Source organism: Balaenoptera physalus (genome assembly GCF_965194825.1).
Source record: "Balaenoptera physalus genome assembly, chromosome: 6".
Classification (NCBI taxonomy): Eukaryota; Metazoa; Chordata; class Mammalia; order Artiodactyla; family Balaenopteridae; genus Balaenoptera; species Balaenoptera physalus.
In genome coordinates this window covers 135667849-135956206 of record NC_138885.1, presented here as the reverse complement: position 1 = coordinate 135956206, position 288358 = coordinate 135667849, and the positions used below count along the sequence as shown (strand labels likewise).

Genomic DNA, 288358 nt, shown 5'->3' with positions numbered 1-288358 from the left:
CCATTTATGTCTGGCTTCTTTCACTTGGTATGTTTTCAAGATTCAGCTGTGTTGTAGCATGTGTCAATTCTTCATTCCTTTTATGGACGAATATATTCCATTGTATGGATAGACCACATTTGTTTATCCATTTATACTTGATGAACATTTGTGTTGTTTTCACTTTTTGCCTGTTACAAATAATGCTGCTATGAACATTCACATACAAGTTTTTTTTTTCAATTATTGAATCTTTTTTTAACGAAGTATAGTTGATTTACATCATGTTAATTTCAGGTGTACAGCACAGTGATTCAGATATATATATGTGTATACTCAATATTTTGTAATATAGCTTATTACAAAATATTGAGTATAGTTCCTTGTGCTATACAGTAGGTCCTTGTTGTTTATCTATTTTATATATAGTAGTGTGTATATATTCATTACAAACTCCTAATTTATCCCTCCCCGCCTTCCCCTTTGGTAACCATAAGTTTGTTTTCTATGTTTGTGGGTCTATTTCTGCTTTGTTAATAAGTTCATTTGTAGCTTTTCTTTTCAGTTCCACATATAAGCAATATCATATGATATTTGTCTTTCTCTTTCTGACTTACTTCACTTAGTATGACAATCTCTAGGTCCATCCATGTTGCTGCAAATGGCATTACTTCATTCTTCTTTATGGCTGAGTAATATTCCATTGTATATAGGATATATGTTTTCAATTATCTTAAATAGATACCTCAAAGTGGAATTGCTGAATTAAATGGTGAACTGTCATATTGGATATTAGGACACTTAAAAGTTTGCCAACATGATGTACAAAAACTAGTATCATTATTGTTTGAATAATGCATTCCCTGATCCCCTTGAGGAATTATTGTTTGAATTTGCATTTCCCTGATCCCCTTGAGGAAGGGCATCTTTTCATATACTCATCATACATTTGTCACATACCTTTTCATACATTTACTCATATATTTCCACTTTCTTTCTCTGCTTTCCTCATGCTCTGTAAACCATTCCAGGGCACGGAATAACATGGTAACACAAATCTGATCACAAAACACAAAATCATGACAAAAGGATTCCCCAGAGAAAAACTACAGACCCACTTATGAATATATATGCAAGAACGCTAAAGAAAACAGAGGCATTTTGTGCATTAAATATGTTCCTGAAAATGTGTATATAGTCAAATTGTGCAAGCAGAGTGCTATTGTGGAGTGAAATCATCTGGAAATGGGTAAAGGACCTAGGAGGTAATTTGCTCCAGAAGACTCCCGTGGGCAGTATCCAAGAAGAGGCTTGCCTCGAGGTAACCAGATACGCACAACACAAAAAGCAGTATATGTGAGTAGAGACTCAGGTACTGGTGAGTGGGTGATGCAAACGTTCAAAATGGATCTAGCAATATTCACAGAAAGCTTGAATCCCCTTGCTTCCCAAATTCTATTTCTAAACACTTGTTTTAAGGAATAGAATAAGGACATGCACATCAGAGTATATTTTTACACAGCAATAAGCAAAACAGACAAAACCCCACCTTTAGAAATTTATAAAGACTGTGTAGTCATTTTGTTAAACGACATTTTAAAAATTGAAAACGTCATTTACAAAACTGTATGGGCCCATTTTTTTTCTTTTGGTTTATCTATCATCCATGTACTACCTAAGTACAAATTAAAGTTTGGAAGACCGTATGCCAAAACGTATGTTAGAATTACCTGAATGCTAAGAATGAAGGCTTTTTATTTGCTTATTTTATTTTGTTTCTACAATGTACAGGTTACTTCTATTGATATAATAAAAGTTAATTATTATTGGCAAGACAATAAGAAATAGAGGGAAACTGCTAATACGTTAAACGCCTGACACTACAGGATTGGCTCACGAGGTTGCAATTCACTGTTATTACCGATAATTACAGTGAGTTAATTCAATAAGCACTTTTTGAGTGCCAACCGTGTGCGGGGCACTGGGAAGTTCTTTAGCTGTTCCGCGCTGTACATGTGACAGCCCTTAGTGAAAAAGATAAGGGACTGGAGTAAGAGAGAGAAGTAAAGACGGGTCTTGGGCTGGGCAGGTGGCAGGCGCTGCTGCTCAGCTGACAGGTCGCCTCCTGCCTTGGGTCGCCCCCGCCCCGCCGCACCCCGCCCCGCCCCGCCCCGCCCCACTCCAGCCGCGGCCTCCGACTCGCGAGCGCCCCTAGCGGAGGGCCGAACACCTGGTGCAGGGTTTCTTACCTTGTCCGCTAAGCCAGGCAATGCCAGACAGGCACTGTCTCAACTGCACCCCAGTTTTCTTCCCAGAGTCCCCCGCCCTCCACGGAGCCAAGTCAGGACCCAGCCAGTGGCAGCCAGGTGTCCCCCAGGCCGATAAACGGGCAGAAAAGGCACCCGGGCACAGGCCGCAGCTGAGTGGGTGCCCGTCCAGCCTGTTTCCTGATCCGTAAAATCATTTCCAGCTGTGCATGACCTTCTACAGGGCCAGGACTTGAAAACTAGAAAGCAGTTATCTTTCTAAAATCACAAGGAAGGAAACTATGAACTAAGAAAGTTCCTCATCCAAACCCATCAACAGAAAATCACTGTTCTATTGGTACCAGTTTTGGAAAAAAAATTTTTTTTAATTGAAAATGGGGGATTGAGAAGAAAGAACGGTGATGGAAAGGAATGTTCCCATTGGCAACCTTGGGTTTGGGTTGGGGGCCTATTAGGATGTGGAGGCTGAGCAAGGCAGCAGGGGGCCCAGGGGGGTGTCTGTGGTGCTCTGCTTGGCCCCTTACTCCTGGGACAGGGGACTGAGCCCTACTCCTGGGCTACACAAACATTCCTCCCTCAGACACGCCACCTTATGTCCCCAAAGTTTAAGCACAGCTTGATCTGATTGGGGGTCAAGCTGTCACCGTTCCTGGGGGCACAGGAGGCTGAGAGGCGGGAAGACTTACTAACACCACTCTCCTTTCCATAAGCTCTGGGGAGAGGTGGGGTGGAAGGACCAAGAGGCCTCCCAGTTCTTCTCCCAGGCAAGACGTAGAGCCTTCCTCCAACCTGACTGGCCGTGGAGAACCAGAGCACCTTGTGGGGCTGCAGGGGGTGGATGGGGGCTCCCCAAGTTGGTCTCCATCCCACGGTTTCCCAAAGGATCAGTCGTGAGGCTGCTGTGTGGGGACAGAGGAGGGCCAGGAGGGCTTGGGGAGGAAGGAGCATGAGTCCTGCAGAGGGGGGCCCACTTGTACTCGCGCCACCTGGAGTTGCAAACACCCAGTTGTGACCCACCTCTCCCTGTCGCCCTCTTGGAGCCCTCAGTTCCTGACTGTTCTCCACTCTCCTGAACCAAGGGAGTTGGCACAGGTGAGAGAACCGGGGGTCTGGGGGCCAGAGGGCTCCGGCTTCAAACCTTGTCTCCAGCACCCACGGTCAGGGACAGCTGGGCATGTGTTGTCGCCTCTCTGTGCCTCAGTTTCCTTATCTGCAAAATGGGCCTAACTTCCCAGTCTGATGAAGGCTGGGAGAGCAGAGGTAAGTCAAGAGCATCCTTCACCGCAGTGGTTCTCCCCGGCCTGGCCTGCTGTAGGTGGCTGGCTGGCATCTCTCACCCTCACCCTCGGGAAGCAGGCTCAGGCTGCCCTCGCCCGCCCTCCTTCCCCGCAGCTCACAGCAGGCTGATTCTGCAGGCATCTCTTTAACATTCTCTAACAGTCTTCCTCTTTTCCCTGCTCTCCTGATTGTTGACCTGGTTAACTCAAGAAAAATCATCTGTACTTTTTCTTCCTCTCTCCTTAGCCCTTCATTTCTTTGTTCCATTTCTGGGCCCAAAAAAGAAAAAAAAAAAAAGAAGAAAAATTATTGTGCAGGAACACCAGCATCAGGCAAGAGAAGAACTGTCCATTTTTCAAAAACTGAGACAAGATGAAAAGTCTATGTTGCCAAACTGCCAATGCCCTTGAATGCACTAGCTCTGGGAACCTCTTAGGAATCACCACCGAGATCTTCCCCTGCCCCTGCAGCCTTGCTCTCTCCCAGCAAGAATGTGTAATGCATCTTAAAGCAGGTTTTTTATTTGATCTTGTGAGATTTCTATAGCAATCACCTTGCTACAATGCTGTTTTCTACTAATTTTCATGGTGAATTACAGCCCTTTAGTTCTGTTGCAGCTTAAATTGGCTGCTGCAGGCCAAATGGAAAAGCTGACCGCCACCTGAGTGGCAGTTCCATGGCTGGGGAAGGTGGGCCCTTGTTAGGGCTGAGTTGTGTCCCCCTCACCCCCAGTTCATGTGTTGAAGTCCTAACTCCCAGTTTTTCAGAATGTGACTATATTTGGAGATAGGGTCTTTATTTATTTATTTATTATTTATTTGTTTGGTTGTGCCGGGTCTTAGTTGCAGCAGGCGGGCTCCTTAGTTGTGGCATGTGAACTCTTAGTTGTGGCATGTGGGATCTAGTTCCCTGACCAGGGATCAAACCCGGGCCCCCTGCATTGGGAGCACAGAGTCTTAACTACTGCGCCACCAGGGAAGTCCCGGAGATAGGATCTTTTTTTTTTTTTTTAATAAATTTATTTATTTTATTTATTTATTTTTGGCTGCATTGGGTCTTCGTTGCTGCATGCGGGCTTTCTCTAGTTGCGGCGAGCGGGGGCTACTCTTCACTGCGGTGCGTGGGCTTCTCATTGCGGTGGCTTCTCTTGTTGCGGAGCACCGGCTCTAGGTGCGTGGGCTTCAGTAGTTGCGGCACACGGTCTCAGTAGTTGTGGCTCGTGGGCTCTAGAGAGCAGGCTCAGTAGTTGTGGCGCACAGGCTTAGTTTCTCCGCGGCATGTGGGATCTCCCCAGACCAGGGCTCGAACCTGTGACCCCTGCATTGGCAGGCGGATTCTTAACCACTGCGCCACCAGGGAAGTCCCTGGAGATGGGGTCTTTACAGAGGTAATAAGGTGAAAAGAGGTCACTGGGGTAGGCCCTAATCCCATATCCCATATGACTGGTGTCCTCATAAGAAGAGGAGATTAGGACACAGACACGCACAGAGGGATGACCATGTGAAGATACAGGGACAAGATGGCCGTCTACAAGCCAAGGAGGGAGGCCTCACAAGAAACCAACCCCGATGACACCTTGATCTTGGATTTGCAGGCTCCAGAACTGTGAGAAAATAAATTTCTGTTGTTTAAGCGGCCCCATCTGTGGTACTTTGCTACAGCAGCCCAAGCTGACTAACACAGCTCTGCCTGCACCGAATGGGATGGACCCCAGGAGTGGGAGAGATGTGAGAGAAATGTCGCCACTTGAATTATCATGATTCTTGTCCCTTTACACACCTCCCGCCCTCTGTGCAGTGGGGCTGGGACCACACTGAGAGACAGAAATGGATACCCAGGCACGTGCATTCACGCACACCCGCAGCCATCAGGCTCCAGATCCTTCGTGAAAATGCACCACCACGGCCAAGTTAAAGAGGGTTTATGCTGTGCTGGGCACAGTGCCAAGGGCTTTCTACAGCGACTCCCTGAAGTACCCATGGTCATCCCTTTACAGGTGAGGAAACTGAGGCCCGTTTTTACTGTGCAGAGCTGGGATTCAATTCGATCGCAGGCAGTTTGGTGCCGTCGCCTCTATGCTACCAGTTTTTTCTTTCTTAATGTGGACAGTTTCTCGTAAGGAGAAGGTGCTAGGGTGAGAGGCTGAGTAGCCTCCTGGTGTGACCTTGGGCAGCCTGGGCAGGCGCTGGGATGTAGGTGCCATCATGATGATGGGTTGGCACTGACCTGCAGGCACCCCTGCCTGTCTCCGCCCCCACTCAGGAAACAGTCAGGGAGCGATCTGCCCGGCCTCCTGTGAGCGTGTCTGTTGGGAAGACGGCCCATTTGAGGGAAGGAGCACCTCGGTAGCCATCCACAGCCCAGGGATTGTGGCTGGGGGGCGTTAGCCAGGAGGGGTGCTTTCGAGGGCCATACACAAACTATTCTTCAAGCTGCCATCAGTCTGGTGTCCTCTCTCCCTGTAGCACATTTATGAAACCGAGTAAAGATGGGCAACCTCACGGCCCACCTCAGCATGTTCCCATGGAGAAGAAACCAAAGTCAGATCCATGTTCGACTCCAAAAATAGCCTTGAGAAATACTGCAGATCCTTCCTAAATTTGTCTCACAAGGAACCAAAGGGCAGTCACGCTCATAGAAGAGAGAAAAGCGTCTGAAAACCGCTTTCCTCGCACTCTCCCAAAGCCCCCAGCCTCCTGCTTGCTCTCCACGCCCCACCTCCACCCCTGCCCCCCAAACATGCGGATCCTCTGGCCAGCAGCATGCTCCTTGGTGCTTAAACGCCGTCCTTGGGATGGGGCTGATGACGGAGGACGGGTCATCTCTTCCAAGCACATAAACTCATCAGAGGGATGAAGGAGCTGCTCAAAGCCACACAGGTGGACAGGGGTCCAGCCAGATCCCAGCGAGCCTGAGTCTAGCCCTGGGACCCCTGACCACGGCTCGAAATGGCCTTCCATCCCAGCAACTACAACACGGCAGCTTGATCCAAACTGTAGTGTGTCGTTACCATTTCTGTGAGTCATATTATACCGTCTTTTCCTGGTTAGATATGGCCTGGGGACACACACTCTCTCACACACACACACAATCATACACGTACCCCAAATTGAGATCATCTCGTTTCCTTGTTTTGTAATCTGCCCTTTCCAATTAACTCTATACTGTGAGAAAAATTTCCCATGTACTTAATTTTTAAAGTTTTTCACCATCATCTGGATTTCATCTACTTGAACAGCCATCTAGTGCGGGCACTCAGGACGTTTCCACTCACTCTCATATAAATAACCCTGGGGGCAGGTCATTCCACACAAGTCCTTTAGCACATCTCTAATTATGACCTTGGAATACATTCCTAGGAAGGAAATTACTGGGAACAAACATTTCAAGACTTTTGGTACATGTATCTAATTTGTCCTCCACGAAGACTGTACTGATTTTCATATTTGATGCACAAGAGGGAATTTCATCTCCAGGAGACTCAGGGTTTTTCTCCGGAGGGAACGCCACGTGTCCAGCCTGAGGCTCAGTCCACATTCTGCTGGCTTTTAGTTCTCTTGGCTCCAGGCTGTTGCACCCTCCCGAGCTGCCATCTCCACCAGGGATGCCCTTTCTGTGAAGATGATCTCAGTTCAGAGCTGCTTCTTGGCTTGCAGGAAGCCCTGTCTCCAGAGCAACTGTATCCCAGGGAGCTCATTAATGTGAGCAATTTGGGAACAATACATACCTGGCCAAGTCCACTTCCCAAATCCTTTCCCTTTGTTTTTTTGGGTTCTTTGACTTCCAACCAATTATTTTCTGGGGATTTCCATTACAAAGCTCTGGAGAAGGGGCCATTTACCTAGCTTGGGACACAAATAAAGCTAGTTCATCTTTTTCTTCAAATTAAAACTGTCCTCAGCTTCCCTGACCAGCTTAGCGGAAATCCCTGTTGGCCTGTCAGGGAAGCCAAAGAAGGTTAGCTGCTTCCATGCAGCCCTCCAGGGGCCCACCTGCTCGGCTGGGCGCTCCTGGTGGGAAAACAGGAGCGTGATCGTTTGTGATGGTGTGTAATACACCACTGTCCCTCTTTGACTTTCCAGGCAGCCCCAGGGAAAGACTCATGAGAAGAGTGCAGAACACAGGTGGGCAGAGGGAGAGCGGTGCCCGGCGTGGTGATGTCACGTGTGCACGTCACCCCTTGCCTCCCCGGCTCACCCTGGGCCTGAGCAGTGCCCCTCGGTGGGGAGGGCCCACAGCTCCCACTTTCTTCCCCAACCCCACCCCACGGCGGACCCCTGAGCAGGGGGGCCCTGAGGAGCTCCACAGCTCCTGCCTGCGGTGGCCCTGGGGAGTCTGGCATCATCCCATGTGACCCTGGCAGGTGCTCGTTCTGCAACAGTGGCCGCCAAGGTCAGACGCCTCGCGCAGCGGCTCCTGCTCCCTGCCCGCACCTCTTCAGGCATGGGCGACTCAGAATAGCGATTCCAGGAACACTTCTCAAGGTGTCTTAGAAACTCGTTTCCTGGAAAAGTCAACCATCTACTCAGTGACCCTCCAGGAGATAACATAGGAGGGGCCCTCCCAGCCCGGGGTGTGGGCCTGAAGTGGTTGAGAGCAGCTTCTGCCCCGAGGACTAGGGCTGGGGGCCAGGACAGAGCTGCCAGAGGCCTCTGCTTACCACACCCATGTGTGCACACACCCAGACATACGCACTGCACGGACACACACACACACGCAAAGACACCCAGACATACGTACATGCACGGACACACGTGCAAAGACACACACCAGACATATGCACTGCACGGACACACACACACATGCAAAGACACACACCCAGACATACGCACATGCACACACACACACATGCAAAGACACACACCCAGACATACGCACATGCATGGACACACACACACATGCAAAGACACACACCCAGACATACGCACATGCACGGACACACATGCAAACACACCAGACATATGCACTGCACGGACACACACACACACACATGCAAACACACCCAGACATATGCACATGCACACACACACACATGCAAAGACACACACCCAGACATATGCACATGCACGGACACACACACACATGCAAAGACACACATCTAGACATACACACATGCACACACACATGCACACACACATGCATGCACACACATACGTGCATGCGCAGACACACACACACACATGCAAAGACACACACCCAGACATACACACATGCACAGACACACGCATGCACGTGCACACAAACACACACACACGCAGAGTGGTCCCTGGCTCTCAAAGGCAAACCTGAAGCAGCTGTTAGAGTGGTCTGTCTGTGGGAACAACGGCCTGCACCCTAGCCTTGGGGACAAGGCATTTTTCTCAGGAGTTCCTGGGACACCTGGTCTCGTTCTATCACCTGATTGGCTGGGCTTTGGAAACAGCCTCTGCAGCAGGTTATTAGATGTTGTCCCCTCTCATGGCCCGGACAAAGGGGAGGACCGAGGTGGCACCAGCTCTTGAGTGTGGTGGACTGAACAGTGCCCCCCCCCAAATTCATGCTCACGTGGAACCTCAGCATGTGACCTTCCTTGGAAATAGGGTCTCTGCAGATGTAATTAGTTAAGTTAAAATGAGGTCATGCTGGATTAGGGTGGGCCCAACCCAATGTGACTGGTGACTTTATAAGAAGAGAAGACACAAAGACACACAGACAGAAGGTGGCAAGACTTGTGGGACGCAGCTCGGAGACAGGGAACACCGAGGAATGCCGACATGAGCAGAGGCTGGAAGAGGCGGGAAGGACCCTCCCTTGGAGCCCGCAGAGAGAGCGTGGCCCTGACAGGACCTCGACCTCGGGACGTCTAGCCTCCAGAAAACTGTGAGGGAAAACGCATTCTGTCGTTTTTTAATTAATTAATTTATTTATGGCTGTGTTGGGTCTTCGTTTCTGTGCGAGGGCTTTCTCCAGTTGCGGCAAGCGGGGGCCACTCTTCATCGCGGTGCGCGGGCCTCTCACTATCGCGGCCTCTCTTGTTGCGGAGCACAGGCTCCAGACGCGCAGGCTCAGTAGTTGTGGCTCACGGGCCCAGTTGCTCCGTGGCATGTGGGATCTTCCCGGTCCGGGGCATGAACCCGTGTCGCCTGCATTGGCAGGCGGATTCCTAACCACTGCGCCACCAGGGAAGCCCCATTCTGACGTTTTTAAGCCACCTGGCTTGCGATAATTTGTTAAAGGCAGGCCTAGGAAACTACAACTGTTCCTTGGTATCCTCAGGGGATGGGGTCCAGAACCCCCATACATACCAAAATCTGCAGAGGCTCAAGTCCCTTGCAACTGGCCCTCTATCTGAGGATGCAGAAGGGCTGAGTGTAATAAGAAAGTCATTTGTGTTTGTTTATATGTTTATTTATAATAAAATCTCAAACAAACTAATAATACAAAAATTCTGCTTTGGTTTATGAATTCTCATTAAGCACCTTATTCACTGGTGTTGGGTTCTTTGCCCTCAGCCCTGTGATGTGCAGACACTTGACCGCAAACCCGGACTGAACGGAAAGCCCCCGGCGAGCAGAACCTGGCCTCCATGCCAGCCAAGACTGGTGACCTGACGAGGAAGAGGGAAACCTGAATGCTCCCTGGGTCCTCCTAAACCTTTACAGCAGAACTATTTCACTTGAAGGAAAGTTCCAGATCAGGTGCACATATACTCAAATGTACTTACAAACACACATTCCAAAGTCCAACCTAAACGTTTAAAAATTATCCACAATAGCCAAGCTGTGCAAACAACCTGTATGTCCATTGAGAGATGAAGGGATAAACAAAGTGTGGTCTATCCATACAGCGGAATATTACTCGGCCTTAAAAAGGAGGGAAATCTTGTCATATGTGACAACATGGATGAAACTTGAAGACATTATGCTAAATGAGCCAGTCACAGAAAGACAAATACTGCAGAATTCTATTTACAAGAGGTAACTAAAATAGTCAAATTATAGAATCAAAGAGTGGAATGGTGGTTGCCAAGGGCTGGGGGGAGGTGGAAATGGGGAGCTGCTAATCAAGGGGCACAGAATTTCAGCAAAGCAACATGAATCAGTTCTGGAGACCTGGTGCACGGCATCGTGCTGACAGTGAACAAGACGCCACTGAACGCCTGAAACCGTGCTGAGAGGGTAGAGACCGCACGCCATGTGTGCATACAACGCAAGATCTAGCAAAACTCTATCTAGCAAAAAAGATTCTGTCTCACACAGGTGGCCAACGGGCACATGAAAAGAAGCTCAACGTCGCTAATCATTAGAGAAATGCAAATCAAAACTACCTTGAGGTATCACCTCACACCTGTCAGAATGGCCATCATCAAAAAATCTACAGACAACAAATGCTGAAGAGGGTGTGGAGAAAAGGGAACCCTCCTGCACTGTTGGTGGGAATGTAAATTGATACAGCCACTATGGAGAACAGTATGGAGGTTCCTTAAAAAACTAAAAATAGAGTTTCCGTATGATCCAGCAGTCCCACTCCTGGGCATATATCCGTAGAAAACGATAATTCGAAAAGATACGTGCACCCCAATGTTCACAGCAGCACTATTTACAATAGCCAGGACATGGAAGCAGCCTCAATGTCCACTGACAGATGAATGGATAAAAAAGATGTGGTACATGTATACAATGGAATATTACTCAGCCACAAGAAAGAATGAAATAATGCCATTTGCAGCAACAGGGAGGGACCTAGATATTAGCATACTAATAAGTCATATAGACAAAGACAAATATCATATGATAGCACTTATATGTGGAATCTAAAAAAAATGATACAAATGAACTTATTTGCAAGACGGAAACAGACTCACAGACATGGAAAACAAACTTATGGTTACCAAAGGGGAAGGGGGGGTATAAATTAAAATTCTGGGATTAGCAGATACAAACTACTATGTATAAAATAGGTAAACAACAAGGTCCTACCGTATAGCACCGAGAACTGTATTCAGTATCTTGTAATAACCTATAATGGAAAACAATGTGAAAAAGAATATATATACATATTTATAACTGAATCACTTTGCTGTACACCAGAAACACAACACTGTAAATCAACTACACTTCAATTTAAAAAAAAAATTTGTCTCTAAAGACAAGACCCAATTTTTGTGTACTTTAAAACATATTTAATAAACCTGAAAAATACTTTTAAATGATCAATCACTGTTCTCTTCCGTTAGCTTGGATAATTTTAAAATAATGATATTGTTTAGCGTTAGTGACACTGGCTGTAAAACGTTTTAATACTAACAGCTACCATTGAGTGCGCAGCGTGTGCCTGCGCTCTGCGCTTGCGGCGGTGGTTCCTGAAGACGAGCCCGGCAGGCCCTCCATCACCGGGAGTGGGGCTGCCCCACGGCCCCCTGCCAGCCCTGCCACCCAGCGGGCCTTTATCTACAGCCCACACTCCGCGGGGCCCTTCGCCAGTGCGCGGGGCGGGCGGGTCAAGGCAGGCCTGCTCGCCGGAGCTCCGGGCCGCGGGCTTTGGCGCAGGGACCCCCATGGCTTCGCCGACCCTCCTGAGATCACATGGCATCTAGAACCTTCCCCGGCTCATAGGTGCGGTGCCAACAACAGCCTCACCAGAATCCCATGCGGGCGGAAACCTGGGGCTAAGACATTTTACTTAATTAATGCATCCCCCTTCGAGGGAGGCCCCATTACCCTCCCCACTTTATGGACGAGGAGGTGCGGGCACAGAGCCCTGGGGGGGGGACAGTAGGAAGGCTGTCGCGTGGCTGAGCTTGGCCTTTTCTGTCGGGTTTAACACGATTAGTCTTCATAGGCTATGATGGCAGGAAATACACTTCCAAAGGTTTAAAAACAGGTACCCAATCGTTTTTCCGGAACACGCGACATTCTGACTTCATGAAATTAGGTGACAGCTTTCAGAGCAGACCTTTCAGACGAGCGCGCTCGGAAAACACATTCTTCCGATAAAACCGTCCTCTACCTCGTAGGCACCAGTTCCCCTCAGTCCGTTGTCTTTTAAGTGAAAACGGTCATACGGGGCTACATATTGAAATGTGAGGAACAAGTGGCCTGCTGTCCCACAGGAAGTTACTTTCCTTGGTGAAAACTGGAAAATCTCATTAAGCTGCCGTCAGTGGTGCAGAAGTGAGCGGCCACTTAGGAAGACCTGAGGCAGGAGATGCCTTTCCACCAAGGGCGACCCCCGTCCCCACACCACGCACCTCCGGCCGGCAAAGCACGTGGGGAGGGACGGCCCGGTCCCTGAAGACGCCACAGTTGGAAAACTGACTCTGGAAGGACCCCTTGCTCAGCGCTGGGCCTTGTGCCGTGCGGCCTGGGGGCGAGGGCCTGCGGGGGTCAGGGCTCGGGGGTCAGGGGTCGGGCGCGCCCTGCGGCGCGGAAGGGGAGGAGTTCCCGCGAATCACCGCGAGCGGCCGGACCGGCAGGAGGGGAGCAGGGGCCGCGGTTCCGAAGCGCCGCCTCCGGCAAACGCACGTGTCACAAGTAACGGGGTGATTCCGCCGAGGCCGGTGGGGCTGTCCTTCCGCGTGCGCGCCGCCGCCCTGCTCTCCCGGGACGAGGCTCGTCGGGACCCGGCCCCGCCCCGACCGCGGCGCCTGCTCCCGGCCCCGCCTGCTCCCGGCCCCGCCTGCTCCCGGCCGCACCTCTGCCGGCCCCTTTCCGGGAGGAGGATGTACGCCCTCTGAGGCGTCCGCGTCCTCGGGGGCAGCTGTTCTGGCGCCGAGTCGGCGCCGTGGGGAGGCCGAGGAGCCGGGCCAGCCAGCCCCGGGGTCCGGAGTATGGACGCGGGACGCCCCGAGGGATGGCCCGTCGTCCCCGCACGGGGCTGTCCAGGGGGACAGTCGGGGCTCTCGGGCCGGCAAGGCCCAGCTCCGGGCCTGTCGCCACTGGGACGCCCTTGCGGGGGTCCGGCCCGTTCAGCCCCAGCGCGGGTTCAGCTAATGTTGAAGAGCTCGGGGGCCGTGGCCTTCGCCCCGTGTCTGGGTGGCTGTCCAGCTGGGAGGAGGGGAGGCCGACGCAGGGCAGTGGGCCTGAGAAGGGGCAGGTCGTGGGCCGGAGGCGCTGCAGCCGGCTGGGGGATGTAGGGACCTCAGAGGAGGGGTCTGAGCTCAGGAGCCATCTGGGAGGGACAGTGCAGGGAGCTCCCTTTGGAGATCCAGAACCTTCTGGAAGCTGGAGCTTGGGAAGCAGGGGGAATGGGGCGCAGCAGCAGCCTGGATGGGTGCAGAGGAAATAGCTGCTCAAACCCTGGGGGACAGAATGGAGGTGGGTGCCTGGACGGGGGGCTGGCGAGGCATCTTTGGGGAGGGGCCTCAGTAAAAACTGAGCAGACCTGGCCTCCTCCTGTCTGCCAGTCGCAGCCCATTGAGCCAGTGGTTCTAGACAGAGTGGCGGGGATGCGGCGGGGGCCTCAGGATCCCGGGGAGCAGCTTCAGCACATGCACAGCGGTCAGCCCCCATGGGGCCTCAACCATCATCGTCCCCCGTAAAGGTACCTGCGAGGGCGCCTCCTGTCAGAGAAAGACAAAATCCAAAGGGGCTAGAGTTTCTCCCATCCTTCTACTCCCTAGGGTCCACATCCAGAAAGAATGACGCTTCCCAAATTCAAGGACATCCTTTAATCACAAACTACTTATCCATAATCGAGCCAGGGGGTGGTTCATAAACACCTTGGGAGACAGCTCAGAACCCTCCCCAGAAACGCTGACAGCTACGCCCTGCTCCCTCCCAGCACCTGGGCTGCCCTTCCTAGGGTGGCTTCTAGGTCAATGCCTGTGCCGTGACCACTCCAAAATCCTGCTGTGAGCTCTTCTTGGGTAGAAGAAGAGGGGACCGGCGGTCTGCTCTGCCACTGGAGTACCAGAAGCCTTGGCCGGGCTCGGCCCCCGCGCCCACCCTCTGGCCTGCCCGGCAGCCTCTGTGATCGGGCAGCCCTCCCCGCTCCCAGCCTACATGATGCCCTCCGGGCACCTGCTCCTCCAGACCACCAGTGCCGTCACGAGCAGGGTCACCAGGATGGGCACCACGATGAAGGGGCAGAGGACACTGCTGGGCGGGTCCTGCAAGGCCCTGCCTGAGACGGGGCAGCTTCTGAAGTAGTGCCGGTGGACGGAGAGGAAGAACGTGTCCACCGCTGCGTTAGGCCAGAAGCAGTCCAGCTTTTGTGCCACATGCCTGGTGCAGTCCGAGAGCTCTTCGTAGCTCCTGCAGATGGAGAAGCAGGTCGTCAGTCCCTGGTGGGCAGGGGATCAAGGTGGGACTCCAGCCAGGGGCTCCCCACCCCACTCCCCACTGGGGCGAACTCCCCCAAAGTCCAGGCCCTGAGGCGGTGGCCCTGGCTTTAGAGACACAGGTCCTGGACGGGTCCTCTGCGGGCTCCCTAGATGTCCTGCACATGCTCAAACCCCAGAAGGCAAGCTGGGGCTAAGGTATTCCGGGAGCTGGGATGCCACACCAAGGGCAAAGGGGAAGGTGGACCAGCCAGGCGTTTTCAGAAGGCAGCCTGGGACATCGAGCCCTCAGGAGTGGGCAGATCTGCAGCCTCTTGAGCCCCTTGCTGTCTGCATCACCCCGAGCAGAGCCCCCCCCAGCCTGAAAGCCCCCCAGGTGTTCACAGGACTCACTGTGAGGCCTCCCATGCCTAACTTGACCTCCCACCCCTCATCTTCCCACGCTTGCTGAGGAGTTTCCCACAGACAGCGCTGTCACCCTTCACTGTAGCGGGTTACAGATTTATTTTGCTTATTGAGTGTAAACACCATGAGGTCAGGGATTTTGTCTATTTTGTTCACCTCTGTAATCCCAGTACCTAGAAGAGTACCTGGCACATGGCAAGAACCAGTAAATTTTTTATTAAAAAATTGTGGTAAAATATAAAGAACATAAAATTTACCATTTCAATCATTTTTACCTGTACAGTCCAGTGGCATTAAGTACATTTCCGTTGTCGTGCAACCATCACCACCATCCATCTCCAGAACTATTTCATTCCCAAACAGAAACTCTGTCCCCCTTAAACACTCACCCACATTTCTCCCTCCAGCCCCTGGCAACTCCCATCTGCCTTTTGTCTCTGTGAAATCTGACTACTCCAGGCACCTCATATAAGTTGGCTCTACAATATTTGTCCTTTTGTGATTGGCTTATTTCACTGAGCATAATGTCCTCCAGGTTCATCCATGTTGTAGCCTGGGTCAGAATTTCCTTCCTTTTTAAGGCTGAATAATATTCCGTTGCTCGTACATACTTCATTTTGTTTATCCATTCATTGACGGACATTCAGGTTGCTTCCATGTTTTAGCTATTGTGACAAATGCTGCTGCTATGAACATGGGTGTGCAATTATCTACTCGAGTCTCGGCTTTCAATTCTTTTGGCTGTATATCCAGAAGTGGAATTGCTGGATCATATCATACGTCTTTGTTTAATTTTTTGAGTAAATTGTTTTTTAATTTAATTTAATTTATTTATTTTTTAAAAACTATTTATTTTTGGCTGCATTGGGTCTTCATTGCTGCATGCGGGCTTTCTCTAGTTGCGGCGAGCAGGGGCTACTCTTTGTTGCGGTGCGTGGGCATCTCATTGTGGTGGCTTCTCTTGTTGCAGAGCATGGGCTCTAGGCGCACGGGCTTCAGTAGTTGTGGCATGTGGGCTCAGTAGTTGTGGCTTGCGGGCTCTAGGTGCGCAGGCTCAGTAGTTGTGGCGCACGGGCTTAGTAGTTGTGGCACGTGGGCTCAGTAGTTGTGGCGCACGGGCTTAGTGCTCCACGGCCATGTGGGATCTTCCCGGACCAGGGCTCGAACCCGTGTCCCCGGCATTGACAGGCGGATTCTTAACCACTGCGCCACCAAGGAAGCCCCTGTTTTTTAAGAATTGAAGATTCAGTGTTGGGGGAAATTAAAATGTATTCAGTAGTTTCCAGAAAGTGTCACTTCTGCTTAGGATGGAGAAAGCAACACAGAGTGTTGATCCCATATGAACAGCAAAAAAAAGCTGAAGAAACTACAAAATCATACATTTTCTTGAGTCCATCAGAGAGCTGAGACTGCAAGGCAGCAAAGTAACCTGAGTTTCAAGGAGGAGAAAGATGCAGCTGCTGTACCAGCTACATAATAGCTGAACTGCCCAGGGTTTAGTGTGGGCTGGAGAGTCATTCTGGAATTTCTGGGGCCCCAGATGCGGTGAGCGGGGTTCCATGACTCTCTGCTCTTTCCCATGAGGCTCCAGGGGGTGCTCGTGAGAAAGGTTAGGGGCAGGCAGGGGATCGGCTGCTGTTCGGGGCCATGCACAAACACCACACGTTTCCCAAACCCTTCTCACAGAAGCAGCAACAGGCTTGGGCCCCTGGAGGATGAGCAGGTGATCTCGATGATCAGTGGCTTCAGCTGAACAGGCCTGAAGCGCTTCCAGACCCTTCTGTCCAGGAAGCAAAGCCTTGAGTTGAGGGAGGGACGGCACAGCCTGTTAGCTCCAGGGCACAAGAAGGCACACTGTGCCTGGGAGAAGGATGGGTAAAAGACTCTTTTCCCTTGGGAGAGCAGCAGGAAACCATCCTGGACCTAGGAGCCTGCAAGATACCAAAGTGAGGTCTCCTACCACTGGGGGAGTGGCAGGACTCTCCCACCAAGACCCCACCGATACAGGGCAGAGTCTGGCTGCCACAGGGAGGAGGAATCCTGAGGTTGAGGGCACGGTGGCTTTCTAAGCTGAAGCTGGACCAGGAGAGAGGGAACCCCTCCCTCTCTCCCAGTACAAACCCGGTATAGACAAGCAACAGCAATCTGCCACGGGGAGGTGGAGAGAGACCCACTCTGTGGCACGGGCATGCAGGGTGGGACGCACCACATGAAGGAAAATTCTCTAGCCCCACCCTGAGCACAAGGCAGTGGTAACCCACTGCCAGAGGTATCTGAGGCCTGTGGTGCTCTGAAGGAAACCACAGCAACAACAAATCCCAAACCCAGCTCAACTCCTCCCAAGATTGACTTAGATCCCACACTAACAGCCTGACACGAGAGGCTTACTCATTTCCAGATGTAAATACTATTTATCTCAATCTCTTCTGTTCTACACATGCAAGTTCAACATTCAATAAAACATTAGGGGCTTCCCTGGTGGCGCAGTTTTTAAGAATCCGCCTGCCGGTGCAGGGGACACGGGTTCGAGCCCTAGTCCGGGAAGATCCCACATGCCATGGAGCAACTGGGCCCATGTACTACAGCTACTGAGCCTGCACTCTGGAGCCTGCAAACCACAACTACTGAGCCCGTGTGCCACAACTACTGAAGCCTGCACGCCTAGAGCCCGTGCTCCACAACAAGAGAAGTCATCGCAGTGAGAAGCCTGCGCACCGCAACGAGGAGTAGCCCCCGCTCACCGCAACTAGAGCAGCAACGAAGACCCAGCGCAGCCAAAAATAAATAAATTAAATAAATAAAAAAATAAAACATTGGGACCCATTGTCAAAAGATAAAGTAATCAACAGAAGCAGACTCAGAGATGACCCAGATATGGTAACTATCGTACAGGGACCTAAAAAATATTAATATGATAAAGGGACTAGTTGAGAAGGTAGAAAATATGCATGAACAGATAGAGAATTTCAGCAGAGAGATGGAAACTGTAAGAAAGTCAAAGAGAAATGCTGGAGGGGCAGGGGGAACCCCACAGTATCAGAGAGTCCATCTTTGATGAGCTCGTCATCAGACTTGACATCTGAGGAAAGAATTAGCGAACGTGAAGGTGGTCAGCAGAATTACCCAAACTGAAACAAAAAGAAAAACATAGAGCATCCAAGAGCTGTGGTAAATTAACAGCACTGTCAATGATGTCAACTCCAGCTTGTAATTTGAGTTCCAAAAGGAGAAGGAATTGGGCAGAAGAAATATTTAAGAGATAATAGCTGAGAATTTTCCAAAAATAATGAGATGAAAAATCACAAATCCAAGAAGGCCAGAGAACCCCCCCTGCAAAAAAAAAAAAAAGGATAAAAAAACAAAGCAACAGCAACAACAAACAAACAGCCACCTAGACATTAAAGTCAAACTGCTGAAAAACGAAGATGATGAAAAAAATCCAAGAAAAAAAGTCTTGGAGTCATTCAAGAAGAAAGACACCTACAGAGGAATGGGTGATGTGAACTACAGCAGACTTCTTACTGAGACTATGCAAGCTGGAAGACAACGTGTGGCATTTTTCAAGTACTAGGGGGTGGGGCCCCAAACCCCTGTCTGCCCAGAATCCTCTACTCAGCAAAGACATCTTTCAAATATGAGCTTGCAATAAAGACCTTTCCAGAAAAAATGCTTATAGAATTCATTGCCACCAGACCTGTGCTTCATGAAATGTTAAAGTTCTTCAGTCAAAGGAATATAACAGAAGGAATTTTGGACCCATACAAAGAAATGAAGAGCTCCCTAAACAGTAAAAATGAAGATATATAAAATATACTTTTCCATATTTTATCCAGGAAGTTAACATTGAAGAGATGCTCAGAGAGGTATTGAAAGGCTGTTGAATGGAAGAGCTTGGGGCCTCTCCAGCACCCAAGCACCCCTCTACTCCAGCACCTATCATACGGTCTCTCAATCGCTAGGTCACTGTTTTTTCTGCCCTGGCTGCCCTCTGGGTCATGACCCCAAGTGCACAGGGCACACAGGGCCTCCCTCAGTCCACGTGAGCAGCTAAGTGGATGGGGCACAAGGGGGGAGAGAGTGGGCAGAGGCAGTGGAGGGTGTGCAGGACCCGTGCCCACAGGGGTGCATGGTTTTTCTAAGTGAACGAGGACTCACGTTCCAAGTAGAAAACGGAAGTGGAAAAAGCCACAGGAAGTCAGGACAGACTGGGTCCCATTGTGAAAAAGATGAATTAGCACACGTCAAGGGCCTGGCACAAGGTAAGTGCAAGTGTGTCAAGTATTATTAAAAACCAAAGTCCAGACTTTTGAGCTGGTCATCCATCAACCACAGGGCTGCACGTTACAAACACTAGCTTGAATGGTCGTCTTTTTCCCCACCTCAGACCCACTGAATCAACGTGTAGTTTTAGGTGTTCTGCAGACGCAGTGACACACAGTCAGTCCTAAATGTTGTTCCCTACGCTCTGCCTGAGGAGTGAAGCTGGGATGTCCCTAGAAGGAGGTGTTGCCACCTCTGGGCTGGCCAGCCAGGATGGGAAGGACCCCTGACCCAGGGACCTGTGACAGAAGGGACCCCACGCTGAGGCCACGCTGAGGCTGAGCTGGTGGTGGGCTATTCTGGGACGAGGCACTCTCTCCTTCAAATATCCTTCCAGTCTGCAAAGCCATCCCCGTCTAAAAATATCCCTAATGTGCAGTCGGCTGCCCACTTCATCCTGTTTATTTATACTGAAGTAACAGCTGAAACTTTCAATAAATATTGTGAGCCCTGTCAGCAAGGACGTGATAAAAGAATTTCTTCCAGAGTACAGACATTCTTCTGTTCAAAAGAACATTGTACTGACTGAAGGGGCCAAAATAATCATGAAAAAGTATGCTTGCTTTCACCCTCTATTTTCAGTTCTCATGTAATGGAATGATTATCCTTTTTTTTGGCCAGGATTTTCTATTCTGGGCCCCTAAGTGAACTTTGCTTGGAATGTTCCTGAACACTGTGGTGGAAGTAGTTTCCAATATATCTGGGTCCCAAGTCAAGGCTTCTGGTACCACGCTTCATGGTTGTTTTACTTGTTTGACAAGAAGGTGCCCACTGATGCCCACAGGGGAGTCGTCTGCTCTGGGGACACCAACTAGCCCTGTCTGGCCCTGACGTGGAGTGTGTGTGAGTCTGGGCCCTGGTGCCCCCCAGAACTGGGTTCAAATCCAGCTCCACATCTTATGCTGAGGGATCCCAAGAGCCGCATCTCACCCATCCAAACCTTGGTCTCTTTATATTCAATGAAGAGACAGGTACCCCACCTGACAGGGTTACTGGGCAGATCAAGTTAAACAAGGTCAAGGGCCTGATGTATAACAGGTGCCCAGTAAGTGGACAGCTTCCTGACAACTGGTGTGTGGCCCCTTAAGGGTCCATTTCTTATTCCATAAACCCGAGTAAACGTTGACCAGGCAATGTGTGTCTAAGCCCTCAGAATATCTGAGGAGGAACCACTATTTTGGTTCACTTTCTCTGGACCAGTATTTGCTTCCATCAACCCAGGAAAATTCACAACCTGGTGGCTTCAAGCAGCTTTAAATACCCGCTGGGAGGAGGGGAGGTGGCAGCCCCGGCACCCTGGCAGCCGGGGCAGGTGAAGGTGAACAGGGCCCATTTGAAGCCGGCCTGGGGAGCCTGAATAATAAGCAGCTGACAAAAATGTCGAACCTCACTTTTAAGGAAAAAAGAAGCAAACATCCAAATAGAATCCATTTTCAAATGGAGAATACTCAGGACTTCCCTGGTGGTCCATTGGGTGAGACCCTGCACTCCCAATGCAGGGGGCCCAGGTTCCATCCCTGGTCTGGGAAATAGATGCTGCATGCATGCCACAACTAAGAGTGCGCATGTCACAACTAAGACCTGGCATAGCCAAAATAAATAAATAAATATTAAAATAATAATAATAATAAAAGAACAAGGTAATTTTAAAAATGAGAATACTCAGTGCTGGTGAAGGTATAGTGAAATGAGGCAGGTGCTTGCATCATTGCTAATAGAAGATAAACTGGTAAAATTTTTCCGAAAAGCAGTTTGGCAATTATGTATCGAACTTCAAAATCACGGACAGCCTTTGAGCCAGTAATTCTATTTCTGGGAATTATCCTAAGTTAATAACATGAAATGTAGTCAAAAATAATGTAAGAAAATGAACATTACAGATTTATAATTATGAAAATGAGCAAAACAATAGGACAGTGATGAAAAAAGTTGCTTATAAGAGCCTCGGCTATGTAGCTATTAAAATGATATTTAGGAGGAAAATACTTACGTTACAACGTTGAACAAAAGAAAAAGCAGTTGAGACCAAATTATACAAACAATGTGGTTTCAGCATAAAATGGTCCAGGTAGGAGGGGAAGACCTCAGAATGTTAGGAGGACTTGTCACCACTAGAGGGTAGTGAGATGAAGGGCTTTTATTCTCCTATCTCCGCTTTGGGGGCATTTTCCAAGTTTTCCGCAGTGAGCATACATTATTTTTATATTTTTAAACAGCTCACTGAGGAAAAGGCCTGCAGAAAACTGGACACTGAGGTCCCTGAGTCTGCAGCCGTGGGGCGCACATGTCCTCATTTCTGGGGCAGCGGGGGTCTTCGGCGCAGGGGACTCGTGTGCTGCTCGAACTCCCCAGCAGCTGGGAGGACCGGGTGGGAGGCGGGCCGAGACGGGCTTGCTGGGGGCCCGCAGCCCCGGCTGCCTGGGGGGTTGCACCTCGCTGGAGGCGCGGCTCCTCCACGTCTGGCGCCGCCCAGGGCTCAGAGGGCTGCGGTGGCCCCTGCCCGCCTGCCCGGCCTGGGCTCCAGTCCTGCAGACCCCGGCCCTGCGGAGCCGGCAGCCAGCGCGCGGCCTTTCTTCCCTCCGCCCACCTACCTCTGCTCGAGCTGCGTGGGGTAAACCCCGTCCCGGGCAGGGCAGCGTCCCCACCACGGCGACACCCTCTCTCCCAGCCTCTGCTTCCAGCACGAGGGGTTCTCCCCCGGCCACTCCAGTGGAAGGAGCTCTGGGACCCCCCTCCTAGGGGGCACCTCCTAGGGGGCAGCGGGCTGGCAGCCCTGCTCCAGGCGGCAGTGCTGGGGGCTGGGCCCCTCCAAGCGACATAATGCGGCAGTTCGGTGGCTCACCCGCCAGCGGGCCCTCGCACACCTTCAAGGCGGCAGAACTCCGGATGTCCGCTCACTCCCCGAATGTCCCCAGGGCCTGGGCGGGCCGGCGGCTTCCCTCCATCGCTCGCCTCCTCCCGGGTCTGGGTGGCCTCCGGGGCGGAACGGACCTCCCTGCCGTCCCCGCACGGATGCTGCGGGGATTAGACGCCCGGTCCCGAGGGGCGTCCGGACCTGGGGGCAGGGAGGGCCCTGAGGGTAGGTGGGGGGCTCCGAGGGCAGGACCCCCTTTCGCACCCATCCCCGCCGGCTCCCCGCGCCAGGCGCCCAAGGACACTCGGCTTCCAGGAGCGGCCCCCGGCCTCCTTGCAGGAAGGGCGAGGCTACCAGATGACGCCCCCTTCCCGGGGACCTCCGCTCCTTGGTTCCTCGTCTCCTGATCCCTTTCCTAGGGACCCTCCCTCCGCCGCCTCACCTCGCCCCTCGCAGTCAGCACCCCGCTCCCTCCCTCCCCCCGGGCTCTCGAGCCTTCTCCCTCTTCAGCAGCCCGGCGCATCTGCCCCCCGCCCTTCCAGCCAGGTGAGGGGCATTGGCGCTCTGCAGCCCTCGCTCCTTCCCTCCTCCGCCGGCGCCCAAAGACTGTGCAACGTCCGACACTCCCCGAGACATCCCCACCCCCATCTGAAGCCTTGGTCCTGTGCACAACGGGCGTCCACACCTGACTCTCGGGATGCCCCCACCCCAGCCCCATCTCTCATGCCTGGGAAGCCTTGCCCCCTCTGAGTTGCCACAGATTTCCCCCCATTTCCGGGGGCCCCCTCCCCTCCTCCAGCCCAGTCACTGTGACCAGGAGTAGGCAGAGTGACTAGCCTTGGTGGGTTATTACAACCACATTTCTAATACCAGCTTCCACTTCTCTGCACTGAGCATGGGCCGGGGCCTGGGCATCTCTGCACCCCTTCTCCTCCCCCAATCCAGCTTAGTCAGGGCAGCCATCAACCCCCTCCCCTGCTTTCCTCTTCTCTGAAGCCCTGGGCTCTATCCACCATTGGCTCTTGGGGCCACAGCCCTGGCCTCTGCCTTCCGCCTCCCCAAGCCCACTGTCCACACAGACTCACTCTTGCTTCAGGCCTTCAATGCTCCCTGCTGCACCTGTGCTGGATTCAAAAGCCCTCATGTGGCCCCCACCTCTCCACTCTCAACTGTACCCCCTCCCTCTCACTGGCCACCCTGGCTGATACTTCTGCCTCAGGACCTTTGCACAAGCTGCACTTTCTACTTGTAAGGCTCTTAACCCCATTTTTACAAGGCCGACATCTGTGTATCCCTCAAATGTCACCTCCTCAAACAGGTGTTTTTTTATGCTTCAACCTCATTTGGATCCCCCGGCAAAGTGCGGTTTTCCATCATAGTTGTGTCTTACTTTGTACCTGTACTTTAACTCTTGATTATTCACTCACTGTTGGTCTCAACAACTTGACCGCAAACACCATGAGGGCAGGGAGAGTGTAAGAAAAAAAGCCCCACTCATCCTGTTCACAGCAATCATCTCAAAGGCAGGAGAAACAAAGGCAGAAGGGACAGAATGAGACAGATCTGCCTGGAGATGTGAGTAGGACAGCAGGAGTGGTGGTCTTAGCAAACACAGCACATTCCAGCGCAAAAGACAGTAAACGGGAAGAGGGGGCGTTTCACACTGGGAAGAGTGTTATCGTAGCTTCATAGGACGCAGACAGCCTACCGCTGTGAGTAATCGCGACGGACTCAACAAAATCTTCAGGTTAGGTGAATAGAAACTAGTATAAAAATGAAAAATAAAGTTAATAAGACTGACTCAGTGACTATATGATGAAGTTTCTATCCTACAGAGAATCAACAATCTTTTCAAAAGTCCCTGGATCCTATTTAGGTTCAAAGAAAAACTTGACAAATTCTCAAAGTGGAGATTTTAAGTCAGTATTCTTTGCCATAATATTAGAAACTAGAAATTAGTGAGAAAAGGATAAATTTAAAAAAAGATGGGATCCCTAGAAATGGAAGATCACTCATATAATTTTAGGGTCAAACAAAGATTTAAAAATTCAACGATAGGCTGTTAAGAAAACATAATGGCGATACTGAACGTGAAAATCAGTGAAATATAGGCAAAACTGAATTCTGAGAAAAATCTGCAGCTGTAAATTATCTTATTACTAACCAAAAATAAATGAAAATAAATGAAGTAAGAATCCAAATCAAGACACTTAAAAAAAGAACCACAAAATAAATCTCTCCAAAGGGCAAATAATTTAAATGCATTAATAATTATTTAAAAATAATATTTATTGATATTTTAAAAAACATAAAAATGAAAAAGTAAATTCAACAGTTGATTCTTTAGAAAAATAGCTACAATGAAATAGTCACATCTCTGGATAGTCTAAGCCAGAAAAAAAGCAGAGAAAACACCACCGCACAAAACCTCAGATAAAAGATTAGAAAAAGTATGAGATTAACATGCAAAACATGTATGTTAAAAATTGGAAAATCCTTGATGAATTGGGATGCTTTTTGGGGAAACAATAGATTATCAAATCTTGATTTAAAAAGTAGAAAATCTGAGAAGAAAAAACAGAAAAAGTTGTTAAAGAATTACTTTCACAAGAGGTGCTAGGCCCAGGTAGTTCTTTCAAATTCTTCAGATCACACCTAGGGGCAGGACAGGAATAAAGACCCAGATGTAGAGAATGGACTTGAGGACACAGGGAGGGGGAAGGGTAAGCTGGGACGAAGTGAGAGTGGCAAGGACGTATACACACTACCAAATGTTAAATAGCTAGCTAGTGGGAAGCAGCCGCATAGCACAGGGAGATCAGCTCGGTGCTTTGTGACCACCTAGAGGGGTGGGATAGGGAGGATGGGAGGGAGATGCAAGAGGGAGGAGATATGGGGACATATGTATATGTATAGCTGATTCACTTTGTTATAAAGCAGAAACTAACACACCATTGTAAAGCAATTATACTCCAATGAAGATGTTAAAAAAAAAATTCTTAAGATCACAGAAAAAGATGTCAAGCTTCCCAGTTCTTTGAAAAAGTTAACAAAACCCTGATCCCAAACCTCTTAAGATGGCCTGCCCATGTGCCTCAGAACACTCAGGAACAAGCAACAGATGTTCACTTTCACTTATAAATAGACATAGAAGTCCTATTTAAACTGCTAGCAATTTTAAGCTTGCCATATACAATAGAATAAAGTAGGTTTATTTCAGGAATGCTTTAATGCTATTACAATAAAATCACACTTTAACTTGTCAAAGGAAAATAACATATAATCATTTCAATACATGTTGAGAAGGCATTTGATAAAACTGAACATTCGTTTCTGATTTTAAAAAACCCCAACGTTGTAAAGCACAAAGAAGTTCTTCTTAATGTGATTAAAAAAAATCTCTCTCAAGCCAATAGCAAACACCACATTTGCTACTGAGGCATTTTCATCACAGTCAGGAATCCATTTATTTAATTTTTAGGTGGCCAGGTCTGTCTTCTCCCTTGTGGTTTCCACCTTTGGTATCAGGGCTCCCACCCAAGGCTTCATAAATAGTCACCGCAGAGGCCTTCCAAAGCGGGGAGGGGCTGCCCGCGCATCGGGCTACTTCCTCTGGGGACAGAAAGCCACAGAGTGGCCTGGCCTATGTCAGGCTCGGAGCGAGCCTGCCCCGCCAGCTCATCTCTGCAAAGGGCCTCTGACCACAGACAGGAGGGCCGAGTGGCCTTCAGGGTGGGTAACCAAGCCCACGTGGGGTACTTTTCCCACAACCCACGGTGGGCACACGGGAGCTGCCCGGAGGCAGTGCAGGACAGGGCACTTTTTGTTTTTCTTGACGCTGCGGGGAGCATATAAGGAAGTCCTGTTAATGGTTTGATTCAAAACATTTCACTTCCAACCCCGGTGTCGTCTGGGAACGCGTGCTGGGCCGGCAGGACCCAAGCCAGCGGTGCACCTGGAGCTCACCCGCACCTCTGGGACTTGCGGTGGGGGTCTGTACAATGAAGCCCTTCCTAAACCAGGCAGATCAGAGAGGTCCCATCAAGCTGGGAGGACCAACGAGACCAAGTGACAGGAGTCGTCATGCATTTCTGCCGGCCCAGGGCTGACCTACAGGACACCTCGCCAGGAACGTTTTGATATCAGTGTGACCACAGCGTGCAAACTCACACTTGCAGAGGAATGTTTCCAAGGTTCTGACTATGTTGTAGAACAGGGACTCCTGGCATCTGGGCCACCCCGTTTTCCCTGGGAGAACTGGGAAATGCCAGCGCCACCCCTGTCCAGGAATGACAGCATTGGTGACCCCACGCCAGGAGGTGTCCACTAAGACTCTCGGATCAGTAAATAAACAAAACAACACTACAGGCTTCATACAAAGCCTGCTGAATGGCGGAGGTAAATCCCATCTCCCATCTTCGTGACCAGCTCCCTGGCTAAACTGTACCACCCCGACTGCGGGCACTTGCTGAGCGAGGTGGACGGACGCCATCCTCTCGGAAAACGAATGATACGAATAAAGCGGAGAAAAGAGAACCTTGGAGGGGGATTTCCAAGGCTCTTAAGAAGAGGAAGACAAATGGAAATGGGCTGGTTTTTTCTCCGCCGGGTAGGAGACAACAATCCCTCCGGAAACACTCCCAGCCCATCTGGAGGTACCATCAGCTGAACAATGGTGGAAGCAAGGTGGTCGGGGAGGACGGTGGGACCCCACCGTTGGACAAGCTCTCTTTGGCCCCATCCTCGCCATGTCCCCTCCCACGCCGGGCCTTTGGCTTCACCCCTTCTCTCTTTCGCTCTTTCAGTCTCTCTTCTCCTGGCCTGGAGCCAGCCTGGCTGGCCCACCCCTGAGACGTTCCACCAAGGAAAATGCGTCAGTGGAGTTCGGGACATGCTGCACAGAGGGGGTTCCCCCTCACACAGTACAGACAGGCCCCGAGGGGCTTCGGGAACCCAGGGCTCCCAAAGGCACTTCACCCCAGTCCTCGTTTCCCTTAGAACCGATTCCTTCTCCACCTGCCCCCCCAGGACCCCCCCACCCTGCAGACACAGAGGAGTCCGAGCCTGTCTCCTCTCACAGGATCCTGTTTCCGGCTGCTTCTCAGGGCCCGCGTAGGAATGACCTGCTCCCTGACCCTCAGGCCGAACGGATTTCACACTTTCACACGCCTCCTCTTCCGGAGGGGTGTGGTTCTCCCAGCCCTGCTTCTACAGCGGGGAGGCGGGAGAGTCCTCTCGGCCGGCTGCCCCCAGTCCTCCCACCCCCCGCCTGCGGACATCCCCTTTCTCCAACCTCCAACCCAGTACTCTCGGGATACGCCTCCTGAATGCCACCTCTGCGCCCCGCGGCTCCCCCACCCCGTATCTCGCCCATCCCTCTGCACGTGCTGCAGCTGCCCATTTGCTGCCCGTCCTCCCCGGACTGTGACCTCAGGGAGGGCAGAGCTCAGTTCCCTGCTGTACTCCGGGCCCCGGGACAGGCGCACTGTAAGGCACAGTGCACGATGGTCAACGGATGCTGTGTCTGCAGCTCCAGGAGCCGCTCGGAGCCCTTGCTCCCCGAGACTGGGCTGGGAGGGAGGGGGTGTTGGGGGTCACCGTCCCTTCCAGCCTGGGCTGTCCTGGGGCCCCAATGTGGCAGAGGAGCCCTGGGGGCATCTGGGGTTCCTGCCTGGATAGGGGGTCTGCCGTGGGGAGTCCAAGGCCCCCAGAACACACATCTCTCAGAAGCACAGGCTGCAGCCCCTACGTTCAGAGCTGTCAGTGTTCCCACGGCAGCCACACAACCCGCCCTCGGACGCCGCCCGTAAGCTGGAGGCGCATTTTGGGGAAGCAGCGGGGGAATGCCCTGAGTAGATTCTTCAGCTGGGCATCCAGACCGGTAGGTCGGGGCCACCTGGAAGCAGTGAGGGCAGTCACATGGGGCTGGGCTGTGGGAGGGGCCATGTGGGGCCCCGTGGGGAGTGGGAAGGGTGCCCCCTCCTCCAGGCAGGGCTTGTGGCTTGGGCAGAGGAGCACAAGCTGGATTTCAGCTTCTACCTTGGCTCGCTGCCCTGTGAAGCTGCTGTGTGTCCTTGGGCAAGAGACTCAGGGTCTCTGAGCTGTGGTATCTCCATCTGGGCAGACAGCCCAGGGCTGAGATGGAGGCCAGGGAACCCATGCATGTGGGAGTGGTCCCTGCTCCCCGACCCCCGTAGGGAGAATCGCCCAACCAAGGCAACTGCTATCAACTGAGGACGCCAGTGTTTTCCTATGTTTCTGGAAGATTTCAGCAGAGTTTGGTGGATAACCCAGAGCTTTGCCACCACACGGGGCAGCTCGTGACCCAGCCCTGGTGTCCTGAGCTTGGCCCTGGTCAGGCCACGGCACCTGCTCCCTCTCCAGGGTCTTCAGACAGAGCACCAGCTCCTTGCTGGCCCCCAGGCTTCCTCAGCCGGGCCCAGCCTGCGAGACGCACCCACGGGGGAGGAGCAGGAAGGCCTAGAGGGCGCGAAGGGGCTGCCGGGCACCGGGCTGGGAGATCGGGTTTTAGGGACCCAAGGCTGCAGACACCAAGCGAGGCAGGTATCCGGACGGGGCGGGTGGAGCTCACCCTTCTGCGTCTCCAGACACCCTACTGCAGTTGTGGGGCTGGTCGGACATACACAAGGAGTTCTGGGCTCCTGCTGGGAGCACGTGCACGCTGGGCCCTGGGACAGGCCAGGCCCAGTTCTCACCCCCTTGGGCGATGGACACCCCGTAAATAAGAAGGAGCTGTGGGCATGCAGAACAGGGACCCGCTCAGGCTGGGGTACGCAGGCCACATACCCCCCGCAGCCGGCTGTGACCCCTGATGGCAACACGCCGCACCCCCGTGACAGTGAAAGGCCTGGCCCTCTGCTGTCCAGAGGACAGGACACACTACAGCTCTTTACGTGGCGACTCCTCACAACCGCTCCCCTCCTGACAGACCAGGGAGCTGGGGAGGTGACCGACTGACTGGCCCCAGGTGGCAGCGAGGTGGTGGCCCAGGGGTCTGACTCGGCTCTGCTTGGCTCCTCCACGCAGGCCGCTGTCCCCTGCTCCCCACTGAAGCCCTCTTGAGGAGGGGGCGTCCTGGCCGCCCCACCCCCTCCCGAGGCCTGGCCTCCTTGGCCTCCTCCACTGCGCCTGTTCTGTGGGCCCCGCTCCGGGCAGGAAGGAATCTGGGCGCCTCTGCTCAGGCTGGCAGGAAGCGAGAGGTTTCTAAATCCATCCCTGGCTTCGCATGCAGCTCGCTCTGGCACCAGGCACGGCCTGGGAGCTGCCAAGCCAGGCTCTCCACCGGCGGCGGGGCACAATGCCTCCTCGGAGAACAGGCCGCCGCAGGAACCAGGCTCCAGGCTCATGGAGACGAAGCCGCAGTTTTGAAATTCAGTGGGTGTCTTCCGAGGCCTGGCAGGTGGGGCGAGACTGAGCCCGCAGTGATCCTGCCCTGGGCTCTGAGTGATCCTGCCTGGGCTCTGCATAGCCTGGGGGCTATGCCCACTGTGGGCCCGGCCACACGTGACCCCCTCTGACCCGCTGCAACCCTGGGATCTCCTGAGACCCCTGGGCAGACACCCGGGTCTAGCAAGGTGAAGTCACCGGCCGGCCGCACCCGGGCCTGCCAGGGCCTCAGGGCTCCCGCCCTCACCAGGACAGGGGTGAACACACGTGTCCGGGTGCCATCATTAGGCAGGACAGCCGGGCGCTATATTTGGATACTAACCCCCGGGGACATTATCCTTGTGAAGCAACGCTGGCGGCTGGAGGGTAGGGCTTTTTCCTCCATCCCCCCTCGGCCCTGCCACCAGGGCTGTGCGGAGAAGCGCTCTCTGCCCGCCCTGCCCAAGAGGCCCTTTGTCTCCCTGAGGCACTGGATTCTCCTGGGACCCCCGAGAGCTTCCCAAAGCCTTGAAGGACCCACCCACATATCCCACTAGCTTGCTGCCTCTGTCCAGGTGGCCCCCTTCCCTCTGTGCCCCTCCTGCCGCAACCCCTTGTTCGGAGCTCAGGGCAACACTGAGTGTCGGGGAAGGGCCGTGGAACATTCTACACCACGGAACATCGACCAGTGGTGGACTTTGAGTACTGAGCCTCGGTGCTTCCACCTTTAAAACGGATACAGTGGTCCCGGGCTCACAGCAAGGGGAGTGAGTCCCCCCTCCCCCGCCCAGTAGGAGGCAGTCATGAGGCCAAGAAGCCCCCACTGAGGTGCACACCACGCCCCGCACACGGGTAGCTGGCCATCCCTGACCCACGGCTGTGGAGGAGCCTCTGCCTCTGAAGGAAAGCCCCCCGAGGGCCAGCACCATTTGTCTCCCGGCCCCGAGTGGGCACGGAGGAGGGAAGGAAGGGAGCGTGGTCTCTCCTAACTCGATGCAGCCACTGAGACCTGCCAGCAGGTGGGACATTCACGTGGAACTCCGCATGGGCCTGGCATGGGACACGCTGTCAGGAAACGTGAAACGGCCCGCCTGTCTGGTCAGGTGTGCAGACGCCAGGCTGGCGGGAGGGGAACACAAAGAAATGCCCTACCCTGGGCTGCTTCCAGGAAAGCACGGAAGCATCAGTGGTCACGCTGGCACGGCACGACAGCCTGAATCCCCCAGGGTCCCATGAAGATGACCTCCGGGCAGGGTGGCACTATCCCAGGCCAGGTCACTGTGCCACCAGGACAGGGGACAGTGGCTGTGGCTTCTCTGTACCCTGACAGCTTCTTGTCCTATCCTCGCCCTGGGCAGAAGGCCACGCCGGCTGGCAGGGTGACCTCTCACCAGGTCCCTGCAGGGCGGCCTTGACACCCAGTGGGGGGTTGGAGCTGGGGGCCATCCCTTCCTACTGCTGGGGTTCACCCCGAGGGAGCGTGAGGGGCTCCCCAGCAGCCAGGGGGCTGGGAGGAGGTGTGTCCAGGTCCCGAAGCCTAAACCCACAGGGCTGTGGCTCCAGGAAAGGGAGCCTGACCCCCGAGTCCCCAGCCCCTGCTCAGTCCTCAGCCAACAGCTGCAGAGCCGAATTAAATATCTGGTTCTGAACCCCTTCACGGCACCAAGGTGCTCTCACCTGACTTTTTAAAGGAGAAGAACCATAACCAAGTAGGGTAGGAGCAGGCCACCCCTGGCCCCCTGGCCTGGCGACCCTCTGTCCCACCTCCCCGGGAACACATGCCCGTGCAGAAGGGCAAGCCACTGTCACCCCCAGCAAGGGCAAAGCTCCCAGTCGTCCTCAGGGGCTTCTTCGTGACCCCAGATCGCCCTGGGACACAAGCTTGGACCACGAGCAGCCCCAGAGCACCAGGAGGGTGAAGACACATGGAAATAAGCATCACAGGGACCCTGCAGACCCCGCTGGCTTCTGGGAGGAGGTCTCAAAACTCCCCCACCTGCTCTGGGACCAACTGGAGAGGGGGTGTCAGGCACTGGTGCTGCCCATCGACTCACGGCCCCAGTGGTCCTGGCTGCCAGGGTATGAGGACATGTGTCTTGAGAGCTGCCCCCAGGCAGCCCTGACACAGTCACGGGGGCTCCAGGCACACGTCCTGCATGCCTGCCCTATGCCTCTGCCATCTCTTCCTGGTCCCATAGTTCTAGCAACCCATGAGCAACCACACCCGAAAAAAGGAGTTCATATTTAAAAGACAAACCAAAATCTCTTCTGCCTTCTCTGATAACATAATGAAAACCCAGAGACAATGGGACAACAGCTACGTGAACTTCAGAAAACAAGGCTGTTCATCGTAGGTTTATTATCCTGTCAAGCTGTCACTCGAGTACAAAGCCAGCGAAAAGCTCCTTGGAAATTTCTGAGGTCTGAGAATGTACTAATTACATGGCTTATTTCTAGGATCTACTTCAAATAGTTGCCAGAATTGAAAAGAGGCATATGAAAGGGAATGATGATGTTAAAATAATAAGCCATGTTTGAGTTAACAGTCTATTTGCACAGATAAGGAACCAAGAGCCCTGCCAGATCAACAGTTATTGCTGATAAAAGTCAGAACAACAAAGAGTACAAAAAAAACTGAAATAGAGGGCAGAGAGAAAGAAGTAGGTTTTAGAACATTAGCTGAAATCAATGAGGAGAGGCAGAGAGGAAGAGATAGGTAGATAGACAGATAGATGGACTGAAGGATGGATAGATAGACAGGTAGGTAGGTAGACAGAGGTAGATAGATAGGATAGATAGGTAAATGGATACAGATAAGTAGATAGAGGGATAGATGGATAGAGTGATAGATGGATAGAGGGGTAGATAGATAAGTAGATAGGTGGATAGATAGGTAGATAGATAGGTAGATAGATAGATAGATAGATAGATAGATAGATAGATAGATAGATAGACAGACAGACAGAATAGGTAGGTAGGTAGGTAGATGGATACAGATAAGTAGATAGAAGGATAGATGGATACATGGATAGAGGGATAGATGGATAGAGGGGTAGATAGATAAGTAGATAGAGGGATAGATAGGTAGATAGGTAGATAGATAGATAGACAGATAGATAGACAGAATAGGTAGGTACGTAGGTAGATGGATACAGCTAAGTAGATAGAGGGATAGATGGATAGAGGGGTAGATAGATAAGTAGATAGATGGATAGATAGACAGACAGATATGGAGGAAGCCAAAACCCCAGAGACTCCTGCTCTTTCATCAAGTAGAAGCCAAAGTATGTTGTTTGATAATGTAAGAAAATCAATACAGGAATAAGAACATCTGTGTTTCACATTTCATGGCTGGTTGAGTGAAAAATAGCTTGCCAATATTTCCACCTCATTTAAAAGGTAAAAGAAAATACATCATGTTTCAACAATAGGGAGAAGAGGAAAGAAATCAGCAACAAAAAATGGAGTGCCTGAAAATAGAACAAAAAGGACAAATATGTAATTTTCTTTGCTTCAAGCCTTGTCGCTCTCCAGATGGAAAAAATAAAAGCCAGCAATAAGCTGTCTGCAAGCGAGATAATAAAAACAGAATTAGACTGGAAGCCTGAGAAGAGCTACTGGTAAACTTCAAGCAGTTGGAATACTAGGGTTTTGATGTTAATATGAAGCCAAAGATCATTAAAGCAAAAACTATTAAGTATGATGAGGAGACAGATAATGATATTTCATGGTTGATAACGGGCGCATAATAACATGGAATCTCAATGTTATAAAAACACAGTGAAATATAGACATAAGACCTGCTAGAAAAAGAAAATAGAAACAATAACAATATGATTAGAATGGAAGAATCGAATACTCCATCATCAAGCACATAAAAAATTCAGAAACACACAAAGGGCTGGATAACACAGCGACACAGAATTAATGATTGTTTTGGTGGGAATTAAACAGAATGAACAGAACATGCTTCATTTTTGAGTATTCATGGTATGTTCACAGAAGGTCATCATATACCAGATCTCAAAGAAAATCTCAATAAAAATACAAGAGCAGAAATGATTTGAGCTATGTTCTCTCACAACATCAAGAAGAGATTAAGAACCAAATAGAAATAAAACATGAGAATTAAAATACACTTGCCTAGAAATAGAGACACAGATGCAGAGAACAAACGTATGGACACCAAGGGGGGAAAGTGGTGGTGGGGTGGTGGTGGGATGAATTGGGAGATTGGGGTTGACATGTATACACTAATATGTATAAAATAGATGACTAATAAGAACCTGCTGTATAAAAAATAAATAAAATAAAATTCAAAAAAAAAAAGAAAGAAAATACACTTGCCTAAAGAAAAAGCTGTAAACAAAACAAAAAGACAACCCTCACAATGGGAGAAAATATTTCCAAACGAAGGGACCAACAAAGGTTTAATCTCCAAAGTATACAAACAGCTCATTAAGCTCAATATCAAAAAAAAACCAAACAACCCAATCAAAAAATGGGCAGAAGATCTAAACAGACATTTCTCCAAAGAAGACACACAGATGGCCAAAAAAGCACATGAAAAGATGCTCAACATCACTAATTATTAGAGAAATGCAAATCAAAACTGCAATGAGGTATCACATCACACAGGTCAGAATGGCCATCATCAAAAAATCTACAAACAATAAATGCTGGAGAGGGTGTGGAGAAAAGGGAATCCTCCTACACTGTTGGCAGGAATGTAAATTGATACAACCATTATGAAGAACAGTATGGAGGTTCCTTAAAAAACTAAATATAGAATTACCATGCAATCCAGTAATCCCACTCCTGGGCTTATATCTGGAAAAACTATAATTCGAAAAGATACATGCACCCCAGTGTTCATTGCAGCACTTTATACAATAGCCAAGACATGGAAGCAACCTAAATGTCCATTGACAGAAGAGTGGATAAAGAAGATGTGGTATATATATGCAATGCAACATTACTCAGCCATAAAAAAGAATGAAATGATGCCATTTGCAGCAACATGGATGGACATAGAGATTGTCACACTGAGTGAAGTAAGTCAGACAGACAAATATCATATGCTATTGCTTATATGTGGAATCTAAAAAAATGACACAAATGAACTTATTTACAAAACAGAAATACAGTCACAGATGTAGAAAACAAACTTATGGTTACCAGGAGGGAAAGAGGGGGGAGGGATAAATTGGGAGATTGGGATTGACACTTACATACTACTATATATAAAATGGATAATTAATAAGGACCTACTGTACAGCACAGGGAACTCTACTCAGTACTCTGTAATGACCTATATGGGAAAAGAATCTAAAAAGGAGTGGATATATGTATATGTATAACTGATTCACTTTGCTGTACACCTGAAACTAACACAACATTGTAAATCAGCTATAATCCAATAAAAATTTTTTATAAAAAGAAAAAAAAAGGAAAAAGCTGTCTGAAGAAGAATGTTAAGAAGATAATGCCTGTCTATTAAGAAAAAAGGATGGAAAAACGGACATATCAAAATCTACAGAAAGTGATGAAGGAGGTCCTTAGGAAGAAACATCACAGGTTTAAATGCTCTTATTATGTTAAAAAAAGTGAGAAAAAATGATGAACTAAGCATCTAAATGATATCTTAAGAAAGAAGTATATATTTTTTAAAAGAGGCGAGAATGAATGCTGAGTTAATGCCAAAAATTTAAAAAAGACATTGTTACGTAAAACCTAGCCTATTCTCTAAAGACTATAAAAATGGGCACAATTAATGAGAAAGTGGGTCTCCTGATTTCCCTTTGATGAGTGAGGTGGCATCTATCCAAAGGAAAAACGGGGGAGAGAAACATGAAGATAAAACAAAACTTGGATATAGAGGATAGTAAACATTTAAGGGGATACTACACATCATTGTGTTTTAGTGAGAAATCTGGAGGATATGGCCCAAATAAATATAGCTGAAATACAAAGAGGAAATAAGAAACAGCCAAAATTAATCCATAGTGGAGGAAGAAACTGGAGAAAGGAACTCGCCAAACCACCCAGAGCTGATGGCTTCGATGATGAATTCATTCAACCTTCCGAGGAACAAATAGTTCTCGGGGCACATCAATTATTTCCTACCCTTGACCCCAATCGTCAGCTAAACACATATATTCCATTAGGCAAATAGGAGTCTAATCCTAAAACCCGATTAAGGAAACTCGAACAGAGGGAAATCAGGAACTGTCAATCAAGAAAATGCCATTATGGGACTTCCCCGGAGGTCCAGTGGTTAGGACTCCACGCTTCCATTGCAGGGGGCGCCGGTTCCATCCCTGGTAGGGGAACTGAGATCCCGCGTGCCGCGCGGCGCAGCCAAAAAAATAAAGAAAAAGAAAATGCTATTATACTATTTTCACTGGGGAGAAAACAGAGGCCCACAGAGAGTTTAAGCAGTGACAGAATCAGCAGGATTCATGCCCAAGTGGGTCCTATCGGAGCTCCACACTTTTTTTCCCCCACGCTTGCTTTTTGTACTAATTGCTAAAAGACAGCACCCAAAGGTAACAAGTGGTCAATCCAACTAGGCCAGCTGCCAATCCTCAGGACGTTTGGGGGCCTGCGGGGCTCCCCATGGGAAGGACTCTTGCAAACAGGTGATGCTTCCTGAGTTGACTGATTGATACTGGCTGTCTCAATTAGGATCTCAATAGGACTTTTTATGGAATTTGGCAAAATGGTTCTCCAGTTCTTTCAGAAAAAGAGGTGGAAAATACATCAAAGAGAGCACAACACAATGTGAAATATAACAAAAATGAACACACTAGTTTCGGAGGAGCTCTTCTAAATTGTAGAAAATATCATAAAGCCATGATAATTTAAGTGGTGGAATATGGCCCCAAAACATAGGTAAAAATTAACTGAAATAGACTCTAATGTGTACAATAAGGTATTAAATGTGTTAAACTAAGAAGAACCGAACAAGTGAGGTAGGAAAAACTATTTAACAAATTATGTTAGGATAATCGAGATAGGAAGGATATAAATTTTAATTCATGCCTTAATGTAACTGTGTTAAGAAGATAAACATTATTTCAAAATACAGAACAACTAAATAGAAACAGAACATAATGTTGTGGCCACGTGACTCAACTGAATTTGTGGAACAGATAGGACCCCGCCAAAATCACAGAGCTCTGAGGAGAGAGTAGGGGCACACATGTTAACCGAATAACTAACTAAAACATAGAAAATAAACATCACCAGGATAAACACAAATGAAACATGAAGAGAAGATATTTAGAACAAAATGACAGAGAGCTAATCTCTACCATAGTCAAGAGTTTGTAAAAGCAAATTAAAAATACCCCCAATGAATCAAGTATAAATAGCAAAGGTTAAGGTCAGATAATCTGCGTTTGAGAAAAAGCAAATTGCAAACAACTGAGGGAGAATAGCTCAATCCTCCTAAGAGCCAAAGATGGGCAAATTGAAACCAAAAAGGAAATCTCATTTAAACCTGCAAAGATAGTCTCTACAAACTCAATACTCAGGAACCTATGAGGAAATACATATTTTCCCATACGTTGCTGGTAATGTAAATTAGTGAAATTCTTTAAAAGGGCAACCGGGCCAAACCTATCAAGAACCACAGAATGTTCATGTCATGTGTTGTAGCAAGCCCACGTGCAAGAATTCTTGAAGAAATTAGTCAAAAAAGAAGTAAGGCTCCGCGTACAAAAGTTCTTATAGCAGCATCATTTATAAAATCAAAACCCTGGAAATGGCTCAACACAAGTAGGATTGGAAATATCAGGACATGTTAATTTGGCCTTCCTGCCATTGACCTAGGCTGCCTCCCCTGCCCTGGCAGTGAGGGTCAACTCACCTTCTCTGCTACCCCAAAGGAGCGTGTTTTTAACAAAGTGGGGTCTCCATTTCTAAGCCAAGGAGCTGCAGAAGAGGGCTCTCAGACCTAAGGCCTGTCCCGAGCGTGTCCTGCAGGGCACCCTGCGCGTACGTGTCCAGGGCTTAAGTCCTGTACGACGCCTGGGGAGAAAGGTGACCTCCAAAGATGCCTGGGGTGTGGGCTGCTGTGCTGTGCCTCGGCTCCTGGACCCCTCGCACAGAGGACGCGGAGCGTGCTTGGGAGAGGACCACCACCTGGGTGACTGATGAGTTGATGGGTCCTGGAGGCCCTGTCACCGGGCTTGGGGTGGGGGCTCTGGTGCGCAGGGTGAGCGCTGGGGTAAAGACAGCATTACGAAGGGACATCTGCTAGGATCCCCCCGCCCAGCCTCCCCTGCCCACCAGCGCACACCCCGGCCTCATCTCCCATCACGAGCCCGCCCTGCCCCCTTCCGCGTGTGCGCAGCTCCCCGGACAGAGAAGTCCCATCTGCCTGGACGGTTCTGGGTTTCCCAGGCTGTGGGGAAGGGCGTGCAGCAGTGTATCCTGTGGGAGGCGGGGATGAAGGTGCAGAGCAGGGAGGCCCCGTCACCGGATGAGTTCCGTCTGCCTGTCCTTCCGCTCAGGCCGGGATCTGCTGAGTGTCATCTGCTTCTGACCTTACATGTTCTGACACTGGCCTGATTTGATACCCCAGCTGTGGAGATTGTGAAACAGGGCGGTTAATGGTTTGATGGAAAAAGACATCATGGCAGGCCGGGTGCCAGGGCCCAGCAGTCGGTTAGCCCTGCACCTGGGGACGTGCGTTCGTCCTCTCTCAGGGGAGCAGTGGAGAGGAAGGGAAGCTGAGGTCGACGCGGCGGCCCCGGGCGGGGACGGGGAGGGCCAGGGCCCTCCTCCCCAGCTTCGGGCTCCTCGGCTGTGGGCCTGCAGGCGCACCGTCTGGGAGCTTTCTGAGACCCTCCCGCCCCTCACCCTCACCTCCAGGAGCCCAGCTCGGGTGCACGAAGCCCCAGACGGCGCCTGCTTGCCTTCTCCAGCATGCCTCGCCCCCGACATCGGTCCCGTCGCCCCAGCCCTGGATCTGTCCCCCAGGCCAGCTGCGGCTGAGCTCCCCGGCCCGGGCGGAGGGGCCTGGCAGGCCTCCTGAGAGCCCCCGGCCCGCCAGCAACAGGCCCGTGCTGGCGCTGCAGGGTCTCAGGGCGCACGGCGCGCTCCTCCCCCGTGAGCTGGCATTCCCGAAGGCTCTGTCGTGATGCCATCTGGGTGCGGGCTTCAGGAAGCCGCCTTGGAGAGCGTGGGGCAAAGGGCGCCCCTTTCTTCTGCCCGCCCAGCAACCCTGAGCACGTGCTGCCTCCTTGTCACAGCTGGGGCCTGACGCACGCGGGGTGGCTGCGGGGAGCCCGGGGTCTCCTGCCCCACGGCCCGCAGGCAGCAGCAAGTAGCGGCATCGCCCGCCCACTTCCACGCACCCGAAGAGCCAGCGGGAGGTGAAATGAAGAAGCAAAGAGTCCGGGAAGGGCCGGGGAGGCCCGCGGCCCCGTCCTCGGCCCGCCTTCTGGAAAGCCGCGCCTCCGCCTCTTCCCCGAGGGCAGAAGCCCCAGCTGAGGCCGGGCCAGGGGACGGACGGAGGCCTGAGCAGAGCTGGCTTGGCTTCCCAGGGCGATTTGGGAGGTGCTCCTGGCACGGGCCCTCCCCAAAGGCCCCCAGAGGTCCAAGATCGGCCGCCAGCTGTCCGCACTCCTGGGCTTGAGGGGGCGGCTGTGCTGTGGGGCACCTGGAGGGTCCCCCGCATGCAGGTGGGTAGAGGGTGTGGGAGGGGCGTCTGTGCCAGGTCGTCCCGACGAGCATGTGGCCCGAGCACGGGCGAGTATCAGGGCAGATCCTTGACAGACAACCCACGAGGGCCCCGGGCCCAGCTCCGAAAGCTCCCCGGCTGTGAGGGGGCGCGCAGGTGGGCCGGCCTCCAGGCCAGGCGTCCTGCAGGGCTCCGGTGAGAGGCTTGCCCAGCACCCTGGGCGTGGGCCCCCCTGAGCCCCGGGCGGGATGGGCCAAGCACAGCAGGAACCCCAGGAGGGTGACGGCCGCTGCCCCAGAGAGACGTCCGTGGTTAAGGAAGATGCCTGCTCTCAGTTCCCGTTGGGATCAAAACCAAAGCAGCTGTTCCAATGCTGCTGCTGAGCTGGGAAGAATTTCCTGACTTGACTCTTTTCACGGGACACACAAAGAAGGTCCTTTGTTCCAACAGCAGGCCGGGATCACGGCAGGCCCAGGAAAGACCCTGCGGTGGGTCAGCGCACCAGGCCTAAACCAACAGGCACCTGGAACCGGAGGGCTAGGCTTGGAGCCCACGGCTGCAGGAGCAGCTCCGCAAGCCCTCTGCACCCTGCTTCTGGGTCCTTCACTTAACTCACTGGGCAGCTCCTCCGCTCGCAGGCCAGAGACCCAGCCTCATAGCTGGGCCGCGGCTCAGGCCAGGCTGGAGGGCTCTCACGGCCCAGCACGGGGCCAGCGTGGCAGGGAGGGGTTCCCGGGAGCAGGCCACGGGGACCCGGGTCCCTTGGACCCCGAAGCCGCCGTGCGCCGAGGCGGACACGGTCAGGGTTTACAAACCTGGAGGCTTTGGGGCAGAGAGACTGGGATGAAGGTGAAGTTGGGTTCTCTGATGACCAGCTCGGAAGGCGGTGCCCCGTGCCCCTGGGCCACCTCTGACCACCTTTGATACCTTCCCCGGCCCAGGTGACACCTTAGAGCCTGAAGCTGTGCTGGAAGTGGGGGAGCAGGGCTGCCCCCTGGTCTCCTAAATCCACCCGGCATTTCTTGTCTGGGGGAGAAAATCGATATGCAGTCACTTTAAAACCAGCCCTTTTCTGGTTGAGTTCTGCACGTTCCAGATTCCTCTCCCTCCCCAAACAACACCAACAGGAAGGTCTCTGGGAATGAGAGTTTCTGATGACACATTTCCCCACATCCTCTATAGCTTCCCCAATTAGATTACGTTCCCAGTTAATATGTTAAATCATGTTAAATTTCCATTAGTGAACCAGGGCTGCACTTTAACGAGCTGACCTCTGGGACACGGTGGACTTGGTCTGGCGCACAGGGGGAGCCTGCCCTGCTGGGCTCACTGGCCCTGCGGGGACCCAGAGCGGGGATGGCTCAGACACCTGCGGAATCTGAGGCCCCCCAAAGCATCCTCAAACACGGGAGGACTCAGGAGTAACCCCCGGGCCATTCTCACGACGGAGGAGGCAGGGGTCCCGGTCCAGGGCTGCTGGAGAGAGATGCCTGCATTGTCTCAAACACAGAATCTCGCTGCGTAGCTATGGTCCCAGGGTGAGCTCTAACTGTTACAAACCTTGAAATGCAAAAACGGAACAGGCCCACATGCCAGGGCAGGTCACTCAAGAATGTCCACTGTCCTCCTGTTAGAACAAGTCATCAGCCCTTTGCTTTCCCTCGAGAAATTCCTATCCGTGAGCAGCGGTGCACAGCGCTGCTGAGAGCCGGCCAGCAGGGGCAGGCCCCGACGTACCCATGGTGGACTTTATCCCCAAGTGTCCTGGGGTGTGCGTCCTATGGAAGACTGTCTGGCTCGCGTGTGTCTGTGTCACTTAGTGCGAAGGTGGTCTCCTCTGACTTGCAGCTGTTTTGAACTGGAGTCTCTTCTGATTTCGGGAGAGCCCAGAAGGTTCCCTCTGCCAGATCAGAGCCGCCCTGACCTCAGGCGGCAGGCACCAGGCGGCTCTGGCCCTAGGTGCGCCTGCTTTAGGGGCTTCCCACCCTCAGCTGCAGCCTGGCCCTGAACCCCAGACCCCAACAACTGCCCGGTGCTGCTTGCGGGGCTGTGGCCTTTGCCTCACCCACAGGCCTTACCTGCACTTGGCTTGGACAGGGGTCCTTCCCAACACGCGTGCCCTTTGCCAGGCACCCACCTGGCTTGTAGTCCTCCAGCTCCAGGAGGACTCCCTGAGCCAGCCCGCTGTCCGGCTCTCGGCCTGCTGGTCCCCCACCTTGGGTCCCTGCCCTCCCGCTGGACGCTGTGCTCTGGTCATGGTGATGGCCCTCCTGCTTACACCCTCACTATGCCTAGCCTTCTCTCTGGGTCCCTCTTCTTTTCTCCTTCCACCCAATCCTTTGGACAAGTTTGTCCACCCCCAAGACCCCCCAGACCTCCACTGTTCCAGGAGACCCTGGAAAGTCTGCCCTTGGCTCGAGCACCGGGCTTGGTATTGAAACTGAGCAGGACCCTGTGGGGCTCCTGGGCACGGAAGCCTTTCTGTGTCCCCTGTTTCTTGTTTGTAGGGAATAGACTCCAGCCCCCATGACCTTCCCTGAGTTCCAGAGGGCAGATTCGAACAGTTGCTAATCAGGGAAGGGAGGGGACGCAGAGACAAGGCAGGAGCGGCCAGGAAACAATAGTGCAGCCTCGGGGCAGGGGCCTGGTTCCTCCTCAAGCGATACACATAACAATATCTTTGAGCTCTTCCACAGAACTAAAACCCAACAAATGGAAGATGTTGGCATTCTTCATTCCAGAGAAGACCAACTGAGGCCAGATTAAAGGAACCAGAGAAGCTCATCAAGAGATTACCATGAGACCAGAATAAAGGCACGCAGGCCCTGTGCACACCCTAATCTTACCAGCAACCCCACCCTTGAACTATTGCTATAAAACTCCTCACCAAATCCTCCCGGGTTGGGACACACAGTGTTTGAGGGCAGGAGCCTGCTGTGTCCCCCTCTGCCTGGCAAAGCAATAAAGCTATTCTCTTCTACTTCACCCAAAACTCTTGTCTCCGAGATTCTATTTGGCACCTGTGCACAGAGGCCAAGCTTTCGGCATCATTATCCAATGCAAGGGAACTTCACCAGGCCCACTGGATGTTGGCGGGCGCAGAGGTGGCCACCGAAGGCCAGCGTCCACCTCCTGGGAGCCACACTGACACAAAGAGCATCCCCACACTGCCCCTGAGATTCAGGAAGCGGCCACCTCGTGCCCTTGGGGAGTGTCAAGAGCTGGGACTTTGACTCAAAGAGACCTTCCTTACTAGCTGTGACCCCGGGCAGCTACAGTGGGAATTACAACAGTTCTGCCTCTTCCTGAGTCGCTGCCTACTTAAATGAGATAGTGAACGTTCAGGGCTCAGCACGATGCCCGGCTCATAGTAAGTGCTCAGTAAATGTGAGCTATCATAATAAACTCTTTTCTTGGACTGAGGGAAGTGACAACTAAGTAAGCATTCAGTAGGCAGTGAGTGAATTGATGGTTCTGGAGGAGAAATTAATGTTGTAGATGCAATATTAATGAAATTAATGTTGTAGATGTAATATGGGGAAGGCTTGAAAAGGGACCATTTATAAAAGTATGAGCAAAATGCACAGGGAAACTTAGTAAAGGACAAAGTGGCATCTCAGATCACTGGGGGCAAAGATGGGTTCATTAATAAACAGGACAACTGGGCAGCTCATCTGGAAGAAGACAAAATTTGCTTCATAATTCACACCACAAACCACAATTAACTCCAGGTAGACCAGGGGTTTAGACGTTGCCACTGAAACCATATATGAGCTCGAGAAGAAAACATGGGTGGATTCCTCTTGAATCTTGGTATAGGGAAAGGCTTTCCAACTATGACTCAGATCCAGAGGTGATAAAAGATCAACTCTCATGTGACTACTTTAAAAAAATATTACACGGCACCAAAAATGCTGAAAACAAGTCAAAAGACAACTAACAAACTAGGAGAAAATATCTAACATGTATCACACACAAAGGGCTACTCTCTGTTCTGACTTATAAAGAACTCTTTAAAAGGACCAGAAATGGTCTTGATAGAAGATGGGAAAAGACATGAACAAACAACTCACAAAAAAGATTTGAGGATGGCCCTTAAACGTAGGAAAGATGTTCAGATTCACTTGTAACTGGACACTGCAAATTAACACTCCACTGAGACACCAGTTCTCGTTCATCCAACGGGGAACATTCAACATCTGATGACAGTCTGCTGGCGAGGCTTGGGGAAATGGGCCCTCCACTGCTGGCGGGGTGCAAACTGGTGCACCCTCAGGAGAGCAATGGGCAGTACTTAATAAAACCACGTGTGCTCTTACCATTGACTCTGAAGATACAGCTCCAACAATATGAAAATGCATCTGCACAAGGTCATTCACTTCAACACTATCTGAAATTGGAAACTACCAGGAAAACCTAAATGCCTCTTCATAGGAAAGCGAAGGAAACACTATGCATGGTGGAGTATTATCCAGCTGTAAAAATGAATGGGAACATTCTCTGTGCACTGATAAGGACTGATTTCCAGGATATACTGCTCAGTGAAAAAAGAAAACCCCAAGTGCAAAAAGAATATCTATAGTGTAGTATAAGAATATCTATAGTATAGTATGAGTATCTATAGTATAGTATACTATATTTATAGTATAGTATGAGAATATCTATAGTATATTATCGTACAGTATGGTATAAAGATATCTATAGTATAGTATAAGAATATCTATATTATGGTATAGTACAGCATAAGAGTATTGATAGCATAGTGTAGTATAAGAATATCTATAGTAAAAGACTATCTATAGTATGGTACAGTACAGTATAGTATAAGACAATCTATGGGATAGTATAGTATAGGAATATCTGTAGTACTGTATAGTATATTAGGTTGGCCAAAAGGTTCTTTCGGTTTTTTTCTGTAAGATGGCTCTAGTAGCACTTAGTTGTCTTTAACGTCATTGGAAACAATTTTGTTAGATTGTATGTGACAGCTGTCATATCAGAGTGCATTTAAAAAAAGACGTCAAAATTGGTGAATTTTTGTGTAGCCATTTTAATATTGAAGATGGAAGAAAAAAGAAACATTTTCGGTATATTATGCTTTATTATTTCAAGAAAGGTAAAAATGCAACTGAAACGCACAAAAAGATTTGTGCAGTTTATGGAGAAGGTGCTGTGACTGATCAAACGTGCCAAAAGTGGTTTGCGAAGTTTCACGCTGGAGATTTCTCGCCGGTCGATGCTTCACGGTCGGGTAGACCAACTGAAGTTGATAGCGATCAAATTGAAACATTAATTGAGAACAATCAACGTTATACCACGCAGGAGATAGCCAACATACTCAAAATATCCAAATCAAGCGTTGAAAATCATTTGCACCAGCTTGGTTATGTTCATCGCTTTGATGTTTGGGTTCCACATAAGTTAAGCGAAAAAAACCTTCTTGACCATATTTCTGCATGCGATTCTCTGCTTAAATGTAACGAAAACGTTGTTTTTAAAACAAATTGTGACGGGCAATGAAAAGTGGATACTGTACAATAATGTGGAATGGAAGAGATCGTGGGGTAAGCAAAATGAACCACCACCAACCACACCAAAGGCCGGTGTTCATCCAAAGAAGGTGATGTTGTGTATATGGTGGGATTGGAAGGGAGTCCGCTATTATGAGCTCCTTCCAGAAATCCAGGCGATTAATTCCAACAAGTACTGCTCCCAGTTAGACCAACTGAAAGCAGCTCTCGACGAAAAGCATCCAGAATTAGTCAACAGAAAATACATAATCTTCCATCAGGATAAGGCAAGATCTCATGTTTCTTTGATGACCAGGCAAAAACTATTACAGCTTGGCTGGGAAGTTCTAATTCATCTGGCATATTCACCAGACATTGCACCTTCGGATTTCCATTTATTTAGGTCTTTACAAAATTCTCTTAATGGAAAAAATGTCAATTCCCTGGAAGACTGTAAAAGGCCCCTGGAACAGTTCTTTGCTCAAAAAGATAAAAAGTTTTGGGAAGACAGAATTATGAAGTTGCCTGAAAAATGGCAGAAGGTAGTGGAACAAAAGGGTGAATACGTTGTTCAATAAAGTTCTTGGTGAAAATGAAAAATGTGTCTTTTATTTTTACTTAAAAACCGAAGGCACTTTTTGGCCAAACCAATACTTCATGTAAGAAAGAAGAGGATATGGGCTTCCCTGGTGGCGCAGTGGTTGAGAGTCTGCCTGCCGGTGCAGGGAACACGGGTTCAAGCCCTGGTCTGGGAAGATCCCACATGCCGTGGAGCAACTGGGCCCATGAGCCACAATTACTGAGCCTGCGCGTCTGGAGCCTGTGCTCCACAACGGGAGAGGCCGCGATAGTGAGGGGCCCGCGCACTGCGATGAAGAGTGGCCCCCGCTTGCCACAACTGGAGAGAGCCCTCGCACAGAAGCGAAGACCCAACACAGCCATAAATAAATAAAAATTAAAAAAATAAAATAAATTTTAAAAAAAAGAAAGAAGAGGATATAAGAAAAAAAATACATCCACCTGCCCATTTGTACAAAGGAATACAAGAAGGAAAAACCGGAAGCTAATGAGACTGGTACCCACAGGGAGTGGGTGGGAATGGGGTGAAAAGGATGGAGAAATGCAGTGGGGGGAAATGACACTTCTCGGAAGCTACCTTTGAGGACAGCTCTGACTCAGAGCCCCAGCGTGATGGGCAGCTCTCTGCATCAACCTGCCCAGGCTTTAGTTCCCGGTTACTCAACCAAACACCAACCTAGGTGTTGCTGGGGCAGTTCTGAGATGTGGTTCACCTCTACAACTAGTTGGCTTTAAGTAGAGAGATCCTCCCTGATCATGTGGGTGGGCTTCAGCCTCCAGCTGAAAGGCCTTAAGAGCAAGTTAAGAAATTCTGCCTCAAGGCTGCAGCCTTGGCTCCGCCCAAGAGTCTCCAGCCTCGGCCTGCTCTACAGATTTGAATTTGTCACACGCATGATTGCAAGCCAGTTCCTTGAAATAAATATCGTTATATATAGCCTTTCCCTACACCAAGGTTAAAGGGGGGTTCTCCCGTGTTATTTTTCTTCTTGCGCTTGGGTGGTCTCATTGGTCACATCTAAATCCCTGGTAGGAATACATGTGTATGTTTATCTTGGTTTCTGAGCATCATTCTTTAATCAAAGGAACCGGAGCTCCTTGGAAAAATGGCTGATTCCAGGGCTGGGGCAGAAAATGCACAAAATAAGCTTGGAGAATCTCATGGTGCCAGAAAGTAAGGAACTGCCCCCAAAAGGATGCGGGGTGAGGGGGGGGATGTCAAAAGAACACAAAAGCCAATTTGAAGGTGCTGTAACTGCCAAAGCTGGGACAATTTAAGGACCCTTGTGATGGTGTTGGACCCACCCAGATTATCCATATAATCCCCCCATCTCAGGGTCACCTGGTCAGCAACCTCAGTTCCATGTGCAATTTACCTCCCCTTCACCATGTACTGTAACATATTCCCAGGTTCCAGGATTAGGATTAGGTTCCCAGGATGAGGATGTGGTCATCTCCAGGGGCTGTTATTCTGCTGACCACAGACCCCGGGGCTGGCTGGCCCCAGCTGATTTGCTGAGGTGCTCTTATGATGAGGACTTCTGCTTCTTCCTCCCACAATTATCTTGATTTTCTTTTTAAATAAAGAAATTTCCTAGCAACCTCACCTCCACCCCCGGCTTCTATTTTCAGCTGTATCACCACACTTGGCTCAGCTCCGATGATGGCAAACTCTGGGGCCCGGGTGATAATTACTCCTGTTTGCACTCTAAGCAGAGTTGGAAACCGTCTGCGGTGGCTTCGTTTCTAGCAACATGTCACCACTGCTTCGTTCAGAACGTCACTTGCCAATTGCGTTACCTCTTCTGTGAGGCCACCTGTTTGGAATCTGTCTACACAAATCACTTGCACAGAACTGGGGTCGGGGTCGGGGGGCGGGGGAGCGGAGTGTTGTTCCCCAGGGACCCTCGTGTGTCTTCTCTGCATCATAATAATGTGCACTCTTTAATTTAAACACAAATCACTCAGCAGAGGCAGAAAGCCAATTAGCCTAAAGAACAGGCTCTGCTAATTTTTAACATCCTGCCCCCCCCCCCCGCCCCCCTTTGATTTCTAACTCATGATTGATTTCTCAGCTCAGAAAAGGAGACCCTGAAGTCTGGGAAGAGGCAGCGGAGAAGGAGGAGGGTGAGGAGACCCCACCTGGCCCAGCTCCCACTCAGCCTCTGCTCAGACCCTGGAGGGCCGCGCCGGCTCCATGTTAATTGCAGGGGCAGGAAGCAAGCATCTCTGCGCCCAGCTCCTGTGTGTCCTGCGCTGTGCTGTAAACCGAGGTGCAGGTCTTTGTACGGAGGACATCGGAGCCCAGGCTGGAAACCCGCAGACACGCTGCGGACCCTGCTTGCCTGGCAGGGTCGGCCGCCCACCTGTGATCTCGGCATCTGGCGGGTATTTCTCTTTGCCTTTACTCGCCCACTGGAGCCCTCAGATGCCCCCGGGCCCTGAACGCTGAAGCAGAAACACAACCTGGGATAGCGACTGCAGACATGCCAAGTTCTGATCTTTGCTCCATTAGACGGAAGGGACCGGGCCTGGGCGGGGAGAGACGCCGACCCCGCTGAGGGGCCGAGAGGCCAGGGATGAGCCCTGTGGGGCAGGAAGAAAGACGTCTTGGCAGAAGGACTGAGTCAGGAAGGCGAAGGGGCTCAGCTCGAGCTGGGCCGCCCACGGTTCCAGGAAGCGCCGAGCCCCGAGCAGGCAGGAAGGACAGCCCTGGCCAGACCATGGGGATGGAGGGAAGCTGCGGGTACAGCCCTGCCCTCGGGGGCTCCTGTCACAGGGACTCGGTCCGGCCGCTCGACCTTACTCCCGGCTACCGGCCTCTCAGACCGGACAAGGTCCAAAGGGAACCCCCCGCCGCCTGCCACGCTGGCGCCCGCCACCCACCGTGACGCCAGGTCGCCGCGCTCAGGCCTCCTCCACCCCGCCGTCCACGCTCACGTGGCAGGGGCGCCCTTCTTCGCCCTCACCCTGGTCCTGGCCCGTGGCGCATCCACACCCTGGACTTCGGTGAAGCACCGCAACCGTGGCCTTGAGGGAAACCCTCTCACGGGGCCCGCGGCCCCGCCCCCCGACACGCCCCACACGCCGGAGACGCGGACTCACCCGATGGTCTTGCCCCAGTCGCACCACAGCGGCCTCCCGACGGCCTCCATGTCCACCTGGAACTGGGCGAGGCAGAGCTCGTGGAGGAGGGTGCTGAAGGTGGCGTCCTGGCAGGCGGTGGCCATGAAGAGGTGGCTCGCTGCAACGACAGCCCCCAGACGACGGTCACCCTCCGGCCTCGCCGGGCCCGCCTGCCCCCGCTGCGGGTCAGGGACTCTTCTGTCCACAGCCCACATCCCTCGGGGCTCCCAGCCCAGGGCCCGCCAGGGAGCCCCGTCTGACTCTGAGGCCACCAGGATGCCCTGGGGTCCCCGTGATCCCCGGAGGGGGCGTCTAGGCTCCAACTGGATCATTTCTTCATCAGTTGTTTCGGGGCCCAGCAAAGGCCCTGCCTGCTAATAGCGGGTCTGATGACGATGTCTCCCTGGGTGACAGAGACAGAATGGGGACCGCACTTCCTCTTGTCCGGGGCACAGGGTCTGACTCTCACACCACTCCCGACATGGTTCCCAAGGCCTGCACTTCACAGACATGGAAACTGCGGCCGCGAGAACAGCTTGCTGGGACCGGACCCTGGTTCATCACCCGCGAGGCCACGAGGCCTCTGCCCGGGAGTGAGGAGGAGGAATTCGCCCGCCCCAGGGAGGGCCAGCGGCACAGGGTCCTGGAGACCGCCGCCCGCCCCTCTTCCTCCGGCTCGTGTGGGCTGGGCCGCAGCACCCAGCACCCAGCTCACATCCTCTGTGTGTGGATGTTCAGCAGTTAGAAACCACCAGCAGACAAACTGTCACGTGAAATGTTTCTACCCTCCCGCCTTGATGAAGGTACAGTTAGAAATTACAAATGGTCGAGCAGTGCCCTGCACAAAGCAAAATTCACTCATTTCCCCCAAGCCCAAGACTGGCTCCCGTGGATGCCAGGCAGGTGAGGAAGCTTCTCCCCTGGGTCCTCCCCCCGCCAGGCCTCCTCCCCCTCCCGTTCTTCAGGCTGAACGTCCACTGTCCACCTTCTTGCCCCTCTTAGGGGTGGGGTCGGGCTCCTTGCATTCCCTGCTTGGGCTCTGCCTGCAGGGCACCCACCCGCCCCGCCCCACCCCACCGGCAGGCCCTTCCAATCCCTGGGAGGAAGGGCTGCGCTGGGAATTCTTGGACTCGGGGACATGGGTGGACGACAAGCTGCCACTTGAGGCGCTCAGGCCTGGTAGGGGTGTGCGCTCAGGTGGGAGCCCCTGGCCCCTCGGACTCCTCCCCCTCTGCCTCTGTCTTCCCAGAGTAAAATGCAGAGGAGCTGGTACTCCAGTCCCTAGAATATTTTGGCGCTGCTCAAAGCTCTTTACGACTACCCTGGGGTGGGGTCCTATGGTGATCATCGACTTACAGATGGGAACTGGGGATTCGGGGTTCAGAAACAGGCCCAAGGTCCGAGCACTGGAAGCGGTGTAGACTAGACTGAACTAACCTTGCCTCCTTCGGGGCCTGCACCCAGCCAACTCCCAGGCCGCGAGGCTCGGGACCAGGCCGGAAGCAGGAAGCAGGAAGTGGGGCAGAAGGCCTGACCTGTCCTCTGCTGCAGATCTCGGGGAGGGGGTAGGTGAGGAAGGTGGGGGGTGGTCAGAGAGGTGGTGACGGCAGGGGTGGGAAGAGCCATTCTAGTGTGTGACTCTGGGGGCTCAAGAGTTAGTGCATGGGGGGACGAGGTGGGGGGATGGGTAGGTAGGTGGATGGATGGATGGGTAAATGGGTGGGTGGGTGGATGGCTGAGTGGCTGGGCAGGTGGACACTAGGGTAGATGAAGGAGTTCACACACCACAGACGGGGCTCTGACTGGCCCACGGTGGGCAGAACGGAGAGCCGAACGGGAAGCTGAAGGCCCAGCCGGGGCGGAGGGGCGGACGGGCTCTCAGAGGAAGCCTGTGGACTTGGGGAGGAGCAGGTGGACACTGGTGCTGGTGACAGGTAACAGAGCCGACGGGCTGCCTTAATCAGAAGCGAAGGGCAGGCTGCCCCTGGGGGCCGGGAGGGCAGGCCGGGCACAGGAGCCCCTCGAAGGCAGGAGGACAGTGCTCTGTCCCCGCCCCGCCAAGAGCCTGAGGCGAGGCGGCTGGCGGGGGGGCCCCGGGGCCTCTGCAGGGCACTCACCTCCTGCCAGAGCCTGTGCCCCTGGACGCCGGGCCAAAGTGCGCAAGAGCCGTCCCCTCCCAGCACCGCTGGTTCTCAGCACGGCGGGGACTGGTGGCCAGTGACAAGCACACCGGGTCCGGGCAGGGTCGGAGGCTTGGGGTCGGGGAGGGCTGCGGTCGGAGGGAGCCACGACGAGGCCTCTCTGGTGTCCCGGGGGACGCGATGGCGGGGGCTCCACGCGCCTCTCCAGGATCCCCGTGACGGCCCCGCGCCCCTGGATTCCACGTCCGTCCCCTGACACGTGACGGGGTGGGAGGCTAACGAGCCCATTTACCTAATTTCAGTGACAGACTGCAGGCTGGACACATCTCGGCAGGGGGGCCAAGCTAACCAAGTGACATTTCATAGCAGTAAAAGTACAACTCTGTGATTAGTTACAAATAAAACCCCGAACGCAGGGAACCCACGGCACACGGAAGTGGAGGTGAGGCCAGCGGCCCAAGCTGGAAGCAGCCTCGGGCTGCACCTGCCTGCGCGCTGAGGTGCCTCCTCCCGCACCCGCCGCCTGGAGGGTCCCACCGTCCCCCAGGCCTGGACAGGCAGGCTGGGTGCCTGGAAGCCGGTCAGATGGGGAGGACCCCCGGGGTTTGTAGCTCGAGAAGCCGGGAGTAACGGGAGCGGGGGGAACGGGGAAGATGAAAGGCTGGCAAGAGGGAAAGCCCTTCGGAGGAGCCCCCAGGAGAGGACCCGCCCTCGACACCCTGGGAAGGGGCGCCCGGCTGGGGGTGAAGGAGTGAGGCTCCCGGGGCGCTCAGGGGGCCGGGGAGGGAGACGCGGGAGCCTCTGAAAGCCCCTGAGTTCACGCCGCTTCCCAGCAGCCCGGGTGTGGCCCCCTCAGGGTCCACAGGGCACGGCACGTGCACCCGAGGGCCAGCCGCGGGGAAGGGGCTGCTCCCCACCCCTGCCCTCTCAGGACACCCCGAGGAAGCCCACCTGCGGGGAGAGGAAGCGCCAGGGGCCGCAGGTAGCTCGGGGAGGCTTAGACACAGACGCACGGGGGAGCTGCAGCCTCACTCTGAAGGCCGGTCGCCCCTCCGTGTCCCACCCCCCGCCCCTCACTGCTCCTGGCATCCGCTCTGCGCTCCCCACCTGGACCGCCCTTCCTGGCAAAGCTCAGGCTCAAATGTCGCCCGTCCTCCTCCCTAAGGTCCCAGCACCACCCCCCCACCTCCGCATCTAGTGCCTTGTTTAGGGCTGGCGGAACCACTTTGCTGTCCTCTCCTCGCCCACTCTTTCTGACTCACGCGGATGTCCTCCCTGGTACCCAGCGGCTCTGCATGTTAATATTTGTCAGGTGAACCAGATGGTGGCGCCCAGTGTACCAGTGGATATTCTGCGTGGGAGTGAAGCATGGTGCCTCGGACCGTCCCAGGGAGGGTCAGGAAGCGCGGCGGGCTCCCCTCCTGCTCTGGAAGGGCTGGTTTACAGCGAACGAAGATGAACGCGCATCTCAGGGCGCTGGGTGCTCGTGACAGAAAGCAATGGGCTGACGTGGGCACTGGAGAGATCTGATCTAAGGGAGCTGGGTGGCTCCCGAGTCCCTGGAAGGTCAGGGAAGCAGGGGCCCACCAGCCCCAGAGTTAGTGCGCCGGGTGGGTGGAGGGCCAGAGGCCGAGGGCCTGGTTGGAATGGGCTCCGAGGGACGTGTCCTCAGGCCACAGTCCCCCCGTGAGGGGGTCCCTCCCTGACGCTCGGGTCGGCCTCCTGCTGCTGCCCCCTCCTCTGGGCCGCACACATCCGGCAGCCACGTGCCCCCGCCCGGCCGGCTCAGGCCCTGAGCGGCCACCCTGCCCTTCGGCCTCAGGGGTCACACTCTAGCCCGCACGGTCTGTGCGCTGCCCTGCCCTGGGCTGGCTGCAGGGCCTGCCCTGTGGCCTTGACCCGGCCTGGCTCTGGGCTGGTCCCTGGGCGGCAGCTCCCACCTCTCTGTGAGCCACTGTCTGCCTCCCAGGGCGGGACCTCTGCTCCTGGGAAACAGACACCCACACCCCGCTGCCCCTGCTCTCCTGCACCCACACCCCGCTGCCCCTGCTCTCCTGCACCCACACCCCGCTGCCCCTGCTCTCCTGCACCCACACCCCGCTGCCCCTGCTCTCCTGCACCCACACCCCGCTGCCCCTGCTCTCCTGCACCCACACCCCGCTGCCCCTGCTCTCCTGCACCCACACCCCGCTGCCCCTGCTCTCCTGCACCCACACCCCGCTGCCCCTGCTCTCCTGCACCCACACCCCGCTGCCCCTGCTCTCCTGCCCTGGGGGAGCCCAGAGCCTGGCTGCTCTCTTTGCGGTCGTTCCTGCAACTGGGACGAGGCTGGGCAAGCTGTCTGAGTGAATCTGGAACCCAGTTTCATTTCTAAGTAGAGGAGAATGACACTTAGATTTTTTTTTTTAAAAAAGAGCCTGATGTGGTTTCTTTCATTGGAAAGAGAGGAAACGTTATGGTTTTAACACTGAATAAAATTGCCCAAAGTTTTAAAACCAGCTGTTTGGGGCCAGATGGGTTCCAATCCTGTGTGACTGCAAATTTAATCATTCATAACTCATGTCTTTAAAAGGCCGAGTGCAAGGCTGCCAGGCAGACAGCAGCGAGTCGAGGCAGGACTTTCCCTGGCGTCGGCATCGTTCAGTTCAGTGAGCCTGGGGGCGCCTAGAGAAACAGCTGGAAAATGTCCCTGACGGGAGGAGAAATGGCAGTGAGATCCCTACGGCCATGTGCCCGGGGCCAGAAAGATGGGGCGGCAGGCTCCCCACGGGGGACCTCGGGGCTCTGGGGCATTTGGGTTTTCTAACGAGAGATGAGGGCCGAGAAGTGAGGACCTGATAGGTCTCATTTCATGCCTGTGCCCTTGGCCTGTGGCTGCACGTCTGCGGGACGGGCCCATCCTGCTGCCACTCATCCCACCCCACGTTTGCAGAGATGGAGCCGCAGACTCACACGGTCCTCCCAGAGCTGGGGTGACCGGTGGGAGGTGAGCCAAGGGAAGGGCACCTGCTGGGGGGCCTGCTTGTCAGAGTGACCGGCTGGGGGCTGAATTCAGAGCCCGTGAGCCTCCAGGGCCCCCAGCACACTGCCCACCCCCACCCCCAGGCCAGGCCCAGAGGAGGCCTCGCCACCTCTCGGCCACAGTTTCTTTCTCTGTGAAATGGGAACATCCCACACCAGGTGGGCAAACAGGGCTGGCTTCCAGAAGACGTGTTCACAGAATCAACCCCACCTCAAGACGAGTGGCCCTCCCTGTGGATTTGCAAACTGAGGGGCCCTTAGCGACTCACAGGAAGTGCCAGCCTGACCCCAGGGCCCAGCAGGGGTGATGGGAGGGGGCAGGAGGGGGAGGGGACAAAGGCATGGGACACTTCTGGAGGTGACGGATATACATGCTCACGGTCTTGAGTCCACGGGGGTGTATACCTATGCCAGAACCTTCCAAATGATACACTTTAAACATATTCAGTTTATTCTATGTCAATTAGACCTCAGTAAAAACAATAAATCTGAAGGGAATGTCAACAGTGGGTTATCTCTGAGTGGTGTAATTACAGATGATCTTTATTTTCTGCTTTATGCTTTTCTACATTTTCCACAGGTTAAAAGTATAATTTCTAAAATATTCTCTCTGTATTCTGTCCAGACCTTTTCCTAATAGCTATCGGAAAAATCCTTGCTCGTCATGTTCTTGCTGAGTCACTTTTTGCTCACCCAGCTAGGGCCAGCAGGGTGAAAACCACCCACTTCCAGGACTCTCCTGGGTACAGCCACTTGGGAGCCAAATGCCCAGGCAGCTACATGCCTGGCCTGTCAGTGAATGCCCCAGAGGATGATGTAAACAGAACTTGGTTTGAACATGTTACCTTCAGCCTTTCTCAGTCTACTCTGGAAAAAGAAAACAAAAACCCAAACGACAAAATGAAAAAACAAGAACTCTGTGTGTCCAGTAAAATCTCCTACTCAACCCTCAAGGCCCAGCGAACCATCACCTCCTCTGCCCTGCTCAGCGCAGAGCCGTCTCTGACCGTGCATCGCGCCGTCTCCTAACCCTTGGTTAGCCACCGCGGCGCCTTGGAGACTGCGTCTCCTGCACACCCAGCGCGGGCCCTCAGCAGGCTTCTGGCTGACGGCACACTCACTGAAGGAGCAGATGTGCTGCGGCACACCGCACTCCTGGCCAGGGACAGCTCTCTTAACTTTCCAGGTCTGTTCTAGCTTCTAGAAAGCTCAGAGTGGTTTGGGCCTCAACCTGTCCTCAGCCAGCATCTTGTGAGATGCTTCTCTCTCCTCCCTGCTTAAATACTCTGTTGATTTTATCCCCTTCTGGAGGGTTTTGGGGACTGCGTAATGTGATACCAGGTCATATTTTGGTGCCTTAAGGTACCTGTGTGTCTATCAAGAGCCACTGTCTGTATTCTTTTTGGAAGCAAGTTGGTATAAATGGATAGAATGCAGATCAGGCTCTAGATCGGTTACACATCAATTGCAAAAGGCCTGCTACTTCCCCTCCCACTGTCACATGCTGGGAAAGCCCCATCGAGGGTGGTGACAACTGCAGCTCACGTGGCCAGCTCCTGTCCTAAGCCCTCTACGGGCATTAGCTTATTTAATCCTTGCAAGTAATCAACAGGGCAGGTATTATTCTCCCATTTTACACATGGGGACAGAGGGGCCCTGAGAGGTTAGGTAACCTGCTCAGAGTCACACAGCCCAGGAGTGGTGGAGCTGGGGTGCAACCCCTGGCATGCTCATCTCAGACCACGTGGGAGAGATGGTGAGGGTGGCCACCTCAGTGCCAGAGACCCTGAAAGCAGCCCCAAAGGTTATAGATAATCGATGTCCGCTGAGGCTTTGAGAGCCTCGAACCAAGTCACCTCTGCAGTCTGGCTTCCCCAGGGCCACCTCCCCATGAGCGGCCTGGAGGGGTCTCACTGGAGAGGTGGGAGTCCCATGAGATGGATGCCTGGCCGTGTGTAGGTGCCCCGAAGAACACGAGGTCAAGCCAAGAGCCAACGGCCGAGCTGCCTCTCCTCCCGGCACCGGGGCCTCCTAGTCCCAGGGGACCAGCACTCTCTATCTGAGCAGGTACAGCCGACTCAAGCCCATTGCTCCCACTAAAATCACTGGTGTCCTTAAGGAACACGTGGTGCCGTCAGAGGAAAGCAAAAGGATTTTCATGATTTTAGAAACTAACTTCAACATCTCACTTGTTAAGGGAGTCTACCTTTGCGTGATTTTCTGACACGCAGATGAATCGCCGCACAGCGACTGGAGAAGCACGTCCCAGCGACCTTACTGACAGGGGCTGGGCCACGAGAGCCTGGAGACGACCTCTCTAGAGGATGGAGAACCTGGGGCCCAAGCGAGGAGCTCCCCAGCCCATCCGAGTGCCCATTCCTGCCGCCCGCGAGTCGGGTTCTCCTGAACCGGCTCCATCGGTCACCACGCTCCATCGGTGGTGGGCCGGAGGGCCCCTGTGCCAGCCCCTGAGTGGGTGCCGTGGTCCCTCCAGCATTCCCCACGTGGCCCCTGGGCGTCTCCCCACTGCCAGGCTCCGTCACACTGAACTTCCTCTAGAGCGAAAGCCCCTCGGCTTCCCCTGAGCTCTTCCTCTCCCGTCTCTGTTCCACCTAACGCCCTCTCTCTGCAGGAGGTCAGCTGGTCCAGCTCGCCCCCTGTCCCAGGATGCTCTCCATGCCTGGCAAGGGTAATTCCCGCCCTTGCCACCCTCTGAGCAGCCAGTCAAGGGCTGAGAGAGAGGAGGGCCAGGGGCCCTTCCATTTCCCCCTCAAGCAGCAACTTGCTCCAACGAAGCCCTCACCTAGAAGGTTCTCCTGACTGTCACCTGATTTTGATCCTTGTGGTCAGCCTGCAGACCCACCGGCCCCTTGCTCTGGCCCAGGGATGCTGCTTCTCCTCCCTCCCCTCCTTGAAGTGCCTGCTCTGTGCTGGATGTGGGAGGACCTGTCAATGTGTCCCCTGAATCCATGAGAAAATAGCATGCTAAATCAGATCAAACACCTAAGCGATGCAGAATAACATCCAAAAGGTGGGCAGTGGAGTCACACAAATGTAAGACCAAAAAATAAGAAAGCACAGTATCATCCCTGACAAAGTTGAATTCCACCTGGAAAGAAATAAAGGGCATCCCACACCCATCAGGACAGCTACCATCAAAAAACCAGGAAAGAACAAGTGCTGGTTAGGATGTGGAGAAGTCAGAACCCTTGTGCACCGTTGGTGGGACTGTAAAATGGTGCAGTTACTGTGGAAAACAGTATAGCAGTTCCTCAAAATAGTAAACATAGAACTACCATATGATCCAGCAATTCCACTTCTGGGTATTTACTCAAGAAAATTGAAAACAGGGTCTCTAAGAGATACTTGCACACCTGTGTTCATAGCAGCGTTATTCACAATAGCCAGAAGGTGGACGCAATCCAGGTGTCATCGATAGATGAATGGATAAACAAAATGTGGTATATACACAGGAGGGAACATTATTCAGCCTTAAAAAGGAAGGAAATTGTGACACATGCCATAGCATGAATGAACCTTGAAGACACTATGCTAAGTGAAAGAAGCCAGTCACAAAAAGACAAACACTATATGATTCCAATTCACGTGAGGTACTTACAGGAGTCAGAATCAGAGAGACAGAAAGTAGAAAGGTGGTTGCCAGGGGCTGGGGGAAGGGGATGGGGCGTTAGTGCTTCATGGGCAGAGTAACGTTTTGGGACGATGTAAAAGTTCTGGAGGTGGATGGTGCCAATGACTGCAGGACAATGTGAATAGCCTCAATGCCACAGAACTGTAACTTAAAATGGTTAAGATGGTCAATTTTATATGTATTCTACCACAATTAAAAGTAAAAAAATAAAATTAAAAAAACAATAAAGAGGACACAGAAGGTTATGCTATAAGAACCCCTCACGTGGACGTGCCTGGCAGGGATTAGGTGTGTGAATTCCGCACTGTCCCAGTGGCACAGAGCGTGCGGGAACTCAGCGGCAGAAAACTGAGTCAGAGAAGCAGCGTGGGGCTGAAGCACAGCGCTCACAGCCCTGACACAGCTGGGGGGCTACGATGAGGAAGGATACGTACGTAACATAGTTTAAGATGATAGCTAGACTCAACACATAAAAACTCCACACTCGGGAGTTCCCTGGCGGTCCAGGGGTTAGGACTCGGTGCTTGCGCTGCTGAGGGCCCGGGGTTTGATCCCTGGTTGGGGAACTAGGATCCTGCAAGCTGCTCAGCACGGCCAAAAGACAAACAAACAAACAAAACTCCACACTCTTCTTGTGGGTTTAGGGGCCTTTTACAAAAGGGAAATTCTGCGAGGCCCAGAAGGAGGCCTTCACGCACGCTAAGCCGTGGTGGTGGTGGTCTACGACTCCTCCCCGACCACAGTGTCGGGGGAGAAACCAAAAGGCTGAGTCACTGGGGTTGTTAAAAACTTGCTTCCAAATAAGTCATATTTTAAGAGGATATAAAACCCACAAAGACAGAAAATCAAGAAAATATTAACAACGGGCACAAGACAGAAAGAAACTCAGGGGATGCAGCCATGATGCCCAAGAACAAGCTTCATTCCTGAAAAAGGGAGAACAAAAACAAGTGGATTTGGCATTCAAGGGAAACGAACTGCTTCTTCTGGGGGGAGGGGGAGGGGTCTAATAACAGAGATAAATCACTGTCTCTTCTGATCGAGAGATGACAGGAAAATGCCAATTCACAACACTGGACCAGAAATGGCAAACATATGTCCACAGATACAGTGGGAAATAGAAGAATAAGATACGTACCTATATTAATGATATATTGGATAAAACGGACACGTTCACAGGAAAATGTGAAACATTATCACCATAAGAGACAGGAAACCCAAGAGGACCAAGACTCACGGAAGACACTGAAAACGTCCTCAGTCACCTTCCCTGCCAGACAGGGCCCCACTCGATGGTTCTGCAAGTGAAAATGAAGATCCTTCAGGTCCTGGAGGACCTCTTTTGGGAAGAAACCCCAGTGCTGTTAATAAAACCCACCAAAGAAAGTGCAGAGCAATCTCACTTAGGAATAGCAAAGCATAACTCAGAATAAGCAGTGGGCAACAGACTCCCAAGTCTGCTGAAAGGCAGCACAGGGACCCAAGGAACACTCCATTCATCCCAGAAATGCAGGAAGATTCACACTGGCGAACCCCCTCTCCACCTGGGGCCCCATTTCCCCAGTGCCAGCAGCCCGCCCCTCAAGGAGGGAATTCAGAGCTCTGCATGCTGCCAAGGACGAAATGATTCTTCCTTAACATCATAAAAGAGTATTTCACACATGGAAAGAAGACTCATTCTCTATCCCTTCCCCTCCCCATCCCTAGCAAAGATAAAATAAAATTAAAAAAGCATCTTGCCCAAAGGAGAAAGACTGAAGGTTTGAGGCCCTGTTGCCCTCAGCCAGGAATGAAGGGAGGCAGCTGCGGCCACACCCCCTACTCAGCAGAGAGTCACCCTCCAACCCAGCTGGAGCAGGGAACCAAGAGGGTCAACATGGGGAGGAGGTGATCACCCGCCCTTACAGATGATCTAATGATCTATCTGAAAAAGCCAAGGGGGAGAAGGCCGAAAACAAAACAAGAAGCTGGCACTGTTAGAAACCACCACGCGCACCAAGACGGCCAAGCGTAAAACAAATGCACAAAACAGGAGCTTATGTTCCAGCAACGACCAGATAGAAGATAAATTGGGGGAGATATCCCAGTCATAGTAGCAGCCAAAAAACACAAGATTTCTAGAAATTGAACAAGTAATCTGCAGGAGAAAAGGAATCCTGTGGGTGGGGTGGAGGACAGACTGCTGTTTCCTGAACAGGTGGTCTTGTTAAAATCCTCCCAGATCAATCAACAAATCAGGGCAATCACCATTTAAATCCCAACAGCCATTTAGCTAGAAAATCAGCAGACATTCCAGATGAATCAAAGATCTGCATGTCTAAAACCCTGGCACGCCGGAGGAGACCCTCAGTAGGCACGCGCTCTGGTTGAGCCCTCTCTGCATCTTCTCAGAGGACCTGACCTTCTCCAGGTTGCACTAGCTGTCACCTCTTCCACACTCGCCCCCGCCAACTGCCCTCCCCAGTCTCTGTCTCAGCCTCTCCTCGGCCTCGGCCTCCCCTCCCCGGCCTCCCTCGGGAGCCTGTTCCCCTCCTGCATCCACACCCCCGGGGCCATCCCTTCTATCCGAGGCTCTCACACCATCTTGACACGGATGCCGCCCCAGACGTCTCTCCCAGCCACACTTCTTCTGTGCCCTGCAGACACCTGCCTACTTGCCACCATCCCTGAGTGTCCAAGGGGACGTGTCACCCAACGTGGCTGCTGTGGATAGGGCCGCCAGCTTTAGCAAATAAAACTACAGGACGCCCAGTTAAACTTGAATGGCAGGTAAACGAGTTCTTTTTAGTATAAGTATGTCCCAAATATTGCTTGAGACACTCTTATACTAAAACGCTTTGTCGCTTCACTGACACGGAATTTAACCGGGGGCCCTGTGACTTCCTGGAGGCCTCGGCCGTGATACTCCAGCTGTCCGGCCTCTGCCCGCTAGGTGCCCAGCTGTTCTGCATTCCTCGCTGCTGCCTCCCTTCCCACGCCCGAGCCCTCTGTCCACCTGTGGAACCCTCTGGAGCCTCTCCACTCCTTCCAGCTCAGCCCCACCTTCCCTCGCCCTGTCTCCCACGCCCAGCCCCCGCCCAGCCCCCGCTGAGCTCCAGCACAGCAGCCCAGGGCTCTTTAAACCATGTGTTCCATCTCGTCACCGCGTTTAATATCCTCCAGGTCTGCCCGTTGCCCTTGCAATGAAATGTGAACTGCTCCCCTTGGCCCAGAGGATCGGGTCCTCCTGTAGCTTGGCTCAAAGCCCTCTTCCCCTCATGCGTCCATCACAAAGGCTTCTGGAAAGTTCCAAGAACCAAGGCCTTTGCATAACTGTCCTTGTGCTCTGGAGCGCTCTTCCCGACTCCCTGGGGCTTGAGATCAGGGGCCCCGCCGCCCGCGGCTTACTTCTTTCTGCATAGATGGCACCCTTCGCGTACGTGGCTCAACGGGAGCACGGCTTCTCAGCCTTGGCACCATGGGCGTTTTGTGCTGGACCCTTCTTCGTGTGGGGCTGCAGCGGGCAGCCCCCAGCACTAGGCTGTGTAGCGGCACCCCTGGCTTCTACCTACTAGAAGCCCCTTCCAGGCCTAACACTCTGGGGCCCACTTGTGTCCTGCACCAGGTAGAAGTTACCAGGAGAAATCAGTGCCTCCCCGGTGCTCCCTTATCTGCTCCTCCGCCCAGCCCGCAGCCATCCTTCCTCTCGCAAATGGACCCTGGAATCTTCTGGAGGCAATAAAGGCACATGCGGAGAGGACCAACCTGGGGTGTCAGTGTCACCAAGCTTCTGTTACCTGACTACGCCTTTCAGGCCTCTTCCCCCGGAACACGGGTTTGCTATGTGATACGTGAACTGCTTTCATTCCAGCCGACAATTGGCCTGAGTCTGTGACAGTAAGGCAGGCGTTATCATTCAGTCATTTGCTGGGTAAATTGATGCCTTTGGGCCTCCCAGGTGAGGTCTGGCTCAGGAGAACCCTTCCTGGTGAGCCTGTCGGGTGTCGGGGTGCAGAGCCCCGGGGAGCAGGGTGGGCGCCGCCCGGCTTGGCCGCGGAGGGCAGAGGGATGCGGGCCAGGTCTCTGGTCCCACAGAATCGACCGTGGGAACTGCACCCGGGAGGGAGGGCGCAATCGTGGAGGGAAATAAAGGAGACACTGTGAGGCCTAATGAGGAATAAATAAGAACGGCCTGGCTGTGATGCGACGCTCGGGCCCGCGGGGTCCCCTGCTCCCCGGCCGAGACCTGGCAGTGGGTCCTGCTCCAGTGAAGCTGCTTAGAGTCTGTGTTTTGAATGATGACTGAAGTGATGTCTTTCGATGTCAAAGAAAATACTAAAATAAAACAATCTTAGGGGAAAAACTTTTTTCTCCACCGACAACAATACCGTCATTATGTTACAAAGAATAAGTTCTTGTTTAGGTTGGGAGCCTCCTCTTGCCGCTGTGTTGACATAACCCTCCTCACTAAGAACAAACACATTCTCTAGAAATGTTACCCAGACCCAAGGTCATCCATCCTGGAGCAGGGAGGGCTGGTGCCAAGGACATCCCTGTAGGGGCTCCGTGTGTGTTGTGTGTGTGTGTGTGTGTGTGTGTGTGTGGAGGGCTGGTGGCTGGGGCCTGGGGACAGGACCGAGCCCCATCAGCATCGTGTTTTTCTCCATTTGCCAGGAAGAAAGTGCAGAGCAGGGGCGGGTGGGCACAGGGCCAGGGTAGGTGCTAAGGCCACAGCAGCCGCCCCATCTCCCCTTCACCCCTCCTAAGGCTGCAGCGTCTCCTCCTCGGGTCTTCCCGGAGTCCCCAGCAGAGCAAGAGGCTCTTGGGCAGGGATCCCACAGCCCTCAGGCGTGTGCCCTTCTCAGAGCCCCGTGAGCCTCTGCCACATATCAGGCACTGTTCTGCAAGGGACACGCCTGGCTCAGATGTGATGGGGTTACAGGATTGAGAAGTTCACCTCTCGGGGCTCAATCTAGGCTCAGTCAGGCTCAATCAGGAGAGGTCTTGTCTGCCTCTGTCGGCTTGGACAGGTGCGCCACTCCCAGTCCCCCGAGGTTCCTGGGATGGGATCTGGCACCCGGCACTCACATCCAGCCGAGAGGAGAGAGTCAGGAGGCTCCAGGAGAAGACCGATTGTTCAGCCTGGGTCCCGTGCTCCTCCCTGAGATGATCCTGGGGGGCGGGCTGGGGCCAGGGCCCACTGAGTGGGGAGCCCTCCGTGCCAGGTGGACCTCGGGAGAGACGGGCTCTGTGCCCGAAGGAGTGGGATGCTGGTGGCCAAACCCGCGGGGCTGCAGGGTCGGCAGCTCAGCATCTTCACTGGAATTCACACCACATGGGGCGCCCACATCGCACACTCTGCCAGACAGCACTTCTGAGTAGAAGCTGTGAAACTGCTTCATTCTGGGAGAAAAAAATCAGGAGGAACAGACTTTCCGAACTAGCTATTTGCCTTAAGTAAGGATTCCACCTACAACATTTCCTTGACGTGTTGCTCCCGCCACTTCCAATGAGGGCACAAACATCTCTCAACAGCCCTGGCCCGGGACTGATACTACGCACGCCGACTGGCACGCGCCTGTGGAAGGAAGACAAAACCCAGAAACTTCTCCCTGCACCTGAACAGAACAGAGAGGGTAAGAAACAAACACACCAGGTCGATTAGCAAAAAGAATCCTTCCGACTTGGACTCCAGGATTAGAACCGCCTCCAGACGTAAAACAGCACGGTAATCTGCAGTAGTCACGTCGACTGCATTTCCTGTGATGCCCCGGTCGGTTCCAAACAGTTATACTTCCATTTATACAGACTCACATATTTCACTAAATATAGCAGCCTTGCAAGAAAACCCCCAACCGCCCCCAGCATGCCAGGGAAGGTGCGTGTTTCCCAGGACAGATGACAGATGAGCTCGTAGAGGACAGTGTCAGCCGGCCCTCCTGAGTAAAGGCGGACTCATAAAAACAGGAGCTTACAATGAAGTCATCATAGACTAACTCTGCGCCCCCTGGAAAAGCCCTTCTTTTCTGATTGATGAAAAATAAGAAATGCCACCTTGTTTTTCTGGGTAGCAAAATCTTCATCACCAAGGAGATCTAGCTCACGTCACCACTTGGGAAGAAAACTGTGTGCTCCTGTAATTCTTCTAATTACCGCTGGGCTCCAATGACACTAATTAACGGATAACCTCATAAAGTTGTGTTTCTTTTTCCAAGATATAACATTAGCCAGACCTTTCAGAATAATGTTAAGATTCTAGGATTTTGAACTTCCACCAGAACATGTATTATTTTCTTGGTAAACAAGGAAGGTCTTTATATGTGACCGTGAAATAGTGTTTTATTTATACAAGCTTTAGAGGGTGCAGTTTCTGGACAGCAGTAAAGAACATTTATTTGTTTATTTACGTTTAAGAAATGAGCCAACCTGGCTCTCTAACTTGCTAAAACAGAAATGTTCATTTCTTAGGAAACTAAAACAGTAAGTTCCACGTCAAGCCCATAGATCCTAATGCAAAAGAAGAGAATAATAATATTATTAGACTGGGCTGGGCTTCCCTGGTGGCACAGTGGTTGAGAATACGCCTGCCAATGCAGGGGACACGGGTTCGAGCCCTGGTCCGGGAAGATCCCACATGCCGCGGAGCAACCAAGCCTGTGCACCACAACTACTGAGCCTGAGCTCTAGAGCCCGTGAGCCACAACTACTGAGGCTGCGTGCTGCAACTACTGAAGCCCGCGCGCCTAGATCCTGTGCTCCGCAACAAAAAGCCACAGCAATGAGAAGCCCGCGCACCGCAACGAAGAGTAGCCCCCGCTCGCCACAACTAGAGAAAGACTGTGCGCAGCAACAAAGACCCAACACGGCCAAAAATAAATAAAATAAATAAATTTATTAAAAAAAAAAAAAAAAAGACTGGGCTTTTCACATAGCTTCAGCCAAAACACTTATGTGGCAAGATCAGCTTTCAGATTACACTCTACTGAAGCAGATACTGAGGGTTTTAGGCAGATCCGACACTCCTTGGCGAATAGGGAGATTGGAATTGCAGCCCCTCTCGTCCCAGACAAGCCCCACGGCCCCAAGCTGCTTCTCCAGCAGCTACAAAGCAGTGTGGTGTCACCCCTTCACGGAGGGGCACCTCGCGGCAGGTGCTTCAGACCGGCATCATCTGTTAGGCAGCCAGGACTCAGGTTTCCCAGGGCTACTGGATTCTTTCACTCTAAAAGACCTATTTAGTTTTTATTAAAAGGTAACTAACTAAATACACGAAATGAGTCCAGCAGTTAAAGCAGTTTAGGAAGGTTGCTTAGCATTTTGTGAAAACATTGTGGACAGGGAAGTGAAGATGACAATTTCTCGTGAAATTTTGCTAAGGCTGGTGCAGGTTCCTGTCACCACGGGGTTTCCATCTACAGTCTCTCAAAACAGAAAGCCGAGCGTGTCCCGCCACCTCACCAAGGGTCCCTCTTTGAACTTCTATTAGCCAGAAGTGACAAGTCAACAACAAACAACAACAAGCTGTGGAGATGTCCCCGAAGAGGACAAAGAACATCTGCAAAGGAGGCTTATTGGCACATCAGCAACTGCTGGCCGTGAGAGAGTCAGATTTTCAGTTTTAACTAATTTTCTAGGTAAACGGCCCGTGTTCTGATTCCGAAACCCTGAAACGGCCGCACCCGCAGCGCAGAGCCGGGAGCAGAGGTGCGGGAAGGGGGCCGCGCGGCCGCCGTTTCCTCCTGAGCCGAGCGCTCCCGTGGGGCCGGGGTGGGGGGAAGCGTCCGACGCTCCAGAGCCCGCGACGCCTCCGAAGCCGCCCGTTCCCCCGAGGGAGGCGCCGCCCGCGGCCCCGTCCCGAGCCGGAGCCGGGGTGGCCGGGACGCCCGCCCTACTCACCCAGGAGCAGCCAGAGGCCGCGCCGCGGGAGGCCGCGCAGGCCCCGGGCCATGTTCGCAGCCGAGTCCTCCCGCCGCGCGCCCCGCCGAGGACTGAGCCCGCCGGTCGGCGCGCCGGGGGCGGGGGCGGGAGCGGAGCGGAGCGGGCGGGGGCGGCGGCAGTGCGGCCCGCCGGGGATGGGGGGCGCCGGGACCCAAAGGGACGGCCGACAGCGGGGGAGCCGGGCTCGCCAGCACCTGCCGGCCGGGGCGCCGGGGCCGAGGCTGAACCTGCGAGGCGACCCGGCCCTCGGCGAGTAGCCCTGAGAGCGCGGAGCGAGCGCGGGGCGGGACCCTTCCCGGGCGAGCGCACACCCGGGCTCCGGGGGACGCTCCTGAAGTGTTTGACAAACAAGACACTTGATTAACTAGGGCGGCTCTTCTAGACAGGGCATCTCCATGTCAACCCGGGCACCATCCCTCCTCCTCTCCCTGGGTTACAACCGCCCACTCCTACCTCGGGGGTCTGCTTTGCAAAAGGCCAAGGCCACCCTTGCTCATCCACCTCTCCCAAGGTGCAGGCACTGGGGATCCTGAGAGGACAAAACCAGTCCCGGGGCCTGGGGAGACTCAGAGTAACCAAAAAAGGACCCACAGGTCCAATGAGGAACTGGAAAGACAAGATGAGGAAGAGGGTGCGGGCGCAGGGGAGGCGGTGCACGGAGGCCCTGAGGCTGGAGGGAAGAGGGCTCTTGGGGGGACAGAAAGGTGGCCCTGGTGGACTTGCTGCCTAGAATGGGTGGTGAGAGGCAGAGGAGGCTGGGAAGCCCTCGTTCTGACTCTGAACTTGTGTAAAAAGAGAAGGGCTCCCTACGGTGACACATGAGAGCCCCGGGAAGCCTGAGGAAGCACAGATTTCCCCAGCTTGCTTGCTCAGACCTGACCTGGGAGGCATCAGCCCAGCATAGCTGAGCTGACCTGGGCTCTCCAAGCTCTTCTGGTGGCTGGATTCACCTTGCAGTGGTTGCTTCTTGTGACAAACTATTCCAAGAACTCTGAGCAATTGAGTAAACTTATGCTCATGCTAAGGAATCATCCACTGCCCTAGGGAGGAGGAAGAATCACTACCCCGAGAGCAACTCACATCTTTGCGGCTGAAGCTTCATACACGTAGCAGAGTGCCTAGTGCAGGACTCTGTGGTCAGCCCATGTGGGCGGACTCAGCACTTCCCTCTGCTGAGTGAAAGGCAACAGGGCCACCTGCTGTCAGCTCAGAGAACAGGCGGCAGCGGACAGCCAGGTGGTTGGGAGGGCACTCAGGGCCAGCATGCCTACAACCTGGGGGGTCCCAAGTGTCCTGATAGGGGTCTGTGTCAGATGGTGGCGGAGGCCACATGCGCTCTTGACTTGAGTAGCCCCTCTTCCCAGACCTTAGGAGGATACACCCCAGTGGGTGGCCTGGCCTCTCTCACTTTATTCATTTAAGAAACATCTGAGTCCCAACTGTGTGCAAGACTGTGCTGCGTAAACAAGGCAGGTCCTGCGCTTCAGTTGGTGGATCTAGTGAGGAACATCCAGAAAATCTAAGTAACGTGAATGCTGTGATACAGGAACCACACGTATGGGGCCTGGTGCGCCTGGCTCAGCTGCAGTGTTAAGAAGCCTTGAGGGCTGGGTGGAGGAGTGTGTAAGGGGCTGCAGGCCAGAGTAAAGAGCCAGTGACCGGGGACCAGGCCAGGTGGGAAAGGCGTGGTTACGGGACATGAGTGGGGCCCAGCCCAACCCTGTGAACCCTATACTGGGGACAGCCAGTCACTGGTTAGGGAGAAGAGCGGGCATCTCTGCTGCTCTCAGACTCGCCCTCCACTCACCCTTTTGAGTCACCCTTTCCACCCTTGGTCTGTGGGCCTCTCTGCATCTTCTTATGGTCAGCTCCTTCTTCATTACCCCAGGCACCTTCATTAACCTAGGACCCCATTGGGGTCAGCAGGAGCCATTCTTTGCAACATGTTCTTTGACACTCAACTGCAACAGGAGGCATGGTCTGAGCAGGGGAAGCCCTCTGCCATTTCTCCTCCATTTTCTCACACTCAACACCCTAACAGACACATGTACCTAGCAAGACGAAGTGTATTTCTCAAGTTCATGTACTTAGGAAGTTCACAGTTCTCTTGGGAATGCCAAAGTCAAGAGGTATACACACCATGGCACTTTCTCCCCTAATGGTTTTCTTTTCTGCACCTTGGGTCTGGGTAAGAGATGCCCCAGTAATTATGATGGGTTTTCCCTTCTGCAGAGGTAGGAAAGTGGGACAAACTCTTTAACACCTGTTCTTATAGCTGTGACACATATCTAAGAGTTGACAATTTTGCCCCGGCTAGATTTTGTCCGATGTATCTGTATTTCTAGCTGGTAGCATGGAAAATCATTCCTCTCCCTGGGCACCTCCATCTACATGGATGGTTAAACAACGGAAGAGTTGAGAAAATGGCCAAGTGCTTTACTGTATGCACAGTAGGGTTAAAGACACAATCTAGAGAGTTCAACAAGACCTGGTCAACTTTACTAAAAATTCAAAATTAAAAGAAGACTTCTGTTTCCAGCCATGATGAAATAAGAGGGACTGGATTTACCCTCCCCACTTCAACAAAAAAACTGGACAAAACAGATCAACAACACTTGTCACACTGGACCCCAGGAGAAGGATCCCTAAGAGATGGGAAACAGCTCTATTACAAATACATAACACAACCACACTGAAGGCGATCAGGAATAAAAGACAGAACCTAAGTAACTTTAGAGAATGATATTCTGACTGCACACTGTAAGGATAAAGACAAAAAGAACTTTACACAAATGCTGTACTCCAGGTAGTAAATGTTTCTCCCAGGGGTCTGATTTAGCAATGCTGTCATGACTTGATGTGTATGCTAGGTCTGAATAAACAACTACAGGTGTGTCTGGGTGCACAGATTGACAGAAATGCATACATTTCCTAGTTCTCTCTGCTGAGAGGGCCTACGACCAACTCCAACAGCAGTGAGCACATCTACTGACCAGATCTTGGTTTCTAAACATCATTCTCAAAGAAAAGGAAACACAGCTTGTTGGAGAAGTGGCTGATTCCAGGGCTGGTGCAGGGAACATATAAGATGAGCCTAAAATATTCTGTGGTGCCAGAAAATAAGCAAGTACTTGAAAAAGGATGGTGATTTTCAAAGACAAAGAACCCAACCCAAAGAAGCTCCTAATCCCTACAGCTGGAATAATCTGAGCGACAAAATAAGCAATGATAGTGTTATAACTCACAGAACAGAATGAACATCACTGAGTCCATACTGAAATAAATAATTGAATAAATACATGGGGGAGAAAGGACAGCTTTTCCTTATGGGACAATTCTAAGTAATAAATGTAGAAGGAAAGACAGACATACAAAATCATCATTAGACAAACACCACAAGAATAACTGTTTCAGGCAAGATTTGCTGATGGATGCTAAACCAGTGAGCACCAGTTTTAGGAGAAACAGGTATTTACAGACCATCAAAGACCTCCCTCAGTTACGAAGGAAAAATAGTAATACCATTAAAATACAGTGGAGGAACCCAACAGAGGCCGCCATAACCAAGTGATGAAGGATAATATCACCTGTAGGAGACGGCTCATGTACCCCAGATATGAAGTACTGAAGACCTCTTCTGTGGTATTCTTTATCACAAAATGCATAACCTCAATCTCATCAGGAGAAAACAGCTGATAAATCAAAATTGAGAGGCATTTTAGAAAAACAGCTAATCAAATACTCATCAGAAGTGTCAAGGTCATGGAAGACAGGAAAATAACTTAGGAACTGTCCCAGACTGGAGGGGATGGAGAAAACACAGTAATTAAATACAATGCAGGACACTGGAGTGGGCCCTGAAGCAGAAAAAGAACATTAGGGGTTAAAATTGGTGAAATCTTAATAAGATCTGTGGTCAGTAGTACTGCACCAATGTTAATTTCCCAGTTTTGATAATTTTACTGTGGTTATGTAAACTGTTAACATTACAGGAAGCCCAACCAAGGGCATACATGAACTCTCTGTACTATTTTTGCAACTTTTCTGTATTGGCTCTCAGCTTCCTCGCAGGAAAACCGAAGTTGTTTATAACAATGTCGATAATATACATAATAATGACATTCTCTGATGTGTCAGGGGACTATCACTATCAACCCTAAGTATCATGATGTTATTAAGATAAAAGTTCTATATAAATACTAAGAGGTGGCGGTTCATTTAATACTCATAGCTCACACCTACTTTATCCCCAAGAATCAAAATTCAGGCAAAGATACACAGAACCTATAAGCAATCTTATATTGTTCCTAGCAGTTCTCTAGAGGTAACACTTATAGCTGTATTAGTTTTCTACTGCTGATGTAACACATCACCACAAGCTTGGTGGCTTGAACAACACAGATTTATTATCTCATACTTCCGTTAAGTCACAAGTCGGAGACAGGTTTCACCAGGCTAAAATCAAGATGTCGGCAGGGCTGCATTGCTGCTGGTAGCTCTAGGGGACAATGTTTCCTTGCCTTTTGCAGCTTCTAAAGTGCACTTGCAATCCTTGGCTCCTAGCCACCTTCCTCCATCTTCAAAGCCAGTAACAGTGGGTGAAGCCCTTCTCGAAATGCCATTCTCTGGTTCTCTCTTCTGCCCACCCAGATAATCCAGGATCATCTTTCCATCTCAAGGTCAGCTGATTAGCAACCTTACTTGCTTCTGTACCCTTAACTCCCTTTTGCCATGTGACGCATTCACAGGTTTGGGCATGAAGACTGGTCAGCTTGGAGGGCCATTGCTTCGCTGACCACAGGAGCTAACACTTACTAAACATTTTACTATATGCCAGATAGATACTTTGCAATAAGTAACAATGATCAATAATGAAAAAAAGTTAAGTCAATATATGCAGAACTCTGGCTGAAAAACTATTTTTTAAAAAAGAAACTACCTGTAATATTGAGCTTCTCAGTTATACATATTATCTCCTTGGACTAGAATTAACATTGGCATTAGGCAGAGCCAACTGGGAATTTTTAGTTCCACTTTTTTGGTGATAGTCTCAGGGTATTTTACAACATCCCAGGCCTCTGGTGATCTCCAAACATAACTACCTGTATATTCTATGTGGTACAGCTAAAGTGCTCTTTGGTGTCCCAGTAATACAGTATGAAAGAAAAATGCTTCTGAGCAATAATTAAGTCTGCTAAAATTATCTGCAACTTTGCTGGCTGAAGATATTTGGAAACCTGGATAATCTGACCAGTCTTTTAAATTCTATAACAATTTAATTAACCAATGTCAAATTAGAGATCTTAGAGAATAAGATAAATACTGCTTTTTCACTTGCAGTTCCAAAGATTCATGAATTTCTCCAGTTTCTACACTTTACTTGGGAAGCTTAATAACAGTGTTCAATTTACATGGTCATGGCTAAAAGCCTTTTGATCTAAAAGTTGCCTGATCTTTATACCTTTAGGTTTTGAAGAGGACATCTTTATTTCAAAAAACCTCAAAGTTATAATTTCAAATGATCCTTTCTATATTTTCGATTACTAAATTGAATTCAGTAATTTGGTCTCTATGTATTCTAAAAGAGAATTCCACTGAATTAAATCCTTCTAGAAACAAACGACTAGAGGTATACTTCTCATGGCTGCTAGTATGTTAAAAATAATGTCTAATCCATGTTTCAACTTTATTAAAAAAGGTTACTCTGAATGTAGCCTTTTAATATAAATAACCATATGATTTAACAGATAGGAAGGAATCTCCATAATTCTAGGATTCTAATAACTTAATGTATGGCCAAAACTAGAGAATCATCTACTAATTTGATGATTCTCAAGTTTCATTTAATCGAGTCCTTTAAAAAATTTTTTTAAAAAATTAATTTATTTATTTTTGGCTGCGCTGGGTCTTCGTTGTTGCACACAGGCTTTCCCTAGTTGTGGTGAGTGGGGGCTACTCGTCGTTGTGGTGCGCGGGCTTCTCATTGCGGTGGCTTCTCTTGTTGCGGAGCACAGGCTCTAGGCACACGTGCTCAGTAGTTGTGGCACACAGGCTTAGTTGCTCCGCGGCATGTGGGATCTTTCCGGACCAGGGCTCAAACCCATGTTCCCTGCATTGGCAGGCGGATTCTTAACCACTGCGCCACCAGGGAAGTCCCCCCCAATTTTTTTTTTAACATCCTGGAACCCAATTTCTGGTAGACGTTTGGACTGGGTCTGGTAATAACCGGAGACAAATTAATATACGAAATAAGCCCAAAAAGTCCATGAAAGAGGAAAAATTTGAAATCCAATAGTTTGATCTATAGCCTTACTGTCCATTTGTATTCCATATAAACACTGGTAGGTAATTTACACTTGGAAAATGCCACCAAACCTGCAGAAAGTATTAAATTTTACTATAGATTCTACCTTTATTAAATATAAGTACACCAAATATAAATGTTAAATGGGTAACTTTTAATCAAGCAATACCAACTAAATATTGAATGCTCTAAACATTGTAAACTGAAGAAGAAAATGCATATTTGTTCATCTTACTACTAGTAAAACTCCAACTTTAAACAGTATGTTACTTTTAAAAGTAAGCAATTAAAGAAATTTATGTTATCAGATAAAGCATAAAATTAGGTCTTGAAAAGTGTTCCAATTTACACTCTAACCTAATAGAACTTATTACAAAATGAACATAATATGGTGACCATTTAAATTTAAGTACTTTACCAAAGTTCACTCTTCCTAGTGAAAGCAGGGAAAATACATCTAAATGTTTAATACTAAAGTCATAAAAATGCATTAAATGTATACAACAGTAATTTAACTATCTTGGAAACTTAAAAATATACATATTCCAAAATGTGTATCTATAGACTCAGTTTATTTGCTATCCTATGGTTCAATATAAGAGTCTTAAAGACAACTGAAAAGTAGAACTAAGGACTTCAGGTAAATTATATTTTTCATATATGAAATAATAATAAACCTTTTCTTGGTTAACATTTAAAAAACTGATTTAACACAGAGTTTTAAAAATGACACCATTTCTGTTTCTGATCCAAAACATACAGCTTCAAGTCTCTAAGTAACAAGTTTGAAATATAAAGTTTATAAACATTAAAAATTATCTTTTAATTTTATATAGAGAGATCTTTATATTGTAGAAACAACAGTTGCTAGAGTTTAAGAGAGGGCTATATAAAGTAGAATATTATAAACAGCTAAACCCATTTACCAAGCCTATTTAATTGCATCATTTTGCTGTTACCGCAATTTTTTCCTAAGTGCTGTAGAATATTCTCTTGCAGGAGGGAGCTCATGCTTTCCAAAGAAATTCTATAGGTCAAGAAAAGAAGGAAGAAATAAACAATAAAATGTGCTATGCTAAATCTAAATTCCAGAAAAGTATATAGTTATCAGTACACTCTACTAAACCAATCATTGTAATTAAACTGATTTATCATATAAATGAATATCATATATACCTATTTACCATTAAGTTCTACCCCTTGACTAAGCATATCACTAAACTCAGTAAATACTCAGAAGTGGAACTGTTGGATCATGTGATAATTGTAGTTTAATATTTTGAGGAAGTGTCATACCATTTTCCACAGTGGCTGCACTATTTTACATTCCCATCAGCAATGCACAAAGTTTCCAATTTCTCCACATCCTCACCAACATTTGTTATTTTCTGGTTTTTTGGGGGGATACCAGCCATTCTAATGGCTATGAAGTGGGTATCCCATTGTGGGTTTTTTGGTTTTTTTTAATAAATTTATTTTTGGCTGTGTTGGGTCTTTGTTGTTGCACGCGGGCTTTCTCTAGTTGTGGCGAGCAGGGGCTACTCTTCATTGCGGTGCGTGGGCTTCTCGTTGCGGTGGATTCTCTTGTTGCAGAGCACGGGCTCTAGGCACACAGGCTTCAGTAGTTGTGGCACGTGGGCTCAGTAGTTGTGGCTTGCAGGCTCTAGAGTGCAGGCTCAGTAGTTGTGGCACACAGGCTTAGTTGCTCCGCGGCACGTGGGATCTTCCCGGACCTGGGCTTGAACCCGTGTCCCCTGCCTTTGCAGGTGGATTCTCAACCACTGCGCCACCAGGGAAGTCCCCCCCTCCACCCCCTGCCCACCATTGTGATTTTGATTGCATTTCCTTAGTGACTAGTGATAATGAGCCTACTTTCATGTGCTTATTGGCCATTTGCATATCTTCTTTGGAGAAATGTCTATTCAAATCCTTTGTCCATTTTTAAATTGGGTTTTTGTTTTTGTTGTTGAGTTGTAAGTATTCTTTATATATCTATATAGATTATATAGATAGGTAGATATAGATAAATATATGATAGATACAGATATAGCTATATTCTTTATATCCTTATCAGATAATATGGTTTACAAATATTTCCTCTTATTCTGTGGGTTGCCTTTTCACTGCTGATAATGTCCTTTAATGCACAAAAGTTTTAAATTTTGATGAAGTTTAATTTATCTATCTTTTCTTTTGTTGTCTGTTATTGGTGTCATACCCAAGAAATCAATGCCGTGAAGCTTTTCCTCTGTGTTTTCTTCTAAGGGTTTTATAGTTTTAGGTCTTACGTTTAGGTATTTGATCCATTTTGAGTTAGTTTTTGTATACAGTGTAAGGCAGGAGTCCCCAACCTTTCTGGCACCAGGGATTGGTTTCATGGAAGACAATTTTTCCACGGGGGTGGGGTGGGGGAGGGAGTGGGATGGTTTAGGCGGTAATGCGAGTGATGGTTTAGGAAGTAATGCAAGCGATGTGGAGCAGCAGATGAAGCTTTGCTAAGCTAGCCCGAGGCTCACCTCCTGCTGTGCGGCCTGGCTCCTAACAGGCCATGGACCGATACTGGTCCCCGGGGGTTGGGAACCCTGGTGTAAGATAAGGGTCCAACTCTACCCCAGAGATTACAACTATACTCTACTTATCGAAGTCTGATATCAACTGGTACATGTGTAGAAAAGAATTAACACAGCAGGCCTGCGATGACAGTCATCTGTAGAAAGACCTGCTTGCAAGACACCTCCCTGGTGTCTAGGAACTTAGATTTCAGGACGGTTCTCACCAATCCTAGTAGTGATAAGGGTGGCTCACTGTGCCAAAACTGTATAAACAATGTAGTTTGTGCTGAACAGCTGCTTTCCTTCTGAGAGTCTGGAACTTTTGGTACATGCTAGACGGTGGGTACCTATGTGTCCAGCCTCCAACAAAAATATTAGGCACTGAATCTCTAATGAGGGTAGACAGCATTTCATATGAGTTGTCATAACTCATTACTACTTGAGGAAACAAGCATGTCGTATGTGACTCTACTCGGGGGAGGACTCTTTGAAGCTTGTGCCTGATTTCCTCCAGACGTCACCCTATGTGCCTCTTCCCTTTGCTGGTTTTGCTCTGTACCCTTTCATTGCCGTAAGTCACAGCCATGAGTACAACTACATACTGAGTCATGTGAGTTCTCCTAATGTTTCACTAAGCCTTGGGGGTGGTACTGGGGACCCCCGACACAGGACATTTTACCTTCTTCCCAAGCTACAAGGTGCTCAGAATAGTTGCAGTACTTAATCCTCTCTCAACTTATATGCTACTATTGTCATACATGTTAATTATATTAGACCCTATAAAATACCATTATTGTTTTATACAGTATTAGTTGATATAAACATTTTGATCTTCAGTACATCTGCATCTCTGACCTTTCATCTAAAATCACTGTCCTTCTTCCTAGAAAACACTCTTTAGTATTTTAATACAATGGGTCTTCTAAGTAACAAATTATCTTAGTTTTTAATTGGGTAAAAATATATTTATTTCATTTATTCTTGAAGGCTCTTTTCCTGAGTATAGAATCCTAGTTGGTAGAATTATTTGGTGGCTTCTGTTGAGAAGCAGATGTCAGTTTAATTGTTGCACTCTTAAGGTAAATTTTTTTCCCTCTAGCTGCTTTATAGATTTTTTTTGCTTTGAGTTTTCAAGAAGTTTTTCTGTGTGTGTGTGTGTGCATGTACTACCTTTTATTTCTCTTGTGTATCCCTTATTCATAAAGCTTTGGGGCTCAATACATGGTTTTGATTGACTTTCAGCAGCTTTGCATGGTGGTCACAAGGACCATATTCAGGCAGTTTTTCTGATGCACTGAAGCCTTACTTTTCCTGCTTGGGATTTGAAAGGGCTTTACTACATTTCTGGCTTAATTTTTTTCATCATTTAAAAATTTTTTTCAAATATTGTATCTCCCCAATTTTCTCCCTCTTCTTTTTTGGTTAAAACTCCAGTTGCACAAAAGGCTTTCTCGGTACGTCTTTATGTTTCTTACCTTCTCTTTTGTGTTTTCCATCCTTTTACCTGTGTGTATCATTCCATAATTTTTCTGACCTTTCTAATTCTCTAATTTGTCTAATATGCTGTAGAACCTATTAACTGAGTTATTCATTTAAGTAATTCTATTTTTTATTAATGGAATTTCCATTTTAAAAATATTTCCAGTTTTATACTAGAATTCTCAATGTCTTTTGTCTCCTTGAACATAATACATCTGAATTAATTAGCTTTTGCTGTGTAACATCACCTTCAAAACTTAGTAGCTTGAAACAATGACCACCTATTTAGCCTCTAATTCTGCCAGTTAGCAATGGGCTGGACTCATTTTGGTGATTTGTCTTATCTTGGTTGGGCTCACTCATGCATCTTTGGACAGCTGCCAGGTTGGGTAGGTTATCTGCTGATCTATGCTGGATTCTGTCACATGTTTAAGGGCAGCTGGCTGTAGGCTGGAATGTCTTAGCTATCCTCCATGTACAGTTGGTCCTCCACATCTGTGAGTTCTGCATCTGCAGATTCAACCAACCTTGGATTGAAAATATTTGAAAAAAAAAATTCCAAAAAGCAAAACTTGAATTTGCTGTGTTCTGGCAACTGTTTACAGCATTTATATTGTATTTACAACTATTCACATAGTATTTACAATTGTATTAGGTATTACAAATAACCTAGAGATGATCTAAAGTATACGGGAGGATGTGTGTAGGTTATATGCAAATATTACGCCATACTACGTAAGATATTTGGGCAACCTCAAATTTTGGTATCCGTGGTGGGTGGGTGTGGGGGGAGGTCCTGGAACTAATCCCCCATGGATGCTGAGGGGTGGCTGTAGCCTCTTGTCCTCTAGCAGGCGCCCTGGGTGTCTCTATGTGGCTGCAGCAAATTTCCGAGAGAGCAGAATGATCAAGGGCTCTTGAGGACCAGGCTTGGGAATGGCATAACTTGTCAAAGCAAGTGAAAAGGTCAGCCCAGATTCAGGGGGTGGGAAAACAGACTCCACTTCCTGATCAGAGGAGCTTCCAAGTCACACTGCAAAGGGGCCTGGTTTATAGGGAAAGGAGTAATTGTGGCTGTTTTTGCAAACAATCTATCACATACAAGTATGGTTTTTAAAAGTGTGTCTGGGGGCTTCCCTGGTGGCACAGTGGTTAAGAATCCGCCTGCCAATGCAGGGGACACGGGTTCGAGCCCTGGTCCGGGAAGATCCCACATGCTATGGAGCACCTAAGCCCGTGCGCCACAACTACTGAAGCCCGTGTGCCTAGAGCCCGTGCGCCACAACAAGAGAAGCCACCGCAATGAGAAGCCCGCGCACCACAACAAAAGAAAGCCCACGCGCAGCAACGAAGACCCAACATGGCCAAAACTAACTAAATAAAATAAATAAATTTATTAAAAATAAAAAAGTTTGTCTGATAACTCAATTAGCTGGAGTCCCTGTGGGTAATTCCTATTACCTGGTGTTCATGCTAGTTTTCATTCATGTGGTCTTATTCCATTTATGATTAGTTATTTTTGATTGTGTACTCTTATTTACAAAATTATTAGTATGTGCAACAATTCTGGTAGAAACAATTTGAGGCCTAAAATGATACTACCTTGCTCCAGAGCAGTCCTACCTTCATTCCTTCTAGGCACATCTGGCAGAACTGGTAACCCCAGATCATCTCAGTCTAACTTAGGTTCTGGAGCTGAGTTACAGTTCCTCAGAGGAACGACCTACTTCTGGTTCAATCACTCCTGGAGGAGAGTAACCCACCGGTGTCCCAGCTCTACTGCTGAGGCCCCAGCCCCCTGGCTTCAGTGTTATCAGAAGGGTCCCTTAAACTCCTAGCTGTCCCACCTGCAAACAGTACTGGGGGAAAGTGGTCCCAAACAATGGGCATATTTCCCTGAGACTAATCTTCTCTTACACTGGCCAAATAATTTATAGTATCTTGACAGTTCTCCAGTGCCTTCAAGCAGATGTCTTTATAGTTATTCAGCTTTTCTAACTGTTCTCCATGGAAAGTTGGCTTTACTCACCTGGACAACTATAACTGGAAACAAATCCCCAACCATTATTTTATAAACAGGGATTCTATGTTTGTGTGTGGTAATTTAAAAATACATACACAAATTCTTTGATACACCTTTCTTCAAAAGCATGGACTGCACGTAGTGACGTGCATCTGATGGAATGTGGCAGAAACGACAGAGTGTGACGCCTGAAGTTAGGTCACAGAAGATACTGCAGCTTCCATCTTGCTCTCTCTCTCTCTGATGGCTCTTGCTCTGAAGAAGCCAGGTGTCATGTTGTAAAGACACCCAAGCAGCCCTATGGCAAGGCCCCTGTGGTGAGAGACAGAGGCCTCCTGCCAACAGCCATGGGAATGAGCCATCTTACAAACAGGTCTTCCAGTCCCAATCAAGCCTCCTGACGACCACAGCCCAGGCCAACATCTTGACTGCAACAGCATGAGAATCGCTAAGCTAAAACCACCCAGCTACGCCATTCCTGAAGCCTGACCTGCGAACTCTGAGATGATAAATGTTGTGTAAGCCAAATAATTTTGGGGTCATTTAACATTACCCCAAATAGTTTTGCATTAATAGTTTACAAATACAGTATGCTTGTTTTTAGCTTTTATGTTATTTTATTATTTTCAATATAATATTATTTTTATTTGAAAAGAAAATGGAATCCATAGCTTAAAATGTTTACTATTTAAATATGAAAGGTATGACTGACTTACCTCTTATTGCTTCTTTTATACCTAACCGGAAGCAGAGTTTTCCAAAACAGAGGAAGTCATCCTCACAATAGCATTAACAGACAGGCCACTGAGAGAGCCTTTATGACGCATTCTAACCTCCTGAAGAGCGTCTATGATGTGATCTCTGTGCCAAAGGAAGACACGCATGAGCATCTGCCCTTTCCAAAGCAGCACATTCTAGATACGGCTAAGGTACTGAAAGGAACGGTAGTTTACATACAACTTATAAAACCACTTAAAATGTAATTGTAGTCACTACCTGCCAGCTTTCGGATGTAGTTCAGCCAGTCTCTTCATGATCTTGGTAAAGCTACCCAGGTTCAATGTACTTGGAGGTACAAATTGAATAGGTGCATCAGGTAGTAATGTAGTGGATTCAATCTGTCTACAATTCTTCTTGATATCCTAAATAAACATTTTTAAAGTTTTATTTAAGTCAGTAATGATTACATAGAGATAATCCAGCTTATTCTAAATTTAAAAATTACAAATAGTAAAATCAAAATTCCTAAGATATTTACTTTGATTTGGGATTATTTTTTCTACCAAGTAAATTTACTTGAGATGTATTCAGGGCTATTTATTTAAAAAATGCCAAATACATGATGAAGTATAATACACGGGCTATGTCGAAATCAGCTTTTCTCAAACAGGATTCTCATCTGATCCACGGAACACAAAAAATGATGTTAACTATTTTCTCAATTTTCCCTAAGATAGGACATAACTATTCCATTCTAGATGCATAGGAGAGAGAGTCATTTGCTATATACAACGGATATCTTAGGCTTAGGGCATGAAGGCTGAATTCTCTTACCCAACCTGACAGAGAAAGGCTGGCCTACAAGGTAATTATATGTACATATTTATATCGTATATTCTATATCTTATTTACTAAATGTTTAATGTACACAAACTATATGCCCAGAACATGCTGGAGTCGGGGTGGGGAAACTAGTGCTATAAAAAAGAACCTCCATCACTTATGTATCTTATAATTCAACTGAAGAGACAAAATTAAAATGATCAATTAATTACTATTAACCATGAAAGTAGGATATAAATTATATGAAACCACTGTACATTCCATAAAAGTTCAACAAAGGAGGAGCTGCTACTTGCAAACCTAGATGAAAAGTCAGGGTAAGATATACAAAATATTACATCTGTCACATCAGAATATTACATATTTTACTTATTTGCTTATTGCCTTATCTCCTTCATTAGATTTAAGCTCTGTAACAGCACAGATTTTTGTCTGTTTTGTTCATTGCTACTTTCCCAGTGCCTACAATAGTGTACACAGTTGGTGTACTGTTTACTGAATAAATAAATTTTGGGATACAATAGTTTAAATAGTAGTTGAAACCACAGAGAGGATGGGTTTCCCAAGAAAGAGCCAAACTGCTAGTAAATAACAGTAGCTACTATTTACGGAGTACATTCTCCATGACAGGCACTGTTCTAAAGAATTTTCTGAATTAAACTCATTTAAAGCTCACAACATTTGTGAGGCAGGAACACTTATCCCCATTTTATTTTTTATTCTTTTAAAATAAATTTATTTATTTATTTATTTTATTTATTTATGGCTGCATTGGGTCTTCGTTGCTGCATGTGGGCTTTCTCTAGTTGTGGCGAGCGGGGGCTACTCTTCATTGCGGAGCATGGGCTTCTCATTGTGGTGGCTTCTCTTGTTGCAGAGCACGGGCTCTAGGAGCGCGGGCTTCAGTAGTTGTGGCACTCGGGCTCAGTAGTTGTGGCTCGCGGGCTCTAGAGTGCAGGCTCAGTAGTTGTGGCTCGCGGGCTCTAGAGTGCAGGCTCAGTAGTTGTGGCGCACGGGCTTAGTTGCTCCGTGGCATGTGGGATCCTCCTGGATCAAGGCTCGAACCCGTGTCCCCTGCATTGGCAGTCAGGTTCTTAACCACTGCGCCACCAGGGAAGTGCCTATCCCCATTTTAAAATAAGGAAGCTCAGACACAGAGGGCAGTAACTCGCCCAGCCCATGAGTAGGTATCAAAGCCAAGTTATGAATCTGTTGTTCTTAATCATCACTACCTCTTATTATAGACAATAAATATTTTCTAAATGAATGAATATAATGAAAAAATGTTGAGAATCTGAGAAGAAAGGTGACAAGAAACTGCTAGAAAAGTAAGAGTATAGTTTAACAAAGACAGCAGTAAGAGCTGCCCTGTCCACACACTCTAAGACAACATACTCCTACCCTAGCCCACGGTGCCCTATTTATTTATGACACATAACCTTCCCTCTACCAACTCCATGACCTGCTTCCTCAGCTAACAAGACCAAGAGTGGTGTTACCTGAACTCATGAACACCAAAATCATGGGTTGGATCAGATTCCCTGTCTAAAGAATGTGGAATTGGAACACAGAGCAAATGAGTTAGTCAAATGATTAACAGGAGCTTGAACTGAAAAGTACTGTAGAGTTAGAATTAAGCAAAATAAAGCCTAATGGAGGAAGAGAGAAGTCATGAGCAGACAGAGAAAGCCAGCGTGCAGAGAGAAACAGGAGGATGGAGCTTACAGGGATGCAGAGGCAAGAAACCAGGGGCACTACCTGAGGGAGGCAGGGAGGAGTCCCAAATCTCCAGCTCAAGCACCCTTGTAGCCTGACTGCAGTTTGTTTCCTTCCTTCCTATTGTGGATTGAGGTTATGCACCAAAAAACCCATCCTAAACACAAAGTGTCACTGAGACGAAAGGAAAAGAGTTGAAAGAAAGGAATGACCGGCACCAAATAGACTAAGTGGTCAAAAAGAAGGCAGATAGGGAGAAAGACCAATAAAAACATCACTAGTGACTATAGAAAGAGCACTGTAAATAAAATTTTAGAGACTGGTGTCAGATTATTAGGATGAAGAAACAATCAAAGAAACCCAGACATTGGGTATAAACTACTTGTTTGGCAGGAAAAACACAGAACAAATAAGGATGGTAACTTCAAAAGAATGAAGTCAAGTGAAAATGTTGTTCGGATTAAGAAGAGTTGTGCATAACTGTGAGTGGAGAAAGGTCTGTGAGTAAAGAAATGGCACTAATGGTACAGAAAAATAATGGGATAACTCCAGGAATTAGGAAAGGACGGGGTAAAGGACATAGGGAAAAGAGATCCCTTTATCTTATTCTTAAGGAAAAAACCAAAATTCATTTATTCAACAAATATTTATTCTTTCATCCATTTATTAAAAAGGAATTTTCTCTGATCTGTAGAGTCAAACTAATTCCAGTAAAAATCCAAGGACTTTTTTAATAGATAGTGACAAGAAGAATTATGAAATTTATACAGAAAGGCAAAGAGACTAGAAAAGCCAAAATAAATTTTGAAAAAGAATGAAGTTGGACTTACTATTTCAAGACTTACTATACAGCTATTATGATCAAGACAGTGTAGTACTGGTGGAAAGTTTAAGAGCTAGAAGAGAACAGAGAGTCTAGAAATAGATCCACACAAATATGGTCAACTGATTTTTGACAGAGGCACAAAGATAATTCAGTGGAGACAGGATAGGCTTTTCAACAATGATGCTGGAACAATTCCATACACAAAACAAAAACACAACCAAAAAACCAAAACCACCTCAATTCATATCCCTCACATTATAAAATTGACTCAAAATCTTTGTGACAATGGGTTTTGCAAAGATTTCTTAGACACAACATTAAAAACACAAGTTAAGGGACTTCCCTGGTGGTGTGGTGGTTAAGAATCCGTCTGCCAATGCAGGAGACATGGGTTCGATCCCTGGTCCAGGAAGATCCCACATGCTGCAGAGCAACTAAGCCCGTGTGCCACAACTACTGAACGTGTGCTCTAGAGCCGGCGAGCCACGACTACTGAAGCCTGTGCACTGCAATGACCAAGCCCATGCGCTGCAGCTACTGAAGCCCACGCGCTCTAGGGTCCTCATGCCGCCAACTACTGAGCCGGCATGCTGCAACTACTGAAGCCCGCACGCCTAGAGCCCGTGCTCCACAACGAGAAGCCACCGCAACGGGAAGCCCACGCACTGCAACAAAGAGTAGCCCCCACTCGCCACAACTAGAGAAAGCCCGTGCGCAGCAACGAAGACCCAACACAGCCAAAAAAACCACAACAAACAAACAAAAAAACCCCCACAAGTTAAAAAACAAAAAACCAACAAATTGCAATTGGTTAAAAATTAAAACTCCTGCTCTGAGAATGACACTATTAAAAGAATGAAAAGACAAAGTACAGGCTGGGAAAACGTATTTGCAAATTACATACCTATCTGATAAATGATTTATATTCAGAATATAAAAAACTCTCAAGAACTCAGTAAGAAAATGCATAAAGCTAAGTGAAAGAAGCCAGACTAATAAGGCTATATAATATTCGACTCACAGGAGATTCTGGAAAAGGTAAAATTATAAGAACAGAGCACAAGAGAACGTTGTGGAAAGATGGAACTGTTCTATACCTTGATTGTGATGGTGGTTATACATGCCTGTGGCATATGTCTAAACTCACAGACAGCAAAAAGGGTGAATTTTACTATATGTAAACTTAAAAAAATCTATGGAATGCCTATAGGATGCCAGGCATTTTGCTGAGCAGTGGAGAGACAAGAGTGAATAAGTCAACCTTATCACCTTCCATGTGGCGTTTAAAACCTCAATGTGGTAAAGATGAGAGCATGCATAATAAAATGACTATATTTTATGGTTTAAATAATTATGAGATGAGGTTAGCTGTGAAAAAAAGAATGATGAAAGTGTTAAGTAGCTACTTATAGAGTAACACTATCCAAGAATAAAGAGATACAAAGACTGAAAAGCATTGGCAGAGAGCCTAGTTACAGAGAAACGTTGTCTCTCTGCGGCTACGCCTGTAAAGATCTGTGCTTCCTCCAGGGACGACTGGGGTTGTACAAGAGCAGGTTAGGGCGCATCCACTGTTAGAAACAATTCAGACTAATGTCCTTATTCCCACTTCAAGACTGCTGTCCTAGAGTTATTTGTCCGAAAAAGCTACTTATCGCAGTATAGTGTATATATGAAGACCATTTAAGGGCTTGATCAAGAAAACTAACCTTTTGGTCAAAAGGGAAAAACTCACTGTCTTGCTCAGATCCCAGCTGCTGCCTCGGCCTAGTTCTAGGCAATCTAGAAATAGAGGAGGCTGAATTGATTTCTTTGCTGATGTTTTTCTCCAAATTATTAAAACTAACTTTATTTCCATTTTTGGACGGAAGTGGTGATGTATATTCTCCAGGAGTTTTGACAAGCCGCACATTTACTGATTTCCCATTTATTTCTATACCATTCATTTCTTTCACAGCCAGCTTTGCATCACTGTTTTTTTTTAAAGCAAGAGATGCATATCTAAAATATAAAAGCAGAAAACCAAAAGGTTCTTTGTTAATGACTTTAAATGGCCTCAACTTCATTGTGTAACTACTGGCTAGCATATATCTTTTATAAGAATAACTGCTCTTAAAAATAAAAGTTACTATACTTACCTTGGGATCAGGAAGAATATTAAGATAACTAAATACAAAAAATTAAAGATGGGACATAAAAGGTAGTTAGTATTTCTTCTGAATTATCACCTGTTAATTTTATATTAAAATGTAATGTAACATTTGCAAAGCTGATATATGACACAGTTGCACAGATTAGTGTTCTTGGGACAACTGGTTATCCATACCAAAAAATTAAAATTAATCCCTATACACAAACATAACCTCCAGATACAGCGAAGGCGTAAAGGTGAAAGGCAAAATTTAAAAACATTTAGCAGAACACAGAAGAGAATGTCCTTATGGCCTTGTAGTGAAAAAATATGCAGTCCAAACAGAGTTGGAAAATCTAACCAGAATTTTGGCCATAAAATTGAGAAAGCTGGGCAAGAGCCATCCTTCTGAAAGTGCCAGCTCCAGATGGTGTCAATGGAAGGATATATACCAAATCTGAAGAGCAGTTGCCTTCAAAAGATGGGACTATGGATAAATTTTTATAACCTCCTTACACTTTTGTATTTAACTGTACGTCCTAAATTTCCACACAGAATGTATAATATTTCAAAGTAATAAAAAACCATAAAGTTTCCTTTTTTCCAAAGGATTCAACAAGACACTAAAAGAATCTTTCACATCAAGTAATACTCCTAGGAGTACAACACTACTTTAATATAATGAAATATATTAACAATATATTAATTAATAGGTCCAAGAAAAGCATATGGTCTTAAGTGAATCCATTTAAGACAAAATTAAACACTTATTTTTAATAAATTTCAACCCAACTACAAATAGGATCCTTTTTTAATTTATAAAAATTTTCATATCTGAAATAAAGAGCTATCATTTTTTGTGATAACATAGTAAAGGCATTTCCATTAAGCTATCACCATTCTTATTTGATACTTTTGAATGTTCTGATAATGTCACAAAACAGGAAGTAACAACACACATACTGGAAATGACTATATGTAGATGATATAGCCATCTACCTAAAAAATAAAAAAGCATCAACTAAAAAGTAATTAAAATAAAAAAATAATAAAATTAAATATAATTTTCTGAGTACCTACTATATGCCAGCCTTTATTTCTACTGGTTTACTTATTTATCTCATGATAGTTCCACAGTAATGCTATGTAGGTACTATTATTATCCTCACTTTATAGAGCCTCAGATACAGAAAGGTTAAGTAACTTGCCCAAACGTATTCATGTTACTGACGAAGCTGAGACGTGAACCCAAGCCATCTGCTGTAGAGCCCGTTCTCTTAACTAATGCACTCGACTGCCCCCATGAAATGGTATGAAACAAGATAACTGCAGAAAAATCAATAATTCTCCTATATCTCATTAGTAACAAGTTAAAAAGTACGATGAAAGAAAGATTTGATTAAGAACAGCAACAATTAATGACTGTAGCTATTTGTCAATGTGTATCCCTCTACTAGGCTGGGAAACGCCTGCGGGAATGGCGCCTGGCTTAATCACCACTGTGGTTCACGTTCAGTACAGAACAGACCTCTGTTAGAACCTAGGGCATACCCAGTAAATGTACATTCATTGAATCTGGGAAACATACCTGTAATTAGGAGAAGAATCATAAATTGAAATGTCAGAAATTTCGTATTTCTGGAAATGAGACCTTAAATCAGCCTAAAAGAAGATAAATAAAAGTTTGTGAAAGGTAGAAAAACAATCAAAATATGAACAATTAATAGATTTGAAAGTGAAGCTCAAAAAATAAATCCTGGCATACCTCAGACACTGAAGGGCAGAGACCACCAACATGTATCAAGTAACCTTTATCTCTTCGTAAGGGTTCAACATTCTTCATTTCTGCTTGAAGATAAACATACAACAGAAGATAATCATTATTTTATCAATATTTTTAAGAGAAAATGTGAAAATTGTTAAGTATTTTATTTTTTATTATCAAAGAGATTATTATAAAGTTATTAGCAAATATCAGCACTAGGCTGAAGATTAAGAGCTTGGAGTATAGTTTCAAGATTTCTGGGCTTTAATCATATGTTAAAAACAAAGAGGTTGGACTGATTGATATTTAGTCTCTTGTGGCTCAAAAATGGATCAATAAATAGTTAGCCCTGGCTGCCTGATGGAAACTGAGAAGCTTTTTCTGTTCACTATGTACCCCACACCTGCAAAGTGCCTGATGAGGGTTTAGAGGAAAAGAACACCTGAAGGAATACTGATGTTGGACTAGAGTATGGAGAGAGAATGGTGGGCCTCTATCTACTAACTAAATCTTGGATTTAAGCTTTTAGCAGACAGTTTTCTGAAAGAGAAATGAACATTTTAAACTGATTTACTCTTTAAAAAAATGACATCCAAATGGCCAATTTTCTCATTTTTCATATGTATAAAGAAATACAAACAGGAATAAAATATTAAAACAGTGCAATCCTCCAAAATAATACAGAAGAAGACAAGCACTATTTTATAAATGAGCTAGGTTAGGATTTCTTGGTAAATTGTTAAGAACCAACCTAGTGTAAACTTCGGATCCCCTTTGTCTTGTACTATTTGATTTTCTTGTATTCCTGAGAAGTCAGCTCCTGTCAGGTTCTCTTTAGCATCAAACCAGTCTTCACTCACTTCTCGGTGATTTTTGGAGTCTGAGAAATTGGACACACTTAGCAAGGAACTATGTACAATGTTTAACCGTGAGAAATTATCTGAGTGATCTGCTTCCCAGTTTTACTTTAATTAACACTGATTCCTAGCTTATTAAAAGCCTTACTTTTCTGATTTTTAATTATCCTTTATTGAAGAAGAGATTTATCTTTATAGACAGAATAACAGTGAACATCTTTAAAAACGGGTTAAGCCGTGCTTCAAGTCTTTATTTCACTAAAAAAGCTTTCTCTTCTCATTGAGGACAAAACTAAAGAAAAAACCAAAAACCCATACAATTTACAGAGATACAAATTGGAAAGAAAAAAGAATTTTCAAAATGGAAAACATGAACCAGAAGAACAAAAGTCTGTATTATTATTTGGCATTATCAGATATATTAAGTAACCTTAAAGATATCAAGTAGATGTAATAAGAACATACTTCACATTCATAATCTGAATGATGCCATTCAATTAAAAATATTTAACAGATGGGCACGAGGGATATTTTAAATCTTATTATCTGCTTTCTGGCAATGACACAAGACAAACATTTTTATACTGACCTTTATCATTAAGTTTTAGTTGACTAAAGTCTATATCTACGTCACCATTTTTTAAACCATCCTCCTTGGGTGATGTATCTTGTTTAGGATGACTATTGTCAGGTAATAGAGACATCTGAGGATTAAAATAATAAAAACAACAATAATAAATAAGGAGTAACAGTTATTGCACTCTATGTGACAAGCATGCTTCACTGGCATTATTTACCCTCACAACAACAAAGGCTATGAGACAAAATCATTATTGACCCAGTTTATGGGTGAGCAAACTGAATCTAAGTAACCTGTTGCTTTATGTCTGTCACACAATGAGAATTATGATTTGAAACTAGTCTATGTATAGTGACTGTATGCTAACACCACCATTATTTAGCAAAGTGTGGCATCCACACACTAGCAGTACCTGAGATGATTTTTGGAGCTGCACATGTAAGTATTTTTCACATTAACATCAACAGTTATATATTTAATGTGTGGTTATAGGTACCTTTCATTTATGGGGAGTGATATTTCTTTCTCATACATAATAATAAGTTACTCTTCACAGATTAATTTTTTAAAAGAGGAGAATCATTTAAAAAATACAAAGCAAATAACATTATAGGTAATACCTGGCTATGAAAAATTGTGAAGGTGGTACATAAATAGCTGAAATTTAGAAACACTGCACTATACGATGCTGGCTTTCATGCATAACTTAATTTAGTAGGGTGGGTATTAAAATGTAATCCTAACAAAGTAGATATTGTTTTAGAGCCAAAATTAAGATTATAAAAATGTTATATCTGCATCTTGTACTTTTAAAAAGATTTATTGTTCTCCCCAAATAAGCAGGTTACACCATTGCTACCTTTACAATGATGAAAAAAATAAAAAAGTAAAAAACAAAACCCCTCCAGAACATTATATATCATTAAATGGACAAGCTGTTTAAGCAAACTATGTAAGAAATTTGAAGATATAAAAATCTGGTTTTAGACCTGTTAATTCTTTGTGGATAACTGAGATTTTCTTTTCTTAAAGATTAGAACAATGGAATAAATGATTTGCTAAAGTAATTTACTTTTAATCATTTATCTTAATAGAAAGGAATATAAATCAATCAAATATTTATTTCACTTTTGGCTTTGGGATGCATCTTATTGTTTAAGACTACCCAAATAATAATATAACCTCAGGGTTAAGACTAAAGTCAGAAAGCAGAAACAAACTTCAGGGGACTTCCCTGGTGGTGGCGCAGTGGTTAAGAATCCGCCTACCAATGCAGGGGACATGGGTTCGAGCCCTGGTCTGGGAAGATCCCACATGCCGCGGAGCAACTAAGCCTGTGAGCCACAACTACTGAGCCTGTGCTCTAGAGCCCGTGAGCCACAACTACTGAAGCCCATGTGCCTAGAGCCCGTGCTCCGCAACGAGAAGCCACCGCAACGAGAAGCCCGCACACTGCAATGAAGAGTAGCCCCCGCTTGCCACACACAACTAGAGAAAGCCCGCACACAGCAATAAGACCCAACGCAGCCATAAATAAAAATTAAAAAAAAAAAAGAAACGACCTTCAGTTTTCCTACTCCATTGACAATGGAATGTAACTCATGTTTCTCTATCACTTCACAGCTTGCAGAGCGCTCTTACACAGACTGTCGTCTGACAAACATCTCCTTGGGGGAACAAGAGAGATTAAGAAAACCTATGAAAGGCACTTAAAAATTATTTTCATCATTTCAGCAAAGGAGGAGTGAAAACTTTGCCCTGTCTAAAATAAATGGGGAAAAAAAAAAAAGGGATATTATTATTTTAACTAATTAATTAATTATTTTTGGCTGCGTTGGGTCTTCGTTGCTGTGCGCAGGCTTTCTTACCCAACATATACTACTGACATCCATTTGATCAGGACATTATGCTCCTTCTAATCAGTTATATCCCTCAAATGGTAGTACACAAAATAAGCCAGCTGAGTGAAAAGAAGGATGTGAGAGCTTCTAAAAATTATAGTTTACTTTGTGCAAGCCATAAGATTAAAGATTTACACTTGTTGAACTACTCTAAAAAAATCTCACTTGAGAGAGTGTCTTTTTCAGGCTCGAAGAACCATCAACATCACGGGTACTTTGATTATCTAGTTCAGAATCTGCTCCTGAAAAGCTAAACAGATAAACATTTCATTAAAGCATTTATCAATGTTCTGAATAAGGACCAAAACACAAAACAAAGTTAGCTGAATTAGCAATGTTTAAGATCTAATGAATTCTAAATTAGATAAAAACATAACTTACGTATGTGATTCTTCTTTCATTAGCTGGAAAGAAAGAGAAGGGAAGAAAAAGCTTTTAGCTTAAAATGTTTTCTGTCTAAATGAAGTAAAAATTTTATTCCTAAAACATAAATACATACCCTGGAAGCAAAAGCAGAGAAGGTAGATAATAATTTTGATTCTACCGACAGTGGAGGCAGCTCTTCCAGTGGTATACCCTTGTTTATCTTTTCTTTCAAATTCACATATCTAACTTTCAAGTCTTCTAAAACTGACAGTAGAGCTGATCCTAATTCCTTCTTAGTAGAACTACTTGATAAATTCCTGTTCAAAAGTTAAGTTCACAAAACTAAATTATTTAGGCCCAAGCCACCCATTTAAAACTAATGTCAAATTATACACTTAATTCTAACTCTACTAGATCCCTGAAATTTTTTCTTTTAAATGTTTAGTAAAAGAAAATGAATCACAGAAGATGTGTTTTTCCAGGGGCAAGATAAGCAATCCTCAGTATACATACAAGCCAGACAGAATGTGGTCGAATGTCACAAAAAACCCTCCAACTGACTTCATCCAAACTTGGACTTTATAAAGAAACCCTGAATCTGTCTTTTTACTGGATTCATCATGCCAACATGCACTGTTGCCTCTCCATGAAATTAAAATGTACTACTTTTTAAAGTCTGTTACCCCTAGGCCAGTTAACAAACCCAGTTATAATCCACCCCCTTCTGCCCTTTAAAAATGAAAACTAAAGAAATTTTCTAGAATAAACTTAAAGTTAGTGATAAATTTCTAGGAAGATACAGATTTAAAATTAACAATCACCTATAACTATAAATAGAGAATAACCTTTAAAAATTGTGAATCACTATGATGTACACCTGAAACATATAACACTGTAAATCAACTGTACCTCAATAAAAAAGCAGATAATAAACAAACAAACCCTAACAATCACCTATTTAATCCTTCTCTATTTTCCATTACAAGTTTGTAAATATCACTGCAATGGTGATGACACATTTGATAGTGAACATTTAAAAGGTGCAACTCTGCTTTGATGGCTCTCTGAATTATTTGCTGACAGCACTTTGATGGCAAATTCTTCTCCATCTCTTTAGAAAGTTGAGGTTCCCTTTGAAATAAAAAAATTGGATTAGGTAAGATTCCAAACATTTTTCTGTGTTAATGACATACCTCCAGAAACAGATTTAAAATTTCTTACATTTCTCTGTCAAGTTTAAATCAATTTCTACTAAAGATGGAAAGGCTGCAGAAAACAAGGATGTCAAGAGTCAATGCTAAATATATTCTTTGTAGGAGTTCCCTGGTGGAACAGTGGTTAAGAATCCGCCTGCCAATGCAGGGGACACGGGTTCGAGCCCTGGTCCGGGAAGATCCCGCACGCCACGGAGCAACTAAGCCTGTGCGCCACAACTACTGAGCCTGCGTTCTAGAGCCCACGAACCACAACTACTGAGCCCGCGTGCTGCAACTACTGAAGCCCGCGTGCCTAGAACCCGTGTTCTGCAACGAGAAGCCACCACAATGAGAAGCCCGCGCACCACAACGAAGAGTAGCCCCCGCTCGCTGCAACTAGAGAAAGCCCATGTGCAGCAACGAAGACCCAACGCAGCCAAAAATAAATAAATAAATAAATAAATTTATAAAAAAAAATACTCTTTTTAGAATTCAAGAGAGTAAATAAGTCTGAAATTCATACTTTATTTTACCAAGAAAAGAATTCTAAAGTAAAGTACTAATTTATCCAGAATCAACAGATTTTTCAACCCAAATCAAGCACTGGCCAGCATTTTTAAAAGTTATAAACATTCTGGAGGAAAACTGTTTTAAAATGTTATCTTTTAAACAGAAAATATAATTTACATTTTTCTTAATAATAATAATAATGCTTATGTTATTATAAGCAAATATTTTGCTGTTATAACAAAAAGCTCCAAAATCACTACTTCTTTGAATGTTAATAGTTCTTCCCTTGCTAATACCTGCCACTTCTAACTATTCTCGATACATCTGCCTCTGGAAACCAACTCTTCTATTTAATTTTATAGGACTGGATACCAGATCAAACTCATTAGAAGAATAAAGGATGAATGAAGGAAAAAGCAAATGATCTCAGAGCATGAAAACCAATTTGACTTCTCGGAGACTTCTCCCTTTCCTCTCCCCCACCACCTGGTTCTCCATGGATGCAAAGTAAATTATACAACGAATTAAAATCAAGATTAAAATATCCCAGTAAAAGTATTTACTTCTTCAAACATATGATGTTTTCCAAGTGTGCTATTTTGTTTTGGACTACAGGGGATCAAATGAAAAAAAACGAAAGTAATTAAATCACAGTGTGGGTTTGGGTTGGATAAATAAAGATAAGATGCCATGAGTTTTTCTGAAGGAATTATTCAGACTGAAATCTCAGTAAGTGGAAAGCTTTAACATTCTACATTGTTCTAATATTGATTTCTTTCAAGGCAAATGGCTGAAGCAGACGATCTCTTTAGGTCCCTCCTGGCTATTATTCAATACGGTTTACGTACCCTACACAAATGGCTGAAGCAGACGATCTCTTCAAGTCACTCCTGGCTATTATTCTATATGGTTAAGTACCTACACGAAAAGCAAATTACTATTTTGATTATTTCCTCATACGTATCTGCAAGCTTGTATGTCTGACTTACCTTTCAGAATGTTTCTTTAAGTCTGTGAAATCAAATGTTTTCCTTAATTCCAGGGAATCCTGAAAACAAGATTTAAAATCAAATTAGACATATATGACAAAACAATAATACATGTTGTATCTGGTAAGATGTAAAATCCAACTTCTAACTGACTTTGTGGCAATAGCTGCCAACAGAGAAGAACAGAGTTGGTAGCAATCTATTCACCTTTTTCCTTCATCCAGCATTTTCTCGCAAAAGCCTCAGAAACCCCTGATATAATTCAATGAACCAAAACATTTACATTAGCCTACAGTGCCTCTTTATAAAGTCAAATAAATTTTTATTATTAATCACATTGGTTTTACCTTATTCAGGAAATTTCCCTTAGGTTTTAAACTGTCAACGGAGAGAGATTTCCCCAAAGATCCTTTTGTCACAGCCATCTGTGGATCTTCATTATCTTGACTGTATGCCCAATCTGTGTTACATGCCACACTTCGTTTCTCACTTTGCCACTCACCAGGCCATTTTTTATTCATCATTGTTATCTCAGTGTTGCTTGATGTAGATACTACAGAAGATCTTGCACTCGTCGCCCTGCTTGTTGTGAAACAAGCCCTAAAATCAGTGCTAACATCCACTGTTTGATGAATTGTGACTGTACAACTTGGTACATCCGTCACTGATTTGGGACATGGTCCTTCCATATGGTGAAAGCATGCTTTATTTGTGGTATTGCCATTAGCAGCTTTTAGGGAGCTACCTTCTTCTATTGCCTGGTTATCTCTGATTGCAGACCTTGGTAGAGTAACAGAAAAATCTAAGGCTGGGTTAGGGGTGTTTTGTAGGCTTTTATAACGTGAATACCCACAGGCAGAAATTACTGAATCATCAAAAACAGAGGTCCAGGAAGTTTGACAATCTTTACAGGGCTGGAGTAATGTCTCTGAATCTTTGTCTTGTGGTAATGTGCTTGGATTTTCAAGGTGCTGTAACATTTTTTTCTCAACAACTGAATTTCCACAAAAATCTTTACTTTTAGTTATTTGAGACTTCACTTTGCCAGTACAAATTTTAGTTTTTAATGCTTTTTGAGGGTTCAAGAAACCACTCTTAGATTGAGATTCCTGGTGTTCAAGAGGACTACTCTTTAGTACAATTTCATCAAATACTGTGTGGTACATTAAACTAGTGTCTTGTTCCATACACTTTCCATGTTTTGGTTCATGATATTCTCTTAACATAACAGAATTCTGAAATTTGGAGACATGAGGTGAACCTTCTTGTCCATAAACATCAGCTGAATCTAAAGAGGTGCTAGAATTACTTTTTAATTTAACATGATTATCTTCTAGATTGCTAGCACAATTAACTCCATAACCTGAACTTCTCAGTCCCAAAACTTCCAGATTAGATATGTTTAATGTCTTCGTTTGGTCAAAAGGTAAATGGTTATTTATATATTCTCGTTCTTCCGCACTGTGATATTCTGGCTGTGAGTCATCATCTAGATCACGCTTTTGCACATCTTCAGGAGTTTCTTTATAATCGTCATCTGAAATCTTGTAGATTCTTTCCGAGCCAACAGTCTTATTACCTCGATGATTCAAAATACCAAAAAACACCTCCTTTCTTTTCTGCATTTCATAATCTAATTCTGAATTTAAATGAATAAGACTTTCATTCTTCAGTTTTGACTCTGAATGATGTATACAGTAGGTTTCATTCAGGAAAGCGTTGTCAATACTACCTTCAAACTCACTTGACTGAGAGTGAGTACTCTCTATCTTAGTATCTGGACTCACAGTAAAAGATGGCTCCGATAACTCTATTTTGTCAATACTGCTGATTTCTTTGTCATTAGCTCTTTTTTCTAATGCCAAGGAATCCCAGTCATGATCAAGAAAAGTCAATTTGGCTTCTTTACAACCATTAGGAGATAACAAATCTTCTTTCTTACGATTAGAAGGCTCATCTGATTTAAAAAAAAAAAGGATAAAATGTTAGCAGAAACATTACAGAATTTAAACCCAAGACCTTAGATGTAATCTGGCCTAAGCTCTTCCCAATGTAGGAATATACTTTTTACATTATCCATAACAAATATCCCTAAATAGTTGCTGCTATGGACTGAACTGTGCCCCCCTCAAAATTCATATGTGTTGAAACCCTAACTCCCCATGTGGAGACGGGGCCTCTGGGAGGTAATTAAGGCTAGACGAGGTCATGAGGGTGGCACCCTCAAAATGGGATCAGTGCACTTATGAGAGAAGAGACACCAGAGAGCTTGCTCTCTGTTTCTCTCCACCACGTGAGGACACTGCAAGCAGGCGGCCATCTACAAGCCAGGAAGAGAGCCCTTACAAGACCTGACCATGCTGGCACCCCCATTTGGACTTGCAGCTTCCAGAACTGTGGAAAAAACAAATATCTGTTCTTTAAGCCACCTCCATGGTATTGTGCTATAGTAGCCCCAGCTGACTAAGAGAGAAGCTAAGATTCTTCTTGAACTCTTTCAGTGGCAAAGCGTTTACTATTTAGAAGGCAGTCACTCCCTCTGTCATCTGTGGGTGCCTCCCAGTGTCCTAATATCAACCTTAGGCACTGCAGAAACAAAACGAAGAAGACATAGGTGCTCTACCATGCTGCTCATTAGCAGGTAAATGCTTAAGAAAGGAGAAGCAGACGTCAGAGAAAACTGTACATTTAAAAAGTGTTTTGAAACAAAATAGTTATTTTAGGCAAATTAAACAGCACTACAAAATTAGCTGGGTGAAAAAACATGGCATTTTCAAGAAATTATAAGCCAGCTTGTCTCGAGTGAAATAGCTCTAAGGGAGTGAAAGGAGCTGTGAACAGAAAGAGGCCTTTTATGATGTGTTAAGGAGTCTGGTTCTTATCCTAAGGCGGAGGACCACTGAAAGCTTCTTAAAAGGGTAGTCATGTGAATGCAACTGAGTTTAGACACCTCTAGCAACAGTAAGAATGAAGGCTTGAAGGGGGAGAATGAAGGGAGACAGACCAAGAGTACAGAAATGGGACTGGAAAAGAAGAGACTGGTAAAAAAGTTCCACAACTGACAAGACTTGGTGGTCAATTAGAAATGGTAGATAAGGGAGAGAGAGATTAGTGGCTTTCAAGTACATATTTTTTTTCCTTAAGAACACAATCAGAAACACGTTTTATATCAAGATCTAGCATATATGTGCCTGTATAAGTGAAACAAAAATTTTACAAAACAGTAATTACTCCAATTATGTCCAAAGTATTCTGCTATTTTCTAGTCTATTTCATTTTATTAAAAAAAAAAGCTGATTACAATCAGCTAAGCTGATTTCATGATTCATCAATTAGCTACCACCTGCTTAAATATCTTTCTAGGATAATGCTAAGGGTTACAGCTTGGTATTACAGATGAATGGGAATATCTGGTGCTAAAGAGATAGGGACTTCATGAAGAGGAGATTTAGAAGATGAAGAGGTAAAGCAAGGGGCTGGGGAGGGAGGTGGAGGGAGAAGATAATGAATTCAGTTCCAGGCAAGTGGAGTTTAAGGTTAGAGATAAAACACCCAGATGTGAATGTCTAATAAGCTGTTATAAATATGGGGTTGGAGCTAAGGAGAGTAGGGTCAGATACAATTATAAACTCATGTGCTGACTGTGTTTTTCTTAGAGATTTGTAGAGGAGTTCATGATATATTCTGGATACTAGGTGTTTGTTTTTCACATTTATAATATAAGTGACTTTCCCCCAGTTTATTGGCTATCTTTTAACTTTTAAAAATATTTTGTCATGCCATGGGCTTTAAGATTATGTAGTTAAATGAATCAGTCTTTTCTTCTCTGACTTCTGGGTTTGTCTCTCTGGCCTTCCCTACCACATGATTATAAAAGTATTCTTCTATAATTTTCCAATTCTTTGTGTGGGTGTATGTGTGTAACACTTAGCCCTTTCACACTATGTAGAATTAATGCTTCTCTCTAGCATGAGGTAGGAATCTAACTTAATTTTTTTCCAAAAAGGATGGTCAGTTGTCCTAATACCATTTGCTGAAAAATCCACTGTTTCCCGTCTGACTTGAAATAGCATTTTTATCACATTCTAAAGTCCTCTTAATAGTTACAACTACATGTATTCATAAGCATATAAAGGTTAGTCAGCTTGCTTTTTATGCCCTTGTTGATTATTCTCTCTTCTACCATTATGACAGAAAGAGAAATTTTAGATCCATGTGAAGAAAAAACATACACAACTTCGGTAGCAGAGGTCAACCTGCCCACTTTCTACTTATTACCCTGAAGGCAACTGTACCTGTCAGTAGTTCCTGAAAGCCTGCCTGGACAAAAACCCTCTCTTCTGGCTCACTTTCTCTCTCCTAAATCTTCCATTTACCTGAGAGATCCTATGTAGGCTGCCCATATTTACCAAAAATCACCTGAGTCATCTGTCAAGATAAAAACATGCTGAATCTTACCTTACTGGTAGGAAGGCTTAAGATGTAGCAACAGTGGAGAGGGAACTATCAAGTCTAATTACATTTAATACCACCTTCCACCCAGAATAAAGCCAACTGGACTAGCTTCTCACCTTTCTGGATGTTCCCATTACTGTGGTAGCCTTTACCAGAAGCTGTCTCAACCACTGCAGTGGCCTGCATCACTCAAGGACGTATATCCTAGAAGTATAAATATTGAACTGTTATTATACTCAGCATTATATTTTAAAAACTATTAGAAAAACAAGAATCTGACAAAGTAGTAATTATAGTCAAAGATTCTAATATCAAAAGCCTAATAAACAAAACATGTAAGACACTTGAATAACTTTTTTTTTTTTTTAATTTATTTTATTTATTTATCTTTGGCTGTGTTGGGTTTTCGTTGCAGCGCGCGGGCTTTCTCTAGCTGCGGCAAGCGGGGGCTACTCTTTGTTGCAGTGCGGGGGCTTCTCATTGCGGTGGCTTCTCTTGTTGCGGAGCATAGGCTCCAGGAGCACGGACTTCAGTAGTTGTGGCGCACGTGCTCAGTAGTTGTGGCGCACGGGCTTAGTTGCTCCGCGGCATGTGGGATCTTCCCGGACCAGGGCTCAAACCCGTGTCCCCTGCAGTGGCAGGCAGATTCTTAACCACTGCGCCACCAGGGAAGCCCTGAGTAACTTTTTTAAAGGCATGAACAGACAGCTACATAAAAGACTGTATTATTTAAACAGACAAGACATATTCTTCTAAAATTTCCAAGGAACATTTAAAAACCGTGTTACGGGGCTTCCCTGGTGGCTCAGTGGTTGAGAATCTGCCTGCCAATGCAGGGGACACGGGTTCGAGCCCTGGTCTGGGAAGATCCCACATGCCACAGAGCAACTAGGCCCGTGAGCCACAACTACTGAGCCTGCACGTCTGGAGCCTGTGCCCCGCAACAAGAGAGGTGGCGACAGTGAAAGGCCCGCGCACCGCGATGAAGAGTGGCCCCCACTTGCCATAACTAGAGAAAGCCCTCGCATAGAAACAAAGACCCAACACAGAAAAAAAAGAAAGAAGTCAGGAGCTCTTTAAAAAAAACAAACAAAAAAAACCAAAAAAAACAAACAAAAACCGTGTTAGGCTACCCAAAAAGTCTTAATCCAAAAAACAGAGTATTAAAGGCTACAATGTGACCCTATTTATGTCAAACCCAAAACAAAAATGTTTCCAAAACAAATTGTAGGCTTACTAAAAACCAATGACATGATAAGTCCCTACAATGAAATCTTTCAGCAACAAAAAGGAACAAACTACTGATATATGTAAACTGATGGATTAATCTCAAAAACATTATGCTGAATGAAAGAAGGCTGACAAGAGATCACATATTGTATGATTCCATTTAAATGAAATGTACAGAAAAAACAAATTTATAGAGACAGAAAGTAGATTAGTGGCTTTGTGGGACAGGGGATGGGAAGAGGGGTTAATGGTATCATTTCAATTTTAACACATGTGCCGCTGAAGCGAGCACAGGAAGGGTTATTAACTGCAAATGGGCATAAGGGATTTTATCAGAGGAATTAAAACGTTCTGAAACTGACTTATGGTGTGACAGTTGCACCACTTGATAAAGTGACTAAAATCACTGACTTGTACGTTTGAAACGAGTGAGATATATTTCAATATATCTGTTTTTAAAAAGTTAATGACAATGGTTCTTTGAACCCAGCTGCTACATGAGGAAGCCCAAGCTGGTCACCTGTCAGAAAACCAAGGCACCCTAATGGACACATGAGTGACCCCAGAGAAGACCAGCAGAAGAAATGTCCAGCCAACCCACAAAATCATTTTGAGCCTTCTGGCCTCTAGTTATCATCACTGTCTACACGCCTAAAAAGCTGAAGTACTTGTCTCAAGGGATTCTGGTGACCAGGATTACAAAGGTTCCTGATGAGTTTGGAAAAAAAAAAAAAAGAACTGATTTTGTTCTAATTCTCAATGAACTATTTCAATCGATGATCCTGAACAAATCCCCAAGTTTACTCTCCCTGTTCTACAATGAGAAGACATTACAAAGCAGAAGAACTCACTCCTTGGAGACAGTATGTCTAGCTTTGAAACCTGATTTAGACACTTAATATTAACAGTGTGAAAAAAATTAATGACAATGAGAACACGGGACTTCCAAAATACATGGGACCAGCCCAAAGTTATAGCCAAAAGAAGTCACAGCTTTAGATTCTTATTATTCAATAAAACTAAAATAAATGATTTAATAAGCAGTCAAGAATCTAGAAAAGAACTAAAGTCTTTATTTCAAAAAGTTGAGGATAGAATTAGTTAAGACAAAAGAAAAAGTGACCAATTTAAAAACAGTAAAAATGATAACTAATACCAAGAGCTATTCTTTGAAAAAATGAATTAAAGTAGATAATATCAGACAAATCTCACTGACAGTACTGAAACAAAAGCCAGCAATGAGAAAAGAAGCATTTTAACAAAACATAAAAATGTACTTTTAAAAATTGAAATTGCTATATACACCTTTGATGGATAATTTGTAAATTTAACCAAAATAGCCAATTTTCTAAGAAAATAGTTTAAAAAAAAAACTTACAGAGTGCTTCCCTGGTGGTGCAGTGGTTAAGAACCCGCCTGCCAATGCAGGGGATACGGGTTTGAGCCCTGGTCCGGGAAGATCCCACATGCCACAGAACGACTAATCCCATGCGCCACAACTACCGAGACTGTGCTCTAGAGCCCGTGAGACACAACTACTGAGCCCGTGCGCCTACAGCCTGTGCTCTGCAACAAGAGAAGCCACCGCAATGAGAAGCCAGCGCACCGCAATGAAAGAGTAGCCCCCGCTCGCCACAGCTAGAGAAAGCCCGCACACAGCAACAAACACCCAACGCAGCCAAAAATAAATAAATAAATAAATTTATTAAAAAAAAAAAAAAAACTTACAGAAAAAGCTAAACAGAATCAACAATAGAAAAAATTGAAAAGGCCATCAAAGTTTTATCCTATAACAATTCCTATCAAGCCTACTAAATTCTTAATTCATCTGTATAAACAAAAAAGTTCTAGGTCAAGTGAACAAAACTCTAACCTGGTCATAAAAACAGAGTGACGATCCCTCAATCAATTCCCAGACTTGTGTCAGTTACAGACCTAGAAGCCCTTGAATGAAGGGGAGGCTGGGTCTTCTTCAGGAAGAACCCCAAATACACTACTAAAAATACTCTTCCCTAAATGGTCCCTAAAGCCTTTTACCGCAGTAATTGTACATTGGGGAAAAGAAAATAATCAGGGGACTCCGGGAGGGCTCACGCCAGAGAGTGCTTCCCACAGCTTCTGCTGCCGGTGTCCTTGTCCCCATGGTGAGCCACAACCACCCTCCACGTCTGCGGGAGACCCTCCAACACTAGTAGCTTAACATTTTAGGCAGAAGAGAGATGTGAAAATGCCTCAAGATAGATAAAGTCTTGGCCTGCTGGAGAAATTCAAGAGTACTGTGTGATGGAAAATGAATATGGACATGATGGCTGGACCTGGAGCAGCTATCTTGAGCCAGCAGGTAACCTTGGTAACGGAGCTACATATGAATGAGCAATCACACAGAAAGTGCTGGATCTCTAAGGAATTTGTGGAACAGACTTACCATATCAGCATTAAACTACTTATCTCTAAAACCTTTCCCTATCCAAGAAATAAATTTTTGTTTTACTTAAAAAAAAAAAAAAAAGAAAATAACCACACCTTTCAGGAACACTGGCTCTGAACTGACACTGATTTTAGGAGACTCAAAACATCACTGTGGCCTTCCAGTCAGAGCAGGGGCTTATGGAGGTCAGGTGATCAAAGGAATTTTAGCTCAGGTTCATCTCACAGTGCGTCCAGTGGGTCCCTTAACCCATATTATGGCTATTTTCCCAGTTCCAGAACGCATAATTGGGAAAGACATACTGAGCAGCTGGCAGAATCCCTGCAGTGGTTTTCTGACCTGTTGAGTGAGGGCTATTATGGTGGGAAAGGGCAAGTGGAACCATTAGAATTGCCTGTACCTAGGAAAATAGTAAATTAAAAGCAATGCCACATCCCTGGAGGGACTGCAAAGATTATCCAAAGATAACTCCTCTCCTTTAGAGAAACAGCTCTTGGCCTGCTACTGGGCCTTGGTGGAGACTGAACACATGACCCAGGGCCACTGAGTTATCATGCAACCTGAGCTGCCTGTTATGAACTGTGTGTTATCTGACTCACCCAGTGGGCACAGCAACTTTCTATCATCAAGTGGATCTGGTACGTATACATATGTGATCAGGCCCTAGAAGCCCTAAAGGCACAAATAAGTTACATGAAGAAGTGACCCAAATGCCCATGGCCCCCACTCCTGCTACACTGCCTTATCTCTCCCAGGCTGCACCTATGGACTCACGGGGAGTTCCCTATGATCAGCTGACAGAGGAGACGACTTGGGCTTGGTTTACAGATGGTTCTGTGTGATATGCAGGCATTACCTAAAAGTGAGCAGTTGCAGCATTACCAGCCCCCACCCCTCAAGGACATCCCTGAAGGACACCGGTGAAGAGAAATTCTCCAGTGGGCAGAACTTTGGGCAGTGCACCTGATTGTTCACTTTGCTTGGAAGAAGAAATGGCCAGACATGAAATGATATACCAATTCATGGGCCGTGGCCAGTGGTTTGGCTGGATGGTCGGGAACCTGGAAAGAACATAACTGGAAAACTGGTGACAAAGAAATTTGGGTATGTAGCTAGACCTCTCTGAATGGGCAAAAGACGTGAAAATATTTGTGTACCATGTGAATGTTCACCAGAGAGTGTCCTCAACAGAGGAGGATTTTAATAATCAAATGGATAGGATGATCGAGTTTGTCGATGCCAGTCCGTCTCTTTCCCCAGCTACCATGTCAACACCCAGTGGGCTCATGAGCAGCAGCACCGTGGTGGCCCGGACGGGGATTCTGCATGCACTCTGCAGCAGGGACTTCCACTCGCTGAGGCCAGTCTGGCAAACTGCCAGCAGCAGAGACCAGTACTGAGTCCCCAGTACGGCACCGTTCCCCAGGGTCATCAGCCAGCTACCTGCTGGCAGGTTAATTACACTGGACTATTTTCACCATGGAAGAGAACAGTGTTTTGTCCTTACTGGAATCGATGCTTACTCTGGATACAGATGTGCCTTCCCTGCATACAATGCTTCTGCCAAAACCACTATCCATCGACTTTGAGAATGCTTTATCCACTGCCATGGTATTCCACACGGTAACGCTTCTGACGAAGGAACTCACTTCACAGCAAAAAGAAGTGGGGCAGTGAGCCCGTGCTCAAGGAATTCATTGGTCTTACCATGTCCCCCACTATCCTGAAGCAACTGGCTTGACAGCAGAGTGGATGGCCCTTTGAAGGCTCAGTTTCAGTGCCAGCTAGGTGACAATACCTTGTAGGCTGGGGCAAGGTTCTCGAGAAGACAGCATATACTCTACTAAATCAGCATCCAATATACGGTGCTGTTCCTCTGATAGCCCCAGGATTCATAGATCCAGGAATAAAGGGGCTGGAAATGGGAGTGGCACCATTCAATATTACCCCCAGTAATCTACTAGCAAAATTTCTGTCTCCTGTTTCCACAACATTATGCTCTGCTGGCCTCAAGAGGAATGCTTCCACCAGGAGACACGACTCCACTGAATTAGAAGTTCAGACTGCTACCTGGACACTTTGGGCTCCTCACGCCTCTGAATCAACAGGCAAAGAAGGGAGTAACAGTGTTGGCCAGGGTGACTAATCCTGACTACCAAGGGGAAACCGGATGACTACTTCACAATGGAGATAAGGAAGAATATCTGTGGAATACAGGAGATTCCTTAGGGAGTCTCTTAGTATTACCATGCCTTGTGATTATGGTCAATGGAAAACTAAAACAACCCAATCTAGTCAGAACCACTAAGGCCCGGACCCTTCAGGAATGAAGGTTTGGGTCATCCCCCAGGTAAAAAGAATACAAAACAGGTAGTAGAAGAACGCAGTTATAAATACCTGATACAACTACGTGACCGGCTGCAGAAATGAGGACTGTAATTGTAATGAGTATCTCCTCCTTATTCTGTTATGAATATATATATGTATATATACATCTATTAAGCAAATACCTTTGTTTCCTTTCCTCTCTTATTCCCTTATTATGTAACATAAAATGTATTGACCTTATCAGTATTTAAGCATTGTCAACTTTACATAACAGCATTTACGGAGAAGAGTAAAATCACTCAAAATTTTACCTCCTCTTCTGGGGCCAAGGGATTAGCACATTTTCAGTTGTATGCATGATAGCTGTATCATATTAGGTGAAATTATGATCTTGTAATTGTCTTTATTTGGAGATTAAGCATGGTTTAAGGAGATGCGTATAGGTGCCAAGTTGACAAGGGGTGAACTTGTGATTGTTAATTTAATGTGTCAACTTGAATGGGCTAAGGGATGCCCAGATAGCTGGTAAAAAATTATTTCTGGGTATGCCTGTGAGAGTGTAACTGGAAGAGATTAGCATTTGAATTGGTAAACTGAGTAGAGAAGATCACCCTCACCAATGCAAGCGGGCATCACCCAATAGGTTGAGGGCCTGAATGGAGCAAAGAGGTGGAGTAAAGGTGAATTTGCTTGAAATGGGACATCCACCTTCTCCGGCCCTTGGAAAGGTGACCACTGCTTTGCTTGGAATCTCAAGCTCTTTGTTCCATGGTCTGCAATGTTCTTCTGGGCAGGAAGTCAGGCTACACCAGGGCTCATGTTGCAGGTTTCCTTTCTTTCAGAAATCACAGTCCTGTACTGTCCATTATCCATCTGAAAACAGTTGTTTCACACACGTGGCCTAGTTTTCAAGTTGTTTTATGGCAACATGGTAAAACCAGTCTATTACTTCATCATGGCCATGAGCCTCATTATGCTTGAGAGTATGTTTTCTGACTACAGTACAATTAAGAATAACAAAAAAGACAATAACTTCCCAAATATTTGGAAATTAAACAACACACTTGTAAATAATTCATTGAGAAATGAATATATCAACAATGGAAGTCAGAAAATAATTTGAACTAAATGATTATGAAAATACAATACATCAAAATTTCTGAGATGCAGCTAAAGTAGTGCTTACAGAGTAATGTACAGCGTTAAGTGCTTATATTAGAAAAAAAGGTTTAAAATTAATGATCTACCTTAAGAAACTAGAAAAATTAGACGAAATTAAACCCTAAGAAAGTAGGATGGAAATAATAAAGAAAAGAGAGGTAAATAAAACAAAAATAGATTATAAAAAACACATCCAAAGTTTTTTAAAGAAATTAATAAAATTTATAAACCCTTCACAAAACTTATCTAAGAAAATGAGAAAACACAAACTACCAATATCATGCATGATAAAGAAAGGGGACATCACTACAGAATCTACAAATTTTAAAATGATAATAGGGTATATAATGAACAACGTGATCTGATAAACTCTACAACCTGAACATACTTCCATGAAAATACAACCTGGATGCAAGAAGAAATAAACAATCTGAAGAGTCCCATATCTCTTAAGAAATTAAAACTGTAATTAAAATCTTTTCCTCACAGAAAACTCCAGATGTAGATGGTTTCACTGATGAAGTCTACCAATCAAGTGAGGCAGAAATAGAGTCAGAATTCAATCCTAACCAAAGTCCATTAGAGAAATATGGATGAGGGGCAACTTCCCCATGTTTTATAGGTCCAGTAATATCTTGATACCAAAATCTGAGGACACTGCAAGTAAAAAATAAAGAGACCAATACTTCTCATGTACAAAGACTCAGACATCCTAAAGCAATTTTTTGCAAAGCAAATCCAGCAACACATAAAAAGAATAATGCATTCTAATCAAATGAAGTTTACCCCAGGAATACAAGGTTGGTTTAACATTTGAAAATCAACTGATGTTATTCACCACAGTAAGAGAACAAAAGAGAAAAATCACATGATTATCTCAACAGATGCAGAAAAAGAACTTGATAACATTTATTAAAACTTAGAACCAGGGATTTCCCTGGTGGTCCAGTGGTAAAGAATCTGCCTTCCAAAGCAGGGGACACGGGTTTGATCCCTGGTCGGGGAACTAAGAGCCCACATGCTGCAGGGCAAGTAAGTCCGCACGCCACAACTACTGAGCCCGCAGGTTTCAACTAGAGAGCCTGCGTGCCGCAAACTACCGAACCCACACGCTCTGGAGCCCACGTGCCACAACTAGAGAGAAGCCCGCACACCACAACGAAGAGCACGCATACTGTAATGAAAGATCCCGCATGGCACAACAAAGATCCCGCAACTAAGACCCAACACAGGCAAAACAAACTAACTAAATAACTAAATAAATATTAAAAAAAATTAAAAACCAAAAAACCAAAATCCTTAGAACCAATTCATGGTAAAAAGCCTCAGCAAACCAGAAACAGTAAAGATCTTTCTCAATCTAATAACAGGTATCTACATACAAAAAAGCCCCAATTAACCCTAAAGCTAAGATCATGCCTGATGGTGAAAAATTCAATAACTTCTGTCAAAAACAATACAGTTATTCTCTCACCACTTATATTTGATGTACTAGAGGTCCTAGCCAGTGCAATAAAGAAATAAGAAGCATACATATTGGAAAAAAAGAGGTAAAACTGTCTTTATTCAGACCATATGATAACATACAGGGAAAAACCAAAGGGATACTCAAAGAAACTACTAGAACTAATAGGTAAATTTAGAAAGATTGAAGAATACAAAGTCAATATACAAAACACAAGTGCACTTCTATATTCCAGCAAGAAACAATTGGAAAATGAAAACTCAAAAACAGTACCACTTACAAAAGCGCAAAAAAACATGAAACAGTTGGTGGTTAAATGTAATGAAAGATATACAAGACTTTTATATTGAAAACTACAAAACAATAATGAGAGAAATTAAGGAGGAACTAAATAAATGGAGAGATATACCATATTGTCGGATCGAGACTCAGTATTGTTAAGATCTGTTCTCTACAAATTGAACTATAGATTCAACACAATTTCACTCAAAATCGTAAGATTTTTGGTAGCAGTTGACAAGTTGATTGCAAACTTACATGGAAATGCAATGAACCTAGAATAGCCAAAACAATTCAGAAGAAGCAATTTGGATGACACCTATTTCAAGATTTACAAAGCTACAGTACTGGCAGTGTAGTATGTTAAACTAATAGATTAAAGAACATATTATGAGAGGCAAGAAAGAGAGCCACTTGACTTTTAAGAAAGGCATTAATTCAATTCAATGTGGAAAGGAAGTTCTAAGGCATATCCTATAAATGGTACTGGCACAATTAGATTTCTGCAAGGGGAAAAAAATACTGGGATCCCTACCTCACATTATACCCAATAACAAAAGTGAGATGGCTCATATTTCTGAAGGTGAAAACCAAACCTATAAAGTTTGTCAAAGAAAACATAAGAGAACATATTCATGACGTTAGGGTAGGCAAAGATTTCTTAGAACACAAAAGGTGTTAATAAAAAAGTTGTTAATTTGAACTTCAGCAAAAAAATTTTTTTTGAATTTTTGAATTTTGTTTTATTTATATTTTTATACAGCAGGTTCTTATTAGTTATCTATTTTATATTCATGTATATATGTCAATCCCAATCTCTCAATTCATCCCACCACCACCACCCGCGCCCCCCCACCTTCCCCCCTTGGTGTCCATATGCTTGTTCTCTACATCTGTGTCTCTATTTCTGCAAGGCAAACCGGTTCATCTGTACCATTTTTCTAGGTTCCACATATATGCGTTAATATACGATACTTGTTTTTCTCTTTCTGACATACTTCACTCTGTCTGACAGTCTCTAGATCCAGCCACGTCTCTACAAATGACCCAATTTCGTTCCTTTTTATGGCTGGAACTTCAGCAAAATTTAAAAACTGCTCACTACTGAAAAGTGAAAAGACAAGCCAAAGACTGGAAGAAACTATTCACAATTTATATATCCAACAGAGGACTCTTGGATAGATTATGTAAAGAACTTGCATAAATAGAACCTTTTAAAAAAAGACAATCTAATAAAAAAAAGGACAAAGTAGTTGGACACTTACTTCACATGTGCATAACACAAAGCATATGAATTGCTCTTAAGTGTATAAGCAACTGCTCAACATCATTAATCATCAGAGAAATGCAAATTCAAACCACCAAGATACCACTTCACACTCACTAGAATGGAAAAAACAAAACAAAACCTGGTAACACCTAATATTGTGAGGATGTGAACAAACTGAAACTCATACATTGCTAAAGTGAATACAAATTGTTAAGACCACGTATCTTGGAAAACTGGCAGTTTCTAATGATGTTAACCACATAACTACCCTATTACCAAGAAATTACATTCTAGTTTCAGCAATAAATACGCTTCTCTAGAGAATCATTCTTTAATACACTATTCAATAATGACTGAACCCTTATTTGTTAAGTCATATGCTAAGTGTTGAAGACATAAGTTCTTGCCCTAACAGTTAATGATAAGCACACAATAAATAAGCAATTCCCAAAAGTCACGTGGGAGGATGGGAATGGAGCACATTTTATTACAGAGCACCTTTTCTCAAACTTGCCTGACACATGAATCACTTGGAGCACTCTTTAAAAATACAGATTCCACAGCCTAATTTGGAGGCCAGAAATAATAGGAAATTTCTATAACCTGAAGATTTAGGGAAACATAAAAAGACCTCACCTAATCTAAGGCCTTCATGAGAAAGTGTCCTTTAACCTTTAACCTGAGATCGGAAAGAAGAGCAAGGAGGTGTAAGCTGTAATACTGATTATCGTATCAATTTAGTATTAGATTTTTATATAAAGGATATAGTGTCACACACAAAATGCATTTGGAGTTTTTAAAACTGAGAGTTGTATTTAAAAAGCAATTAAAAACTAAAATTTTGGATTTCACAGATAATTAAGTAGGAAATAATACAGCATGCTTGCATTGAAAAAGGTAAGGGAAAATCTATAAAGAAAGTGACACCTATCTAAGCTAAATCATGAAGATCACGTAGCGGCTGGCTAGACTAAGGAGCAGGGAAGTGAACAGAGCACCTCAACCTAAGGGGACAAATATGGGATGGCCCCAAGGTAAGAGAAGGGTAAGAAGAAGGGACAAGATAACTAGACTTATGTATAAAAGTGAACTCATTATTGTTGATGGTACACTCACTGAGCTAGGAAACTAGGAGGAAGAATACTTTTCTGTTCTTTATATTATTTTGATTTTGGGTAGGGAGCAGTGGTGATGATGAGTTCATTTTTATACATAGTCAGTTCAAGGGCCTATAATAATTTGAAATAGATATACAGATGTGAAGCTTAGGAATTATCTGGACTACAAATATTCAACTTTCAACTAATGTTTCAGAAATTCTTTTTAGCTGGTAGCTGAAAAGATGTGGCCCAATATCAAGAGCTTAATAGCCTTTTATTTATTTTTTTACTGCGATAAAACTGGCTAGCAGCTGTTAACCTTTGGGGTTATGGACTTTCTGAAGATTTGATAAAAGTCTGAGAAAATGCACATACATACACATATAATTTAAAAGATTTATAGACTTCTATACTACATTTAAAAACTGCAAGTTTGGACTTCCCTGATGGCGCAGTGGTTAAGAATCCGCCTGCCAATGCAGGGGACACAGGTTCGATCCCTGGTCCGGGAAGATCCCAAATGCCGTGGAGCAACTAAGCCCGTGTGCTACAACTACTGAGCCTACGCTCTAGAGCCCGCGAGCCACAGCTACTGAACCCGCATGCTGCAACTACTGAAGCCCACGCACCTAGAGCTCGTGCTCTGCAACGAGAGGCCACCGCAATGAGAAGCCGGCGTACCGCAAAGAAGAGTAGCCCCCACTTGCTGCAACTAGAGAAAGCCCGTGCACAGCAACGAAGACTCAAAAATAAAATTAAATAAATAAATTAATTAAATAAATAAAAATAAATTTAAAAAAAACCCTGCAAGTTTGTAACTCCTGGCTTAAGAGATTTTACTTAAGTCAGTAAAGATCCTACTCTAGGAATGCCAGGTAAATGTTTAAAATAAAGACTGGGTATAAAGAAAGCTAGTTTATCAAAATAATTAACATTAGGGCTCCCCTGGTGGTGCAGTGGTTGAGAGTCTGCCTGCCAATGCAGGGGACACGGGTTCGAGCCCTGGTCTGGGAGGATCCCACATGCCGCGGAGCAACTGGGCCCGTGAGCCACAACTACTGAGCCTGCGCGTCTGGAGCCTGTGCTCCGCAACAAGAGAGGCCGCGATAGTGAGAGGCCCACGCACCGCGATGAAGAGTGGCCCCCACCTGCCGCAACTGGAGAAAGCCCTCGCACAGAAACGAAGACCCAACACAGCCATAAATAAATAAATAAATTTATTTTAAAAAATAATAATAATTAACATTAAAATAGATAAGTGGTTTTCTTACTTTTTGGACTCAGGTACTCTTCACATTCTTAAAAAGTACTGAAAACCCCAAGGAGTATTTGTTTACGTGAGTAATATCTATTAATACTTATATTAGAAAGTCAAACAACAATTTTAAATATTTTGAATTTATTCATAAACCCATTACTTAACGTAAGTAACACTTTCAATTTAAAAACCGTGCATTTTCCAAAAAATTAGCGAGAAGAACATATATATTTTGCAAATCTCTTTACTATATGCCTTTACAAGCTGGAGCCTCATTCACATATGATTCTGCATTCAAATCTACCTTCAATGTTTTGCAAGCTTCATTCTTAAATATGAAGACACCCAAGTTCAAGAACTTTGACAAGAGGAAAAATTTTAGTATAACAAAAATACTTGCAAATCATATATCTGATAAGGGTCTATCATCCAGCATATCCAAAGAAGTCTTACAAGTCCAACAAAAAGACAAACAATGCAATATTTTAAATGATCAAAGGATCTGAATAAACACTTCTCCAAAGAGAATATACAAATGGCCAATAAACACATGAAAAGATGCTCAACGTATTAGGTAAATGCAAATCAAAACCACAGTGAGATACCACTTTACACCCACTAGGATGACTATTAAAATAGAGAGTAAGTACTGTCAAGGAAATAGAGAAATTGGAACCCTCTTACAGTGCTGGTGGGAATGTAAAACGGCACAGCCATTCTGGAAAACAATCTGGCAGTTCCTCAAAAAAAAAAAAAAAACAGAATGACCATGTGATCCAGCAATTCCGCTCCCAGGCATATACCCCTTTTTATGCTGCTCTGCCAGGTCTCACTCGTCAAACTATTCTCTCCCGTGTTTTCAATCCCGGAACCAAACCAGAAGCTGCTCTCCTCCCTCTGACACCTCCCTCATCCCTACCGGGTCTTGTCAGTTTTAACCCCTGACGCATCTTGGTCAAGAGACCACTGACTGTTAACATGGATCCGGGCAATAACCTCCCACCCAGCCAGAATAATCTTTCCAAAATGCAGATCTGGTCAGTTCACCCCACTGCTTAAAACTAAGCAACAGACTGTCACTGTTCTTTGGATAATGATTAAAGCTTTAGTACCGTCTACAAGACCGCCCCCCCCCAAGGGCCTGGGCTCTGCAGGAACCTTAGCACTTCGTGGGTTCCAGATGCACCGGCCACCGCGCTTCCTCACACAGGTTGGGCCACGTGCATCCTCCGCCTGCCACACCCCGGCCCCCCAACCACCTACAATTCCTGCTCAACCTTCAGTCCTCACCCCCAATATCCGTTTCTTAGGGAAACCATCCTGGTCCTCCACACAACATCAGGAACGTCCGGCAGTTTGGAAAACATCCCACCCTTCTGCCGTCCGTCCCACGTAGCAGGCTAATTAACTAATGTCCAGCGTCCGTTTCTCGCTCTGGACCGTGGCTGGTTGCTGCCGTACCCCGCGCCCGCTGCACAGGCCCCATTCGTATTTGTCGCAACAATACACGCGTGAGTGAATTCCCACCTTTCCCCGGAGAAATAAACGTCAGGTCCCGCAACGCAGCTCGAAAAGAACTTGAGGCGCGCAAGTCCGCCTTGGCGCCCGCGAAGCGAGGCTGGGGGACCCGCCTGGAACCGAATGCAAAGGTACCACATTGGGGGATTCTGGAACTCCAAGGCCCCCCAACGAACGCGCAAACCCTGCGGACCACGGCGGCGCCCCCGGACCCTGCCCGCTTCCCCTTCCAGGACCCGCTGGAGGAGGCGTCGTTGGCCTCCTTCACGCCGCGCGGCCCTCGGCGGGCGCCGACGGCCCCTTGGCGGGGACTCGCCGCCCCTGGGCTTCGCTGCCCGTTCCCCACACTCCCGGCCTCCGCCCTAGCCTGCCCGCAGCCGCCCGCCCCGCCAGCCCGACTCCCCGCTCCTCACACCTCGCAAGCGCGCTGTCGCCGTCGCCGCCGCCGTGCGTGAGACACCCCTTCTCGGCCGCCGCCTCAGAGAGAGTGCCGCTCCTCGTGCAGCCGCGGGTCCCGCCGGGTAACGGCCGTCCGCGGCCCGCCCACTGCCTGGCGGGGCGCTCCCATTGGCCGGTGCGCACAGGGGCGGCTCTGTGATTGGCCCGGCGCGCGGGCGCGAAGGCGGGAACGGAGTCGCCCGCTGGGATTTTGCACTTCCCGTGGGGGGGTGGGGGGAGAGGTTTGGCCCGCGGGCTCAGCTCGAAGCGACGCCCAGAGAGGCCTTAACTGCTCTGCAGCCCGCGACCCGTGACCTTCGGCTCTCGTCTGGACGGCGCGGCTGTGCAAAGCCACTGGAGGAAAAAAGCTGGGCGGCGCTCCCCGCCACCGCCGTCAGGGGCCCAACTGGCCCCTGGTTCGGGCCCGGCGCCCGCCAGGTCCCGCGCCCACAGTGTCCGGACAGCCGGTCCTGGCTGCCCTCCTTGGACAGCTGTCCCCACCGACACGTGTCCCTTCTTCGTGTCTAACACAGCGTGTCCTCCCTCGGGCGGTCTTTTACAATATCATTAGCAGGGACGGGGCTAGGGTGAGAGAATGAGTCATTTACTTGCCTTGGGCGCAGAATTTAAGGGGGCGTCAAAAATCTCGATAATCAAGATAAGTGATATTTTAATGCAGTCGTTGAAGGCAATCAAAAATAATGAAAATTCCAAGATGGACAAAATAGCCCCATCAGCACTCCTATTTTTCCTTCTGCCTCAGGCTCTAATATGGCTCCTCAAGGAACTGTTATCCTGTCTTTAAAAATGTTCATTCTTTTCATCAGGAATTTTTTGCATGGATTTTGACTTTTGCTTAAATCATGTTGTTTAAAATCGTCTCAGGTTGCATTAAAATCTTAGTTTTTTGATGCCATCTCCAGATACTCCCCACTAGCCCTGTGGCAGTGGGGTCCTTGCTTCTGGTAGTTTCTGGTGTCTGTGTGTAGCCTGAAGCACTGCGTTTGCTGCCAGGCAGCTCTTACATAATTGATTTGGGGCTTACATAGTTTGGATGTGAAGTGTGACGTTTTTATGAAATCTGTCAATCTCTTTGTGATTTAATGCAGTGATTTTAACCCCATTTCAGGTTCAGAATAATGGTATTTACACAGTAGTTTTTACTTGTTTGTTTTTGTTTTTGTTTTTTTAAAGTCAGGACAGTGGTTACTTTTATTATTTTTTTGAAGTAGAGTTGATTTACAATGTTGTGTTAATTTCTGCTGTACAGCAAAGTGACTCAATTATACATATAATATTCTTTTCTTATGGTTTATCATAGGATATTGAATATAGTTCTCTGTGCGATACAGTAGGACCTTGTTGTTTATCCATTGTATATACAATAGCTTACATCTGCTAACCCCTTTATGTACCTTTTATGATTTGATTATTTTAACATTTCCTTTTTTATATCTTTTAAATATTTTAACATTATTTCAGTCACATGTATTTAATGTAGAAAATTCAGGAAAATGTAAAGAAGAAAATAGAAATTCCCTATAACCCTACTTCTCACAGAACCTCACTTTGGAGGCTACAAACTTGACATTATTGTGCTGAATTAGTCTTTTACTGTGTTGTAGAATCTGACTTTTAAATTTTATTTATCATTTTCCATCTATGTTAAGTAAGATTGAGCTGTAGCAGGTAGTAGACCATGAAAACTGTCTGTATTCTCTGTTCTGCCCCCGTTCTCATAAACACTGTAATGAGTTTGGTCAAAAACATTATGAAGGCTGTGATCAAAGTTAGTAACATAACAAGAAACATATTTTCATTTATGAGAGGTTTAGAATCAGTCTTGTTAGTTCCCCAACCAGTGATTTAACCCAGGCCCCCTGCAGTGGAAGTGTGTAGTCTTAACCACTGGACCGCCAGGCAATTCCCAACGTTACTCTCCTTTTGAAAGTTGGGAAAATCATCTGTTTTCATAAATTTGGATAACTGGCCTTGAGGGCTCTGAAAGAAACAGGAATGGTGGAACAAGGAAATTTTGATGAAGAAAAAAGTGAGTAGTGAGTGGTTCAGTGAATTAAGCTATGGTTTTGCTGATGGGCTTGTAACGTGGTGAACACGTTACACCTGAAGAACACATGAAGACCCTCGAGGTTGGTCCTCTCAAGCAGAGATGAGGCTTAAACACCCAAATTTGCAACTTCCAGGGCCTTCTGTGGTAGGGGAAGAACGGAATCTTTCTCTCTGGACTGAGAAGTGTCAAGATATTGAAGAGCCTCATGGAAAGGGATGCTGGGCTGCATCTGGAGGCCGACTTGGGAGCAGGGGACTCGGGCTAGGAACCCACACACTTGTGCCTGACCCCGTGGCTACAGCAGTGATTCCTAAATTGTGCTCTGCAGAGTCCTGGTCCCAGAAGGCTCTGAAAAAAAAAAAAACAGGTTCCATGATCCAACAGTTTGGGAAATTGTACCTAGTCCATTTCCCTCTTAAGGAATCCCAGTGGCATTCACAAGTAAATACTCCTCAGCAAGCAAACCCATTGAATGTTATAACTGAGTGTTACCGAAGAATATTTATTTATAGAATTCTCTATACTAACATTCCTAGGAATCAGTGGTTATAGTTGGGAAACACTGGACTTACAGTAATAGTAGTAGTCAGAATAATGAAGAAGCAACATGTGCTACCATTTCTTGAGTGCTGTGCAGCAGACACTGTTCTAAGCATTGAACCTCTGGTGCTGAACAAGACCTTGACCTCCCAGCAGAGCAGAATGGTTACAGGGGTGGGCTGGAATCCTATTGCTCGTTCTAATCTAGGGCCCTCCATTTCATAGTTGTGTCCCTTTAAGCAAGTTGCCTGATTTTTCTGTGCCTCAGTTACCTTACTTATAAAATGGAGGCAGTAAGAGTGCCCACCTCAATGGATTATTGCAAAGATTAAATATGATTATAGATGTAGGGGAGGTAGTGACATAATCAGATTTTTAAAAATTTTACTCTAATAGATTGGAGGTGTGAAGAACACTGGAACAGAGAAGACCAGGCAAGGGTAGTTTGCCAATGACAATGGCCTGGTCCAGAGGAATAGTTATGGTGATGGGAAAAAGGATGGATTTGTGAGGTCTTTTGTAAGTAGAATTGATAGAGCTGTGTCCTTGAGATCAGAGTGGAGGTGGGTGAGGGAGGGGGACAGGGAATTCAGTCTACATCAGAAGACTTGGCTTTGTAAGCTGAACTGGATTTTGTATTTCTATACTCTGCTTATTGTCTTTTGTAATCTCTTTTTTATTTTTAATAAATTTTATTTATTTATTTATTATTATTATTATTAATTTTTGGCTGTGTTGGGTCTTTGTTTCTGTGCGAGGGCTTCCTCTAGTTGCGGCGAGCGGGGGCCACTCTTCATCGCGGTGCGCGGGCCTCTCACCGTCGCGGCCTCTCCTGTTGCGGAGCACAGGCTCCAGATGCGCAGGCTCAGTAGTTGTGGCTCACGGGCCTAGTTGCTCCACGGCATGTGGGATCTTCCCAGACCAGGGCTCGAACCCGTGTCCCCTGCATTGGCAGGCAGATTCTCAACCACTACACCACCAGGGAAGCCCTGTAATCTTCATAAGTAACCCTTTGCTGATCCTCCTCAATGCCCTTTGCTGGCCCCTCCTCCTTCACCCAACCCCTGTCAGGTTGTTCTTGGCTCTTCCTGTGCCCTCTAATTATTTACACTTTCTCCCTAGGCAAGTCTAGTCCCAAGACTAGAGAATCCCCTCTTTGCTGATGACTCCTAAATCTACATCTCCAGCCTGGGTCTCTTCCGCGAGTTCCACACTCGGTTCTCTGCCATCCTGGAGGGATGCAGGATGCCTTCCAGTGGAGGATGAGAGATGGTAGATAAAACAAAATCTCTTGTATGATAGACAGTGATAATTTGAGAAAAATGAATCAGAAAAGGGAACGGGAATTGTTGAGGGCTGGCAATTTCAAATAGGGTGGTCGGGGAAGCACTCACTACTCCATGCTGTTTTTATGTTTCATTAGCTTCTCGAACTTGATGTGGCCTAAATGGAACTCCTAAGCCCTCCTCTTTGACTTACTGTTTCGGTAGGACTACAGTTCACTTTCACTGTTGCATCAGGTAAGATCTTACTGTTACGTTGTAGTGTGCATCTCAGGCATGGGGGTCGTTTCTATTATTACACATGAACCCATCTGCTTGGTGTCAAGAGATTGATTCTGCGCGAATGATTTTTTTCTAGGTACTCCTATAATATTTCAATGTGTTTATTTGACTATTTCATGCAGATAGCATAAGTTACATTCATACATATTAAATCATATTTGGTAAGTAAATTGAAACGCTTAGGTTTTTTAAATCATTTTTTTATTGTTTGGCCATACCATGTGGCATGTGGGATCTTAGTTCCTTGAAGAGGGATCGAACCCGCGTGCCCTGCAGTGGAAGGGCAGAGTCTTAACCACTGGACCACCAGGGAAGTCCCGGTTTGTTTCAATTATACTTAAATTATTTTTCTAATTCTAAGATAAGTATGGTCAAACTTAGATTTAAAACAAAGACATGCTACTGATGCAGAATCGAGTGGACATGTAGAAGCTAGTACTATGACTGAAGAAGTAAAGAGAAAAAGGGACTGGGAGGAGGTGTGGTGTGAATTTCATGATGAATATTGATTTCAGTTTTCTGGGAAGAGCAAATGAAAGCGTGCTTTGTTACATAAAAACTGTTTAAAGATAAAGCTGACAATATTAAGAGAAATCTTCAGCAAATACATAGTATGATGGTTTAAAAAATATGTCCACAAATTCTTTGATACTCTTTCCTTTAATATCTAGGGTTGCTGTTCTACATCCTACGATGCTCAGGACAGACACCCAGCACCCAGGAGTGATCTGGCCCGGGACGTCAGTGGTGTGAGGCTGAGAAACGCTGGGTTACAGGGATGAAAAAAGCCAGCAACAAATTCCCAATAGCCACAGGAAAAGTTTTATTCTATGAAATAAATTTAAAAATTGTGTTCTCGCTTCCTCTGGATGAGGAAGTGTGTGCAACATGGATTTGCTGTGTCTGTAAGGATTGGCGCAAGAGGTACCAAACTAAAGGTTTGACTTCCTTCAGAGCCACTGATTTGAGAAACACCATCTTCCCAGGGCTGGTGAGACAAGCAAGAGTCGCTTCTTCACCAACTGTGAGACTTCCCTAGGCTCTGGTTTCCTCATCGGTGATATGGATTTAATAACAGCATCTACCTCTTTAGGGTTTCCATGAAAATCAAATGAGTGAAAATATGTAAAAGCATCTAACTAACTGCCAGGCATGTCTAAATGATATATAAGTGTTTGCTGTCATTAGTGTTATTTGTGAGCCAGATGGATATTTTACTGGTTAAACATGTTTGTATTAAGATGTTGTGGAAGGAACATTAAAGATAAGACAATGAAGTAAACATTTCTCTTTTGCTGGCTGCAAGGACACTGCAGGAAGCAGGAGCTCCTCTTTCTGGTTCCTTCTGCTGTGCTTTCTTCCTCCTTGTTCACGGGGCACCTGTGGTGAGCAGTTCGGGTCACCCGGTGGTGCTACCCTCGACCAAAATTTCTCCCAGTCTCCCAGTCTCGGCCCAAGTTTTCCTGTCTCCTGATGTCAGCCCTCTGTCACCCTGTAACTTGTCTGCCCCTAGTGGGTAGTGGCCCCAACCCCTCCAATGAGGTCTCAGTCCCAGTTTGTCGCATTCTCGGGTTCTTTAGATCCTCTTTCATCCGTAGTAGTTAATCCCCTATTATGAGTTAATCATTCTTTATATTACACTCTCCCTGTTCAAATTACTGGGTGGTTTCTGTTTTTGGAGCGGACTGATACACTGCATTCTTGAAACAACTTGGAACATTTAATGCTCATTAAGTAGACTTTCAAACTAAGTCTTTTGAAGCCGATCATCCTAAGATTTGTTCTAACAAATCTTAGGTAAATATAGAAACCTGTGGGGGAGTTGGAGCTGTCCTGGGATTAATGCAGAGTAGCTTTCCACATAAAAACATTGTTTTTTGAATATGCAGCAGCTATAGCAGGTCTGTGGCACTGACGTGTGGATTAGTGATTGGATAGTTTTATCTATGGAACGCTCAAGAAGAAGATCTGAATATCCTCGGCACAAGGAGGCCGAATTTCTCTTACCCGGTGAAATGTAGCTTTGCCTATCCCACATCCAGCCAGTGCTGGGGGACGGAACTTCGTGACCTCTAGCACTCTGCTGGGAATGTTTTCTTAATTATATATAATCAAGAAAAATGGAATGATTATATATTCCAATTCATGTCTAGCAGTCCACCATGGATATAGTTATGGATGACGTTATCTTGGTTTGCACTTGCTAATATCCTGAAAAGCTGGCCTGCTGAACCAGCCTTATGTGAAACCCAACGTATACGAAAGAGTAACTGAAAATCAGCAAGTAGCCCAACGCCGTTTACTTTTGTCCTTGGAGTTACTGTCTCTACTCTGGTCTGTAATTTCTTCAGTTTACTTTTTAGTCTAAGAGTGCTGATTCTTATAAGTGTTCTATTCTTATTCACTGTGAATACACCTTCTTTTTTAAATAGAGAAAGAAAAGTGCATTGATTTGATATGCTAAAAAAATAAAAAGATGATCCAAAATATACAGAACCATTATTATGGAATAAAGATCTTCTTTCTCAGTGGGAAAAAATAAAAACCATATTGCTGAAGTCTTTCAACATTTCATTTTTTAATTTTTCCAATAGTACACTCTTTAAAAGAAGTTAACAACTTCAATTCCAAATATAAGGATTCAATAATGCGAATGAAAAGCTGTCATTTTCAGTGAAGCTGTTGCCTAATTACCCTGGAAAAAAGTATTCTTTTGATTGAACTGATGCAAAAATCCCTTAGAAAAGCTTCATTGTTGCCTGTAAAGAGTCTTCTTAAGGTCACTTTTACTTCTAGACCATCCCCTTGTTTCTAGTGATAGAGTTTTGCTTGGTAATGGCTTGTGGTTCCACAGTGTTTTGTGTATGAAAAGCGTAGACTAAGAGATACTACTGAAGTCGCTCAAATTGTAGATTCTGCCACAAAAGGAAGTCCCAACACTGAAACATTTCCCCTTAATGTTCAGCAAGACACATGAAAAGAAAACTCAAGTCCCACGTTCATCTTTACTTTGATCACCGTTTTAAATGGCATGAAGAGGCTGCTGCGCCGTCGGAAACAGAGCTCCACGGCCCAGTGTGCTTATTAAATGGCCTGCAGGTTCGGAGCGGCCGCCCCAGCCCGGGTTGCGGTCTGCAGACGGAGGCATCTGGTTGCTGCCGGGGGTCCCGGGGCTGCGCCGGGTGCTTCCCGGGGGTGTTCTCTCAGAAGCAGGGGAAGAAGCAGTGCTCCCAGACAGCAACAGAACAGCGTACGAAACAGTGCTCTCCGTCCACCCGATCGTTTCCTGTTCAGAACTGGCCTTTACTGCTGGGACAAGAGGACACTCCTGTTGGCTTTCATTTTTTCCAGACGCTTCACTAAGTGGCCGTTGCTCACCTCGAGCTCTTCTGTTTTGTCCAATGCCGAGCGAAGCTGGAAATAAAGGCAAAAAGGCAGTGAGCTTGGATTCCAAGCCTACTGAAAAATAAATTATGACCCAGACCCACCGAGATTCTAAAAATACACATATACCTACACGTGTGTATACGTATATTTCTTAATTTAAAAAGGAACACAAGGCACAAGATTCTGGCCTCATGAGTAACTAGGGAACCTTCCTCTTCTGAAATAGCTAGACCCCAGACATGGCGCAGTCCTGGGGATCCTGATGGTCTCAGAGAAGGTGAGGCAAACAAACAAACAAGAGCTGAGCCAGACCAGCTGGAGGAGGTGATCCCCACAGCCCTGGGCAGCTGGGTGCTAGGGCTCTGCAGCCAGAAACCAAAGTGGGAATGCCTGAGGCCAGGGTGATCATCCCCGGGAGCCAGGGCCACAGAGCCTGGGGGTCACAGCAGGAGCCACATCAGCAGGGAGCCGCCTGGACCAGCAGGCAGTGAGGCAGAGTGGAGGTGCCCTAAGGCGGGGGGGTTCACAGCCCTGTGATTGTGGAGACGTGCATCATTAGGACAGAGTCTGCAGTTCTGCTTCCGATCCAAAACCCTCCAGGAGGGTGGGTGGGGTCCTGAGACAGGTTAAACGCCCCTGCCCTGCCTTTCACCAGCAGAGGCAGAAGCAGAAGCAGAAGCAGAAGCCCCCTTTGTAGAAATTTCCCCAAGTCAGGCCTGGGGTATAAATTCAAGTATATAAATTCAAATCAAGCATAATCTCATCAAACACCAAACACACGATGGGACAAACCATTTGAGTCAACGGAAGCAATAAACAACAGAAACAGACCCCCAAGACTGAACGTGTTTCAGTCGTCAGTGTGGAAAACAGAACAGCTGTGTATGAAATCTTTAAAGAAATAAGGATGCAATCAACAAAGGAAACATAAACAAGAAACAATCAGGAATGAGAATACGAAACAAAAGGAGGTGAAATGGAAGATCTACAAAAACTGTACATTATGCAGCACTGGGAGGTAAGGAGATGGGAAATGGAAAAGACAGATGGTAGAGAAATGCAGAGGGTCCATGAGAAGATCTGGCATCCTCTGATCAAAGTCCCGGGGGAAGGTGGAGTCTAGGGAAGAGGAGTTACTGAAGGAGATCGTGGTTGAAAATTTTCCAAAATTTATTTAGAAAAAAGACCTCACAGATCAAAGAAACACAACACATCCCAAGCAGAACAAATGGCAGTAAACCCACATGTTAACACATTAGAGTGAAATGTAGAAAATCAAAGGCAAAGAGAATGGAAGGGCAGCTAGAGAGGGGGAAAAAAAAAGATCACCTAAAAAGAGTTAGAATGACAGATCTCTTAGCAGAAGCCAGAAGATGGTGGCATGATAGTTGCAATCACCATAGAGAGAAAAACCACTGACAGGTGATTCTGGCCCTAAGCTCCTAATTGGCTGAACTACAATTTCCTTTATGGTGTGAGCACAGCCCTTCAGAGTGGTTTGGGCAGATATGACAATGAATGATTTGGCCGCGGGTTTCCCGGCGGTAAATCCTCCCTTCGCTCTCCCAGCTAGAATATCATTACCCATTCTTTTCCTAGAAATAGCCTAGAAAATTTACCTCTCTTTGAAGTTTCCGTTTTTCAGCCTTAAGTTCATCTTCTATCTTTTCAGCATTTTCAGCAGCCAATTTATAACGTGATACTTGGCTTTCTAACCTTATGACCTGAAAGGAAAGGAAAAATCATGTGTATAAATTGATAGGCCTGTTTTCTTTCCCCGATTGCTTTACTATATTTGAGATCAAAAGGTATAATTTAATAAAATGAGAGAAAACACCATGACAATAGTTATGATCTAGCACTTGGGACTATTACATAGGTTCTAGCCACGCAAGCTATTTGTTCATATTTATGAGCAAGCCAGTACTGACACCTATGAGGGACTCATTTCCTCCCTGACCCTTGTCCCAAGTGTGGTTCCCGCCGTGCAGACCCCATGACACCATCTCTCCCTGATATGGGTCGATCCTGCAGAACCAGGCTGGTGAGGCAACAGCTCCACCAGGACCTCAGCTCCAGTCTAATCTCTCCCAGGGTTGGGGGTGTGGGGAAGCAGGAAAGGGAGGAGAGAGGCAAGGGACTCAGAGAGCGGGGTGACGGAAGGCGGCTTTGGGGTGGCATCTGCGGCCAGAGACTCAGCCTGCCCTCAAAGGCATGCTTCCGAACACGCATCGCTTTCTAGGTGCGCTTCTCATTTTCGTCTCTACAAAAATTCCAAAAAGTTCCAGCCACATATACCCACAGTGGAGGGGGCAAGAGTACCTGCTTTTATCTCTCCCTTCGGTTAGGACACAGTCTGTCCCAGGGCCCAGCACGCTGGAGGCATGAGCGCCCCAAATCTAGGGACCAGAGCGAGCCGCTGGGCTGGGAGGGAAAGAGGGAAAATCCAGGCAAAAGGGACATCCCTGCATGAAGCGTTTTGTAATTAACCGATTTTTTTTTTTTTTAAAGAACAAACTGTCAAAAAAACCCCTAACCACATTAGGTACTTTCTGCAACTAACTTTGTTTATAAAGGATTAGTATCGATTGTTAACAGCCCAGATCCTAGTTATGACCTCTCCCTCCCCACATCCTCTCCTTGTAGGAAATACAGGGAGAGACTTGCTGCCTTGTTTATCCCCCTTAGGACCTTTTTTGGTTCTAAAATTCTCTGCTTCTTTTTGTCCTCAGCCTTCAAGCCTTTCTAGCAAATAAAACTTGAGTTAATCCTCAGTTGGGCGGCCAGTGATTGCTTTCAAGTTGTGCACGTACATTTTGTTCTAATGCAGTTATCTCTTGCTCAGATTTTGCAAGTTTAAATTTGAGGTCGCTGATCTGTCTGTTGGCATCCCCTAAAGGTTGAAAGAGAAGGAAAATCTGTTAAGCTCTTGGGCTTTTAAAATGTTAAAACAAGAGTTACCGGGAACCAAGCCCTTACTTTATAATCGTCTTGCCAATCTGTAATTCCCGACCTGTGGCCTCACAACTCAGGAGGCGCTCTTTCTCCGCAGCAGGGAGAGCGCCCTTGAGCAAAGAAGGCAAAGAAATGGTAGGGGGAAGGGGGAAGGGGAGAGAGGCTGGGCCTGCTTTTGTCCCCGTAAGCCTCTTTCTAGTTGACTGGCACAGAAAAATACCTTCCGATTTCCCCATACAATCAGCAGATCCAAAGACTGTATTCAGCGTAGTAAACGTGGTTTCTAGCAGCACGTCAGCTGGTGGTACCTTGGTGCACGTTTTGGGGCACCTGTTCTGTTTCTTAGGCTCAGATAGAAACATCCTTGCTCTGCCCACCTGCCCATTCTTGCTCTAGCCCACAAGGAAACATCTTTGTGCTTCTGTACTCAGGGCTTTTGGGGGGATGTTGGGAACACCGGCCGTTCCTTGCCACGATAGTTTTTCTCCTCCCGCATTAGTACAATAAAAATCGCGAATGGCAAAGGGATTTCTTCTACACGAGGATTGACATTTACTTTGTAGATCCATCACATGCACGTCCGTCCCGTTTTGTAAGACCCCATCTTCCGGGTGCAGACTGTCTAATCTGATATTCCTCTGTCTCTCTTCCAGCTGCCCTTTGAGTTTCTTAATCTGAAAACATCCACCAATAAAGCACGTTAATTTCTCTATTCTAAATGAGACGAGAGCCTATCAGAAAGGAAGCTGCATGTAACGTAAAAGCCCACACCCCCTAAGTACAATCCGATGTTGCCTTGCAGTTATTTCGTGTGTCTCGAAGGGGCCAGAGAGACAAGGGTTCCATAATGAAGCAGGAGAGAAATGTAGTAAGACATTACAATCCACCAGGAAGATGGGGGAGTCTCTCCCGTTTCATAAAGGAACAAAACCCAAATAAATAAATGAAAAACCTTGTGCCAGTTAGTACTCTTCTCAGAAAGTAATAGTAGTATACAGGATGAAAATGGAATTATATTTACTGTAACAGGCATGCATTATTTTGTAACTCTGGGTGAGAAGTTATTTCTAAGGTTGAAGTTCCTCTCGAATTCAGGAGGAGATTTTCCATAAAACAGTTTTGAGTGTTTATCTATGAGTTCATAAATCAGTACACGATTCACCTTTGCTTTATTCACTAAAAAGCCAGGAAGGGCCACCTGAAGCCTTCCAGGCACAGCAGCGCTGTCCCCGACAGAACCCAAACAGGTTGTAGGTTTGCCACCTGCAGAGAGCTGGCCTCTACATAGCTTTCTTCCCTCTGAGAGAGACACACGCACATAGAGTAGCTGGAATTGCAGTTAACAGCCGTGACTGTAGAATCTTCTGCTATGTAATGGGGTGTCTCCCAGCCCTTGTTCTGTTAACCTCTAATCTCTGCGGACTTGTTGGAAGTCCCCCCACACACCGACAGGAGCAGAGCAGACCCCCAGTGACATACAAACCATCGGTGCATGCTGCTTTAAGAAAACAAGTACAGAATTACCATGGACACATGTTTTTAAAAGATCACAGGCACTTCATGAGAATCCTCCCAGCACATTTAGTGCCTTACCCAATTTTGAGAGAAATCTTCAGATCTTGTAAAAAGCGAGGCAAATACCTTTGATTAGGCTTACGCGGGAAAATGAGAGAAATCGAGCTTCCTTAGGAAGTGATTGTGGAATAATTTAATACTACCCTGCATATGAAAAAGACCAAATAGGACAACTGTGTAGTATTTCTTGAGGTAGAAGAGATCAAGGAAGGTAAACTATAGTTAAAACAACTTGGATCAGCTGTAACAAAGAAATACCTGCTGGACAGGGGTGCTGATCACTGAGAGATTTACAAAACTGACTTTTACGGGCCAGTGGAAGAGGAAGGGTGTCGGAATGTCTGGGGAACACCCTTGCCTCTCAAGGCTTAATCGAGGCCTTCTACATAAATCTTTATTTTAAGCAGCAATTCATGTAGCATGTACCAACTTCAGACCATGGCCTTGAATCTTTGGGACATCCTCTCTAAATCTGATATGATTTCTGATCTTTTACTTGGATAAGAACATTAAGAACACTGGTTGGCTTGCTAATTATTTTCAGCCACGATGCATCAGGGGTTTCCTGATGAAGCAAGAAGCTAGAATGGGAAGGTTCCCGGTTTCAGGTGCCCCATTCCAGAACCCGTAAAGTAATAAAAAGATCGTTACCTGTTCCAATAAGCATTCTCGTTCATCAACAAGCTTTTTCAACCTAATATCTAAAGAAATCAGAAAGATACAGGTTTAGGTGACTCCATGGACTGCCCCTTTCAGCAGGTTGCTAAACTGAAGAAGGAGCATTGGGGTTAGTGAAACTGATGATGAAGGTATTATACACGTACCACAGCGAATGAGGCCACAGACAGGATGGGGGAGGAATTCAGCCAAGGGGGGTGAACTGCGTCAACCTCCCGCACATGCTTGTCTCGTCAGGGCAGCATCCGGCTGCATGCAAACAGGCTAATCTTCTACTCTGGGTTAGCATGCAAGAGCTCTAGGGCCAAACCACACTGCAACACAAGATCTCACAAGGCTTCACGGTTTAACATCATTAGCAAGGTACAAACACACTGAGAATCGGGATCAAATATCACCAGCATTTTCGTTAGCCTTGACTTTCCATGTTTCCATCCCCCAAGGGTCGATCTTCCTCATTTCTCTCAAAGACTCACCAATGTCAGAGTTCTGACTCTGCTTATGAACCCTAAGTGTGCCGACAACACATCCCGTAACCCACTTGTTGCTATTCTTTTGAGGATATTCTTTTGAGGATAATTAGCAGTAATAACTTAGGTTTCTGTCATTCTTCCCACCCCAGATATAGAAGTCTGCATATATGTAAGCACCTAGAAATCCCCCAAACATCTCTCTGAAGGGGCATTCAGTAAAACATTCTCCAGACTACAGAGAGGAAACCAAGACCCAGGGAGGATTTTAGGGGCAAAATCCTACACCAGTTTCAAGGCAAAATCAGGACGACGTGACGGTGGTGGGCGCTCAAGTGTGCTGTGCCCTCACTGTGCGCCAGGCACTGTCCGAGCCACTCACACCGCCTCCCGCGAAGCCCTCCAGGTGGGCACTGCTGCCACATCCCTCTTCTACAGATGAGGACCCAGGCCCAGCAGCTTTCCTAAGGCCCCAGGGCTGCACCCCTAACCCCTGCACCCACTGTTTTCCTAAACACAGCCCTCTGAGTCAGACCGGACTCCTGGCCTGAGGCTCTTCTTCCCAGGTTTTGATTAGCTGTGTGAAATGGAAATAATTCACACAAAACGCACCTTTGTTTTCATTACAAAAATCATCTATCCACATTCTAATCCAAGTTACGTGTTTTCGCTAATTGTTTTTCCAAACATCCTAAATTGCTATTTTGAAAGGCACAATAACAAAATAAATGAAAACAGAAAATGTTATGTATAAGATACATTTATAATCCTTTTGAGTTCCATTTTAATTTACATACAAACTGCTTCTGACAGATGTTTTACTCTGTCCCTTCCATAAATGCACCCAACACTGAAACAAAAATCAAAAATAAATTAAAAACCTGGCTCTCTTATTCAATATCACTTTTCATTTTATCTTGTATATTTTATATTCCTATATACAAAAACCACAGGCATCATAAGAAACACTGAATATATCAGAAGGTGATTTGAGGCTCACATATCTATTTACAATTTTATTATTATTTTTTCTATTAGAAGACTTCAAATATCTTAGACAGAAAGTAAAAAAAATGTTAAAATGTAATAATAGTGCTAACAATAAAAAACAAGAACAATCTGACCTTTAGTCTTATAGTGAAAATATGAAAAATGGAGAGAGACAAATGGAAGTTTTAAGGAAGAGAAATTTTAAAGCAGAAGTGGAGAAGATTAAAACTAAATAGTTTCAGGAAACTGGAAAAAAGAAAGAAGCAAAATTGTTTGATATAAAGAAAATAAGCACTGAAATAAGTCAGGGAAAGACAGACAGTATATGTTATCACTTACATGTAGAATTTGAAAAATAAAACAAACGAATGAATATAACAAAATAGAAACAGACTCACAGATGGTAACTAGTGGTTACCACCGGGGAGAGGGAAGGAGGGAGGGGCAAGATGGAGTAGAGCATTAAGAGGTACAAACTACTATGTATAAAATAAATAAGCTACAAGGGTATATTGTACAGCACAGGAAATATAGTCACTATATTATAATAACTTTAAATAGAGTGTAATCTATAAAAATATTGAAACACTATGTTATACACCTGAAATGAACATAATATTGTAAACCAACGATACTTCAATAAAAAAAAATTAAAAAAAGAAATGAAAACGAGTGCTGCTTTTTTTACAGTCTTAAAAGTCAACAAGTCTAACCTGTGAAGTGAACAGTGTTGCATGACTGGTAATTACTGTGATACTGAGCAAGAGTGCTGCAAACCTATACGCACTAAGCAGCCTTGCTCATCATTGGTCTCTAACACCCAAATGATAAGCATTAAAGAAGATGAAGTCACACTGTCTCAAACTCAGAGTTTTCTTTTACACTGGGAAGTTAAAATCAATTGGCAATTAAAGTTATTTTAGTAACATTGTTAAAGGATTACATTTTTAAAAAATCTGGTTTTTATATATTAAATTCCACCACACTTTCTGGTGTGAACTTTAGAGACCCGGGAAACAAGAAACAAAGTGGCGAGGCCATACAGACAGTCACAGGGGCAGCAAGCAAGCACCGGGACCCCCAGCCCTGCCCCAGAGGGGCTTGCGTGTTGTGACCGCGTCTGTCCAGGCTGCAAAGGTCAACCACCAGCAACAACCATGGTCACTCGGCACTTACTCTCTAGCGCTTTACTGGGTCTGATCCTCACCACCACTCTAAAAGGCAGGTTCTAACCCCAATTTCAGAGTAAAATGAGACACAGTAAGGGTAAGGAGCTTACTCATAATAATATATTGTCAGGAGGATAATTTTCATTCTGTCGGTTAATTTCATCCAATCCGGGGCCTCCTCTCCCCATGGCAGAGAAAGTCATCTCCCTCCATATTCGCAAAGATAATGATCACAAGACTGACATCTCAAGAAATCCACTGAGTGTGGTCCCTTCTCCGCTCCCTCCTTGCCCTGACTTAATTTGATTATAATCCATGTGGTCAGTTTTCAACTTCCCCAGGGCTAGCCTCCCACGCCAGGATCGCCCCTCCTTCCTGTAAAAGGCAGAACAGGGCCAGGCTGCTGAAGAGGTCTGTACAGATGGCAACTCCCTACAGCAGCTGCTGCTTCAGTTCAGCCCAACAGCTGAAGCCTTTCACGTCTCAAAAAATTCGTTCGTCTTTGAGGTAAGAGGGGCAGAGAGGGTGAAAGGGAGAGAGCGAAAGGGTTTTTCTCCTGCAAGACTGTACTCCCTATATAAGATCAGCACACTGAATAAGCACATATTCTGTATGTGGCACGCTCACAAACACCCCTTCCTTTCCTTCTGGAGCCCGGACACTTGGAATGAATCTTACTGTTGTGTTCCCTTGTTTTGATGGCCATGGCGGCACGTCATACAAGGCGGTCTCCTAGAAAAGGAATCTATCAATAGAAAACAGGAACCCTAAACTGTCTAAACACCCAGAAGCAGCATTCCAGGGTCCTAGTGACAGTGGAAATTTAAATGTTCAGGTCATTAGGTTTTCCATTAATTGGAAATACTCAATGTTATAGAAAGTAGTCAATGCAAGATATCCCATTCTTAAACACTCTTTTCAAAAATTTTACTGCTTCCCAACCTTTGTATGTTATAAAATAGCCTATAATTCAAAATTCTGTTACCTTTCCCTATTTTTTACAGAAACTCACAATTATACTTACATACTTTGGAAGGAAGATTAACATTTTACATACAGTAGGCGTGTTCTGGTTTGGGGTTGAAAAATACCCCAGCTTTTTGATTTAAAGTATCAGTGATCGATGCTTTTCTCTGTTCTGCCTTATAGTGAAACCTCAGTGGTCCAGGTTCCTCTGGGGTTGTGGCTGACAGGTCACCTTTTGATTCTTTTCTGAGTCTGAGTTGTTTGACATTGCGATCTTTCCAAATTGCCTTATATACTTCCACGCCTTCCTACGCTGAATATACCAAAGGTAACCATTTCTTGATAATTCAGGGGCCTTCGCGTGTACACTAATTACTGTGTGGGGCTGTAATATCATCTCGCCCTCGGAGCAGAGTAATTGATGTTCATATTGAAGGCTCTTAGATTATCAGGGATGGTTTGGCTCTTCAGAATCCTTATCTTTTTTTTTGCTGCCTTTCCAATTCTCTGCTGCTTCCACTAGAGATTGGGTCCTACGTGCTTGTTCACGCGCAGAGCACCTTCCATATAGGAAGTGATCTACATGTTTATTGATTAAATGAGGGATGAACACTTGAGACTGCTGGCTGGCTGGCTGGAGGGATGGGAAGCCTATAATAATGCCCTTAAATGTGCTGTTGAATAACATGGGAAAGAAAGGAAAGAACTTAAAATGGTTTGATGATCTCACCACTGAGTGAGTTTGGCTGTTGAATCACTTCCCCAGAGGCCTTTAAAAGTAGGAAGGAGAGCTGTTTCCCAATGTGCATTCCGGTATGAAAGCAGCTTTGCTAAAGTTAGAGATACCAACTTTAAACTCCTTTGCAGCCCTTGGACTTGATTCTCTAGCAAGTCCCATAGTTTTCTATTTATATGGCACAAGTGGAGAGAATTGATCAGTCCCATTATCCTCTGCTTCAGGACACTTATGCAGAAATAGTCAATGTTTATTTGAAATTCTCATCATCCTCTTCAAAACATTCTAAGTATTGGCACCTGTAAGCAAAGCAACAAGATGGAGACCTTTCTCAACTGGGCTCTTCATCAGAACCACAGACCACAGGAGATTCTATGAGGAAAGATCTTACTCAAGGATGGTCCAACACTAGTCCCAGTCTAGATGCCGGGAGAGAAGCTATTCACTACTGACGCTGGATATTACGCATGAGTCCTCCGTAGAACCCCAACTGGGAATTAGCAACCCAGAAGTAGATAAAAGTAGATTAAAGATGATATTATGTAGCCACAGTCGGAATTCAAGTAGCACAAGAGTGATCACAGGCTTGTAAAGTTATAAAATGTTTTTATTTCAAATTTTGTTGAGGTATTGGTCATTTTTGCACTCAATTATATCTTGTAACAATAATATGAAGTCATATGAGCTCATAAAGTGTCAACAGCATTCAAACTGTACATTCCCCTGTAATTTTAATATTTTATAATGGTTTTTTATTTAACTTTACTATTATTTTTAAAATGTTTCTTTATATAGAAAATATATATCTTGTTCAGGAAGATCAAAACAAGAAATTTCCGGTAAGAATATACTGAAAAACAACAAATGAAAATATTTATACCAAAATACCAAGTGATTCAACTATTTAAAATATCCTGTTAGAGTCTAATCAGAAGTTTGCACAAGAATAGCATCCTTTTGTCTTGCTCTACTGAATAATGATGAAACAAATACAAAGAGAAGTAATTTTAAGGTTAAAAAAATAAATTTTAGAAATGATTCTCCCTGCCCAAATACTGCAGTAGGAAATGCAATTACAACATGTATCTCTTCCAGAAAAAAATTAAAAAAAAAAAAAGTCTTTGTATAAAATGACTTTGGTACATAATTGTCATGAAGTCAAAATCTCCTACAAAATAAATTCAGGTATCCTCAAGAATGAGATCCAAAAGTATTGGTCTGAGATAAAATCCTTATATGAGGTAAAAGCAAGTAAGTTATCCCTAGTGCTGTAAGATGTTTATTTGCTATCCCTAACATGATTAATTACTGTCCTAACATGCAAATCTCATCACTCAGTGACCTATAGGCTGTTTGGCCATTTATGTACCTTTTAAATAAAATACCATACAGGTTATATTATACATATCAAGATCAAATATGAAAGCACATATATTTAAATGAGACATCTTCATTTAAATCATACTCATAATGTGGAAATCTCAGGATACTATTTGGTCACTTCAATTAGATGCTGATACTTTTGGTCAAGAATATGCACATTCATATCAGCTTAAGGCAAAAGCTAAATATTTTGATGCTGATTTTAAGCAGGAATAAAACAGTGTACATTATTGTTTGATGCTCTTGGAATGCTCTCCATTAGAACTAACTCTAATAATAGAAGTGTCCTTCTCATCTGTGTGATAACCTTAGTGATGAAATAGAAATCTACAGGTAACAGTCTATAGCTTCAAGGATTAGATAACTTGGTGGTGGATTGTCATTCGGTGCATCTATACCAATCTAGACCATTTTCTGAGTCTCACCGGTGGAGTCTCTCACAGTTGGACTTGCTGTGCAGTCCTGGCCTCTCCCTAAGACCCCGCCTCAACCTACGACAAGGTACAGTCCTCTTTGTTTCTGCCCTTCCCGTGTCCACCTGTCATCTCTTCATTGCTTTCTGAATTAAAGTCCCCCACCTCACCTGCTGGTGCCACGTCATCATTTTCTAGACTAATGCTATCTGAAACCTTCCTGATGGTCTGACCTACATTTTCTGATGTCACATGCTCTTCTGTGCCTTCTGTTTGACAGGCATCGTTAATGTTCTTTGAGAGACCTTCGTCTTGGAGCAGGGTGCTGCCTGGCACTTCCTCATCGTCTGGACCTGGAGGATGGCTGGGAGTGGTGCCATCTTCTTCAGAATCATCTTTTATAGCACCTTCCTCTAATTCTTTATTACTGGCACTGGTGCCTGATGACTGAACTGTATTATCTTCAAAATCCAACGTGTCTCCATCAGCTACTGCTTTCCCTGTCTTAGTGTTTACACCAAAATCGTCTTGGTTAAGTCCTCCATCCAACTCAATTTTAGGATTTTCTGGACCATCGACATTTTTACTGCTTCCTACCGCAGTGTTCTGTTTTGGGTTTTTAGTGACCTCATTTTGTGCTTCTACAACTGGTTTTTTGTCAGTAAATTTTACCTGCTCTTCTTTCACTTCACTTAAATCTGGGTTTTGAAATGTTAACTCTTTCTGAACATCTTTGGTTTCTACAGGTGCTGGTGATTTTTTCTTCTTGTTTTTCTTTTTCTTGTTCTTCGTTTTCTTGTGCGACGAATCCAGTGCCTCTCCCTGTTGGTCATTCTTTTCTTCATCGGGCTCTTTCACACCTAGGGGTTCACTTTCAGCATCTACCGTACTTGGACCTGTCACCTCCTGAGGACTGCTTTTGGCTTCTGGAGAACAAGGAATGGCTTGGACTTCCAGCTTGACTGGTTTCTCATCCCTTAATTTTCTTCCTTTACCCTCCTCTTCATTGTTCTCCCCACCTACCTCTGTGCTCTGAATTGGGACCTCCTTGGGCTCAGCTACTTCCTGGTTGGTGAGTTCTTTCTCTAAATCATGCCCTGAGCTTGGGTCCAAGCCTTCTGGAGCATCTACCTCCCATTTTTCACGGTGACTCACTGTGTCATCGATACCCCTTGGAGGACTTGAGGCTACTGTGCCCACCTGCTCCCCCGATTCAGTGAGCCCCGCCTCTGGCACAGCCTCTGCGGGGTTCCCCCTCTGCTCCCCAGTGTCTGCACTGCTCTCCCTTCCAACTTCAGGTATTTGCAAGGGAGCAGATTCCTGACGTGGTTCTATGCTAATCTCTTCCAAGTTGGTTTCAAAATCTTCCTGTTTTTCTTTTTCCCACTCTTCTGCAGATTCTTTACTTTGGTTTTTGACATCCAAGGCATCACTGCTGCCCTGCCCAATCCTAGGACCTGGGATTTCACCATCTAGTTCACTGTTTATGACCTCACTTGACTCAACCTGCTGTGTGTTTTCAAAGAAGGAAGTGTTCTCCAGAATTTGGCTTTGAACCTGTTCCGCGTTCTCAGTATTTACTAACGTTCCTGGGGAGGGGGCACTGTCTTCAGAGGTTTTCTGGTCCTCGGCATTGTCACCAGGATGTAACACCTCTGTGTCCACACAGTCCTCTCCTGGGTCCTCTTTGTGCGGTCTTTGCTCAGTGTTCTGCAAGATTTCTCTTTTCCCCTCATTCTCCACCATTTCATTGTTCACCTCCACTTCATTGGCTCTGCCTAAAAGACCATTGAGAAAATTGAAGGGACCCCGTGATGTGGCTGACCGCACAACATATATTACAACGCAAACACATGTTCTCTTTCCCAGCCAACCCCGCTCCTAAAGAGAGAGAGAGCCGTCAGAGCAGCACGCGGACAGAAGCCTTTGCCAGTTCTGTGCGGCAAAGCAGCCATCGCGTTAGCAAATGCCGGATCAGCGGAGGCCGCTGCCACCGTGTCAAAGGCAAGAGTGGCTGCTGGTGCCACCTGGGGTGAACTGACTTTCAAAGGTGAAGTTAAGTTTTAACAAATAAGAAAGAGCTCTGGATCAGGCAGCCAAACTCTGCAAGATGAGGGGGTTCAGAAGGACTGAAGGTTCGTGGTCCCCATTCTCATTTCTGGATGCACACGGGGACCACTCCTACTTTTCCAGCTGTCAAACTGCACTGCATATCACGCAGCTCTAAGAGCAGCTTTCAAATAATTTTTAAAAGAAACATTCAGTTCATCTTAAGAAACTCAGCCTCAAGGTCAATCTCAAGGGAAGCCACTTTTGAAATAGCTCATGGAGGTAAAAAGAACTCCACCCTCCACCTCCTCATCACTGTCTTCCTGGGGAAGCAGCCCGTGCCCTCAACACCTTGCTCCTTTCCTGGAGGGAAGGGGGCCGGTTACAGCAGGAGGGGAACGCCTCAGATCAAGAGACCGCTTAATTAGATGTAAATCAATCAGCGATCAAAGAATTATGAATGAAAGAGCCTGTTGCTGCTTTGGAATGAACAGTTACATTTTGGATTCCCCACACAAACAACATCGCAGCATATGAGCTACCACCACGATGCTGAAAGTCAAAGCTCGGTAATTTACGACCAGCAGTCTCCAGGGAAGATGGAGAGCCTGGCAGGATTCTATTCAGAGTCAGCTTTTCCTCACCCCTTAAAAATCTCTGGTATTGCATATGTTTTATAATGTACATTTTATATTAACTAAATATTACACAAATATAAATAAAAAATAAACATATATCTTGGGAAGTTCCTACAATTCTTTACAGGGATATGTGATCAAAAAATACATGGAGACCACTTACAAAACCGATGTTTCTTGTTCTTTAAGTGTTTGCTACACAACAGTTATCAAGGATTTATAAAATGTATATTTGAACAAGAGCAGCATGATAAATTCTAGCTGCTCACGTAGGGAACATAAAGGTAGGATGGACACTCATCTATTTATCTTCCCTCAGCAGCTCTGACACAACGAAAAGAGCTGTGTTTCTTGAACAGTCATCAAGGTAATGAGGCACCTTCCCAGAAAGCCAGTCCTGGGAAGCTGGGGCCTACAGGTTTCCTCATGTCCATGAAGAACCTTCCAAATGGAAACTACAGCCATGGTCCCTGACCTTATCCCAGCCTCACTGTGAAAAGCTGGAAATGGTTGCGAGCAAGGCCTTATTTGCTGGCTACAACTTCAGGCGGCCCACCACATGCAGAAGGTTTATCCCAAAGCCAAGTATATTACGACAAATATTAATTGGTGAATCTTTTCAGATATTTGAAAACTGTGTAAAATATTCCTACAATATATTGGGTTTCCCAATTTACATTCTTTCAGAAGCAAAAATGTGACATACGAAGGAACATCACCTCTGACAAAGGGGCGGACGTTTTCAGACTCTTGTTGGTAAGGAGAGCCCTCCACAATGACCACACTCACCACCCAGGGCTCCCCGTCCATCTCGCCTACACCCAGGGCTCCCCGTCCATCTGCTGTCCACAGGCACTTCAGACTCTCAAAACGCTTAATGGTGCACAGGATTTGCAGCATTGGCTTGCAAATACAGTCAACTAACCTACTTTACGGCTCTGCTATTCTGATCTTTTGACAATTCTGTAACGGAATAAGTCACAACGCCGTGTTTGGCACATAACTGAAGAAAACCAAATACAATAGAACTGTCAACACGGTCACTTAATTTTGAGATTATTTTCCTTGTTTTCACAGTCTCACTGGCAGCTTTGAGAAGCAAAAGAAACGTATTCTTAAGCCATTGGTGGTGAGCACTGAACAGAGGTACATGCCAGACAACACACGTGGGTGATGGCATCGTTTGACAAGGAAGTTCCCATGAAGTGACAGAACGAAGGGCATGCTGGGTGATTGTTAATCGATCAGTGATGATTATGTCAACTCTACCAATGCATGGAAGGTGAACCAGTGATGACTGGAAGATGCAAGGATCAAAGGAAAACAAGTACTTACCTAGCGTCCCATCCCCTGTTGCCTTGAGGGCATTTAACTCTTCCTTTGTCATCTTTGTAGAACCTTGGTAGCCAACATTATTTAGAGAGTCTGAAGTCTCTCCATTGGTAGCTATTTCTGAATTTAGGATTACTCCATGTTTCTGGGAATAAAAACAGGCTCATTGTAATACTCACTAAGTGATATTAGGTTAAACTCTATTTTATAAATAATAATTTAAAAGACCCCTATTTTTCCCTAAGCCGAGGAAAACTCTACAGAGACAGAGGTGCGCTAGGCTCCAGCCCTATAAATATTCTATCCACACACACTGATCTGGGATGTCTTCCTCCAAGGGTCCTTCTTCCTTACATGTTCCCATCCACGTCTTGATGTGCTGGTGACAAAACACTTTCCTCGGGCATCCTTTTTCACTGTAGGCTGCCAGAAAGTGGAGCATCAAGCAAATCACTATAAAGTGGTCTTTACCTCTAAAACCCCGGCTGTGTTCTTTAAAAGGAGAGATAGAGATAAAGAAATATGTACGTGTTCTGAAAGGTGGCTGGAAGGTTTGTTATATTCAAAAGAAATACAATTCGTGCTCACTACACAGCAAAACACTTTAAACGCGGCGACGCTTCACAATGCCAGGACGCCCCCGTCACCCGGGATCACCCCCTCCCTCACCCCCTCCTGCCGCCCATCGCTCCTTCTCTTCTGCTTGGAGGAATTCCCAACCCTGTACTCATACCCTGGTGGGAGCGGCACTGAGAATCTGAGCTCGAAGCCTGCTCCCTGCTGGCTTACTGCTCTGGCCTTGACCCTTCATTATAAGTAGCTGACATGGATGTTTCCATTGGCGATGCACGTGCCAGCCTGTGGCCATACCCCCTAGACTCAGCACCGCCTTCTACAGTGCCAAGAGTCCACCCAGAGCTCTGACCCCCGCCCGCTGCTGCCCGTTGGTTTATTTTACTCAGTTTCCGGCCAGCAGCTGAAGCCCCCTTGACGTGGCCCAGACAGAACTTTCCCACCATCCATGGGATCTCCAAGTCTAACTAGCGTCAGTCACACCACTGTTCAGCTACAGAAGTCCTTATGTTCCAGACTTTAATATAAGAAAGAAATACATTCTCTAACTTGGAGCAATGTCCTGGAGAATTTACTGGCGAGTTTGAGAAAACATTTAGACAGCCTATCAAAAAAATTCTTGGAAATCAGAGTTGCTTACAAGATCAGATATGCCTATAAACATCTAAAGACAATCAGCACACCCCACGGAATCTACACTGACTTCACACGTCTCTTTGGGGTCAGTAAACCCACGATCTGATTTTATTAACAGAACTTAAATCAACGACATAAAATTAATGAACCCCACAAACCACACACATTCACCCTTGAGAATCCTGGAATTTGCTGTTGTCGCCTGGATTTTTTAAAACTGTACTTTGGCTTCATACCTTTAATTCCTCTTTCAGCACGACTACTTCTTCTCTAAGATCGTCTCGTTCACTCCTTATGGAATCAAAGAACTCTTTCTGCCTCTCTAACGCCTGAGTGTGTAGCGGAGCAAAGAGAGAGAAGATTCGCACAGGTGAGCAGACGACTTCAGAAGCAGGACTAGGAAGGAGGCTTCTACTATGTAAAAGGCTAACATCGGCAGGGCATTCGACAGACTATGCTTAAAGACACAAACACAATGCAGTGTTAAGCGCTGCACTTAGTTTACGCCAGCCAAGACAGGTTGCTGTGCGTCCTCCCTGAAAGACATTAACGTTCTGAAGGATGCTCTCTTTTTTACACCCTCTCCTGGCTTAGTCTGCTGTTTCACGGCATAGTTGGAGAAGGGACAGAAGCCATGCGCCCATTTAAATGAGGGATAAATAAAGGAAAAGAAGAAACGTTTACAAACCCCCAGTGACAACTATTTTAGTAATTTAGACTATTTTTGTAGGTTGATTCTCGGTGTTTGTTGTCACAGATAAACATAAAGTGGTCCTGAAGCAAACACAACGCACACACAGACATGCACACAAAATCTTAAATAAGCGTCGGTGAGCATATCAAAGTGAAGGCAAGGTGCAGCTTCACGATGCAAAGGCGCTAACGTTTGCTTCAGCATCTAGAGATTGTTATCAGAGCCGTGTGGAGTGAGTCGCCGTGTTTTGGAAGCCATTTGGCATCGCGGAGCACAGCCGTCACTTTATTAAGCATGTTCTTTCTCCCTACTCGTCACTCCTAAATGCAGATGGGCTGCCTCTTCTTTCCCTGCGGAGGGAGAGGGGCTGACATCTCCCTGGGGAGGCTCAAGGTGGGGATGCGTGAGGCACAGCACCTGCCACCTTGCAGCTTCCTCAAAGCCCTTGCAGAAAAAGGCCAGGCAACACGGGACAGGGAATTCCAAGAGGTCTGAGCCTCCACGCATGAACCCGCCCAGCGTGCCTTCCTCAGTCCTCTGATTTCTGTGCCGCTGGCTGCTCCCAGGCAGGCAGGGAGCCCGGGAATGCTGACCAAAGGAGAATCTCCACGTTGGAAGTCCACTTCCAATTTGGAGTAAATGTCAATTTGGGTAAGTTCGTGTCGTCTCTCTTTTATTCGTTTTGTGTCCCATGGGGGTTCCATGCAAACTCATACAAGCCTTTTTGCAAACCAAAGATTCTGAAAGCGCTCAATTTGCTAAGCAGACTGCCCACTTGAACAGATTTCAAAGACTGGAGAATCCTACCCCTATCTTTTTGTCTTTCCATTCTATTGTTTCCTGAAGATCAGAAATCTCCCTGATATAACTCGCCTGTTTCTGCTGTAGCTGTCGGATTTCCTGAAGAATAGGAACAGATAGAAAGAAAGCAGATACAGGGTTAAACGGGAAGAAACTCTGAAGTGTAGACAATCCCTGAGCCAGCAAGTGCCCTTGGAGGTCCCAGCACCATTTTTTCTCACTGATCCCGAGTTCGTTCTCAGGATGCTGGGACTTTATCCTTGTCTTTTTCCCCAGCTCCAAGTGTAGGAAGAAAACCAGCTGGAGTGAAATTCTCACTTACAGGCACTAGAGTTCTAACCAAATTAAAAAAGTAAAAACTCAAGCCTGTATTAGTTTCTTTTTGTCGCTGTAACAAATTAGCACAAATTCAGTGGCTTAGAACAACACAAATTTATTTTCTTACAGTTCTGGCGCTCAGAAGTTCAAAATGAGTCTTACGGTGTCCCCAAGGCATGGGCAGGCCTGGGCTCTTTTCTGGAGGCTCAGGGCAGGGGAGAATCTATTTCCCCCTTTCTTTAGTTCCTAGATGTGCCCACAAGTCCTTGCTTTGTGGGCCCTTCCTCACGTGGCTCTGACCTCTGCCCCCGTGGTCACATCTCCTATTCTGCCTTTGACTTTCCTGCCTCCTTCTTGCAAGGACCCTTTGGATCACTCTGGGTCCAAGCAGATGATACAGGATAATCTCCCATCACAAGGTCCTTAACTTAATCGCATCTGCAAAGTCCCTCTGGCTGAGTAAGGTGACATAGTCACAGTTCCAGGGATTAGGACATGGACATCTTAAGGGGGCATTATTCGGTCTGCCACACCTCCTCAAACAAACACAAAACCACCAAAGAATGAGAATCTTCACTAATAAAAGGAACTGTCTCCTCAAGCGAGGCATAGAGAATTCGCCTAAACTCAATTTTCAAGAAAACTGGTAGCTTCAGTAATGACCCAACAAGATGCTCCTAAGTCACACACAAAGAAAAAAAAAAGAACAGAAAAGAAAAACAGGAAAAACTACTCACCTCAAGCATTTCTTCTCTTTGCTTCAGGGCCTCCTTCACCTCAGCAAACTGAAACTGGAGGATACTGTGGGCATGCTTTTCCCTTTCAAATTCCTATAAAGGAGGAGAAGAGCATTCAAGTTCCAGTGGAATCACATTTTTCTGTCACTCTAGTTCACGTTCTTATGATTTACCTTTACCTGGAACAAATTACCTGTTACCATGTCATCACAGTTTTCAAGGCCTTTTTAAAAAATAAATTTATTTACTTTTTTTTGTATTTATTTTTGGCTGTGCTGGGTCTTCGTTGCTGTGCGCAGGCTTTCTCTAGTTGTGGCGAGCAGGGGCTACTCTTTGTCGCGGTACGCGGGCTTCTCATCGCGGTGGCTTCTCTTGTTTCAGAGCATGGGCTCTAGGTGCGCGGGCTCAGTAGTTGTGGCATGCGGGCTCAGTAGTTGTGGCTCACGGGCTCTAGAGCACAGGCTCAGTAGTTGTGGTGCACGGGCTTAGTTGCTCTGCTACATGTGGGATCTTCCTGGCCCAGGGCTCAAACCCATGTCCCCTGCATTGGCAGGTGGATTCTTAACCACTGCGCCACCAGGGAAGCCCTCAAGGCCTTTTTAACAACATGAACCAGTTTCTCTGGATTTTCTAGAAGACACCCCTACGATCTACTGTAAAATTAACCTGAGGACAAACATATGGACACCAAGGGGGGAAAGGGGCGGGGGAGGTGGTGGTGTGGGATGAATTGGGAGATTGGGATTGACATGTATACACTAATATGTATAAAATGGATGACTAATACGAACCTGCTGTATAAAAAAATAAATAAAATAAAATCCAAAAATTCAAAAAAAAAAATTAACCTGAGGAGTTGATGCAGCTGACAGTATGACCCGATTTCTTTACAGGTAAGCCGTGCCCTGGGAAGGCCCCCCAGGCTGCCTGCTGAGGGCCTGGAGGAGGCAGCTTTGCAAAAGAGCGGTAATAAAATCATCCGTGAGTTTGAAATATGCCGATGAATACTCTTTGGGACAAAAAGGGATGGTCTACCTTGGCAAGTTTATCTCACTAACAGTAGGCGGCCAGCTCTGTACCTCAGAGACAAAACAGAAACAGGCGGGGGAAGCAAAGCCCTTGTCAGCACAAAGCCGCTCCCTCAGTCCAACCCTTGCCTGCATGAAACTCATCCCTGGAACCGGGCAACACACTCTTCTGTCTCCCACTCAGCTCACCACAGCAGCGCAGCCCCTAACGATGGTGTGGTGCCCACCCAGCTGCCAGCAGTTTAGGGAACAGCAGGGAACACCTTCCCTCGATTTGTTACTGGTTATTTTAGATGGGATTTGACCTTAGCTCACCCTGGCATCATGTGCTCACCCACTTTCTGAAGTCTGGGGATGACTGGACCCTCCTAGCTGTGACAAAGACACGTCTGTAGGGCTTTGCTTCGCCCATGGTCCCCACCTTGGGTCAGCGTTCCAGGATCACCCCACTTCTCTGGAATTAGATTCGGGGCTTCTTGGTCTACTTCCTGATGCCTAAATGAGGGCATTCTAGGAGCATTTAGAATGCGTTACAGTACTGTTCCACCCAAGTGGGTTCAGAATATGCTCTCTGCTCCTAAATTATGAATTACTTTCAAAGAAAGCTTTCATGACATCAGGTCTCATGAAAAGTTTCTCCTTTGTTTCAGAGTTCAGTTATCAGGAACTTCATGGACAAAACTCTTCTTTAGCTTCTAACTCAACCACAGTAGTGAAAGAAGGAGGCCCTTGAGTTGTTATGGTATTTGGCTTTAACCTTTAGGATTTAGAGGATATAGCTAGTTAGAAAAAAAAAAAGATAATGACACTCACAAATTAAATTTTCTATTTATCTCAGCAACTCTGAAAAACTGGATAATATTCTAGGATTTGACAAACCAGCTAATTCCTTAAAATATGAAAAACAAGTATTCCTTGCTCTCTGTCTCACAAAGAACAGCTAAGCCCAGTCTTCACCAAATCAGCCTACCGTCATTAATTTCAACATATGCTCATGCTTTTTGTTGATATCATAAGTTAACATATTAATTCCAGTGGTTCTTAATGAAAGCCCAAATAAGATTCTACCCTTTTCTGAGGTTAATGAAGGTTTTTAATTCTCAAGTGGAGTAACCGTGTCTTTTCCCAATCAGCAGAAAACAAATGAACATAATTTTCTTAAAATCCTTGATACTTGGAACTATTTCTCTCTGGTGTTGAGATAACAAAATAAGAATGAAGAAATGTATATTAACAGGAAAATCTTGAAGTATCTAATTGTGCTTTGTCCAAGCATGCTGGGTCTTTCGTAGGCAGGTTTTTTCACGGTTATGATTTTACCTTACATTCAAAACACACAAATGTCCTCCTAGTAAAACTGTCTCTAGTTTACATATTGAAATTGTGCATACCAATACTGCAAGTCCCTCAGCAAAGAGCATGGTATTCTTATTCTTAGATGTTTGGGCTTCCAGGGCAAGTGGAGAACTATTGTTTTTAAAAAAAACACACACAGGGCTTCCCTGGTGGCGCAGTGGTTGAGAATCTGCCTGCTAATGCAGGGGACACGGGTTCAGGCCCTGGTCTGGGAAGATCCCACATGCCGCGGAGCAACTGGGCCCGTGAGCCACAACTACTGAGCCTGCGCATCTGGAGCCTGTGCTCCGCAACAAAAGAGGCCACAATAGTGAGAGGCCCGCGCACAGCGATGAAGAGTGGCCCCCGCTTGCCGCAACTAGAGAAAGCCCTAACACAGAAACGAAGACCCAACATAGCAATCAATCAATCAATCAATCAATCTTTAAAAAAAAAAAAGTCTATTAATTAAAAAAAAAAAAACTACACACACACAAATATACACATACACATGTATAACATGTATATACCATATATCAAATATATATACATACACACACACACACACACACACACATATTCTCCCATTCTTACATATACCATATGTATATCCTCCCATCCTTACTTATACCATTTATATATATAGTCTACTATAATTACATATACCGTTTATATACGTATGCCTGTGTATATATATATTCTCCCATTCTTACATATACCATTTACATGTATATTCTCCCATCCTTACATATACCATTTATATATCTCCATATTCTCCCGTCCTCACACACACCGTTTACATATGTGTACACCCCACCCTTCTTTCTCGCGCCAGCACGTACTTTGCTCTTCTCCTCGCACTGCCGCTTGGACTCAGCCAGCTCCTCTTCAAGCTCCAGCATCATGTCCTTCAGCATATCGACCTGGTACATAAAGTTTGTCTTCTCATTGTCTAGCTGAGCGTTGGAAACCATGGCCTTCTTATATTTTTCTTCAACTTCTGCTAGTGAGTCCTGCAGAAAATAGGTCATGTTTTTGAAATTGTAGTAAGGAAACAGAAACACAGATTAGTTCAGTATTTTTAACAAAACCTCCAAAAACGCAGCCCTAAATTTAGACTTTATTTCTTAGAGCAAATGAATCAGAAGAAGAAACACATGGCAATTTGAAATGCCCCAAAAGTCCCCCTTTTCAATTTGCTCCAATTCTCATGACTCCGGAAATTAGTTATTAACTGTGTCTAGGGATGAAGATAATTTACAGTCATTAGGACAAGGGGGACGCTGGGTGGAAGGGGCTCTGGTCACAGAGGCAGCAGAGCCCTGGTTGTGGGGATCTGATTCTGTAGCCCGTTGTACAGGTGTCTGAAGTAACCACTCAAGACACGTGACCAGAACCTGGGACAGAGCCAGCGCTGGGGAGGGGGAGTAGAACACCTGCCACCAGCGGCCCACTGTCCCCATTGGGGCTTATGAACCAGGAAAGGCTGAAGTGGAAGTTCACATGTTCAACCCATAGGAAAACTCAACAAGGTACACAGGCCTCACTGGGTATGTCCCGGAAAGACAAAGCTCATTCTTTTGAAAAGCCAACCAGGGAAAGAGGCCTGCAAAGTGAACATGCCCCCCTCAACCCCGGGGCTCACACACCGGCAGGGCAGGCAACAGAGTACAGCAGCGTGTGGGTCCCGAAGCACAGGCCAGCGGGAGACGACTCTGGGAGAACAGAGAGCAGCATCCCAGGTGCAAAGGACCCTGAGCTACAGAAAGGCGGGCACTGGCGGGTCGGGCGTGTCAGGTGCTACCAGGAGGCTCTGCGGACACCAGCGCTGCTCTCGCCTGCACTTGCAAACCAGGGCAAGGATTTCAGGTGGGACCAGTGACTCCTGCGCTGCTTCCATGGCTCTCTTTCCAACTCCAGCAGGAGTTGAAAGCCAGAATCTTAATTTTCCCCCCTTTTTAAAGAGCGGTGACAAATAGGAAACTGATTAATTAGTCATGTGATTTGGTGCCCCTGGGATACTGAACTCAGACTGGTTTGGGGGTACTTTCTCAGGAGCTGAAAAGGAAGGAACAGATTTACCATCTCTTGCTAGACTCATGAGCTGCCCGAGCTGCCCTGTGAAGCCAGAGAATAAAGTCCCTGACGCCCCACCTCACTTCCAGGGAGCCTGGTAACTCAATTTCCTGGTCGGCACAATGCAGTAATTCCACTTTCTACAAGTACCGTGTATTTACTCAAATAAATCCAAGAAGATACACATTCAGACATTGCTTCGGTTAGTAAAATGGCACAGTATGCAAATGATTTGTGTGTTTCAAAAGCACAGCAACAGAACTTCCTTATCGGGAGACATCAGGTGTTTTGAGAAGCAAATTAAGTTGAAGCACTCCTTGTATGTAAGGACTGCAGAAAGTGAAGAAAACCAAAAACCCTTCTTCAAGTGTAGGGTATGCTTCTGTGGGAAATGAGAAACTGTTTTTAAGCCAGGTGTGGTGGGGAGGTGAGTACAAGACATGCACCAGGAAACATGTTAGTAACATTTGCTAATGAGGAGTTACAATTTTCAAGTCTTGGTTTCAAAGCTGCCTTGGGGAAAACCATGAGCCCACCCCCATGCTACGAGCACTCCTGCCACTTTGAGGTCTACAGTCTGGAGCCTCTTTAGAGCAAGCATGCAGTCTGAATGTCTTCTGTAGGATTTTTTAAAGTTAAGCTGGGTTAATATCATGAGTCCACACTTCCGTAAGCTGGTACCTTCATCTCTTTCAATCCCTGCATGTATTTGCCTTCTACATCCTGAATCTGGTCCTTTAACTCATTGAGTTCCTGGGGGAAATGGCAAAAAAAGGCAAATGATGTCAAAGGGAAAAATGCACAGAGACCACAAAGAAGGAGAGGCGATTCTCTGATTCTTTTCTACTCCTGGGCGGTTTCCTTATTTGAGTAGTTGGAGCAGCAATCTTCTTTTAACTTTTTTAAGTGTTAAAAGGAAGATAAGATGAATTTCAACACTACAAAGATGAAAATTTAGGTGTAGCTCATATATGATATTTTCACACAATTTTATCATAGGTATGTGTCTTCATATATTTTTACACAATTTTACAAAATAGGCAAATGAGCTTCTGAAAATGGAACAGGTTAATTTACTCATATTTAACAGTTCATTCAAGCTCTTTGAGTTCTGCTCTGTGCTACATACAGTAAGATACTGAAGACAGAAATCAGCAAAGCCTTGTCCCTGCCCTAACAGAGCCCAAGGACTCTACTTTCCCATCTTGTTCACTGCCACATTCCCAGGGGCTGGTGTCTGGCGTGAGCTGGAGTTGCAATAAATCCTTACTGAACGACTGAATTATGCTCACAACCCAAGACCAGACACAACTTATGACTGCAGCGAACTCTACTTCAAGGCGGGAAAGGATGACCAAAGGGCTGCAGGAGGCCGAGGGACCACACAGGGAGGGACATTTCAGGAACAGAAGTCAAAACATTGTTCTTATAAAGCGCAGGAGTTGGAAGGCGTCTGCAGGGGAACCTAGTCCCACCGGACCTGATGCTTAAGCTCTTCTCTGGCCTCCCTGGCAAGTGCCATCCATCTGTTCAGGTAGCACCAATGGGGGCTGGTTCCCTTTCACCAGTTTTCATTACGAGAAAGCTCGTCCGTAAATGAAGCCAAATCTGACCCAGAAGAGCCTCCCTGGCCTTGGTGCTCTCTCCAGAGGACACGAGGTCTGGTGACTCAGCCTTCCCTCTGCACAGTCTCCTTTTCAGATGCAACGTCCCTAGTTACTTTAACAAGCAGAGGCCCATTTCTCTGTCACGCACTCAGTGTTGAGGATGTAACAGAGAACAGTGTCCGCAGACCAGTGGGAGAAGGAAAAATCACTAAGATACCGCGATGGGGTCTACTGAAGGCATATTACGCATATTACAAAGGGAAAGGAAGGGCACGCTGCAGGCAGAGGGCGGGGATGCGTGAAGGGCAGGGTGATACCGTCGGGAGCAGCGGGTAATCTGTGTCCAGCACCTTCCATCGCTGAGGGCGGAATGTCCACTCCTGCTCTGTGTACAGAGGTGGTTGAGCACCTCAGGGCAGCGTGGTGGGGGGGTCTCGCCCAGGTGTGCCCGGGGGGCTGAGGGATCCCAGCGCAGGCGTGCTGGCCCTACCCGGGCGGGGAAGTCAGGGGCGGCTCCCTGCAGGAACCAGAACCGGGCCGGGCCCTACTGTTACTAGAACACCAAGCTTAATGGGAGGGAGGGGAGACCAGACCGAGAAGAAAGAGCTGGAACTTTACAAATTAAATCCTTTTTTACTTGAAGACTGATTTTCACAGAAGGTTTCTCTCGGTCATGCGTTAAGCAGAGAGCCTTACCTTGATTTCCCTAATGGAGGCCTCAGTGTCAATGGAGATGGAGGTGTCCCCGCTGCCCCTTCGAGAGGAAGTCCCACCCAGGGAGGCCAGTGTGGCTGCAGACAGGCCGGGCAGGCCACGAGACCCCTACAAAGTGGCAAAGAGCAAGTGCGATTTCAGCCAAAACCAAAATTATTTCTCAGTCTACTATGATGGTACCTTTACTTGAATTCAGTTTCCAAATTGGAAAATCTTCGGTGGGTTTATGGTGAGCAACAAAAAGAGGTTCACCTCGAGGGGCCTTTCGGATGCTCGGGGTTTGTCTGGATTAACTGTAAGCTCCATGGCTGGGCCCATCGTGAATTCCTTCACTGTTCTGCAGGTTTAACACACACACTGGAAGTGGCCCCCCGGGGACCCCAGAGGTTGTGTGTTGCCTGGTGAGCCAGCCACTAGTCCTGTTCACCCCATGGTGAAATTCTTTATTAAAGATCAAGTAGGGCTTCCCTGGTGGTGCAGTGGTTGAGGGTCTGCCTGCCAATGCGGGGGACACGGGTTCGAGCCCTGGTCTGGGAGGATCCCACATGCCGCGGAGCAACTGGGTCCGTGAGCCACAACTACTGAGCCTGCGTGTCTGGAGCCTGTGCTCCGCAACAAGAGAGGCCGCGACAGTGAGAGGCCCGCGCACCGCGATGAAGAGTGGCCCCCGCTTGCTGCAACTAGAGAAAGCCCTCGCACAGAAACGAAGACCCAACTCAGCCATAAATAAATAAATAAATTAATAATAATAAAAAAAAAGATCAAGCAATATATTTTCTTGTTAGTTTCATCCATAAATTTCGGGACCCTCGTGGTTTATAGATGACACAATATAAAGCTCTACAGAAATTCCTTACCTTCTCCGTGAAGTCTTTTTCTGGTCTCTCTTCAACCTGGAGAGGAAAATGGACAAATGTTAAATACTTAAAAGCATTAAATGGAGAATCTGGATTTAGGGGGTAAGATAATAATAAAATAAATCATCAGCTTCCTTTGTGATTTTAAACACTCCTTTGCCATGAGACTCTCGGATACGCTGGTGTCACAGCGGTGGCCCATGGGCAGCTCAGTGAGCCTGGTTGAATTTCACCGTGTGGTTTTTCAACTTTCACAATTTCCACAGGAAGATGATTTGTGAATGAACTGAATCTGAACAGGATGACTTGACCAGTTTCTATGTGTGTGCAGGACACAGCGTGGGACAGGACAGGCACCAGCCTCGTTCACCCACCACGATTACTATGATCGGAACGTGAGAATACGACCAGGGTTCTGGGGGCTGGAAGATGCAACCACACAGAGTTGTAATTTTGACTATCACTAAACCTGGTCTCCAAAGCAAGAGAAAGCAGTGGAGCCAACTGCAGTTTTTCCACTGCTCCTGAGTAACTGAGTCAATGTGAAAATTCTAGTTTAAACATTTTGAGATATACACCCAGATGTGGGGAGCTGGCTAGGGGTGGGTGACGGTACAGGAGAATTTGCTGGGTGAAAAGGGGGACCCCAAGAATTTGGCTTTTCAAAATCTTTCCTGTTTGGACTGTCTCTGAATCCTCTCTTTTCCCTCCTGCAAGCAGGGGTCTCTGCGGGACCCCCAGCAGCCTGTGGAGCCCCAAGACAGCACATCTGCTTCAACCCTATGGGAGACCCTTGCCCTGTGAGGGTCTGTTGGGGTCAACAGTCTGAGGCTGCACTGGTGCTATTTCTTTCTCTGATTAGCATCCAACGAAAGGCCAACTTTCTCTTCTTCTTTTTTTTTTTTCGGCACATTGAGGGCTCCTTTCCGAAAGCCCATGGGAAAGGTCCCAGAGGGCGAGAGAACCCTGCACCAAGTTGTCTCCAGACTCTCTGGATTTTCCCATCATCCCTCCAATCCCACCTCCTGTAGCTCAGAGGTTCTTAAATTTGATGGCCAGGGAGTCAACTGAAGATGCCCGTGACGGGTGGGATCACACCGTTGATTCAGGAGACCTCATGAGTGAGCTGGGACCCTGCGGTCACCCTTGACTGCTTACGCCACAGACCATCCAGACTGCAGGTGGACAAATCCTAACGGGTCTGGGTCCAAGGCCACCGCAGAGCGGCTCACGAACAGGTCAACTGCCCACAACGTCGTCATGCACGGGGCGTGTGGGTGCAGGCGCTAAGCACAGGTCAGGATGCCGTAATGGCGGTGATTTCCTGTAAAGACGAGCACTTCCTCTCCTCTGCCCACCCTGGGCCCTTGCTGGGCTGGATGCCCACATCCTCACCATCCTGTACCCCACCAAGAAGGCTCACTGACTGCCACCTTCTCTCCTTCACGCTCCTCGAACCTTCTTTGCAAGGGCAGGATGCCGGAAGTAACTGCTAGAATAACACAGCAAAGTGTGAGAGCTAATCAGCCGACCAAGGGGATCAGATGGAATCGTACAAAATACTTGATTAATTCAAAAGAAGGCAACTTCTGAAACCAGCTCTGAGCTCAGGAGAGTCAAGCTCAAGGGTCTTCTGCTTGACAGATCCAATTTGGCCCCCGGGTCTGGCTCCCAAATCCACTGCATCTGGTCTCACGCACCCAGCTCACATCTGGGTCTTCAGCAAGGACTTTCTACTCTCAGCTAACCAGTCTCCTTCTTGTCCTGAGGAGACGACATGAAGGAGCTGCAGCTCTCAGGCCAGCGGGGTGACCCGCGCTGGCCTCACTCCCAGCTTGCTAAATAAGCCCCTGGGCGGGTGGGGCTTTGGATTCTGGCGTTCCCTCCGCCCAGAGGACTCTCCTCTCCACTGGGCCACAGCCGGCTGGCCTCCAAGGACAGGAGATTTCCAGACACTCTTGGCCACGTGCATCCTTTTTCACTCTCGATGTGGCAGTCATAGCCCGTTAGATAAAGACAGCTCACTCACAACCATGTCGCACACCATCTGCCATTTGTTGGCACGTGCATTTAGTATGTGTAAACTTATATATTTTTTCAGATGTGCATGTCACACCAGCCTAACTAGATATTCTGGAACATCTGTAGATGGCCTACAATTGAGATGGTTCTATCTCATCCTCCTTGGCAGAGCCCCAGGGAGCCCCGGACCGATGTTCTGAGTCATGAGGATGATTTTAGCATTTCAAGTGTGGGTCTCCTCTCCACTTGGGAATACAAAGATTCCTGAAAATTTCAAATAACGAAGGAAAAGCTAACTCTCTAGCACTTGCTCTGCTGCAGGATCCATTCATTAGTTCTCCTGGACACAAGGCCTTTACGCCCTAGAACAAGTTAGTATGCAGAACAAATATTAATGAGATGAAAATAAAGAGGGTAATTTAACTGTTGGTGGAAAGGGAAGATTCAGTTGAACAGGCTATCAAGTTACCGTGAGAAGCTTGTTGCTGTTTTGCTCTGCAGTTTAAATAGTGTCTTTCCTGACTGTTCATCAGCAACAGATAAATATTGCCTAGAGAAATGAAGCTCCAGAAATCCTATGTTCACCTACAGAGATATCCGTGCCCATAAAAGAAGGACCCCACTTTCTTTTTTGTAGTATTTCTTGTGAGAAAGACGAGAAGAACTATACACCAGACCCCAAAGCACTGGTTTCCTGGGGGCCTTTAGCATAGCTTTGTTCTGCATTGTCTCACCATAAACACAAACACTGCTTTTGTAATTTGCAAAACACCAAATAAGGGAGAAAAAACCCTAAAACCATAGCTTTCTCTTTAGTTTAAAGAAAGTTTAAAAGTAGTTTGAAAAAAGCCTTTGTTCTGAAATAGATAACGCACTCAGAATGTGAAAATTCAGGACATGTTTTTAAGTAGAGACCACGGAGGGAAAAATTAAGCTCTCAATGAGAGTTAGAGCCAATCTATGCTTGACTATTGTTTCCAATCTGTATTTTATGTATCAGGGTGACTGACGTTTGTCTGTTTTCTGAATGACAAGGGACATGTGTATTTGCCAGCCTTCCTGCAACCTAAGAAGTACGCAGAGCCCCATGGAAAGTGGTGCAGTTTTGGTTGGGGGAGGGATGGATTGGGAGTTCGGGATTAGCAGATGCAAACTATTATATATCGAATGGATATATTTAATATCCTGTGATAAACCATAATGGAAAAGAATATGAAAAAGAATATATGTATAACAATCACTTTTCTGTACAGCAGAAATTAACACAACATTGTAAATCGACTATATTTCAATAAAACAGAAGGAAGGAAGGAAAGGAAAGAAGGAAGGCAAGGCAAGGAAGAGAAAGGGAGGGAGGGAGGGAGAAAAGCCGTGCAGCAGCATGGAGTCATTGCAGCCCCACCGGATGCCACTAGATGGCAGCCTGCGTCGAGCGGAGTGGGACCGGCCCAGGGAGCCTTGGTCAGGCAGGGCACCCCTCACTGCCCCTAACAAAGAACAGATAAGTAACCCTGACGGTGAGTTTAATTTGACATAAAGCATAGTACTTTATCTCTGAAAATAATATGCAAAGAAACAGAATAGATGGAAGGGTTTTTAAACACTGTCGTTCCTGCTGCATGATGTGACCCAGGGCACGCCGTGGACCACACGTGCCCCAACACGCTGCAGCCCACGGCAGCACGGGACCCGGGACGAGCCACGGGACCTCGTGGACATCGTCTTCTTATCCGAGGAAGGGCGGCAGCACCACAGGTCTTGCAGCCTGTTAGCCTTCCTACTCTCATTTACTGAGCAATACTAAACGTTTTAGGTCAGTGTGAAAACTTTATAGTAACAGGCTTATGAAACATGCAAACCAGTATTTTATAATCACAACGGAGTGTATAAAAAGGCATCTTTTAAAACCTACGGGAGGCAGTCACTTCCAAAAAATTTCTGTGAACTTTAAATTATGGCAACTCTTCCTTTCAAAAACACTTAACGTAGCACGTTAAATATTTTATTAATTCCAACCTTCTAAAATCGTGTCTAAATGAGCATACTATTTAGGCTCACTGAAATATAACGTCTGGTGAGGTTTCAAACTCCAAGTTTTCCATATCACCATCCGGCTTGCCCACCTTCCTCGAGACAGAGTACAGCAGGCGGGCGTGGGAAGACCCTAGCAAAGGGGCCAGGGACAAAGGGACTTTTCCTCGTGGTGCCCCAAGCCCCAGATGGGAAATGGGATCACGGAAGCAGTGTCATCACGGGGTCCGTCTCGAGAAACCAACTGACAGTACTGACGCTGCTCAGAAAACACCCATTTTAAGGGTAATTTCCCTTCAGATACAAACAGCAGTGGAGGCTACCATTAGAATGGAAATTTCTGGTTTTAAATCCGATAATATTGACCTCATCCTGAGTGACTGGTCCTTGAACTCTTGTATTTATAATTCAAGACCTGTTTTTCCACCTGGTTCCTGCTTCCACCTCTTCACACGACACAAAACATGAGTCATTACAGTCTTTTGTTTTTCTAACTCAGATGGGGCTGAGATTCCTGTTCACCACCAATGCTTCTCTGAAAACACACTGGCACGTGAACCTGGGCGCCACGCAGGACACCCCTGACCGGTGCTTCCGTGACCCGGCAGGTTCACCGGGTTCTGAGGCCTGATGACACAGCTGCGTCGGCCCCTCCAGGCGACGCCCTCTGCCGGGCTCTCCTCCGGGCCTGGATTACCCAAACTCCCGAGTCCAGCTCCCTGGAAGTATCCTGCCTTCTTCCCTCGAGCCGGTGCTCTGAGTTCTATACTGTATTGCGCCCATTTGCTGGGGTCTGCCTCTCCAGCCTGTGGGTCTGTGAGGGGAGCAGGTGTGTTCCTTCACCACTGCAGCCCTGTGCCTAGAACGTTCGATAAACACTGGCTGAATGAACGGACCCCAACTTCCTCAAGAGGAAGATTCTGGAGAAGAAAATAGGGCTCACCTAAAGAATGTGAAAAATGAGATGAGGTCCAACAGCGTATGCCCTTCTGAGATGGGGCGGGCACCCTCTCTGCTCCCCACGAGGCTGGAGGACCCGGAGGGCGGGGCACACTTCGCGTCTTTGGATGCTGAGGTACCTTTATTTTCTCAAAGTGGGACAAGCTATCATTTCCCTCATTCTGGTTACTTTTGTTCTCGGACAGCGCTCCCCTCGCCCACCCCCTGGGGCACCAGCCTACATCCCACACCCAGAGCCTCCCAGGGCGGCCCCTGCCCCGGCTCGTACTTCCTCCCCAGAGAGGCCCCTGCCCCCTGCCTTCACCCATACCACCCCCTGGAACCATATTCCTGATGCATCACCAGGCGGGATCGTTCTCCCCGAGCCAAGTGGCAACACTCACAGCCCTGGAAAACTCGCCCAGGAGAAGCAGGTTATCAACCCAAATCTTTTCTTGTTTTTGTTTTTCAAGCATATCATTACTCGTCTTTGCAGGTGGAGTTCAGGAAGTCTACGTGCCTGGCCAGGTGTCCCTAGCCCGGAATGAGAGCTGTGACATCTTAACCTGGGTCTTGGAACTCCCTGCCCGCTTCCTGCTCTGCGTCCTTCTGAGAGGCCAGGCGGGGAGGGTCACTCACCCCGCGGGCCTCTCCCTGGGCACCGCCTGTCCCTGCAGCTCCTCCCTCCCAGGCAGGAGGACCAGGGGAGTCTGAGCACAAGCTTCCTGGCCTCTTTGCAATCAACAAGGCCAAATGCATCCACTTACACTGTTTGTCTCGCAAGCCCCAAATGCAAACTCCCAGCCCTTTCCAGGGGTGTGACTGTCCAGGCTCAGAAGACAGAAGCGGGGCAGATTCCGTGGAAGAGGACTGAGGTTTGGAAGCACAGAGGAGAGGGTTCACTCAGCTCCGTCCTCCAGACTCTCCGCAGAGGCCAGGAGTGCTGCCCACGCTCCATCCTTCAGAGGACCGGGAGCCACTATAACCGCGTGGAAGTGCCCTGCGCGGTACACAGGTGCCTCTGCCTCCTGAGGGCCACACCCAGAGGCGTCCTCAGCTCTGACGCCCCACACCCGCGTGAGGTGCCCGGATGCTGACCTCTGCTCACTAACCGCGCCACCCTGAGTCAGTCGACCTTTGTAAATGAGCAGCTGACTCAGGGGAGAAAGGAGGTGGAACCGATGACCTGTGTGTAATGAACTGAAAAATCAGCTCAGGCAAGTCCCTGAGAGTCTTGCAAACCCAGGGCTCTCAAGGGACCAAGGGACGGTGGGGAGGTCTTGCCGGGCCCCCCAGTTACCAAGAGACCCCCGCCTCTCGTCCTCAGGCCCCAGGGTCACGGGCACGATGCACGTTCACCTCTAGTGTGCACTAAACCCATTTTGTGGGAGTAAACTGTTGTCAGATTTAGGAAGCAGATGACAGAGGAATTCATATCTGGTTTCAGTCTCTTCCGTCCGGGGAACTAGACTGCGTTTCTATGCTGTGACTTCATCCTGATGCCGGAATAAACCCAAAGACGTCAGACCATCACGGGCTCACAGTTCCCTGCTTCGCTTGAGCTGCGCCAGGCAGGGAGCCCAGGAGGGGTCAGGCCTCGGCTTCTTCTGACCACCGTGAACTTTCATGTTCCCCAAAGTGGGTGCCAGAGAGCGAGCATTACGCCTGAGGACGAGGGCTCTCCACGTCGGATCTATCGTGGGAAAACGCCGACGACTTGCGTCGGAAACACGCAAGCAAGGGCCTGAAGGCGGAGGCAGGCAGGCAGGGCCACGCAGGCGGGGGCTGCTGACCTCGGAGCAGGGATCCCTCAGCTCACGAACGCTGAGCTTCAGTCCCGTCTGCCACGTGCAGAAGAAGCGACTCGCCAGGTTTTGAACAGTGAATGTACGTGATATGGAACAGCTGGATATCTTACTGCCCCTGCTTGACTGGTCCTGGCTGGAGCAGTAAGCAGTGAGCTTTGTGGGGTGTCCGTCACCCCACATTTCCTGCCCCACCTGAGCGCGGTCAGCAAGCGGCTTCTCCTATTCCCCTCACTGCTGGGGGGCGAGGGGGCAGCTTTCAATTCCACAGAGAAACAGGCTCTCTTGTTCTAATACTCACCTGCCTCATCTATCTTTTGTTTTCTTACCCTCGATGTGTAAATGGCGGAGAGAACATTTCTCTACTAGCAGGAAAGCATCAGGGCAAGCCCAGTGACGAATGGCTCTGCCCTTGGCCTTGGAGTCAGGGAGAGCAGGGCAGGCGTGGGGTGACTGAGGCCCCCGATTCAGCAATACAGGTTCAGTCTGCAAAAGGGATCCATCCCTTTGTTTGCGTCGTCAGAAGAAGCAGATGTCTGCATTTGGTGTGAAGACTCCTGGCTTTAAAAGGCTGCATCTAATTTAAAAAACAAATCAGCAGCACCCCGTGGGTGCACGTGTGCAAGTGGGCGACTCAGCCCCACGGCCTCTTCTCTGATGACCAGGAACACTTCCTGAATTTTAGACATCGATGCGTCTAACTGTGGTGTTGTGTAAGTGAGTTACAAACCACAGTCAAGCTCCAAGTTCAACTTTGCCCGTCTTCGCCTTCTTCTGCCCAGGGTCTATGAGGAGGGGTCCTGGCGCTCGGTGTGGCAGCCCAGGCCTTGTCCACTGAACGTCCTTCCCTGGTCATTGTGTCAGCCCCCCATCCCAAATGTCCCCCGGGCAGATGTGCCCTGCCAATCCCTTATGGTCGAGAGAACAATACAGTTGCCTCACACAAAGCATCAGATGCGGTGAAACTGTCTAAAATCCCAAAGACCATGGGGAAAACACACAATAATGAGACTTAAATGATGGAGACTAGGTAGCAGGACCCCTTGCTTTCGGAAGCAGAACTTGGGTCATCTCAGGCCGGGTGACAAACAGGAGAGCAGCTCTGTCGTTTGTTTCACAGGCACTGAACAGAGGACCAATGGGACAGTGGGGGATGGAACAGAGCTAGGGGTGCTGTGGCACTCGCAGGCCGATACTTTATCCTAAAAAACCGCTGGGCTCCAGTAACAGATAACGTTCCAAACAAAACGTTTAAAAGTGAACCCTTCACTCTAAAAGAATGGTACAAATGAACTTACTTACAAAACAGAAGTCGAGTCACAGATGCAGAAAACAAACTTATGGTTACCGGGGGGGAAAGCGGGGGGAGGAGGAGGAGGGATAAATTGGGAGATTGGGATTGACATATACACACTACTATATATAAAATAGATATCTAATAAGGACCTACTGTGTAGCACAGGGAACTCTTCTCAATACTCTGTAATGGCCTATATGGAAAAAGAATCTAAAAAAGAGTGGATACTGTATATGTATAACTGATTCACTTTGCTGTACATCTAAAACACAACACTGTAAATCAACTATACCCCAATTAAAAAAAAAATAAGTTAACTGGGACAAATACAAAAAAAGCCTTCAAATTTTTAAATCATAAAAACAACACATCCAGGCACATGGCTACATTTCTCCCGCACTGCGCAAAGTTCCCTCCTCCCAGTGAGACCCCCCATCTCTTAAGCGCTATCAGCAGCTTCCTAGACGGTCCTTGACAAACTGAGCAGTGCAATTCTGATCTCACTGAATAGTCATTTTCTAAATTTGGAAGCATCTTCCCCGATCCTGTTTTTGCTTAGACCTGAAATAAATCATGGAAAGCCTTCCTACTTTCTCCCGGTCCAGACGTTTGGAGGCGGAGGGGTCTTCTTACAGGACAGAGGAGTGAAGGGTCCAAGGGGAGGGGGAGGGAGGAAGGAAGGAAGTGGACAGCAGCGAGAGCGAGAGGCCCACTCACCACTGGGCTGGCCCGCGCCGAGCTGGCTCTCGAGGAGGTGCGCGAGCTGGACTTGAAGTGGCCGCCGTGCTCCGAGGGCTGCCCACCCAGCTGGCAGCGGGACACGCAGACAGAAACAAAGGAACAGGTCAGCGAAGATGCAAGGAGAACGGAGGCCACAAGACAAAGGCTCCGGTTAGCTGGGAGGTCAGCCAGGCGCAGCCCAGAAAGGAAGGAGAGGTTAGTGCGGCCGGTGGCCGGCCCTGGGAAAGGAGGCTGGGTCTTCCCAGCACATCCGACATGTGGCCACTCAGAACACAAAACTTAATCACACTATCAAAAGAACACAGAATTCTTGGTTAGTAGGAAGAAAGTAACACAGAGCATCTGTTCAGCTGGGGTGTGGAGGACACCTAGTTTCTGCGCAGAAAAGCCTCCACGATGTGGAAGAGACAGGTCTTGAGAACGTGAGCTGCCTGCCAGCACAGAAACTGAAGAGCGGGACAAGGTGGGGCTGGCTTTCAGGCAATGCAGAAGTTTGCTTCTCTACTATCTTTGCAAGTGAATACAAAATAAGATTCAGGGTTAACACAAAATCAGGCAAGGCTTTTTAAAGTGCCACAGGACCTTCTATCTGGGGGCCTGCGTGTACATCTGTCTGTCTACCCATCTACCTAAACTTTCTCTCTTCTAGTAAAGGAAAACACCAGCAACTCGTGTATCTGGAGGCTATGCCTTCTTAACTTTGATTTGTATTCACATTTGTTATAGCCCTAAATGCATGTTCAGTTTAACAACAATAACAACAACAAAATCTTACCTTCCTATATGTGTACATATAACCCATATCCCCTCCCTCTTGCGTCTCCCTCCCACCCTCCCTATCCCACCCTTCTAGGTGGTCACAAAGCACCGAGCTGATCTCCCTGTGCTATGCGGCTGCTTCCCACTAGCTATCTATTTTTCATTTGGTAGTGTCTATATGTTCATGCCACTCTCTCACTTCGTCCCAGCTTCCCCTTAAGCCTGCCCCGTGTCCTCAAGTCCATTCTCCACATCTGCGTCTTTATTCCTGTCCTGCCCCTAGGTTCATCAGAACCCTTCTTTTTTTTTTTTACATTCCATGCATATGCGTTAGCATATGGTATTTGTTTTTCTCTTTCTGACTTACTTCACTCTGTATGATAGACTCTAAGTCCATCCACCTCACTACAAGTCACTTTGCTATACAGCAGAATCTAACACAACATTGTAAAGCAATTATACTCCAATAAAGATGTTAAAAGAAAAGTATGTACGTATCTGAAAAAAATCATAAAATAAAAGCACTTCATGAGACCTTAAAAAAAAAAAATCTTACCTTCCTCTTGAACAAGGCAGGGCGGGGGGGAGGGGGGAGGGGAGGTGGAACTTGAACACCGTTTAGGACCACAGACGCTGGCACACTGAGAAGCCGGTCTGAGAGGCCTGTGCTGGCTGTCCTCTCCCCGCCCCAGGCCCCCTGGAGACCCGCGGGCATCATTCCTACTGCAAATTATATGGGGCCACAAAACTTCAGGGGCGCTCGTGATCCTTATCGTAAATACCATCGTTTAGTTTGCCTGTTTTTCCACCAGAGTGGAATTCCCCAGGGCAGAGTCTGTGTCTATTTTGTTCCCTGCTGAATCCCCAGCGACCAGACGAGGCCTGGCACACAGTAGGTACTTGAGAAATACTTGTTGAATGAATTGTTTCAAGTTTAGGCTGTAAATAGCCTTGGTCAAGATGAGCAAATTCCCCAGACCCATCTTGCCTGGACTCATTCCTATGTTGGATAAATATTTATTGTGTATTTACACTTAGGTGCAAGACGCTATTTCAGATGCACAGATAATACAGCTGTACATACACTGTGTGGAAGAATCACTGCCATGTATGGCACATACAAGAAATCTACCAGCATTACTAGCCTCACCTTTTAGCTTTATTTTTCAAAATAAAGGAAAACACCTAACGTCAGCACTTTAAAGCAGAAGTATTTCGCCTTTGGGTTTGCTGATACAAGAGAGAGGAAAACTTCCCCCTGTAGACAAATCCTACTGTATCCTATGTCATTCGAGTCCTGGTTTACGGTGCTGAGATATGACAGATGGTTGTTAATACGGTTTATCTCTGACCCAAGTTTCCCCAACTCCTGAGTCTCAAATCATCCGATCTGACTTGATCATGTGGAAAAGAATAAGCGTAAAGTCTGTGTCACTGTGGTCCATGTGGCACCTTTGGAGTCGCCCATACTTTGGAGTCAGCGTGGCTAATGTGGACTGAAGTATGTTATTCAACAGCAAGATCTGAGTCCAGGGTCCATCTCTTATCGGCCATGAGACCTTGCGAAAGTTACATACCTTGTCATCTATGTCATGAAGTAGAGACACTGACCACACAGGTTCTGAGGATTATGCAAGAGAATACAAGCTGGGCTTTTCTCAAGCTGTCACTTTCTGCTAGAAACAACTTTCACGGCTCCTGGACCAGGTGGCATCGGTGGTGATGACCGCTTCCCAGAGGGTCAGAACTAAGAAGGTCACTTCACACACGGCCAAGAGTCCTTCCTACAACATGCACACAGCTTACTAATGGTAAGGAAGGTACAGAATAGAAAGGTTTTGAAGCAAAACCGTTCTACTTTCAAGAACTAGTCATTTAATCATTCAACTGTAATTGTAATTAGTCCTTTAATTGTAAACACATACTGTGTCTGAGGCTAATTTCTTGGGAGAATGGAGATGGGGACAAGTCTCTGAAAGTGGGCTCAGGACTGTCTTGGGCAGGCCTGGGGTCAGCGTGGAGTCGGCTCACAGTACTACAGGTCAGGACAGGAGGGACCCCCAAGGCGCAGTGTCCTCACATTTCTGTACGTGTATTTGTCAGCGGCCACAGCTCCTAGCTGCACAGAGAGCCTGGGGAGACAGCATTCCTGGGCGTGGGGAACTCCGCATCCCCCTGCAGGGCTATCCTGAGGGCTGGGGGTGGGGCGGAGATGGGAAAGGATGAGGGGTCAGTGAACCTTCCCTCCCACTAGGCCTGCTGATCTGTGGCTGGCACACAGCTCATGGCCCAGAGATCTCTTCTGAGGGATTTTACCCCGGGGTTCAATTTGTCCCATTTAATCCAGCAAACGCACGCTGTGCTGCTTCTGCAAGAGAGTGCAGTGTTAGGTGCAGAAAAAAAATGTCTTTTGATTCTCTTTTACTTCTTCGGCCTGGTGTGAGACCAGGGACGTGAGCCCTATTTTCGGCATTCTGCTGTCGGGACAAGAGGACCTTTTACTTCCTAACTCCCTAAAGCCATACCGCCCAGGCAGTTCCTACAGGAGGGTTTAAAGCACCAAATAACTGCTACACAAAAGAGCAATCAGCGATGCCTGTCACAGTGCCCCGAAGGTCAGGAATCGGCTACTTGAAAAAGTCCATCTGCAGAGGCAACATGTAAAGAGAATCTATGAGACGTACATCCCGCCAGACATCAGAAGTTCTGCTTTGGTGCTTGGGAAGACCCATTCTCTTAAAGAATTAGGCCGCTGCCTCTTACTGACAAAAGAAAATCATCTCGCTGCATTTTATCCGTCCTATAGGCCTGAGCTATTCCATCCATTAGGTATGGTTTATGAGCTTTTTAAGGGCCTACAAAAATATTTAAGAACTGGGAAAAAAGCTTAATACAGCGGGTTCCACTGCATTAAAATTTTATGCAATATAAAATTGTTCAATGCAAGTGTTCAATTAGATGTCAACAAAAACTCGTGTTACATAGAACTGACACATACACACCACTACGCATAAAAGAGATAAGTAATAAGGACCTACTGTATAGCACAGGGAACTCTGCTCAATACTCTGTAATGGCCTATATGGGAAAAGAATCTAAAAAAGAGTGGACATATGTATAACTGATTCACTTTGCTGTACACCTAAAACTAACACAACACTGTAAATCAACTATACCCCAATAAAAATTTTTAAAAACTCATGTAACATCAATTATTATAATTAATATTTATAAAAACTACATTCTGAAGAAAACCGTAGGCTACCCTGGCTTACTTCATAAGAATTCCTGAATATTCATGACTGGAGAAATACAATAAATCATAAAGCTGGATCATTTAGCCAATTAATTAAGTAGTCAATTACTTCCAAAAGCAAAATTATAAAAGCACTTTCAAGTATTTCTTAAGCCATCATAGTTCATGTGGGACGTGGATGCATCTTTCTAGGATTTGTGCAGGAGCCTCAGGATGGAGAAGCATCTGCCCCTGGGGAGGGCTGACTGGGTCCAATGCCCAGTTTCAGCTGGTCCTCAGGACAGGTCAGCCAGTTTCCTCACTTCCATTGGCTGATCCCATTTTGTCTACCTTTATCCTTCACTCATTCACTCGTCTTTTTCATTCAACAAGTATTTCTTGTACAACTACTGCACCTTTATTGAGAAACCCTATCACTTCAAATCCTTCAAAGAGGTGAAAAGACAACAAAATAAAAAAAGGAAATTCCTTATGGGTAATATTCTAGTCCTTAAATTTGCTCATCTTCCTCGATCATCCAGAGGTGAGAATAATTTGTGGCCTGTTGAATTCCCTTTTGACTCTTTGACTCCTTTTATTATTATAAGATCACTTCATCCCCTTGTTGCAGGGAAAGAGCAGATGAAACTCAATTAAGATGAATCTTTCTCCCTTTGACCTCAACATAAACTGATGAGTGAGGACATTAAACTAACCACCAAAGGCTATATGACTTACGTTATCCATGACCCTTATTACCATGGAAAACTGGGATGAGACAGTGTTTCCTCTCTATGACTCTGGTTAGTTATCTCCCAGGGCTGAAGCTGTGCTGAGAGAGTCACCCCAGGGTCATGCAGCAGAAAGCTCGGGAAACACGAAAGTGCCTTACAGCGTGGGAACCGCAGGCACTGCTCCGCCGAGCCCCACCGAGACTGCTCTCATCCGACACAGACGCCTGTGACGAAAACAGACTGTCAGGACAGGGCGCCTTTCCTCTCTCCATCGGCACCCAGGAAACACTGAAATGTAAGCTAAGGAAGAGTGACACATGCCAGGAACACGTCCTGAAAAACATCACGATGGAAGACATGCAAGAAAGGCTCAAAACCACCTCCACAGGCAAAGACTGTGCAGCAAAAAAACAGGGTCGTGCAAAAGTCCAAGACAGAGAAGTTTTAGTTGCTGTCAACCAACTGGCATGCAATGGAATCTCCAATAGATCCTTTAAATCTATGACTCTGAAAAATATTCCTTGCTAAGTAAAAACTTGTTAATCTAGATTTAATACGAGCAGATAGTTCAAATATCCTGAGTTTTCTCATGGCATCCTCACAGTTGATGCTTAGAAAGTTACTCCAATATGAAGTGACTGTGTAATAAAAATAGCATGTTGATTATAGCTCAATTATTTTAAAATTCTTTAAGAACTGCTAACTAGAGAACAAAACATTTCATTAACTTGAAAATCCTATGTAATTAATCACTGAGGGTAAATAGGAACTTACAATACCATGAATGGAACTTTAATTTTCCCTATTTCTCCTTGAGGACACAGCGGGTTTGCTGGACCAGTTATACATCTAATTCGTAAGTGTGCAATCTGATGGAAATTCAGAAAGTTATTAACAGTAAGAGTATAGCTACTCTGAATACTTAAGTTTCCTGCAGGGCATAAGTACCTAGTATTTAAAACTGGAAATTTCCAAGATAATATAACATAATGGATTAATATCTGTTAAGGTTACCAAAGCAATAAAAAGCTATCTTTCTTTTTGCCAATAGATTGAGCAAATGTTGCCAATACTTTATTCCTGCCTAACAATCCTATACAAACACGTGTCTTCCCCAGCTACTGTCAACTGTCGGGAGAAATAAACCCCAGATCTGGCCAAGGAGGGCTGCAAGTGTAAGCTCCACATAAAGGGGTAAATCACCCCCCAGAAGGGCTGCAAACAGGTAAGTCCAATGCACTCAGAGCAGGTGTTTGGTGGGGGAGGGGCGCGCATGCGCGCTGAGGGCGGGGGGGGGGTTAGTCGGAGGGTGGGGATGGGCGGAGGGGGCAGGAGCGGGCAAGGGGTTGTGGGAAGCACACGCACCCGGTAACTCCCAGCCGGCCGGGCAGCGCCGTACATATAGGAGGGCTGGAGGATGAAAGCAAATGGCAGGTTTTTAAACCCTTGAAAAAAACAGCAACAAATAATAGTGACAAGGTAATCATGATGCTTTTGGTGATCATGACAGCCAAGTTACTGTACGACTGTTAGAAGGAAAAGAAGTCCACAAAGGCACCATGCCTTCAATAACTCTGATAGATGGAAATCCACATTTACAAGAAAAATAAACATGAGGTGATTTTTAACTTTAAAAATAGTGAACTTCCCCAGAACCTCTGAAATATGTCTATTTTCTGGGCATCTCTTTTCAGGCATTCCTAGAAGAAGGGGTCGGGGAGCGAGACAGAATGGTGAAAACGTCAAGGACACCAGCAAGAGCCCAAACCCACGACTCAAAATCCCAGGTGAAGAAAGCACTTGGGGGTGTTAATACACAGACTTCCCCACAGAACAGTGCGGCAGGAATAGCCTGTTTGCTTCTATCAGAGGCTCCCAGCCAACAGCCTCCAAGATACAAAGGAGCTGTAGGGGCTTCAGCTGCCCAGGGCTGGCACGCCCCTGGCACAGGGGAACCCACACCCGAACAGAGACAGAGCCTGTGCGGGGTGTGCTGGAACACAAGGGCAGCTCGCTGGTGTGACGGAACACAAGGGCAGCTCGCTGGTGTGACCTGAGCCCCACCTCCGAATAGCATTATAACCTGTTTACCGGCAGAGGCCACGGAGAGCCCAGGGCAGGGGGCCCACGAGCTGGTCAGGGAACATGCAGGAACAGGGATGAATCACTCAGCAACGCAAGGGGCAGGACGATGCAGGGAGGTGGCAGTTCAACCTCCATAACGTGATGTGTTCTTGGAGCTCGGCCTCCGACCTCGTCCTACGAGAACAGGACTCCTATACCTGGAGCTAAAAAGGCCAAGCACCTCGGGGACGGCCTTGTACAAACAGGAAACACAGCGGAGAGCGAGTCAGAGAAATAACGCCGTTCTCCCCACTTTCCAAGACGGAGGAGTTAGATTATGCACAAAAGCCTTCCAAATTGCTTCCTGGATACATTTACAGGAGAAAAATGTTTTTTTAAAAAAACAAAGGAAACCCCAAATGGGGAACAATTGCTGGAAAAGGAGGAGAGACCCAAGAGACCAATTTTTTGGACTTGAGCTTTTGAAAATATACATTTAATAGAGCCTCCTTTTTCCTAAACTCCTTTTTAAAAAAAAATATAAGGTCTTAAATTATTTTTGATTTGCTTTAAAAGGATGAGAAAAGTCTTAGCCAGTTAGTCAAGCCAATTGAAACATCTACTAAGCTTTGCTCTTCGGACTTCACATGGAAGAGGTTGAAGCATCCACGTCCATTTAATCAGCAAGTCAAGTGACAGCAGAAGGAAAGAAGAGGGCAGAATGATGTGAAAAGGAGGAGGACAGACCCGGTTTCCATTCTGGGCAGACAGGGGTTTGGGAGCAAGGCCACGACTGAGAAGCCCGAAGTCGGAGCAGGAAAGTCCCTGTAATCAGAGAAAACGGGCCGGAGGGGAAAAAGGCTCACAGCTTCATTTCATCTCAAAGGCATCATCAATTCACACGAAATTGACTTCTGCAACAAGATCCGTAAAAGACATGCACTTGCGGGGAAGAGAGAATGAGGGGAAGGAAATAAAGACAGTCCAGTTAACTGACAAAACTATTACGTGGGACTAAATTAGGACTTGTGAGTCTACACACAGGCAAAAACAAGTTTCATTAATTTGAACTGACAGCAAGGTCAGTGGGGTTTTGAAGGTCTTTCTAATGCAGATTCTAATTTTTACAGTTTGGTGGGAAAAACTCAAAATCAGGAATTTGCAGAGATAGTAACCTCTATTCTATGTAATAAAATATTTCATTGGAGATGATCTCGGGCTTGGTTAGGTATTTACACAATGCACATGTGTTCAGGATTCATAGAAGACATGACAGATTCAGTGGTACATTTCTGAGACCAACAGTCTATACGAGATTTCTGGGGAATACTACTATATAAATTAGCCGTTTCCCCAAATAAAATGTTCTATCCACATTAAAGGACCCTTGAAGAGGAGGCTAGCTGCTTCAGATTTCCATGTCAGCAGTATTCTACTGATCACACAAACCCAGGGCAGCCCTTGAAGGGGATGAAGTAGTTCTGTTGAGGTAACTTGGTGGCACCCTAAGACATTTCCCCATCCTTTCGAGATCCCGTAACTTGTGCCAGTCGTTCCTATGCCTTGGATCAGGTGCACCAGAATGACCTGAGGGGCAGGTAAGTGGAATCCTGGGGTGGGCAGGGAGAAAGTTTCTAATATTTGAACACAAACCCTGAAACTTGTTCCAGTGGTTGGGAGAATGCCCTGGGTAGAAGCCATTTTGTCAATTAATTTTGGTGAATAATTCACATCCAAGTATTAGATAACTAACACCATGTTCTATTTTACAGAAAGTATCTAAGCTTGGAAGTAAAGTTTTCTGAATGACGAAGTGCTCTTTTCAACAGCAAAATCTCCCGCTGAATTAAGAAAATGCACACGATACACAAAAAACTCAAGGCGTCAAAACCCACCAATCCTTTGGTGCTTACAGTTGATCTTATATTCAGTCAGAATTAACATACTAGGGGAAGGAAGGGTTGGAGTATTTGTTATTATGAGGGGCAGCGGTGGGAGTTTGGGAAGAGGGAGGAGCTTCATCAATGTCTGGAGCGCCCCCTTCCGCCCTCCCCACGCAGCAGGAGTAGAAAGTTGGGGGCGGGGATGAGGCACGACAGGGGTGAGGACGAAGGAAGGACTAGGAGTTAGACTACTGTGGCTCTACCTGGTTAGTTTCTATTTATTCTTTCTTTTCCCCTATGTATTCTTTAAGATTCAGTTGACATTCTTTGTTATGACACTTCCTGGCAAAATCAGTTTCTGCACGAGTGTGAGGGGCGAGGGGGTCTGTCTTCTGTTTTAGAAGTAAATGCTTCCAGAGGACCTAACTCACCTGCTTGTCTCTGTGACTTTCCTACCTAAACTAGTTCCCTAATGTTTGCTGAGTGAATACAAATCTCACCTAGGTAGGATAAACAAGCCTTACCTATTAGGGCTCTTAAATAATTGAGAAATATCTGCCTATCAAGATTGGTGTATGTTCTTAAAGTATGGGAAGGAACGTTATTGTGTGGACGTTTGGATTTGATTTGATTTTCATTCCAAGTCTATTCCATCCTTGTGAAATTGCCCCAAGTATGCATGTACCCTGCAAAGTAATTCTGCTTTCAAGAATTCTCAAGGAAAGAATTTCAGGTCTTTCTTCTTTCCCTTTTGATTAATCCCAACTACCAGACAGCCACATACTTTCTTTCACTGTACCTAATTCAACACCACAATTTGTATTCAAACATTTGAATCTGAATTCAAATGCAAGAGAGTGGGCTAAATCCGAATTAAATATATCATGGTAATTACCACCCCAAAATGGACTTTAACAGTTATCCAAATGAAACTTCATAAAATAGACATTCAAAGAGAAAAGAGAGTGGAATTTACACACACAGGATTGCATGCTACAAAACCTGTAGTTTCTGCAGAGAGGATGTGAAAGATTTAAATGCAAACCAACCAAGGTGTCCTCTCTGGATGATGACAAAGTAGAGAATCTGCTGTCACCGCCGTAGCTGGAATTCTGAGCAGCAAAGAAGACAAGGTAAGTGATGAGCACTTCCTTACTCTCCCCAAAGCACCACCTGTCCCAGTCAAAAGGCAAATGTGGAATGACACAACCAAACCAGTATTAGTACTCCAGGAATGCCGAGGCAGCTAGAGAACTGATACCCTCTACTACAGCAGAAACTCTTAACCACTAGGGGTTCTAAGCTGTGTTTTACTTTTCAGTGTTAATATCTCAGTGAGGTCGTGTGATTTAACTATTATCATTATTTAATTATTTACATTTAAATTTAGCTATTATTATTTGTTATTCCTTACTAAATCTCATGATGGACCATCTATAACCTCTTAGTCTAGACTTTCCGTATGACATCTCTTCTTAGGTAACTAAAATTCCATTTATTGCACAATTTTCACTTTTTCCTCAGCCCAGACATCTGAGGGCTACAGCTCAGCCCTGAAGCTCCAGGGAGGAAACAGACATCATCAGTCTGGCCATCTTGTTCCTGCCCCCAGACTGGTACTTCCGACGTCTATGAAATATCTCATTCCCATCCAATTTTTCTCCAAACCCATCCTTACACTGTTCCTGGAGTTTTCTGCTCCTATATAAGATGCTACATTAGAAGTACGTTACTTGGTCCTTCAATCGTTATATTGGGGTGGCCAAAAAGTTTGTTTGGGTTTTTGTAACCCGAATGAACTTTTTGGCCAACCCGGTATTTCTCGATTATTTATTAAATCAATTTTATATCCAATTTCACTCTGTGGTGAACAGTTTTATAATCAAGTTCTTTTGTGTCTGATTTCTAGAGGCATTACTTACTCTTAACTAAATCATAAGGCACACTTCTACCGTTTCAACATAAAAATCAAAGATTAAAATATATGGATACATGTACAACGTAGAGCTTGATGCCACCTTGTATGGTCACAAACATGCTGGCAACTACATGTTTGGGATGTTCTAGAGAAGAATGTAATACTGGGTAGAAGTTGGACTAAAGAACTTCTAAAGTAACTTCCAACTCTGAACTATGATTCTTTGTGATCGATATGGTGAAACTACGCATGTAGGGTGAAAAGTTACTAACTAGTCAATTTAACCCCAACAAGCAGTGGGGAGCCGTCAGAGCTCCTGCCCTATAAAGCCAGCACTAAACAGCCCTCAGGGACGCTGCGCACAGGAAGCAAAACTGTCCACATCCTGTAAGAAGGGAACAGATGTTGCTTGCTTCTGTCCCCGGAGTGCTGTATCACCTTAAAGAAAAACATAACAGAGCTTGAGAAAGTCCAAAGGCTGTCAGTGCAAAAGGCAACATAAATAGGAAGACACAGCCTTTAAACTGGGAGGATTTTTTAGTTTGGAACGAGAAGAGCTTAGCTGAAACAGAAGCGTATGCAATCCTTAATAGGAACGAGAAGGTAAAACTGGACTAGCCAGTTTCAGAACGCTAAGAGGGTGTCCCGTTAAACCTTTGAAACCTGAAAATATAATTTAAACGTATATATGATATTGCTTAATATAATTAAGGCAAATGAAAAGAAATACTGTTTTATACAGCTAGTAAAATTTATCACTACAAGAAAATAAATGAAGCAAATGCAGGAACAGGAAGATTTTAGATAATGTAATGTATAAGAGATCTGCAGCAGGTCGGGAAACTGAATTAAAATGTATCTGGTTTAACCATCTGAAATCCCCAATGACCTCCTTGGTAAACCCTGAGACCTCCCCCACTTCTTCCTGAAGGCCCTGCTATCGGTTCATTTCTTCTTCTCTCCCACCCTGGACAGCGTCCCTCTGCTTCCTTCCCTGGAGCTATGACCACTGCGAGCATCAGTGTTCAGCAAAACACAGGCTCTAGGGCACGCGTCTTTGAAATTACAAATGAGAGGTGGACAACAGTGGAAATGTTGAATTTAAGTATATTTGCGGGTGGAATACACTTCATATGCACATTACACACATCCACCCAGGGCAATAAGATAATGAAGGAGCTAGTACTTAATTCGACCTTTTAATACCTAAGAGATTCCTTTCAATGTCGATCTCTTACCTTAACAGTTAGAATGTTAGAAGATGAACAGTCTAAGATTGCTAACCAACTGAAAAACATTAGCTTTCATTCTATCATGCACACACACACACACAGAGAACTACTATAACACAGAAAAGAACCAAAGAAGCTAAATTTAGCGATATTTTAAAAAAGCTTTGCAGCAGCCTGTTTGAATTTCGTGTCATGCAAATTTACTAACCCTGCCAGATCTTCTATTCAGGGGCTGTGATAATTCTCCATCGTAACCATTTGTCTGTTTCAGCGAAGAAAAGGAGAAAAACGGACATCAGTATACAAACGCAGACACAGGTACAGATCAGCAGGGAAGAATTAGCCGGGTATAAAGTGAGCTTCTGGAGTGCAGCGGATGGACACGGCCAGGGTAGCACACATCCCGGCAGGCCCCCCCCGCTGCCTCCACGCTCCTGATCTGCTCGACTACACCTCAGGAGAAACCAGCCCCGTCGGCGGATCACATCACCCTCTTAGTGTCACTGGTGACTAGGGGGCACTCACTCGGGGACGGGAGGAAATGCCAAGTCCCCATGGAGTGAGGCGCACGGGCCTGGGTGCACTTGCTTTCCTCGGCAGTTTTTGGTTCCAGTTTTGTGCTGGTGATGCGGGAATCCCAGCCTGTGAGGAGCCTGGATGCCAGGCAACGTGGGCTGATAAACCTCCACCTGAGTCAATTCGTCTTTGGTTCTTGGTTCAGCATGAAGTCCTTAAAAACCACGGCTCATTATGAAGCTGTATTCAGAAGATTCAGAGAGAGCGTCTACGCAATTTATAATTAAATGCAAACGTTCATCACGGAAAAAATGTCTATCGTGGCAGTATATCCTCTCTATCAGTTTTTCATTCATCCAGTCCTCCTACTTTATTTTTCAAAGTGAAATCTGAGCACATATTTCATGATTTCATAATTTGTTCTCCAGAAAAAAAGAGAATGACTAAGTTAAGCATATGCTTGTCTCCCTTCTCTTCCCAATTCCCAGCCAAAGCTCGGGCTCTAGAACTGCTCTCATTCATCTATAAGGAAATTTCTGCTGATTCAAGGTAAGAGCTGCCAAGTGTCAGGGACATAACCAGCTCCTGAGACAGAAAAAGGAGGAGCAGTCCCCACAACTGCTAAAAATGGAAGGAGATGCCAGGGGATCATGGACCTGAGTCCAGATTCCAAGTAGAAGCTTTGTCATATAACTTTAGGCAAGTTATTTAATCCACTGGAACCTCTACCTCCTTGGCTGTGAAAACGTGCATGGTAATAAATACTTTACAAGGCCATTGTGAGGATTAAAGCTGATTAAAATGAGTGCCCAGATCAGTGCTGACTGTATGGGTAAGTGCTAGGTACTGAGGAAGGACAGGATATGTTTCCTTGTTAAAAGTTTGGGGGAGGGGAGACGGTTCAGCACATATTATGCAGCTGTGATGTTGATGAAGAATAAATATATGGATTTCCAGGCAGATTATAAATCCAGATTCATGAAACCCTGACTATAAAACTGTGTACTTACTTGTGTTACAATTCAAAAGCAAGTCTATTCGAAGTTTCTAAATGAAAAAGAGTATGTAGAAATCCTTAAAAATTAAAATTTAAAACTATGAGTACATTAAAACATTTCTGAAATAAATTTGATAGTAAAAAACCTTTGGAGATTGGCAGGAATTTTATTCAGTCTAATTTCCTTTTTTTCTCTCTCTCGAGAAATAATCTTGCATGTCAAGGACTTGTATATTTCAGACCTCAGTCTTATTCCTTTGATATCTGTTTAGAAGCTAGTTTCTGGAAAAAATTAATATTGAAGGCTAACATCAATCAATTTTAGATGATTTTTACCTTGCTAATAAATAAGGAAGAAAAATGTATTGCATATATAAACCCTCTGGCTTTCCACTGTTGCTTATAAAATACATACTGCTGTAGATGGATTTTTCCTTTTTGATCTTCTCATTCTCTTATTTAGCCTGCAGCGTAGAGCAGAGGGTGGGTGAAGGTTGGGAGAGCAAATGCCCTCCTTCAGTTGTCCCTTTCTCTTCTGGCCCTCCACGAAAATGCAGGAAAGACCCTTCTTTTGAAGGCTTTGTGGAACATCCACACTTTTCTGTTGTAATGAAACTCTGTCATAGAGAACGTATCCCTACGACGTAGTCCCAAATCTGTTGACCTCACCAACAACATCTCTGTAGTGAGAAGTACTTTGACCTTCTTAAAGAACACACCAACTTTCTCCTCTTGGGTAGTTTTTCTGTGTTGAATTCAGATGGGTGGAGCTGTTTTTAGTGGCATAAGAGGGTAATAAGGAGAGTTGAAAATTACCTGTAACAACATTAGAATAAAAAGTCCACAGAAGGCATATATCACCTTCATCTTAAGTCAGGTCTCGGATGTTCACCTAGCTTTGTTTTACAGAATTTTTTTTCAACACTCCTCAGACCACCTGCATCCTGGTCACGGGGCGTGCTTCCCATCCTAGGACATCGGAATACCCAGAGGCCCGGGAATATGCATTTTAACAAGTTCCCCAGGTGAATCTTACATATAGTAACATTGAGAAGCACTGCTCCAAGAGAGAACAAAATAAAGACATTCACCAATCAGCATTGTCTAAAAGAGGATAAGCAAGATATAAGAATAAATGTCCCATCAAAACCAATTATTCTAATGGTAGCTTGTGATTAGTCAGAATGCTAACAGCTACATGCAGTGCTGTCAAAGTATAACCAACTTCATGCGTGACCATGCAAAAGGCAACTGTTATTATTTTAATGAATAGTTTTAGGTATTCTTCTACTGAGTCAAAAGACAGAGCACCTTCAAGGGCATTAGAGATGGGGAACAAAATAAGAAAGGCAAAATCACAGCTCTGAAGTGCAATCCCTGATGCACTCAATTTAGTTTTAAAGTGGAGGACAGCAGCCTCACCGGGAGACTCCGGGGACCAGCGTGCTGCGCCGATGTGTGGTCCTGTGAATTATCATCTTAAGGGTAAAAATATATTTTAAAAACCGGAGTTTGCTAGATATTTTTTCAGTGCAATGGAATGAATGAAGCACAAAATCCTTTTGGAAAAAGTCCTTCAAGCGAAGAAGTGGATAATCCGCTATAATAATTTCAGTGCTGAGTCACTGTAATGCTGAGTGTGATTAATGCTGGTGAGATTACATTTTTCTTCCTTTCAGTGTAATTTAAGTTTACAGGGTTTTCAGAAAGCATAAGGCGTACAAACTCTTCTAGATGGATGTAAGAAGGGAAATTCTGAATTTAAATCTAAAGGCTTCGTTTTTGTTACCGGATTTGGGGTCTTTCTCAAAGAGCACTTTCTGGCCAAAGAGCCACCTGGGACATTTAATTTGAAAGGATACAGATTAGAAAATAATAAATTTTTCATTAGATAAAATGACTTTAAATTCAATCTCTTAAAGGAAATGTAGAGGCTTGGGAATTCTTGATCTGATTTGAGTTCCCTGAAGAAGACACCATCTTTCCCATCTGGTGTCTGCAGCTGCTACCCCAGAGCCTGGCAGACAACGGTGCTCACAGGCCGCCGGGAGAGGGAGATAGATGGTCAAGCACCCACACCTGGGTTCCAGACCCGCCCATGAGGGTCAGAGCTGTACCCAGGAGGCTCCGGGAAGAAGAGAGCTCGCTGTGGTGTGTGCACCTGCCCTCCGGCTCTCAGTCCCCAGGTAAGAACAGTTGCGTGGCATGTGTGTCTTTTCAAACAAAGGTGTACAAAGGCTCATGAGATTAGTGGAAACGCCACAGGTTATTATCTCCCGCGCAACACTATTAGGATCAGGTCACACGTCTGCTCAACCGTCTCACCCAAGCGTAGGGACCCCCGTACTCCAAGTCAGGCTGCGACTGTCAGAGGAGGGATGGAAGAGAAAAACAACAGAAAAGAGTTGCCCAAAATCAATTAAAAAGCTACGTAAGGCATAACAGAAACATAAAACAAAAAACAGGCAGTCTTGAAAATCTTAATGAAATTAAGTTTTTTTCATGACTTCTAGGATCTCGTGTGGATTTACAAATGCAATTACGTTAGCATCACCATAAAGTCCATTAGCGTTAAATAAAACTTCCACGGCAGATGTTGCTCTAATTCATGGAATCTGAAGCAGTCTGAGCAATCCTTTCTCCTCCTCTACCTGAAACATTCTATTTACATTAGGCAAAAGGTCATCAGATGTGTCACTCTCAATTTTTAAGTAAAGAAAATTAAGTACTTATGGTATCTAAATCTAGGTTTTCTGAGAATTCCATACAAAGGCTAGAAAAAAAATTTCCTCCATTTTTAAGGGTTTATCATCACTGTCAGTGGAGTGAAGAGGGCCTGTATTTTGAGAAAGTCAAGAGATAAAAGATAGGGTCTTTGAACTTTGCAAACAAAAGATTTCCGAATATTAAAATATGAAAAACAGCAGAGATTGGCCCTACGCAGAGATGGAATGAGATGAGCCCCCTGGCGGGGGAGGCGCAGAGGGGAACCCTGCTCGCCCACCAACCAGGAGAGGCCACTTCCGGGCCCCCGAGGGGCTTCGGGATTGATGCTGTCACAGGACCCTGGCCCTGAGCAGGCCTCCTCGCTGCTCTGGGCTTGTTCTATGTCTGTAAAAATTAGAAGGTTTGACTCTTATCCCCAGGATCCAAGTTCTCAAGGTCTGTGATTTTTAAAGAGAGTTATTTCTTTAGATCAAGTGCATCACGGGAAAGAGCAGGGGAGCACGCCACCCGGCTAACGACGAAAACGCATCCACTGCTGACTTTCCACCTTCTCCCCGTCTCTTACTTAGCACCCTAATTGTGGAGCTCCTCCATAAACTTTTATATCCTAAAACAAATAGGCTTGTATCTTGGCAAAGAATGGTGTCCAGCACAGAAATTTAGCTCATTTCTGGTTAAAATCGTTGAAAATGAAATAAATGCTATAAACACCCAAACAACCACTAATAATACAATGGTTTTAAGCTCTTTGGGATCAGGAAACCCTCTGAGAATCTTAAGAAAGTGACAGATTATTTTCCCAGAAAAATGCAAGTACAAACAAAATCTTGAATACAATTTCAAGGAGGATCGCAGATGGAAAATGCTGTTTTGAAACAGAGTTTGGGTTCTTTCTCCAGTCTCTCTCCTATTCTCTCTTGAGCCCAAAACTGTCAGGTTTTGCCCTCACTATTTCCATTAAAAGTGCCCTTGTCAAGCTCACCGACGTCTTGGCCAATGGTCATGTGAGTCCTGTGCTCACATGATCACTCCCCTTCTCCTGGAAAAGGTATCTTCTTCACTTGGTTTCAAGGACCCGACCTTCTCCTGCGCCTGCTGGACAGCTATAATTTCTGACCCTTGTCTACAGATTCTGCAAACTGAGTTTTGCATTGATAATGTTTGGGTTACATAAATCTTACTTCCTCTCGCGTGAATCATGTCAGAGGGCATGTGAGGAAGTTACAACTACATGGCTAAGGAGAAAGTTTCAAATAGCAAGGAAGCTCTTTAACTGACTTCACCTTTGAACCGTAACTTTCCGGCAAAACCACGATGGATATGCTTTTGGCACTTTCAGGACAATGACAATTGTTAATGGCAAAGCAACAGTGTACAGCCATCCCTCGGTATCTGCGGGGGTTGGTTCCAGGACCCCCCCAGATACCAGAATCTGCAGATGCTCAAGTTCCTTATATAAAATGGCATAGTATTTGCACATAACCTACGCACACCCTCCTGTACACATTCAGTCATCTCTAGATTACTTGTAATACCTAATACGATGTAAATGCTACATGAATAGTTGTAAATACAATGTAAAATGCTATGTAAATAATTGCCAGTTCAAGTTTTGCTTTATGGAACTTTCTGGACTTTTTCCCTCCGAATATTTTTAATCTGTGATTGGCTGAATCACGCAGAACCTGGGTATATGGAAGGCTGACTGTATCACCTTTCTAGTTTATTGTTATAAACAGCTAAATTAAATGTACATTTGGTGCGTATATAAAAAGGCTAGGAGTTGTATCATGATTTAATTGCCACGGTGATTAAGTCCTTCAGTAAAATGGAGTGGCTGCGTTGAGACCGAATTATTACCAGCAGAGAGATGCAGCTTTAATCCAGTGGTAAACTACACCGACACGCTCAGATTAATTCACTGACTTAAAGGACTAAGCAAAACACGTTTTTCTCTACTTCACTTCCCAAAGCATGCCATGTTTTCAAGTATAATTATGAAGATTTTTGGAATGTTTAAGGAAGAATGTGTATTTGTGTTTATCAACCATCAGGCTGTCAGTGATGAAGAGATTTCATTATAGTTGATGAAAGGAAAGGCTCCTGAGGCCCCAGGCTGGATGGATTCAATGTGCTCCAATTTTCCACCAGCAGCCTACAGCAGCTTTCAAGGAGCTTATAGGAAACATCACTGAATAATAGATACTTTAACTTGTAGTTACTTTCACTGAGATTCCAATTTGCTGGGGAGCATGTGGACTTCCATAAGGACAGAATGAGCCTTCATGCTCCCCTTCACCACGCTAGCAATGAGGCAACTTACTCTAAATGGGGCAGTTTTGTGATGTGGACCAACACGAACAAATGAGGACGTCCACTCTGGGGAGGAAGACACAACAAAACTGCTTACGCTTAGCAATAATCTCTCTACATCACAAAGAGACATCCCACCATTGAATAGACTTTAAATAAGCACCTTAGTTAGATACTGACTATGTAAGGCTACAGGGATAATGAACAAGAACTTTGAATGCAGGGATGGAAGGGCCAGGAATGTGGACGCAGACTGTACCATGCAAACTCAACCATCCTGGTTACTGACCCTCAGACTTCCGCGGCTACCCACTGACACGCGCTCATCTTCATCAGATGCCTAGGAAAAAGAAAGGATGAAAACAACCATGAGGAGATGGTGTAACAGACACAGAGAAACCAATGACCAGCTCTCAGAGGGAAGCGGCTGACCCGACACATGGCAGGGGGGCAGATCAGGCCCCTCTGAAAATCTCAGTGCACGTGAGCCTGGGTTTTCGCCAAAAGGGCTTTGTTTGTGCACCTCTGTTTAACAGAAGACTGGTTCTGGGTACCACGACTTTAATTTCATTACAGTGACGGTATTCACTTTGCTGGTAACCTACAAACATGTAGCTTAATGCATATTACTCTGCAAATTATTCATGGGTATTCAATAGCGAAAAAAGCACTAAAACTGTCATGAATATATTAATACTCAGAAAATTTTCAAACACGCTCCCCTCACCAAAGTCAGGTCAAAATGCTAAAAGCTGAGTTCACAGTCTTTGTTTAGGTAACAGTATCAGTGTTAGTTAATTTCTTTCATAAGTATCATTAAGATATATAGATACAGATCTATAGATAGATGTATATACATATAGATAGATGGATAGAGAGACAATTTATGTATTTCAGCCATTAACACTGCAAATCAGACTTCAGTCAAAACGCCGAGGTAATGAATGAACACAGTACTAACCGACGTGCTTCTTCTGGATCTACGGGAGTAGCGCTCACTGTCTTCCTACCAAAGCAACGGAGGAAACAGCACAGAAAGGTTAGGGGCAGACACGGAGAAGGCTTAGATACTCCATAATACAGTATTTCTGATATAAATGTCAAACAAATATTTTCTTTGCTTTTGCTAAAAGGCTTCAATTAAACCACTGGGGGAAAATGTTTTCTTCTAAAAGTGGGTGGGGGGCTTAAGCACACAAATAATCGGCATATTTCATTTTGGCTTTAAAAACAAGTGCACGTTGGGTGAAAAGCAGGGTCTTAATTTTTTCTGAATCTAATGTGGTCCATTTAAATCAGCCTACTTTTCTTCTTACATTCAAAACCTTACTCACTTCTCTTCAGGAATCGGAGGAGAAATCATTTTCGTAAGAGATCCAATACGGGTGCCACCCTATCTGCTATATCTTGTGCATTCTAAGGTGCTCCATTTTGCATTTGGACGTCTCTGAAGTCGGGGCATATCTTATCATCAAAGTTGCTCATGATTATAATTAGCAACTTTTTTTTTCTTTCTCAGTGGTATATAAAACACTGACACATCTTTTAACTGTGTCTTACGATTTGATAAACATATATCTGCCGGTGCCATATAAACTTGGAATGATGGTTTACACATAACAGAGGTTGAAGTTAATAATTTTTTAAATAGAGGAATTGTGTGTTCTTTATATTTCAACAACTGTTTTCTTTTATATTATACACAGATCTCTAAATGTTAGGTAATTTTATGCTCCCTTAGATTATTTTATGTGTCAGGGACATCTAATAGGACAGTTCCATACTGGCCAGGTTCTCAAGTGCTACAGGTATGTGATGATGTCCATGAGGCCAGTCAGCAAGGTGACAAGGACAGGGAAGAGGTGGGGAGCGCTCAGGTGGATGAATTCATGAGAGGAGGCATGAAGCCGTGCTCCCTCGGGACCAGTGGACAGCTCTTGGAATACCCCCTCTTCTAGAACCTCCCGCCAGGGGGCAAGATCTCCCCCTGGGAGGGTCGTAAGGACAGGGGTATCATGAGGGGCGGGCCAGCTCTTAACCGACTAAGGAGGACAGCTAAGTCGTGCCAGGAAACAGGGTGAGAAGGTAAAGGAATTTTCTCACCAGAGGACAGTGGTTTCTCAGGCACAGCTGACGGGGGTGGGGGTGGGTACCCAGCAGGGAAGTATAGAGGTTGGAATGGGGTGACTGGGCAGCTGACTGCAATCGTGAGTGAAGGAAACGCAGCATCACGTGTCCCCCTGGATTCCAACTAGAGCTGGCTGGACCGGATGCTCGTGGGAAGGTTCTCGCGCCAGGGGCACACGTCCAGCCTGAGTGTCCCCGGTGGGGAGTCCACTGCAGAGGAGATCGGGGTCATGGTCGGGGTGGAGACCCTCACAAACGCTGGCCTGGAAGCTCCAGGAGTCAGCTGCTACTGAACAGACCTGACACCAACGCCTGGCCAGGGCCCCTTCTAACCAGGCTTCACATGGGACATAAACAACCAGGCCAGATGCAAGCACGCCCAGCAGGAAATCGCTCAGTATTAAATTAGGGTGCAACAGGGATCTAGCCATGTAATTAAACTGTGGAAGAATCCAATTACAAACCATTTAAGCTTTTAAAAATCAGATTCAAGGCCTACCATCCATTGCTCGATGTCGCCCCACTTTGTATCCAGCCCATAATATTTCTACAGACAGAAGGGAAAGAAAATTAGGCAAGAAGTGCAACGGTAATCGCATAGGACACTGTTCTGACATGCATTTCCAAACTGCTGCCTAGCCTCAGGGTCAAGGTAGCATGCCAAGGCAAAGCAGGGAAGCACATGGTCAGGCTCTGCCCCCCAGGCGGCCTGTGAGCCTGTGAAGCCTCCCGACCCGCTCCCTCGGGGAAGACAAGAGAGCCCAGGACAAAGCAGTCCTGGGACGAGGGGGTGGCCTCCGGAGAGACCAGGAATCCAAACTGAGCCCAGCAGCTTTCAAGCCCCTCTATAAAGCTGTCCATGCCTTCAGAGCAGGTGTACTGCAGGAATAAAGCACGATTTAAGAGAAGCCAAAGCCATTCCCGTGTTGCTACAACAGGAGTGAGAACACCAGAGGAAAGGGGGAGAAATGGTGTGCTGCCCCTAGATTTCTGGTACACTTGCTCCAGCTATCTGATAGCCATGCTAAATTTAGGCCCTCGAGAATTTCTGGGCTGTGGACGTCTTTATAACATGCCACTGATGGCAAGATGACCAAGTAGGCTGTTGCAGAAGAGGTCTTGGCCCAGGGAAGAAAAGTTCTGCTTGGTGTTTTCTTTAGCCAACACCTCCATGTTTTCAGCTTGCCTGTCTAAACCTCAATGGCCCAAGTTGGAAACAGAAAAGCAGATTCAGGGTGGCTACTACTGTTACTAAATACAGCAATTCCAAATTCAGGTGGGAACCCAGGTAGACTCTCAAATAATGGGGCTTTGCTGTTCTCCTCACTTTCCCCTCAATTTCTAATAAGAAAAGCAAGAAACAACCATCCAAACCTCCCCTATCATATGACATAGATAGGATTTTCCTCTTACACATGAAAAGCTTATAATCAGAAGAAAAAAACTGGATGCTAGAGTACACAACAATTTTTGAAATTGTTTTACAATTACCAAAACAGGCTACTGCTATGTTTGGTTTAGTTTCCATTTATTTTGAAGGGCGGCCAGATTTAAATTATATATGTGGCTCTTCAATGGTCTTGCCCCTTTCTCTTAGAGGTGGCAGCAAGTAGAAAATTGGAAGAAGAAAATCAGGAGGGAGAATTTAACAATGCTTTAAAAATTCAAACAATACAGAACCTTAATATCCAAAGCACATAAGCCATATCTTTTTCTGTAAGTTCCTTTCCTTAGACTGTAAATCGAGAAAGGAAATAAACGTAAACACTTCCTAAAGTCATGTTTTAACATCAGTTTAAGTGAAATGCAACGGCTTAAAGCTATTCTGCGTTCAATTCATGTTAGCCCCACTCTCACTGTGAAATTCCAGATGTGAAAATTTGATGCCATCAACCTTCCTTTATCTCATGGCTTAATTATAAAGACAGAAAGAAAATGTGGTTTTTAAAAAGGAGGGGGCCTATAGAAATTGACAAAAAGTAAATTCCAAAAGAAGTCTGTGTTATCTGATTTTCTATTTCCATATTTCCCTTTTTGGCCAATTCTATACCCATATCAAATACTGCATTCTACCTATTGCTCTTTTTAGGACAAAAATAAGAATCAGTATTTAAAGTCTTTCCTCGAGTCCACAGGTGGCCTTATAAACAGCTGCTGTAACTCTACAGCTACATCTCCATGCCATTCCATGGAGGGAGGACACCCTTGGAAACAGTTAAGTGTGGTTAACGAGTAGTCCTGGTGTTAGCTAGCAGTGGCAGCACAGCAAACTCTAGAAAGTGTACGATATTGCAAATGTAAACTGCTATGATTAGCCAGTGATTCATGCAGAAGGAAGCAAAAGCCAGACGAATGAAGAAGTGCTTGACTTTCAGAAACAGCTTTGATTCCGCAGGAGAAAAACCGTGATGGATGTAGCTGATGGGCTGGAACAGAGCCTTACTGCTTCCTTTTCCGTTTCCTGAGTCTTAGTGACAAGGAAAACCTTCCTCTCCCTTGGACACATCTTTATTATAAAAATGTGTATCTGTTTTCCCATGGAGGGCTTCCTGTTCTCCCTCTAGTTGTACTTTGTATACAAATGACCATCCTGACAAAGTTCTACGGGTGCATCCCTGGTGAGTTGGTAAAAAGAAAATAATCTCGATCCAGCACCAGATGGGAATGAATCAAAGTGGAAATGACCAGATAGGAGTCCCTTGTCTAGGTTTTAGGCAATTATGTCCTGCTCCATCGGGTACTGTGATGGTTCCCAGCCTTGTCTTTTACCTATGAAATTCTTACCTAGATTCTCTATGTACGGGTTGGAACTCTAGCTTCAATATACATTTCCAAGTGGACCCTGCAAAAACTAACAATGTCCAAATAGATTCTGGCACCTACTTAACTGGTTTCTTAACACTCTGGGGGACAGTACTTATGCAGAGTGAGCGGGGCAGGAAGGAAAGGCAATCTGGAACTGTAGCTGGTAAAGGAATCCAAAACCAGAATTTTAAATTTACTGATATAGAGTGTTTAAAGGGTTGGCATGTTCTAACCTATGAAATTAAGTCACCTTGTTTTGATTTTCTTAGTTGCTCTCAAAGACAAATACAGTTCTTCTTTATCTATAAACTAAATAAATTCGTAAACACGAAGCTATCACAGGTGTCGTAAGTAACAACAATTCATTTTTGGGAAAGACTCACTGTAAACACTTTCTATAAGTTCTCAGGGCACCGCTTACTCCTTCCTTTGTTATTGCTGGATCAGGAGTCACTGACTAGGTTGTTTTCCTCTTTATTTTCTGTGTCTGGCCTGCTCAGTGCATTTATTTCTAAACCTCAGCTGCTTTTACAAAATACTAGGAAACCGAGAATATTGGGGATAGAAGGCAGGTGTGTTTTATTTAAGCTGTTGGATTTTACTGTTATATCGTCGTTTTCTTTTTTTAACTCAGATTTTAAATCAGTATGTAATAATCTCCTCATGTGTGGTAATATGCCTTGATAGCTTAAACCCTTTCTAATACAATTATATGAGAGGATAATCTTTCTTTTTAAATATCTGATTGCAAAAGGTTTTCCAAATTCTGAGGTGTGATTTTTATTTTGTCTTAGAGTTAATTTTTCTTCTTAAACAATTTTCTAATTTCTTGAGAAAAGGGAGATGGGAAAAGCTTTCAATACACAGAAATGTATGCTGACGGCTGCTTTGCGTGTGGGCTGAAGTGGGGACCTAAGCATTCTTGTTGAAACCGATTCATAAATAAAGCAGTAAAAGAAGCAGTAAGAACTTCAATGAGTTTTCAATCAAAGGTGTTATTTCTGAAAGGTGACCAGGTCCTTGGCAAGGGAAAAAGAGTACATGCAAATTAGGAAATAAAGAAGGAAGAGCCTACCTTTTGAACCTGATAGATCTATAGAGGAGGGCAAAAGAAATTGGGAAAGAAATATAAAATCCAGTTACAGAAGTATAAACATCAGAAAGAAAGGTTCTGTAAGTACCTAGAAATATGAGTAAAAGCCATATTGGAAAAAAAATATGAATGAAAAAAACCTTTTGAAGTCTCATTGAAATAATCAGTAATTTCATAACAGATTTTACATTCTATTTTAGATATGTTGGTGAAACATAGGCATGTCCGCACAAGTCTACAAGAATCCTGCTACTATTCTAATGCAGAAGTTTGCATAACCTGTTACCGTTAATGGGAAAAAGAACTTCCATCTTCAATTTAAAATTTCTTTTCACCGTGATCAAAGTTTAACAAAAAAGTACAGAAATTTAATTGGAAAGTCAACTGGTCAAATTCACAAAGAGTGAAGACAGAGGCTTTCACATTCTGATTCATGCAGAATACATGGAAAATTCAACAGATACAAACAGAATACCAGGAAAATTCCAGTCAAATGGAGTGATCACTGGAATATAACTGAAAAAAATTTGAAAAGCTTATTATCATACCTTGACACATTAGTTTGCTCTAGAGCTTTCTCCTAATTTTGTAGTAATCTCTAGGTAAGACTGAGATGTCTACTCCACCCAACCGTTCATTCATTCATTCAACAAAACTTGGACTGAGTCAGGCATCGTCCAAGGCACTGCCACAACTACAAGACTCGAGACTTGGTGCTTCTAGTGCTACGTGGGTGAGCACAGGTCAATATATTCAACACTATGACTATTAAACATTGTGCCTCCAGCAGAGATGTTTATCAGGTCAGTAGCAACAAGAGATGCGCTCTGGTCATCATCACATCACCTGGGCATCATACCACCATTTTTTTTCCATTAGTGTAGGTTCTCGAACAAAGTAAGAGGTTCACTCAGATTTCCCAAAGAATATCTACATATTCTCCCTAAGAAATCCATTAAAAAGGAGCTCATAATCCTTTGAAACAGCCCCCAAGCACAGCTAATGTAGTCGGTCCTCACCATCCTCACGGGTGAAAAGAACCATTCTGGAGGGTGCAGTGGGCGGCTTGGAGGGCTGGGGCTGCCTGGGCCATCTGGACAGATCTGCAGCCAGCTCGAGGCCCCCATGTCCTCAGGGTCTGCTGGGGCTTGATGACAGGTCTACACTCCTCCAGTACTGGTGACACTTCTCACCTCTCCTCTGTGTGTACTCTCATGCTGGCCTTGGAGGGTCCCAGGCACTAGTGAGGCTTCAACCACGACCCATCTCTGACACCCCCCCGGTGGTGATGCCAGCTTCCTGCTCTCCTGAGCCCCCAGCGACGGTCACTGCTCTCCAGGCATTCACAGCCTCCGTGTGCCTGCAGCCGAGCTGACCTCCTTGCTAAGGAAAGCCTTGGTCTTGCTCAGAAGCACCTGTGCAGAGGTGGGGTGGCACGCCAGCCGGTGGAAACAGGGATTGTATTTCTCAATTTTTACACCAAAATATCAACCCTACTAGTTAAACACGGCTCTTCCAAAACATATTCATTTCCACTTAATCAACAACTTAAAATGCCAGTGCCCGGGCTATCAGACTGTATAACCTCAGATTGTGGTGCTATTTCTAATAACAGGCCCGGAGATGTGATATGCGGAGGGGAGACCGAGGGATGTTGTCTGTACACCGTCCTCAGTCCTAAAAGCGCGTCCCCAAACCTGCAAGCTTGTCTGTCTCCTCTCTCTAGATGTGCACACGAACGCCCCTGCACGCCCACGGGCCCACCCGTGCACACTCCCCCAGCCCGGGACACGGGTCACGTCAAGAATCAGCTAGACGAACAGCTGCTGTTCCCGTGTTCACAAAGCGTGTTCACAGCGGACACAAAGGTCCGTTCTGTGTTTATATGACGAGCCCTGAATCAGCACCAAGGAAAAAACTTGTTTTTCAAGGTGCACGTCTGCTTGCAAAACGCTGGGGACTACGTGGATCTTCTCTCGCCTTGGTGGCGGGTGGCAGCATGCTCTCTGCCAAGGTTAATCCCAAGGTTAACACACGGACGCCGCCCTTTGCTTTCGCTGTTGGTTATGCACCTGATTTGGAGGCAGAGGATGCACTGGGAAGGCTACAAGCTTTGCAGCTTTTCCAGGTCTGGATCTGAATCTTGGCCAGCCACTCGCTCAGCTTCTGGGAAAACTGTCTAATTGAGGTCCGTCTTCCTCGCCTGTCAATAAAACCCGGACAGACCCCTCTCCAGACTGTGACAGCACCCAGTTCCGGCACCGCCACGCGCCAGGGGCTCCAGGAGGTCCCTGCCAGGCCCCCCGCCCCACCCCAGATCTCTCTGACTACGAATAAAAGATACGCGAATTTAATTCTAAACCTTTCAAATCCCTTTTTTGAGGAAGCAAACATAACGCTTTAAATGGCAATGCGCTCCTGTCCCAAGCACACTGAATTTATGATAGCAAAATGTCCTTTGTATGAGTCAGTGCTCCTGGGCTCGCACATCGATACGAACCACGGGGCAGAGCCAGGGCCCTCTCTCCATCCTCCCGGCCTCCGCCATCTGACTCTTATCACCCACGAGGCCTTCTTGCCCGTCCTGGCTTTCCCCACCTGCAGCTTCTTCGTTCAGCGTCTGCACTCACCCACCGTGCTGCCTGGAGTTACTTTCTCTGCTTCCTGCCTGACAGATACAGGCCCCCCACCCAGGGTGTCATTCTGCACCCAGATAATTCACCGCGTGGGGCTGGGCCATCAGGCACGTGGCCTGATCCTGAGAAAGGTCCCTGGAAACGTGTTCCCACGTCTGAAAGCATCTCTGCGGTGGCTGAATGCTGAGGGCACCCAATCAGCAAACTGCTTTTGTGCGAGACCTTCCATGGAACTTGAATCACGACAAAACATTTTCATCCCTGTGAACCACCTAAGTGTCTTTACTGCAAGAATAAAGAATTTCAATGCAAACTATTATATAGAGAATGGATAAACAACAAGGAACTACGTTCAATATCCTGTGATAAACCATAAGGGAAAAGAATATGAAAAAATGTTCGTATATGTGTAACCGAATCACTTTGCTGTACAGCAAAAACTAACACAACACTGTAAATCAACTATACCTCAATAAAATAAATTTTAAAAAAAGAATTTCAAGATTCTAATGCCATCTACTAACCAACGACACTGTGTGTCTGACCGAGTGAGGCAAACTATGGCATTTTTAATCAGATTTCCCAGGTTTTAATCAAATTTTCTCTGCAAAGCCCGAGGTCCTTAGCAAGCACCAGACACCCCAGGGCAGGCCACGCTGCACAGGAGCTGGGCTTGAATCTCAGCTCCTGCCGGGCCAGGTTGCTTCAGTCCTCCAGGCTCCCCTGTCCTGAGAGCACAGTGGGGCTCCCAGGGCCTGGCGAGGCTGCTGTGAGGGGCAGTGCTGTGCCTGGCGTGGCAGGCGGCGGGGGACCCTCCACACGGTCCCCCCCTCCCCTCACCGACATCCAACGCCCATTTAATGATACCAAAATTAAATGGCCCTGACTTAGTTTCCCATCTTTGGGTAGCAACTGCAGTTTTGCGGCTTGAAATATTGCAACTGAAGTGCAGGAGTTCAGCAGCAGATCACTCTGCAGAATTAAAATGGAATGGGAGGGGACTTTCTTTGACTCCAAGGGGGAAAAGGGTGCTTTGCTTTGAAAGGAGGCCCTTCAAATAAATGGTTTCTTACTTAGCCGAATTCCTCTTAACTTTCATTTTCTAAATCAAGAACTTATGCCAAAGAACTCTGTAACAGGCTGCTTATGTTATCAACTATATACTTAATTCAATTCTGCCCATAATTAAGGCTAGAACATATTATAATTTGGAAGATAGATATGTATGTATATACTACGTAATTCATTTTGGCCTTGATTTTGTAGAAATTTTACCTTTGTGAGAGTAACTTTCTCTCACTTGTGAGACAAATGATAAAATGATTATCATTGATAACACCACCAAGAAAACCAAAGGCAGGCCCCCTGACAGGTTCAAGGTCATCTTTCCTGAGTCCAGTGCTCCAGCTCCAACAACAGAGCGGAGGGGATAGCCACAGGCCACCAGAGACACTACCAGGCGGCCACTCAGTCAAATGTGGCAAAACCTGGAGGGGCAACAATATATTTTGAAAAATTCTTCTTACAGCTCTTTCAAGGCCTTAGTATAAAAAAGACTGGGGGCTGGAGGGAAAGCAGGGGAAGCAGATGAACGAATGAGCCACTGCTGGCGCTGGAGAATGCAGCCTCACCCCGAAAACTGTGATGAAGCCACTGCATTAACCGTCGAGCTTCCCTGCCAGTTGGTTTCCAAAGCAGAGGGGAGGGGCTGGCAGCGTCCTGCACACGGGGGCTTTGCAAGTAGCTACTGAATGGACAGCAATATTCTAAACAGACATCGATGCCAGGCAGTTTGAAAAATCAATTTGTTATTTAAAATCTCTAACTTAGGGAATTCCCTGGCGGTCCACTGGTTAGGACTCGGCGCTTTCAGTGCAGGGGCCCGGGTTTGATCCCTGGTCAGGGAACTAACATCTCGCAAGCTGCGTGGCTCGGCTCAGTCAATCAATCAATCAATCAATCAAATCTCTAACTTAAAAACCAGTCCAGGCTAAGAGAACTATTCCATTAGGTGGCCTCCAACGAGTACTCTTTACATCAGAGTCTGGTACCCGGCTGTTGGCTGCTGTCAGGGTGATTCCTAAAGCCCAGGTGACACTGTCTCAGACAGGTTAAGTGACAAAGGTCTACAAAACAACACCGCCTGTCCCTTTTCTCCACCTTCCAGCCCAAATACTTCACCCCATAGACTTTCCTGAAAATGCCTCTGAGTGTCCTTTAATAATGACTCCCGGTCACGTCCAGACCCCAGAGTTTGTTTACAGACAAGTACGAATCAGGTTCCCATCCTCACCCTTAACTGAGCTAATGGCGGAGGGGAGGAGCTTCAGGCGACCCACCAGCCTCAGGAAGTTTCAGCTCAGTTGTAAAGTCCAAATAACTAACATGAAAATTCAGGTGTCTCTATTTCCAGTTTTAAAATAATAAATATGATTCTGGGTGGGGAAAGGCACTGAGAAAATGCGAACCCCGTGCTTCTCTGAGTAAATTAAGAGAAGAAAAGCACAAAAAATTAAAATACTAAATTAACTAGAGGCAAAATATCATAAAAACGAGAACTTAACGACTATATTTGTATTTCCAACAGTGAGGGAGAGTGTGGTGATCTACTTTCAAATATTTGCTTCGTCTTTGTTTACGGGTAGTTACAGGACAAGCGATGCCTAAAATACGGTCGGGGTATGGCTGCCCGTCTGCTCGGGCCACTTCCCAACATCACCGCTGGCGTGTTGTGTGGCCCTTCTCTCAGGGACATGTCCCCTCCATCCCCAGCACTCCGGGGGCCACCTTGGTGGCTCCCACCCTCCCGTCATCAGGACCCAGGTATGACTCTCCTAACTAAACCCCTGGGCTTGAGTTTCTAGTAACCTTCAACCGATTCTTGGCGCCACGTGGGAGAGGTTTCCTCCTCAAGTTCAAGCCTGGCCACGCCCCTCCCCCCGCGTACACAGGTCCACGCAGAGTGGCAAACCCCGCAGGTCAGGCAGGGAAAGACAGTGGGCACCTCACCTCTACAGGGAACGTGACCTTGGGAACCTGGCAGAAACTGCAGTGGTTTTATGAGAAAAACTGGAAATCCAGAGTTTTATCTGAAACCTCACAAGTTTTAAGACACCGGTTCGACTTTGAAAATTTGGCTACATGAACCAAACCGGACTCTGAGTATGAAAATCAGCCCTGGGGAAAGCAGCTGGCCGCCTCGCCAACACAACACATTCAAATCTTCCAAACAAGCAGAGCCGCCGGTGGGCCTGGCACGGCTCCCCAGACCCCGCGAGGCTGAGGCCCAGGGGAGAAGGCGGAGACCATGGAGAGGGACTCGCTCATTTGCTGCGCGGGCTTCAAGGTCACAGGAAAGCCCACCCCTTAAACTGCGAGTGAAAGAGCCCTCACGCTGCCCACGTGGCTTCTGGCTCCGGCTCAAGGTGGTGAAAGAAAGTAGCAAACAGCATTAACAGGTGTGTAAACACATTACTATCCACCTTCCCAGGAGGGCAGTTTCTTTCCTGGTTATTTCATCCAGTGTTTATTCTGTTCTCTGTATCACACAGGGGCTTCAGGCCTCATGAAACCTATGAAAAAGTGTAAAAACCACAGGGGAGGTATTTTTAAACGAGACTGGTTAGTCTCAACAAATAATAACCCGTTCTTCTTTCACATTTTAATTCAGAGGACGGGCATTCTAGCTCAACAGTTAGAACCTCAAGTCCTGAGCCAGCACCTCTTGGCTCCTTCCGGCCAGAAGGCTGGGCCGGGGAGAGCCACATGGGCAAGTGCTCTGTGCGGAGGCTCGTCCCAGGATCCGACAGGTTGAGTGTCCAGGATGGGCCATCTGGCATCCGCGTGCTATGCCACGCCCTGACCTGATCTCGAGCCAAAGTCACAGGCACAGGTGCCTTCAAACCGAGAGCGACAGCAGAGGGGCAGGTGCCCCCGTGCGGGCCCGCTCCACCTGGAAGGAAGCCTCCCGCGAGAACCGACGAGCCGCCCGGCGTTACCTCCTTCTGCTGCCGCTCCAGCTCCTTCATCCGGATCTCTCGGGCCTCCGCTCGTGCCGCGCGCTTTGCCGCCAGCCTGGCCTCCGCCTGCAACAGACGCGGAGATGCTGTTAGGAGACAGACCAGCGGCTCCTGTCCAGGACGCGGTTGACAATGATGCTCTTGTTCAGAGCTTAATAAATAGTAACACAGACTTGTAAGCGTTAAAAGGGTCCAGGAATCACGCTCACCATAATTACAGTAGTCACGACTGCTCCCTTGTATTGACCCCTTACTAAATGCCAATGGGTGCTATTCTGAGGGCTTCATGCATATTATGCCATGGACTCCTCGTTAACAGCCCTATTGGGGAGATGGTGTTACCATACCCAGTTAATAGATAAGGGAACTAGGGCACAGAGAGGGTAGGGCGCCCACGGTCACACAGCCCGTAAGTGGCAGGGCTGGGCGGTCTGCCTTCCTCTGGAGCAATGACAGATTAGTGCACGGATCAAAGCACTAGAGCTGGACAAGACCCTAGGTCACTGGTTGAACCCCTCCCTTTACAGAGCAGGAAGCAGAGGCCTGGAGAGGCCACCAGACCTGTCCAAGGTCACAGGGCTGAGACTCTGGCCCTGCTTTCCAGAACTCCTGTCCAGTCACCCCTCACTACTCCCCGCTGCCCCCCAGCTGCCTCTTCAGCACCTGAGCACTGGGAAGCCCATCTTTTCTCAAGCAAGACATCTTCGACCAGAGCAGAGTGGTTCCAGCTGTTACAAATGTTACATTAAAACAAAATCTGGGGCTTCCCTGGTGGCGCAGTGGTTGAGTCTGCATGCCAATGCAGGGGACACGGGTTCGAGCCCTGGTCTGGGAAGATCCCACATGCCACGGAGTGACTATGCCCGTGAGCCACAACTACTGAGCCTGCACGTCTGGAGCCTGTGCTCCGCAATAAGAGAGGCCGGGATAGTGAAGAGGCCCGTGCACCGTGATGAAGAGTGGCCCCCGCTTGCCGCAACTAGAGAAAGCCCTCGCACAGAAACGAAGACCCAACACAGCCATAAATGAATGAATGAATGAATGAATTTTTAAAAAAACCCAACAAAATCTGGCTCCATTTAACTACCTGTCAACTTGTAGCTGATTTGCCTTATTCTACTCAAGAGCATCTAAAACCCTTGACCAGGACCAACCAATGCCGTCGGACCTGGCACTTGAACCCTGTTTCGCATTCTACAAATCTCGAGCTTATTCATTATCTCATGTGATAAAACGGCCCGGTGAGGTGAACGGTGCAAGGGTACCAGGATTCAGGTTTTCCGGTGTCAAACAAATCCATCCTTTCCACTTAATTTTTTATGGGAATACACTTGTGACTCTTCCAACAGTTCTGACAGCTTTTGCCGTTCCCTAGGTCATCTTAAAACGGGGCCATCAGAGACGGCCACGTGCTTCTGATGTGGTCACTGGGGCCAGCAAGCAGTGAGGTGGCCCAAATGTCCTGTTGCCCAGTTTCTTCCCAAAGGCCAGGCACCCTGTACCGCAGGCTCCCACCAGGACCGTGGCTCCTCATGTCAAGGACGTCCCTCGCCCTCACCCCACAATTACATTGCACAGAACTACAAATTCGTCTTCTTTCTAAGTTCTAATCTAAGTTGAAAATTGACCACAGCTGATCTGTCAGAGATTAGCTAGCTAATGTCCTTATAAGGAATTTATTCTATAACCTGCTTCGTTCATGTGGTTTCTTTATCAACCCAGGCCCAGGTCCTTCAAATCAAGGATGTCAAAAATCACAACTGCATCAGAACTTTGATACCTCATTGCCATTTTCAATTTTCTAAACCATGTTACATTGTGTGATGAGCCACTCGCTCAGGGTCTATAAAAAGATCCAGCCAAAACGGAGGGGAGAGGAGGGGAGGGGAGAGGAGGGGAGGGGAGGGGAAGGTTTGATAGACTGACATCTGGGTACACTGACTCCCTATAGCCCCATCAACGGGCCAGCAAGAGGTCTGCGTCCACGCTGAGTGCAGCTGCCTCTCCAGCCCTTCCTGGGCTCCCTGGCTGTTGGCTCAGGGTCTAAGCCGGTGTGGACCAGGCAGCCAGAGCCCATCAGCTTGGGAAGAGGGCGGTGAGGAACAGCGAGGGGATTTAGGAAAAGAGAAGGGAGGGCATGGAGGAAGAAGAGGTGGGTGGAGGAGTGAGAATGTGAGAAAGAGGCTGGAAGAAGGAGGGGCTGCCAGAGGGGGACAGGGGAGAGAGGCGTGTGGCAGGCAGAGTTCTAGGGTGGTCTCCGAGATTCCCGTCACTGCTGTACACGCTCTACATTCTCCTCTCCCCTTGAGTGTGGCCAGAACGGTGAGTATGACAGATGTCACTCCTGTGACTGGGTTACATTATACTGCAAAGAGAAATGCACTAGTAATGAAGGTCCCTCATCAGCTGACTTTGAGTTCATCAAAACAGAGCTCCAGGGTGGGCCTGACCTCATCAGGGGAGCCCTGGAAAAGTGGGCCTGGAGGTCAGACAGAGACTCCTGCTGGCCTCGCAAAAGCAAGCTGCCACGTGCGAGAGGGCCTGTGAGGGGTCACATGACAAAGAATGAGAGCGGCCCAGCTGACAGCCAGCAGGAAAATGGGACCTCAGTCCCACAACAGCAGGACGTGAATGCCACCAACAACCACGTGAGCCGGGAACAGGGCTCTGAGCTCCAGAACGGACGCAGCCTGGCCGAGACCTTGACTGCAGCCTTGGGAGACCCTGAGCAGAGGGACCCCGTAGGCTGTGCCCAGACCCCTGACCCACGGGAACTGTGAGATCATCAACGTGTGCTGTTCTAAGCCGCCACATTTGTGAGTATCTGTCACGCAGCAGCAGACAACCGACACGAGGCGGTGGGGTCTGGGATGACTCCTGCTCACCCAGCGTGGGTGCCCCTGTGACTAAGGAGCCCGAGCCCCGGCACGCCCACCTCCTCCCCAGCCTGTCCGTCCAGCCCCCTCCTCTGCTCGAACTCCTCTCGGGACCGGAGCAAAGATCCTCAAAGAGACCACCTCTCTGAGCAGGTGGTCCCTGCCACCTGAGACGGCCTCCCTACCAGACTGGCAGGCCTCCAGAATCATGTCCCATCAGACCCCAGCTACTCTGGTGGGCCTCTACCCACCAGCAAAGGGCTCCCGTTGTGGCCCACCTCCTCTCTGGGCCTCACGCCCACCCAGCGTGTCTGTCCTGTCCATGAGAACAACCCCCGACCTGAGGGACCTGGGCTTGGGTTGACAAAGGGACCACATGAATGAACCAAGTTACAGGACAAGCTCCCTGCGAGGACACGAGCTAGCCAACCTTGAAGACAGATCGATGCGGTCAAGCTTCACCTTAGATTAGAATGTGGAAGGAGATAAATAATTCAGTAGAGTTTCAAATGCTTGCAGTCACCGCCGTATGAAGCACCTACATCTCACAGGATTCTTCCATGACTCATATGCGGGGAACAAGGCTCTCGTAACAAAGGAAGTGGTAACAACCATGCTTGCTTCTGGGACTCTGGCTAAAAGCTAACGGATACACAAGCCAACGTCTGAAGGGGCACAAAACCTATGCACAGCCAACTTCATTAGCACAAAACCAGTATCAGCAGAATAACCCCGACACAGCCTGCGATGCTTAAGAGAAAAACCGCACAGAGCTCTGACAACACACTTCACTCTAAAACGCTGACATTGCCAAGAACACAGAACAGCGAGACACAGAGTGTCACAGGTGCTGCTCATTTAAGACAGCATGAGAGGAAACGTCTGGTAAGATCAGGAGTCCAACGACCAGAAAGTACAAAATAGCGATGGTCCACCCTGGTGACCTGCAGGCACGAGTTCATTCCCCCCAAAACTTCCAGGGAGGCCCAGCCCTGCCCTCCAGTTGCCGACCGTCAGGCGAGCGGTTCCAGGGGTTGGTGTGCCCCCGGCCAGGGCTTCGGTGATGCAGGACAAATCCTTTGCAGACCGACACTTTTGTAAAATATAAACTCACACGCTTGAGGTCACGGCCGTGTCACACTGTTTGAGTCTCCAAATGCACACTTTCACTTTCTGTCCCTCGCCTGCAGGGGACTGCAGCTTCCTGGCCATCAGCACCCCAGCCCAGGCCTCGCGGCACTGCCGAGACTGCAGGGGAAGGACTTTCAACGTGCAGTTTGGGGCCCCAGTCTCAGGGGGTGCACACAAAGCTCTCGGGGACCATGTACAAGTGACAAGTGCTACGGTGGGTGAGAAACCGTGCTGGGGCTGCTCTGCAGGAGAAGGTAACCCGTCCGGGTGTCGGGAAGGCGTCCTGGAGGACGGGAGCCCGAAGCCAACGCCGAGGAGCAAAGAGGAGAAGGCCAGGCGAGGGGGCGGGCGGCAAGGGGCCAGCACAGGGCGGCGGAGTCCCGAGGGCCCGGCTGCCCGCGCCAGCCTCAGCCCTGGTACCTGGAACCTTACCTTGAAGGAACACGGAACCACTGACGGGTCTGAAGAAGGCAGAGCACAGTGGGGTCTGACTCTCGCTTTAGAAACGTGGCTCTGGCTGAACGTGGGGAGCAGGAGTGGGGTGGGGAGGGCGGCGTGAGACCCGGGAAGTGAGGAGAGGCTGCTTCTGAGCGGGGGGGGGAGGGAGGCCGAGAACATGAACCACGTGCCAAGGACGAGCGGAGAGGCGAGAGGGCCCTGGAGGGAACGTCAGGAGCCCAGGGTCCCAAGGAGGCCCACGTGGCCCCAGGAGCCAGCCCGTGCCACCTCGGACGCCACTCAGCCAAACCCGAACCCAGGCACACGGTCTGCTGACGCCTCCGGCCTCGGAGGTGGGGCATTTCTCCACCCTGACCCCCTCCCCGCCGTGCTCCCAACCTCAAGGGAGACGACAATGGCCGAAGGGAAAGGATGGAGCAAAGGAGATGGACCTATGGCATTTAGGGTACAAACGATAAACTGCACAGGGCTGTAAAACAAGGTTTGGGAAACGAGACTGCCCAGGCTCCCCCTCCCCCCGCCCCCGATGGCTGTCAGCTCCCACTGGAGGTCAAGGTCAGTGGGTCCTCCACTGGCTACCAAGCCCCAGGCCTGCTCGCTGTGACCGCATGGCACTGGCAGGGCCGCGCGCCCCCCCAGAGCTTGGTGGCCGGGCCGGTCCTGCTGCCCGTTCCTCAGCCCACTGTCCTCGAAAGGGGCTCTGGAGCAGGCGTAGCTCCGGACCCCAAATCCTCCTTTTTTGGCCCAAGACCATCTTTGTTGAGATACACACTGAGACATTCAAGGATGACGTGATACGGCCTCGCTCAGGTGGGGAGAGTGGCCGTAGGCTGGCAGCTGTGGGGCTGGTGGCAGGAAGGGGGGCCCTTGTGCCCCAGCGGCAGCCCCTGGGGCTTGTGAAAGATGCAGAGTCTCCAGCCCCACCCCAGACCCGCTGAGTCAGGGCCTCGGGTGCGGCCAGTCTGGGCTTCCACCGGCCCCCAGGGAGCTGGTTGCTCCCCCCAGCGCGAGGACCTCTGCCTTCTGTTACCCCATCTCCGCTTGGGTATGTTTGACATTTTTCATAATAAATAGCAAACATTTTTTGAAGGAAGGAAGGGGGTGGGGGAAGGGAGCAGAGGCTGAAAGGGAGAGAAAGAGAGAGAAGGAAAGAAATGAAGAAGCCCCAAGGCCAAGCTCACTGCTGCGAGAAGGTCGCCTGGCGCCATTGCTAAAAACCCTTGCAGTGTTGACCCCCAGCCCTCACCATCGGGCCCCCCTCCCTGTTCCCGCGCACCTCCAGCATTAGGGAGGAGGGGAGGGAGGAGCTGACCCAGCCGGGCCTCCTCTGACGAGATCCAGGCTCCCTGGCTTTCTCAGGACCGCCCAGTGTTGGTGGGGAACGAACGCCAGAGTCCCAGCCCCCTCACAGGGGACACAGCCCCCCAGGATCCTACCGTCCTGACCTGGAACCTCATAAACAGAGCTTTACAGACACGGGGCTTTAAAGCAAGGCACCCTTTGATGGTGGAGATGGTTGGGAAGAGAAGATTCCTTTTATCACCAAAGTTGCCTCCTAATAATTCTAAAAAGCTGAACCCTTGATTCCAAAGTTCCACTTTTACATTTTATTTTGCCAGAGATAAATAAGACAACACTCCGATACTAAGGTGATATGTATGGTCTGAGAGATGCTAAAAACACACAAAGCAGCACAAGTCTGAGCCCCAGGGCCTCCTAAACAAATGGCTAAAAGCAGCCAGGGGCACCCAGCCAGGGTCTGGGACACCAGTCCTACAGCACCCTGCAGGTCCAGGGGTGGAAGCACGGAGGCCACCGGCCAAGGGCCCGGCCCCAGGGGCGCACATGCTGGCTGAGGAGGTAGACAACCAAAGTGATGCTTCCCTCTGAAATGCCCTCTCTCGGCGGCCCAGACCCGGGCTGGGCTGGAGAAAGGCTGGAGGGTTACGTGAAAACGTCACCGGCAAAAACAGGAGTTACATTGGTGATGGGTCTCTGCACTAGGCCGAGGGCTTGGTCAGCTGTAGTTCTAGATGGGACCACAGAGCAGAAGTGGATTCTACCAGAGCGGGACACAAAAGTCAGCGGATAAACAGATGCACACCTGTTCTACCAGTGACCCTGACCGGCCTCCTGCTCGGAGCACCAGAAACTCCCAGCTGCAATAAAACTGTCTTCCAGAGACAACGGCTGCTCCTTTCTTCAGGGTCAGGGAACTCAGGGACAGCCCCCTGCTTGGCCTGGGGATTGAGCAAAACTAAAAGAGAAGTTATGCACCAGGACGGGAGGAGAAAGCCCTGGGTGAGGCGTGCCCTGCCCTCCGAGCCGGGCCCCTGCACAGCTTCCTTCCTCCCTGAACTCCTGTCTGTGCTGGAGGTTTTGTAAGCAGTGGCGGACACTGCCCGAGGGTGCGGCAGCCACACACCGCCCCCAGTACCCTGCACCCCAATTCCAGTGACGTCGGGGGCTCTAAGAGCTCTGATAATATCTGTATCCTTTTGTGGCTCCTACCCGTTCAACCCCACATCATGATCTTCGGAAAGCAGAAACACAATAAACACTGGTGGAACCGAAGTCCTGCCTGCTTGGAGAGGACAGAGGTGCCCAGGACATAGTCTCAACAGCTTTCTAAAAAGCCCCACACGACTTCCGGAGTCCTGACTCTGCATACTTCCTGAGCTTCGAAGCTTTCCTGGGATTCAAGCATGGTGTGGAATTCTAGATCCCAAGACCTCTCACCCCGCAGTCCCAGAAAAAGTTCTTATTCTGTTCTTAAATTCTCCTGGGGTTCCAGAATTCTACATGGAAGCTGGAAGGGGTTTATGAGCCGTAACTCTAGGACGACTCTTGAGAAATGGGCCTGAGCGGCTTTCGTCATTTCCTCCACCTGGAAGGAGGAAGGCCTGGAGCCCGGAAAGGCACCGATGTGATGCCGTGGGAGCTGCTCCCAGTCTGCCCCGCAGAGCCCAGGGAGACTTTCTGCTCATTACTGACGTGCCAATCAGTGACCCTAATGCTCTGTGATGGCAGAATTTTCTTCAGGCCACGTGATATGTTACCACTGTAGTTTATAACCTCTTGGGGAAAGTTAAAGGATGAATTTAAGGTTCACTCATGTGAATATAATAGGAATATCATGCAGTTGAAGCCTGCAGTGTGACAAAGAACTGGTTCTGTTTAGAAACAAGCAGGGGCCCTCTGTCTCCACGTGTGACTGTTCCTGGGAATGAGGAAGGACTACAGCTCCTGTTGGGCAAGGCTGAAATCTCAGAGTCGCTGGTGGACACACACAGCCCCGTGTTAAAGTGATTTACAACATGCTGCAGACGGCGCAAAGGAACCATGAGGCTGTGATACAGAATCCCTTTCCTGACTTGCCATTTTTTTTTTTTTTTTTCTTGAAGTAGGATTGAGTTACAATGTTGTGTTAGTTTCAGGTATACAGCAAAGTGATTCAGTTATTTTTTTCATATCATATTCTATTATAGGTTATTACAAGATATTAAATATAATTCCCTGTGCTGTAAGATATATCCTTGTTGCTTATCTATCTTATATACAGTAGTTAGTATCTGTTAATCCCAAACTCCTCATTTGTTCTGCCTCCCTCCCTCCCTCCCCTTCCCTTTTGGTAACCATAAGTTTGCTTTCTAAGTCTGTGAGTCTGTTTCTGTTTTGTACATAGATTCATTTGTATTATTTTTAGATTCCACATATAAGTGACATCATATGGTATTTGTCTTTCTCTGTCTGACTTCACTAAGTATGACAATATCTAGGTCCCTCCATGTTGCTGCAAATGGCATTATTTCATTCTTTTTTTTATGGCTGAGTAATATTCCATTGTGTATATATACCACATCTTCTCTCCATTCCTCTGTCCATGGACATTTAGGTTGTTTCATATCTTGGCTACTGTAAATAGCAATGCTATGAACATTGGGGTGCATGTATCTTTTTGAATGAGAGTTTGTGTCTTTTCTGGATATATGCCCAGGAGTGGGATTGCTGGATCATATGACAACTCTATTTTTGGTTTTTAAAGGAACCTCCATACTGTTCTCCATAGTGGCTGCACCAACTTACATCCCCACCAGCAGTGCAGGAGGGCTCCCCTTTCTCCACACCCCCTCCAGCATTTACTATTTGTAGACTTTTTAATGATGGCCATTCTGACTGGTGTGAGGTGATACCCCATTGTGCTTTTAATTTGCATTTCTCTAATAATTAGCAATGTTGAGCACCTTTTCATGTGCCTGTCGGCCATCCGTATGTCTTCTTTGAAGAAATGTCGATTTAGGTCTTCTGTCCATATTTTGATTGGGTTGTTTGTTTTATTGAGTTGTATGAGCTGTGTGTATATTTTGGATATTAAGCCCTTGTCGGTCGCATCCTTTGCATGTATTTTCTCCCAGTCCGTAGGTTGTCTTTTCCTTTTGTTTATGGTTTCCTTTGCTGTGCAAAAGCTTTTAAGTTTAATTAGTTCCCATTTGTTTATTTTTGCTTTTATTTCTTTTGCCTTGGGAGACTGCTTTTGGGAGATCTAAGAAAATATCGCTATAATTTGTCAGAGAATATTTTGCCTATGTTCTCTTCCAGGAGTTTTATGGTGTCATGTCCTATATTTAGATCTTTAAACCATTTTGAGTTTATTTTTGTATACGGTGTGAGGGAGTGTTCTCATTTCACTGATTTACATGCAGCTGTCCAGTTTTCCCAGCACACTTGTTGAAGAGACTGTCTTTTCTCCACTGTATATTCTTGCCTCCTCTGTTGTAGATTAATTGACCGTAAGTGTGTGGGTTTATTTATGGGCTCTCTATTCTGTTCCAATGGTCTATATGTTTGTTTTTGTGCCAATATCACGCTGTTCTGATTACTGTAGTTTTGTAGTACTGTCTGAAGTCTGGTAAGGTTATGCCTCCAGCTTTGTTCATTTTCCTCAGAAGTGCTTTGGCAATTCTGGGCCTTCTTTGGTTCCATATAAATTTTAGAATTATTTGTTCTAGTTCTATGGGTATTCTGTCATGGGTATTTTGATAGGGATTGCATTAAATCTGTAGATTGCTTTGGGTAGTATGGCCATTTTAACAATATTAATTCTTCCAGTCCAAGAGCATGGGATATCTTTCCATTTCTTTGAATCATCTTCAGTTTCCTTAATCAACATTTTATAATTTTCAGCAGATAGCTTTTATTACCACCTTGGTTTAAGTTTATTCCTAGGTATTTTTTTTTGACGTGATTTTAAACAAGATTGTTTTTTTACTTTATCTTCCTGATACTTCCTTATTAGTGTAAAGAAATGCAACAGATTTCTGTATATTAATCTTGTATCCTGCTGCTTTACTGAATTCATTTATTAGTGCTAACAGTTTCTGTGCGGAGACTTCAGGGTTCTCTATATAGAGTATCATCTCATCTACAAATAGTGACAATTTTACCTCTTCTCTTCCAATTTGGATACCTTGTATTTCTTTTTCTTGTCTGGTTGCTATGACTAGGACTTCCAATACTATGTTGAATAGAAGTGGTGAGAGTGCGCATCCTTATCTTGTTCCTGAATTTAGCGGGAAGGCTTTCAGCTTTTCACCACTGAGTGAAAACCCACTGGCTGTGGGTTTGTTGTAAATGGCTTTTATTATGTTGAGACATGTCCCCTCTGTAACCACTTTGGTGAGTTTTTGTCATGAATGGAATGTTGAATTTTGTCATATGCTTTTTCTGCATCTATTGAGATGATCATGTGGTTTTTTGTCTTTCCTTTTGTTGATGTGGTGTATCACATTGATTGATTTGCGTATGTTGAACCATCCTTGCAACCCTGGAATGAATCCAACTTAATTATGTGTATGATCCTTTTTATGTATTGTTGTATTTAGTTTGCTAATATTTTGTTGAGGATTTTTGCATCTATATTCATCGAAGATATAGGCTTGCAATTTTGTTTTTTTTTGTAGTGTCTTTGTCTGGTTTTGGTGTCAGGGTGGTGGTGGCTTCATAGAATGAATTTGGTAGTGTTCCCTCTTCCTTTCAGTTTTTTTGTAATAGTCTGAGAAGGATACCTATAATAAGCTCTTCCTTGTATGTTTGGTAGAATTCCCAAGTGAAGCCATCTAGTCCTAGACTTTTGTTTGCAGGGAGGTTTTTTGTTTGTTTGTTTTTAATTACAGATTCTATTTCACTTCTAGTAATCAGTCTGTTCAAATTAGCTGTTTCTTCCTGACTCAGTTTTGGCACGCTGTTATGTTTCTAGAAACTTGCCCATGTCTTCTAGGTTGTCCAATTCGTTGGCATATAACTGTTCATAGTATTCTCTTATAATTCTTTGTATTTCTGTGGTCTCAGTCGCTATTTCTCCTCTTTCATTTCTTATTTTGTTTATTTGGGTTCTCCCTCTTTTTCTTCTTGGTGAGCCTGCCTAGAGGTCTGTTGATTTTGTTTCTCTTTTTAAAAAACCAGCTCTTGGTTTTATTGATCTTTTCTATTTTTTAATCTCTATTTTATTTATTTCCTCTCTGGTCTTTATGATTTTCCTGAGTTGACTTTGCTACAGGAAGTGGCAACAGCTACCAACTTTTGTTTTCTATGTAAACCCCCAACTCCTCATATGCAGTAGATTCTAAAAATAGTTTGCTATTCAAAGCAACCAAGCAGACTGGGCAATGCGTTCTCCTGCACAGGCAGGAACAGGAGAGGGAGCGTATACCAGCTGGCAGCTCAGAAACAGTGGCGATCCTGGCCTCTGTACCACATGTGTCCACTGCCCCCGCGTCCCTCAGCTGCCACGTGCATTTTACTCCACTCTCAACATCTCATCTTTCCAAACCCCTCGCTCAGGCAATCACGGTAAGTTCCCCCACGAGGGGGCCTGCTCTTTTCAGCCATGACTGTAATTATGATGGCCACGGAGAAGAAGGCACTGTGGGATGACAGTTGTCAATGGGGGAAGGGCCAACGCTCGAGAGGGCATTCTGGAACTGTTGTGGGGGGGGTGCTGGGAACTCACAGTGATTGGAGGAGGGGACTAATGGCATTTAGGGGGCAGGGCATGGTATGCCAACCATCCTGTACTCAGGCCCGCACAATGAGGAACTTTCCCATTGGCTACTCAAGCAGATAGAAAAACCACATTATAACTTTCAGACCTACAAATTCATTCCAACTCACTTATAAATTCAAAATACATTCTGAGTAGTTTTAACATACACTGAATATTCCAGGAATGCAATCTGCATGGAAATCAAGGGGAGATCACACATGGCTTCGTTCAGAACCTTCCCAAGAGTTACTCTCAATATTCACATTCCGTCACTGCAATTTACTTTCATTTTATTTCTTTTTAATGTTACAGTTAAAACATTATATTGACTTGAAATTATGTGTGAAGGGAGATTTTACCACCTAGGAACTTCATTTCAGGTTAGTAATAAGGATGTTAAAAACTTGTTATAAAAAAGGGGCATTGGGTCTGACAGAGCTGCAAACCACAGTTTTAAAACTTCGGGGTGGGATGGGGGGGAATGAACCCCTCTACTGCACGGCCATGCTTGTTGAAACAGCCCAGCCACAGGTTCAGGGCACAGGTCTGGGGGCCAGTGCTTAAGCCACAAAATAAACAAGACACGTTATCGATTTTACTTGACGATTTGGAGGACATAAAGTTAAGGACTAAATTTTAACTGGTTATTTAAAACACTATGCTTCCATCAAAATCAAATCAGATGAGTTATGGACTGTAAAATGATCACGGAATTTTATGATAAAACAGCAGCCTTCAAAGAAGCCTCTACCTCGCAAGGCCACTTTACATCACTGCTTGTTAGGAGCCGGCTCGTGGGGGACCAGGTGGAAAAGCCACCTCTCGCGGCTGTGACTGTGGTGTTCTCAGCGGGGCCCTGAGTTTCCGAAGACAGAGACTGTCCAGAGAGGGGTCTCAAGACCAAGCTACCAGCGCCGGCTCTGTTGCTGACCCGTTATGTGAACTTGGACAAACTGCATCACTTTTGAACACTAGCCCTCAACACCGGGGGGCAAGGGGACCAGGTGACGTGATCTCTAGGTGCTCCCCTTGCCGCAGAAATGCTATGTCTCTACACTGGGGTGAATTCTTTGCACCCTGAGACTGTCCGTAGAGTTCTCTTTCCCCATTTTGCTACTGGAAATCTCCTGACTTTGCTTCTCGGAAAAACATACCAGAATAACAAACATTTTAATCAGGAACAAAATTATTCATGTTCCTTTATCAAGAGCAGACTAATAACATTTACCTATTCAAACTTCGCAACACAATCTTTGGCTTAACAATGACCCACGCTCAAGCTGATGAATAAAAACAGTGCACAGGGCTTCCCTGGTGGTGCAGTGGTTGAGAATCTGCCTGCCAATGCAGGGGACACGGGTTCAAGCCCTGGTCTGGGGGGATCCCACATGCCGCGGAGCGACTAGGCCCGTGAGCCACAACTACTGAGCCTGCGCGCCTGGAGCCTGTGCTCTGCAACAAGAGAGGCCGCGACAGTGAGAGGCCAGCGCACCACGATGAGGAGTGGCCCCCGCTTGCCGCAACTGGAGAAAGCCCTCGCACAGAAACAAAGACCCAACACAGCCATAAATAAATAAATAAATAAATAAAAATTAAAAAAACAAAAAAAAAAACCAAGAATAAAACAGTGCACAGGACTTCCCTGGTGGCACAGTGGTTAAGAATCCGCCTGCCAATGCAGGCGACGCGGGTTCGAGCCCTGGTCTGGGAAGATCCCACATGCCATGGAGCAACGAAGCCCGTGCGCCACAACTACTGAGCCTGCGAGCCACAACTACTGAAGCCTGCGTGCCTACAGCCCGTGCTCTGCAACAAAGAGAAGCCACCACAACGAGAAGCCCGCACACTGCAACGAAGACCCAATGGAGCCAAAAATAAATAAAATTAATTAATTAAAAAAAAAACCAAAAAACAGTGCACAGCATCTCCCATGCAAATAAAGTTCTCTTGTTGTTAATACATTTAAAATTTTTTTCTGAGATGAGTGGTGCTCACACTTCCTTCAACAGTCTCAACACACTGGAGTTACAAGCGAGGGCGTGATGGCCACAAATGACCTTGTGTGTGCCCGGCAGGACCGACGGGTGACAGGCAAGAGCGGCCTGGCCTCACCTGTGCAGCTCTCCAGGTGACAGGTGCCCTCCAGCCAATGCCTGCGGGCTCCATACCCTTCACTTCACCTGCTCCACTCAGGGTCTTCCCTGCCAACTCCACACCTTTCAGGTGACACAAAACACTAACACCGTTCCTTCTCGGAATAAGGCTGGACCCTCCGGCAGCTCCACACTTTCCCACGTAGGCCGCACACAACTACTGACAGCCTTTCCTATGCTCAAGTGATTCTCCTGGAACCGGCTAGGAAAGAGCCGGAAGCCGTCATTTCCATCCTCAACAAGCTTGTCTGTCTGGACGGCGGGGAGGAGCTCTACAGCACGCAGGAATGAGGCTGGTGCCCAGCGGCTCCCAGCGTGGCGTGACACAAGTGACAGCTAAAAAGGTGGTACAGTACGAAAAACAGAAAAATAAAAATGTCTGCAGCTCTGCCATTTCTACTATTCCTTTCCTTATTTAGAAAAAATACAGTTCATTGAGTGTTCTTTTGTCTGAAAAACTACCAGAAGTAGAAAGGAAACGTTAATCCAATGAAGACTTTTCAGTACGCACTCCGGAGCAAGGTCTTGTGTCCTAACAGGCTGCCTTAGTAAAAAGAAACCCTTCAGCCCTGATACTGGGGTTGTGAGGCCCCAGGGCTGCAAAAGAGAGCCTGACGAGAGCAGTGATACTCGCTGACTGCCTGCCAGACCTGCCCGAGCATCGTGTACGGTGCTGACATCATCAGTACCAGCTCTGAAGCAGCAGGGCTGGGTCTGAACTGGCCCCACTGACTGCTGGCTGTGTGGCCTTGGGAAAGTCCCCTGAACTTTCTGAGCCCGTTTTCTCTTTATGTGTTAAGTGGAGATAACGAAACCACCTCTGAGGTTATGCAAGGGGAAGGGAAGACTTCTACAGAAGACACTTAACAGGGCTGACACGGCAGGGGTTTGGGAGATGCTACCTACTGTTACTACCTACACAGTGTCTTCTACAACGACGGTGTGAATTCAGCTCACAGGAGGTTTAAAAGCACCAGGAGAAGACAAACATGCTGAAGCACTCACCAGGAGAAAGAGTGCTGGGGAGATTTCAGAGGAGGCAGGTGGAGATTCCCCACCCACACCACAAGCCCACTCCTGTTTCTCTTCCCACAGGAAGACTACACACCCACTGGCCAGAGATAATAAAACAGATGTGAGGATCAGAAATGATGGTGCTCTGATAAGCTCTATTACACAAACATATAAATGAAACATTGTAGTTAAAACAAAAAGTAAATCTTCCTTATAGTAATTTAAACTACAACTAGAGTAGTTGTACTTTAGCGTCCAAACAAAACTATTTATACGGCTTTAAAGTTGTCAAGTTACAGTATTAAGGAGAAAACCACTTGAAACTCTGGCCCTCCCCCAAAAGAATACATGAGGCGCAGAAAGGGGATTTTAGAGGTGGTCTGCAATCAAACACATGGCAATTCTGAATCACTTAATCTTGGATGTAGTCAAAATAGTGCTTTGTTTAACTTAGAAGAAAGAAGTTCATTTACTTAATTTTATCTAGACTGTCTGAATAATGAAAGTTCTGGTAAATCCATTCCATGAAAATATGGAAATAAGCTGCTTTAAAACACACACACACAGACTAAAATTTGGGTGGCCCAGAGTAAAAGCAGTAAAGTAATAAATATTCCTCTTCTCCCTGACCCACGTCTAACATATATTGAGATGTAACAGGCTTACTGCCTTAACAGGTTAGTATTTCGAACCTTATGGCCAATGGAGCTCCAAGATTAAAACTTTTAAATATGATCAGATATTTCGGAAACATTGGCATATGAGTAACTAGTCATAAACATTTCCTTTCAATAAAGATGTTTAATAAATAAATAAATAAATAAATAAATAAAGTCTGTGGGTTCTGGAAAAAAAAAAACACATTTCCTTTGCTGAGTCACACAGCCTGATTTTTCAGGGATAAGAATTTCCTCTTGAACATTGCCTTTTGAGGAGCAAACACAGCACACCAACATGTGGCCTCATAATTCTGTAGAAAGTAGATAAGAACCAAACTCTAATCAGGTAATACACCAATCAACTTTGCCTGAAAACACTTCAGCCGCTATAAATAACTCGATTTCCTGTGCTCACTGTAAGTGGCAGTTTAGACGGCAGGGTTGACAAAAAGTTTGCTAAGGAGGCTTCCACTACTTTGATATTAGCTCAGGCTGAACAGAAACTAACCCTTAAAGAAAAAGGGAAGTTGAGTCTCCATCTTTGCCCTAGTGGGACACTCTTGCTACCATGAGAAAAGACCTAACTTAACTGTTTTTATACCTTAACTGTTTGGGGAAATGATTCACCTAAAGCAAACCACGATTCCAATGCTCAAAGGTCTTCTGTTGAGCCCAGCAGGGTCAGCCCCCCAGCACTGTGTTAACCCCCCCGCCCCGTTCATCCACATGTCCCCTCGCCACCGGGACCTGGGGACCTGCGCACTGGTACCTACAGTAAGATGAGACTTGGGGGTCCACGTTCTACCCTGACAGCCTCTCTCAGAATGGGGCTGGTCGTCTGTGAGGACTTAGTGCTAATCAGTATGTGGAAAACGACCAGAGGTGACACAACCCGGCACGAACATGGGGAAGTTACAGAAGTTAAAGAAACATGGTTTCTACACTGTCCTCTCCTGCAAGGAGCCTGGACTTCCTGCTCGGATCCTGCTTTTTTCTTGGCCCCGTGAGATGGAGCTGGACGAATCCATCTCCTCCTGCCAACCCCAGCTCCGGCCTCACACCCAGGTGGCCCCGGCCCTCCTCCTCCCCGGAGACCCCTGATCCCGGGACACAGGGTCTCTGGGCGCAGAACACAAGCCGGCACAAGCCAGTCTGAAATGCCCACCGTTCTCCCGCTGGAACGCTACCGCCCAGGGTGGCTGCTGGGCCACTCCTTCTGACACGTCCCACCCCACTGGCCCTTCAGCAACCGTTTCCTTTTCAACCATTAACCTCAAAAAACAGTTCCGCTCTAAAAAAGTTTTTGCTGCTATTTACTTAAGCAAGTTCACAACTGATTACTGAAAACCCCTAGGACCAAATGTGTTTCAGAATTCAACATTTTTGGATTTTAGAAAGGTAACAAGATGCATACACCATATATTCTGTAACAACCCAGAGTAACAGCCCTTAGTCAAGAACCTTAACACGCCGGCAGAGAAATGTACGAATATTCACACTAAGAAGAATAAAGACTGAAAATAGCCTCCCATCAGCCAAATGGGACCTGGGGACCTTGGCACAGATACCTACAATAAGATGAGACTTGGGGGCGGCGAATAGCCTCCCATCACTGCCAAATGAATCCTGCTAACAACTTACAAAAAACAGAAACAACTTCTGATTTTCAGAGCTTACTGGATCCTGGAACTGGGGGTGGGAGAAGGTGGGCTGTGCCCACCGAGCACCTCCTCAATCAGCAGCTCTTCCGGTCTCTTCTGTCACCAACTCCCAGCAGCATCTCTGTGAAGCATGCATCTCAACCAGATCCAGTCCCAGGGTTAAGTTAAGGGTTAATGAGACGGTGCAGCCAGCGCTTTCGGGTGACAGGTGTTATTTCTACTCCTGCCTCTGACGGCCTGACGCTCCCTTCCTCACATCCTGTTCTCCATGGTCACTCTTTTCTTCTCCTTGCCCAGCAGTTCATTCCTCTGAGCTCAAATCTTGCCCAGGATTAACATCAGCCTGTTCTTGCCATCTATGGTTTGCCTAGGCGGCTCCTTGGGAGCTTGGGCATCTCTCAGCGGCATTCCCATCCTTCTTTCTTCCAAGGGCCCTTCCCTGATGGTGATTCAAGGATCTCTCTGTAGGTTCCCAACTAGGTTAAGGGGTAGGAACCAGCTCCAAAGGTCAGGTCCGGGGGTGGAACGTTAAGTCAGGTCAGAGGAGCACACTTACCAGAACCTTGAAAACATCCACCTGACTGTCCTCGGCAAGGAATGTAATTTTCAAGTGCGTATTCATCAGAACCTGTTTCTACACCCCTCTCTGGTGTTGACCGGGAAGCTCAGGGCGGGGCAGTCTTATTCATCTTGAATCTTCCACAAACACTCAGTAGGTGATTAATTCCTACCTGGTGAAGGAGTGATTATTTGGGGTTCACACTTTTATCAAGGTTCCACACAGGCCGGATAAAGTGGAAATCTAGGGTCTCTCTCTCCCTGTCTGCAGTACTAACTTAATGATGTACTTCTTTTCCAAACTGCGCCCTTTCACCTTTAAATATTCCCATTCGTCATCAACCACAAGCCACATGAAAAGGGGTAGTTACAAACCTTCCCCACCTCACCCCCTGCCCGATTTTAACACCAAACTACTCCCACATCCATGGTTCCAACGCTGGGTGTTGAGCCGGATAACTGCAAAATCCCCCAGAGGGAGGAGCCCCTCCGGACCCGGAGACCCCAGGAGACCAGCCAAAGTGGATCTGGGAACTGGGGTCCTCGGGGGAACTAGAGAAACCGGGTGCAACCCATTGGTTCTAAGGCCCAGCGCAGGGTAAGTGCTCCAAGCCACCCAGCCACTGGGGGTGCCAGCCTCAGAGTGAGGGCACCGCCTCTGGGCACCAGTTCCTAGGTGCTGTATTTTGTAAAACATCAAACTAGCAGTTCTGGGCGAAACTCTAGACCACGCGCAGGTCTCACACCTCGGCTGGATCCGCGGCCGAGTCACGCAGCTGGGCAGAGCCCGTCAAAAGGCCGTAACTGCGGGCAGAGGGGACCAGACGAAGTTCCTTTCCGTCCGGCTGAGGGGCGCTGCCCAGGGAAATGTGCTTTCCAGGGCGCAAGGGGGGGGTCAGTGCACACCGAGCCGCGAACTGAACCGAGAGCAGGCCACCCCCCCGCTCATGCTCGCGTGGGGACGTTCGTTTAAGGGGGTCCCCGGCCAGGCGAGGCAGCCCCACACCTCCCCGGGGCACAGATGATTGCGGCGGAAGGTGCCGCCTGCCCTTGGCCCCTAGAACATCAACAAGGACCAAACACTGGCAGTCAGAACCAAAAGTTTCGAAAATGTGTTTTCTTCTTACCAGTCTCTGAGCTTCTGGGCTCAGACAGTCTATTTCCTGGTTCTGCGCGGCCGCAGGGTTGGTCATCCTGCCGGCTGCAGGTCCACCTTCTCACACAGCAGGGAAAGGGAACCAACGCCCGGCTCCCCGGATCCGCGGGCGGACCGGCTCTCAGCGCAGCCGCATGCCGAGAACGGCGGGGCTACTGCCCGGAGACAAATCCGCGCGTCGGGACGGGAACCTCGCCCTTTCCGAGGCGGAGGCGCGCCTCCGCGGTTCCGGGGCTGGGGCGCGGCCGCAGGGGCGGGGCGCAGGTGGCCGGAGCCCGGGAGCCCGCGGGCCTGGGGTGGCGGCGCCCGGGAGAAGAGGAGCTGGGGCCGCCGCCAGCCCTCCACCCACGAGGGTCCCGCCCGCGCTCCACCACGCACCACGCCCGCCCCGTTATCAGCGCGCGCTCCTCCCCGCGCCCCAGCGCCGCGGTTATTAATCACCACCCAGCCCTCCTCCGCCCCCCACCCGAAAGGCGGTGGGGAAAAAGGACCCCAGCCGGCCCCGCCCACAGCCCCGTCGGCCGCCCACCCACCCGCCGAGAGAGGGCGAGGGGAGAGGCCTCGAAGGATGTGGGGGAGTGGGGAGGCGCCCGCGCGTGGCCTGGGTCGCCCTGGGGAGGAGCCTGCGCGGGGGCGGGTTCTGCGCGAGGGGCGGGGTCCTCTGGGGGAGGAGCCAGAGCGGGGCGGGGTCCCCGGGGCGGGGCCCGCGCGGGGGCGGGGCGGACTGCCCCGCCAGACCCCGCCCCCGCCCCCCTCGCCGTCGGTGCTGGGCTCCCTCCCCAAGGTGTTCTCCAAATTCAGGCCGAAGTGAGCTTCTGCGGCCGCGACGACCTCGCCTTGGCCCCGCAGCACCTGCTGGTCGGGGTACCCAGCTAACGCGTCACCCGGAGAAAGGGCCGGCTTCCAGGGCGCCCACACCGCGCGGCCCGCGGGGGTGAGAGCAAGCATCCGAGGGCCGGGTGCGGCCCCGCCCGCCTCCCCCTCCGCAAGCGGCGGCGAAGAACGCGGTTTGGCGCGGATGCGGCGTCTCAAAGCCGGGGGGCTGCACCGGCCAGGGATCCGGCGGGAGGTCGTGCGGGGCAGGGGCCGATCCGAGGTCCCCGCCGGGCGCCGCGCGGAGAGGGCGCGGAGAGGAGCGTCCAGCGGCGGGACGGGGCCCCGGCCGCCCAGCACGCGCCTCCTGCAGCCGCAGAACTCGCGTCGCTCGTTCTTTACAAGTCCTACATGCAAAGCAACGAAACGTCTCCTGACCTCGCCAGGCCGAAGCAGAAGCGACGGGCAGGAAGCGACGCAGATTTTCATCGGAATGCCAACCTGCCCCGGCCCAGCCCCCTGCCTGTGGCGCCTGGAAGCTTCCCGCGCCCCGCCCCCGCCCCCGCCCCCCCCCCCCCCCCCCCCCCGCCTCCTACCCTGCGTCCAGGCGGCCCCGGGCCCTTCCTGCCCATGCCCTGGGGGCACGTTTTCGGAGGCCGTTCTCAGAAAGACCACCTCCCCGCCCCCGAAACGAGAACTTCAGTACAGAGCGGCTGGGCCTAATTCTCTGCAAAGGCGGCTCCAGCGAAAGCCTCGACAGACCGCAAATATACATTTAAATGTTACAGTCCCCCAGTTCCCCACTCTCTGCCCCACTCACCTCCTTCTCGGTAACACGTTAGCGTAAGGCCCGTGTGCACTCGCCTTCCCGCTCTGGCTTCAGGGCAGGGGGCTCTGGAAGGAAGGGTGTATGTGTCGGGGGGCGTAGGGGGGTGGGGAACAGAGAAGGTTCTGAGGGACCGAGGTCCTAACCTAGGAGAGAGTAGGGACAGCAGCAGAAAAGCAAGGCCGAGTAAAGACCCGAAGTGGCCTGTGCGGGAGAAACAGCAGGATTCCACTCTGATGAGCGGGAACACAGCGCCGAGCCTTGCCGGATAGCACCGTTAGGTTGGCAAGAATAATTTTCAGAGAGATTGAAATGCATACCTTTAATACCTTGTTTTCTTGCTATGACACTTTTAAAATATGTCAGTGCGTTACAGTTCTTGACTCTATGGAGTTAAACTAGTTGGCAAAAATAATTTTAAGCTGTTCTACATAAACAAGTACGGGACTTAGGGAATCTATGGTGGAAAGCAAAGATGATTTTCTTTAAGAGCTCCACAGATGAGAATGATAGCCAGTTAATAAAATCGCCTTCTGGGAGTCTTCAGTTTGGATATTCTGATCTAGATAAGCAAATTCTAGAGCTACTTGCCACCTGGAACCTTATGACCACATGTCCCTGAGCAGGGCACAGGGAACAGGCTTCTTTTGTCCTGACTGTCACAGGGCAATGCCTGTAGACACCTGCACCCTCCCCAGCTCCCAGGTGGCCGTCCAATGGCTACTTATCAGATTTATGAAAACCACATAGGGAAGGGGTTAAGTGGCTCTGGAATTAAACCATCTGGCTCAGTTCTTGGCTCTGCCACTTACTGTGGGATCATGACTAAGTCATGTAGCCTCTGTGTCTCGAGTCTCATCTGAAACATGACAGTGATGATGAAAGTGCCCAGGGCGGAGGGGGGGACCCCCACTGAGCACAGTCAGGGGAGCCGCCTTGCTGCCCCTCAGCCCGCTCTCTTCTCCTGGCCTCCAGGCGCCCAGGCCTTCCTGCCCTTCTCCGCAGCGGGAAGGAAGCTGGGCAACGACAGGTTTAAATGGCTGAGAACCAGGAGACATTGTGGGTAGCCCCAGAGAAGACAACAAACCCGCAGCCTCCACAAAAGCTGTGAGAGGGCCTGGCTGCAGGACACTATCATGGGGGAAGAAGCAACTGGTTGACTAGTTTTATTCCCAGGAACAAACTAACAATACCAACAATAAAATAATGACAGTAAAGGCACAAGAGATTTCTGATTCTACTAAGCAGTAGCAAATTAGAGAAAACTGCTTTGCTAACTTCCTTCTAGATGAGAGGCCTCTGTGTTCTGACATGTGTTCCAGCCCAGCCGTACCGTGAAGATGGCTCAGACCCGTCCCAGCTGTAGGGAAATGTCAGTCTATATTTTAAGTGGTGCTGAATTCACACTTCTTGGTGTTACTTAGACCCGGGGGCCCCAGAACAAAGTGTAGAGGGTCTAGTTGCCTTCTGTTCATTTTGACATAAGTAGCTCTCTAGTGAAAAGGGCCCCTTAGGAAGCCCCTTCCCAGGCAGTCTCCACCCCCTTTGTTTAAACTCAGCAAGGCCACTTGGGAGGATGATTGCTGAGCGACTGGAGCCTACAAACGTGGTGCCGGGAAAGCCCACGCGGAAGTCAAAGAAAGTGACATTTTGCAGAACGGAAACCATGGACGGGCACTGGTATATTTTTACCCCAGTGCTCACACCTCTAAAGGCCACTCGGCCGAATAATCTAAATCCTTTAGCTTGAGGAAGACAAAACTAAAACCACCTAAGAGTGTCAGGTGAGAAGAAATCAGACAAGAAGCCCCAGGTTTTAAGTGTCAATCGACAGATGAAAGGATAAAGAAGATGTGGCGCATATATACAATGGAATATTACTCAGCCATAAAAAGAAACGAAATTGAGTTATTTGTAGTGAGGTGGATGGACCTAGAGTCTGTCATACAGAGTGAAGTTAAGTCAGAAAGAGAAAAACAAATACCGTACGCTAACACATATATATGGAATCTAAAGAAAAAAAAATGATTCTGAAGAACCTAGGGGCAGGACAGGAATAAAGACATAGACGTAGAGAATGGACTTGAGGACATGGGGAGGGGGAAGGGTAAGCTGGGACGAAGTGAGAGAGTGGCATGGACATATATACACTACCAAATGTAAAATAGATAGCTAGTGGGAAGCAGCCGCATAGCACAGGGAGATCAGCTTGGTGCTTTGTGACCACCTAGAGGGGTGGGATAGGGAGGGTGGGAGGGAGACGCAAGAGGGAGGGGATATGGGGATATATGTATATGTATAGCTGATTCACTTTGTTAAAAAGCAGAAACTAACACACCATTGTAAAGCAATTATACTCCAGTAAAGATGTTAAAAAAAAAAAGAAGCCCCAGGTTTCCATCCTCAGAGAGGTTGGCGGAGAAACCCAGGGCGCCTTTGAATGGTCTGAGCAGCATGCGGGCTGGGGAGGGGTAAGCAAGCGGGTGGCCATCCATCCGGACCGCACCAGTGTGGGCCCAGGGTCTTTATATAAAGAGCTGTGAGGTCAATGACAGGTTCAGTTTCCCTTCTTTAGGTCAAGATCCCACTTCTAGCAGGTGGACTCTATTTCCAGCCCCTTCCAAGCTGCTGACCTGCAAGCACCTAGTCACTGTTTAAACCCAGGGACTCTGTCCTGAGAGGGACCTTAGGTTTTGTGGAAGCTCTGACTGTCCCGGGCATTCCTAAAAGCCACCATGGATGTGGTGCTCTGAGCCCTCTCCACAAAAGTGTAATGTCCAAAATCTCAAAAGCAGTTCTCCGATGTGCAATAAGATTATGTGCAGGAACTTAATTTCTTAAGGGACCCCTAGAAGAGAACAAAAGGTAAGTAGAATGATCTAAATTTGCTCTAGGAACCTCAGACTCATAGCTAACCAGCAAATGCCACAACATTTAACCACTTTGGGGTCACACCCAAACTTGGTTTACTGGTCTTCATGGTGTTGGGCTGCTTCTGGGTTCACTAGCTTTGCCTCCTGCTGTGGTTGGTGCTAAGTGCTGGAGCAACGGAGACAAACCCTTCCAGGATGTAGCACAAGGCAGAGGGCAGGCAGGGGAGGGCAGAGTGGTTCCTGGCTGCACCCCTAGTTAATAACCCACACAAAGCCATTTTCCAAGTCACAGCCATAACAGCTGTTTTTCATGAACATGAATCCCTAGCCATACTGATTACAGCAGAATAAACATCTCTATATTACTCCTATCAACAGTGAGCTTACATGTATGTTATAACTTTAGATGGATCCTTCTGACTAATATAAAAACCGCTTCATATTATAAAGCTGGTTCATGAAGTGATTACCGAGATTTGCACGGCACCTTTCAGTTTACAAAGCATTTTACACAGGCACACCTCAGAGACATTGTGGGCTCGGTTCCAGACCACTGCAGTAAAGTGACTATCACAATAAAAGGGAGTCACACGAGTTTTATGGCATCCCAGAGCATATAAAAGTTATGTCTGCACTACACTGTAGTCTTTTAAGCATGCCAGAGCATTGTGTCTAAAAAACAAGGGACATACCTTAATTTAAAAATACTTTATCGCTAAAAAATGCTAATCATCATCTGAGCCTTCAGCAAGCCATAATCTTTTTGCTGGAGGAGGGTCTCGCCTCTGCGTCGGTGGCTGCTGACTGATCAGGGTGGTGGGTGCTGAACGCTGGGGCGGCTGCGGCGATTTCCTAAAATAAGACAATGAAGTTCGCTGCATCGAGTGACTCCTCCTTTCACGAACGATGTCTCTGTAGCACGCAATGCTGTTTGATAGCATTTTACCCCCAGTAGCCCTTCTTTCAAAATTTGGAGTCCATCCTCTCAAACCCTGCCGCTGCTTTATCAACTCAGTTTATGAAATATTCTAAATCCTTTGTGGACATTTCAACAATCTTCACAGCGTCTTCCCAGGAGCAGATTCCATCTCAAGAAACCACTTTCATAGCAAATCCACAAGAAGCAACCCCTCAGTCATTAGCTTTATCAGGAGATTGCAGCAATTCAGTCCCATCTTCAGGCCCCACTTCTAATTCTAGCTCTCTTGCTGTTTCCACCACATCTGCAGTTATTTTCTCCACTGAAGTCTTGAGCCCCTCAGAGTCGCCCATGAGAGTTGGAATCAACTTCTCCCCAACTTCTCTTAATGCTGATATTTTGACCTCTTCTGGTGAATCACAAATGTTCTTAATGGTGTGTAGAATGGTGACTCCTTTTTAGAAGGCTTTTAATTGACTTTGCCCAGATCCATCAGAGGAATCACTATCTATGGCACCTATAGCCTTATGAAACATATTTCTTAAATACAAGGGTGCTACAAACCTTCTATTTGTAAAAAAACACAGTATCTTTGAAACACAATAAAGTGAAGTACAATAAAACGAGGTCTAGGCAGGTGTACACACACGGAGGCCCACAAAGGTTGTATAACTTGTCCACAGAGGCACATTGGCAGAGTGAAGTCAGGTTTTTAACCCAAGTCCCTGCTCAAAGTCCAAGCCCTTAGCATCCGGCGCACTGCCTGACACAGAGGTGCCCCCCTCCCCCCAGCCACCCAGGGATCCTCACTGGGAACAGACAGTCACCAGACAGGCTGTCTCCCTGGGCTGAGCCTGGACCAATAACCCCATCTCCTGCTCCAAGGGTGTTGGCAAAGCAGTGCGCGTACCCAGGTCCAGGCTGTAGCTCGCTCTTCTGGTAAGACCCAGGGCACTGGTAGAAACATCAAATGAGGGAGCCACTCCCTGCCTGCCATTCACAGAGAAAACTGTACCCCACAGTCAGCTGGCCCAGATCAGGCCCACGGTGAACTTGACACTCGGGCCTGGGTCCTGACTGCCTCCAGCGGACGGAAATATTGGGGGCAAGAGTGGCTAGAAAGCAAGAGAGCTCGTTTCTAGCATACAAACAGCTCCTGCTTACTGAGCACACGCCCTGTGTTGGGTGTCCTACAACCACATACTTCACACTCACTGCTGCCTGTGACTCAGGTCTCACTCTCCCCGGAGACGATGAGTGGGCTCTTCCAGAATGGGAGCAGGTGCCCACCTCACAGATGGACGGATGGATGGCTGGATGATTCTCCCAGGAAAATGGAGGACTTTGATAGTTTATCATTAACTCTCATTGATCTTAAGTATTTTATATTTTTGGTAGCAACTGAGAATAGAAACCCTCTTTTTAAAACGGCATGACTTTTGGATTTTTTTTTTTTTTTTTTTTTTGCGTAACTACCTGGCACGCAGCAATTCACCACACTTTTTTTGCATCTAGTATATATTTTGAAAATCCCTTTGGATTTTCTAAGGAAGGTGATGAGCTTGAGTTTTGGTTGGACTGAACTTGAAGTGGGGCAGAAAGCCTTGAGGAAGGTGTCCAACAGGCACTTTGGCACCAGAAGTATGAACCGGTTTAAGGTGGTGATAAAAATGGTAGCATGCATATAACAGAAAAGAGGCTGAAGGAAGGAATCTGGGGACTCCTACATTTAATGAATAAGAGAGCGTCAAGAACAAGCCAAGACAGACAACGGGTTGTTAGGGAAACAGAAAATTAGAGGCGCCTTCTGGAAGGCACTATTCAGAAGGCTGGCGTGAATACTGGTGTTAAGGTAGATGGAGTGAAGAGGACAGGGTCGAGAAAGCCTTTAATTTGCAACTAGAAAAACACCGGCTATTGTATCCTCTTATTGAAATTCTACATTTAAGCATTTTCAGTGGTTCATGCACACAAAATAAATGGCACGTTACAGCCTCGGAGGAAGACAGAATCAAGAAGGTTTTGGGTGGGGAGAGATTTGTTCATGTGTTCATCTGTTTTTAAGGATGGAAGAGACTTGAGCCAGCTTGGAGGCTGGAAAGTGGGAGTTAAAGGAGATTGAGCCAAAACAGGGTGGGCGTGTGGGAGACGGTTGACTAAGGGACAGTGGTGAGGGCGTTTCTGGACTTTCCGGATTTGGCCCGATTCTGAGCTAAATGGGGATGAGAAAACCAAAGTGGCCAGGAGAGGACAGATAACAAGAAGCACAGTCCTGGTGCAGAGACTGTGGACACAGAACTGAGGGACGAGGAAGGGTGGGAGTAGCAGAGATTGAAGGACCCGCCAGAGAGCCGCCTCTGGTCCAGCCAGGGTGATGCTGTTTTCCGTGCCTGAGCCCAGAGCCCTTCCATGGGGCTCCAGAAGGCCCAATAATGCTGCTGCAGGGTAAAATCTGTCCACATTTAAAATAATTTCTAACTTATTTTACTCTGGCATTAAGTTCATCTCCAAAAGTGTCCAGCAGTAAGTCTATAGCAATCTTGGAGGAGGGAGGGATGTATCCATTTTTTCAATCCATTCCTCAGAACTGTTGACCCTTAAGACCAGACCAGATGATCACAGAACCCCCCCCACCTCCATATATTGTGACTAAGGAAATGGCCACAAACACCTCCAATAAAGCACCTCTGAGGAAAACCAATTCTGTTTTTCATGAACACAACACACTGCAAATACCACCCAATTATTTTCTAAAAATACTGAGAACAAAACAACTCAAACCCATTACATATTTCTCAATCATATAGGAAAAGACTTTGAAAAGTCCCTGTAAGTCAACCCTAATGCAAAGAAAAAATATCTATATATGCACTCAGAATAGTCCATTTAAGAAACTTTTGATCAGAATAGATAGTAAAATAGGGAAATAGGCTTTACTTTCAACAATTGTATTCACTAGCTAACAGAACACCCCACTGATGAGAAATAAATGAAATGCTTCAAAATATATTTAGGAATATAAAATGATGGTTAAAAAAATAGAAGCAAAATTTCTTCTAGATGCTCACCGATTTATTTGGCTCTGGCCTCAGTAATCTTGCCTATGAATTTAACATTCTAGGAGAGAGAGAATGTGCCTAACAATCAGAGCCACGAAACAAATCTTTACCCTGCTAGCTGAAAAATCCAGAAATCAATCAGGCTACAAATGTGATTGACAAATGTCAGTCACAGAAAGGAAGTGCGGGGAACACAGGAGTTTATAATCTAAATTTAAACAGTACCCATAGCAAATAGGGAAATTTGAGGGCACATAGGATGAATTCAAAGGTTTAAAATCCAGGCACTCCTACTAAACAGCTTGACTTGAAGACAACCTGACCTCAGGACAGACAAAAATATCAGAAGTAAGCAACCTTCCAACATTTTCTCAGAAAATGAATTTTCCTAAAGGAAAATAAAGACTGTAACACACTTTAGCACAGCACTAAAAACACATGCCCCCACCCTAAAATAAGGGTTTTCCCCTCTGCGTTTTAGCCCCTGAAACAAAGGGCAAAGAAAAGTCATCAAATGTTAGCCTCCAGGAAAGTACCAGACTATGGGTACCTTTTTTATCATCAATCCATATGAACCAGATATCTTTCCAGCAGACTTAACATAGAACATAAAAGCCTCACCTTTGAAAAATGAAGATTTTAGATGAACTTCAAGAGAAGTTTAAGGAAGAGCGAAGAACAGCCATCTGGAGAGACGTGTTTAGCATGAGAGTGGAAATTCTGGAATAACAGGAGATCAAATAGCCACTCCTGACCACGTCACCTCTGAGTGCCAGCCGAGAGGTCAATTAAAGGCACCTTTATACCGGCCACCTCACTGGGCAGCTTCGACCCGCCTACCTTAATGGAAGGGCGTGGTTCCCTAAGCCCACTGTAGATTTTCCAAATGCCTCTTCTGCCCCGTGGGTTTGACTTTAGTTACTCAGATTACACTGAAGCCCCTTCCTCTTATCCCCACTTCTGTTGAGGCATTTGTATTAAATATGGGGTGAGACTTTATGCGGAAACTCTAATATAAATATGGAGCAGGGTTTCTTAATAGCGGCACTATTGACATTTTGGGTGAAATAATTCTTTGTTGGGGGGCCGTCCTGTGCATCAGAGGACGACTAGCAGCAACCCTGGCCTCTACCCACTAGATGCCAGTAACGCTCTGCACCCCACCTGGATAACCGAAGGTGTCTCCAGACGTTGCCACATGTCCTCTGGGAGGGAAAGAGAACCCTGTTGAGAACCCCTGATCTAGAGGGTTTGAGCCTTCATCCAAGGTACCCACACCGTAGAAGGACACTGACTTATCAACTTACCTAGACAAGTCACCTCAACAAATACACAGCTAAACATGCACAGAAATAATGAGCAAGACAGAAATATTTTAACACGTTCTCTAATGTCTGTAGCCCTCTTTTTTTTCAAGTAAGAACTCAAAAGCAGGGCTGGGTGCTGTAGTCAGGAAGAGCAAGGAAGTCAGCACCAGACACTGAAAGGTAGGAAGTGGCAGCCACAGGGTGGGAAGTTTGAGGCTGAGATTTCAGATGTGGTACAGTCATGCGAAGACCAAGGGTGTAATGGTGGAGGTGGGCTGGAAGGAAGAACATTGTGAGTGAGAAGGTCGAAGAACCGAGTTTTGCCTCCTGACCCTTCGGGAAGGCCCAATCAAAAAGGGGCACCTGATGGAGCGCAAAGCCAGAGCGGGGCCGCCAGCAGCCGGCACAGTCAACACAGCACAAAAGCCCTCAAACCTCCAAAGCAGAGGTTTGGGAGAAAAGCTGGTTGGAATCCCTGCTCTGTCGCTTACTAGGTCGTAGTTTCCGGCAACTCCTGTGACCTCTTCAGCTTCCCATGTGACACAGGAGAGACGCAGCCACCGGGGAGGTGGCAGATAAACGGTGGGACCCCAGGCTGGCACCTGCCACGCGCTCTGCCTGTTATTCTAAGGAACACAGATTAGTTTTCCTGCAGATAAGAGACTCTGGAATTACAATTTACATACAGGTTTAGAGAAGCCATAGGTAGAGTCCCGAGTCACTTAATTGGCTCGGATTAGGTTTAAGGGTTTAGTGTCAGCATTTTTGAGCACTTGGAGCTCTGCCCTTTTTCTGGAACGTCCCACCTCCAAGCCCAGAATTTTGGGCTTACTGCTCTCCCCAGAGCCAAGCTTTTGGCATCGTTGGTCCTTAGACAAGTGTACTGTGAATACAACTCTGTACAAATGTACGAATGTAGACAAAGACTGGAAGGAAACGCAGTAAACACAAGAGCTGCTCTATTTAAGTGATGGATTCGTGGGAATTTTATTGCTTTTCAGAATACCCTTAGATATTGTTTGAATGCTCTTTTTTTATATAATAGTTTTAGGAACTTGAACTTTATTCAGGAGGCAGTAAAGGACCCACTGAAAGTGTTTGAACAGGGAAGTAGGATTTTGTTGGAACAAAGAACCTGTAGGCTACAAAAAAGTTAAAAATCACCCTCCTAATTCTTTTGCAAAAATTTCTTGGCTGGTCTCACTATTTATTCTTCCAGATTAGCTTCAGAGTCTACTTTTTAACTTTAAGCCAAACTTGTCCCCTAAACTGGGATTTTATTTGAATTACGTTATAAATTATTTGGGATGGATTAACATCTTTTTAATACCGAGTCTTCTAATTCAGAAACAAGGTAACTCTCTCTCCATTTTTTAATCTATGTCCTTCAGTATATTGTTATACTTTCTTTCATATAGGTCCTACATATTTCTTTATTCCTAAATGCTCTTTTGAATGGGATCTTATCTTCTTGCCATTATTTAAAAAAAGTTATTGTGGCATATGGGAATGCTATGGATTTTTTTTTTTTTGTAAGTAGGGAAACTTGTTCCCTGAACATATTTTTAAATTAATTAATTAATTAATTTTACCTTTTTATTTTGTACTGGAGTATAGTTGATTAACAATGTGTTAGTTTCAGGTGTACAGCAAAGTGATTCAGTTAAACATATACATGTATCTATTCTTTTTCAAATTCTTTTCCCATTTAGGTTGCTACATAATATTGAGCAGAGTTCCCTGTGCTATACAGTAGATCCTTGTTGGTTATCCATTTTAAATATAGCCATGTGTACATGTCAATTCCAAACTCCCTAACTATCCCTTTCCCTCACCCTTCCCCCTGCTATGGATTTTTGTTTGTATCATTACAAATTATTTCATTGAACTCTCAGTTTTAGACTGATTTTTTTGGATTAGCTATGTACATAATCTGCAAGTAGTTACAAATTGTATCTATTCCTTTTCAGTAGTTATACTGCCGATTTCTTTATCCTGTCTGAACAACAGAACTCCCATCATTATAATGTTACACTAGCCCTGGTCTGCCATCTCTTCTTAAATTGGATACTCTGAAATTAGGGAAGTAATAAGGACTCAGCAGCTTTGTGGGTTTGTGCTTGTACTGTAATAATACAGGACAGGACACCTGCCTTATTAGCATTTAAACAGCATTAAAGTTGCCTATAAAGTAAACAGAGAATTTGTTGTCAGTCACCTGATAAAGCCCCTGAAAGGAAAGAAATTGTAAGTCTCAGAACAAGACACTCTTGCCTAAAGGCCACAATCTAATTTTGACCAGTAAAAGATAAACAGGCAAAGCGACTTGAAGAAAGATTAGTACTGAAGTCAGTGAAAAGTTTATTATTGTGAGTGTTACCATACAATTGTTTTCTGCAGGGAGAGGCCCTGTGGAGGGATGACACTCAGATTCTGGGGCCAACACTGTGTGGGCGGGAAGCCACACCTCTGCCTAGAACTTGCTGTTGGTCTTGGGCCAGTTATATAACTTCTCTCTATGCCTCGGTTTCCTCATCTGTCAAATAGGAGTAACAATGGCACCTAGTTCATACCGTTTATAAGGATTAAATGAGTGATTATTCATAATCAGTATTTAAATAAATAAAATGCTGGCTGTGAGCATAGTGCTTGGTTTACAAAATGCACAATGTTACAAAGTACTTCAAGGTGCATTTCACCTAAATCTAATGTAACCAGTCACCATTTACAAAGGGATGTGGGAATTAACTTTTGTCCCAGACCAAGGGCCCCTCCCTCTTGCCTTCCGGCCCCACCCCACTGTGGCTTCTATCTCAGCCTGCATCTCTGCGGGCCAGGAACCCACAGCCTGCAGGGCACACCCTGGTGCAGGGGAAATATATGAGCTTGTTAAGCCCATGGAAGTGGAAGACTAACTGGAATTCTAAGTCGTGGGGCTCTAGTAGGAGCAACCATTATTACTCTTCTAGAACAAGTGGCCTGAGCTTTGGGACAGTTATTGTCTTTCAGGCAACCAGTCACTTCCTAGTTGAGAGTTCTGCTCCAGATGGCTGGACTTGACTGTGTCTGCAAAGAACGGTATTAGGCAATAGGAGCCCAAGAACTTCTCTTTTTTGGGCAAAGAGACTCTCTTATGGTACAATTTTTGAAAAAGAAGAAGTTGTTCCACAGTGAAGCAACTAAGAGTTTTGAATAAAAATATTCCAAGTTTTCAGTTCTAATATTCTATGGTTATTTAAAATACTTGTCCTACCTTTAAAATAAAATGTAATAGAACTATCTCTATCTTTCAGCATCTTTATCTCTGGAAGGAGGCAAAGGGGAGTAGGCAGTAAAGAACAGGAGAAATCAGGGAGAAACGGATACACTTGGGAGGGGGGGTCGAACTCCAGTGACTGCCTCCTGGTGGTCACCGGTAAGCATTCCCAAGGGGCCTGCGCTAAAGGTTTCATGTTGGCTTAATAATGTCAGACAACCCAAGTGTCCACTGAATGGATAAATACATGTGGTGTATCCATACAATGGAATATTACTGGGCCTTAAAAAAAGGAAATTCCAATACATGCTGCAATGTGGATGAAGCCTTGTAAACATTATGCAAAGTGAAATAAGCCAGATGCAAAAGGACAAATATTGTATGATTTCACTCACATGAGATACCTAGAATTGTCAAATTTATACAGAAAGTAGAAAGTGGTTGCCAGGGGCTGGAGGGGACATAGGAATGAGATTTAGTGTTTGATGGATACGGTTCCATTTGGGAAGATGAGAAGAGCTCTGGAGATGGATGGTGGTGATGGTTGCACAAGAGTGTGAATGCACTTAACCCTACTGAACTGTACACTTAAAAATAGTTAAGATGGTGAATTTTATGTTACGTGTATTTTACCACAGTAAAAAATAATTTATATTAAAAGTTTTACTCTGTAAGAAAGTGGCCAAATCGACCTTGGGATATCTACTTTATGGCATCCCTTCTGGCTATAAAAATGGTGTCTATGATGAGTATGTAATAGAATGCAAAATGCTTGTGACAACGCTGAGTGCACACACACACACACTCAGTAACACACACACTCAACACACACACACACTCAGTACACACACACTCAACACACACACACACTCAGTACACACACACTCAACACACACAGTACACACACACACTCAGCACACACACACACTCACACACACACTCAGTACACACACACACTCAACACACACACACACTCAGTACACACACACTCAGTACACACACACACTCAACACACACACACACTCAGTACACACACACACTCAACACACACACACTCAGTACACACACACATACTCAACACACACACACTCAGTACACACACACTCAACATACACACACTCAGTACACACACACACACTCAGTACACACACACACTCAACACACACTCAGTACACACACACACACACTCAACACACACACACTCAGTACACACACACACTCAACACACACACACACTCAGTACACACACACACTCAACACACACACACACCCCAATAACATCTATGAAAAAATAAACAACAACAAAGACCTTAAGGAAATAAATCAAACTAGAGCCACGGTTGTCTTTATGTTATAATGCTTTTTGTTTCCTTCTATTTTCCAACGATTATTTTGATACGCATGTACTACTTTTAAAGGGGGAAAATAACACAGAATTTCATTTTTCTCTGTAACTTTATTTGAAAAGAAAGGAAGAATGAAAAGAAAAACCTTTATGCCTTTTGTTCCTAGAGGCTTTTAAACCTACAAGGAAACTGCAATTAATTAGTTTGCCCACCACTTTCACTGCTTTCCTATTTTTGTACCATGGATGCCCCTGGCAGGCTGGTGAAGCTTGTGGCCATTCTCAGAATGGTATTTTTTAAAATTAATTAATATTTGGTTGCGTTGGGTCTTTGTTGTTGTGCACAGGCTTTCTCTAGTTGTGGCGAGCGGGGGCTACTCTGCATTGTGGTGCACGGGCTTCTCATTGCGGTGGCTTCTCTTGTTGCGGAGCCGGGGCTCTAGGCAGGCGGGCTCAGTAGTTGTGGCACGCGGGCTCAGTACTTGTGGCGCACGGGCTTAGTTGCTCCGCAGCATGTGGGATCTTCCCGGACCAGGGCTCAAACCCGCATCCCCTGCATTGGCAGGCGGATTCCGAACCACTGAGCCACCAGGGAAGTCCCAGAATGGTATTTTTAAGTGCTTAAAACAAAGTATATAGGGTTACAAAGGAAAGTGATTATTCTGAAATATATTATCAGAATATATTTTAAAATTGTGATATAGCGTATCAATCACAGTCCAGACAGGAAAAAAGGAAATTACACCAGTTCTATTAATAGGAGCAATTTAATACAGGTGTTGGATGACTGAGACGGCAAAGGGGACTCGGGTCACACAGAGGTAACACTTTGTGGAAAGGCTAGGGCTGGGGGAAACAAAGGGCTGGGTTAGCGTGCCCCGAAGGCTCGGAAGGCACCGTGCTCCAGAATCTCCTACAGGGCTCCATGATGGTGGTTTCTGAGAGCATGAAAAATACTAGAAATGGAACTGACCGCGGCTGCCTGGGTGAAGGCCGTTGCTCGGGTGATGATCACAGAAACAGGAGGCAGACAGGGAGGAGTGGGTCCTGTCTCCTTCCTTGGCCTCACAGTCGCCCTCTAGGGCCTGGGCAGAGCCCGGGGAGATGAGGTGTGCAGGGCTCCAGCCCCAGTATCAGAGGGCTGGGAAGAAGCGGGGTTTGGAGCAGAGAGGCAACAGCCTAATAACCAGCCCAGATACGAGCTTCGTTCTTAGTGTACTGAGTGCCAAGAGCTCATATCCACCATAATAGCGACACAGACTTGTGCATTTCCACAGCTGTCTGCAACCACCGGAAAGTGACATAAAAATAGTTGGTCCTTGGTGATGAAATCACACACACTTCCAAAGTTTTGGGCCTACATTCATAATTGGAGGTAACGCTGCTCTTTTTTTCCGATCCAATTTCAGGGATCCTTTGAAATCTAAACAAAGACCCTTGGAGGATGATTGGACCCAAAGTTAAGAATCCTTCTGGGTGTTTCAAGATGTCGAATACAGTTCTTTTTCTTCCTTAATTTTGGCTTTAAAAAGTCACATGACTGATCACGTGCTCACATGATTGATCATTGATACCAGGTTTCTTTTTATGCTTTGAAAGGGAAAATAATACTACCGCAAATTCATGCCTTGGTGCATCTCTCTGATATTATCAACCATCCTGCAAATAGTAAATAGTAATTTTTGCATTTTATTGATCATATTATGCCTATTTCTGAATGCCACAGAAAGTAAAGTAGACACACAACTGTGCTTACATCCTCACCCGCTCTCCTGGGGGACACGGATTCCTGGGTGGTCTTCAGAGCTCTTTCCTGTAAGGTCCCCTGTCAGCCCCACCACTTTGACTGTGACCCAGATGTCCCCCAACACCAGGTCTCTATTTCTTTTCTCTTGACTTACCCAAGTTTCAGCCCACCTGCCACGTGGACATCTCTACCTGGAGGTCCCAAAGTCACCTCAAGCTCGAGACGTATTCAAAACAGAATTTGTGTCGCCTCCAAGGGTCTTTCCTCTGCATTTCCTCCTCCGAGGGGGCGTTACCAGCCAGTGCCCCCTAAGAAGGCTTTCTCTAATGTCTCTGGGCTTCAGTTCCCTCATCAGTGAAGGAGAGGCAGTAACAGTCACAACCTCCTGGGCTGTTGTGAGGACTAAATGTGCTGCCAGGTCTTGACATCAGTAAACGCCCGCCCCTGCGAGGTTGGTGCTCTCCCCCCTCCGCCGGCAGTGCATCCATCACCAAGTCGGCTTCCTCTCCTAATGTCACTTCAATGTGCCCCCAGGACCACTGCCTTAACCCGGCCTCAGCGTGACTCCTCAGAATGATCAGAATTGTCCCCAATGCCCACCCCCCCATACTGCTACAGAGTCTTCTCATGCACTCATTCAGTCAGTCATCATGCGTGGGTGAGGTCTGCCACGGGTCAGAGACCACGGATGTAACAGTGAGCAAGTTGCAGCCGCACCTCCGGGGGAAAGACTGATGTTAAATAATTGCCAAATAAGTAATTAATTGTCATGATAAGTGCCATGACATTCCATGAAAATATCCCCAGATGCGGACAGAAAACAAAACTTTGTGTTTCTAAGGAAACAAGAAGTGATTCCAGGCGGGGAGGGGTGGGGAAGGAGAGCCCTCCTGGGAGACCTGTGAGGTTTCCCTCTGAGAGCCGGGCAAAGGGCAAACTCCCAGACATCACCAAGCCTTCTAGATGCCGGCCTGGCAGACATCACCAAGCCTCCTAGATGCCGGCCTGGCGTTCTGCCACCAGCCACTCAGCCATCGCCCTTAAATCCCGCAGACCAGCGACAGAAGACTGCCTCCTGGTGCTGACTTCAAACCTTTGAGACGGAGCCCATGTTTCTTTTTTTCCATGAAGACAATTTATAAAAACGTAACGGTAATTGTAATAAAAGAGGACCCAACCCTCAGCTGAGGAACTTTGGTAACAAGCTCATTTATGTCAGAGTTTTATTTAATAGAGAAACAAGATCACTCTTCTGTCCCCCAGATGGAATACACACGCATTGATAAGTCTACTCTTAATCTATAAAGTTTGAACAATTCCACCGACTGTAAAAGCATTTCATCATGCTCTATGAAGAAATCAAAAACTGTAACTATTTACTAGAGACACTGAAAGTCAGTATTTTGTGGCTTATCTATAGCAATAATTGAAAATACAAGGTAAATCACATTGCAAGGTTTTGTTTAGAGTTTCAAGCTAAGGGAAATATTTTAAAATATATATCATCAATTCTAAGATATTTGTAAGGTCTTATTTCAATATATGATAAAGTAGGTACTCTCTTAGAATAACCAGAATAATAAACCAAATATAAAGTGAACTTAAATGTAGGTCAATTTTTTTTTAAGGGCAAGATAAAATCTGTGTTATGCAGGTGCAGAAAATTTTCTGCTTTCCAGTTTGAACAAGTAATATGATCATAATGGACACCTAAGAATTTTTAAATCTTTGATTTCTATTCAATTTTTAATTTTTCAAATCTTAAATTTCTCATTGAACACAAAACTGTAACTCTCTTGCCTAAGAACCACATGTTCCATTTCTATTTTAAGAAGTTTTATGTTGTCTACCACATTTAAAAAGTCACTAACAAAACAAGAAATGGAGGGCACTGACCCTTCCTCTGTAAAGGGTCCATAAGTGACTATATGTCCTGAGACTGAGTTGCTTGTTGTGGGCTTCTGTAGACTTCTAGAAACTGTGAGGACCTAATACAGTACCATTCATACCGCTGCAGAGATTAGAATGAGGAAAAGAAACTCTCAACCTGGTGAACAGTGAAAAAGCCTTAAGAAAAATGTTGCCAGACCGGTCATTCATGTCACTTTAACTGGAATTTACTTAGAGAGGTGGTCTAAGATATTTCACAAGGGAAACACGCACACGCATGCCCAGACACATGTAAAGCCTGTACTGACCAGGGGCCCTAGCCCCTGGCCAGCTGGCCAGCTTCTCCGAGGGGACCACGGAAGTGGGGAGAAGGAGCAAGGAGCTGGTGGGCGGCCCACTGCAGCCCCTGAGCCTTGGCAGGGCCCCCTGAACCGGCTCCTTCCCTTGCCCCCAGCTCTTCCTGCTGCATTTCTCTGTGGTTGTCGTGAGAATACAAAAGACTCAACACAAAAGTCATTGCAGTGGTTCACCTCTGATTGGAAAGTGTCCGACTTAAGTGTCCAATAGCGAGAGAGAATCTATTCTGTGCCATCCTGGGTTTCTGACGTGTGACAAAAAAATAGCTTTCGTGGGACCATGGGCAGTGCCTGGTTTGTTTTCATAGGTTGAGGCTAAGTGTTTCAGAGCCCGAATTGAGATGTGAGAAGTCTCCTCCTCTTGGATTTGCACCTCCATGGCAGCTTAGAACCGCCCACTGCCCCTTGCAGGGTATGTGAGCAGTGCACGTTGTTACACGGCCCTCGGCTGACACCACAGAATTGTCGACACAAGGTCACTGCTCATCACGTGCAAAGGGGGGTACCGGTGCTACAGCAATAACTGCCACGCGAACCAGAAGGGGTTCGCTTAGTTCAGGATCCCGGGACCCTTTTCGGATGCAATGGACTGGTTCTCCTTATACGACCTGAAGATACTGTGAGTCTCTTCAGATAAAACAAGGGGGTGGACGGGAACCTTGGAAGGGGAGGGTTCGCTGTAAGCATCCCCCTGGCCCCCGTGTGCTATGCTCAGCACCTCCGCTGGACTCTCAAAGGAAACATTTCTCCACGAGGCTGATGACAAAAATAAGCGCTAACACTGTGCACCAGATGCTATTGAAATGCCTGACATGCTTTATTCTGCTATTTCTCACAACAGCCCCATCAAGAGAAAGGATCCCACTCTCCGATGCGGGACCAAGGCAGAGGCGGGGTGAGTGGCTCGTCAAGGTCCTGTAACCAGGGGGCAGTGCAGCCAGATGTAGCCCAGGACGCAGAACCGGCAGGAACGTGGTCCCCAAACCTTCACCAGGTGGTCACTGAACACTGTGTCAGATGCTGCGTTGGCACTTTATGGGTTTATCTCATTTAAGCCTCAACAGCCCTGAAAGGTGGGTATTATTATTCCCGGGCATCTGAGAGGAAACCGTGGCTGGGGGTTGAGTGATGGACTCCAGCTGACACAGGTTCAAGACTGCACGGCCGCACCAGGAGCTCAGCTGTGCTGCCCTCCCCATAGTCCTGGCTCTTTCCTACCCCATCCCTGCCTCCATCAGACAAATGTTTTTTCTCTTTCTTCAAACCACAGCTGGAAGGGGCCTCCAGACATGATCTGGCCTGGTCGCTGCTCCCAGCAGATGTCACTATTCCAGTCTTGACAAGTGACTTGTCCAAGGTCACACGGCCAAGCAGCCACACCTAGAGCAGAGCAATCTCCGTTTCAACAATACCGCTTTCTGCCCTGCCAGTTGTGTTATAACAATGGCAAATAGCTTTACTGGGGACATTTCAGACTTTTTCCTCTCGGTGAAAAAACCCAGTTGACAAATCATCCTTAGATAATGCGTTATTTTTTCCCTTTTGGAATTACAACCATCTACCACCATTTGTCAAACGTCCAAGAACACAGGAAATGTACTCCTCCCAGATGGTTTTTGTTAACGGCTCGGTGTCTAACATTCAGATTTGTCCAGACTCTCATGATCTCCTGCCAGCAGCTGACTCAAGCCCACTCTCCAGGCAGTGGTGAGTGAGGCTTTGTGTCCAGCAGACACATCTCACACAGGGGTGGAGGTTGAGGAGAACTTGTAGGCTTCTGCTCGTCAGCAACTGTTTCCTAGGGAACAGTGTGATGGAACAGCCAGTCGGTGTTTAAGGGGATTGTGTTACCAGAGGCGGAATCATCTTTTTGGTCCCACTTAAGTCCAAACTCTTGCTCTCATTCATCTGATCAAAGTACTGTAACGGCTTCAACATCTTATAAGATAAGCCCAGCGGAGAACCTATTTTAGGGCTATCAAGCACCTGGGTAGGCATGTTTCTTTCAGGCAATGAGGAAGATGTTCAACTCCTAATCTCCACTGAGAAAACATATTTGCAATAGCTATGAAATGGGTTAGTAAGCAATCTACAAATCACCAAAAAAAAAAAAAAAAATTAAATAAATATGAACACTCCAAGACGTGTTTCAGCAATTTGAAAAAGAACTTCCAAAAACGAAGAATCAAAGAGCCACCAGCTTTGAGCTCTCAAATTTACAAAGGCTAATCACAGCACTTAATCTTGCGGTGAGGGAGACACTTTCTTTCAGACAACACAGAGGCCAACGTAAACTGATACAGCCTTTCAGGAAAGCAGCTTGGAACCAAATATCAGGGTTCTCACACATGTTTTCACTTTTAAAATCTATATTTGCACTTCTAATATTCTAATTTAAGGAAATCATTTGAAGTACAAAACATTATTTACTCTTAAAGATATTCACTGCAATGTTATTCACAACTGAGAGAGAAAAAAAACCTTTCCAAGTCCAACAACAGGAAAACGAAGACATGATGGAACATCCTCAGTGCCATATTCTGTGGCCATTAAAACGTTTTTCGGAGCATTCGATACCAAGGTTGCCCTAATTTCTTTCCTTAAGAAAGACAAAAAAGAATGCAGTATTTCCAAATACACAATTGAGACTATGTTCAAAAACATCCATAGATAAAAGAATGGAGGGGAATAAAACCAAATGTTATTCTTGGTCACAGTATGGGGCATAATTTTTATATTCTATGATTGTCTGAATTTTCCTTATTATTTTCTATAATAAACATGCATTACAGTTAATGTATTAAATTAAACATTTCCTTTCATCAGCAACTATTAGCTTTGTTGGTAATTTCTTCATTTATTCAGCCAAAAACCTGCTGTAAACCAAACTTCAGGATAAATGCTGTCAGGAGAATATGCGGTGAGTGTGAATGCTCCCACCCCAGCCTGGGGAAGTCAGAGAGGGCTTCCTGGAGGAAGGGCGAACTGAGTCTAGAAGGATGGAAAGGGATGGGAGACACTGTTCGGCAGCTCAGTACGTTTGCAGAGCAAGGTGCTGGGGGAGAGAGACGGGAGATGCGGGAGGGGAGGGGAGAGGAGGCTGAGAGGCCCCTGGTGTTAGCTAGGCCGTGTTCACAACTCCACAGTGGGAGGAACATTGGGGGGGGCGGTCCTGGCTCAGGTGGCCGTGAGCGGGTAGGGACGCAAGACACCAGAGGGGCAGTGTCTGGTTGGAGATGAGGAGCTTCAGTGTTGGGCGTCAGGGATGTCGGGTCGTCAGGCCGAGTTCAAAGGGGGGGTCAGGGCGGGACGTGGAGACGTCGTGAGGGGTGTTAACGCCGTGAGTGTGGCCGGAGTGGCACAGAGAACAGCCTGGGACGGGGCAGAGGAGAAGGACCGGGGCGAGGGGGGCGTGAAACACATGGTCGGAGGGTGAAACGGCAGGAGGGGAGGCTGAGAGGCCAGTCCGGTGTCACGCACACGGCTCCCCGGCTGCTGGTTAGGTGGTTTCAGGTCCGTGTCAATCCCAGGTGGAAACCGTGGGTACCACACAGCGGACGGTGACGGGCGCGTGAATGAATCGTGCCCCCATGTGTGATGTCAGGAAGACAGCTTCTCCGCCCTCTCTGTGGCCTCCGCAGAGCAGCCGGGCTTGCCTCCCGCCGCCTGGCCTCCTCCCCATCCTCCCCGCCGCCCGCCCCATCTCCAGACGAGAGAAAATTCCCAGCGCCCAAGAGGAGGGGCCGGAGGCATAAAGTGCCCATCAGCAGGGACTGCCCAGTACCTGTACAGCAGTAACGACGGCTGTGCCCTGCTCGCCCTGCTTCCCGGGTGGTGGCGATGTCCTTACACAGCCAGCCTGCCCGTGTGCTCGACGTGGGGCACAGGAGTCCGACTCCAGAGCTTGTCGCGTGCCTGGGTTCTCTTATTTAATTTTTACCACAGCCCCTGAATTACAGCCATTTTCCAAGTAAGGTCGTGGAGGCAAAAAAAGGCGAAATACCTTGCCCCAAGTCATGTGGCTGGTCAGTGGTGTGGCCGGACCCTGGGGGCTCCTCCACCAGGAAGGCCCCGGCGCCTGGGTGTTTTGAACCAGAGGCACACGGGGTCAGGGGCCACGGGAGCAGCAGGGGAGTTGCCATGGAAACCCTGTGTCAGAGGCAGTCCTGTAAATCAAGCCCCAGGGGAAGAACGGGCCCCAAGGCCCCAAGAGTTGACCGCTGTCCCAGCCCTTCTGGACAGTAAGGATTGCCTGCCCCCCTTGCCGCAGGGAGATGGTGTCACCTACCCAGGCCTGGGGGCTTCTCTCTGCTGCACCAGCCAACTCAGCCGTGCTGAAGGATGTCGAACAACCCCCACACAAGATCGCTTCTACAGAGTTTTAATACTAACAAAGTTTATAAAGAGCATATATCTGTTGCCGTACACCTGAAACTAAGACAACATTGTAAATCAACTATAGTCCAAGATAAAAGAAAAGTTTTTAAAAAAGAGCATATGTTTGCTTTGTTTTTGTAGTACCTTTTGGCAGTTTCATGGCAGGAAATGAGTTACTCAGAATAAAAACCCTCCTTTAAATGTTGTGCTGATAATCAGTAAGGCATCAGATTAAGATATTTTGAGTTGCAGCTATCTCTGGGAACCAACTCATTCTTATGAGAAGAGTGGATTCCCATGCTGACTCTGAAATCTGGGAGAAACGTCAGGATACCTATGTTTTGTAGATTACAGATTACTTTACTTAAATGTTTTATTCAAAATCACAGGCTCTTAAATTAAAATTATTTCAAAATATAAAAACATCAGGAGAACAATTCACTCCATTTCTTTCTTTTTAAACTAAATTAGTATTGTATTTTACCTTAATGTTTATTTGAAACCCTTAGACTTTAGTTTCGTTAACTTCAAAAAGCATCAGTAAATAGTTTATTCCACAAAAAGAAATGCTGCATTATTTAACAGTAAGAAGCTTATTTAAATGTTTCATGAATAATTAAAATTGTACGTGTTCTTTATGATACGTGAGAAACTTAAAAATCTTTTAGCGTCAGCGCAGTGCAGTGGGCTGATAATGACCCTGAAGTCGTTTATTAGTTTCCAGAAAAAACCCTACATGCAATTTTATGAATGGAAATTCTTGGCTGTCATGAAACTCTGCAAGGTAATGGAAAACTAAATCAAGGGGGCATGAAAATCAGTATGCTCCAAAATTCTTCACAAATGCTCACATCCTTTGAACCCAGTGATTTCACTTCCAGCCACGACCAGAGATGCAGGCAAAGATGACTAAATGTGAATGTCTGTCTCCATATTATTTATAGCAGAGGGAAATAGGGGCAGAAGGAAATAAACTGTGGTAAATATACATAGAACACTATGAAGCCACTGGGTAGAAAAAGTGCATTTAGAATGATTATTTTATAAAATGATATTTTATCAAATTCTAGAATTTATCAATTTTAAAATTCTATAAAATGCTCAAAATTCTAGAATTCAAACAAAAAAGTTCAAAGAAGGCAGCAAAACACACTCCCAGAGACCAGACCTTCACACCTTCAAGGAAGTCCATTCAGTTTTTGAGCAGCATTACTTGCTAGAAAGTTCCTTTTTATACAGAATGAAGCCCAGCTTCCTTGGAGCTTCTGAACCTTGTACAGAATGCAGCTTGTTTCTCCCAAGGGTAGCACTGATGCCCTTGAACATGCTGTCTCATTACCGGACCCCTGGCCCCTGGACATCCGCTCCTACAGGGCTGTCTGTTAGTGGAAGAGGGGTACCCACCCTCTGGCCAGTGACCTGTCAGTCTCTGTTTTCTTTTCCCCTGGACACACCTATTCACAGCACTGTCAGGAAGGTGATTTAAAAGGCCTGGTTTGTAACAAGCACTCGGTAAAGTCCAGTCATGATTTTTATCAACATTTTCTGGGGGGGCTTCCCTGGTGGCACAGTGGTTAAGAATCCGCCTGCTAATGTAGGGGACACGGGTTTGAGCCCTGGTCCGGGAAGATCCCACATGCCGCACAGCAACTAAGGCCGTGAGCCACAACTACTGAGCCTGCGCTCTAGAGCCCGCGAGCCACAACTACTGAAGCCCACGTGCCTAGAGCCTGTGCTCCGCAACAAGAGAAGTCACCGCAATGAGAAGCCCGCACACCACAAGGAAGAGTAGCCCCCGCTCACCGCTACTAGAGAAAGCCCGTGCGCAGCAACAAAGAGCCAACACAGCCAAAAATAAATAAATTAATTAAATAAATTAAAAAAAAAAAAAGATTTTCAGGGGCTTCCCTGGTGGCACAGTGGTTGAGAATCTGCCTGCCAATGCAGGGGACACGGGTTCGAGCCCTGGTCTGGGAAGATCCCACATACCGCAGAGCAACTAGGCCCGGGAGCCACAACTACTGAGCCTGCGCGTCTGGAGCCTGTGCTCCGCAACAAGAGAGGCTGTGACAGTGAGAGGCCCGCGCACCGCGATGAAGAGTGGCCCCCGCTCGCCGCAACTAGAGAAAGCCCTCACACAGAAACGAAGACCCAACACAGCCAAAAATAAATAAATAAATAAAAATTAAAAAAAAAAATGATTTTCAGCTCCTAGAACAGCCTTTTGCCTCGAAGTGATCCTTGTGGGGACAGTAGGTCTGAGTATCCAACAGGAGATGCAGGGGATGCTGCCTGAAGCAGCAAACTGGTCTGAAAACCAAGATGCTTTCAGAGCTCGGGGCAGAACCATCGTAACTGGACCAGGGGATTAGCAGTGGAGTCAGGGACTGAAGAGCAGCCATCAGCAAAGCCTTGGGCGGGCCAATGGCAGGCACACGCGGGGACAGAACCAGGCAGGATAGGAATCCAGGGTCCCCGCCACGAGCCCGACCCTGATCCCTGCCCCTCCATCTCCACTCCTGGCCCCCTGAGGTTCAGTCCACCGTGGTCCTTCACTGAACCCTCAGGCTCAGATCACCAGGGAACTCCCTACTGCAAGGTCCCAGTGACCTTCTTCTACTTGTGCCCCTTTGGGTCTTTCTGCAGCACGAGACACTGCCAGTGTCCCTCCCGAGTCTGGATGACTCTCCTCTGGCCCTGGCTCCTGGTGCGTGCCAGGTGAAACTCCTGCTTCCTTTTGTCCATCCTGGGCCCCCAGCGCTTCATACTCAGCCCCCCACTCTCCTGATCTCCTTAGGAGACCTCATGGGCCCATGTGGCTCCGACCATCCCTGAATGAGATGACTCCCAGCTGCAGGCCAATGTGTCTGAACGTTTGCTAGATCTTTCCATTTGGGCAGCCCTCAGCTACCTCAAACACACCACTTTCAGAAGGTGAAACTCTTTTAACTCTTTTAACTCTTCCCTGTTCACCAGCCTGCCCCACCAACCCACTGGCTCCCCAGTCTGAATGAATGGTACCATGACAGTGCACCATCCACCCCCAAGCCCAGAAGTCAAGCTGTTCGCCTCTTTCCCTCCTTGTCTTACAGAATGGCCACAATCTTTATCAATCATGTTGTAAAGCCAAAAATTCTAGTCATTTTCGTTAAACCAGTTCCAGGTGTTAATGGTAACCAGTGCATTTTAATTCAGAGAAAATAGGTTTCACTATAAATAGCCAGATCGAGAAAGGGGGCATAAAACTGTCCTAGTTATAAGGTATTATTAATGGATTTTACTGCAGAGCGAACAAGTATTTCAGGTCAGTTTATGACCTATGGTTATACATCTTCAAGTCCCAAGAGAAAGGAAAAAAATACTTTCAGTAGTTGGGCCTGAAAAAAAATGTCTTTCCTTATCTTGTTGAAGGCCTTAAGAGCACAGGACACACACCACACACTTCAACCCCAAAGAACAAAATCCTACATGTGACACTTAAGGACACTGTCCCAGGTTGCATACTCTCCTCCAAAAATTCACGTCCACCCAGAACCTGTGACCGCGACCTTATTCGGAAATGAGCTAAGAGGCAATCAAGCTAAGACAAAGTCATCCTGGATGCGGATGGGCCCTCATCCGATGACTGGTGTCCTTATACGAAGAGAGAAGCCTGAACACAGAGACACAGACAGACAGGGAGAAAGCTCTGCGAAGATGGAGGCAGAGGTTGGAGGGATGTGTGTACAAGCCAAGGCACCCCAAGGTTCCGGTGACCCCCAGAAGCTGGAGAGAGGCAATGAACAGACACTCCCTCAAAGCCTCCGGAAGAAACTAACCCTACTGACACCTTGATTTCAGGCTTCTGGCCTCCAGAACTGTGAGAGAATAAATTTACGCTGTCTTAAGCCACCCACTTCGTGGCAGTTACGGCAGCCTCAGGACACTAATACAAACACCCTGTCATATGTTGCCCTGGGCACACCAGTCTTCAGACAGATTTTATATTTTGCCCAAAGGAATCTTGGTGACTCCTCTTCTGGGGACTCACAGGTACCTGGGTCGGGAGAGCCTTTGCCAGGCAGCCTGGCCATATAACTGCAGATGGTGGACTCAGAAAACAGAGAAACACTGCCATCTGTCTTTCTGCAGCTGTCCCTGGGCAGGGCACGCTGGATGTACTCACCATGACTGGTATGTCTCTGTCACAGACCTTAGCTTCATTTTAAAATCCCATTGACGGCGACAAGGCCATCGGTATCGTCATCACTCTTCTGCTTCTGCCCAACAGGATCAGCAGTAAGGACAAAGACGGCACCATGGGTGAGGACAGAGGCACCCATACAGCAGCGTCCCCTGGGCAGGGACTGCAGGTGGACCAGGGGCCCAGAGCAACACAGAGGGGTAAGGAAGAGTGAGCGGCCGAGTCCCCAATTCAACTAGGATCCAGAAGGAGAGAGGGGGTGCTGGGGAGGGCAGCCCGACAGCTGAAGACCAACCCTCCTTTATACCAGGGCGCCAGGGCCATGCCTGGGCTGGGGATGCAACAGAAAGGGTCCAACCTCACAACACGAGCTGGGTGTCTGACTTCCAGAAAGATGGAGACAGGGGTTCTCTCTCGGGAGTGGCCTCGATTTCTTGTGCTTATTCTTCTCTTGTATTGTTGGTCTTTACAACTTCTCGGAGTTCTTTTTGTATCAGGAAAATCAGCCTTAGTGATACAAGTTGCAAATATTTTTTTCTGTTGTTTGACTTTCTTTTGACCTATTTTTAATGTTGGCTTTCACCATAATGAATACATGTAAACATTCATGTTTACATAAGACAAATGTAAACGTCTTTTCTTTTGTAACTCCTATGCTTTGTATCTTACTTTGAAAGGTTTTCCAATATTATTTCAAAATTCTCTCATTATTTCTTCTTGTAATTTTATGGTTTCATTTTTTTATATTTAAATCTTTGATTCTCTTATTTTAAGTTGTGAAGCATTAGCTGCCTTAATCTTATGCCACATAATTTGCCATCTGTGCCCAAGCAATTATTTAATAATCTATCTTTCCCCAATGGTTTGAAATGCTCCTTTTGCCATATATTTCTTTATTTACTTCTGCATTTCTTATTTTGTACCTCACCTGCCTGCCTGTTCTGAGATGTATGGCCAGGACCATACAGTTTTATTTATAATAGATTTAAAATGTGTTTAATATCTTAAGGCTAATCCCCCTAGGAATTTTACTTTTTTGGAATTTCCTGGTTATTATTGCTTGCTAATATTTCTGTACATATCTTAGAATCAGGTTGTCTAGTTCCAAAAGAAATCCTATTGCTATTTTGATTGGAACTGGCATTATGTAGATTAATGTGGGAGGCTTGATCTTTTTCTGAAGTTAAGTCATCCCATTGAAGAACACAGTATGCCTGTCCTGCTATTGAAATCCTTGGCATCCCTAAGTAATGTTTTAAAGATGACTTCACATAAACTGTGCTGGTGTTAACCTTATTCCTTGGTATTTTATGTATTTTGCAGCTACTAAATTAGGCTTTTTCTTCCATTATAGCTTCTAACTGGTCATTGCATGATTATATGGAGGCTACTGATTTCGATGCAGTACGTTACAGCCAGCTAACATACTGGATTCTTGCATGGTTCGTAATCTCTTTTCAGGTGGTCCTGTTGGTCACAGCATTTCCACACTGGTTTTAACCTTAGTCCTACAGCTCAGTGGGTACAGTGTTCACTGACAGTTCTTTTGTGTAGTGTTTTACTTATTTCTTGGTTGCACTGATTCTCGAACTTGGGGTTTCAAAAAATACCGGTAACTCGGTGGCAACAGCAAAGCACCTGACTTAATTAGTATGGGGTGTGGCCTGGGCACAGGGATTTGTAAAGGATCTCCAGGTGATTCCATTGAGCAACATTACATGCAAGACATTGTCTTTAATAGTTTATTCAAGAAGGGCTTATGGGAGTGATATTCCTGAATTCTTGCATTTTCAAAAATGGGATTTTATTTCCATACACATCCTTTCAGAGAAACTCTATGCATATATAAACGAATACAACATTTTTCCTCCTCAAATTTGAATGACAGTTTGGGGTATACCATTCTTGGTCATTCTTCCTTTTCTTAGCTTTGTGGCCATTACTCCAATTGTCTTTCACTTTGGCTTTTTTTGTTTTTTTTTAAATTTTTTTTGGCTGCGTTGGGTCTTCGTTGCTATGCACGGGCTTTCTCTAGTTGCAGCGAGTGGGGGCTACTCTTCATTGCGGTGGATGGGTTTCTCATTGCAGTGGCTTCTCTTGTTGTAGAGCACGGGCTCTAGGCGTGCAGGCTTCAGTAGTTGAGGCACGTGGGGTCAGTAGTTGTGGCTCGCAGGCTCTAGAGCACAGGCTCAGTAGTAGTGGCGCATGGGCTTAGTTGCTCTGCGGCATGTAGGATCTTCCCAGACTAGGGATCGAACCTGTGTCCCCTGCATTGGCAGGTGGATTCCTAACCACTGAGCCACCAGGGAAGTCCCCCGTCTTTTCCTTTATTGTTACCATGGAGAAGTCTGAGGCCAGCATGAATATTTTTCCCCTCATGTGTGACTTGATCTTTTTGCCTAGTTTCCTGTGGAAATCTTTATTATGGCTGTCTAGAAACTTTATTAGACTATGTCTTGGTATTGACTGTACTATGACTCTATTTTCTGGGTCACAGTGTAAATTTAAATCTTCTTTCTGAGATGTTTTATTAATTTATATTTTGAAATATTTATGCTGTTTTGTTTATTCTGGCTCCTTCAGAGACTCTAATTTTGCATGTTAAATCTCCTTTGCCTGTCTTACTAATCACAGGAGCATCTACAAATGCTTAAAAAGTAAAAGTCTCTACAGGTATAAGGCATATTTATTTTTGTCCTATAGGCCTACTTCTCCAAAGTGAAATGTATACTCTTCTCATTATATTTTTTCTCATCCTTTTTTAGTTTCTATTTTTATTTGTACTGTACAATGAATTAACTTTCATTGTGGTAGTGCATGTATAATTTATGAATAAGTAACCATACGTGTGTTGGATATTCCATCAGAAATCTGCTGCTGTCCTCCACAATGCTTGGTGTCGATACAGAAGTACTGAGCACTGTGGCTCTGAGGTGTCTGAGGCCCAGAGCCAAGAACCACTGCTTTCAAAATCTAGCCAAAGTCTTGTACATATAGTTGCTCAATAAATATCAGTCGTTTTACTGACCTTGGAAGGTAATATTTCCATAATATAATAAACCATGTATCTCAACTTGGTCCCCCAAAAAGGGCATAAATGTAATTTGAGTAAATCTATTCAAAGATTTCAAAATCCAGGCCCCCCCCCCAAAAAAATCCATGCCTCACTCGTGCCTGGTATAATAGCTAGTACCTTTTCTTTAATTATTCTTACTTTAACCCTTAACTGCATAAAAAAGAAGGCTGTGATCTCAAAGCAAAAGGGAAAATTATGTAGGTAGCACTGATTTGCTTAGGCAATTTTTGCTTTATTTGGTTTTTAATATATAATACAATTGCCACCAAAAATTGGTCTTTTTTTTTTTAAGGCTACATAGGTAATTCGTGCCAGGTAGATCTCCCTCCTCCCCATCTTCCCAATCCCTACACACAAATTACAGGTCCAGGGAGTCAAGGTCAAAAACCAAAGGAAACAAGAGAGAAACAACCTTAATAACAAAACTGACAGTCTACTGCATGAATAAATCTCAGACTGGGAACCAAGAGCTTACATTTCAGAAAATAAGAAGAGACCAGAAAGAGATGCCTGCCCTGTTGGAATTATGGGCTTTTTTCAATAATAATCTGAGGAGAAAAAAAGTAGTCTTTCTCTTGTTTTGTCTTTTATTATTTCAACTGAGGGTTTGGATATTTTGGGATATAAAAAGATATAAAAATATCTTTGGATACTTTTCCTTTTGTTCATATGATTGGGTTTCAATCAACACTCAGCTGGTATGTTTTCTACAGGGAATACACAGAACTGTCTTTGGTTAAATCATATTATGAGGTTAAAAAGATGAACTGTATACATCCAGTCACAACACAAGCAAGCAGATCAGCTTCCGTGGATTTAGGAGATTTAGACAACATGCCCCATGTGCTTTGGTGGCCTGGAGAGTCTTCTAAAATCACTGTAACCTTGCTAGACAATTGTGATTTCAAAAAATTATTTTTGATTGTTGTGCCCTAGAATAGCAGTTCCTAAGTCAATCTGGTCACAAGAATAGTTTTTTCAGTCGTCCGAGATGTCCACGCCCCACCCCAGGCTCGCCCCCAGCTCTGAGCACCCCTGGCTAAGTGACCCTCCCAGAGGGACCACGTCTCAAGCCACCATGTGCTGGTTTCCAAGCTACTGACTCACATGGTAAAAGAATAACTAACAGTTTAAAATGCCTTTCATGTGCCAGACACCTTTAACACTGAAAAAAAGTCACTTGTAAACTGAAACCAACTAAATATTATAAATACCGAAATAAATTGAAAACATTAAGATCATGTGGATAACAACTCGATCCACTGTTGGGGCCGATCTAACGTTTGATCTGAAGTAATTTCATTCCAGATTAAGATTTTACTGCCACTGCAAGTCACAGCCATTTGTCCATTTCCTAAAATTGTCAGGTTGCTCTAATGATGAACGTGTAAGTGATCTCCTCCCTGAACAGACAGGCCTTGTAGGGGCTAAACAACTGTAAGCACCTCCTCACTGAAGCATTTAAATATAGTAAGAAGGGGACATCAGGCCTGATGGAGTGAGGTCAGCCCTGCCCGGGAGAGCTGCCAGGAAACACGGCAGCAAGTCTGGGTCCTGAGAGCGAATCAATGTGTATCCTTGGGCGAGTCCTAGGCCCTCTGAGTCTCGTTTTTCAAATGAAGGAGATGGGATAGAAATAAATAATCTCCAAGACCCCTTCCAGCTCTAAGTTATTATGGTGGCTTGATTTAATGCCATGCATCTAGGAGAGCACTTATCACCTGGCCCTGTTTGATCTGAGCGGAGAGCTTGGTGATGCTTTATGCACCGTTTATAGAGCCAGAACTTTGGCGGGAACAGCTGCTCTCCACCGAGTCACCGAGCCCAAGTGCCTCCCCGCTAAGAAGCACGTCCATTTCGGCCCACCCTTGTGGCATCCGCAGGCCGGGTGACAGAATGGAAAGGAATGAGGTGATGAATGGCTCTCAAACAAAAAGCTGGGCTCAGAGCTATTTGCAGACAGACAGAGACTCAGGAAAGCCTGAGGTCACCGGCCCGGCTTTCCTATCTGCTGACCCAGCTGCTGCTTCCTGGGCAGATGACAGCAGAGCGCCAGGCCGAGTGACAGGCCGGAGGCGTGGAGAAGCCGGGCGCACCCTCGAGCCTCCCCAAGGGCTGCCCATCCCACGGCCCGTGAGCGTGGCTGACACCTGAGAGCTGTCATCTGCTGGCGTCGTTCTGATGGTCCCCGACGGCGGGGAAGCCTTGACCGTGGGTGCCCCGAAGTGGAGCAGACTTGCCAGGTCCCCAGGGAGCCGCCTCTGATGAGGTCACACATCTAGATCAGAACGCTTTCCAGTCCTAAGACTGTGAAGGGACCCGGACAGAAGGGGAGGCTCACTGCCCACGACCACCTTCCCTTCCTGGTGAAACGGGGGCAACAGACAGGGTGCCTGTGAATAAGGCACAAGGGCGGGTTACAGGGAAGCATGATCATTTCTGTGTGTGCGTGTGTGTGTGTGTGTGTGTGTGTTTTAACAGCTTTACTGGGGTATAATTCACACACCAGTCATCTCCTTTGGGTGTACAATTCAAGGATTTTCGGTACATTTACAGAGCAGTGCAACCATCGCCGCACTAATTTTAGAACATTTCCATCACCCCAGAGATATCTGTTTTATATAATCTGTTTGGTATGATCTGTTTGTAGACACACTCCCTGGAAGCATATTTAGCCTGGCCTGAAAATTATACCAAATCAAGAGTTTACTGGATTTTTTGCTGCCTCCAAGGTCACCATGGAGAAGTGGCCCAAAGTGATTGCTTTCTCTCCTTAACTTTGTACATTTTTAATGTATTGCCCTCGATCTTCTATACCGCTAAACTCCTTCACAGAATGACCCCCATTTTCTCTTTTTTAATTCCTTTCTCATCCTCACCTCCCATCTGGCACTCCCACTCCCACTCCCCACCTCGCCCCTGCAGTCCGACCCTGCCTCAACTTCCCTCTCTCCCTACACCCTTTTCTTATACGGTAAAATACACATAACATAAAATTTACCACCTTAACCATTTTTAGGTGTACACTTCAGTGGCATTAAGTACATTCACGTTGTTGTACAACCATCACCACCACCCATTTCCAGAACTATTTTCATCTTCCTCAACTGAAAGTCTCTTCCCATTAAAGACCAACTCCCCCTCGCCCTCCCCCAACCCCTGGCCCCCACCATCTACTTCCTATCTTTAGATTCCACCTCATATAAGTGGAATCATGCAGTCTTTGTCCTTTTGTGACTGGCTTACATCACTTAGCATAATGTCTTCAGGGTTCATCCATGATGTAGCACGTGACAGAACATCCTTCCTTTTTTCCAAACTTAAGACTATATTCCCCACACTGTACATTTCATCCCCATGACTCATTTACCTTCTGAGAGTTGGTACCTCTTAATTTCCCTCCCCTATTTCACTTGTCCCCCATCCCACTCCCCTCTGGTGACCACCTGTTTGTTCTCTGTATCTATGACTCTGTTTCTATTTTGTTACGTTTGTTCAGTTGTTTTGGTTTTTAGATTCCACATTTAACTGAAATCACACAGGATTTGTCTTCCTCTGACTTATTTAGCATAATACCCTCTAGATCCATCCATGTTGTCGCAAATGGCAAGATTTCATTCTTTTTTATGGCTGAGTAGTATTCCATTGTGTGTATATGTATGTGTGTATATATATATACATATATATATGTATGTATATATATATATATATACATATATATATACACACACACCACCTCTTCTTTATTCACTTGTCTATCCATGGAAACTTAGGTTTCTTCCGTATCTTGGCCATTGTAAATGATGCTGCAAAGAGCACTGGTTTGCATATGTCTTTTTTATTTTTTTGGCTGTGCCACATGGCATGCGGGATCCCGACCAGGGATCCAACCCCTGCCCCCTGTGTTGGGAGTGCAGAGTCTTAACCACTGGACCTCCAGGGAAGTCCCACCTAAGTCTTTTTGAATTAGTGTTTTGGTTTTCTTTGGAAAAATACCCAGAAGTGGAATTGCTGGATTGTACGGTAGTTTTATTTTTAATTTTTTGAGGAAACTCCAGATTGCTTTCCATAGTAGCTGCACCAATTTACATTCCCACCAACAGTGCACAAAGCTTCCTTTTTCTCCACATCCTTGCCAGCCCTTGTTATTTCTTGTCTTTTTTTATAATAGCCATTCTGACAGGTGTGAGGTGGTATCTCATTGTGGTTTTGACTTTCATTTCCCTGATTAGTGATGTTTCTCATGTGTCTGGAGCTATCTGTATGTATTCTTTGGAAAAGTGTCTATTCAGGTCCTCTATTGTTTAATTGGGTTGTTTGTATATTAGTTTTATGAGTTCTTTATATATTTTGGATATTAACCACTTACGTATTGGACATACCATTTGCAAATATTTTCTCCCATTCAGTAGGTGGCTTTTGTTTTGTTGATAGTTTCCTTAGCTATGCAAGAGCTTTTCAGTTTCAAGTGGTCCCATTTGTTTATTTTTGGTTTTGGCTTTCGTTCCCCTTGCCTGAGGAGACAGATCCATAAAACTACTGCTAAGTCTGATGTCAAAGAGAGTACTGCCTATGTTTTCTTCTATGAGTTTTATGGTTTCAGGTCTTATATTTAAGCCTTTAGTCCATTTTGAGTTTATTTTTGCATATGGTGTGAGAAAGTAGTCCACTTTAATATTTTTGCATGTCACTGCTGGTGTTCCTGACACCATTTATTGAAGAAGTTGTTTTCTCCCAACTGTATATTTTTGTCTGTTTTGTTGTAGATTAATTGACCATATAAGTGTGGGTTAATTTCTGGACTCTCTATTCTGTTCCATTGATCTATGTACCTGTTCTTGTGCTAATACCATATTGTTTTGATTACTGTAGCTTTGTGGTATAGTTAGAAACCAGGGAGCATGGTTCAGGGAGCAAGGTTAGGTTGTTTATTTGAGATTTTTCTTGTTTCCTGAAAAAGGTTTGTACTGTTTTAAACTTTCATCTTAGAACTGCTTTGGCTGTGTCTCATAGATTTTGGGTTGTTGTGTTTCCATTTTCATTTGTCTCCAGGTATTTTTTAATTTCCTCTTTGATTTCTTCCAGTGGCCCACTGGCTGTTCAGTAGCATGTTTTTTAGCCTCCATGTGTTTGTGTTTTTTTACAGGTTTTTTTCTTATAGTTGATTTCTAGTCTCATGGTATTATAGTTGGAAAAGATGCTTGGTATGATTTCAATCTTCTTAAATTTATTGAGACTTCTTTTGTGGCGTAGCATGTGATCTATCCTGGAGAATGTTCCATGAGCACTTGAAAGGAATGTGTATTCTGCTGCTTTTGGATGGAATATTCTATATATATCTATTAAGTCCATCTGGTCTAATGTATTGCTTAAGGCCAGTGTTTCTTTATTGATTTTTCTGTCTGGATGACTTGAGAAGAATTTCCTTCTTTTTAAAGGATGTATAATATTCCCTTGTAAATATATATCACACTTTGTTTATCCATTTCATACTTTGATGAAAACTTGGGTTGCTTCCACCTTTTAGCTATTGTGAATAATGCTCCTATGAACAAGGGTGTACAGATACCTGTTCCAGATCCTGATTTCAATTCTTTTGGATATGTACCCAGAAGTGGAATTGCTGGATCATATAGTAATTCTATGTTAAATTTTTTAAGGAACGCTTTTCTCTTGAAACTACTCCAATCAGGTGTCCACCCCTACTACTCCACCGAACCAGCTCTCATCAAGGTCACTTCCAAATCCAATGGGCACTTCTCAGCCCTAGCCTTCCCCAACCCATGGGTGTTACCTGACACAGTTGATCCCTTCTTTCTATAGATAGTTTCCTCACTTGGCTTCTGGGATAGCATTCAGCCTGCCTTGCTGGTTCCTTACCTTAGTGACCTCTCAACACTGGTCCTTGTTCCCTTGGTGATGTCATCTATACTCATACCATCAATATATTGGTGACTCCCAAGTTTACATCCCCAGCGGAGATCTTGCTCTTGAGTTCCAAGCTCACATCCAACTGCCTCGTTTACTTTCCCGTTGTATGTCAAATAGGATTTTCAGATGTTAAATGTGCAAAAATCAACTTCTGACTCCCTGATTTCTCAGTCTTCCCCATCTCAGAAAGTGAAAGCCCCATAGCTTTTTGGATGGGCAAGTTTGCAGTGGAAGGACCTGCACCCACAGATCACTAAAAGCGGGACCACCACTGAGGAACTCCCGATGTGACACAACAGGAAGCACACAGTGCCACCTATGAGGGAAAGGTTCGCCAGAATCTGGAGGAGCCCCTTGAGTTACGCTGCCCAATGCACCTCGCCACAGGTGGCTCCTGGGCAGGTGAGCTACCAAACAAGTGTGCCGCCAGTGCAAAATGCACTGTATTTCAAGGCTCAGTGCCTTAGAAAGAATGTGAGTCTAGACTGTAGGACAGGCTAATGGTCGAGTGACTTGGTTTCTGAAAGAACATGGTGGGGAGAAGGGAGCTTCCATGGATTAAAAGATGCTTAGGGGCAGCCCTTGATGTTGGACTACGTGTAGATCCTGATTCAAAGAAACTAATTTTAAAATGATATTTTTGAGATAATAAAAATCATAAATTTTTACTATGTTTGGGCATTAGACGATACAATGAATTAATGTCAGTTTTGCCATGTGTGAAAGCATTGTGGTTACATAAGAAAATGTTCCTGCTGTTAAGTTATGCATACTGACCTGTGTAAGAGTGAGGCAACACAGTACCTGGAATTTGCTTATTATGAGCAAAGGAAAAGAGAAAAAGAGAGCTGGATGAAGCAAACACGGTGAATCTTATTGAATCTAGATGATGGATGGATGGGTGCTCATTGTACTAGTCTCCCTAATTTGGGGTACGTTTGAAATTTTTTACATTAAAATTCATTTTTATAAACCTCCAACTTAAAGAGTGCGATACAACTTGTAGAAATGAACGCCAATGTACCCCTTAGGGACCAGGAGTTAGCCTCTGGGTCCCCTGCATCAAAAATTCACACCCCAGAGGGACCCGGGAAGCATTTCAGAGGAGCACTGGGGGAGAGCAGAGTTGTCAAGAGAGGTAACTAGGTCTTCCCCCCTAAAACTGACATGTACTCAACTCCCAGACTGGCTTCTGCCAGACCTCAGCATCCCTCTTCCGGTCGCTCAGGGCAAAAACCCCTGGGTCTTCTTTTGGTGTCTCTTTTCCTCTCCTATCCCATGGCCAATCTGGGCTGCACAGGCATGTGGAATCCGACCACCTCTCACCACCCCCACTGCTCCTCTCTGGTCCAGCGACCATCACCTCTCAGCCTGGGTCACTGCATCCAGCCTGGTCCCTGCTTCTGTCCTCACGTCCTCCTGTCTGCTCCTCATGCAGGGCTAGCCCTGCTCAGGCAGGTGACGGCCATGCACACAAGAGTCGGTCTACAGGGTGTGCTCTGGGGTTCCGCGGTGCGCAAACTGCACGGCCATCCACGGTGGTCCTGCATGTGGCGCCATGAAGAATCCTCTTAAGACACAGGCCAGCGCGGGCCGTCTTCCCCTGGAGCTGTCCAACAGCCACCCATCTCACGAGGAGAGAAAACTCAAGTCTCACGACGGCCTGGAAGGCCCCACAGGAGGTAGCCCCCAGCTGTCTCTCTCCCTGGGCGCACTGGGCTCAGCGCCACAGCCTCCCCACTCAGGCCTGCTCTCAACCTGTGGCCTTCGCACCTGCTGTTCCCTCTACCTGGGAGAGCGCCTTGTCAGGGAGCCCCCCCTCCCACCGATAAGCCATCACAAGGGCAACCCCATTTCCCTCCTTACATCTCTCCCCCTGCTTTTCTGCAAAGCCCTTTCAACCCCTGACATGTTGCAGAGATGCCCATTCAGAAGTTTATCTTTAGGGTTACAGGGTGTGGGGACTTTGCCTGAGCACTGCTGTGTCCCCAGCACAGAGGACGTGATCAGTAAAATCGGCCCAGTGGCCGGAGGGCTATTTGGAAGTGAGGTTGTTGAGATAAGCACCGCATTTTCTCCTTCTGTGGCCCCAGCACACTGTACCTGTAGGGGCTAGTCAAGACGTGTTTGTCAGGTCAGAGAAGGAGTGAATACCTGAGGCAACAGGGACATGAACAAAAAGACAACCCAGGGTTCATACCAGCCCCGTGGCTGTTCCACGGGGGGAGAAAGGAGACAGTGAACAGAGGAATAAATAAAATGAAAAGTAAAAAACGTCAAGCTCCTTTGCAGTCCGCTATCAACAGTGGCCTGAAAAATACCATCTTCCTTTTGAAAATAAAATCTAAAAATACATGGAGAATGCCCTCAGGTTGACCTATAATTGCATCTATCATCACCACGCTCTCAGCTGAGTACAGCTAATTAAATAGCGCTCATTCCGTGGGTGGGGAGAGAGGGACCTGGTCCGGGGCCGGGCTGTCTACCACCAGCTCTGAGCTAAGTGGGGGTCCCCAGTGGGGACCATGGATGCTCCCAGACTGTGGCCCTGGCTCTCCCCTCCAGCTCCTGCAGAAGCCACAGGCCTGGCAGCCACGCCGCTGACCACGGAAGTGAGGCAACGGATGAAAGGCTCCTCTCTGTTTTCATCCCTGGCTGCTCTGAGAATCCCTTTGGGGCAGCCAGAATGGCGGAACGGATGTATCTCACGGCAATGTGGTACCCAGAAGGGAGAAAGAGAAAAAAATCCTGAAAAGGTGTGAGTCTTTCAGGAATTTGAGAAAATGAGGGGAGAGGTAATAAACTGCTTGATTTCAGTGCTTTTTCCTTCCTTTCCATGGCAGCCTGCCATCACTTCCTGCTTGGAGGGGACCCTCTCCAGATAATTCCTCCCTGGGTCTACACAGCTGGGGTGGTGATGGGGGCACAGGTGGTTTCTAGGAAGAATGGTTTCAGTTGCTCATCACCAGAAAGCATGAGAGGCGAAGAAAAGTTGGAGTCATGTGACTTGTCCAAGTTCACAAAGCAAATATCCTGAGAGGCGAGATTAAACTTCAGGTCTTCTGAACTGAAGGTGTCTTTGTTTTTTTTTTTTTTGTCTGAGCCTGGTGGCATTGGGATCCTAGCTCCCCGACCAGGGATAGAACCCACGCCCCCTGCATTGAAAGCGCAGAGTCTTAACCACTGGACCGCCAGGGAAGTACCTGAAAGGTGTCTTTTATACCAGCCTGTGGTGGGCACTCTGGACACCGTTGGTGACCTGCCACATGCTTTCAGAAAAGAAAATCCCTAAAGTAGGGAAAGAGGAGAATTATGGCATCAGGAAAGAGCCAGCAGGTGCCAGGAAGATGTGCCGGACAGTGGTGGCCGCTCCCAGGCTCCTGCAATCTTAAACACAAGTGCCACGTGGGACATGCAGGAAAAGGTCAGGCTCAGGGCTTGCCTCCACCCACATGAAGTCATTCAAATGTAACTTTAACACGGGAACAAAATGAGGGTGATGTTAGAATCCAAACAAAGAAAGCAAAACAAAGCCAAAAGACCAGTGTCCTCAGATACTGCCTCAATTTGAGGTTGGGACGCTGCTGTAGTCAGGAGCAGCCCTCAGGACTTCAGAATATCAAGGAAAAGAGTAAGTTCTTCCCCCAGGTTCTGGAACATTCAACAAGCAGAGGTGGCTTCTACATCAAGAAGAGTCTGAAAGGCAGTCTCGGCAGCAGCCCTGACTGCTCCTAGCAATTCCTGTGAAGGCTGAGAAGAGGCAAAGGCCCATCCCATCTCAGCGGAGACGCAGCCCAGGGCCGGGACCCGGGGGTCCTCCCGCTAACTAAACGCGGGCTGAGGGCACTAGAAGCAGCTCCCCTCGTGGTGCTCCCAGGCGCTGTCTTAAGGGACAGAACATGCTCAGAACCAGGGCCCCACGCAGCCCCTGCCCCCCACCCAGCCACACACCTAAGGGGAGGGGCCCTCTCCTGTCCCAGCAGCACACCTGTGGGGCGGGTCTTCCTTTTCTGCTTTGCACAGAGGCCGTCCCATCAGCCAGGGGAGCCATTCAGCACACTCCCTCCCGCCTGTGCCTGAAACATGTGCCATTTCAGGGCAGAGGTGTTAAGAGCCAGTGAACAAGTCGTTGTGGCCTCCGCCCACTGCTGTGATGACAGCAGAAGCCCTTGGGAAGGAAGTCACTATCGGGCAGTGTCCCTGCGAGGCCACAGTGAGCCCCTCAGACCTGTGATGGGCGTCTACTGTGGGCAGGAGAGAAACTTCTGTCGTTTCAGACCTCTCAGGCTTGGGGTGTTTGTTACTACATCGAAACCTAGCCTATCCTGATGACACAAGGGTTTCAAATATTAACACTAAAGAAAAGAGAATTCAATGTGAAAAAAGTCAAACAAGGAAAATACTAGTATACTATAACTGGGTAGGTTTACAATTAAGCTAATAACTGTTGAGAACCTTTATAAAATGAAGATTTCACCAAATGCATAAAGCAAAATGATGAGAAGTAAAGGAAAAACCAACAGATGGATAAGGCAAGTCATTTCTCCTTTCTACGACTGTCTCTTCACTTTTGATATGGGAATGATACTACCAACCTTAGTCTGCTCGGGCTGCTATAAGAAAAAGCCACATAAACGACTTAAACAACAGTTTAAACGACAGTTCTGGAGGCTACAAGTCCAAGATCAAGGTGCCAGCAAGCGTGGCTAATGGTGAGGGCTCTCCTCCTGGCTTGTGGACGGCCGCCCTCTCCAGTGTGCTCACGTGGCCTCTTCTTTGTGTGCACGTGGAGAGTGAGCTCTTCATACAAGGACACCAGTCCTATAGGCTCAGGGGCTCACCTTTTTGGCCTCATTTCATCTTAATTACTTCCTTTGAGGCCTCATCTCCAAATACAGCTATACTGGGGATTAGGGCTTCAACATATGAATTTGGGGCAGGGGTTGGGGTGGGGACAGACATTCAGTCTATACACGGCCTATAGTGTCACCCTGAAGATCTAGTGAGTTAATCAAGGGGTATTAACCACTCAGTAAATGCTGCTACCACTCCCTCTGTTGTTGTTATTCTGATCTTACTACCAAGGGTGCCCGCAATGAGTAATCAATCTCAGGAAAAGAAAAAAAGAACCATATCACAGGATGAAGAACTAGGCCAGAGCTTAGGGAGAATTGCAATTTTGAACACTCTCTAGAATCCGATGAACGCTGATTTGTGTGGATTTCACGTTGACATTTTCTAGGGAAAGGTTTATAATTCTCTGCAATTTAGACATTTTGTCTTTAATAGTCTGGTCTGCATTTTTCTCTCTGATTTTTCTCACATTCTATGGCTCATTGTTATTTAAGATAATTTCTAAAAGACAGGTACTGTATTTTCCCTTCTTTCCACTAGACTTTTCCCCTCAAGCCTTTGCTCACTTTAACAGTGTATTTAGGTTTAACTGCAAAATGAGCTTCAGCTGACTGAAGGTGATTGTTTTCCGCGTATAGATTTCTTTACAATGTCACATGTTCAAGAGCACTTCTAAGCCAGACTTGTGCTTTTAAAAACTGAGATCTCATCTCAAACTAGGCAATAAATGACTCCACTATGAAAAGTGACAGTGAGTTAAGATGAAAAAATCATTATTCTTTCTATTCGTCGTGTAAGACCTCCATTCAATAACGATCCACTCTTTAGTCTCCCCCTACCCCCTCCAAAAAGGAAAGAGAGAATTATCTTCCCAAGCATATCTCATCCCCACTGGGGAGGGAGCAAGGCCTCTCCCGGCTGCACCGCGAGAAAACTGGAAGATGGAGATGAAAACTGGAAAACGTCCCTTCTGGTGGAAGGTGGGAGAAGGGGGACCAGGTGTGGGGCAGGGAGGTGTCGGTGTATCCAGGCCACAGCAGTGACTGAGTAGAACACTCAAAGGGGCAGGAGACCCAGAGACCCACCCGGCCGGCGTCCCCACAGCGAGGAGAAGCAGAAAAGGCCGTAGGGTGTGGCCAGGAAGAGGCCGGGTCAGGTGCCACAACACACAGGGCTTTCCAATCCCTACTCTCAAGTTCACCGGATACACCAAATAACTCGCTTTTTGTATTCACACTTAAAAAAGAATGACGTACCCACCGACGAGCTTTAGGGTGACCCAGGATGTCTGCATAGCCTCAAAGTATCGCTCTCCAAATCTGCTAATGACTGTGACGGTTTCAACCTAGGACCACACATTCTTTGATACCCCTCCCTCCAGGACGTGGAACAGAAGTCCCCTCCCCTGAGACGGACTGGATTTAGGGACTTGCTTCCTGAGGACAGAGCAGGGAAAGGGAAAACAGTAACTTTGCAGTGGAGGAACCTGGCAGACCCCACCTTAGGTCAGCGGTCAGGGTTGACGTCGTCAGGGATGTCATGCGGATATCATGTGCCCCTGATGTGATATGAGCAAAAGGGCACCTCCGAATTCTTCCCCAAATCCACAACCTCAGTCTAATCAGGCAAATCCAAACTGAGGAACATTCTACTGAATGCATAGCTGACACTCTTCAAAAGTGCCTGGAAACCATCACAGATTGGAAGAGGCAAAGGCAACACAATGACAAAATGCAATGTGGGATCCTGGAATGGATCCTGGAACAGAAAGAAGACTTTAGTCAAAAAACAACTGGGAAATCTGTACAAAGTCTGTAGTTTAGTAAACAAAAAATTGCTTAGAACAGGTTATGCCTTCTTTTAATGCTCAGTCTAGCTAAGCTTTCTGGTTTACAAGGCACATCCCCAACATTTAATGGTTTTAATTTCCATCTGCATGCCCAACCCGCCTCCGACATGTTACACCAGCATCACTCTCCTCCTAACGTTTTCAGTTCCTCCTGGTGTGTGCTAGGCTTTTTAGAACCACAGCACTTAGGTGAGGTTAAGGTCAGGCAAAGACAGCTATTTATTGCACCTGGCAGGGTATATGAATACACCTAAATTCCTCTAGTCCAAACCCTGCTCCCCAACAGGGAAACCGCACAGGAGAATGTTCTACAAACCTGCTCCAAGTTACTTCAGCCCCTGGTAGAGTGCCATCAACCTTAGCAGAGCTTCCCTGGACACAGTGAATGTCTTTTTAGGGAGTGCAAGCTCGGGGCACTGGCAACGTGCAGTGGAACCCGATGGCCCACGTGCTGTCCAAAGGCCCACCACTAGGATCATTCAAAGATTATGTCCAAGTGCCAACATCACAAAACAAGTCAATGGAGAAACATGAGGGGGAAAAGTCTAAAAAGGAGGAGCTGGAAGAGGGAACGATTGTAAGCATGGTCAGGAAAGGATTGAAAGTTCTGCTTTATTTCTCCTTCCAACTCCTATTACATGAACGGTGGATAAGGTCACTGACCAAACCGGCCAAGGTGGAGGTGGGGGGAATCAGAACGGACACTTCAGGAGTCAACACCTTGCCAGATTAGATCCTGCTAGCAACAGCTTTCTGGAAAATCTTCATTGACACCCAAGCGACCATCAAAGATATTTAATAATCTTGTTCTAGTTTCAAAAGAATCTGTATTTTCAAATGTTACTGTGAAGTAGGGCTAACTCCACCCATCCATCCATCCATCCATCCATCCATCCATCCATTCATCCATCCAATCATTCTCCATCCATCCATTCAATCATTCATTCATTCATCCATCCATTCATTTGTTCACTCACTCACTCACCATTAACCCCAGTAACTGAGCATCTGCTGTGTGCCAGGAGGCTGACCCTCAGGGCTGGCGGCCACGGCCAGGCTCTTATGAGGAGGGGAGATGGAGGGGAGCCTGTGAGAGGGGGTAGCTCCTCAACAAGCAGGTTCACCCAGCCTGAAGGTTATGATAATAGTCACATTTGTTACTGAAACAAGCCATTGATTCCTCAGGCATTTGAGCAGGAAAAGGCCCTACTATTCTAATTGGGAATATTAGCGTAAAGGTCGTTCTTCACCTCTCTAATCAGACTCACTAATTGCATCATTGCATCGTTTTATCAAAGGCAGAGCTTCTCCAACTTTGGGGTGTATCAGAACCACCCAGACGGCTCTCAGGACAGACAGCGGGGCCCCACCCCAAGGCTCGGACTCAGTCGGCTGGGGGAGGGCCCAAGAAGCAGCACTGCTAACGGGTCCGAGGGGTGAGGATACTGCGTCTGGAGGCCACATTTTGAGAGCCGCTGATCCAAGGTACAATCAGCCACCCTCAATTCCAGCCCGGCGCGCTTCGTCCCCTCAGAGTAGGTTTGAATAACTTAACGGCTACTGTTTCAGAGAAGCTCTGCGGACGTCCTCGAGGGACCAGAACCCATCTGGGTGGCAGGCTGACCTGATTCCACCCCATGAGGACCAGTGGTCCTTGCTGGTTTCCTGGACAGGTAACTCAGCAAAATGCAAGAGCGGGCACAGAGCCAAAGAGACACCACTTACTGCAAAGTCCAAGTAAAGGCTCAAGAGTCCAGGGCCCTCCTTTGTCCTTGAGAAAAGGCTTGATTCAGTAGCACTGTGTAAGTGACAGGACCCTGCGTGTGCAGGGAACAGGGGCTGCTCTCATATATGAGATGGGGTCTTCTAACACTTATTTCCCTCCTATACTGTGCAGACTGCACACGGGGCCAGACCGTAGGGAATTAAGGCATAAAGAGATTTCAGTGAAGACTAGAAAAGGTTGGGGAGGACCCCCTTGCCGGCCCCTCTGGGGCCCCTCCCTGACGAGCCTGGCCTGGTGGGGACCTGCGGTCGTCATGGTGACAGCGACTCTAGTCCTTTTCCTCGTCACCTCCCCATGGACCTGAAAGGACCAGGAGCCTCGAAGGCCAGAGCAGGGCTGTGTGTGGACAGCTTCTGGGCCACGGGCTCCTGCATCTTCCCTCCACCCCTCCGCCTCCCATCTTTCCTGATGGACACGCCAGGCTCACAGGGCTCCCACCTCCAATTTTAGAAGAAAGCTACATCACCACCAACAGAGGCAGAGAGTGCCCTGCGTGAGTAAAAACGCACGACCCTCGGGGCCAGTGGACACGCTGCGCCCAGTCTGGGAGCCACAGTCCCAGGCACTCCCAGTCCGGGCTGGAGACATCCAGGTGTTACGAATTTACTCCCAGCTTTTCTGACAAGGATACCACCGACTTACATTTGCAAAGCCCTTTAGGGCTTGTGTGCATTACCTCACATGTTTTCTCATCTGGGCCTCACGTGAACTCTGTGAGGCTGGCCGGTGGGTGTCACCCCTCCTTAGAGTTAAGGAGGCCAAAGCTGAGCAAGACTTGGTCCCGGGCCCTCCCCCCATGGGCCCGCCTGCTCCGCCCCCCACCGCCCCGCCGCTTCCCCTGTCAGGCAGCCTGGGTCAGAGCCTGGAGCTGTGGACAGGAGCCGGGCCTTTGTCTCTCAGTCCAAATCTCACTTACGGTGGGTGGCAGGCAGGGGGCCGCTGTACACACCTGGTCTGTGGCCAGCATGATCTCCTACCTGGTTTCAGAGGCTGTGTGTGTGAGGAGACCTGGATGCCCCGATGAACGGCAGGGGCTCTCTGTCCTAAGCGGCACGTCTGGATCCCCTCACCTGGTCCTCCCAACCATGAATTATCACCCCACCTTACAGGTGGGGACACAGAGAGGCCATGTGGCTTGTCCGAGGTGGCAAAGCCAGTAAATGGTACCCTGGGGCCTCAGACCCAGGTCTTCTGTGCTGCACCTTCTCCGTCGGTTTCCTAAAGTTTTCCTTATATCTCTTATCTTGGGAACTAGGAGAAAACTGCATTTCACTGGTTTCCGTTTCCCACAGTGCTGTCCACCACACTAAAAGTATCGTACATGCCAAGAGGAACTAACACAGACCCGGCCTTGGTGGCGGAGTTCAGTGTGGTTTCTGGGTGGTGCTGGCGTCTCTCTGATGAATTCTGATGAAGTTACCAATATGAGGATAGAACAACGCTATCTCCTGACCTATTCTGGTAACTGATGAGGTCGTCAGGACTTGGAATGAGTTGCCAATGAAACCCACTCCACATAATTAAGGTAGTTTAAACTATTGATACTTAGAAGAAAAATACCACATTCGAAGGCTTTCATTTTAATAAGAAGATATGAGTCACCACCAAACCGCAGAGAAATTCCCATTTATGCTTTGACTCACATTCATCCACCAGGTGGTCCTCGAGGGCCTCCCGTGTGCCAGGGGCAGCATTGACTAGCAACTGGACCAGGCGCGGCCCCCAGAGAGCACTCAGTCTGCCGGGGAGGAGAGAGCCGAGAGAAGGACATAGCAACCCGGCCGACAGGTGAGACAGGAGGAGCTGGGGACGCTGGGAAGGATGCACGTCTCCGGCCCGGGGTGGGAGACGGGCGGGCCTGGGCCTTCCCAGAGGAAGTGACCTCTGTGGGGAGGGAGGCCCAGACCTCGGCTGCTGATGGGCATATTCTCGTGAGTTCTCCCACCCACCACCGTCCTCATCCTACAGCTGAGGAACTGAAGCTTCAAGACAGCGAAGGACCCACGTCCCAGATCCAGCTGGCGGCAGAGCTGGGCCTGCTTATACGTCTCCGGAAGAAATGAATCATCCACCACGCAACGCGGCCAGGGCCCGAGACAGGAAGCACGATGACCATCTAAACGACACCCATGAAATCCTCCAACGGGTCAGGTGTATCCTCACCCGACAGAATTCAAAATTTAAAAAATTGAATACAGAACAGTATAAACAGAATTAATTATAACTGTACAATATATGATGTATATTATATGTTGTGCTTTTTACCTGTTACATTTTTCTATATTAAATCGTATTTAAAAAGCAGGCTAGTATAGAACACAACGCTAAACTGCAAGGCAACTCCCCACTCTATCCTGTATTCAGGATAATTCATTATCTACCTCATGCTGTTTAGGGAAAGTTGGAAAAGATGTTTAGGAAAGAAAAAATAGATTAAAATTGTGACACTAGGGGCTTCCCTGGTAGCGCAGTGGTTGAGAATCTGCCTGCCAATGCAGGGGACACGGGTTCGAGCCCTGGTCTGGGAGGATCCCACATGCCGCGGAGCAACTAGGCCCGGGAGCCACAACTACTGAGCCTGCGCGTCTGGAGCCTGTGCTCCGCAACAAGAGAGGCTGTGACAGTGAGAGGACCGCGCACTGCGATGAAGAGTGGCCCCTGCTCGCCGCAACTAGAGAAAGCCCTCGCACAGAAACAAAGACCCAACACAGCCAAAAAAAAAAAAAAAAAAATTGTGACACTATTCACAAAACAGAAGTCTAAGTAAAAAAGATGTATTAAACTCAAAGGAATCCTAAAGCTGAATTTTCAAAGAATGAGAGGGATGCTGTATGTGTGCGTTTTCCTTCGCAAACTGTACATAAAAACAGAAGCAGGAGGCTTCCCTGGCGGCTCAGTGGTTAAGACTCTGCCTGCCACTGCAGGGGACACGGGTTCAAGCCCTGGTCCGGGAAGATCGCACATGCCGCGAAGCCCGTGTGCCACAACTACTGAGCCTGCGCTCTAGAGCCCGCGAGCCACAACTACTGAGCCCGTGCGCCACAACTACTGAAGCCCGCGCGCCTAGAGCCCGTGGACCACAACCCGAGAAAAGCCCACGTGCAGCAACGAAGACCCAACGCAGCCAAAAATAAAATAAATAAAATAAAAAATAATAAATAAATAAAACCCCAGATGCGGGAGGTCTAAACGTCGGAGGGGAATATGATGGAACACAGAACATCAGCGTGGTTAACAGTCTCTTCCTGTCTCATCCCTGCAGCCTCAGCGGTGACTCACAGGCCTTCGGGCCAAGGGAATCCAGAGGGAACAGAGCCCCGGGATGGGGGAGGGCGTGGGGCGGGAGGGGGAGGTGGTGAGCCACTGGGACGGCTGATTTTTCCGGTTCTTTCCCTGGGAACAGGAAGACCGGGGAGATGGAGGCTGCACAGGACTCTCTAAAGAGCAAAAGCCGCAGGAGAGGCAGGTGTCCTGCTGAGCGCGAGCCGCAAAGACGCTGGCACGCAGCGCGGTCCTCACACGGCCCAGATCTGGTCATCTATTTTAACAAGTTCAGCTGCGAATGACAAAAGCAACATGCCTCTTAGGAGACACGGGCACAATCTGCACCCTATGGAATCGTGCTGGTCACTGGTCTCCGTGTTGCTCGACACCCAGCCCCCTTGTGATCCGGGGCGCCTCTCCAGGGGGTCTGGAGTTTTCATGGGCTGCCAGCACGCCCCCAGCGGTGAGGCTGAAGTGGGGTCCTCCCTGTTCCTCCACCTGCAGCACACCTGGGATTCTGCATGAGCAGGTGATGCAGGCGGGTGCGCTGGGGTCATGCCCGGCCTCAGAGACCTCCTGGCTCTTAACGAACAAGGTGGCAGCTTGGACCCCCACCCGTGGCTGTGGGGGGCTGCCCTGTCCCTGCCTTTTTGGGCACGTCAAGCCCACCAGAAGCATCATCCCAGGCCTGGCCACTTACTGGCCTGATGTTTCTCCCAGGCTGCTCCCCTTCTCCCAGGCGGTGGCGTCCCTGTGGAAATGCCCCCCTCAGGGTTACAGGATGGCGGGGTCACAGGCGGATGTGCTCAGCTGAGGCCAGGCAGCGCCCGGCAGCGTCTCTCCTTCCTCGGTCTCTTGCTGAGTCCCCAGCATGAAGCTGGCAGGCAGTAGGAAGAGCCCATGGGCTGTGGGGACTGGACCCTAGCTGGCTCGGAAGGTCAAGCCTGTGGCCCCCTGACCTCTTGGCAGAGCTGGCTCTCGGCAGTGCTCACGGGGGGGCCACGTGAACGATGCCACCATGGCCCTGTTATCCCTGGAGCACGCCTGAGCCGTCGGCCTTGGGCCTTTCCTGGAGAGAAAGACAACACAGAACTGACACAGCCTGGTGGCCTGCGTCATCGCTCTGTGGTCCCAGCGGAATCGGGCCTGACGCTGGCCTGGCTGGCCTCGAGCACATCCATGATCGGGGGGAGACGGGTGTCTCCGACGGGCAGAAGGGAGCCACGAGGGCCCACAGGATGTCACGCAGAGGACCCCCTCTCACCAGCCCCCACCTTCATGCCAACCCATCTTCCGTAGGCCTGCCATTCAAGGTCCATTCCATCCCCCCACTTTTTAGCCTCTCCCCACGCTGTTCCCACGCCACCGTCAACTCAAGCGCCCTCTGGCACACAGCAAAGTGTAATCAAATTTGCAGCTGAAGTCCCATCTTCCTGAGTCTTCACAGCTTTTCCTAAAACAGCTCCACCATAGCCTTCCAGAGTACGCAGGCCCTTCCTACTAATTTCCGGGAGGGTTACGTGGGGAAGTGCCAAGGAGAATGTGGTTTGGTCAGCTGGTGCTTTTTGCCCTCCTGGGGAGCAGCCACTGACAAGAGTTGAGAGCAAAGGATCCAGGTTTCTGGAGCTGAGGCGTGCAGTTCAGAGCTAAGGTACAAACCCAGTGGAGATGGGGAACATACAACAAGGCTTCTCCATGGGGCCATTTTGCCCCCTGGGATGCTGTTAAATATCCCACTATGTACAGAAACCACCCCCCGGCATCCGGCCCAATGTCAGTAATCCCGAGGCTGAGAAACCCCGACTTAAAAGTAAGAGGAAAAACCTGAGAAACTGGAACGAAGATTTGGAAGGCTGCGTGGCCACCACCTCATCCCAGCTCATGTGGCCATTTCATTCTGGAGCTGGCTCCAGGCATGGGTTAAAAATAGGCAGGTAACTTAGTAGCTTCTGAGAGGTCAGATAAGCCCAAAGATAAATGGTGCAGGACACGGCCTGGGTGAAATGGCCCGTTATCTGCAGGAAGGTAACCAGAGGCGCGACAGCAAGGCTTGGCTGCCTGACAATGAAGAAGCTCGAAAAATCTGATGGCATCTTAACTACTGGTTCTTCAGTTCAAGGCCAAGAAGCAAAACTACTGTTGAAAGCAGAGGGTCCTTTCCATCTAAATGCCAAAGAATTGTAATAAGCTCTAACCTATAAGAAAGCCCACAGGGGTCTCACACTAAAGAATACTTATCTACTGAGTGTATTTAAAGCAGCAGCAGTTAGCGCTTTTACTCTGAGTGCACTGAACCAGTCCCAAGGGCCGCCTGTATCCTCCTGACACACAGGAGGTTGTCTTTCCTGTATTTTTCTCACAACTTTTGTACAGACTGCTCTCTTTTCTCTCCCCTTGACCCCCGCCTCTCATTCCAGCCCTCATCTTATGAAGGAAGGATTCACTCCTGCCTCTGCATCAGTAGTTCCTGAGGCACATCCTGGCCAGTCCAGCAGGACTGCTGTCCCTTGGTAGAGATGAAGGGAGAAAATAACTACCGTTGGGTTAGCACCTCCTAGGTACCCGGTAGATGCTCTGCATTTCCCAGCACGGCTCATTACTACAACCACCGGATAATGTTTTTCCTCTGCCACAGACAAAGGAAAGGAGGCTCGGATACGCTAACTTGCCTACAGACACACGACTTCAAAAGGCCGACTGTGCTTCTCCCACTGCCCCGCACCTTCTCCCCACGCTGGACTGACTTCCGGCCTGTGGGACGCCAGCCCTCTCCACCTGCATTCCCATTTCACTCCTCTGCTATCATGAGACTCAATACCTTCCGCACTATAGAGCACACCTCTATGACAGCAAATTTCAACAAAGAATTAATCATTGCTCTAGAGCTGTGCTGTCCAATATGGCAGCCACCAACCATAGGTGGCTATTTAACTTTAAAGGAATTAAAATTAAGTACAATTTAAAATGCACTTTGTCAGCTGCACTAGCCACATTTCAAGTGCTCAATTACTACTCAGGGCTAGTGGCTGCCGTGACACACAGCACAGAGACAGAACATCTCCAGCAACACAGGAAGCCCTACTGACCATCACTGCTCTGGATGATTTAAAAGTATATCTGGGTGATTTCAAGCAATATCTTAGGGCATCCAGGGTGGAGTCATATTAGTTGTTCAATCAACATGGAAATTCCATCTCTCCGAGTGTCAACTTGGAAAATGCCACATCTTCCCATGTGCCTAAGGGACATCACAAAAGAAGGTGAAAAGTAAAAAGCAATCAAGGGTAAGGGTGGAAAAGCTGATAAACTTATGTGAGGGAGGTTAAAAGCATAACGAGCAACTGTAGATCTCCTGGTTTCTTTACGCTGAAATATTATCATGACCATCGTGTGATTTTTCATTCACTCCCCCAAGCCAAGAAGTGGGTGGAAACATTGCAACATAATACGCCAGTGGAGGTTCTGGACACTTCTGGCGCTTCCATACTTGCTGATCCAGGGGTTTACCCATTGCCAAGACCATATCACATTCTGCCTACCTAAACTCTCCAGGTATTTTGTATTTGTTTTATGGAAAGTATACCTCACATCTTAGAGAATTTTCCAAACAAATAAATGAATCATCCTTGATGCCTGAAGCTATGAAAATCTTATTTTTTTATAACTTTCTTTGTTTGCTCACCTAATTTGACATTGATTCCACTCTCAGTAAAAGAGCACTGTGATGCCTAGTTCTCTTGTTTGGGCTGTACGGACATTACATCTTCCTTGGTATGTCTCAGATTATTTTTCAAGTTTCTTCTCAATCCCTTCTACCCCCTTAATCAAAAACAAAACTCTATCTGTAGGTACCAAATTAGAGAGGCTTGGCTTGTTAGCATTAAGCAGCATTTCCTCCCAACACTGACCCTGGCCTTGAAGGCACTGGCCTTGAAGACAAGGGGGCTCGGATTCAAGTCCAGGCTGTGTGCCAGTGTCCTGAGGGACGACTTCACGTCTGGTGCCAACACTTCAGCCACCCCACTGCACCCCAGGTGGTGTCCTGGTCACATCTTGTGGCATCTCCCCTCCTGGCCTTTGCTCAAATTGTTCTCACAGTTTTTCAGTGCCTCATTATCACATCTGAATGGATCCAAGGATCACCACCTATCTGGGAAAGGCTCCAAGATGAAAGACAGAGGCCACAGCACACAAAGGACAAAAAGAAAGAGACCATAATGCAGGGAACAAAAGAAATTTTCAGGAAAAACCAGAAAACCAAAAATGAATATTCCTCAGAATGATAAGAAAAGGTACTGCATTAGTGAATCAAAAAGGAGGCTGTAAAAATGGAACAAAGACCCAAAACAAACAAACAAACAAAAATCTTAGAAATTAAATACAGAACAGGTAAGTTTAGTAGAAGGAGTGGAAGATAAAGTTGAGTTATCACCCATAAAGTATCACCAAAAGACAAAAAGCTAGAAAATGCGGGGGAAAGGGAAGTTATTTCCAACAACAGGAGTTCCTTTAAAAGAGAACAGAGAAAATGGTGGGAAGGGGACAATTTTCAGAAGATTTTCAGAGAGTTTTAGGATATAAATTTCCAGATTGAATGAACCCAGTGAATGCTTAATAAGTGGAAAAATAAGATCTAGAATACTGAGGATCAAGAGAAGAACCTAAAAGCTCATAGAGTGTAAAAACAGATATTACACAAGACACTGAAAATATATAAGGCATCAAATTCTCAAAGCAATCCTGAAAGCTAGAATAAAATGGAAAAAAAGTCTTCAAAATTGTGGTAGAAAATAGTTTGTTAATTATACTTTTTGATATTTATTATTTTATTTTATCAAATAGGTAACACCGTCGCATGGTTCAAATATCGAAAGAGTATGAAAAGTTACACTTAACAAATCTGTTTCCACTTACATCTCCACGTTTCTTTTACTATACTTTCTGCCAGTGTTTCTTTCTGTAAATGCAGGCAAATGACAGCTTTTCTCACATAAGGGACAGCATGCTAGCTACACTTTCCGCACATTGCTTTTTTTAGTTAACAGTACATGCTGGAAATCATTTCAAAGAATACATAGAAATCTCTGTCATTCTTTGGAAAATTATTTTTAACCTAGAACTCTATACTCAGACAAACTATCAAGTATTAAGGTAGAATAAAGACATTTTCAGACATGCAAGCACTTAGAAAAGGCATTCTCTCTCAGAAAGCTACTGAAGGATGTGCTCCAGGCAAACTGAGTTAGTATGGATCCAGCAGCAACAACAACAAAGGAGTGGCAAAAGGAGTTCTCAGAATGGCGGCAAAGGGAACGGCCACTGAAGCAAATCCTGAAAGCGCTCAGAGCAGACTGGGTCTAGAGGACAGAGCTCTCCAGGGGGTAGATTTCCAGGAGGGAATAAAATGGAACTGATAGATTTGTTTAATCACGTAGAAAATAATATTGTGAGGGATTCTATTGAAAAGTTTGTGAGGAATTAGGTATGAGAGGTATTCAGAGAGATGAGCAGTTGGGAAGAAAAAAAAAGAAAGAATTAACCCCCAAAAAAGCAGAAAGTTGTGCCAGGAAAAATGTTATAGTATACTACTTGGCTCTGCAGTTAACACTATCATGTTACACCATCATCACCACTAGTGTTTACTGAGCATGTGTCAGTCATCATTCTGAGGTCTTTTCATGAAATACCTCATTTACCCGTATAACCACCTTGTGAGAAGTGTACTGTTAAAATTTTCCCATCTTACATACGAGGGAACGGAAGCACGAAGTGGTTAAGTGTCTTGCCCTAGGTCATGGAATAAGTGGAAGGATCAGGAACTGAACCCAGGAAACCTGACTCTAGCACCCATACTCTTAACCAGTCTATTGTTCTGCCAGCGACCATTTATCTAACCTAAAAGTACAATGTAACTATGGTGTGAAGATAAGGAGAAAGAAAGGTGGGGAGAGGACCTGAGCTAGACCTACAGACCCCAAGTCCTCATCCTCAAAGCAGGGGGCCAGCAGATAGTACCTAAAATTGAAAAATCAATAAATAGTGCATATGCATATTATTTACAAACAAGGAGCTACTTACCAGATCATTTAGGGTCTTGTAAGGCCATTAAGAGCTTGGCTTTTACTGAGGGATATGAAAAGCCATTATGACACGATCTGACATATTTTAAAAGGACCACCAGCTGCTGTGTGAAGAATGGCCTGGAGTACGAGACCAGGGTGAAAACATATATTACTTTAATTCAGGGGCTTCCCTGGTGGCGCAGTGGTTGAGAATCTGCCTGCCAATGCAGGGGACACGGGTTCGAGCCCTGGTCCGGGAAGATCCCACATGCCGCGGAGCGACTAGGCCCGTGAGCCACAATTGCTGAGCCTGCACGTCTGGAGCCTGTGCTCTGCAACAAGAGAGGCCGCGATAGTGAGAGGCCCGCGCACCACGATGAAGAGTGGCCCCCGCTTGCCGCAACTAGAGAAAGCCCTCGCACAGAAACGAAGACCCAACACAGCCATAAATAAATAAATAAATAAATAAATTCAATAAAAATTAAGTTTTAAAGATGAAAGGATGACAAAAAGAAGAGGAGAGACACAGTAAGGCAGAGAAGAATATGGGACTCTCCCATGAAATGTTATGCCCGATGGCTCAGAGGTCAGTTGGGGATGACAGTCCCCGAGATGGGAAGCAAGTCAGCTTGACTTCAGGGCACCACCTGGAATAGGGCCTTGGCTGGAGCCAAGACGCTGATCCCAGGAAACAGCCTGGATGACGAACTGGCACCTCTTAGTTAGCAGATGACCTTAGCATCTTGGATCCTTTTTCTCTATGTCAAATAGAGACACTCTCAACTCTTCTGATGGGATATCATATAACTATGGGGGTGAAGTTTCTGGGAGTACCTGGCACACCTTAGGCCTTAAAAGCAACCTCAGTCCCCATCTCTCCCCTTTCCCCTCCTGAACCCTGACAAGGCTCACAGGTAACAGGCTCCACTAGAATCCAGGTCTTCTGATTTCCTTTCTACCGAGCGGACTCTTCAGGTCCTCCACGTGCATGCACAGTCCTGACTCCTGAACCCATGAGTCACTAAAGATTCACCCAGAAAAGGGGGAGGGAGACAGCTGGCCCTATGACAGAAATAGCTGTGGGGTGGGGCCCACAAGCCATCGGGGGCCGGTGGGACTGTCCACCCCTGAGTTTCCAATTCCAACTCCATCCAGAACCATCTTGTCGGCAATCACGGAAACAGCCCAAGGTCACAGGCATGGTGCTCGCCATTCCCCGGACAGCTCAGACTGTGATAAAAATCCGCCTGGAACGCTTGTCTTGTCACATTCCTAATGCTTGTTATTGATCCACCAAGATGTGTGTGGCTGTCTAGGAAGATCAGCTAGGCAAGGGCCCGGTAGTTGTGTTAGAGTCTGGGGCAGGGCGGTGTGTGCAGTGCCAGGTGCTGAATGCCCCTCACCTGTTCCCGACCTGGAAGGTGGGGCCCTGATACCACCCCCAGTCCCAAACCACTGGCCACGCCGGATCTCACCCTCCGGTCAGTGTCCGACAGGTCTGCATCCACCAGCCAGCCTCAGAAAAGCAAATTCACTGGGAAAAAAGGTATGAAGGTGATGGTTCAAATGAAGTGAAACTGGCTGCAGCAACAAGCCTGTGTTGTAAACGCCGGTGGGATCTCACCTGAGGTCAGGGACTGCACCAGGGTACCAGCAGCGTGTGTCACAGTACCAGCTGGGCACCCTCCCGGACTGCAAGACCCCAGAGGGGCCAGACCTGCTGAGAGCCGGACAAAGGTGAAGCGGAGGCCCAAACTGAACCAGATTTCCAGGCCACTCTGCAAAAGGGCTTGTGCACCCAACCCCCAGACTGGCCCTCGAATGGCCTTGAGGCTTGAGGAGAAAAGGAGTCAGGGTCCCTCAAGACAGGGTGATCTGTGGGCACTATTTGGGAAGGACGGGAGGTGGGGGCACAGCAAATGAAAGGGGGCTTTAGGATTAGCATGTCCTTTATTCATGGGACCACCCAGAATGAGACATGGAGACTGTCCTAAGTTGGGGTGTCCAGAAGCAGAGCCTGAGGCAGGGATTTGGATGTGAGTGATCTACCAGGGAGCACGGCCAGCAGGGGGATGTGAGGGGGCAGATGGGGCAGGGAAGGAGGTGGACTCAGTCTGCCCTCGGGCCCTCCCACGGGGAGCCCTGCAGTGTGAACTGCACCACAGAGTCGGTTCCACTGGGAGGCAAGTGGGCTGGGGGTGGAGCTTTTTGTGTCCTCACATCCCGGGGTCAATCGCTGTGGGCTGCCCCTGGGGTGGGAGGTCTTACCCCCTCCCCTGTAAAGTGACACCCCCCCCCAGTGGCCATGGGCACTTCTCTAGTGAAGGGGGGCCATGAGCCCAGAACAGCCACACTCACAGGTCAGGGGTCGACACCCTCCAACAGGGGGGCTCTGGGAGGTGCACCAGCGCCCCCGGGGGGATCATGGGCCCAGAGGGCAGCGTCCCAGTGGGACCACCTAGGAGAGGAGGCCACGGGACACAGTCATGGGGGAGGTCTCCGTGCTGTGAGCGAGGAGGGGAAACCGACCAGCGTTCACGGCCGCAGAGAGGATGCAAGGCTCGCCGCGAGGACCGTCTAACGCCGCCTGCACAGCTTGCACAGCCGACTTCCTTTGTCCTGGAAAGGCCGTCTCCACCGGAGAGGAATACTTTGAATTGCCTTGGTCATTGTGAGAGCAAGGTCATTTCACTCAGCAGCGGAGCGCTGAATGAGAGGTTTGGCATGCTACCAAAAATCATCAGCGGAGTGTTCAAGGCGGTGGGAGAGAAAGACATACCTGCTTTCACAACACCTCTCCCTGGGATGTGAGAAACGCTGCGTGAGCTTCGCAAAGTGCTTACCGGACCTTCTTCCTGAAAACATCTTGCCTGAATCCCGCCTCAGACAAGACAGTGAGAAACAAGCTACTCGTGCTAACGCAGCTGCAGTGTTTTAAAGTTACAACTCCATTTACTGTAAACTTGCCTGGAGTGAAACCATAAACTAACTGCAGGAATATAAACGCAGCGCTTCCACTGGGTTCCTGCTTCCCACTCTCGCCCAGAGAGTCCAAAGCCCTCAGCAGGGAAGCCAGCTCTCCAGCAGGGCCCTGCCTCGGCTGCTCCGGGCTCCCCGCCCCAGACTCCATCACCTCTGCCTGGAACTCTCCACTTATCCTCTGAGTGCACATTCCCGGGGGCCTGACCCGAGTCCACCCCACCCCCTGCCACTTTCTAAAGGCCTCCTGGTTTTCATCCAGGCCCCCATACCTCCCCAAGCGCTTCGGGGGAGGCCAACTCCCCCCATTTCCAGGATGGGCCTGACTGATCACAGGGTAAACCCCCCCTGCCCCACTGCCACGCCACCGAGTCCACCGTCCTGGTCACAGAGCTTGGCTCAGGGGCGGCCTGGGAGATGTTTCTAGCTCTCCGGACAGAGCCACCGGAAGAGACGGGGTGTGGGCTCAGGCGGGGCAGCCTGGGAACGCGGCAGCCAGCCTGCCGAAAGCAAGGCGGCCCAAGGATGAGGCCACCCGCAGAGGACGGCCCAGCCGAGCCAGCTACACAGGAGCCGTGGAGAAAAGGGGCCACCGCGCTGTTGAGGGTGCCCGGGAGTCCATCCTCCAGCCAAATCATTTCCCTCGTGGAGGCCAGTCCAGGTCAGGGTTTCTGTCACTTCAAGACTAACTCAAAATGCCACTTCCCCCGGGACGCCTCCTCTGATTGCCTTTCTTAGTCCCGTCAATAAATTGTAACTCTCTCATTTCGAAACCTTCAGGGAACAATATCCTTTAAATCTCAGATCTCTTCCTGTCTTCTATTTTTGTTATTGATCTATGTCAGACCCCAACTCCTGGAGGGCGGATGCTCTTCAGGTCCATCCCTGGATCCCAGTCTCCCTAGGACGGGGCTTCGGAGAGCATGCATCTGCTGAATCAACGAGCAAACACGAAAGCACGCAACTTAAGACGATTTTGTTAATTTTTATAAGAACTCTCGAGAACTTCATGGTGAATAGATATTTGCCATTTGAATAGTGATTCTAAGTTTCACAGTTGGGAAATAGAATTCAATTTGTAGTAAAACATAAAGTGTTGCACCAGCTCCTTCCAACACTACAGATACGTGCCATTCAGCACTTGGAACGACTACATCTATGGCTGGGTCTACTGGGAGAATGTGTGTGTGAATAGCCCTCGCATTTAGCTAGTTACTCCCTTTATGTCTGCTACTCACTTTAATCCTGACAGCCTCGGGGGATTTCTTCTTCCCCATTTTCGAGGTGAGAAAATGGAGGCTGGGAGGGGGCTGAGTAGCACCGCACAGCTCACGAGGAGCTCTATATAGTTTCGAGCCCAGGTCTGATGCCCACGTCTGAATTTGTCACTGCCAACTGCGTCCCCTGGCTAGGAGGCAGGACCGTGGGTTCCCAGTTACTCAGGACCTCAAGGCTGTCCACCCAGGAGCAGCCCCTCGCCTTCCTTTTCCGTCTGTTTTTATAAAATCCAGCAGATACGAGGTGGACTTAGGGAACCCTCATTCTCCTTCCTTTGACCGTAACCACTGCCAGAAAGACAAGACTCACGGATCGTGTCACCTCAGGCCTCCCAGAGAACACCTGTTTGGTTTTATGTTTAAATACATACTTAAAGGACCGTCTTCACAGGGGGTGGGGATTATGTTCAAGCTACTACATTTAGCAAATGTCTATATTTAGCCAAATGTACTGTAAGTGCCTTGTACCTCTTTTGTTTTTCAGGCAATGCAACAGAGACGTAGGAGCACCTACTATGTGCCTAGCTCTGTGTTGAGCTCTGGGGATACGAAAGTAAGACATTGCCTGCCTGGTGGTCACCTTCTACGGGGGACAGACCAGTGAACAAATAATGCTGAGGCCATGTGACTACCACAGCAGGCGTAGGGAGTGAGAGCTACTGGAACCCGAGTGAAGGCAGGGAGACTTCTGCCCCGGGGTGATGTAGGAGGTCTCACAGAGGACACAAATCTACCGTGGGCTTTAAGGGATGAATAGGAGTTTTCCTGGAAAGCCTTTCTCTTCGCATAGGGAGAAAAACAAAAGTGTTCATTCATTCAGTAGTCAACAAATACTGTGACAGCCATGTGTCCATAAAAGCAAAATCACCTAAGAACTGGTTACAGAGTAGACCTCCATAAATAGCTGACTGAGGCAACCAGACGCCTCAGCCTAAATCGCCTGGAAGTTTTCCCAGGTGATAATAATGACATGCAGACAAACTCCATCGCACTCCGACACCTGGAGGAGAGGGTATCAGGAAGGTGGCACTGCCTCTGCATATACGTTCTCTATAGTTAGCACGCTGGGTACACAATTCAAAAGGTACAAAAGGGTGTACTGTAAAAAAACAAGCTTGTCCACTGTGGGCCCAAGAAATCACGCCCCTTCCCAGGGAAGCTGCTGCCACCAATCTGCTGGGCATCTTTGCCAACGTCACCGTTTGTTTAACCTGAAGGCTGAATCCTTGTGGGAGAAAAAGGCACTTGTACAGCTACGCGGGCGGTGCACCTTTTGTTCGCCACACTTCAAGTTCATCACCGACCACCATGACCACCATAATAAACTCTGCCCGGGAAACTTTGAGGAGAACCTCTCGGCGTGCCTGAACCCGTCTGCACGCTCGGTCCAGAAACAAGATTCACAGGGACCCCGGTTCGTGCCCAAGCTGCACCTCGTGTGTCAATCGAGACGACAACTGGTTATCGACAGGAGCGGGTCATTTCGCCAGGGCCATGTGGCCTCCGGGGACTGTCCTCGGGCCTCCAGGGTCGGGCCTACATCACCCTTACCATGCGGCGCAACAGAGCGGGGCGCTCGCTCGCCCCCCACCCGGCCGGCCCGGGGCCACCTTGCGCGGGGCGGGGGGGGGGGGGGCGGCGGCCAAAGGGAGCTGGCGACATGGGGGGAGGGGTCGGTGCCGCCGGCCTGTCCCCGCGGCGGAGGACCGGCGCCCGGCCCACCGAGGTCCCGGCCTGGCCCGCGCCCCGTCCGCGGCGCCGGCGGAGCGACGGACAGCGGACGCACGGACGCCTGACAGCTCCGGCGGCGCCCCCAGCGCCCGCGCCCCGGCCCGGCCGCGCCGCTCACCTCGCGCGCGATCTGGTTCAGCGCGTCGTCCTCCGCCGTCAGCCGCTCGCGGTTGGGGAGCCGCTTGCGCCCCGAGCCCTGGGTGCCCATGTCCATCGGCCGCGTCGCCCGCTGCGCCGCGGGACCGTGGCTCCCGCCGCCCACGCCCCTCTCGGTCCGGCCCGGCCCCGCCCCGCCCCTCCCTCCGCCGCGGCGTCATGGCGTCAGCGGGCCGGGGACGCGGGGACGCGGGGACGCGGGGGACAGGGGCTGGGGGCGCCGGTGGGAGGAGCACGGGAACTCGGGCGCCGGGGGCAGCAGGGACGCGGGGACGCGCCGGAGAGGGGACCGGGGAGCCGGGTGCGCTGGGACTCCGGGGGCCAGGGACGCGGGCGCTGGGGGCTGGGGGCGCGGGGACGCCGGGGGACCGTGAGCATGCAGATGGCGGGAGGTTTGGGATGGCTGGGGGTCGGGGGCGCGGGGACGCGTGGGGAAAGGACACTGGGACTGCCGGTGGGAACGGGCTGGGGACGCGAGGTCACGCCGGAGCGGCGGGACACGGGGACCAGGACGCCGGCGACCCGCGGGGACGACAAGGGCTGGGGATGCGAGTGGGGAGCGGGGACGGGGGTGCGGGGACGCTGGGGCACAGTGAGCGTGGAAACGGCAGCAGACTTGGGATGGCTGGGGGTCGGGGGCGCGTGGGCGCAGGGGACGGGGTGATGAAGGCTTGGGGTGCCGGTGGGGACAGGGGGCAAGGGACCACGGAGGGTTCGGAGGCGGGAGGGGCGGGAGGCTGGAGCTCGAGATGCCTGGAGGGGTCTGGGCCGGTGGGGCGGGGGACACTGGAGGGTGGACCCCCCTGGTAATAGTGGGCTGACCTCACCAGGGCAGCGGTCACTTCATCGGGGGGCGCTGGAGGGCTCGCAGGGAGGGACGGGGCTGCAGAGACGGGTTTGCACCCAGGGGTGGGTGCAGGGACGTGGTTCAGACCTGCGCCCCAGGTGAAGTGGGGTCTGGCCTCCCAGATGGGTGAAAGCTGGGTTCTCGGGTCAGGCTCAGGGGAGGTCAGATCCCGCTCTGTGGGATCTCGCCAGCCCCTTGAGCCTTACAGCACGTTCAGAAGCCCCGTGTTGATGTGGGCGTTTCCTGCTTCACCGGCGTGTTTTCTGGGACCTGCCACTCCACTCCTGTGTCCCCAGCTTCTAGGAAAAGGTCTGAAACATCAGCTGCTCTCAAGAAGTAGATATTGAAAAGGGAATGACTGCTTGAGCTTTACCTTCCACTCTCTCAAGGTGGGTTTAAGATTGAATAGGGGGATCAGATGAGGTTTACAAAGCCATTACCTTCTCTTCCGGGGTGAGGACCCGAGTGACTGTTAGCTGTCTGTACTGCATTAGGGAAGAAGAAATGCGCTGGCGGAAGCACAGTGACCGAAAGTTACTGGTATATTTGGGGTATGGGGAGATCTTTAATGCGGCTGGGGAAGAATGGAAGGGCAGGGCCATCCTGAAGTCACCTGTGATTTTCCCCCTAGAAATGAGTACAGTTAACATTTTGGTATATTTCTAACCAAGTGACATGACCAGGTTGGTTTGGGTTCTTAGAAAGTAACCTGGGAGCTGGATGGAGGAGGGAACAGAAAGGGGACCCGGCAGTGGCAGAGAAGGATGCTGGAGGTTTACTGCAGGGAAAAGATGGTGGGGGAGTGACACAGGATGGAGGAACCAAGTTCCATTGCTCAGGACAGCTGAGTGGACTTCAGTGGGGTGGGTCCACAGGGCAGATGGTATTAGGGCTGTGACCTTGTTCATTACTGTACTCCTGGAGCTTGCATACACCTGACACAGCAGAGGGACTGAGGAAATACCTGTTGATTGAGTCTTCTATGTCACATTACACCACTTAGGACCCCATACTCCTTAGGTGACATGGTCCTGGTTGGAGGACCATCTCTTGCTCTGCCCTCAGCCCTGCTGGAGGCTCGCTGCTCCCTTAGCCCGTGATGCCTGGTGAAGACTCTGTCTTTGCTCAGGCTCCTTCCCATGGCTTCACTCATTCATTCCCCCACACCTGCTGCCTGGCAGGTGCTGCGCCGGAAGCTGGGGCAGAGCTGCAAAGGACACAGACAGAGCCGCTGTTCTCTCAGGACTTACCTGCGATACCTGGAACTCCTCATCCAAAGCCACATCTAAGCTCCAACATCTTTCTTTTTTGATTGACATATATACACTAATATGTATAAAATAGATAACTAATAAGAACCTGATGTATAAAAAAATACAATAAAATTCAAAAAAATTAAAAAAAAATTTTTTTTTTGGCTGTGCTGCGTGGCACGCAGGACCTTAGTTCCCTGACCAGGGATCAAACCCATGCCCCGTGCAGTGGAAGTGCAGAGTCTTAATCACTCCTAACCCATCTCCATTCTGGAGGAAGTCTTCCCAACTCTCCAAGGCTGCTCCTTGCTTTCCTCACTGGACTTCCTCAGAACATCAAGAGACTCTTTCTTCTAGCACTTGAATTCTTCTGTGCTGATCTGATGATGTGAGGAGGGCAGGAACTGACCTTGTCTTGCTCATCTTTCCGCCCTCACTGGGGACTGAATGTGCCCCTGCTTCAATCATAATGAGAGCGTCTGGCTGAATGTGGGGACTGAGTCCAGGTCCCAGCCCCCTCCTCACCATCCCAGTTGGGTTTTGTACAGAGACAGGGGACTGACTGCCTCAGGGACTGACTGGAGGTATTTCTGAATAGTTCGGTCCCTACACAGTGTTCTCAGACACTAGGGTGAATTCTGTCTCCCATCTCCCCGCCATCAACCACCCACATCTGGGAAAGGCCAACCTTTTGGGAATCATCAGAACCAACGTTGCTGGCCCTCAGGTGGTCCCATGATGTCATGACCTCCTGAACCACCATCCGCATGCTTCCTCCTTCTTTGGTGATGTGCTCTACAACTGTCTGCTTCTCCCTTTGGAATCAGTTCTTGCCTTTAAATGGAAATATGACACCTGCATTGTCAGGGTGGGGGCAGTCCATGTAAAGATGTATCTCAGGGCTTGACACACAGGCAATCAATAAGTGGTCCTGCAGCTCCTCTCCCCAAAGGCCTGGGTCTGGAATGAACAGGGCAGCAGCTCCTGCTGGGGCGTGGGGAGGTGGGCAAGGACATTAGGCAGCTTTGTGGTTGTCATCTGTTCTTGGGGTGCCCTTTGAGGGCTGCAGAAACCTGCAAGACCCCATCCATCAGGCTGAGCCATGGGCTTACCAAGAAGCTGTGGCTTTCTATTTACTCTGGACTCTCAGCCTCTCTTGCGTGGTAGTCCACGAACTTGCTTCTACCTAGAGGACTGTATTGTGCCACCAGCACTACCTAGCCCCTCCCATGTGGCCTTTTTCTTATTCCAGGTGATTAGACTACCCACAAGGGGTTACTTCAGAGAAGCTGCATCAGAAGTCTGATGTCCCGGGCAAGAGAATCAATATATTCATCTCCAAGCCTGGTACTGAGGCTCTTCACAAAGATACAGATGCCCTTCAGGAAGGGTCCATGAATACGTGAAGGCAGCCTCGGTGGGGGGCACCACACAGGGGACCCCACGTGGACTTTCCACTCCCGACACAGTGTTCCTTTTGTTTGGGACCTCATTAGGCAAGCCTGTGAGCCGGCCGGGGGAAGCAGTTAACGGGCATCTCTGGAGGAGTCATCCAGGCTGGAGGGTGACGCAGAGCTGCTCTGGTAGGGCCCTCTGAAGGACAGTCACACGGGCCGTGGGCTGACTCAGTCGGGTCCATTGAGAAAGCCTTCCATGTGGTTCAAACATCATTCACTCGTGTTCCAGCCTTGCTCTTCCAATTAACAGAGGATGGAAAAACCTCCCTTGGATTACAGCTGGAGAAAGGCTAGGGAGAATCACAGCCACTCACAAGGATGGCTTGAAAGGCAGTGGACAGAACATGGAGCCAAAATCATGCCCAGAGGGGAGCTGGCTGAGGTCAGGGTCTCCACGATGCCTGGGAGGTTAGTGGTTTGTCTCCAGTGGCCTGCTGGCCTTTGTCTCTTTCCTCTCTCAGCATCTCAAAGCAGAAAATTGGACTGATCCTTCACCCAACCCAATCTTGTCATTCTAAATGCCTCTTCTCTCCCAGGATACCACCACTTCATGTCTCTTGGAGTTAAAACTTTGGAATCATGTTGGATTTTTAAATTTATCTTATCCTTCATCTCTGATTGATTCTATCCCTATCCCCCTTCCGCATCTTTGCTGACTCCATGATGGTCTGTACCTGGTTCACCTTGCCACACCTGTGGGTGACTTGCAGTAAATCATCTTCTGAACTTGAGGTCTCCAGGGTGGGGTGCATGAGACAATACACTGGGATGCAGGAGAAACATACTAGAACTTCCATTAATATGTATTTTAAACTAAAAATAAGAATGTTATAGATCAAATGTTGATGTATGATCTATAACCTCACTTTAAGTGGTCACAGGTCATGTCATAATGATACACAAGGTATTCCCAGGGGCTGCTAATGGCATTCTCTCTCATTAGACCATTTTCAGGATATTTTGATGTATTTGCATGAACAAGAAATGGATTTATGGGTTACATAATCTAGTTTTAACTAAAACTCAAAGAGTAGATAAATGGCTTCAAAGGATTTAAAAGATTCTCAAGAAAATATTTCCCCCAAATCACAGACAAACAAGAGAATGAGAGACCTATTTCTAACTCAGGAGGAACTCTTCATTGGTCTCAATATCAGGTTATTAGATATGATGAGAACAATGAATAATCATCCCAAACAATTTGAAACACAAATTTACATTTCCTATTATTAATGATTAACCTCATTTTTAGTGGATATTGTGCTCTGATATAACAGATGAAAATAGATTATGAACATAATTTACACATAAATAAATATATAAAATTTGGGGTGTATTTTAAAATATTTGGTGATTGAGTTCATGATAAAAAAAAGTCTGGTTTCTAGATCAATAATTCTTAAATTTGGGGGGATTGTGAACTCCTTTGAAAATCTGATAAAGGCTGGATTCCTCTCACCTACCAAAAAAAAAAAAGAAGAAAGTAAAGGGCACCTAAACAGGAAATTGAGCACAATTTTAAAGGGTGATACTTTGAAGTCCATCTGTGGGCCATCAGAGCTCCCATTCTGTGCTGTCCCTGTTTGAGCCTTCCTAACTACCAAAGCCAGAATAACCTTCCGAAGTACACTTCCATCACGTTGCACATTCCAAACTTCAGAATGGCTCCATCGTAGCCTTTGCAGTAATTCTGGAGATTCCCAATAGGTGTCAAATGTGTTACTGGTAATTCATGACTAGTGATAGTTAAAATGCTGAAGTTTGTGAAATTATTGGCGATAAGTGTTATTACCATAATAATTTTACCTCCACTGAGTGCTACCGAGTGGCAGGAATTTTGCACAAATGAGGTGCTTTGGCAGGAGGATGTCACATTCAGGATAATTACATGCCATGCTTGTCTCCAGGGAGAAAAGCTGAGAGTGGCTGTCCTCTTGCACACAGAACCAGCTCCTTAGCCAACACCTTCAGTCAGCTCTCCGTAGCACTCTTGGGATAGCGTTCCTGAGCCCCAAACCCAGGATTGTCTTTTCATCCCCCAATAGAGCCTTATTCAGGGTCATGGGTCCATGAGTGTTTAGAAAATGTTCATGGCTTGACTGAATAAAGAGCCCTTTCACATGGTGCTATATAAAATAGGACATGAAGACCAATTTTCCTTTTATTTGTGCAGGAGAAGTGCTACAAATACTCACTGACTGGCAGTGATACCAATTTTCTCCTCGCATGGGATTTATTAACTATTAATTCAATTGGTTTTAAAAATAAGGACTTTTCACTTCTAGTGATGGAGAGGAAGCTTACCTCAAACTAATCCTCCTGTCAATAATAATTATAAACCTCAAACAAAATATAAAAGTACCCACTGAAGAGTAATCAAAGCAGATAGAGACTGGACTGGCTACAACCTCTGAATTAAGGGAAGTAAAAGGTGACATCCGCTTCCCCAGAGGATATTCTCCAGTCCTCAAGGTGCACTGGGAATAGAATTCAAGAGTTATTGGATTGGGAATAGATGTTAGGGTCTGAGACTACAAGTACAGCTGGCAATTTAGTGAGGAAATCCCAGAAAAAGGGATGCAGAGAGGGTTAAGCCTCAAGATCTGCATACTAACTTATGTAGAAGCCATGGCTGAGTCCTGAACAATGCGTGTGTGGAGTGAAACTCCAGGAAATTCACAGGGAAGCTGGAAGCCTGGAAGAACTGAGCAGAGATTTCAGCAGCTGTCCCATGCTAGGAAGACAAAGTTAGGAATTCAAGTCCTATCAAGTTAGGGGGCTTGGCAAACACCTTGAGCCTTTCATGGAAACCACAGAGGGACCATGCCTTACTAGTAAGATGACATTAGAGGACTAAGGGCTATGATAGGAAAATCAAAATACACATGCTGTAGCAAAGCCTAGAACCAAGTCTCTACAAGATCAAGGTGCTATGAAGGGTTGAGGTAACTTCCCTCCCTGATAGAACCAAATTCAGCACTCTTCAAAAGAAGGCAATAGAATCCAGAGTCTCTGAAATGTAATGTCCTCTATGTCCAGTATACAATAAAGAATTACTAGACACAAGAAGAATCAAGAAAATGAGGCTCACAGTCAAGAAAAAAATAATCAGTTGGAAAAGATTCACAGATGACCTTGATGTGGAAATTAGCAGAGGACTACTATAAAATAACTATGAGAAAGATGAATATAATGGAAGAAGACATAGGGAATTTAAGGAAAGATTTCGGGACTCTAAAAATGAACCAAATGGAAATTGTAGAACTGAAAAATACAATGCTTTCCAATTTAAAAAATCTTTGAATAGTATTAGCAATAGATTGGATAATGTAGAAGAAAGGATCAGTGAACCTGAGGAATGGTCAGTAAAATTACCCAAACTGAACGACAGAGAGAAAAAGACATTAAAAAAAACAGGTTACAAGGATTCAGGCTACCACAGTGGTCACTTGATTTTAACAAGGCACCAAGAAAATTCAGCGAAGAAAGGAAAATCTTTTTTTGGTAAGTGGAGCCAAAACCGCTGGATATCTATAGAGAAAATAAAGTTTGACCCTTAACTAACACCTTACACAATAATTAAATCATGAAATATTTTCGACCTAAACTTAAAAGCTAAAGCTGTAAAATTTCTAGACGAAAATCTAGGAAAATGTTTTTGAAAACTTGGGGTAGGCAAAGATTTCCTGGACAGTTTTTAAACAGCACTAATCATCAAATCCAAAATTGATAAATTGGATTTTGTCACAATTAAAAATTTCTGCTTATATAAAAACTTCAGTAAGAAAATGAAAACACAAGCCACAGACTGGGGGAAAATATCCTCAGTATGTAAATGTGACAAAGCACTTCTATCCAGAATGTAGAAAGACTTCCTACAAATCAATAGGAAAAAGATAAATAAGTCATTTAAATAACAGGCAAGAGATTTGAATACTTAAACAGACACTTTATATAAGAAGATATACAGAGAGTGTGGAGAAAAGGGAACCCTCTTACACTGTTCGTGGGAATGTAAATTCGTGCAGCCACTGTGGAGAGTAGTATGGAGGTTCCTTTAAAAAATTAAAAATAGAGTTACCATATGATCCAGCAATCCCACTCCTGGGCATATATTCCAGAAAAGATGAAAACTCTAATTTGAAAAGATACATGCACCCCTGTGTTCATAGCAGCACTATTTACAATAGCCAAGACATGGAAGCAACCTAAATGTCTATCGACAGATGAATGGATAAAGAAGATGTGGTATATATATACCATGGAATATTACTCAGCCATAAAAATGAATGAAATAATACCATTTGCAGCAACTTGGATGGATCTAGAGATTATCATACTAAGTGAAGTAAGTCAGAGAAATACAAATACCATATGATACCACTTATATGTGGAATCTTAAAAAATGATACAAATGAACTTATTTATGACACAGAAACAGACTCACAAACATAGAAAACAAATTTATGGTTACTGAAAGGGAAAGGGAAGTAGAGGGATAAATTAGGAGTTTGGGATTAATAGATACACACTACTATATATAAAATAAATAAACAACAAGGACCTACTGTATGGTACAGGGAACTATATTCAATATCTTGTAATAATCTATAATGGAAAAGAATTGGAAAAAGAATATATATATGCATATGTATAACTGAATTACTTTGCTGTACACCTGAAACTAACACAACACTGTAAATTAACTACACTTCAATAAAAAATTGTTTGTTTAAAAAAAAAAAGAGAAGATATACAAATGACCAAAAAGTACAGGAAAAGTGTTGAACATGCTTATCATGCAAAATGAAACCACAGTGAGATACCACTTCACATCCGCTGGAATGTCTACCATTGGAAAGACTGACAAGACCACATGTGGGTGAGAATGTCAAGCAACTGGGACTCTCACTCGTTGCCGGTGGGAGTATGAAATTGTATCGCTGCTCTGGAATGCTGTTTGGAAGTTTCTTAGAAACATAACTTACCCTGTAACCCGGTCATTCAAGTCATTGGTATTTACCCAAGAGACATGAAAACATGTCCACAAAAAGACATGCACAAGAATGCTCATAATAGCCCAAAGCTGAAAACAACCCAATGTCCATCAACAGGTGAACAGATAAGCAAATTATAGTTATAGATGTACTACTACTCAGCAATATAAACTAACAAACCCCTAATACAGGCAACAATGTGGATGAAGTTCCAAAACATGATGTTGAGTGAAAGAAGCGAGACACAAAAAAGTATATATTGAATGGTTCTCTTTATATGAAATTCTGGAACAGGCAACACTGAGCTATGGTGATAGAAATTAGAATAGCGGTTGCCTTTGCAGGGTGAGTGGATTGACTACAAAAGGGCACAAGGAAACTTTTTGGGGTGATGGAAATATTCTATATCTTCAGTGAGGTGTTTGCTGCATAGAGAGACGAACTGTCCAGTTTTATCTGGAGATAAGGGGCTTCCTGAGACGTGGGACTTTCAGATTTCAAACAGGGATAGTCCCAGGAAAACTGGAACCAGTTGGTCACCTTACATAGGTGCATGTAAGCATTTGTCACAACTCGTAGAATTTTTGCATGCATGTCCAAGAGCATGCACACTTAAAATTTGTGCATCTTATTATGTGTTGATTATACAATTAAAAGAAAAGAGTATTTAAAGAAATGATGATGGGAAAACAACCAAACCAATGAAAACATAAGCAGGCAACAGAAGAGAGCATTTGTCCTTTAGGCATCGTATTAAACTCATGGTTTTAATGTAATAACTTTTGGAAAGACCATAACCTAACACATCGCTGACTACCTGTCACTGACTACACATCACTTCCTCCAGGATGTGGAGATGCTGGATAAAAAGAGATGCTGTGAAGGGATATTTGGTGTCAGCCTATTTGACACCTGTCTCCTGGGAGGGTTTAGGAGGTTGGGGTGGTTCTGTCTATTTCTCCCCTATTACTTGTTGTGGGGTCTCAGATACCCACTGGCGTGCTGTTTTCCTGCAGAAGGACCACAGGTAACATCAGGACACGGAAACAAAAAGGTGATTTTCTCACAGGCCAGTTCGGCTCACTGTGGCAGCTGTGAAAGGAATCGTGAAGCTCACTCCTTTTTTTCCTCTCCTGCCCATTCATCCCATTTCCCGTGGTCCTTTCTCCCTGTGAGCTTTTCTGTTCTCGTGGTCACTGAGCGTCTATAACCTGGAGGGCAGAGCCATGGAATCCCAGGCTGTGTTTGATCTGCCCTGTTTTCTGTTTGGTACCGCACAGGTGATCATACTCGTGGGCTGGTACCTGTGCAGTGTTTGACAGCTTGTATACATCTGTACATCTGGTGAGGCCTTTGTTTTCTTCTGCTTTGCAGCCAAGCCTAATTATTTTTTAACTGAAGTATAGTTGATTTACAATATTATATTAGTTTCAGGTGTACAACATAGTGATTCAATATTTTTATAGATTATACTCCATTTAAAGTTATTATAACGTATTGGCTACATACTCCATGCTGTACAATATATCCTTGTAGCTTATTTATTGGGGAGGCATCTTGAGTAGGAAGTCACCGAGTTTCTCCACTACGTACATGGACCAGTTAGTGACTGTAGCTTTTCCCCTTAAGGAATCGCTGTATTTACGAGCAAAACAGCATCCTTTATCAACTACTCAACTCCAGTCCTCCAAAGCGGAAATTGAGCACAGATGTTTCAGATCTTTTTCATTATCATAGGAAGATGTTCACCATATTTTTGGCAGTAGCTTTTAAGAGTACACTGTATGCTGGCTTTGCCAATTTTTAAATAGGACAAACATTTCATCAAGTTTTGGTTATACTGAATAGTGCTCTGAAGACTTTATTGTGAGGAATTCACTGGAAATTTCTCTGTATGAAGATAATGCCGAACAATTGAAAACACTCCGGAGGGTCCCGAGCTTTACCTCGTTTTACTCTCCGCCATAACAGCGCTCAAGGGTTCTGGGCCAAGATGAAGCTCTCTGTGCCGGCACCCGGGCTATTTTAGGAACATAAGAGAAAAATAGTTTACCACTTACTCATTTGCAGTCTGTGCTCATGTTAAGTTCTTTATATCTTTCTAACCCAGACAGAGAACAGTTTATAAAATTTGCTACAAGCAGTTTGTAAAATTTAGCTTTGCCTCAAGCAGAGCAAAGGTTATATGGTTTTCTTCTTAGGAAATTTTTTTCTTTTTTTCTCACAGTAAAATCTAATCACAATGCAAGTTAGCCTCTCTGGGATGATTAAATTAAACCACAACCCTGCAAAGTGCCTGGCAGAGTCCAGCAGGCTGGAAATGTACATCAGGGCACCTACTGTGTGCAGTAGAGAGAGGCCGGAGAAAGAGGGGGATGAGCAAGACCCCCATTCCTGTCTCCAGTGGGTCTCAAGGAGGCAAAAGGAGGGATAAAGTCGCTTTGCTCCAACGGAGCACCTCGCTGGGAAAATCAGGAAGGAGCACTTGCTTTGTGGATGGATAGGATTTATTCCCACAGGAAGAAGCTGTATCCAGGGAAAGCCCAGGCAGGGAGGCTGTGAGCTGCATCCTTGCTTTTACACGGGCCTCGCGGGCCATGGTTTCACTGCCTGAAGGGGAAAATTTTGTGTGAAACCTCGAAGGGTAGCAGGATGCACTATCCCCAAATACGCCTCTTTGGCTTGAGGCTTGTTCTGAGCTGATTATTTTGAGAAACAGCAGACACAGGGAAAGCTCAGCAAACAGAGTAGAAGTTGCCCTTTTGTAAGTGAAATCTACACGCGTAAAGGGTACCTCCACGTACAAGGGGGTCTCTCTCCCTGTACCAGGAATAGAGGGTGACTCTGAATCACAGGAAACTCTCATCCACGGCAAAGGCACCGCTTAGAGCTGCATAACCACCTCACCTGTTTACCTGCTCACCTCCCGTATGAACCTCCCACCTTTCCTCTTTTGTCATTAGCTGAAGATGGTATTTGAGCCGGTGGCTGAGGCCCCCTGAAGAGTTACTCATTTTTTCCCTGGGGATCTCCCACGTATACATGAGGTAAACGTGTTAATAAACTTCTATTTGTTTTTCTCTTGTTACTGTTTTATTTTAGGGATCTCAGCCAAGAACTCAGAAGAGTAAAGGGAAAATTGTTTTTTCTGCCCTGCAACCATCTCTGTCTCTCTCCAGGGACCCCCCGTCTTGTTACTCTGAGAAGGGGACTCGGGATCCTTGCTCAGCACCAGACCTTAGCTGTTGACCAAAGCCGCTGGCTGCCCTGATGGGAGAGAGAGGAGAAGCCAGCTCCCCAGAAGGAAGGCCTCTGGCCATGGGGAGGAGGGGCAGGGCCAGAGGAGGCAGGGACAGGGCTGAGGGTTGGGTCGGGGCCAATCGCTGAAGGAGGGAAGGCCTCCAGAACAGGCCCAGATAAGGGGACAAAGACGTGGCCATGCGAAGCCGAGAGAGGACAAAGAAGAGACCAGCAGGGCCACGTGTCCACAGGTCTGCTTGTGTGAGTATGAGTGTGTGTGTGTGTGTGTGAGTGTGTAAGGTATATCATCAACTTCCCGCTTCCCAGTCTTGAGCAAGAACTTGCTTTTGTCTTTCTGGGTAGACTGGGGGGGAAACCATCTATTCAAATTATCAAAATGTATTCCATATTCAAATTATTTCATTTCCTGAAGGAAATGGGGCATTCATTCATTCATTTATTCATTCATTCACATGGCCCTTTAATTCTGTGCTTGGCCTTGCTTCAGGTGGGAAGCCTGACTTTTGTGTTTTCGTGGTTTTCATTTACCCACCATTCACTCCATCACTCACCAATTGGATGAGTATTTATTCAATGTCCCCTGGGAACAAGGCAAGCGGGAACCCTCCGTCCTTTGGTGGAGCCCAGGGTGAGGCAGAGCCTTTTCTGGTGTCCTTGAGAGACCCCCTTTCTCACTCTCGGTCACAGCGTTTCCTGTGGTTATCAGGGTCTCCACAGCTACCATTCCTGGTGGAAAGAACCTTCTGCTGTGGGGTCTCACTGCAGCCTCTGCTCTCCGTCCTGCCTCCTGGGAAGGTGTCGTCCACACTCTGCCATGTTCTGGGGAGACTAACCGTGTCCTCAGGCTGCAGTATTTAGGGAGAAGAATCCTTCACAGCAAACCTGGAGAGGAAGAAAGAGAAACGGAGTCAGATCAGACATCTGCCTTCCCCTGCCTGACTTTCCGTGTTGGCACCTGTTCCAATGTATCTGCTGCACTTTTCTTGGGGGCCGGGGTGGGGGGTGGGGAGGTGGGCACTGCGTGCTTTTGATGATTCTGATTATCTTTTATACTCTTGGGGGCCTTACCCGTCTATTCTTTTTTTTTTTTTTAATCTTTATTAGAGTATAATTGCTTTACAATGGTGTGTTAGTTTCTGCTGTATAACAAAGTGAATCAGCTATATGTATACATATATCCCCATGTCCCCTCCCTCTTGCGTCTCCCTCCCACCCTCCCTATCCCACCCCTCTAGGTGCTCATAAAGCACCGAGCTGATCTCCCTGCGCTATGCGGCTGCTTCCCACTAGCTATCTATCTTACATTTGGTAGTGTCTATATGCCCATGCCACTCTCTCACTTCGTCCCAGTTTACCCTTCCCCCTCCCCGTGTCCTCAAGGACCTAGGGGCAGGACAGGAATACCCGTCTATTCTTATTGCAACATTTATTGTACTGCTGACATGAATAATTTACTTTTGATATTGTTGTTGAACTTTGTGAAGTTTTCTTTGGCCTCCTCAGTACACAGGAAGCTCCCCGAGGGTATTTCTAGGTGGCCCTGTAGGTTTCTGACACAGTTCTGGGGACTCGGGAAGGTTTTTGATAAGCACTGAATGAAAGATAAGTTTTGAGATCTACTGTGGAAGAGAAGAGATGTGTCCGCTCCATGCCGCGTTGGTCGGACTGCTCTCGGGAGTTTGGTCTAGTTCAGGAAGTAAACTTGAGTGGCACACAGGCAAAGCGTCCAGAGGGCAACTGGGAGAATGTAGTGATGGGAGGCAGCTGAGCAGAGTGGACTGTCCGGGGTGAGCGGGCCGAGGAGCAGGCGTGGGTGCAACGCAGTGGAAGGAAGGACCTCTTCAGCATCAGGTCCCAAGCGAGGACAGGGATGCCTTGGCCAGCACGGAGAGCCTCCAAAGGACGCCTCTCCCCCCCGAGGAGGGGCTGGTATCAGGCTGGGTGAGTTTTCCCCCACCTGTGTTTCCTGGACCACTAATTCCAGGGCATGGTAATAGGTGCTCCATGAAAAATGTGTTTGGGCTCCAGTAAATGTGGGAAATGCTGGTTTAAACAAAGTTGAACAGATTGCAATACAGGGGCTTCTACTCGGGGGCTTTTGTGTACAGATGGGCATTGAGTCTCCGAGAAGGGATTGCAAGGAATAGTCATTCCAAACCCATCTGGCCTCGGGCCCTTGCCCTGGAGACACATCACAGGTCTAGAATTCACAGAGCCCACTTTGGGGATAACAGAGTACACTCTGACAAAACCGAGGCCAAGGGCTCTTCCAGTTGCGAGTTTGCAACAGAGAGGTTCGTCCACTGAGCTGGGTGCCTCACTGGAGCTTTCTGTGGCTGCCTCCATCCATTCGGGCTGTAAGAGAACACCACACACCGGGTGACTTATAAACAACTGCCATTTATTTCTCACTGTCCTGGAGGCTGGGAAGTCCAAGATCATGGTGCTGGCAGGTGTAGTGGCTGGTGGGGTCCGCTTCCTGGTTCAAAGACCGTCATCTTCTCACTGTGTCCTCACAGGGTGGAGGGGATGGGAGCTCTCTCTGGGGTCTCTTTTATAAGGACACGAATCCTCTACCCTCATGACCTAATCCCTTCCCAAAGGCCCCACCGCCCAATACCATCACCCTGGGGATTAGGTCTCAGCACATGAATTTTCCGCGGGTACAGATACTTAGTCCACAGCAGTGGCTTTCTGAACAGGCTCGGGCATCTTTCCTCTCTGGAATCAGGATGCATTTTAGGTACCCCTGCCCTGAGGAGTTGAAACACTACGGGACCAGCTGCGTTGTTGTGCTCTGGAGCTTGTAGGCCATGTGTGGCAGTTTAACAGTAGTTACTTATGTGGCAGCCGGCACTCTGCAGGGGACCCGTCCTCATGAGGTCCCCTTCTGCTCAGAGCTTCCTCCTTCCACCATGTTTGTTCACGGTCCCCCACCCTCACCCACCTCCTCCAGCTTCCTAAACTGTTGATGGGCTCTGGGTGACCGTGTGGGACTTTGGGAAGAGGAGGGGGAGGGACTGACGGTCAGGCAGGGCTAGTCCCTTGTCAATTCCAGAACCGCGGGCTGCTGCCAGTGCAGAGAAGCAGACAAGAGATGGGGGACGCAGAGAGGACCCCCTGGGGGTGACACCTCTTCACTTACTGGTTCCAGGCCTGGCTGCCCTCCGCTTCCATGAACAACCTCAGTAGATATCTAATAAAATCCCTTTTACTCCAGCTAGCTTGAATTGGTTTGGTAACTTGCAACCAAAAAAACTGTTTTCAAAATCCCCTTTTGGGACTTCCCTGGTGGCACAGTGGTTAAGAATCCGCCTGCCAATGCAGGGGACACGGGTTCGAGCCCTGGTCTGGGAAGATCCCACATGCTGTGGAGCAACTAAGCCCGTGAGCCACAACTACTGAGCCTGCGCTCTAGAGCCTGCGAGCCGCAACTACTGAGCCTGTGTGCCACAACTACTGAAGCCCGCACGCCTAGAGCCCATGCTCTGCAACAAGAGAAGCCACCGCAATGAGAAGCCTGCGCACCGCAACGAAGAGTAGCCCCCGCTCGCCACAACTAGAGAAAGCCCGCGCGCAGCAACAAAGACCCAATGCAGCCAAAAATAATAAATAAATAAAATAAAATAAATTTATTAAAAAAAAAGAAATATTAAAAAAAAATCCCATTTTGAGTGCATTTTTTAGGCTCTGTGCTGGGTCTTATCCATACCTGATATTTCAGTACTCACAACTTCCTGTGGCTAAGGCCTAACTTTATTCTTTGTTTTTTTTAAAGAATAAGCACTTTAATTAATTAATTAATTAATTTATGGTTGCAGTGCACGGCATGTGGGATCTTAGTTCCCCGACCAGGGTTTGAAATCTTGCCCCCTGCGTTGGAAGCAAGGTCACACACCAGCAAAGGTCAGAGCAGTCTCCAACCCCAGTCTGTCAGACACCAAGGCCATGCCCTGAGCCTCTCTCTGTGCTTGCCGAGCTGTACTTTTCTCTCCGCAGTGGGGAGGGCCAGGCGGAGGCCAGGTGGGCCCTAGACTGGCCTCTACTGGGGGGAGGTTGCAGCTTCAGGGGTGAGAGGTGAGAGCCCCACTGCTCCGAGGGTTCCCCTGTCCGCAGAGCGGGTGGAGGGAGCTGGGCGGCCGTGAGGAGCCCCGCCCCTGCTGGAGGCTGGGGAGGTGATCTCCAGGTGAGGACTTCTGCCTGGCGCCTGGTGCCCTGTCACCCGCGGGGCTTTGCGGCACCAGCTCAGCCTCCACCCCCGCCCGCCACCCCGCGTTCAGCCAGCAGGGCAGGGACTCTGTGTTGCCAGTTCTTCAGCTGTTGAGAGTGACGAAGATGTCAGTGGCAGGGAACGCTGGCCACACAGCAGATCTCATGGGAGCAGGACTGAAGTGATTCAGGGCTCTCTGCAGTTCCAGGGACCAAATTATAATCTGCCACCTCTCTGGAGTGCCACGCTGTCACAACTCCACTGCCCTCTTCCTTCTCTCCGCCTGCCTTCTTGGTTTCTGCTGTTGTGGCCAAATGCTTAACCAGAGACTAAACTGTCTTAGTCACTTGGAGCTAAAAAGTGACAGTGAGCGTGCATTCGTGTTACCAGCATTACCTCTGCTGGGTAAACTTTGCGCACAGCCTCTGTCACCTGGGGCCCAGGTGGGGGTGTAACGGGGGGCTAGCATCACGGAGTGTGACCTGTGCAGACACGCAGGGCTGTGCTCCGGAAGACTCCAGTATTGGCCTGAGGTTCTGTGTCGGGCTATTAACCTCCCAAAGGGCACGGGTTGGGCTAAGCTCTGTACTGGTGTCCTGGGGCTGATGTAACAAACCTCCACAGACTGGAGGGCTTAAAACAACAGAAATTTGTGGTCTCACAGTCCTGGAGGCTTGGAAGTCAAGGTGTGGGTAGGGTTGGTTCCTTCTGGAAGCTCTGAGGACAATCTGTTCCATGCCACTCTCCTGGCTTCCGGTGGTTACTGGCAATCCTTGATGTTCCTTGGACACGAATCTGGGGGACACTCTTCAACGCAGTGCAGTCGTCTGGAGTCCAAAGGCCTCCTCTTGATTCAGGAACCCCCAAAGGACCAGGCCTGGGGCAAATGCCCGAGTTGCTTTTCACAGAGACAGACCTACACAGAAGCACGTTGGTTGACCGTCTCATGAGTATTTATGACGTCCAAGGTGTTATGAGTTGACTTGTGTCCCTCGAGAATTGATATGTTGAAGTCCTAAGCCCCAGCGCCTCAAAATGTGACCTTATTTGGAGAGAGGGTCTTTACAGAGGTCGTCAGGTTGCGGTGAGTTCGTTAGGGCGGGCCATGGGCCCATATGACAGGGGTCCTTATCAAAGGGGAAGTTTGGACACAGACACAGAATCACGGGGAGAAGGTCTCCTGAGGATGGAGCCAGAGATGGAGGTGATGCTTCTATAACACAAGCCAAAGAATGGCGAAGGTTGCAGCATGCCCCCCGAGGCAGGGGAGAGGCCTGAAACAGCTTCCTTCTCTCAGCCTCAGAGGGAACCGACCGGCCGGCACAATGGTTGGGTGGACCAAGTGCTATTTCTCCACTGTTTACGGGACATGCGTTTTCCCGATGTCTGGATTCTCCTTTACTCCTGCCTGGCTGCCTCTGGACGTGACCAAGAGCATCCTGGCTGAGTCCCCCTCGCCTCGCCCGCTCGCTTGCCCCGGCTGAGAACGTGGGCACAGCAGCCTGTGGCCTCTGCTGTTGGTCTCGCCACCCAAGGCTCCTCAGGAGTGGAACGTGGCCCCTCCAATGAGCCTCTGAGCTTGGGAGGGTCGGGGGTGGGTGGGTGCTGGAGAAGGTCTGTTCCTGAGCCTCTTCCTCAGGGAGGTCAGCCAGGGAATCTCAGTGAGAGCCGAGGAACCACCGGAAAAGGAAAGGAAACCCAACAGCCTGGGGCTCAGACAACCCTTAGATACACGGAGCTCACGTCTCAGACGTGTATCTAAATCAGGCTGAATCCCTGCCCCTCCTCCACCTCCCTACACTGTCAGCTTTGCGTTTTCCCAAGGCTGCCTCGTGTGCATCACAGCCGGCTGGGCAGGAGCGTGAGTAATTTTACTGTCAGCAGGAAGTGCAGCTAAAATCAGGCGATGAGCTAAAGAACTGAATCATTTCCTCGAGTCTGCCCTCCGGGTCCTAGGTGCTTCCTGCGTGTGGGGAAGCAGCTGAGTCAAAGGCTGTATTACTGTCTAGCCCATAGGTACATATTCCCAGTTTACCCTCCAGAAAAACGTACGTTCTCAGCGGCAGTTTCTGGAAGTGTCTCGACTCTCCTTCAGTGAAGGAGTCTGTGTATGGAGCCAGTCTCCCAACTGATAAATAGGTGTTGAACCTACATAAGTCCCAGCACCCCATGGCCCAATCACAGCTTGGTTTCCCCCTTAAACAAATACAATCCAACAACTAAAGGTAATTAAAAAAGTGATTCCAGGGGGAATTCCAGTTCTAGTAACCGTGCAGGAGCTTGTACTGGACTAATCTCCCCACAGAGAACAATGATAAACTCGGGATAAAATGTAAAACACTGTTTCAGGACACTGAAGAGTGATGTGAGAAGCAAAAACTGGAGGAGAGGGGCTTCCCTGGTGGCGCAGTGGTTGGGAGTCTGCCTGCCAGTGCAGGGGACACGGGTTCGAGCCCTGGTCTGGGAGGATCCCACATGCCGCGGAGCAACTGGGCCCGTGAGCCACAATTGCTGAGCCTGCGCGTCTGGAGCCTGTGCTCTGCAACAAGAGAGGCCGCGATGGTGGGAGGCCCGCGCACTGCGATGAGGAGTGGCCCCCACTTGCCGCAACTGGAGAAAGCCCTCGCACAGAAACGAAGACCCAACACAGCCATAAATAAGTAAATAAATAATTCCCATTTAAAAACAAACAAACAAACAAAAAAAACAAAAAACAGAAACAAAAAAACAAACTGGAGGGGATTTGACCCCTGAAAGAAGGGAACTGATCTGGATGAGATCCATGTGCATGGGATGTTCCTCAGAGGGGGGAGGGCCCTTCCTGGTCTGCTCAGGGAGGGGCAGCCAGAACTTACAGGTCTGGGAAGTCGGAGGATGGAGTTTGGCTGCCTGAGTGGCTGGAAAATGAGAGGTGAAATCTTGGTTTACTGAGAGTTTTTGTCCTGAATGGGAGTTGGATTTTGTAAATGCTTTTTCTGCACCTACTGATATGATCATGTGATTTTTCTTTTTAGCATCTTGATGTGATGGATTGCATTAACTGATTCTTGAATGTTGGACCAGCCTTGTACACCTGGGATAAATCCCACTTGGTCGTGGTGTATAATTCTTTTTATCATTGTTGGATTTGATTTGAGAATATTTTGTTGAGGATTTTTGCATCTATGCTCAGAAGAGATATTGGTCTGTAGTTTTCTTGTAATATCTTTGGTTTTGGTATTAGGATAATGCTGGCCTCATAGGATGAATTAGGAAGTACTTCCTCTGATTCTATCCTCTGAAAGAGATTGTAGAGAATTGGTATAATTTCTTCCTTAAATGCTTGGTAGAATTTACAAGTGAACGCATCTGGGCCTGGAGTTTTCTGTTTTGCAAGATTATTAATTATTGATTCAACTTCTTTATAATAACTATAGGCCTATTTAGATTGTTTATTTCTTCTTGTGTGAGTTTTGGCACACTGGGTCTTTCAAGGACTTGGTCCATTTCATCTAGGTTACCAAATTTGTGGGCATAGAGTTGTTCATAGCACTCTTTTATTATCCTTAAATATCCATGGGATCTGAGTGATGTCCCCTCTTTCATTTCCAATATTAGTGACTTATTTATTCTTCCCATTTTTCTCAGCCTGGCTAGAGGCTTTTGGTTTCTTTGACTTTTTTCTATTGATTTCTTATTTTCAATTTTATTGATTTCTGCTCTCATTCTTATTATTTCTTCTGCTAACTTTGTATTCAATTTGCTCTTCTTTTTCTAGTCTCTAAGGTGGAAACTTAGATATCGATTTTCGATCTTCTTTTCTAATATATGCATTCAATGCTATAAATTTCCCTCTAAGCACTGCTTTCGCTGCACCCCACAATTTTGATAAGCTGTGTTTTCATTTTCATTTTGTTAAATATCTTTTGAAATTTCTCTTGTGATTTCTTCTTTGACTCATGTGTTATTTAGCAGTGTGTTGTTTAATCTCTATGAATTTGGAGATTTTCCAGTTATTGATTTCTATTTTAATTCCACTGTGGTCTGAGAGCAGACATTGTATGAATTCTATTATTTTAAATTTGTTAAGGTGTGTTTTATGACCCAGAACGTGGTCTATCTCAGTGAACATTCCATGTGAGCTTGAGAAACATGTGTATTCTGCTGTTGTTGGATGCAGAGGTGAAATCTTAAAAAGAAGGGAGGTCCCAAATATTGCATATTAATGCTCCTCAAATCCTTAACTGACCCTTCAAGAGCTCATACACGGGTGAGGCTTCAAGAAACCCAGAGGAAAGCAATGCCTGTAAGGTTTAAAGAGCTGAGCAGAGATTTCAGCTGCTGCCCCCTTGCTGCACGGGAGAGTGAGTTTGGAGTTTAAGTTCTGCAGAGTAGAGGGGCCTGGTGGACCCCTCAGACTTTCCACCGAAACCCCAGAAGGGCCTCAGCTTAGGAACAAAGACTATGTGCCAGGAATAAGATTCACCCTAGGATTAAAGGCAAACCAAACTCCCCAACAAGGTGTAAAGCAAAGTTTCCACAAGTTCAAGATGATCCACAGTAATTTAACTGGCTTCTAGAATCAGCTCAACACTTTTCAAAGGAAAAGAATCCAGAATCTCAGCAACACATCATTCACAATATCTGATACACTATAACAATTCCCAGACATATGGAGAATCAGGAAAATGTGACCCACGGTCAAGAAAAACACAAAACAACCAATCAGTAGTAAAAGACCCACAAACTAACCAGATGTTGGAATTAGTAGATAAGGAGTCTAAAATACTATAGTGAACACCGTAAAGAATCTGTAGGGAAGGAGGCATATAGCGAGCGAAGAAGTGGCGAATTTCAGGAGAGATTTAGAGATTCTAGAAAAGAACCAAATGGAAACCATACAACTGAAAAATACAATCTAATGTACTTAAAAAACCAGTAAAGAAGATAGAATAGAATACTAAAAGTACTTGATTAAATCAAAAGGAGAAGGACAGAGGAACAAAGAACAGAGGGAACAAACAGAAAACAAACAGCAAGATGGCAGACTTAAGCAGAACCCTGTCAATAATTATATTAAAGGTAGACAGACCAGACGCTAAATTGGAAGGCAGACAGGATCAAAAGTTAATACTCAACTCTGTATACTGTTTATAAGAGATGTCCATTAAGCATGAAGACAGGCTGAAAATCAAAGTATGGAAAAGATATATTGGCTCACTTTGCCCTGCGGTGGGGGGTCCCTACCCCACTTTGCCCTGCGGGGGGGGGGTCCCTACCCCACTTTGCCCTGCGGGTGGGGGGGGGTCCCTACCCCTTTCCTTCCTCGCCAGTCCCATGCCTCACTATCCACTTTCCCAAGTCAGCCCCGTAAGGCCTGGAGTCAGGCTGGCCTGGAAATACGCTCCATGGAAGGCAGGGTGATGGGAGGAAGCAGAGAAGGCAAAGACAGAATTCCCTCTAAGGGAGGGGTCCCCAACCCCCGGGCCACGGACCAGTACTGGTCCATGGCCTTGGAAACCAGCCGCACAGCAGGAGGTGAGTGGCGGGCGAGCGAGCAAAGCTTCATCTGTATTTACAGCCGCTCCCCATCCCTCCGCACCGCTCCCCAGCACTCCCCAGCGCTCCCCATCTCTCCCCACTGCTTCCCACTGCTCCCCACTGCTCCCCACCAGTTCCCATTGCTCCCCAGCACTCCCCACCTCTCCCCATTGCTCCCCATGGCTCCCCACCACTCCCCATTGCTCCCTACCACTCCCCAGCACTCCCCATCTCTCCCCACCACTTCCCATTGCTCCCCACTGCTCCCCACCACTTCCCAATGCTCCCCAGCGCTCCCCAGTGCTCCCCACCAATCCCCACTGCTCCCTACCACTCTCCAGCACTCCCCATTGCTCTCCATTGCTCCCCATCACTCGCATTACCGCCTGAACCATCCCCCCCACACCCCCCCGCCATCCATGGAAAAATTGTCTTCCATGAAACGAGTCCCTGGTGCCAAAAAGTTTGGGGACCGCTGCTCTAAGGTATACAGTGGGAAAGATGGGATGGGAAATGTGTTCACACTAATAAATGTTCCCCCCATTGGTGGCTGCAATCAAAACATTTATTTACAAGTGGTGTACTTGGAAGTTAAAACATAGTGTCCTCCTGAGACAAGAAATGAGGCCTAGGTTCTTAAGCCCCAGGCTATGGTGTACAGGTAGATTGTTACATGTTTTATCAAGCATATTCAGGAAATGGTAACTCATTGAGCTGAATGAGGTGGGGTTAGGGGCAGTGTCAGCTTTAGGATGTCAATCTCTGATCTGGGAGCAGACTGAGTTCTTCATGTATCAAGTCTTTCTGCGTCTCCAACCACTCTGCCCACCGGCCGCTGCCTCCTGGCCTGGGTGCACACACTGGTGGCGTGGTTTGCTTTGGGGGGGCAGACCCAGCCCCAAGGGCTGCAGGGAAGTGGGCTTAGGTCTACTAGGGAATTCTGCCATCTCAGAATCTAGAAGTCAGGGGCACGGGTTTTAAGTAGTCATGTCCCTTGGTTCCATGAACTCCTCTCCCATGAGGGAGGCACGGCTGGAAGGCCAGCAGAGGGCCCTCTGGGGAGTGGCCCACAGGCTGGGGTTGCTGTGAGGATGAGGGTGAAATCAGAGGCTCCGAGTTAAGGACTTAGCACAGCGCTTGGTGCATAGTCTGTGCTCAATGAAGAGTACCTACGTTGGTTTGCTATGTTTCTAGTCTTTATGGAATCGGACAAGGCCTCTCCACCCTCACCCCGGCTACCCACCCCAGACTGCACTCGCTGGCGGTCTCCCCTAGCGCCCCCTAGTGTGCGGTTCCAGGGCTCGCGCTGTGCTCACTCTACCTCTGGGGCTGGGAAAGCCCTTCCTTCTCTGGACCAGTGCATAAGTTTCTCATCCGTCTGTCCATCTGTGTGTCAGTATTTCCCCCTGGAAATACCCATCTCTCTTCCCTCCAGCCAAGCGCGGTGTCTCCTCTGCCTGCGCCCTCCGCCCCTTTTGGACCGTGTCTGAACCAGGGCAGCCCCCTTGCTCGGTGTGGTCCTTGTCCCATCCCTGCAGCCCTGGGCACCCCGGGGCAGGACTTTGCTTCGTTTGCTTTCCTCCCCTCTGCTCTGCCCAGTCTGGCTGGCAGCCATGCACCGAACTGATTGTTGAGCTGAGGAATTTCACTTGGTGTTCAGAAACCCCTGCTGGAATTTTCCATTGAGATAAGCGAGGGTGAAGGTTTCGGGGCAAGGCTGGAGGTCATTCCTGCTTATCTCAAAGCCCTTAGGAGATAAGAACATTCTGGAAGATCTGCACCTCAGATATCTGTCGCACTATGAGATTGATCCTTAACTACAGCCCAGCAAGGAAGTCTCAAGGAGGAAGGGGAGGCTCCTCTTCCCCTCCAAATCCCTAGAGTGGGTCACTGGGCACATCTACTGGAAAGCTGTGTTGAGCATCTGAGCCATGGGGGGGGGGTCCTTTCACAAGGAGGTCTGGGCGGGCAGCTGGCAGTGTTGGTTACAAGCCCTGATAACAGCTTCAAAAATCTCAGAAATGTTTATGCAGCAGTGGGTCAGGCGTTCACCAAGTGACCCCAGGAGGACAAACGGGTGGGAAGTTACAAAAGGCTGATGTTTGAACTGTCTCAGGATTTCAAATCCTAGAATCTAGAATCCACCGTGGATATTTGAGAGGGCTGGGACGTGAGTCAGCAGGGCTGTTGCTGGGCTCTCCAGCCACTGGGTGCTCAGGCCAGATAGTCCCCAGGGGCCCCTTCAGCTCCAAAATTCTGTAATTTTGCATTTCCTTTGAAGGGGGAATATGCCCATGAGTGTACGTGTCTGAATCTGTGGCCTGATTCATTGGTACAGTGGAAATTCTTCCTGTTAATGTCAATACAGGAAAGTTGACAAATGCCAAGAGAGAAAGTTAAAAGTTGGTACGGCCATATAAAAATAATATTAATTATGGTCACGTAAGCAAATTGCTTATGTACTGTCTTTGATTAGTTTCCACCATAAGCAGTGATAATTCTGGGGTGCAGGTCTCAATGGGGTTAGAAGGTCTGTGTTCTAAGTCTCCATCCTCCCCACCAGGGACTTTATTTGTCCCCGAGGCTGACTCACACAACCTCACGGGAAAGCCTCCTCTGATTTAAGCATGAGTGCCCCCGGCTTTGCTCTCTGTGCCGTGAGACCAAATCACAGAGGCCAGAGGTGAAGGGAACCCCCTCACCTTAGAGGTGAGTTAACAGGTGTCGAGAGGGGAGTGACTTGCCAAGGTCTCTGCAGGAGGAACCCACAGATTTCAGGGAAAAGACCCACCCAAATGACAGCTGTGCAGGGTGACCCTTAGACCACAGAAGCAATCAGCCCCCAGGCCCTCCTGAGTATCTGAGTCCTGGCCTCTCACGGTGCCCCTGGGCCTTTCGAGGTGAGAAGAGGTCGGCTGTTTGGGACTGGCC

At 47.0% G+C, this 288358-nt stretch overlaps 3 protein-coding genes and 4 long non-coding RNA genes across 58 annotated transcripts; 2 read left to right on the top strand and 5 right to left on the bottom strand.

Moving 5' to 3' along the window:
- Positions 1–5438: 5438 nt before the first annotated feature.
- Positions 5439–12947, bottom strand: LOC309662509. 2 transcript variants are annotated; one of them, XR_014264742.1, is made up of 4 exons: positions 12754–12947; positions 11483–11522; positions 7252–7369; positions 5439–7137 (listed from the first exon to the last, which is right to left on the bottom strand). It is a non-coding gene; the product is annotated as an uncharacterized lncRNA (long non-coding RNA). The 2 variants fall into 2 exon arrangements; XR_014264743.1 differs by lacking the exons at positions 5439–7137; positions 7252–7369 and adding exons at positions 8677–9868; positions 9983–10110.
- Positions 12948–13212: 265 nt separating this feature from the next.
- On the top strand, positions 13213–14218 carry LOC309662512. Its single transcript, XR_014264746.1, has 2 exons — positions 13213–13330; positions 13909–14218. It is a non-coding gene; the product is annotated as an uncharacterized lncRNA (long non-coding RNA).
- Positions 14158–65855, bottom strand: RAMP1 (receptor activity modifying protein 1). Of its 2 annotated transcripts, none has more exons than XM_082465292.1 (3): positions 65837–65855; positions 48632–48770; positions 14158–14758 (listed from the first exon to the last, which is right to left on the bottom strand). In XM_082465292.1, the coding sequence occupies exons 2-3, from the start codon at positions 48754–48756 to the stop codon at positions 14503–14505; spliced, it is 381 nt and encodes a 126-aa protein (XP_082321418.1). In that variant the 5' UTR covers positions 48757–48770; positions 65837–65855; the 3' UTR covers positions 14158–14502. The 2 variants fall into 2 exon arrangements, with proteins under 2 accessions (XP_082321418.1, XP_082321417.1); XM_082465291.1 differs by lacking the exon at positions 65837–65855 and adding an exon at positions 65342–65495.
- On the bottom strand, positions 36562–40359 carry LOC309662510. Its single transcript, XR_014264744.1, has 2 exons — positions 40256–40359; positions 36562–38339 (listed from the first exon to the last, which is right to left on the bottom strand). It is a non-coding gene; the product is annotated as an uncharacterized lncRNA (long non-coding RNA).
- Positions 65856–78287: 12432 nt separating the features above from the next.
- RBM44 (RNA binding motif protein 44) lies at positions 78288–106177 on the bottom strand. The gene is made up of 14 exons (XM_082464727.1): positions 96713–106177; positions 92489–94098; positions 92142–92200; positions 90401–90577; positions 89580–89763; positions 89462–89484; positions 89240–89330; positions 87145–87333; positions 86457–86695; positions 85743–85860; positions 85566–85639; positions 83559–83847; positions 78738–78883; positions 78288–78602 (listed from the first exon to the last, which is right to left on the bottom strand). Exons 1-14 carry the CDS (start codon positions 96780–96782, stop codon positions 78479–78481), a joined length of 3393 nt encoding a protein of 1130 aa, XP_082320853.1. The 5' UTR covers positions 96783–106177; the 3' UTR covers positions 78288–78478.
- Positions 106178–117806: 11629 nt separating this feature from the next.
- LRRFIP1 (LRR binding FLII interacting protein 1) lies at positions 117807–264013 on the bottom strand. 50 transcript variants are annotated; one of them, XM_082465589.1, is made up of 26 exons: positions 263845–264013; positions 185237–185323; positions 178585–178602; positions 175204–175251; positions 173539–173583; positions 172867–172917; positions 169863–169901; positions 166233–166286; positions 163924–163986; positions 161739–161816; positions 160293–160337; positions 159086–159151; positions 154176–154265; positions 145365–145400; positions 144490–144615; positions 142868–142939; positions 140953–141123; positions 137748–137840; positions 136699–136791; positions 135434–135526; positions 133992–134133; positions 123816–123865; positions 122146–122263; positions 121448–121527; positions 120254–120358; positions 117807–118661 (listed from the first exon to the last, which is right to left on the bottom strand). In XM_082465589.1, the coding sequence occupies exons 1-26, from the start codon at positions 263938–263940 to the stop codon at positions 118551–118553; spliced, it is 2070 nt and encodes a 689-aa protein (XP_082321715.1). In that variant the 5' UTR covers positions 263941–264013; the 3' UTR covers positions 117807–118550. The 50 variants fall into 50 exon arrangements, with proteins under 50 accessions (XP_082321715.1, XP_082321718.1, XP_082321719.1 ...); XM_082465592.1 differs by lacking the exons at positions 160293–160337; positions 263845–264013 and adding an exon at positions 203938–204330; XM_082465593.1 differs by lacking the exons at positions 161739–161816; positions 163924–163986 and having other exon boundaries at positions 263845–264012.
- Positions 264014–264704: 691 nt separating this feature from the next.
- Positions 264705–266113, top strand: LOC309662649. The gene is made up of 2 exons (XR_014264870.1): positions 264705–265269; positions 265911–266113. It is a non-coding gene; the product is annotated as an uncharacterized lncRNA (long non-coding RNA).
- The last annotated feature ends 22245 nt before the right edge of the window (positions 266114–288358 follow it).

Bases quoted from the DNA above. Each gene is read 5' to 3' on its own strand.
- RAMP1 (XM_082465291.1), bottom strand. From the start codon at position 65,393: ATGGCCCGGGGCCTGCGCGGCCTCCCGCGGCGCGGCCTCTGGCTGCTC. The intron at 48,771-65,341 runs GTGAGTAGGGCG...CTGTCGTTGCAG, and splicing joins CGGCCTCTGGCTGCTCCTGG to CGAGCCACCTCTTCATGGCC. The intron at 14,759-48,631 runs GTGAGTCCGCGT...CTCCATCTGCAG, and splicing joins GACTGGGGCAAGACCATCGG to GAGCTACGAAGAGCTCTCGG.
- LRRFIP1 (XM_082465551.1), bottom strand. From the start codon at position 263,940: ATGGACATGGGCACCCAGGGCTCGGGGCGCAAGCGGCTCCCCAACCGC. The intron at 142,940-144,489 runs GTAAGGCTCTCT...CATTTCCCCCAG, and splicing joins CCTCCATTAGGGAAATCAAG to GAACTCAATGAGTTAAAGGA. The intron at 131,748-133,991 runs GTAAGTACTTGT...ATGGTCTTTTAG, and splicing joins AACAGGGGATGGGACGCTAG to GCAGAGCCAATGAAGTGGAG.
- RBM44 (XM_082464727.1), bottom strand. From the start codon at position 96,782: ATGCAGGCCACTGCAGTGGTTGAGACAGCTTCTGGTAAAGGCTACCAC. The intron at 86,696-87,144 runs TAATAAGATTTA...TAAAACTGGGAA, and splicing joins TGTCATTGCCAGAAAGCAGA to GCAGATCACTCAGATAATTT. The intron at 78,884-83,558 runs AAGGTTAGTTTT...ATGTTTATTTAG, and splicing joins AGTTTTTCCCTTTTGACCAA to GATATCAAGAAGAATTGTAG.